The 288358-nt window shown below is 38.6% G+C and overlaps 1 protein-coding gene across 6 annotated transcripts; it reads right to left on the bottom strand.

The window, feature by feature from the left end:
- Nucleotides 1-92567: 92567 nt before the first annotated feature.
- Nucleotides 92568-272319, bottom strand: RPS6KC1 (ribosomal protein S6 kinase C1). Of its 6 annotated transcripts, none has more exons than XM_047076832.1 (15): nt 272116-272319; nt 260342-260377; nt 253296-253416; nt 237415-237530; nt 228943-229036; nt 217419-217781; nt 181728-181843; nt 174328-174420; nt 134423-134470; nt 133137-133269; nt 122203-123798; nt 121842-121931; nt 104572-104654; nt 103403-103498; nt 92568-93543 (listed from the first exon to the last, which is right to left on the bottom strand). In XM_047076832.1, the coding sequence occupies exons 1-15, from the start codon at nt 272218-272220 to the stop codon at nt 93433-93435; spliced, it is 3201 nt and encodes a 1066-aa protein (XP_046932788.1). In that variant the 5' UTR covers nt 272221-272319; the 3' UTR covers nt 92568-93432. The 6 variants fall into 6 exon arrangements, with proteins under 6 accessions (XP_046932788.1, XP_046932790.1, XP_046932789.1 ...); XM_047076834.1 differs by having other exon boundaries at nt 122542-123798; XM_047076833.1 differs by lacking the exons at nt 103403-103498; nt 104572-104654.
- Between the last annotated feature and the right edge of the window lie 16039 nt (nt 272320-288358).

Raw genomic sequence — 288358 nt, 5'->3', positions numbered from 1 at the left:
CTATAAACATTGGGGTGCATGTGTCCCTTCGAAACAGCATCCCTGTATTCCTTGGATAAATACCTAGTAGTGCAATTGCTGGGGCATAGGGTAGTTCTATTTTTAACTTTTGGAGGAATCTCCATACTGTTTTCTGCTGCAAGCTGCAGAAATACCAATTCCAATTGCCTCAAACAGTATGGGAATTTATTATTTCTCACAGAACATCCTGCTGATTTTTGGAAGCTAAACTTTGATGTATTATCCTAACTACCCTTACAATTGAACATACACACATAACTATACTGCCTCCTACTTCTCAAGTTGTTCTGTGTCCCAAATCTCCTCCAAAATAAAGCAAGAACTGTTTATCTCCTGAGAAAAATAACATTAATTTCTCTGATGGCACTTGTAGTTAAATGGAGAAAACCAGTTTCTACAGTAATTAATCTTATCACCAATAGATATTAATTTCATTTTTCACCCCTGTTTTTTGCATCCAACTTTTGCTCTCTGGGATCACTTTTCTTCTTTTGAAGGACATCCTTTATTAATTTATCTGGAAAGGTCTTGGAGAACCAGTTCTCTTGGTTTCTGTATGTGTGAAATGGTCTCTGTATCATCTTGAATCTTAAATATTAGGGTTTTTTTTTTTTCGGTTACAGAATCTGGGTTAATGCATCTTTTCATTCAGCACTTGAAGATATTATTTCTTTCTTTGTATTTATTATTAGTTATGAGACATTTATAATGAGTGTATTTGTCACTCTTGACTTCCACTACTGGTAATAGAGGGCTGGGTAATTTAGATTCAGACCAAATTTCCTATAAGAAGTTGGTAGGTCAGTTCTGCCCCGTGTGCCTCTCCTCCTTCTCTGGTGACCAGCAGGCTAACCTGGACATGTTCTTCTCATGAGAATTACAGACCACATATATGTGTGTAAAATCATACTATATGTATATGTAGACACAAAGGGTTTTCACGTAAAAAGTATCATTCATTCATACTGTATTGTCCATTGTTTTTTCCCCTTGGAAACTGTATAACAGGCATTCTACTCTGTCAGTACATGTAAATTCTACTTCATATGATTAAAAAATATTTAAGCAAATCTGCTTGAATCAAAGAGAAGGAAAATCTTGTACCTTCACAACCTTCTGTTCCATCACTCAGAGATAACCAATTCTTTCTATTTTGTTTTTCTAATCATTTTCATCATAATTCTTACACTTCTGTATCATGATTTATTACCTTGATAGTATCAACTGACTCTATCAAAACTGAGAACATTTAACTCTCTAATACTACCCCCCCCATTATAACTCTTCCCAGAGTTTTATGGATTGTATTTTTTCATTGCTCAGTCGGTTATCTTTTATAATGCTGAATATCCAATATTAAGTCTTCTGTGCCTTATCTACAGATTAATTATTTAAAAAATGAAAAACCTGAGCACCTGAGTGGCTCAGTTGGTTAAGCCTCCAACTCTTGATTTTAGCTTAGGTCATGATTTCATAGTTCATGGGATTGAGCTCCCCATCAGGCTGTGCACTAACAGCATCGAGCCTGCTTGGTAGTCTCTCCCTCTCCTTCTCTCTCTGCCCCCACTAAATAAATAAATAAACATTTAAAAAATTAAAATAAAAAATAAAGAATAGAAAAAAATAAAAACCAACAAATAGGAGTTCTGCATCTGTTTATGGCATATAGGCTTATAACAGATCAGCACCCCCCCACCCACCAGGAATAACTAAAAATTTGGATTTTAAAAATGTACTTGCTAAATGAAATGTAATATTCTAGATTAGATCCAGTAATTTTTTTTAAAGGACATTAATAGAAAAATTGGCAAAATTAGAATAAAGTCTGAAATTTCGTTAACAGTAATGTACCAATGTTTGTTCCCTAGTTTGGGCAAGTATACCGTGTTCATGTAAAATGTTACACTAGAGGCAGCTGGGTAAAAGATACATGGAAACTTTCTATACTATTTTTGCAACTTTATTGTAAACCTAAAATTATTCCACAATAAAACATTTATTAAAAGAAAAAAAAAATTAAAGGCACTGGAAAGCTGCCAAGATAGGAAGACTGCGGAGAGCCGAGATATCAAAGAGAAGTACAGAAGAAAGTCAGCTATCCATGTAGTTTTTAGCCTCAAGGCATTTGTCTGAGAGCTAAGCAGAATTCTAGGAAATCTCACATAACCAGAAGAATGAAAACTGGAGCTTAGGATCCATCACTGTAGAGTGGGCCTGGAAAATATCCCAGTCATTCCCTAAAAGGACAATTCCCTAGAAGTAAAGGCAAATCAAGTCTTTACGAAAACTGAAGCCCAGCTTCAAATAAATTTAATCCTTGTCTGGATTCAGGTGCCATGCCTGCCATCTCCAGAAGAAAACATCACTCAGAGCCTCAGAATACAGTTTTTATTTTACATCTATAATTCAATAAAAATTACTTGGTATAGTAACAGGCAAGACCAAATGACCAAAGCAGGAAAAAAACAATAAAACCAAATCTATCAAAACAATAAGAAGACAAGCAACAAGCTGGGGGAAAACACTTCCAAAAGATATATCTGAAGAAGGACTGTTATCAAAAAATACACAAAGAACTCTTAAAACTCAACAGTAAGAAAACAAACAATCCAATTTAAAAATGGGCCAAAGATCTTAGCAGGCATTTCACTAAGGAAGATATACAGATGGCAAACAAGCATAGGAAAGATCACCTCATGCCATCCAGGAATTGCAATTGTAAATTAAAATAGCAAAAGAGATAGCATTATATACCTATTAGAATGGCTAAAATCCAAAACACTGACAACACCAAATTTTGGAAAAGATATGGAGCAACAGGAATGCCTTCACTGCTGATAGGAAAGCAAATGGTACAGCCACTTTGGAAGACAATTTGACAGTTTCTCACATAATTAAACATACTCGTACCATATGCTCCAGCAATCATATTCCTTGGTGCTTACTCAAAAGAGTTGAAAACTGGGGTGTCTGGTTGGTTCAACTGGTACAGCATACCACTTCTGATCTCAGGGTCGTGAGTTCAAGCCCCATATTGGGTATGGAGCCTACTTAAAAAAAAAAAAAGAGGGGTACCTGGGTGGCTCAGTTGGGTCAGTTGGTTAAGTAGCTGACTCTTGATTTGGGCTCAGGTCATGATCTCACAGTTCATGAGTTTGAGCCCCACCTTAGGCTCTGCACTAACAGTGTGGAAATTGCTTGGGATTCTCTCTTGCATGTCTCTCTGCTTTCTCTCTCTCTCTCCCCCTCTCTCTCTCTCTCTCTCAAAAATAAATAAATAAAAATTTTTTAAAAAAGGAGCTGAAAACTTATGCCAACACAAAAACCTACACATATATGTTTACAACAGCTTTATTCATAACTGCCAAAACTTGGAAGCTGCTAAGATGTCCTTCAGTGGATGAATGGATAAATAAACTGTGGTACATCCATACAATGGACTATTATTCAACCCTAAAAAGAAATAAGCTATTAAGCCATGCGAGGACATGGAGGAAATTTCAAAGTGTATTACTAAGTGAAAAAAGTCAATCTGGAAAGGCTACATAACGTCTGATTTCAGTTATGTGATATTCTGGAAAAGGAAAAACTGTGGAAACAGTAAAAAGATCAGTGGTTTTCAGGGAAGGAGGGATGAATAGCTGGACAGTGAAACTCTTCTGTATATTATAATGGTGGATACATGTCATTAAACATTTGTCAAAACACATAGACTGAACACCAAGAAAAAAACCCTAATGTAAACTATGGCCTTTGGGTGATAATAACATGTCAGTGTTGTTTTTCCTGAAATTCCTAAAAAAATTTTTTATAATGAAAGGAAGTACACATTTTAAAAATGATATCCATAAGATACTGAGAGCCCATGATCATGGTATTTACTGAATGAAATCCATTTTTTCTTAAAAATCTTCTTCTTGGAGTTATCTAACATCCTGTCTAATTTGATCTGATTGGTTTTTGGTCTGCTGTATAGCTGTTACACTGGGATTTCTTTTTAATACTCTGAATATTGGAGCCTGTGTTTTCCTCCTTCTTCAATTATTTTCTTATTTTGTTGGTCTACATGCTCAGATTTTATGTTTTTGTTGTGCTTTGTTTGGTATGGAAAAGCCGTAAGTGAGATTAAAATTTCTGAGTCCTTCCATCTCTTAAAAATGTCCTTAGACCTCACATTTGAATGATAGTTTGTCTGGGTATATAAATCTAGGTTCAAAACCATTTTCCCTTAGAGATTGAAGGGTGTTGTTCCATTCTCTTCTAGCAACCAGTGAGGCCAATGAGAATCAAATAGAAATCTGATTCTCTTTCTTTAATTGATAACCTTCCCTTCAGAAACTTTTAGGATCTTCTCTTTATTCTTATGTTCTGAAATTTGATGAGCAAATACGTAGGTATGGGTATTTTTTTATTCGTTTGTTGACAGCTAACAGGCTCTTTTAAAGTAATAAAAAAGGTCACCTTTCCTGCACTTTGGGATATTTGATTATTTCCCTTTCTTCATTTATCTGTTGTCTCTCTCTGGAACTTTTAGTGTATGGGACTATATCTCTGTTTGATCTTTCTTATCTCTAAACTTTTCATTTGTATCTCTCATGTTCTTGTCTTTTGCACCACAAGCAGAGAGATTTTTCAGTATTATCTTCTAGAACTTTTATTGAAATGCTTATTTCAGTATTCACAATTTTTAATTCCAAAAAAATTATTTCTTGGTTTTTGGTCTCTATTTTTTACAGAAGTAGTTATTTTATAAATGCAACATTATCTTGGATCCTTCTAAGGATAGTAACTAAAAATAATTTAAGGGGGCACTTGGGTGGCTCAGTCAGTTGAGCATCCGACTTCAGCTCATGTCATGATCTCGCAGTCTGTGAGTTCGAGCCCTGCATCAGGCTCTGTGCTAACAGCTCAGAGCCTGCAGCCTGCTTCTGATTCTGTGTCTCCCTGTCTCTCTGCCCCTCCCCCGCTCATGCTCTCTCTCTCTCTCTCTCTGTCAAAAATAAACATTAAAAATTTTTTAAAAATAATTTAAGTCCCCTTCTGTTTCTAGAGTATTTCTGTTTTCTCTGGGGTTAACTCTATCAGTTGGCTTTGCTGGTTTGTGCTTTGCATTTTTTGTCCTGAATGTCTAGAGATAATCTAGTGTCTATTATGAATAAAGGATTCATTTATGCTTGTAAATAAAAGGTTGATTAATATAGGTAGATAATAAAACTTTTCTCGATATTGTGTAAGTTCTTCCCAATATGCCTCTCCCCTGGATGAAAAGACTGACTATAAGCTGTAAATATATGGGAAGGCTTGCAGTTGACTGGATTTATATTAGGGTGCATGGGTGGGAGCATGGAGATAGGCTGATCCCCAACATATGCCACGGTAAGAAAGCCTTCACTCTGAGGTACCAAGAGCTTCACTAAAGAGCCTCACCCATTCCAGACATATGATTCATGTTCCTTTAAAGAACAAGTCTCTATGTACTAAATACTTTGGGAGTGCTTATCACTCCCAAAAAGGAAGATTTGATTTTCTTAAAAAGTTAAAAGCAACTCATATCTAAATCTGGTCAATAAGTGAGATTATAACACTTCTCCAGTAAAAAGTGATGTGTGATTTCCAAGTAATCAGCAGAACCCAACAGGTAGGGATGGTACCAGTCAGATTTTGGGCAGTGGAAGCAACGTCAGATCAAGTGTGTGGCTTCCCTTTTAGACTCTTTGAACAGGCAACATTCTTCCAGTGGGTCAGGTGGAATCAGACTCATCCCTCACATCCACACCCCACACAGCAGAAAAGACCACCTGATGAGAAATTGACTGAGTGGCAAATAACGAAAGATAGTGGGAAATGAGGAGCATTGGAGAGACTATGACTTGCCAAGAAAAGGGCCAAACAGAGAAATAGGGGCACCTGGGTGGCTCAGTGGGTTAAGCGTCCAACTTCAGTTCAGGTCATGATCTCACGGTTTGTGGTTTCAAGCCCCGTGCTGGGCTCTGTGTTGACAGCTCGGAGCCTGGAGCCTGCTTTGGATTCTGTGTCTCCCTCTCTCTCTGTCCCTCCCCCCACTCATGTTCTGTCTCTCTCTCTCAAAAAAAATAAACATTTAAAAAATTAATTAAAAAAAACAGAGAAATACGTATTTGCTGACATTTAGGCTAAGAGGCAAACTTCAATAGGATACAATATTTACAGTGTACTTGCACTGACCTAATCACACTACCTTGGGCTATTTGATGTAACCCTTAACAACAGCTCCATGCAGTAGATACAATTGGCATCATCTTGCATCTGAAGAGAAAATGTATATCATAGAGAAAAGAACTCAGGCTATAGAACCAAGTGTTGAGATTCAAATCCAGGTTCCTCCACTTAATATCTATGTCACCTTGGACAAGTTACTTAACATCTCTGTGCCTCGCTTTTCTCACCTACAAGGTGAGATAAATAATGGGATATACCTAGTGGGATGGCTATGAAAATTAAGTTAATTAATACATGTAAAACATTACCTTAAAAACAATAACTGGCCAATAAATGCTAGTATTTGTATTATTATCAGAGGAGCTAAGTAGTTTTCTAGTGGTAGAGCCAAGATGTTAACCCAGATATCTCAGACTTCTCAGTCTGATCTTACCTACCACTCTATGTGGCCCTTCCCATGTGGTATAGCAAATGCCCACATGGTGAGATATCAGGACTCTCCAGAAATGCTCCTACCCAAACATTTCATTAACTACTGTTGACTGGGAATTCTACAAAACAGTAGGTCAGTGGTTTTCAGGGAGATTTTGCTTCCTGTTAAAAATACAAATACACTCCCAGTCCCTCTCAGCACTTTAAGTCGTCAGTCAGTCACACTTGAGTGTGAATGAGTTCCAGACCTTTTCACAAAAGCAGTTCTTAATTGGGAGGGTAGTATAGGCAGCTTGATGGGTATCTGACAGCCCTGAAGATGAAGGGGATACGCTGGAGAAACAAAAGGCACAGAGATCAATGATCGGGAGCCTTAAAGGCAAACTTCAACCAGTTATACAAGATAGCATTTAACAGTTTTATGTTTGGTCTCCATTATAGCCCTGGGAGGCAGGGATTACTATCATCCCCATTTGGTATAAAATGATGAAATTGAGGCTCAGAGACACAAAGTGACTTCTCTGAGGTGGTGCGACTGATGATGGACAGGGCTGGCCAGGTCTTCCAAGCGCACACCTTGACTCTGTCCATGGTCCTGACTTGCCCCTTTCCAGCCACTGCACCTTTTGACCATGGTTTATTCCTGCCCACAACCACTCAGGTGGAGTCAGCCAGTACTGACCAACCCTCACATCCCACACTTCCGTCCAGTCCCTGAAAGCTCCCACAGCGGGCCCAGATTTGTCAAAATAGAGGAAAGAAAAAGAAAGGTCATTGTTTCCAACCATTTGCAAGAATATCTGAGTTAAAAATGGAAGATTTGTCATTTGCATGGTGAAGGGAGGCGGGGAAGAGGAAGCATTGTTAGGTGTTGGTAATGTAAAAACATAAGTATGCTGTTATTTATGTAATTAGTTATTGCTTTCATTATGGGTGCAGTCTTAATGGTTATAGTATTTATGTATAATTACCTTAATATTCACTGAAATTTCCAAGTAGCTCCCTAATTAACTGTCTCAAATATATAATTACATTGCATCTTTACGCAAGACTTGCCTAATTAATGTAGTTACACCACTTCTTTTGTGAATGTGCATTATTAAATGCTCTTTGCATCATTCTTCTGACTTCTTGTAATTCACGCTTTACAAAAATTAAGACCCCGAATTAGAAACCCTCACAAGCAGCCTAATCCAGCAGCAAAGCAGAGGCTCATAGCAACTCTGGAAAAAACAAGGACTTGCTAAGCCTCATTATGAGTTTCTCATTATACAACCTGCCTACTTGGAGGTCAGAGGAGCCTGGGGTAGCCAGGCTCATTAGAACAGACAGCCTTAGAGTGCGGCCCTCAGGTCTCAGCTTTCTTTGTCTACCTCAGGCTGTTGCCCCCAGGGTTAACCCACCCTCAACAGGGAAGGCCACCATGTGTCCTGGGATTTCTGAATGACAGCAGGCTGAGCACTAGCCCTCCATGCTCTTCCAGATAGCATGTCTGAGGCAACCTCTCTTAGGTCTTGCTTTCCTAATCTGTAAAATAGGTACAGTGACAAATGCCTATCTCCTCAAAAAGGTTCTCTAAGAATTCAATGAAGTGATGAACAAGAAAAAGGCTTGAAGTACATAATGAATGTATTATATGACTGCAAGGCATTGTTTCTAGAACCACTCTGCCTTGCTACCAGAGTGGTCTCAGAATATATTGGTTATTCAGTGCTACAGAGCAAACCACCCCAAACTCCGTGGCTTAAAACAACCACCATGTCATTAAGTTCATAATTGTGTGGATGGACAATTTGGGCCCGGCTCAGCTGGGTGATCTTTCTGGGCTGAACCAGGCTCAGCTGTTCTTGGCTAGGCTTACTCTCATATCTGGGGCCACAGCTGGGATGGCCAAGACCCCTCTTCATGTGGCCTCTTGCCCTCTGCCAGGCTAGCCTTGGCATGTTCAGTGCTGGAAGCATTTCCAGCCCAAGATCAAAAGCTACAAGGCTTCTAGACCCAGAACTTGTACAACTTTATTTCCACCACATTCTATTCGTCAAAATACCTCACCAGACAAGCTCAGATTCAAGGGCTGAGGAAATGGGCATCACATCCTGATGGGAGGAATTTGTGCCATCCTTTGCAACTTATCACACCCGGCTTACCTCCAATCCCTTCTATCCAGGGAGAAAATAATTTTTCAATTAATCGATATCCAAAGGTTATTGAGCACCTGCCATGGACTTCACATGGCAGAAGGTCCAGTCTCCATCAAGAGATCCCCCAGGGGATCCAGAAGAAGTTTAAGACAGCTCACTTCCAAACTACTGAGCTGAAGTTGAAGAGGCAAAGACAAAAAACATGAATGAAACAAAGTATGTGCAAACGAAGAGGCGTAGGCTTTAAGTAGAATACAAATGCCCAGAAAGGAGAGACCCAAGAAATCATGAGAGAAGACTTCATGGAGCAGTCATGGCAAAGAGACCCTCACAGGCCAGGCCAAAGCAGAGTGATGAGAATGACTTGATGCGTAGGAGGCAGTGAGACACTCAGATGAAGGAGAGAGTGAGGTTCATGCTGGAAAGGCCCTTTTGGAGCCATTTGGACTTGGGGGTCCATGGGAAGGGAAAGTGGAGTTTGAACAGACTTGGCCCAAGATCCATGAATAATTATTTATTTAACATCAACCAAACATTTCCCAAGAACATAGGAGCTTAACTCTTCCTTCTGATAACCACATAGTTCACTCTTCTAATTCAGATCTCCTTCTCAGGGAGGTTGTCCCCTTGTCCCACACATACTCACACAGGCGCGCACACACACACACACACACACACACACACACACACATCAAACATATACACACAGTCTCACCCCTCACTAACTAACCTTTTACCCTTCTTCATTGTCTTCAGAGAAACTGTCACTACCTTATATTGTATTACATACTTTTGTGTTTCTTTGCCTCTGGTCTCTTTCCTCTCCCCCACAGGATTATAAGTTGTTTGAGGGCAAGGACTTGATCAATTTTGTGTAGAGCTGTATCATCCCCAGCCCCTTGAATACATATGGCACACAGGAGACCCTCAATAAGTATCTGTTGAATGAATAAGGATTAAAAGAATGGATTCTAGGGGTGCCTGGGCGGCTCAGTTGGTTGAGCATCTGATTTTAGCTCAGGTCATGATCTCGCGGTTCATGGGTTCGAGCCCCGCGTAGGGTTCTGTGCTGACAGCTCAGAGCCTGGAGCCTGTTTCAGATTCTGTGTCTCCCTCTTTCTCTGCCCCTTCCCCACTCACGCTCTGCCTCTCTGTCTCCAAAATAAATAAACATTAAAAAAATTTTTTAAGAAGAATGTATTCTACATGCCAGGAGCCAATCAGCTAGGTCCAGCCTTCACCAAGAACAGCATCAAAATCAATAACCATAGTGATCATGAGATACTGGGAGAAACAGCATGGTATTTCAGGATTATTCCCTGAGTCTATTAACATGGAGGGCAAATCAGCCAACCCCACCAACGTGCATCCCTCCCTACTCACTACTCCCAGCACCTATGCCCTCCAGAAGCTGGCAGGGTGGGGTACATACAGCATGTGAACAGTGCTGTCTAGAGATACAGAGCTGGATACATATAATGATTAACATAACCATAAATGTTTTACCATATTTTACTGAGCAGACAGCTCAGAGAGAAAAGGGACTTACCCAAGGCCACATAGCTAGTTAATGATGAAAGTAGGACTCAAACCCAGCTCTTTTGGCTTCAGATCTGAGCTCAGCCCACAACTGCACTTGTCACTGCAATACACGCACTGGCTAGTGAGGACTCTAAGCCCCACCTGTACCAAGCCAGGGAGAGTGAGGAAGGCAGGACTTAAATGGTGGGGATGGGGGCAAGGTTTACCCCTCCCTGTTGTAAGGATGCCATTCACATCATAGGTCATGTAAACAGACTGGAACATAACTCCATAGACTACAGTGGGAATGGTATCCTCCAAAGAGGTGCAACGCAGGAAAAGGCAAGAAGTGCATGAAAAACTCAACAGGCACGGTGAGAACTAGGAAGAGAGATTTGGATTTGGACTCAGAAAATGTGGCTCTGGAAGTGTAACTCCTAGTTCCATCACTCACCTGCCCGGTGTTCTTGGGCAAAGTCACTCAACAGCCTCAGTTTTCTCATCTATAAAATAGGAATAATATACGCCCTAATTGTTGAAACGCTCTTTGAAAGAATTAAATGAGATGAGGTATCTAAAAGCACCCTGTAAAGAGAGAAAGAACCAAACAGCTGTTAGATATTGTCATTCCCTCCATCTTAAATAATGACCCCGTGACCCTAAGGGTCTCTACACTCCTTGTTTGGACATAACTCATCATTAAGAAAAGGTCTTTCTCTTACAACAAATATGTATCAGGTGGCCTCTCTGTACCCAACAGTCTCCTAGGCAATATAGACAGATTTAATAAGAAGTACTTGGCACCTGGCACCATGTTGGAAATTAGCCCAAACTCCTTGACTCACAAACTTGATTTTAGCCTACTTCTGCCACCACCTAGCTCTGGGATGTTACCAAATCGCTTCGCCACTTTAAGCCTCACAATCCTTGCTGTGCAAGAAGTTTGGGTTTGACTGGTCATTTTCAAGCTCAAGTTTGAAGGTGTTCTGAAAATATTGTATTGAATTTCATCATTAAAAGTGGATTTAAAAACTATTTATATGCCAGCGGAAAATACACCCTCATATGTATCATGTATCAAATATTAACACATCAGATACTTTCAATTCTTTAACTTGAGTTTTGACTGATTCTAAACTAAGAAAACGCTACAACTCAGAAATTAAGACATTTATTTTAACAAGATATTGCTTTTAAAGCACATATCAGGGCCCCATAAAGAATTTCTTTTAAAAAAAGGAAATATACTGACAAAAAGCAGTTTGAAAATCACTGAACTGGATGATCTATATGGACCTCTCTCACTCGGAAATATCTATGATTCTGTGATAAATATAGAACAGAACTCCTGCCTTCAAAGAGAATGAAATCTTCTTGAGACCATCAAAAGCATAATATGATGAAATACAGCACAAGACAATTGTGCGAGCTGTGCCCCGATATCATTTCTACCCTTATCCCACGGCGCTTATCTTCATCCATGCTTGCCCAGAATAAACCTACACTTCCCAGTCTCCTTTGCATCTTGGTGTGGCCATATGACAAAGTCCTGGCCAATGGGATTGTAGATAGGGGTAGAAGTTGCATGCATGTGTATATACACAAAGTTCTCAGTAAGTAAGGGTACTTGTAAAAAAGGCTGTCTTGCTTCTGTCCTTTACTCCTTCTGCCGGCTAGAATGTAGAACTCATGATTGAAACTATAGCAGCCACTTTGGGTCATGACTTAGAAGTCCCCTGTTGAGGATGGCAGAGTAATACCACAAAAGGAACTTAGCCGCTGACGATGGTGGACCAGCTACCTGACCTTCACAGGAGTGAGAAATAAATATCCATGTGATTTCAACCACTGCTATTTAGGGGTTGTCTGCCACTCACAGCCAAAACTAATCCCAACCAATGCAACAACCTATCATTATGTGCTTAACTTCCCCTAAGGAGCAGTAAGCTCTTTGCTATTCCATCCTCTTGAGGCCATGAAACATGATCCTTATTCGTGCTTTTTAAAGAGGCCATCGTTAGTTCCTACAGTAGAAGTGACTGTCAGAGCTGGTTCTTTCCCCTGTGCACTTCTTCTGAGCCTCAGCCCCCACGTGCACAAAGTGGGGCTAGTGATCCCCGTCTAACAGGGCTGTTGTAGGAAAAGGTAGGGTGGGGAAATCATTTAACCCAAGCCTCAGCTCCACAAAGCATTTCAAATGTAGCCCTTTCATATTATCTCCAAGTGAGGTATTCTCCCTGTCACAGTAATACTCGATTGGATTGGCGGCGGAAGACAGGCACGAGACCTGCGCCCGGCTACCATTTGTGTGTGCACGTGTGTGAGGACATAAATCCTGTACCTATCTCGTGATCAGGGGTTAATTTATTGTAAGGCTAATGAGTGCAAGTTTCAGGGCCCCTCCCTCACACCGACCATTTCAAAGACCTCGAGAGAGACCACTGCAATGAGTTGATGCGATCACACGGTTTTATAAAATTTGCAAAAGTAAGCTGTTTTAGGAAGTGAGAGTCAGCTAAGACATCTCCCTCTTTCTACTCTGACTCCATTCGAACCTTCCCCCAGGTGGTAGAGGAGTGGCTGCAGGCATTTTGGGGACTCAACCAAGTGAAAGCCAAGTTGGCGACACATGGAGTCTGGGTTTTGTGGGAATATATTTGTGTGGTTTGCAATCCCTGGTGTGCTCACTGCGAACCGAGTGTCGGAATGGCTCCCACGAATACTCTTAAAGTCATTTCATAACATATTTAAAAATCATATATGAGAAAACCTGAATAGAGGTGTTCCCAAATTTGACAAAATGTGGAACCACCCGTGTGACCTTGGGCGAGTTAACCAGCCTCTCTGTGCCTCAGTTTCCTCATCCATAAAATGAAAATTATAGAGTCTACCTCATGGGGTGGTTGTAAAGATTAAAGGTGTGATTTGCAATTCATCTGAAGAACTTCGAACAGGGTCTTGACCTCAGTAAATGCCACTGCTATTATTAACATCCTGAAATGTGAGGAATTTTCTTTCTGCTTCCCCCTTGGAGCCCAGGAGCTTTCAATCCTGCTCTTAAGGTTCTCCGGCAAGGGTCTTCGAGTCATGATTGGAAAACCAGTCCTCCTTATTGCCAAAATGTCCCTGATATACAATACAAAGCATCACAGGAACATAGGAAAAGAGTTGAAGAACATTCCTACAGCGACACCTTTCATGACACTGCAGCAAATCAAGCAACCAAAACAAATAAATACTCACCCCAAAACCTCACCCTGAGCACCTCACAAGACAATTCAACATATCGGGATAAGTCACTGAGGTTGATTATTCCGCAAATGAATTTAAGGCTCCTGTGTATATGGAGAGGATGTGCAAGGATGTTTTCACTAAACACGAGACAACCACCACGGGGGTGAATTAAGTCTTATGCCCTTAACACAGGTGATGCATCAGGCTATTCCCTTTATTCACAACATTCACTCCACCAATCCAACTTCTTACTTCTAGAAAATACAGGGGCACCTGGGTGGCTCAGTCGGTTGAGCGTCCGACTTCGGCTCAGGTCACGATCTCACTGTCCGTGGGTTTGAGCCCCGCGTCGGGCTCTGTGCTGACTGCTCAGAGCCTGGAGCCTGTTTCGGATTCTGTGTCTCCCTCTCTCTCTCTGACCCTCCCCCGTTCATGCTCTGTCTCTCTCTGTCTCAAAAATAAATAAATGTTAAAAAAAAAATTAAAAAAAAAAAAAAGAAAATACAGATCTCTGTGTAATGACGAAATACCAGGAACTTAGGTCACAAATGCGACAGGAAGTGTGCAGGATCTCTTGACAGGCTCCCCTTCCCAGTCTCTTTGTAGCAACTTGAAGATCCACACCCATCCACAATACAAACGTTGGAACAGCTTTTTCTCTTCAAATGTGTAACTACCAGCTTAGCTAAGAGTCACCTATGATTGTGGAATGGGGGGGGGGGGGGCAGGGGGGAGGACAATGAATTTGAGAAACAGTTTAGGAGGTAGAGTCCCTAAGACTTTTCCATGGATTGAATGTGGGGTAAGGTGGCCACAAACAGGAAGACACATGGTGAGAGCTCCCAAGGCCTGCTTTCTACCTCCTACTCTTTCAGCTCTTCCTCTTGGCCCCTTGGAGCCCTGAGATTCAGCCCAACCAAGCAAGAGGATAATGCCTCCGCTACCTAATCTGTGGAGTGCTGGGAAAATCCACTGAAAGACGTGCGTCCTTTTTGTCAGCAGTCACACATCATGCCAGGTCTGCCCCGTGGCAGGTACGCAAAAGTGAGATGTGAAGAGCAAGTTGTACCGTCACCCCATCTGAAGTCGGTCTTCTGGACAGGAACACGGTCTGTGGTCAGGGCAGAGAGAAAACACCCCTCCTCACGGGGAGGAATCCACGGCCCCGCTGTGCCACCACAACTACCTGCAGCGTCGCTGACTGAATGGTGTCTGAGGAAACAGTTTCCCTACCTGCAGGATCTGGCCCGCACTGAATTAACTAATGAGACTCTTCCTATAGGCCTTTCTCAGGCCAAATTCTCAGGCACTGTTGGCCGTCCTGGTGCCAGAGATCTATTAGAGTCCCCATCGGAGCAACATATGTCTTCTGTGGGATTTCTCTTATTTCGCGTATACAGACAAGCATGGCCTCCACCATCATTGACTGGATTGCTGTACCCGTTCATTTTCTTCTACATGACAGCTCGTGGAGAAATGGTAAAAAGGACTGTGAGCTGTGACACCTAAAAATATCTCTCCAGGGAGGGTCCGGTGCTTAACAAGTTTAATTCAGCCAACGTTCAGCGAGCGCCAACTTCGTGCTTACGGCTGCAATGGGTTCCAAGGAAGTGGCACAATCTGAAAGAACTGTGGGTATTTTGACTGAATTTACTGCATCTCAGTCGGTTGGCTCCGTCATTACAACACTCAGGCTATGCATCTGAAACATCGTGGTGGCCCATCATGAAACCCAGGACTCATGTATGGAAATTTTTTTCCAATATAGGATTTTTCCATTGTCTTTTTTTTTTTTTTTTTTTTGTAGATCTTGTGATGACCAGATAGCTACCAAAATAACCAGTGGCTGCAACATCTGGGAGACCAAACAGACACAGGAAAAATACAGCAGAAGGGGAAGATCCATGAAAACAGGAAACATGGAGAGGAGAGTTTAAAAAGATGTCAAAACAAAGGCGGCCTGGGCGGGCAGTGAGGGAGGAGGCCAGGAGAGAGGCCATGAGTTCATGTGCCGGCACAAGTTCCTTAGGAGCCTTCAGAGAATTGCAGGGTGATGTAGTGCTGTGGCCACACACAAAAGGACTGCAGCCTTTTACACCTCTGTTTTACCACAAAAGTCATGGCCTCCTTCAAAACCAAATAATAGCAACACCACCAACTTCCCTACGTAGGCGGCTAGCCCTGCCTGTCTGAGCCCACCAGCCCCAAGACATTAACAGACGAGGAGCAACCCCAGGACTGTGGGGTCTCCCGTGCAGAGGCCCTGTTCCAGCTTTGTCCGGCCTCATCACAGAGGCCCTCTGCAAGCCCCCACTCAGCTTCTTCGTCCCCACCTCCCCACATGAGCACTGGGGTAGGCCCGTAACATGTAGTTGCTCAAGGAATAATTGCTCACACTGAACTTAAAATGGCTTTGACCCCACCATCCAATACTCTTCCCACATCGCTTTCATTTCCTTGGCCCAAGTTTTCAGATTCCAACTAGAGCAAAGTAGATACTGGCAGCCGGGAGGGGCACCACCTCCTGCATGGAAGGGGCACCCAGTCAATGATGTTGATTACCTTATAGACAAGTGGAACTTGAAGAGTTGAATGTTGGGGGTGGGTGGCGGGTACCTGGGTGGCTCAGTCGGTTAAGCGTTCGACTTTGGCTCAGGCCATGATCTCATGGTTCGTGAGTTTGAGCACCGCATCAGGCTCTATGCTGACAGCTCAGAGCCTGGAGCCTGCTTCAGATTCTCTGTCTCCCTCTCTCTCTGCCCCTCTCCCCCGCTTGCACTCTCTCTCTCTCTCTCTCAAAAATAAATACATAAATAAAAACATTTTAAAACAAAAGAATGGGGGCCTAGAGTTCATCAAGTCCAACATTCTTCTTAGGCATGGACCCTCTGCATGTCATTAAAACAGAGAGACTTTGGGGCACCTGGGTGGCTCAGTTGGGTTAGTGTCCAACTCTTGATTTCAGCTCAGGTCATGATCTCACAGTTCATGAGACCAAGCCCTGCACTGGGCTCTGTGCTGACAGTGTGGAGCCTGCTTGGGATTCTCTCTCCCTCTCTCTGCCCCTCCCCTCCTCCCCCCGCTCAAAATAAATAAATAAATAACAACAAAAAGAAAACCAGAGAGACTTTAGTTCATCAGTCTCCTGTGCCAGGACATTAGCACCCACAGAGGGATACTTCTTCACCTTCTACCATGGGCCAAGCAATATCTAAATGCTCATTTCTCTCTTTATTTTTCCTTCAAATGACAAAAAAGACAACCATTACCACCATCTTTCTCTGTTTCCTTCTTCCATGTGCCAAGATACAATGTCCTTCTGATTCTACTCTTCCTGTAGTTTCCCTGGCTTGTGAACGGCTGCTCAACAGAGATGTGATCTCCTCTCTCTTTGGCAATTAATTCTGAACATAGCTGCTGATGCCATGAAAAGTTCTCCTCCCAGGGGAGAAAGAAAACATTCAAACTCAAGAGTTAGACATTTAAAACATGGAGGCTTCACTATTCACCTTTTTCAAGAAAAGGGGCAATAGTGGATGGTAGCACCTGTTCCCATGACATCATGGAAGTTTCCTCCTCTGCCTTCAGAACTGGTCACCACCCTGCATGAGTGAAATGAGGAGAGGTTCAGGGCAGTTCTCTGTTCTTCTAATAGTCACACCAACTGGGGTTTAATTGCCAATTTCCCTACCCCTGAGTCTGAGAAATGTGGGGCCGTGGGTCACCAGGATCAAGAGCCTTTAATAACCCCAATAGCACATGGAGCAGGTGCAATGCAGGAAGAGCTTCTGCCTGGGAACTTCCAGGCTAAGCCAGAGACATCCAGCTACCCATCACCCTGGACTGAAAGTTAATCTTTTACATGTCTCTCTTGCCTCCTGGACTCCAACAGGATGGTGATTTAATTATCTGATTCCCCGGCGTCTGACAATAAATGTGTATTTGTGCTAAAGAAACATTAACCTGAGACATGAACAGAGAGGCCATTCGGTTATGGCATTTCCAGGTAGAGGGTCAGTGAACTAACTTGGTGGTTAGGGGAAGTGAGGCATTTTGAGACTGAAATCTCCAATCCAGAGCAGGCACGGACAGGAGGGGAGTGGGCTTGGGTTTCTCCTTTATCCCATGGGAATCTTTTACTTCAGGTTCTTTAAAGTTAAAGCAATGGTGAAAGGAGCCAGGGCGGACACAATCTCCACCAAGTTCCCACCTCTCCGGTGCCCCCACAGGAGGCCCTCGGACAAGCTGGTGGGGAGTCTGCGGCGGGAGGTTTTCGGCACAAAGCGACCTCCCTCTTGAACCCTTCTCACTTCAGGTTTCTTTGAGAGGGTGCCAAGGTTTCACTTGCTGGCGCAGAGATCGGCTCCTTCCCTCAGACACGGTGTGAAAGGCAAGGCAGGAGGAGCTTTTGTGGCCTGTTTGACTGGGAGGGGCTGGTGGGGGGGTTCCAACGGTGAGACCCCAGTAGAGGAAGGACCTCAGACAGCTGTCTGCCAAGGCACAGAAGAATGTCTTTCTTACTTTATGAGAAAGAAAACAAACAAACAAACAAAAAGATCTAAGGAAAGGGGAAAGAAAGGTAACCATGGAGCTTTTTCCAAGGAGCCTAAGACAGCTATCTCCGCCAGCCGGAGAGTGGGAAAGCCCAGCTTTGTTCTGATGAAGGGATATGAGGCTTATTTGGACCAGAAAAAAAATCATCCACTGAATAATCAGATGCCTCTGGACTGGCTACAGAAGGCTCTATCTGGTGGTGTCCATTCTGCCTGCTGGCTTCCTGCAGAGATGAGAGCCTCCCCCAAGGAGACTGCCATTCTCCAAAAGTCGAGTTCTTGGCATGGAGCTGGGGTCCTCGCGATAAGGGATTAGATGGTCTGGGGCCTGCTCTGGCCTTCTCTCTGCCAACTCCATGTGGAATTAAAATGCCCGGAGCTGAGCTGCTCACTCAGGACCTGCCCCCCGCTCCTCTCCCCGTAAATCTGTGACCCCATGGGTCCCCTGAAGTTGGAAATGAGATCAAGGCCGTTGGGAAATGCCTCGCTGAGCTTCCTGGGAGAAAGGAATCATTCCAACTGTAAGACAGAGAAAGAAAAACAAGCCCCAAGATGAATTTAATTTCCATTTATATCAGTCATGGCAAGTTCTAGAAAAAGAAGAACTTGTTTCGTTTTATTTTTTTTTAATGGCCCACGTGATACTCTAAATCAGCAGACAAGGACTTCTCCTTCACTTCCCTGCTACAACTCACACCCAGCCCTGAATAGGGCTCAGGGGTGGGAGATGCAACTCTTAGTAACTGGAACCTTGGTCTACATAAGAATTTTTAAAGGGCACGATCCAACCAGAGGAGGAAACTCCTTTCCCCATGACCCTCTCGGCTTATTCAGCTCCTGGAAAAGAAAGCGGTTAGCCCATATAATTAATAGAGATGAACCTGGCACTCCACTCAGCATTTCAGCTATTGTGAGGGTCCTTTGCAGTGTCTCTAATTTCCAGAGTCTAACGTCTGCAATGTCAACCCGAGGAGGAGCCTTCTGACCCTCCTTTGTCTAGAATGTCCTTATTTTCTCATCTCCCCTTCTCTGCTCTCCTCTTCCTCCTCCCCACTTTCCTCACATCACCCAGACCTCCAGCCTTTATGCTCCCACCCAGAGGCTGGCATAGAACCACAAAGATGGCGGACTCCCAGCTGATAGTAAGTGGACACAACATGAACCGTGAACTCAAAAGAAGAAATGTCTTTTCTTTCCAAGAAGCCACTACCTGGCTTACCCATCAATTAAGCGGAAAGGGGAAAAATATCTTTATAACCAAAGGAGACCAGTGGCCCACATTTTGGCCTCTAGCAAAATTTGCCACAGTATCACGACTCCACAAATAACTTGGGGAACCTCTTGGAGTTGACGGTTAATGTGACTTGATCTCCAGGCGACGTTTGTTTCCAGAAATAATTGTTTTAAACAACACATAGGTGTTGCATGTCTGCTGAAGGCCAGACCTGGGTACAGACATTGAGGATAGGAGACTAAAATGCAAACAAAACCTATCCTCTAATAGGACAACGGAGAGTATACATGTAAATAAAATTAAATAAATAAGTAAATAGTGTTTATAACAATAAACTTCAGATAGTACTAAAAGCTATAAAGGACATAAAAACATGGTAACGAGGTAGAGATGGCAGTGGATGGGTGACCACTAATTGACCTTAGGAGGGCAGAGCTGGCCCCTTTGAGGATGTGGGATGGATGCTGAGACCTGAATGATGGGGCGACCCAGGCTCGGAAAGATCTGGAGAAACAGACTGTCGGGCGAGGGAACACTGATTGGCAAGAGCAAAGGGAGGTTGAGAGAAGAAGTGACAGAACACAGCTGGATAAACCAACTGAGCCCATTACTTTTTCAACAATACCAGAACAGTCCCCTCTCTCTCTCTCATGCTTCCCCCCCCCACCCAAATAAAAATCTACCATAATTCTTTCTCTCCCAATCTCTTCCCTGCCAGGGCCTCTTGTCTTCTATCAACCCGTTCCTCCAAACAACCCGCCCCCCCCCAACCACAGGCCCACTCCCACATACACACACATAGACACACGGAGAGGGACAACTACGAGCAATGCAGGGACCTCAGAGAGAAAGTGAAGTGACTTCTTCAAGACCTTAAGACCACCCGCAAGTCGGGCACATGACCAAAAACCTGAGTAGAATGCCTGAGGCAGAGGCACCATGGCTGGAGACACATGCCAGAGTGTCCGAGGAAAGGGAGGAAGCATTTGCAAGGCTCTTCAGCATGGTTTTGTTTCCTCTTCCTTGGTTCTATGTGAACAGCCCTGGTTCATAGTGTGCTTTTTTTTTTTTTTTTCTTTAAACAGATTGTTAGTCCGAGGCCAGAAAGATATCCCGGTGGTTCGAAAACACACTGACTTATTATTATTTTTTTCTTTCTTTGCCCCATTGAAGCAACTCTTCCCTCCTCCTCTGTTCAGGCTGGGCTCACGTCCCTGCACCACAGGCTCGTGCAAACTTCCCACCCATGCCCTGCATTTCATGGGAAGGAGCATTCAGGAGGTGGACAGCAAGGGTTTTATTCTACTTGACCATCTCCTAAGGAAAAAAAGAAAGAAAAAAAGAAAGAAAGAAAAGAAAAGAAAAAAGAAAGAGAAAGATGAAGAACAGAAGTTGAGAGAGGCCAGACTAAATGGATATGATCTGAATGCATATTTGTGTTACAACTAATACAACCAGCATCAGAGAGGGGCCAAGATCAAATAAATGGTAAAACCTGACAAAGAGAAGAATAGATGGTATGTGGAGCCATCTGTTTTGGAGGACACCCAAATCTGTCTGAATCTGTGAGGCCAAACTACCAGCTATTCTAAGACGCCCCATTCCAAGAGTGGCCTAATGCGCATCTACACAATCAGTCTCTCTCTCCGTCACTTTGGCTGCAACTTTTTTGTGCAATTAAGTAATTTATTCCTTTCTTCAGCCTCCTGATTCTAATGAATCCGAGCCACAAACAAGCCTCAGTTGCTCCTATTCAAGGAGTCTGATTGCATCTGGCAGTGATTGCTGAAAATCCTGAAGAGGAAACAGGGAAGGGAAGCATATTGTTTGGGGGGGTAATAGGTGAAGACCTGCCTCTCTTGACCTATAATACATTAGTGTCAGTGAACATTTGGCAGCCTTCAGATGATTAGCAATGAAGATGAATCAAGCAAAAAAGAGGTAGAAATCTGCCTCATCTGAATCACCAGAACTGCATACATTTGCATGCTGATTAGCTGTTCTTTTGTCTGTGTTCCTAATTATTATGACACATTATGTCTTCATCATGCAAGATTCTGATCTGTCTTGTTCAAAATGCATGTAGAAAAAAGTGCAGTTTATTGATTCAACATGTAACTTTTATTTTTATGTTTGCTTTAATTAAATACATATTTGATTGCCTTTGACTGCTGTCCTTTTTTTTTTTTTTTGCTCTTATTTATTTCGTCTTGTTGACAAACACACAGGTAACCTTCCTTTATCATTCTCAGATCATTTGGTGCTCGCAGTCTTCCCCCTCTGCCTTCCTCTCTCTCTCTCTCTCTCTCTCTCTCTCTCAGGTGCTCACTTTCATTTTCTTGAAGAGGCAAAAACAAAAGAGGGAAAGAAAACAAAACGGCATCCCCAGTAACACAGCAGAACTCGGCGGGGGGGGGGGGGGTAGGGGGGTGCGCACAGGCTATGCCCAGAGCAGGGAGGGAAAATGGCTTCAACCTTAAGAAGAGCAAACAAACGTTTGTGACTCTGGAGACAGGCTTTCCAGAGGACCACAGGCAGCAGAAGGGGGTTAATAATAACATGATCCTGCAAGAGACAGAAAGACACCCTGTGGCATTCCCATTGTCTTCCCACATTATTGATCGCCAGGATTTGTGAACAAGACATGAAAACGCCCGCCTCCCAGGTCAAGCCTCCGTTTTTCCCATATGGCCCGAAGATTCCGCTGGAATATCTGCAAAAGAAGGGGAGACTGCTTTCCCGATGGGCTCTGCTCAGGCCCAAGTACCCCCCGCCTCTTTCTCGGAAGTCCAAGTGGTGCAGGATACTTGGCATCTAACTGGGCCAGACCTCAGAGATTCCTCCAGCCCCAAAGCAGCCAGGAAACCAACATTCCCAGGAGCAAGGGGGAGAATCAGGAACTGGACAAGGAATTCTGGGATGAAGGCCTCTAGCTCCCCCACCGACAAAGATGCAAAATGTACCAGCATGTACCTCCAGGCCTGCTGGGGCTACTCCCTCCACACAACTGGGGATTCTTTCAGTAGGGGTGGTGGGGAGAGGTGTGGGCAGAAAGAGAAAGGAAAAGATATTAGCTTCCTGCTGGTTTCAGCCACCCCAAGCCCTGATGTCCTTATCACCCTCCACCCAGGGATATGCTAAACAGCTGTAGTTAGCACCAAGCTATTTGGCGAATCCAATCAAGACACTTAGAAAGCAAAAGAGCATCACAGAGGAAGAGCCGGATGCAGGAGTAATTGAGTGCGCTGAGGGTCCATGGATGCTCAGAAAGAAAGCAGGGCCCAACCAAATGCAAATGGCTCCTCACTGAAGAGGCATAATGCCCATTGCTCTTCGCTGCTAATGGGCATGATTGGCTGAAAATGTAATCAACAGCTCTGCCCCCAACATCTATCCCTACAGTGAGGGATGATGGAAATCCATATTCATGAGAAAGCAAACCGGCAATGTTTACTGGGTGCAGAAAGGGGGCAGGGCTGGCCTGGGTCAGACAGAGTTCCTTGGGAGCCATAATGAGGCTGGGAGCAGGGAAACCAGTGCTGTTAGGACCCCCGCCCCAGCCCTCTCTCACAGGCCCTAATATGTACACATGGCTGCTGAACCTGGGACTAAAGAGAACACTCAACGTGGCAAATCCATAATTTACCTAAGCAGAATCTGCCCAGTGACAATGGCCTCCGGATGTCTATGTGAGTGCTGCCATCTCACAGCATCTGGTGTCAAAGCACCCATTCCCTCCCCTCCCTTGCCAGCCCACCCTGTAAGCACGGCACATCTATCCCATACGTAGGAACAGATATGGAGCAAATGGTAACAAAAAGCACAGACCTCTGGAGATCCACTTTGGAATCCCTCCATCATACACTGGGTTGCCTAAGCTAAAAATAAAGGCTATCAGGCATGGGACTGATGGAATGGTGTCTGTATTAGTCTGCCCAGGCTGCCATAACAAAATATTATAGACTAAGTGCGCTAAAAAACAGAAACTTATTTTCTCACCATTTTGGGGACTGAAAGTCCAAGATCAAGGTGCTGGCAGGTTGGTTTCTCCAGAGGCCTCTCTTCTCAGCTTGAAGATGGCCGCCTCTTTCGTGTGTCCTCACGTGGTCTTTCCTCACGTGTGGGCATCCCTGGTTGTCTCTGCATGTCCTAACCTCCATAAGAACACCAGTCAGATTGGATCAGGGCCCCCTCCAATGTTTCATTTTTCCCTAGTTCGTGCTTTAAGGCCCCATCTCCAAAGACAGTCATATTCTAAGGTACTGGGGCTTGTCTTCAATATATGAATTTTGAAGGAACACCCTTCAGCCCAAAATGGTGTCTCCTCAAAATTCAAATGCACCAGAACCTCAGAATGTAATATCATTTGAAAATACAGCCTTTGCAGATATAATTAGTTAAGATAGGGGGTTGCTTGCTTAGAGGGGCCCTAATGCCAGTGACTGATGTTCTTATAAGAGGAGACAAACATACAGACGGGTAGATACACAGAGAGAATGCTGTGGGAGGACAGAGGCAGAAACTGTGGTGATGGCAGTTGTGAACCAAGGAATACCAAGAATTGTTAGCCGACCCCAGGAGCTAAGAAGGGTGAGGAAGCCTTTCTCCCTAGAGCCTTCAGAGGGAGCATGGCCCTGCTGACACCTTGATTTCAGGCTTCAGCCTCCAGAACTATAAGAGAATAAGCTTCTGTTGTTTAAGCCACCTAGTTTGCGGTCATTTGTTGTAAAAGCCATGGGAAACTAACAAAATCATGACGACTGAACCCCACAGAATATCCCAAAGTCTCAATGTCGAATTAGACTATCACTTGGGCCAACCGCTTGCTCACCAGAAGATGGCCACAGATGCCCCAGTGCAAACTGGTCTTCATTTCTCTTCCCTCCTTGGCCTCCCCAAATTCCCTCTGGTAAAGGAGCCAGTAGCAGGACAAGGTTCAAGAGTATCTACAATGGGCACTTGGGTGGCTCAGTCAGTTAAACGTCTGACTCTTGATCTCAGCTCAGGTCATGATCTTGTGGTTTGTGGGATTGAGCCCCTGTCAGGCTCTGTGCTGACAGTGTGGAGCCTGCTTGGGATTCTCTCTCTCTCTCTCTCTCTCTCTCTCTCTCTCAGCCCCTCCTTCTTTCTCTCTCAAAATAAATAAATATTAAAAAAATAAAGAATATCCACAAGCAAGACACCAGATCCTGGTCATCTGATCACCAGCCATCTGAAGTCAGAGCCCAAAGAAATACAAGGAGAGAGTCACGTTCAATGAAGTCAGAAATCCAAACTATAAACAACCCAAACAATCTTTTGTCTCTAGGCTGAGGTGTGCCAATCCACAATGACTCTCATGAAATGAGAAAAATAAAGCATTGAGGTTTTATAAAGCTAAAAATGTTTTATGCAAGAGATTCCCCCTTTATTCTGAGATCACGTCCTTTTTATATCTTGGATGCTTAAATGTCCTACCTATTATAAAATGATAGCAATAGGGATGGTAAGAATTTTTCTAATGTTCATTCTTAGCAAAATTAAAAGCTGGCAATTCTCTTGACAGGGTCCCCATTGAAAACTAGAAATATATGACCTGTTGTTACTTCTTCCAAGAAGCCTCTCCACATTCTTCACTCCCTTGGTATTGATGCATGAATCTTGCATTTTTCATTTCTCATTCACATTTGGCTCTAAAATTGTTCTCTGATTTCTTTCCAAAGAGATTGCAAATAGGTCCCTATCTCCCAGAGATAAGGATCATGACTCTTACATTTTCTATTTCTACTTTTACATAGCACAGACCAGCACACTCAACAGATGCCTAGGAAATGCTGAATGAATCAATAAAAGAATATATAGTTGGTAAAAACCACTCAAGAAGTTATCAATGGGCCCAGGACAAAGCAAGAATTTATAAAGGTATAATAGGAGATTTGATAGCTTCTGAAGTTCCTTCCCACCACAATTGTCTATGGTTCCTTAGTTTCAGGGGGATGAGAAATAGGCCCAAGTCAGCTGAAATGACAATGAAAAAGGGGATACCTATGCCACAGACCCACAGAATTCTGGAAGCTTCCATGCTGAAACTGGCCCAAGATATGAGGCAGCTTGATATATATAGCCAGGATCCAACTGCTTCTCACTACCGTTGCCCAAACCACCTTCATCCTTCACCTACACAAATGCACTAACCCCTACAGTAGTCAGAATAATGGCCTTCTGAAGATGAACACATCCTAATCCCCCCAAATTGTGAAGACCTTACATGGCAAAAAGGACATTACAAATGTGATCAATTTAAGGATCTTGAGACAGAGAGATAATCCTGGATTATACAGATGAGGCCAACTTAATCACATGGGTCCTTATATGGGAAAGAGGAGGGTTGGAGTCAAAGAAGGAAATGGGGCAATGAAAACAGATGTCAGAGAAAGAGAGATGACAATGCTATCCTGCTGGTTTCAAGACAAGGAAAGAAGCCAAGAGTCCAGAAGTGCAGGCAGTCTTTAGCAGCTGCAAAAGTCAAGGAAATGGACTTTGCTGTACAACCTCCAGAAGGAACACAGTCTTGCTTACACCTTGATTTTAGGACTCTGGCCTCCTGACCAGTAAAATAATAAATCTGTGTTGTTCTAAGCCACTAAATTTGTGGTAATTTGTTACAGCAGCAATAAGAAACTAGTACATCTCCTTATTGGTCTCCCTGCTTCTGCCCTTGTCCTTCTATGGTCTATTTCTGAACATGAGAGCCAGAGAGAGCCTCTTAAAATCCAAATCAGATCTCATCTCCCTCTGCTCAATATCTTTCTACCATACCCTATGTCACAGTAAACTACAAAGTTCCCAGAACCTCCCACAAGGCCCTACCCAACCAGCAGTTATAACTTCTGAGACTTCCTCTTTTCCAGCTCCTCCCACTCACTTCACTCTGGACTTGCTGGCCTCCTTGGGGTTCTTGGCTTCCTCCTGTCTCAGGGCCTTTGTATTTGCTATGCCTTCTGTCTAGAAGGCTCCTTCCCCAGGCATCTAGGAGCTAACTCTGACCTCCTTCGTATCTCTCTCTGCTCAAAGAGCACTTTCTCAGAGAGGCCTTCCTGAGGGCCCTATTTAAAGCTGACACCTCCAAACTGAAACCCCCTTCCACTTTCAGTCTCCTCTCCGTACCTGGTATTCTCTATAGCACTCAAACTATCTTGCACACTATATATTCTACTGATCAGCTTGTTTATTTCCCGTCTCCAGTAGAACATGTCCTGTCTTCACTAGGACAAGGATTTTTGTCTGTTTCATCTGCAGTGCCAAAACCGTGCCTGGCACATAGTAGGTGCTCAATAAATATCTGCTAAACAGATGATCGCTCCCTATAGGAACCTATGAGACAATGTCACCAGTGCTGATAAAATAATCATACTAGTCACAGCCAAGTTACTGAGTACCAGGCACTGCGGCAAGCACTTCACTCAGATCGCAAGAACTCAGATCACAGAGGCTCTTCCCAGTAGGGCCCTCAAGGGACAAATTCCTCAAGGGACAAAATTCAAAATGTAGGGTGGAAATTGCTGATTTCTGATTATAGTGCCCAGTGGCTCAGGGCAAAAACAGGAAACTGCTTACTCAGCAAAACTGACCTCACCACAAAAACTTTGATAAAATGGAATTTGAGCCCATAGCCCTCCAGCTCTGAAAGTTCCTGACCCATAGTAAGTATGTAGGCAGAATCTGCTAATTAGTGTTTTTTTTTTTACAAAAAAAAAAATCTAATGTCACCTGCCAATATGGAGGGAGATGATACAAGTCAGAAATATGGAAAAATTCATAGAAATACGGGACTTCTGCTCAATAACCCAGCTTTATCGAAGGCCTTCAAGTCCTACCCATCTCCTTATGATAGAGTCCCCAATGTCACAGGTTAGTTAGCTCTAGTATTGTGACTTATAATAAGAAATATATATTTGGTCTTTGGCCCCATTTCTAGCACTGAGCTTTTCCTAAGACAGAAGATAAACATGTGTCTTGTTATGTTAGTGAGGTGACATTTAGAAAGTACCTAAGGATGGGGGCTGGTTTTCAGGAGACCCAGCCACATGACCAGAGGGTTGGAAATTTCAGTCCTATCCCCAGCCTCCAGGGAGGAGAAAGGGCTGGAGGTTGAATCAATCACCAAAGGCCAGTGATTTAATCAACCATGCCTATGTAATGAAGCTTCCATAAAATCTCAAAGGGACATGGGCGCCTGCGTGGCTCAGTCGGTTAAGCATCTGCCTCTTGGTTTCAGCTCAGGTCATGATCTCACAGTTCATGGGTTCCAGTCCTGCATCGGGATCTGTACTGACAATGTAGAGCCTCTTGGGATCCTTTCTCTCTCCCTCTCTCTGCCCCTCCCCTGCTTGCTCCCTCTCAAAATAAATAATAAAATTGACTTTTTAAAAAAAGAATCCCTATAAAAAAAAAAAAAAAACTCAAAGGGACAGGGTTTGGAGAGCTCCCAGGTTGGTGAACACGTGATTGGTGATCTGGGGAGAGTGGGATGCCAGGACGGCATGGAAGTTCTACAGTCTTCCCAAATATGTTGCCCCATGCATGTCTTCCAGCCGGATGTTACTTTGTGTCCTTTGTCATATCCCTTTATAATAAACTGATAAATGCAAGCGCATATCTCCCTGAGTTCTGTGAGCCACTCTGGCGAATTAATCAAGTCCAGAGGGGAAGGAGGTCATGGGAGCCTCTGATTTACGGTGGGTCGGTTAGAAGCACAAGTGAGAAGCTGGGCTTGCACCTGGCCTCTAAAGTCTTGCGGGACTGAGCCCTTAGCCGGTGGAATCCAACGCTGTCTCCTTGTAGATTGTGCCAGAATTGCGTTTAATTCTAGGACGCCACGCTGGTGTCCAAGGACTGCTCGGCAGGGTGGGGAAACAGCCCCCATGCACACATTGGAGTTGGTGACCAGAACCCTTTTTAGGAAGTAAGAGTGCAAATGAGAAGCAGAGCAGGGAAAGGGGGCCAGGATGAGACAGGATGGCGGCACCAATAAGGAGGTCTGGAAGATCTCCTCTCCTCCAAGATTCACAGATGGGGAGGAGTCAAGTGAGAGAGTCTTCTCAGGTGGGACAGGGATGCCGAGAGGTGTCGCTGCTTTCTGATTCTCCCCAGGGGTCTCATCTGGGAAAACGTTTTCTGAAGCAACACAAACTGGCCCGTGACTAACTCCACTCACCGACCTGACTATCCCCGAGGGGGAAGAAAAGGGAATCCCCTCTTCGAGGCCACATGACAGGTGGGAATCTTCTTCTATTTGCCATTGTAATCTCAGGAGTCACTCAAGTCAATAAACAAACAAGTGAAAAGATTCAGTGAGGTGTAAAAATAGATTTGCACAGGGCAGACAACTGCGCATTCCATTTATTTACCTCTTCTAACAAACCGATACCTGGGGTGACATTTATTAATAAACGGCATTACCAGGTGCCTGATATGTGGCTCACAGAAATTAATTACCCAGCCCATGGTAAAGCCATAACAAGCCTGCAGTGCTGTAACATTTGTGCTAATTGGAAATGAGATAAGTACTGTGGGTGCAATTTGCATTCAATGCAGTGTATTAATTATCTTCAGTTCTCTTCATGATAAATATACCTGACTGAACCGCTCTCCTAATTTACCGGGTAATAGAGTCGTAAGTGGGCTCCCTTAGGTAACCAAGGGAAGGCACTGAGTTGTGGGCAAGATGGATACCCTCTGCTTCTCTGAGTACTTGAGCAAGATTAGCTCGTACGCCGTGAGCGGCCTTGCATCATTCCTAGGAACATGAAGTCAACTTGTTAGACTCACCCAGACTCCCAGCCTCAGGCCCTAATCCTTCCCTCTTCCACTAGAGAGGCCGACTGTTCAGAAGCTCAGAGAGTGATAGAAAACATGACGTTAGAAGGGATATATTTTAATCCATCTGACAACTCTCCTGCACACGGAATATTATTAACTCTGCAAGGAAGGGCCTTTTGCTATTCACTGCTCCCATACGAATTCAAAATTGTTTGCATTTGGTTCTGAGTGGGTATGCGTTGAAATGTGTGGTCAGGAAAACACAGCCTTAAAGATGTGGGGCAGTGCCACAGATCAGTGCTTGGGGATGATGGCTTGGAGAAAGGGCTCAAATGACAAACAAACCCAAACTGGGATGTACGGCCGTCACTTAGTACCAACCAACAAGGAAGGCCTGCCTTTCAAGAGGGAAGGAGGAGAAAGACACATCCGGTTATCATGAACCAAAGCTCCCCAACTGTCCGTGGCCGGCACATCTGCAAAGCTTCGGCCTCCCTTTGGACTCGCAACGTGTACCTCTGGCCTCCGTGTGTTGAGCATCATGTAATGAGGGACAGGTGACAGTTGATAACAACAATAACACTTTTTGAGAATTGAGAGCTTACCGTGGGTCGGGCACCAAGCTCAGAACTTAGCATATAACATTTAAATTTGTGCTCTTTAGAAGCTCTCCTAATCCGTCCCCTCCTACCTCCTACTCCCCACCACACACACAGTAACTCTCCATGAGAGCCCCTGCTTGCTTCCTGTAGGGCACTGTCCCAAACTTTAATCAGCTTGGTCACGTGTTTACCCGCCTCCTCCCTGATTAGCGTACAGGCTCCTGAGGATAAATCCCCAGCCTGTCTTCTTCACCCCTATTTTGTGACCAGCACAGTGATCACTCAGTAAATACCTGTGAATGAATGCAAACTTGCCATAATATTGCCCTAACCTAAGCAGACCAAAACTCAATTATGACCCAGTCCAAGTAGTGCATAACACATGTTCTCAAATTAATAAATTTATAAGGGTGTCCCAGCCCCATCCACAGCACTCAAAGAGGCCAGGAATCCTGTGTGGGAAGGGCCAGTAGCATCCAGAATGCCTACCGTGAAATCAACTTGCTGCCAGGAAGGCTCCAACCTCATTCTAAGTTTTCTCATAGTCCATGGGAAGAGGAAGACACAGCTGTAAATATCCATGATGTGAAACAAACCAGCAGCCCAAGGGAAGCAACAGCTATTTCTGATACTCACGTTGGAAAGAAATTTCTTTTGAGGACAGAGAAGATGCTGCTCACTGTCCCATCACACTCTGGTAGTCAGGAAACTGCAGCTGAATTAGATAATAGCACCCTTCAGGCCAACATGGTCCATAAGGGTACGGGCATGGCAACAAGAGCCTGGCTGGACTTCAGCCCCCGCTCAGCCCTCCTCAGGCAGGAACCCCTGTACAGGTTACAACCTGCAGAATGCCTGCTGAGGAGATGCCCGTGATGGTCTCCTTCTAAAACTCCTCAGTGCAATCTGGCATGTTAATTACACATAAACAAACAAACAAACAAACAAGGGGAAAACATATAATCTGATAAAACCATCCCTATAGAGGCCTTTGGAATGTGATCCTGGTCTCCCCAGCTGTCAATCCCCTGGTAGATGTTATCATATTTAGGGCAACTCTGCTAGGTTATGCCTTAGTAGGACCAATGACAGTGATTGCAACGTTTCTCCTAAGAGAGGAGTGGTGGATTTTGATATTAGCTAAATGAGCATACTCTCCAGTCTGGTTAAAAAGAACTGAACTCTTGCAATCCCAATCAAAATAACACCAGCATTTTTCACAGAGCTAGAAAAAACAATTCTAAAATTTGCATGGAATGAGAAAAGACCTTGAATAGCCAAGGTAATGCTGAAAAAGAAAACCAAAGCTGGAGGAATCACAATTCTGGATTTCAAGATGTATTACAAAGCTGTGATCATCAAGACAGTATAATAGTGGCACAATGGAACAGAATAGAAAACCCAGAAATGGACCCACAAACGTATGGCCAACTAATCTTTGACAAAGCAGGAAAGAATATGCAATGGAATAAAGACAGTCTCTTCAGCAAGTGGTGCTGAGAAAACTGGACAGGAACATGCAGAAGAATGAACCTGGACCACTTTCTTACAACATAAAAACAAACAAACAAAAAAACTTAAAATGGATAAAAGACATAAATGTGAGACAGGAAACCATCAAAATCCTAGAGGAGAAAACAGGCAACAACCTCTTTGACATTGGCTGCAGCAACTTCTTACTTGACATGTCTCCAGAGGCAAAGGAAACAAAAGCAAAAGGGAACTATTGAAACCTCATCAAGATAAAAAGCATACGCACAGTGAAGGAAACAATCAGCAAAACTAAAAGGCAACAGACAGAATGGGAGAAGATATTTGTAAATGGCATATCAGATAAAGGGTTAGTATCCAAAATCTATAAAGAACTTATCAAACTCAACACCCAAAAACAAATAATCCAGTGAAGAAATAGGCAAGACATGAATAAACACTTTTCCACAGAAGACATCCACATCCAGATGACTAACAGACACATGAAAAGATACTCAACATCACTCATCATCAGGGAAATACAAATCAAAACCACACCTGTCAGAATGGCTAAAATTAACAACTCAGGAAACAACAGATGTTGGTGAAGATGCAGAGAAAGGGGAACCCTTCTGCACTGCTGGTGGGAAGGCAAGCTGGTTCAGCCATTCTGGAAAACAGCATGGAGATTCCTCAAAAAATTAAAAATAGAAATACTCTACTTCCCAGCAATTGCACTGCTAGGTATTTATCCAAAGGATACAAAAATGCTGATTCAAAGGGGGCACATGCATCCCAACGTTCATAGCAGTGCTATTGACAATAGCCAAGTATGGAAAGAGTACTTCCATACTTCCAAGTATGGAAAGAGTCCAAATGTCCATCAACTGACGAATGGATAAAGAAGATGTGGTGTGTGTGTGTGTGTGTATATATATATATATATATATATATATATATATATATATATACACACACATATATATATGTATATATATATATACATATATATGTATATATATATATGTATGTATATATGTGTGTGTGTATATATATATACACAACGGAATATCACTTGGCGATCAGAAAGAATGAAATCTTGCCATTTGTGACAACATGGATGGAACTAGAGTCTATTATGCTAAGTGAAATAAGTCAGTCAGAGAAAGACAAACATCATATGATTTCACTCATATGTGTAATTTAAGAAACAAAACAGATGAACACAGGGGACGGGAAGCAAAAGTAATATAAAAACAGAGAGGGAGGCAAACCATAAGAGACTCTTAAATACAGAGAACAAACTGAAGGATTCTGGTGAGGTGTTGGGTGGGGGGAAGGGCCAGATGGGTGATGAGCATTAAGGAGGGCACTTGTTGGGATGAGCACTGGGTGTCATAGGTAAGAAATGAATCGCTAAATCCTACTCCTGAAATCATTATTGCACTATATGTTAACTAGCTTTGATTAAAAAAAAGAACTAAACTCTTATATGCCACTTCTTTCCTGTTAACCGACTAAATGTTTGTGTCACCCCAAATTCATATTTTGAAGCCCCAACCCCCCCATGTGACTGTATTTGGAGGAAGAGTCATCATGAAGGCAATTAAGGTTAAATGTAGCCATAAGGGCAGGGTCATGATATGATAGGATTTGTGTCCTTATTAGAAGACACAACATCTCTCTCCACCATGTGAGCACACAGTGAAGATGGAGGTCAGTCTACAAACCAATAAAGAGGCCTCAGAATAAAACTTACCTTGCCAACACCTTGAACTTGGACTGCCAGCCTCTAGAAATGTGAGAAATAAATGTCTGTCATTTAAGCCACTCAGTCTGCGGTATTTTGTCATGGTGTCCCAAGCTAAGACATTGCCCTTAACATCAAGGATATTTAGCTGCCCTGGGAATTGGGCAAATACAAAAGAAGAGTGCGCAATAGGATGGGGAAGACTAGGGCTAGAGAGAGAAGACAAGAAATCAGTCACAGAACGCTTTCTTCACAGAGTTATGCCCATTATTTAAATTTATACGTATCGTTACTCATATCGCAATATAATATATTCTCAACAGCATCACCAGATTGGTCCTCTGGAAACAATCAGATCTTATCACTCCTCTTAAAAGGTCAAAACTTGCCAATGGCTCCATCTCCCGCAGGATAAACTCCCCAGTGCACACCGGGTCCTACAAGGCCCCCCTGAGCTGACTTAGGGGTCCCCTCTGATCTCACCCCCCAGTATCCTCCCCTTGGAAGGGGAGTTAGCCATGCTAACTTCCTGCAGCTTCTCAGACATCGCCATGCACAAATCTAGCCCACGGCCTTTGCATTTGCTGCTTCTTATTCCCTAAGGCTCTTTCCTCGCTTCCTTTCTGTCTACTCCAATATGACATGATTGGTGAGGCCTTCCCTAATCATTGTATCAAAAATAACAACCCCCAACCCCAACCCCGATCCCTCCACCAGCACCCCCACACACACACTGCATGCCTTACCTACCTTATCCTGCTTAATTTTCTCAGGAGTGATTCTTAGAATCACTATTATTAATTTGACATACCATTTGCTTATTAATTTGTTAATTGCCACTCTCTGCCTAAAACAAAAGCTAATCCTAGGCAGGCAGGAAATTGTTTATTCTCTCCTATATTCCAAGCAGTTTCAACGGTGCCTGGCATGGAATAGACCCTCAATAACTATTTCTTAAGTGAATGAAAGACATAAATGATTATTATAAGGTAGCAGGTAATAATAACTAAACTTATTGAGTGATTAGCTAAGCTCTTTATAAACATTCTATGTGCATATGCTGGGAACAGAGCTAAACACTTTACATACCAGGAAAAGCTGTTTAAACCATTATCTCATTTAGTCCTTACAATAACCATTTGGGGTAGGTGTTATTATTCCCATTTTACTTCCCCTGAGTAAGTCATCTGCACAACTTACAGGTATGCAAGGAGTGCAGTTAGTCAGGATTTGAACACAGGTCTGCCTGATGCCAAAGCCCGTGCTCTTAATGACTCTCCACATCTACTGATAGGATCCAGAAAGAGTAGAGAAATCAGATATCTGTAAATTAAATCTCAGCTGAAATGCAGCAGGAGTATTTACTATTCAAAGGGAACTTGCAGCGAATTCCAAGTTGTATATTTTTTATTAAAAAAATTTTTAATGTTTATTTATTTTTGAGACAGGGAGAGAAAGGAGGGAGGGGAAGAGAGAGAGACTGAGACAGAATCTGAAGCAGCCTCTGAGCTGTCAGCGCAAAGCCCGATGCAGCATGGGGTTCAAACCCACAAACTGTGAGATCATTACCTGAGCCGAAGTCAGACACTCAACCGACTGAGCCACCCTCACACCCCCCAAGTTGTACATTTTAAAAAACAAATAATTCCTTTTATGAAATATCCCTCTAATGTATCTATTTTTACAAACTATACCAGCTCTATCGTAAACCAGGGCAGACCCCTGATTCAAAAAAACATTTTTATTCAGCTTTGCAGTGTAACATGTGGCATTTTTGCCAAAAAAGTGACCTTCCTACTCAGGTGTTGCCCGTGCTAGTAGTGACAAGACTAGACTGGAATGGACTGGTGGCCCTCAAATCACATGAATGGACAGAGTGGGGAAGGAGTCACCCATCACAAGTTTGCCAAGGAGCCCACTGGGGACTAAACTTTTTGCAAAAAGATGCAGAAAGAACTCACAGGATGTTGAAAGGATCAAAAAGAGGATTTTTTGTTATTGTTAGAAAATTATCACCACTCTTTTCCTGTAAATATAAGCAGAAAATCAAGTTTTCCCCAGGCACCTCACCATTCTACACTTCATTTAAAATCATTGTGATTGAAAGCACAGAAGAGCATAAGGATGTACCGACTTCATTGATTCTCCTGGTTAAACTGCTGGGCTCAAGTAGTAATTATGTACAGTGCATTTTTAAGATATGTATATGCTTGTCCCCATTTTCAAATGAGGAAACATGGCATTCAGGGGTCAGGTGAGTGGACGGAGCATGGGGAGGGCTTCAAGCCATTCCATCCAAATCTGGGCTGAATTCAAGTAGCACTCAGAATTGAGTCTTTTAAAAACTGCTCCTATTCTACAGGGCACATTTCATGCTATCCAAAAATAATTTTTTTTGCTCAACTAAATGCCGTATCATTCTGCTTACCTCATTTGGGACAATTCATATGGCACAAGTATCATTCAATGGGCCTATATTCTCCCAAAGTATATTCCATTGCTGTTAACGGAGGCAACTTGGAGCAGAAAAATTCCCTGTGGTCAAAAAAACTAGTGAAGATAAGTATGATTTAAGCGAGATACTTTATAGCAAGATTTCTCTGAGCCTTTAATATGCTAATCAGCATCTTAAGTCAGGGACATAGATACAGTGTTTCTCTAATGCGTTTGACAATAAGACCCTCATTTCAATAAGAACCTAAGGATTCCTGTTCCCTATTCAAGGTTTTAGGAAACACTGCTTAAGGGGGTACATCAAACACTCTAGGTTTCAAGAAGGTTACAATTTCCTTGAGGGAGTTAAGCTGTGTCCCCTAGAAAGATATGTTGAAGTCCTGGTCCCTGTTATCTGTGGATGTGACCCTATTTGGAAATAGGGCCTTTACAGATGAAATCAAGTTCAGATGCTGCCGTTAGGGTGGGCTCTCATCCAATTTAACTAGTATCTTTATAAAAAGAATGCAGTGTGAAAATACAGAAGCACAAGGAGGAGATGCATGAAGACAGAGGCAGAGATGGGAGTTATGTTGCCATAAAACAAGGGATCCTGGAACCACCAGAAGCTGGAAGAGGCAAGGAAGGATCTTCTCCTAGAAGCTTCAGTGGGAGCATGGCCCTGCCAACTCCTTGACTTCAGACTGTCAACCTCCACTCTGAAAACTATAGAACACTAGGAGGAGCCAAGATGGCGGAACAGCACGGAAGTTTTTCGTGTGTGTCTCGCATCCATGAAATACTGCCACGCCAGCACTAAACCATCCTGCACACCTAGAAAACTGATTGAAGGATTAACACAACAATCTGCACAACCTGAACCACAGAACTCAGCAGGTACGCGGCGCAGAGTGGTGAACTGGGGGAGAGATAAGCTGCGGAGGGCAGGGAGCCGTTTTTGCATGCAGAGAGAGGATGGAGACGGGGCAAGGGGTGGGGGGAGAATATGGGAAAAGCACTCCCCCCCCCCCCCCCCCGCCAAAAGTTGCTGGAGACAAAGTGGAAAGGTGGAAACAGCTGCAGGGACTGAACTAAAAAGGGAGAATGGAGAAAGGAGAGGGCTTAAATTCCATTAAGACTCTATAAACGGGAGTGCAGAGTCTGAAACTCTGCAGCACAATACCTGATGGTGCTCTGCTGGGAAGGGTGAATCCCCAGGAGTAGAGTGAAGTCCAGGGTTCTTCAGACCACAGGGGAGAGGTGGTTCCCCTGCTGGGAGAACATCTGATAGAGGCTGTATAGCTCCCACCAAAGCAACGACCCCAGCAGACCCCAGAGAACAACCACATTCGCTGGTGCTGGAACAAGGTCATTGGGGGTGAAGCCTGGTGCCAGATGCGTGTTGTGATTTGCCATAATCCCTGAAATTCTGCTGCTACACGACTGCGTGAACTTTCTCTGGGGCGGGCTGCCGCAGTCTCTGGACAACGGCAGCAGCAAAGTCCTACGAACGTTCCTGGGTGCAGCCGACATTCGACCGTTGCTCGGTGAGACCCTCCTGCAGAGGGGAAGAACGGGTCAAAGCCGCAGTCCTTCAGAAGTAAAAGTCGGGAAAAACAGCCGCATCTGAGACAAAACTCGGGAGGGAGGTGCTGCCTGGGGCTTGGTCACGGACAGTGTAAAAGTAGGGAGTGGACGGAAACCAAAGACAAAGGATGGGTGCGCGACTGCTGATCAGAGAGAACAGAGTTCTGATACTAGAGACTAGGTAGCTGGGTGACGCCATTGTCACCGTTCCTGTGCATGCACACACATACACACACGAACGAGCGCCCCGACAATCCACCCCAGTAAGCTAATCGGCGCCATCTAGTGGAGAATGGAGTCATTACACTAAGCCCCGCCCAACTGGGCCAACCTCCGTCTTCAGGAACACAAGTCTCTCTGCCTGCTTACTTTATGGACTATAAAGCGCTTCATAGTTTGACTTCTAGGGGAAAATGAAGTAATTGCAATCAGATTTCAGTCTGTTCACTGGTCCATCTATTCAATTTTCTCCTCTTTTTTTTCTTTTTCTTTTTTTTCTATTTTTCATTTCTTTCCTTTTTCTTGAATACAGAAAGAGAAAAGTTATTTTTATTTTCAATTTTTATTAAAAATATTTTTCTTTAATTTTTTTCTACCATGTTTTTTACTTTTGTGTAATTTTTTTCAAATTCTATTTTACTTTAATCATTTCATTTTATTCTATTTCAGTGTATTCATTTTTTCAAATTTTCAAACGATTTCCTTTTTTTTCTTTCCCCTTTTTTCTCTAATCTATGAAGCCCCTCTCAAGGGGCTTGTCTGGCCCCAGACCAAAACAACCTAGGATCTAGCATCATTTATTTGATTTGTGTGCGTGTGTGTGTGTTGTTTTTAATTTTTTAATTTTAATTTTTTAATTTTAATTTTTTAATTCTTTTTACCTCATTAATTCCTTTTCTCCCTTCAAAATGACAAAAAAAAGAATCCACCCCAAAAGAAAGAGCAGGAAGAAACAACAGCCAGGGACTTAATCAACACAGATACAAGCAAGATGTCTGAACCAGAATTTAGAATCACGATAATAAGAATACTGGCTGGAGTCAAAAATAGATTAGAATCCCTTTCTGTGGAGATAAAAGAAGTAAAATCTAGCCATGATGAAATTTAAAAAATGCTATAACTGAGCTGCAATCTCAAATGGATGCCACAGTGGCAAGGATGGGTGAGGCAGAGCAAAGAATTAGCAATATAGAGGACAAACCTACGGAGAAAAAAATGGAGCAGGAGAAAAAAAAAGGAGACTAAGGCAAAAGAGCATGATTTAAGAATTAGAGAAATCAGTGACTCAATAAAAAGGAACAACATCAGAATCACAGGGAGCCCAGAAGATGAAGAGAGAGAAAAGGGGTAGAAGGGCTATGTGAACAAATCATAGCAGAAAACTTTTCCAGGTCCAGGAAGCACAGAGGCCTCCCATTAGATTCAACAAAAACCAACCATCAACAAGCATATCATAGTCAAATTTACAAAGTACTCAGTCAAGAAAAGAATCATGAAATCAGTAAGGGAAAAAAAAAGCCCTTAACCTACAAGGGAAGACAGATCAGGTTTGCAGCAGACCTATGCACAGAAACTTGGCAGGCCAGAAAGGAGTGGCAAGATATATTCAATGTGCTGAATTGGAAAAATATGCAGCCAAGAATTCTTTTTCCAGCAAGGCTGTCATTTGAAATAGAAGGAGAGGTTAAAAGTTTCCCAGACAAACAAAAATTAAAGGAGTTTGTGACCACTAAACCAGCCCTGCAAGAAATTTTAAGGGGGACTCTCTGAGGGGAGAAAAGATGAAAATAAATAAACAAATAAATAAAGACCAAAAGCAACAAAGACTAGAAAGGACCAGAGGACACCACCAGAAACTCCAACTCTACAGGCAACATAATGGCAATAAATTCATATCTTTCGGTACTTACTCTAAACGTCAATGGACTAAATGCTGCAATCAAAAGACGTAGGGTAACAGAATGTACAAGAAAACAAGATGCATCTATATGCTGTTTATGAGAGACCCACTGTAGAACTAAAGACACCTTCAGATTGAAAGTAAGGGGAGAACCATCTATCATGCTAATGGTCAACAAAAGAAAGCCAGAGTAGCCATACTTATATGAGACAATGAAAACCATAGAACAACTTATGAAAGAAATTCAAGAGGACACAAAGAAATGGGGAAAAAAATTCCATACTTATGGATTGGAAGAACAAACATTGTTAAAATATCTATAGTACCCAAAGCAATCTACACATTTAATATGATCCCTATCAAAATACCACCAGCATTTTTCACAGAACTAAAATAAACAATCTTAAAACTTGTATGGAACTGCAAAAGACCTCAAATAGCCAAAGCAATCTTGAAAAAGAAAAGTAAAGGTGGAGGCATGATTCTGGATTTCAAGCTATATTACAAAGCTGTAGTCACCAAGACAGTGTGGTACTGGCACAGAAACAGAACAGAATAGAAAACCCAGAAATGGACCCACAAACATATGGCCAACTCATCTTCGACAAAGCAGGAAAGAATATCCAATGGAAAGAAGACAGTCTCTTCAACAAATGGTGTTGGGAAAACTGGACAGCAACATGCAGAAAAGATGTAACTGGACCACCTTCTTACACCATGCACACACACACAAGAAAAAACTCGAAATGGATGAAAGACCTCAATGTGAAACAGGAAACCATCAAAATCCTAGAGGAGAACACAGGCAGCAACCTCTTTGACCTCAGCTGCAACAACTTCTTACTAGACACGTCACTGAAGGCAAGGGAAACAAATGCAAACATGAACTATTGGGACCTCATCAAGATAAAAAGTTTCTGCACAGCAAAGGAAACAATCAGCAAAACTAAAAGGTAGCTGACAGAATGGGAAAAGATATTGGCAAATGACACATCAGATAAGGGGTTAGTATCTAAAATCTATAAACAATTTATCAAGCTCAGACTGTCAGCCTCAAGAATAAATGTCTATTGTTGTAGTCCACCCAGTTTATGTTACTTTGTTAAGGCAGTCCTAGGAAAGTAACACAGGCACGGGGATACCCGGCTACAAAATGGAGACTAAATACCAACACAACTAGAGGCAAGGATGGAAGCAGACAGTCAGGAGTATACAAAAGGGATTACAGACAACAAAGAAGCAGGGCTTCGGGGGTGCCTGGATGGCACTGTGGGTTGAATGTCTGACTTCGGCTCAGGTCATGATCTCACAGCTTGTGGGTTTGAGCCCTGTGTTGGGCTCTCTGCTATTACCACAGAGCCTGCTTTAGATCCTCTGTCTCCCTCTCTGCATCTCCCTGGCTCTCTCTCTCTCTCTCCTTCTCTCTCTCTCTCAATAATAGAAAATAAACATTAAAAAAAAAAGCAGGGCTTGAGAAGAGGAGAGCTCTCTGGTGGCTGGGGTGGTCAGAGATGGCTTCCAGGAGGAGGGGGGTAGTGGGGTGGAGTAAACACACAGATCTCCTGGATTACAGGGAAATTCACACACACTCGCACGCATGCACACACCACACACATACACACACACACACACACACACACACACACACACACGCCCATCTGCCTTAAAGACATCATGTAAAACCCAATAATCTCTCATAGACATCCCAACTGAGTTTTAGAAAATATATACAATTTCCATTTTCGTGAGCTTTGAATTTCTAGGTCAGCTTGCATGTCATGAAAAGAATAGCTAAATAAGAACACCTAAACAATTAATAATTCTAGATCAAACCAGTCATACAACCATCTCATTTCAACGGGAAGACCCAGAATAGGAAAAATAGCTCTGAAACTTTAAAGTAAAAAATCTCCATCGAATAAAATAGCAGGGAAGGTTTGCATGGGGGAAGGGACAGGAATCATGAGAACCTTAACTTTTAGCATGAAATGCATCTGTTAAATAGACCTACTAATGGTGTTATTGTAGCTAAAAACAGCGACTTGAAAATGTTGTGCACATTATTACTGTCATTATCCACCAACTGTAAGAATGCTATGTTAAAACTAACTCAAAACACCTCGAGAAAGGTAATTGCTACTAATGGATCTGAAGTGTGCAAAATTGGACATCATTACCCTGTCCTCACATTGTGGGGCTGGGGAAGTTAGTAGGCTCACTCATCTTACTATCAGGACCGAGGTTTGCGGAGAGGGCCGGGCTCCCTTTCACTGTGCAGCGTGAGGGAAATTCCACACTGCGGAACTGGATGGGCAAGGGTTCACAGGGCAAAGCCCAGGGCAGTAGACCCTCCAAACTTTCCCAAGTGGTCAGGGGGAGGGGACTGTAGCTACAAGAGAATCTTCCTGCTCTGAAGCTCTTCTGGGTGCCAGTTTGTCAGACCAATCGCCTCCAGAAGGAGCTAAGTATTGCTGACCCTGAGATTTAGGGGAATAACCCAGAATCGAGGGTGGTAAAAGCCAACCGGGTCACCATAAGGCATCGACATCCACTGAGAAGAGGGCCACCCGGTGGCCCCAGGGGATGTAGCTGTTCAGCTGGCCTGGGGGCTACCTCCTGGCCTCCCTGGGTGTGTAGAGTCACACTCGTCCCCGAGTTTGCCCTACTGTCCCCAACTGCAATGACTACTTTTACTCTATGCTGTGTTCCCCATCACCTCACCCCACGTGTCCCCCAAATATCTCTTCTCCAGTGCTGGTAATAATACTTTTTTAAAAAAAAACCCACATTGTCCTTAAATGTTTCCCGAACTTTCAAAACTAATGCTCCCAAACAGCACATGTACCTTTACATGACAGAGCCCCTCTCCTGCCCCGATCCCCCAGCATACCTCCAACCCCACGCCCATCAGGAAAAAAAAAAAAATCCAAGAGAGTGGATTTCGACCAGCAATTTCAACCTCTTTTCTCACTACTGACAACCTCAGGGGAATTTCCCTCCTTCCTTCTGGCCAAAACACGGGAATACAAATGAAGGGCCAAATGCCCAGAAACTGCATAAGTAATCTCTGACCAAGAGAGAGCTGCCTAAATTCTAAATTTGTGTGTGTGTGTGTGGGGGGGGGGAGTCCTTCATCCACATAAGAAACTTCTTCCCACCCCCAATGGCCCTGGCTGAACAAGACTCCCAGTGCCCTTGCAAGCCTGTCATCTGGAAGCTGTGACGTCTTTGCCCCCAGTCGAATCACTGAGACAGAATGAGAAGTGGGGCCTGGACGGCCTTTGGTTCTCCTCGGGACCTTGATGAAGAACACAGGAGTGATGCTTGGGACACATAAATCACCGCAGGACAAAATCCTGTTGGGGAAAAGCAACGTGGCAAAACATTCGGACTTTTAAAACAGTTTCCTTACCGGACGCCCCAATATAGATCATTTAAATTATTCATTTTATCATTCATGCTATTTATTTGTTTGTTCAAGAATTACTTCTTTAGGGGCACCTTGATGGCTCAGTCAGTTAGGCTTCTGACTCGCGGTTTCAGCTCAGGTCATAATCTCCTGTTTCATGGGTTAGAGTTGTTGTTAGGCTCTGTCTGCACTGGCAGTGCGGAGCCTGCTTGGGATTCCCTTTCTCTCCCTCTCTTTCTGCCCCTCCCCTGATTATTCCCTCTCTCTCTCTCTCTCTCTCTCTCACACACACACACACACAAAATAAATAAACTTTTAAAAAAAGAATTATTTAGCATTTGTTAATGGCATTAGTTTTCTAATTGTACTTGCCAACAAACAAAAGTGATACAAATGCCTGATGAATAACTGAAAACCCACAATGAATACAGAACTTCTAATCTGATGTGGGAAGGCAGATAATAAACATATAAATATATAGGCCAGGTCTTGATCATTTTTCTTATTAAGAAAAATTTAGTAGGAAGGGATGATAAGGTGAAGTGCTCTTTTAAATAGGTTCTCGGGATGTGCGAAAGGAACGGAAAGGGAATATCTCTGGGACAGCCTTCCAGGCAGCAGGAGGGAGTAAAACCTGGAGCAGGGAGGGGCGCCTGGGTGGCTCAGTTGGTTAAGCTTTAGCTCTGACGTCAGCTCAGGTCATGATCTTGAGCCCCGCATCAGCACTCGGTGCTGACAGCTCAGAACCTGGAGGCTGCTTGGGATTCTGTGTCTCCCCCCCTCTGCTACTCCCCCACTCATTCTCTCTCTCTCTCTCTCTCTCTCTCTCTCTCTCTCTCTCTCTAAAAAATAAATAAATAATTTTTTTAATTAAAAAAAAAAAAGCCCTGGAGCAGAGGGCTTTCATAGGGATTTGAAGAACTCCCAGGAGTCCTGGGAGCACAGTGCAGGAGGAGAGGTACCAGGAGCAAGACTTGGCTGGGCCTGACAATCTCAGGGAGGCTTTGGGATTTTATCCTGATGGGGAAGAGAAGCCTCTGGAAGGTTTGAGAGAGGAGGGATAAGGCTGGGAAGAGGTGAGAGGGGCAGCCCAGCGAGAGAGCTATTGCAGCAATCCGTGGGAGGGAAAGGGGAGTTGGGGGCAAGGGGATGCCAAGAAGCTGTCGGATTATTCTGGGACCATTTGGAAGAGGGGCCAATTGGATTTGCTCATGGGTGGGACGTGGGGAGTCAAACTCTCGTGGGAGTGACTGGAAGAACTGGTGAAGTAGGCGGGTCCAAGTTTGGCCTGCTCATCACCTGTAGTGGGCCTTTGCCCTCCTTCACCTCTCTGGCTTTTCATCTCTAAGGTGATGGACTAAAGAATTCTGAAGTTCCTACATACTTGATGTTTTTCACTTCATTTTTGGCATGAAGTAAGAGTATAAAGTAGATCATTTTCTAAGTACTCAGGTATTACATCAGTGTTCTTAGGGTTCATGTAATCCTCTTTTCAAAGACCTATATTGTCATCATCCATTTCAATTGTCTCTTCTTCAATTTTTAATTAATTCAGCTATGTCTGATGTCCATTGCCAAAGGTTTTGGGACTTTGAGGACTAGAGGAGTCCTCCGTATCACTACCAACTTCAGGAAAACTTGGATCTTCTGCAAGATTTCCAATTTCATTTTGCAGTCTGTTTATATTTTATTTGATTTTGTGTTGTCAAATGTTTCCCATACCCTGAAATTAGAGAAGGACTGAAAGCCAAAAATGTTAAATATATTGACCCAATGGGCAGGGTTAAACTCCAGGGTTAAACAGGGAAGGGTGTCTGAGTGGAGACTGACTTCATAAGTGGTCCCATTATTACCGAGGTTTTTCTTGTTAGAATGACTTTTCCTTCCATATGCAACCAGACTCAGAAAATGAATCCTCAGAGACCAAAAGGATCCCTACACCAATGAAACAGCTTCAAAACGTTTCTCATAATGGGTCTGAAATGTCTGCTACCAGATAGGCCTCAGTTCCTATCTGTTTGATATATCATTATAATCATTAGTACTAAATATTCAGTGGATCCTAACAGAGAAAATATTTGGGAAAACCTGTTCCTATGTTTATCATATTTTTTATACAGACATAGAGATAGTGAAGAAGAAAAATGTGGAACAACATATCTCCCGTTTTTCTTTAGAAGTAAATTCATTTCTATTCATTCTTTTTTAATTTTGGCGATAGCCCGATGTCATGACACAGCCTGCTACCACTCCGTGCTTGACTTGCTGCCCACAGCAAACCATGAGGAGGTCCCCAGCCCATGCTGGGCTCTCAGGGATGAGAGAGGTTGGAGGAGCCAAGAGAAGCATGCTGATGAGAACAAAGGGTGACAAGAGACCAGTGAAGTGACTGAGCTGGTCCTGCTGAGGCTCTCTTTGTGTCATTTACCATTTCACTTGAGTTTCATGGTACAGATTCTATGGAGAAGCCATCCCAGAGCCCCGGCCAAGAATGAGCCTCAGTTAGGGATCCTGCTGGTCTTTATAACACTTCTTTTTTTTTTTTCTTAATTTTTTTTAATGTTTATTTATGAGAGAGAGACAGAGTGTGAGCAGAGGGGCAGAGAGAGAGGGAGACCCAGAATCCAAAGCAGGCTCCAAGCTCTGAGCTGTTAGCACAGAGCTTGACATGGGGCTCAACTCATGAACCGTGAGACCATGACCTGAGCCGAGTCGGACACTGAACGTACTGAGCCACCGAGGTGCCCCTCTTTATATCACTTCTGATGAAGCAATTAAAAAGGAAAAGTGGCATTCCTCCTGCTCCGTCCTGGGTGGACTTAAAAAGATATAGAGGAACGGGAGGAGGGGAATTAATAGCATTCCCATTTACTAGTTTAAGCTTTTTAAGAAGATAGAGAATTTGGTGTATAGGAGGAAAAATCTGGGACCTAATAAGAATAAGCAAAGTCTTACAGCAGTCAGAGGAATGAGCTAGGGGAAGAGAAACAAAGGAGGAGATGGTACCCCAATAACACCTTTAGTTTCCTTGAAAACACAAGTTCTGGGGATGACTCATATGGTAAGTACTGCAGGACTCATCGAGACTAGAGGGGAAAACAATTCAAAACCTACATCCTTCTTATGAGAGTGCATGTGAGAGATAGCCAGTTAGCAATTATTTCTATTGCTTGAATTAATCTGGCACTAATTAAACAGTCACATTAGGTCACAGACGGAAATAGAAAGAAACTAATGTGCCCCCACTCCCGTGCCCACCACACCTACGCATGCCTACCTGCACAGGCACACAGGCACACAGGCAAGTATCCCCTGATAGACATCACTAAATGATATTGATAATATGAGTTCCACGTGAGCTGCAAGCATCAGCACTTGGTACAGTGCCTACCGCATCGTATGTGCTTTGTCAGTATCTGTTGAATGAATGAATCACTGCACTGTCCCCCACTGAGCCTAGATGCTTCCTTAGAGTCTTGCTCAACACGGCGTTGAGTTCCAGTTTACTACCAACTAAGTGGCTGTGGCACACAAGTGGAAACCTACTTGCCATCCCTTCATGATTAGCTAAATCATAACACCCTCCTCCCTTCAAGTATTGGGAAACACAGGTAGATTCCTGGGGTACCTTGAGCTCCGTCACGACACCCAGATGAATTTGATGGAGTTCTTTTCCCATGAGGCTACAGCTTCACATATTTGCAAAACCACAAATTCTGCTTGAAATATAAAGCCCATAATGGATGCTCTCCTAAGTCACTATTTATTGGTGCTGCTTGCACGTATTTAATAATGATATTTTTCTCTAATTACTGTGTTGGAGTATATTTTAAGGATTTTTTTTTTTTTTTTTTGGTAATTCAGGTAGACATCATAATCCTTACCATTATTTCTGGTTATGTTTCCTTCCTGGGCGTATAGATGATCGCATTTTCCTGACCCCAGGCAATTAGGTAAGGTAATGTGCTTAGTTTTGACCCAAAGGTCGTAACTGTATGTCGCTTCCATGCTTAAGCATTAGTAGACAATGCTCAGTTTTCTGTACATCCATCACCTGCCTTGGCCATCCCGAAATCATGTCTCAGGATCAAGGTGCTACGAAATTCAAGCAGGCTGGATCATGGAGCCCCGCCCCACTGGATGAGTGAGTGATAAACTTGACTATGTAAAAGCACTAAGATTTTGCTGCTGTTTGTTACTACAGCATTGCCTAGCTTATCCTACTACAACAATGAATGTAGTCTGCCGGCTCTGATGGAATACCTGAACCCCAGCTTCAGCCCGGTGCAATTTAGGAATGGCAACCAGATTCTCTGAAGTTACAGGGTCTAAACAGTTCATGGAAGAGCAAAGCAGCTGGTAGAGAAAAGAGGTGGGATGGAGAGGGTACGGGACTCAGGAGAGAGCGGCTGGTAGGGACAAAGACACAGGAATCCACTAACAGGAAATGTGTGGTCATACATCTGTCCTTACCTAAGACATCAGATACTGGCTAAGGGAACCCCTAGCCATCACTTCTAACTCTTCTTCACTCCCTTCCTCTGTTCTGAAATCTTCCTCAAGCTCAGCCATGTGTGCCACTTCCCTTCCGCTAAGTTAAGCTAAGAAGAACACTCAACTGATTGGAGCTGGGGTTTCTGACACTGCATTCTTCAAAAACCTAGTTCCATAGAAAAATGGAACCTTAATCCAGATACTAGTTTGTCAAGTATATAGCAAGAATCTTAAACTTAATCCTGACTTGATCCGGTAATAAGTGAATTTCTGACTGTTTCCTAAGACAAGTTCCAGGAGAAGTTGCATTACCAGTAACAGCAAAAAACTGAAAATAGCCTAAATGATCAGCAAAAGAGGAATCGCTAAAAACAAAGGTACATCCATGTAATACAATATTTTGTGTAAAGCAAAATGGTGCTTTCGAAGAATGTTTAGTGGGATGTGGAAATATGATATAATGTTAGCTGAATGAAAAGATACAGTTTTCTATATAGAATAATCTCAAACTTTACGTAACAATATATAAATGCATAAAGACCAGAGGGAAATATACTAAAAATGTTACCAGTGATCATCTCTTGAGTGATGGGTTTTCGTAATTTTTCTTTCTTCTTTGAAGGTGTCTACATTTTTCAAGTCCTGTTTAATGAAAGTTGTTATTTTAAACAAAATAAATCTGGGGCACCTGGGTGGCTCAGTCAGTTGAGCGGCCGACTTTGGCCCAGGTCATGATCCCTCATCTCGTGAGTTCAAGCCTTCTGTCAGGCTCTGTGCTGACAGCTCAGAGTCCGGAGCCTGCTTCGGATTCTGTGTCTCCCTCTGTCTCTGCCCTTCCCCCACTCTCACTCTGTCTCTCTCAGTCTCTCTCAAAAGTAAACAAACATTAAACAAAGTAAATCTGTATCAGGACCCCAGTGATTTTAATTATTCCAAGGTATGTTCTGGGGTGAGGAAAGCTTAGGCCCAACCATCTGTACCCTCTGAATGCAATCCTAGATAATGGCCACTAATGTTCAATCTGCTGGCTCTGTTGAAGGCATGTTTTAATTTTATAGTTTTCAGTTGATATATTACTAAGTAAGTAAAATACCACTATACCACTATTCAGAGTCTTCTTCAATTATTTATAAAATTTTGTTAATATAAGACTATCTTCAAGTTAGCCAATCTGAAATCCAGGGATTCTTACAATAAATCAGCATGTCTGGCAGCAGGATGCTGGATTCTCCATGCTTTTGAGACACCGCCCCCCTGTTTGGTCAGGGGAAACACAGACAGAGTGGGGGTCATGTCTGGGGAAGAGCCGCGCCCCACACTCCAGTTCTAGGGCAGCCCCTTGTACCACAGGCTCCAGGGCCCAGGCATCCAAGCAGGCACAAAACCCGTTCTCATGTCCAAGTGACCTGAAAGCTGGAGGGGTCTGGGAAGGCGTCAAGTTCCCAAGATTGCTTTAGAAATGGGGGAGATCTCAAAGGTCAGTTTTGGTCTGGAAAATCCTAAAATGAATCTTGAGGGGAACATGAGCTGTTGCTACTGGCGCTTCCAAAGAGGTTAAAGCTCCCAGGCACAAAGCAAGGACTTCTTTCCCATCTCCACTTCCCATCCTGGAATTGTTTTGGAGCTCCTCACAGGGAGACCCTCTATTCGTGCTGCAGGCTGGCTTGCTAAAGACCAGTCAGTCAGCTAGTACTTGTTAAACAGCATGTGCTGAACACTGCATGGCACCACCAAAGTGCTGAAGCATATAACCAAGTGCTTCCCAAACTGACGTGTGCATGCACATCACCTGGGGATCTTGCTAAAATTACAAATTCTCTTCCAGTAGACCTTGGCTGAGTCTCAGACTCTAACAACCTTCCAGGCAATGTTGATACTTCTAGTACTTGGACAATATTTTAAGTATCAAAGGTCCAGTGGGCAAAATACATGCAAAAACATAAGCTACTATTATTAGATACTTACCATGGGCCAAGTGCTATGAAAAGCATATTACATGAGTTTTGTCCCTGGGTTTCTCCCAGCCTTGATCTTAGCAACAGGTGTTTGGAGGGACACTGAAGCTACTGAGAAAGATAGATGGTCAAACCTGTGCCCACATGTGGATGGGCCACAGTTAGTTGGCATGCCAATCTCCCACCACACTCCAACCCTGCCTTTTGCACCAATATGAAGATAAGATCCAGTCACCTCAGGAGCTGATGCTTAACCCACAGGGACACCACAATAAGAATATAAGGGTTACAAATGGGACTTTAAACTGCATCACATCTTTGGTCCCTCCTTAACCCTGAGGTTCTAGGAACCTATGAACACAACAGATGTAGAAACCTATAAATGGCTATTAGCCAACTTCTGGCCAAACAAAAATACCATAAGAGCACACACAGGCATAGCATGTTACTCCTAAGCAAGGTTTATAGTGAAATTAAACACCTTTCACATTAGAGGCTTTCTTCTACTATCTGTTCACATAAAAAGTGAAGTGCTCAGAAGTCAATTGGAAGCTCTGCATGTGGGGATAAGGCTTATCTATTGGCAGAATCTCAGGCTTTCCCCAGATCTACTGAAACAGAATTGCCATTTTTAACAAACTCCCCAGATAACGTGCATACATAGCAGCTTGAGAGGCACTGAACCACGTGCCTTTTCCGTCCTGTTTACCACTGCATCCCCATGACAATGTGTGGTATCTACTAGCTGCTCAGTAGCTAGTATTTATTGCCTGGTCATTATATTGACTGTATTTTATAATTAAATTACATGATAAATTTTAATTTTAAAAATGCCACCACTATTGAGCCCAACAGCTCAAAGTTCTAAGGCACCAACCAGCCCAGACATTGATTCTGGTGGCATTTTCATGTCAGGACATGGGGGCTTTCCTTCCTTAAATCAATCTCTGCATCCTGATAAAACCTTGCTAAAATAATATGCAAAGGAATATACAAAGGACAAAGAAAACAGGAAAGGAGAAGACAGCACACAATGGATATCTCCAAATACCGTGGCGATGGAAAGTGGAGGCATGAATGAAAACTGGCTTAGCAGAAGGGAAAAATATGAAACGTACAGCATGTACAGACAATGCCCCTGACATGGGATTGCTTCACAGTAGAGGACCCAGAGAAGCTCAGTAAACTTTCCTCAGGAGGCGGGGGGGTGGGGAGGATGGAGCTGGAAGACAACAAGTGGTTGCTCCCAACCCTACTTGTGGCAGCCAGACACTACTCCTTCCCAACCCAGCAAGCCCTGGGAAGTTTATTCTTTATATAATTAGATCAGAGTAGCTCTGGTAGAGAAACCGAGAAAAACAGAGAGTAGAGGTGAGATGCTTTACTGAAATGATGGCATTAGGTGAACATTAACACCACTCCTGCTTCCTCCACTGCCTCCAGAATACTGACACCCAGGGTTATATACCTTAAGAAGATTGATTCTTCTCTGAAGAATCTCACCTACCAGAGACAGACAACAGATCCTGACCTATGATGCATCCCAGTAAGATGACCTGGACCCATAGATCACCATTCATTGAAGTCTACCAATAGATAAGCCTTGCCCCCCACACAGAGCTTGCCATCTGCCTCTGAAAGCTTCAGTTTTAGTAAGTAAGTATTATAGGAAAGTCTTCACAAAACACAAAAACCAAAGCAAATAAACTAAGAAAAACTTGGAAGGTATGGCAGACTGTATTTTCCAGAAATAGCCATGATAGTTCTGCTTCCACATTTTCTTTAAAACTTTACCCCTTCTTCTCAGAGCCTGGAGCCTGTTTCCGATTCTGTGTCTCCCTCTCTCTCTGCCCCTCCCCCGTTCATGCTCTGTCTCTCTCTGTCCCAAAAATAGATAAAGGTTGAAAAAAAAAATTTAAAACTTTACCCCTTCTTGGGGCACCTAGGTGGCTCAGTCAGTTGAGTGACCAACTTCAGCTCAGGTCATGATCTCTTGGTTTGTGAGTTCAAGCCCCGCATCGGGCTCTGTGCTGACAGCTCAGAGCCTGGAGCCCGTTTGGGATTCTGTGTCTCCCTCTATCTCTGTCTCTCCCCTGCTCAAGCTATGTCTCTCTTTCTTTCAAAAAATAAACAAACATTTTTTTTAAAAGTTTTGGGTGCTTGGGTGGCTCAGTCAGTTAAGTGTCCGACTTCGGCTCAGGTCATGATCTCATGGTTTGTGGATTCAAGCCCCATGTTGGGCTCTGTGCTGACAGTTCAGAGCCTGGAGCCTGCTTTGGATTCTGTGTCTCCCTCTCTCTCTGCCCCTCCCCCACTTGTGCTCTCTCTCTCTCTCTCTCTCAAAAAAAATGTAAAAAAAAATTTAAACAAAAAAAAAACTTTATCCCTTCTTTCATTGAAAGGTAGGTTTATGTTGAATCTGGGTGTTATGTTGAATCTCTGTTAGTGCAACTAACAGAGTTGCCTTGTCCAGAATGGGAGCCAGTAGCCAATAGGCACATGTAGCTATTGAGCACTTAAAATGTGGCTATTGCGACTGAAGAACTGAAATAATAATTCAATTCTAAATAATTATATTTTAAAAGCATAACCAGTATAAAATATTTTCCACTGATTTGTTTTGATAAGACTGTATTTCACACTTAAAGTATTAAAATGGCAACATCTGGTAAAAAAAAAATTGGCATCTAAATTGTGATGTGCTGTAAGTATAACATATAAACTCAATTTCAAAGACAGTATGAAAACAAAATGTCAAATATCTTATTAATATTTTCATATTGGTTACATATTACAATGATCCTTTAATATGTTATGTTCAATAAAGATCTTAAATTGATTTCACCTGTTTCTTTTTACTTTTGAAATGTGGCTACTAAAGAAAGCCTAAAATCACACATGTGACTCACATGACATTTCAACTGGACAGCACTGCAACAGATAGAGGGGAAATGACACTATGTGACTTTTGAGACTAGGTACTAAAAAGGATGGAGCTTTCAGTCAGCTCTTACTCTCTACGGAGAGCCTTAGGAACCCTGAATCATCACATAGAACTCTGATATTCCTTAAGTTTCCCCGCTGGAAGGTATGCATGTTGCTAGAAAAAGATGCCCCCACTGTTTGAATCTTCCCAACCAAGACACCTGACATGTGACTATTCCAGCCCTAGACTATTCCAGCCCTTTAGACTATTCCAGCCCTAGCTGACATAGGATGGGCCAAAGATGAGCTGTACCTGTTAAGTTCTGCTCAAACTGAAGACTCATGAGCAAAATTAATGTGCTATGATAAACCACTAAGATTTGGGGGGAGGGGGATTTTACTACACAGCACTAACAACGGGAACAGAGGGAATCATGCTAGAACAGGCAAAACAAACACAAAAACCCAGAACTATAATTCCTCTCTCCTTAGAACGGTAAGTATATATAAATATATCATTCATAAAATAATAGGATGCTATAAACTATGTATATCCAAAGAACAAGAAAGAATCTTGAAAATTCAAAAGAAGACGACTGAAAGAAACCTCAATAGAAAAACTAGGAGATTAAGTTGAAGAAATTTCCAAGTAATAATAAAAAGAAAATAGAAGATAAACAATAAAAAAAAAAATCAAAAAAGAGGGGCCAAGATGGCAGAACAGCATGGAAGATTTTTTTTTAAGTCTCTCATACCTGAAACACAGCCAGATAAACACTTAAACCATCCTGCACACCTAGAAAACTGATTTGATGATTAACACAACAATCTGCACAACCTGAACCAGAGAACTCAGCAGGTACAGGGTGCAGAGAGGGGAACTGGGGGAGAGAGAAGCCACAGAGGGCAGGGAGTTGTTTTTGCTTGCAAAGAGAGATGGAGACAAGAGGGAGAGTATGAAAAGCATCCTCCCACCCTCACCCAAAAGCAGCTGCAGAGAAAAGAAAGAGCATGCAAGGGACTGAACAAAAAAGGGAGAACAGAGAAAGGAGAAAGCTTAACTTCCATTAAGACTCTATAAACAGGGGGAGCACAGAATCTGAAACTCCGCAGCTCAATACCTGGTGGTGCTTTGGTGAGAAGGGCAAATCCCCAGGAGCAGAGAGTAAGGTCCTCGGAGTCCTTGGGCCACAAAGGAAGAGGCAGTTCCACTGCTGAGAGGCCATTTGGTAGAGGCTGTGCGGCCACCCCACAGGCAAAGGTCCCAGCAGACCCTGAAGAACAACCACTGGTTGCTGGTGCTGGAATAGGACGATAAGTGAGAAGACTGATGCCAGATGTGTGCTGTGATTTTTCCATAATCCTTGAAACGCTGCTGCTACATGATTGCGTGAACTTTTTCTGGGACAGGTTGGCACCCAGCTGCAGTCTCTGGACATCAGCAGCACCAGGGCCTCCCAAATGTTCCTTGGGGTGGGCCAGCACCTGGCAATTGCTCGGTGAGACCCTCCCCCAGAAGGTGAGAACGGGTCAAAGCCTCAGTCCCTCAGAAGTGAGGGGTTGGGAAACACAGCCACATTTGAGATAAAACCCAGGAGGGAGGTGCCATTGGGCAACCTGATGGCTTGGTCACAGACAGTGTAAAAGCAGGGAGTGGAAGGAAGCTGGAGACAAAGGAGGAGTATGAGATTGCTGGTTGGGGAGAGTACAGAGTTCCGATGCTAGAGACTGGGTAGCTGGGTGATGCCATTTTCACCCCTCCTGCTTATGTGCACCTACAGGCACCACAACAACCCACCCCAGTAAGCTAAGCAGCGCCATCTAGTGGAGAACAGAGCCGTTACACTAAGCCCTGCCCAACTGGGCCAACCTCGCATGTCAGGAACAACAAAATTCTCTCTGCCTTCTTAGTTTATGGACTATAAAGTGCTTCATAGTTCAACTTCCAGGGGACACTGATGTAATTTCAATTTTACTTCAGTCTGTTTGCTGGCCCATCTATTCAATTTTTTTTCTTTTCTTACACTTGAATACATAAAGAGAAAAAACTTATTTTTTTCCACTTCTATTAAAAAATTATTTCTACTAATTTTTTTAACTTTTTTAAACTTTTCACATGCTAATTTTTTTACTTCCATAATTCCATTTTATTCTATTTCATTGTATTCATTTTTTCAAATTTTCAAACATTTTCCTTTTTTTTTCTTTTCTTATCTTTCCCTTTTTTCTCTAAACTATCAAGCTCCTTTCAACAACCAGAACAAAACACATCTATGATCTATCATCCTTTATTTAATTTTTTGTGTGTTGCTTTTAATTTTTGAATTTTAATTTTTTACCTTATTAATTCCTTTTCTTCCTTCAAATTGATGAAACAAAGGAATTCACCCCAAAAGAAAAAACAGGAAGAAATGTCAGCCAGGGACTTAATCAACACAGATACAAGCAAGATGTCTGAACCAGAATTTAGAATCACGATAACAAGAATACTAGCTGGAGTCAAAAATAGACTAGAATCCCTTTCTGAAGATATAAAAACTAGTCAGGATGAAATAAAAAATGCTATAACTGAGCTGCAATCTTAAATGGATGCCACAGCAGCAAGGATGGATGAGGCAGAGCAGCAAATCAGTGAGATAGAGGACAAACTTATGGAGAATAATGAAGAAGAAAAAAAGAGGGAGACTAAAGCAAAAGAGCATGATTTAAGAATTAGAGAAATCAGTGACTCATTAAAAAGGAACAACATCAGAATCACAGGGAGCCCAGAAGATGAAGAGAGAGAAAAAGGGGTAGAAGGGCTATGTGAGCAAATCATAGCAGAAAACTTTCCTAACCTGGGAAAAGACACAGACATCAAAATCCAGGAAGCACAGAGGCCTCCCATTAGATTCAACAAAAACCAACCATCAACAAGCATATCAGAGTCAAATTTACAAAATACTCAGTCAAGAAAAGAATCATGAAATCAGCAAGGGGAAAAAAAGTCCTTAACCTACAAGGGAAGACAGATCAGGTTTGCAGCAGACCTATGCACAGAAACTTGGCAGGCCAGAAAGGAGTGGCAGGATGTATTCAATGTGCTGAATCAGAAAAATATGCAGCCAAGAATTCTTTTTCTGGCAAGTCTGTCATTTGAAATAGAAGGAGAGATTAAAAGTTTCCCAGACAAACAAAAATTAACGGACTTTGTGACCACTAAACCAGCCCTGCAAGAAATTTTAAGGGGGACTCTCTGAGGGGAGAAAAGATGAAAATAAATAAACAAATAAATAAAGACCAAAAGCAACAAAGACTAGAAAGGACCAGAGGACACCACCAGAAACTCCAACTCTACAGGCAACATAATGGCAATAAATTCATATCTTTCAGTACTCACTCTAAACGTCAATGGACTAAATGCTGCAATCAAAAGACGTAGGGTAACAGAATGGACAAGAAAACAAGATCCATTTATATGCTGTTTACAAGAGACCCACTTTAGATCTAAGACACCTTCAGATTTAAAGCAAGGGGATGGAGAACCATCTATCATGCTAATGGTCGCCAAAAGAAAACCAAAGTGGCCATACTTATATAAGACAATCTAGATTTTAAAATAAAGACTGTAACCAGAGATGAAGAAGGGAATTATATAATTAAGGGGCCTATCCACCAAGAAGATCTAACAATTATAAACATTTATGCTTCAAACGTGAGAGCAGCCAAATATATAAATCAGTTAATCACAAATATACAGAAACTCATTGATAATAATACCATAATAGTAGGGGACTTCAACACCCCACTTACAGCAATGGACACATCATCTAAATAGAAAATCAACAAGAAAACGATACTTTGACACACTGGACTGGATGGACTTAACAGATATATTCAGAACATTTCATCCTAAAGCAGCAGAACACACATTCTTCTCCAGTGAACATGGAACGTTCTCCAGAATAGATCACATACTGGGACACAAATCAGCCCTCAACAAGTACAAAAAGACTGAGATCATACGGTGCATATTTTCAGACCACAATGCTATGAAACTCAAAATCAACCACAAGAAAAAATGTGGAAAGGTAACAAATACTTGGAGACTAAAGACCATCCTACTAAAGAATGAATGGGATAACCAAGAAGTTAAAGAGGAAATTAAAAAGTACATAGAAGCCAATAAAAATGATAACATCACAGCCTAAAACCTCTGGGATGCAGCAAAGGCAGTCATAAGAGGAAAGTATATAGCAATCCAGGACTTCCTAAAGAAGGAAGAAACATCCCAGATACACAACCTAACCTTACGCCGTAAAGAGCTGGAAAAAGAACAGCAAATAAAACCAAAACCAGCAAAAGACAGAAAATAATAAAAATTAGAGCAGAAATCAATGCTATGAAACCAAAAAACAAAAACAAAACCACAATAGAACAGATCAATGAAACCAGAAGCTGGTTCTTCGAAAGAATTAACAAAATTGATAAACTCCTAGCCAGTTTGATCAGAAAGAAAAAGGAAAGGACCTAAATAAATAAAATCAAAAATGAAAGAGGAGAGATCACAACCAAAAGAGCATAAATAAAAACAATAGTAAGAGAATATTGCAAGCGATTATACGCCAATAAAATGGGCAATCTGGAAGAAATGGACAAACTCCTAGAAACATATAAACTACCAAAACTGAAACAGGAAGAAATAGAAAATTTGAACAGACCCAGAACTAGTAAAGACATCGAGTTAGTAATCAACAATCTCCCAAAAAAACAAGAGTCCAGAGCCAGATGGCTTTCCAGAGGAATTCTACCAAACATTTAAGGAAGAATTAACACCTATTGTCTTGAACCTGTTCCAAAAAATAGAAATGGAAGGAAAACTTCCAAACTCATTCTATGAAGCCAGCATTACCTTGCTTCCAAAACCAAAGACCCCACTAAAAACGAGAACTATAGACCAATTTCCCTGATGAACATGGACACAAAAATCCTCAACAAGATACTAGCCAACCGAATCCAACAATACATTAAAAAAATTATTCACCACTACCAAGTGGGATTTATACCTGGGATGCAGGGCTGGTTCAATATCTGCAAAACAATCAATGTGATATGTCCCATCAATAAAAGAAAGGACAAGAACCACATGATCCTCTCAATAGATGCAGAGAAAGCATTTAACAAAATATAGCACGCTTTCTTGATAAAAACCCTCAAGAAACTAGGGATAGAAGGATCATACCTCAAAATCATAAAAGCCATATATGAATGACCCAACGCTAATATCATCCTCAATGAGGAAAAACAGAGCTTTCCCCCCAAGGTCAGGAACAAGAGAGGGATGTCCACTCTCACCAGTTATTCAACATTAGTATTGGAAGTCTTAGTCTCAGCAATCAGACAACACAAAGAAATAAAAGGTATCCAAATCAGCCAGGAGAAGGTCAAACTTCCATTTTTCGCAATGACATGATACTCTATATGGAAAACTCAAAAGATTCCACCAAAAAGCTGCTAGAACTGATACATGAAGTCAGCAAAGTCTCAGATAAAAAAATCAATGCACAGAAATTGGTTGCATCCCTATACACCAAAAATGATGCAACAGAAAGAGAAATCAAAGAATCGATCCCATTTACAATTGCACCAAAACCCATAAAATGCCTAGGAATAAATCTAACCAAAGAGGAGAAAAATCTATACACTGAAAACTATAGAAAGCTTATGAAAGAAATTGAAGAAAACAAAAAAATGGAAAAATATTCCATGCTCATAGATAGAAAGAATAAATATTGTTAAAATGTCATTACTACCCAAAGAAACCTATTCAATGCAATACTTATCAAAATAAGATCAGTATTATTCACAGAGCTAGAACAAACAATCCTAAAATTTGTATGGAACCAGAAAAGACCCGGAATAGCCAAAGCAATCTTGAAAAAGAAAACCAAAGCTGGAGGCATCACAATCCTGGACTTCAAGCTGTATTACAAAGCTGTAATCATCAAGACAGTATGGTACTGGCACAAAAACAGACACTCAGATCAATGGAACAGAATAGAGAACCGAGAAATGAACCCAGAAACGTATGGCCAACTAATCTTTGACAAAGCAGGAAAGAATATCCAGTGGAATAAAGACAGTCTCTTCAGCAAATGGTGCTGGGAAAACTGGACAGCATCATGCAGAAAAATGAACCTGGACCACTTTCTTATACCATACACAAAAATAAACTCAAAATGGATGAAAGACCTAAACATAAGACAGGAAGGCATAAAAATCCTAGAGGAGAAAGCAGGCAAAAACCTCTTTGACCTTAGCCAGAGCAACTTCTTACTCAACATGTCTCTGGAGGCAAGGGAAACCAAAGCAAGAATGAACCATTAGGACCTCACCAAAATAAAAAGCTTCTGCATGGTGAAGGAAACAATCAGCAAAACTAAAAGGCAGCTGACAGAATGGGAGAAGATATTTGCAAATGACATCAGATAAAGGGTTAGTATCCAAAATCTATAAAGAACTTATCAAACTCAACACCCAAAAAACAAATAATCCAGTGAAGAAATGGGCAAAAGACATGAATAGACACTTCTCCAAAGAAGACATCCAGATGGCCCATCAACACATGAAAAAATGCTCCTCATCACTCATCATCAGGGAAATACAAATCAAAACCACACTGAGATACCACCTCACACCTGTCAGAATGGCTAATATGAACAATTCAGGCAACTACAGATGTTGGCGAGGATGCGGAGAAAGAGGATCTTTTTTGCACTGCTGCTGGGAATGCAAGCTGGTGCAGCCACTCTGGAAAACAGTATGGAGGTTCCTCAAAAAATTAAAAATAGAACTACCCTACGACCCAGCAATTGCACTACTAGGTATTTATCCAAGGGATACAGGTATGCCATTTCAAAGGGGCACATGCACCCCAATGTTTATAGCTGCACTATCAACAATAGCCAAAGTATGGAAAGAGTCCAAATGTCCATCAATGGATGAATGAATAAAGAAGATGTGGTATGTATGTGTGTGTGTGTGTGTGTGTGTGTGTGTGTGTGTGATGGAATATTACTTGACAATCAAAAAGAATGAAATCTTGCCATTTGCAACCACATGCATGGAACTAGAGGGTATTATGCTAAGTGAAATTAGTCAGTCAGAGAAAGACAAATATCATATGACTTCACTTATATGAGGACTTTAAGAGACAAAACAGATGAACATAAGGGGAGGGAAGCAAAAATAATATAAAAACAGGGAGGGGGACAAAACATAAGAGACTCTTAAATATGGAGAACAAACAGAGGGTTGCTGGAGGGGTTGTGGGAGGGAGGATGGGCTAAATGGGTAAGGGGAATTAAGGAATTTACTCCTGAAATCATTGTTGTACTATATGCTAACTAACTTGGATGTAAATCATACAAAATAAATTTGAAAAAAAAAGGGCAAAAAAAAGCTAGAAACTCCAGACACATTTTTTAAATACAGTGGATAGCACAAGGGACCGTACACAAGCAGGCAGGTTTTGGAGGGGCATTAAAAGTTGGAGTCAGCAACAGACATGGAGTGAGGTCCTAATTTTTGTGGTGTGGGTTTGAGGTCAAGTGCAACTGCTCATCCTGAAAACCTTTTCAGGCAAACCAAAGACTAAACCATTGACCCCTTCAGGCCAGGCTCAAGTATCAAAGATCGTACAATTTGTCAGGCAGACTTATACACAGAAGTCAGAAGTGACCCACAGTTACCTTCACCTCATTAGAATACTAAAATCTCTGCCCAAGGAGGATCATAAGCCTCATTTACATAACACGCAATGGATGTATAGACATGTTTCCTTAAGGCACATGTACCACCTCTGCCCTACCTCCACATGCAATGACAAGGCCCCTGTATTTCAGTGTTCATTCCTAAATCATAGGAACCCATTTGCCCTTGCTTGGAGCATCACAGCTTTGGAAGTTATTCCTTGATCTCCTGATTTGCTATAAATAAAGTTTACTTTGTGCAACAATCCCCCCCCCCCGCCAAAAAAAAGAAAGAAAGAAAAGAAAACATAAAACAAAAAAAAAAGTGTTTTTTCATCACTCCAAAAGGTCCAAACATAGCTAATGGGAAATCTAGCAGTAACAGCAAATAGAAGTAACACAATAAATAGTCTCTAATCTGAAGGACATGAGTTTCCAGATCAAAAGATCCTATGGAAAGCTCATCATTGGGAAAACTGAGAAAAAGGCACATGACTGGGAAATTCAGAACAACTGGAATTGAGAAAAGATCTTAAAAGCTGTCAAAGAGGAAAAAAGTGGTGTCCACAGGGTCAGAAATAGGAATGCAATGCAGGAGAACTGACTACAATTCTGAATGAATGGAGTCAGCTTAAACTCTATACCTAGCCAAACTATCCAATTAGAAGGAATTATATATTTTCAGGCAAAATACTAAAAATAAATGCATCTCCTCTGCACTCTTACTCCTAAAGTTACTAGAACAAGGAAGATGAAGATGTGGGATTCAGGAATTTGGAGATCTAACACAGCAGAAACTTGAGAAGGATTCCCAGGATGATGGTGACGGAGTTTCAGGACAGCTGAGCTGCTGCCAGCAGGCTGAAGATCTTCCTGGCTTGGAACTCAGGCTGAGGCAGCTGGTCTGGGAAGGCTCAGCTTGGGACAAGGACTGGTATGCTCAGAGAAGATCAGTAGAAAATGAAAAACCAGAGAAAGAAGAAGCAAAACCAAAGGAAGGGTGGCAAATTAACATCAAAACCAAACCACATGTAGTTATTTCTAGGTATGCACATTAATGCTTACATCACCTATTCACTAAATGCATGCACTTCATTCCATAATATGCGTTCAGGTCTTCTCAGTTAGTATTTCTCTTCGACATAATACAGTCCTCAGCTAAAGAGACTGTTTAGACATAGTAAGCAGAGGTATCTGGACTGGACAGGCATAAGGGATACCTGTATTCAGATTCTTGTACTCCAAGTGGAGAGGCCACAGGAGCCATAAATGGCCCTTTCGCATGCTTGTTCCTGAGCAAGGCCTACTCCTGTCTGGATGTGTCTCATAGTACATGAGCAAATTCTCACATGACCCCCATGGTAAGGCCAAACAGTGGAGACTCCTTTTCAGTGTTTAAAGTGAAGCTGCATTATCAGTCTGTGTGAGTTCAGTCAGCTGGCTGCAAGAGCTCAGGCTCTCTCTGTTCCTGACCATTACTGTGGAATTCTGGAAACTTGAATTCCTGTCCAATGTCAGTACCTCAGCCACCTCAGACTGCTATAACAAATTATCATAGACTGAGTAACTGAAACACCATACATTTATTTCTCATAGCTCCGGAAGCTGGGAGGCCCACTATCAAGGAACTGGCAGATCTGATGAGCTCCCATTCTAGTGGGCAGATGCCTCCTCTTTGTATCCTCACTCACTCTCTGTGTCTCTTCTAACAACAGGACTAATCCCACCATGAGGGTTCCACCCTCATAACTTAATCACCCAAAGGCCATACCCCAAATACCATCACAGTGGGTGTTAGGATTTCAACAGATGAATTTTGGAGGGATGCAAACATTCAACCCATTCTTCATTGGAACTTTGCATGATACTGCTGTCTACTGCTGCTTAGCTATAACTTCATTTCCCCTGCTGTTTTGGTGGATTGTGGGACAAGTAGTGTTGAGATGGGAGTAAGGCATCGGCGAGAAAGAAGCAACAATTTCCCCTGCTTCTGTAAAGAAAATAACTGCTGAGTAGAAGGCCTCTTGAAAGATTCATCCCCTTTTACCCACTCCTCCCCCATCACACTAGAGTGACTTCTTTTGTCAATATAGCAAGCACTCTTGTATAAAAAGATCCTGAAAAACTAAAACATTTTCACTGCCTCTTCCATCCCTTTTGATAAACTTGAACTGCCCCATCAATGGCTGCTAAACCACAAGACTAACTCCCCCTCTGAGAACCATCTCTGACCAACTATTCCCCAAACTAGCTGTGCTTCAGTAGACTCTTCTATTAAAGCTCTATAGAAATACTACTCTTCTTCTCCAAGAGAAGAGAGATTCCTTCAGAGTCTTCTCGTACTGTATCACTCAAACAAAGGCTTATGCTCATGGTGCTCTGGTTGATTATCTTCCGTGGTTTTTGATGTCAAGACTCTAATCATTGCCTGGACCCAAAGCTGCTAGCCCAAGTCACTCTGAGAAAGACAGACAATGCAGGAGACTCCCCACCAACCTGAGTCTCTCCTCCTGAGATGGCCAAGGTCTAGACAGCTGAGTATATCATGCCCCTGACTAGTATCTAGTACTTGGCTCTCTTTATGTTGAAGCCCAACCTAAGCTTTTGTTCTTCCTTCTTAATTGTCCTTGGTGAAAACTTTATGTTTGATTTACTTCACAATTTAGGGTTCTCAACAAGATGGGTATGTAGTACCAAGATTCTGAGGAAATCCCCAGCCATTCAATGAACTTCTAGATCTTTGTCCAGCTTCTTACATTTACAAATATGGTTACAAGTAACACCAAATATTTGAAGCTCTGAAGCAATCTTACCAAGAACAATTTAGAATTTCAGGGACCACTCTAGTGAATTTGGGTATGAGTAAAATAATCCACTTTAGAATCAAAGGGTTCAAAGAGTACAAATATTTCATGGTCAGTATTTTTTATTGGTATAAAGAGGCCTGTGAAAGAAAGGAAAATTCTAAAATTGCTTCCTTTAAAGATGCTTTAGAAAAGGTCAGTAAATCCCTGGATGATCTAAAATCCAAACTTAAACTCCCTTCTTGCTCTCCTAACACAACTGACTGCATACTGGCCTCCCTGTTGTTCCCTGAACCTTAACTTCTTCTTTACTCTTGCTCTCCTCCTCCTGCACCTTCACCAGACCCCCTTTCCTCTGCTCCACTGCCCCTTCTTAAACACATCCTTTCTCACTGGACAAGATCTCTTCACAATGGTTTTTTTTTTTTTTTAACATGTCGGGGGACAATGGACTTATAACTCTACTCCTTGGTCAAGATTAGATTTGCATAATTTAGTTAAGGACTTCACAACCCCTAGGAAGAAAAGACAAAAGTTCACTGAAGAACTAAGGATTGTCCTAGGAACATATCTTCTGGGACTCCTTAGACTCTATCAATCTATTTGATTATCAATATTGTGTCAAATATATAGATCAAAATTTGACAATGGGCAGATATGAAAAGAGCATAAATACAAGACAAGATCTCTTAGCACCTTTCCCTGAGATCTTTCATACCAAAATTGAGTGGTTAAAAACCTAGTCTGTGAAGCCATTCTCAGATCTCACCTTCCAGGATTACTCTGATGTCCAATAGCACAGTTGCCTTATCTACTTTCTGTGTTGGATTTATTTATTTATTTATTTATTTATTTATTTATTTATTTTTATTTTTGGGACAGAGAGAGACAGAGCATGAACGGGGGAGGGGCAGAGAGAGAGGGAGACACAGAATCGGAAACAGGCTCCAGGCTCTGAGCCATCAGCCCAGAGCCTGACGCGGGGCTCGAACTCACGGACCGCGAGATCGTGACCTGGCTGAAGTCGGACGCTTAACCGACTGCGCCACCCAGGCGCCCCTGTGTTGGTTTTAAAGAAAGTGTACCTCTTAGAAGGAATCGTATCATGTACCATTAAGTGCAAACACTGCAGTGAAATTCCAAGGAATCGCCCCCATTGGATTCACGATTTCCAAGATATATATACCTACATTCTAGACTTCGATATGGACAGGAGATTTAAAACTGAGACGCCCTCAGGATTCTTCTGAAGCCAATGGCATCACAAGGAGACAGCTTTCCTGAGAATCTTGATCAAGCAGCACACAGCTAGACATGGACAGCTTTGGCCTATGATCTCCTATCAAGACCCTAGAACACAGGAAGCCACTGACTGCCATATCTTTATCTCTTTTTCCTCCCTTTCATAACTCTCTTTTCTCTTCTCTGTTTGTTTGAAACTCTGTTGAAATGAGATTCTTAAAACTCCTTCCACTAATAATGTTATTCCAGATGCCACCTTGGTAAATCAAGAGAATTAACAAAGCGTTGGACAAATTTACTGATCTCAAACCTCTCTTCTCCTTTGGTGGAGGATGTAATTGTTCTCCTGACTGATCCTAGGTGAGACAGGATCTGGACTAATAAGCACTATCCAAGGCCTTCTGATGATTCTTGTAATACCTGTTGTCTCTACAGTCATCCACTGTGCCCTCTCCAGAGACTTAAATGCTTTTAGACAGCCACTTGCTCAAGAAATATTAAAACTAGGGGCGCCTGGGTGGCGCAGTCGGTTAAGCGTCCGACTTCAGCCAGGTCACGATCTCGCGGTCCGGGAGTTCGAGCCCCGCGTCAGGCTCTGGGCTGATGGCTCGGAGCCTGGAGCCTGTTTCCGATTCTGTGTCTCCCTCTCTCTCTGCCCCTCCCCCGTTCATGCTCTGTCTCTCTCTGTCCCAAAAATAAATAAACGTTGAAAAAAAAAAAATTAAAAAAAAAAAAAAAAAAAAAAAAAAAGAAATATTAAAACTAAACTATGAAAAGTCACAAGAAACTCTGATAGTCGTCCTCACCAATGAGTCTGAGACTGCAATCAACAGGAGTTCTATAATTCGAAGGTGTGAACAAGTCAGAATCTGATCAGATGATGGGACTTGGTCTCCCTGTTGACCAAGAGCAGGGACTGTAAGAGACTAAGTGACTGAAACTCCCCACTGTGGCCCTTGTATGACTTGGCCCCTAGAGCTATAGCACCCACCCCTCTTGATAAAACCCAAGTCTCCTATCCAATGGCTGTTAAACCACAAGGTCAATTCTTCCTCCTAATTATGCTCCTGCTGATTTCCTTCTACACCTGCTGACTATGGTTTTACTGTTTAACAATTTTGTGCCCACTATGGACAAAGAAATTATGAAAAATTAAAAACTGTTGTGTGAGGGTAGGTGAAACTATACTAATTGTTCTATTTTCCAAATTTTCCCTAAGGTAGTTTTATTATTTTAATATTGACTATATCTAATGGAAAAGGGGAGAGATGAATTACTTGATTTCTACACAACTATAACCACTCCAAGAAAACATTTCCAAGAACGTCTTAAGAATTTTACATTTTCCACAAAGATAGTCCAGTCAAGTCTTGGGTCATCTCGGGTATTGGTTTCTTTAAACTTTTTACTTAAATAAATACTCTTTCTGCCTTACAAATATGAGTATTTGGTTTAGAAATGACCAATGTCTCAAAAGCTTTGATTTCCTGCCACCTACTCTTCTCCAAAATGCCAAATTAATGGCATCTGATCCTAACAAAGTGAGACATCCCTAGCTAAAAATGTCTTTATAATGGGGGTAGGGAGAGAGGGGGAAAAAGCAGGGGTAATTTTTTCCCAATATGTTTGCCATTATTATAGGTTATATATACAGAAGGAAAGTTAATTAAGCTTTAAAAAAAATCCATCACACATCAATGGCTGCATTTTAATGAGTACAAAAAGTTGAGGTGTTTACTACCAATTAAAGTGGTTTTTAAATAAGCATTAATTAACACAGAAATTCAGAAGAAAGTTATACCTTGTCAAAGAAAGGCCAGTGCAGGCTATGCCCACTTCTGCTCCCATTCATATTCAGATAGTAATTAACACCAACCCTATATTTTCCATAATAATGAGGAGATGCTGTCATGTCTATCATGCAACAACACACACACAAAAGTGGTGGAATTAGAAATTCTCAACCTGAAGTAAACTTTTCAAATTTTTTTCCTTCTGGGTTTATCCCTCATCCAGGTCAGAGTTTTTCAAAGAGGAGGTTAGCCTGACTTTAATGGTGGGTTTCTCTCTTTCTTTCTCCCCCTTTTGCCAGGAGCATCATGGGGGAGCGCTCATTGGTCAGAGAAGTGTTGTTCAAGTCCCCACCAGCAAATCAGAGCAAACACCCAATCATGATTTAAGAGGGCCTGCAGTCCTTCCTTTGTTTCTCAATGATCCTGTTAAATTGCATAATCCAGCTTCCTCTACCCCATTCCGCTTTTTAGTAAATTATTGTCTGTCATAGGGTGGTAGGGAGGAGAAAGACACAAAATCTTTAAAACCCACGGCCTAACGAGCACCCAGTCTGATGGATGGCCTCATCCTTGGGTGAAAGCGATGGGGACCGTGCCTGAATTTGGGGAGGCACCCTGGAGAGATGCCATAGGCGGTGGTCACGGGAAAGGCGTTGTCAAGCATCTCAAGGCAACAAGTTCCAGAGACTGATCCTCAGCCTGACAAATCAGATTTTCTTAGTGATGACCTTACTCTGATCAAATTAACATACAAGTGGCCAATAAATGAGTGTATTAACTTACTAATTTATAATGGAGGAATTCAGAAATTCCCTTTCCAGAACTTGGAATTCACATGCTCCCTATCCAGGGGCTTTCCTTTCCAATGTCAGCGTGTTTAGGAAAAGAAGCTGAGTTTTTTATCAGAATCCTCCTTAGTGAACTCAAAGTCAGAACAGGGATGCAGAATTATGTGGGAGGGTTCTGCCCAATGGAATTGCCCCTCTGTGCCACAGGGAGCCTCTCTTGTGGTTGAAGCACTGTGCTTTCTGCACAGTGCCTCTCCCCGACACGATGCTGCAAATGTGCTGACTTCGGTCTCTCGGGACTCCAATTTTCAGAGCAGACTTCTCCCCCATTCACCGACCCATGTTTTGCTTATTTAGTCAAGTTCTCAACATGTGAGAAGCTCTTCACAGTCACAGTCTTTAATGATCCAAGGGTAGAACACCAAACAAGAAAGACTGACTCCAGGAGTCCATATTGGACAGGTTTTAAATCAATTTGGCTAAGTTGCTGTAGAGTCAATTCTTTTTTTTTTTTAATTTGTTTGTTTGTTTGTTTGTTTATTTATTTATTTATTTAGAGAAAGAGAAAGCATGAGTGGGGAGGGGTAGACAGAGAGAGAGAGAATCCCAAGCAGGCTCCCTGCGGTCAGCATGGAGCCTGATGCGGAGCTCGAATTCACAAACTGAGATTGTGACCTGAGCCCAGATCAGACGCTTAACCAACTGAGCCACCCAGACGCCCCGCTGTAGAGTGGATTCTTAAAGCTAAAGGTGAGAGGAGGCCCAAGAGGAGACTGCATCATCTCCCAGACAAGAGTGGATTCTCAACGTGCAAAAAGGTGGCAGGATGCTTCCAGAAATTCACAGCAAGAAGTGGGATGAAATCTACTCTTCTTAACCTCAGTTTAAGCTCCTTATTTTCTGTGTGAATAAAGAGATGAAGAGATGGTTTGGGTATATGACCCTTCAGCGCCAGAGGGCATTTTTGGTGTCTACTCCTCCGGAGCCTGTGGTAGCTTCAGAATTTCTACATAAGGCAGGTTTCAGGAGGAATCCACCTGGAAGGGGCTTAGAGAACTTGTCTGGAAGCCACATCTGCAAAGCAAGCGTGCCATTTTTTTTCTAGGTTGAATGTATCAGGAGGGGTGCTGATGAGATTGAGGGAAGAAGTAAAAACTGCCATTTGTTGTGGGATCACTGTGGAGAGGAGCAGGCCTAGCTTATCTTTAAACCATGTACAGTGCCCAGCAGGGTAAGCAGTACAAGACAAGTGTTCAAAATGTTTATTAAATTAGACGAACGACAAGTGAGCCTTGGGGCGCCCGGGCAGCTCAGTCTGTTAGGCATCAGACTCTTGACTTCGGCTCAGGTCATGATCTCACGATTCGTGGGTTCATGCCCGGGCTCTGTGCTGACAGCACAGGATTCTGTCTCCCTCCCTCTCTGCCCCTCCCCCTACTCTCTCTCTCCCCACCGTCAAAAGTAAATAAACAAACATTTTAAAAAGATGAATGACAAGTGAGCCTTTAGATCCACATCAAAGACAACAAGGTCATGCCTGGGTTTTTTCCCCTTACAAGCCCGTTGGCTTCTATCTAGTTTCATGGCTAGTGGCTGCACGTGTAATTTATACCAACTTGTATACTTGCCCAGAAATAGACAGATAATGGATGAGCAAAGAACTACAAAGAAAAATCTAAAGAACCCAGGCATTTAGTTGGAAAGGGAATAGGCTCAGTTGACGCATCAGAGAAGGTGGGGCTGGAAATCAACGTGGCAAAGGAAGCCCACAGCGGCCCAAACCTCACTGGGGAACCACAAAGCACCAATATCCTGCCACTCAAATTGCAGCCACTCTACATCATCCCTTTTTTTAAAATCTAGCTATTCATTGTTGGCACCCACCCTCAGTCTTATCTGATCCATTTGTACAGGAGTAAACAGGCCTCAAAGAACAGTTAAGTACCAATGTGCTTCTTAGGAGAGAATGGGAAAAGGTTGGCGAGCCCCCAGATTCCAGGAGTAGGAAAATCTCCTGCCTAACGTGGCTGCCACCTTGGCCTTTGCTTCTCATTCTTTTCACTGCTGTTGCCTTTACAGGAAAAAAAAAAAAATGCTCATTTGGGCACTGTTTAAACATGCAGTCGATTGTACTTCTTTTTGGGAAAGTGTGCATTTTCTCCCTTAGAGTGGATATGGGTAACATGCCTCCTTGGTCAAATCTGGCAAAATGAAATGTCCTTTTTCTGAAATTCCTCAGTTATGTCACACCCATTATCTTGCCTTATTAAAATGGAAAGAACTTTCCTCTATGTATGTCCCATTCTTCCATTTATCAGAATTGGGATAGATTGTGCCTTTCCACTCAATTTGGACAATGAAATGAGTTTCATTTTTATTTATGGGCTTCATAAATCCGTCTCACTTGCTGCTTTTCATGCCCCAGTTCCACGCTGTTGTGTTGGGATTTCCCACCCTGCCAGGCAATTAAACTAAAAACTCGTGGCACCAAAAATTTTCTTTACAAAACTCTTTTAAACCCAAAATATACATAATCATCTCCATTTCGGGTCCAATATATTTAAGGGATGGGGTCTTTAAGTCTTATTTTGGAGCATCCAATTTCCCAGATTAATTCTGTCATCGCCAAGCCCTCATTTGAGTTCTAAAGGTGAGTGCAAAGTTCCAGGACGGAAAGAACTCGTTAATTTTAGATACTATGTTTCCAATCCGGGTGCCAGGCATGTGAGAAGACAATACAGTGGCTGTGCTGAAGGACTTGAGGAACAGCAGTGAGCTCACACCCCACGATCACCTGAGCTCCGAGCAGGAGGAGCCCAGAAACCAGGAGCAGCAGCAACAGTTCCCTGTTCCAGGCCAGACCAAAAAAAAGAAACAAACAAAAACCCCAGCCCAACCCAATCACATAGACCTACAGCATTAAAGGAAGGGTGGAGAGACAGGAGTCCTGCTTCTCAGTACTTTGCCACCGTCAGAGGAAGTTACTACTGTTTCTCTAAGTACACAACTGAACGACAGGCTTCTACCTGATAAGGTAGATCCAATAGGATCCAATAGATCCTGATCCAGTCTAATGACATGTATGGATTTGGTTCAGGGGTAGTCCAGTCCTGTAACACAAAAGCCCAAGAAAAGAAACCCAATAAAACTATTTTGACAGAAACCCAGTGATCTGCATTTTGGATACCTTAGACACAGGCCAAGCTGAAGATGCTTTCTCTGATTCAGTCTGATTCAATCACACACATACACACACACACACACACACACACACACACACACACACACACAGATAGATAGATAAAGATACATATATATCTCTCAAATAGTAGAAGTGGGCAAAGAATGTTTAAATCTGGCCTTACCAGGCTGTCTACTTTAGATCAGAAACCACTGTTTGTTCCTCTAGTCCATGGAAGGTGCTCCATGTCTGTTAGACTCATTTACCTGACATTCTTTGTAATGTAAGGTGAGCTGGTTGCTTCAATTGTCATGCCCCTAAACACTAGGGTTGACCCAGTGTTCCCTCCTCCCTCTATGTGGAGCCTGGGAAAATGAGAGCTGGAGAGCAAGAATTTGTAAGTGTGTCTATTGTAGGATGCTGACACGGTTGACACAAGTGTTTTGGTCCAGCTGGCAGGTATCTCCCTGGAGTGGAGATGGGTGGATCAGAATGTGATGAGAATGTCACCAGCCATTAGGATCATCCACCTCCCTTTGCAAATCACACAACCTTCTGGCTTCAGAGGTACTTGCCTCATTGGGAGAACAGAGCTAACGTGAGTATTCTCGTTTATTTAGCAGTTATTATTATTATGGGAAATTAGCAAATAGACATTTTCACTTATACCACAATCTTCTGAACTTTTCCTAATGTGGGTCTATTCCCCTGAACCTGATGATTTATGGTGAATGAAGTTCTGGACCCGGCCAAGATGGGGGCTAGAGCCCAAATGGTGCTAGCCACACCAGAGGTATGACACTCTAGAACTTCCTGGCTCCGAAGCTAGCTAGCCTTCTTAAACATTTCTTTTTTTTTTAATTTTTTAATGTTTATTTATTTTTAAGAGACAGAGAGAGTGTGAGTGGGGAACGGGCAGAGAGACAGAGAGAGAGAGAGAGAGAGAGAGAGAGATACAGAATCCGAGCTGTCGGCACAGAGCCTGATGCGGCGCTCGAACCCGCCAGCCATGAGATCATGACCTGAGCCAAAGTCGGACGCTTAACTGACCGAGCCACCCAGGTGCCCCCTTAAACGTTTCTAATATTACACAATATCTCAGGAAGTACTTAATTCTACCTGAGTGATATTGTATGCTAAAATGGGCAAGCGAAATATTAGTGAGAATAAGCACTTTCTCTATCCCACTGGATTGCTAAAGTACATTCAGGTAAAATTTTTCAAAGAACAAAATGGTGCTTGCAAAAAATAAATTCCTTTCCTTAATAAACACCAAATGGAGATGAGCTTGAACCAACATAGACAAAGGCCATTTCATAAAGTTGTGCAAGCTGTACACTGCTCAAAGGCACCCTTCCTTTCATAGGCATTGTAGACTTTTGTGTTTACTGGCCAATAGGAGTCAATGCCTTGAAGAAAGTCTGCCTTTTTCTAAATTGCACAAAGACAAATAAAGGCTAGCAGTAGCTCTGTAGGAATCCGTATCTAGTAAAAGGACCAGGTAACCAGCACCAACATCTTCTTTTATCTTTTTTCACTACATGTATAATATATAGATATTATATAGACAGCCACCCCAGAAGTTCCTCCGTGTGCCCCAATCATAACCCCTCTTCCCTCAAAGTAACAATTGTCCATGATAGTTGTCACTTCTTAAAAATCATTTTATCACCCAAATCCAAACGTGCATCAGTAGACACTATTGTTTAGTCTTGCCCTTCTTAAAACTTTTAGTATCTTTTAAAAAAATTTTTTTAATGTTTATGTATATTTGAGAGAGACAGAACGCGAACGGGGGAGGGGGAGTGAGAGAGGGACACAGAATCTGAAGCAGGTTCCAGGCTGTGTGCTGACAGCAGGGCTGTCGATGCAGGGCTCGAGATCATGACCTGAGCCAAAGTCAGACGCTCAACCAACTGAGCTACCCAGGTGCCCCCCAATTTTACCATCGTTTAATTCTCTTTTAATCCACAGAATTTCTCCTCCACCCCTTCCATTTCTTTACAAATCATTTGTGGAAGAATTTGGGCAGTTTGACCTATAATCTCCCAGTGTCTTGATGTTGCTGACTGCCTGCTCACAATGAAGTTCAACACGTTCCTGTCTCCTGCATTTCCTGCAAATTGGAAGCTCAGTCCACTTAAGGATCAGACCAGGTTACAACTCTTTAGCAAGACTATAGGTAGTGTCCAGCAATACTACAGAAGGCACATAATGTCTGGTTATCTTTCGGTTTTTAATCTGTGCCACTATTGATGCTGAATGCCTGCATGTGTCCAGCGGGGGCTGCAAAATGGTGATATTCTATCATTTCTTTTTCATTTTGTAATTAGAATAGTTTTATAAGATACTGTGCCCTTAATTTACTATTTGGATACCAAGTGGCATAGTTCATATAAAAACCAGGGTAAATGCTTAATTCTTTCCTTTTATTTCCCAGTTTTCAAGATATGAATTGGTTTACCTTTCCTGAAGGTGATCAGTTCTTTTTTTTTTTTTTAAGTTTATTTATTTTGAGAGAGAGACAGAGACAGCCAGCAGGGGAGAGCAGAGAGAGAGGGAAAGAGAGAACCCCAAGCAGGTTCTGCACTGTCAGCACAGAGCCTGACGCAGAGCTCAAACTCACAAACGTGAGAACATAACCTGAAATGAAACCAAGAGTCAGACACTTAACTGACTGAGCCACCCAGGTGCCCCAATGATCAATTCTCTCTAATATCATTATCAAATCATGAATTTAAACATACATGACAGGTTTCAATTCTTATCATTACTGAAGGTCAAACTGTCCCATCTTTGACCAGTAGGAGGCTGAGTCCTTCTGACATGACCTCAGAAGTCTTTGATAGTTTCCTTGTTATCTAACATGTTCCAACTTCACTTTATAGACTTCCTGCACTAGACTTATTTCTCCAAGAAGCCCTAATTTCTTTTACAGAGAAATGAGTGTTTCAAAACCACAATCTGGGTGTTGGGGATGCTCTTTGCTAAATTAGACATTGTTTCTAGAACTTTTCAGCAGAATGAACTATGAAATATTATGATTCAAAGATAAAAACATCTCATAAATGTATATTGTACTTTCTATGCAGATTCAATACTATGGAGTTTTTACTTAACCACTCTATAACAGTGGAATCTCCTGTCTTGCATTCTGAGAACTTGGGTTCTTAAAAGCAGAGGGAATGACAGAATTAAAACATCCCAACATTACTGTTCTGACATTGCACAGCAACAATCTCAGAATGACAATACTAATATCACCACCAATATGATTCTCAAAAACATTTAAGTGTTTTTGCATATACCTTCCTACTTTCCCCATTAAAATAAAAGTTTATTACATCTACACATTGAGACCGTGTAGCCACTGCACACTATACTCTCCCCCATGGTCCAGGACACTATTTAATGTATAAGTTCTTATGTTGGTGTCTTTCTCATTGTTTCAGTCATTTACAGTACATTCTCTACTAGATTCCTCAGGAAGAGCTCATGGGAACAATATTCCCTGAATGTTTGCATGTTGATAACTATTTGTGCCCTTTATTCTTAGAGTCAGTTTTGCTGGGTATAAAATCCTTTGCTCACGTTTTCTTTCCTTACTTTAAATATGTTGTTTCATTTTTCTCTCCTCAATAAAGCACTGCTGTTGAGAAGTGTAATTATAAGCTAACTTTTCTCTCTTGTAAGTCATGTGCACTTTTTATTCTAGAAGCTCATTTTTTTTTCTGTGTTAATCATATTGTCAACATTCTCAGGTATGCAGTGTGCTCTTTCCATGTAGCTTCAATTTTTTTTTAATTTCAAAAAAGTTGTCTTGAATTCATCTTTACAGTTCAGTTGCCTTGCTTTGGTTTTCTTTGTGATCTCCAACAACCATATGTTTGATCTTCTTTGCCTACTTCAATATACACCACTTTCTCTTTAATCCTTTTTATCTCTTTTGTAATTAAAAAAATTAATGTTAATTTTTTATTGAGAGGCAGAGAGAGACAGAACATGAGCATGGGAGGAGCAGAGAGAGGAGGAGACACCGAAATTGAAGCAGGCTCTAGGCTCTGAGCTGTTAGCACAGAGCCTGACACAGGGCTCAAACTCACACCATGAGATCGTGACCTGAGCTAAAGTCAGATGCTTAACTGACTGAGCCACCCAGGCGCCCCTCTTTCTTAATTTTTTTATTTTTAAAAATGTTCTGACTTCTAGTTTCCAGTTCTGCATGTAAGTATCTTAGAAATTACCACTCCATCCGAATAACAATTCTGAACAGACTGGAAAACCAACAACTCTTTTGGCATTTGTAAGAGAGTGGATGGTACACAAGGCAACCTGATGCCCCCAGACTGAAAAGAAAGACAAGTGAAGTCATAGGTTACCAGAGAGAGGCTTACAAGTGTAAAACACTGTGGGAACAATACCAGAATAGGAAAACCTAAACTGTAATTGACAAACTGATGGAGGCTCAGTGAAAACAGGTCTGAGAGTTAAAAACTCCAGGGGATTCAGTAACAATATTCCACAACATTGTGAAATATACTTTCAGCAACTTGACCGAGTTCCCACAGTAAATACTGGAGAAAAATCCCCTTGCACTTCTGTGCTTCTAGCAAGGGAGGGGGAAATAAATCATTTTGAAATACGCCAAAGCACTCTGTTCTTAACAAGACCTGCCCTTCAGGGGAAACTAGTTAACCAGAGCCTAACCTGCTGGGGTATTATCAGAGCCAACTGACCTGGAGAAGGGAAATACCCAACCCCAATCACCTCTAGCCTTCTATGTGGGAGAAGGGAAATATTCAACTCCAGTCCACTCTAGCCATCCTGTCCTACCTAGAGAGGTTGAAAAAAACTGAGAAACTCTTGTGAAGTTCACAGTCCAGAGGCACAGTCTCACTCAAAGAGTGAGATTTCATTGTAGGACTATAGAATACTTCCTCATACCTCACACCTCACCATTACACTACTAAAGGCCTATTCATAGCCAGTCATTTTATCCAGTACTTCATGTCCAGCTATCATGAAAAAAAAATTACAGGGACTACCCGAAGGCAAAAAACACAACTCGAAGACACAGAGAAAACACCAGAACTAGACATAGCAGGGATGTTGGAGCTATCATATTGGGAATTTAAAGCAACTATGATTAATTCAGTAAGGGCTTTAATGGATAAAGTAGACAGTACATAAGAACAGATGGGCAATATAAGCAGAGAGATGGAAATCCTAAGAAAGAAGCAAAAAGAAATGCTGGAGATAAAAACAAAAAACAAAAATAAAAACCACCGTTAACAGAAATGAAGAATACGTTTGAAGGGCTTAGTAGTAGACTGGACATCACTGAGTAAAAAACCTCTGAGCTAGAGGATATATCAATAAAATCCTTGAAAACTGAAAAGGAAAGAGAATAAATATTGAAAAAACCAGAATATCCAAGGACTGTGGGGCAAATACAAAAGGTGTGATACACATGTAATGAGAACACCAGAAGGAGAAGAAAAAAATCTTTGAAACAATAATTATGGAGAATCTCCCCAAATTAATGTCAGACATCAAACCACAGATCCAGGAAGCTCAAACAACACCAAGCAGAAAAAATGCAAAAAACCACAAACTAAACCAAACCAAACCAAAATACTACACCTACATATACCATTTTAAACCAGAGAAAAGATCAAGGAAAAACTCTGAAAGAAGGCTATGTAAAAGAATACCTTCCTATGGAAGAACAAAGGTAAGAATCATATCCAACTTCTCCTAAGAAACCATTCAAGCAAGGGCACTGGGTGGCTCAGTTGGTTAAGTGTCCGATTCTTGGTTTTTGGCACAGGTCATTATCTCACGGTTTGTGTGTTTGAGCCCCATATCAGGCTCTGTGCTGGCTGTGAGGAGCCTGCTTGGAATTCTCTCTCTCCCTCTCTCTCTGCCTCTCCCCTGCTTGCTCTGTCTCTCTCAAAATAAATAAACTTAAAAAAAATCTTTTAAATTAAAAAAAAAAAAGAAACTATTCAAGCAAGAAGAGAACAGAGTGGAATATTTAAAATATTGAGAGAAAAAAACCCCACCAACATAGAATTCTGAACCCTGAGAAACTAACATTCAAAAGTGAAGAAGAAGAAAAAAAAAGACATTTTCACAAAGAGATATTGAGGAAATTTTCTGCCTATAGACCTGCCTTGCAAGAAATGTTAAAAGTTCTTTAGAGGAGGGGCGCCTGGGTGGCGCAGTCGGTTAAGCGTCCGACTTCAGCCAGGTCACGATCTCGCGGTCCGTGAGTTCGAGCCCCGCGGCAGGCTCTGGGCTGATGGCTCAGAGCCTGGAGCCTGTTTCCGATTCTGTGTCTCCCTCTCTCTCTGCCCCTCCCCCGTTCATGCTCTGTCTCTCTCTGTCCCAAAAATTAAAAAAAAAAAAAAAAAAAAAGTTCTTTAGAGGAAAGGGAAATAACATAGGTCAGAAACTCAGATTCACAAAAAGTAACAGAAAGCAACAAAGAAGGAATAATTGAAAAACCTTCATTTAATTCTTGACTGATTCTAACAGACAATTTATTCAAAATAATACCAACAACATATTCAATTATGTGTGTATATAGATGTGTGTGTGTGTGTGTGTGTGTGTGTGTGTGTGTGCGCACGCTTATATAAGTAAAATGAATGACAGCAATGATACAAGGGACAGAGGAAGTACTCAGACTATCTGAAGTGATATTATATATATATATATATAAGTAGACTTGGATTAGCTGAAAATGTACATTGCAAACTCTAGGGCAATCACTAAAAAAGAGAAAGAGAGGAAGGGAAGGGAAGGCAGGGAAGGGAAGGGAAGGGGAGGAGAGGGGAGGGGAGAGGAGGGGAGGGGAGGGGAGGGGAGGGGAGGGAAGGGAAGACCAATATGCTAAGAAAGGAGAGAGATTAAAATTGCATAAAATGCTGAATTAAAACAACAGGCAGAAAAAGACCAGAAGACCAAAATAGGAACAAAGGACAAGGGCAACAAATAGAAAAGAGTAATGAGTATGATAGACATTAATCCGATTACATCAATAATCTAAATGCCCTAATTAAAAGATTATCAGAGTCAATCACAAAAACAAGAACAAACTATATGCTGTCTACAAGAAACCCACTTTAAACACAAAGACACATATAAATTAAAATTAAGTGGTCAGAGAAAAATAAACCATGTCAACACTAATTAAAAGAAAGAAGGAGGGGCACCACCTGAATAGCTCAGTTGGTTAAGCGGATGACTTAGGCTCAGGTCATGATCTTGCAGTTTGAGTACAAGCCCCACATCGGGCTCTGTCCTGACAGCTCAGAGCCTGGAGCCTGCTTCAGACTCTGTGTCTCCTCCTCTCTCTGCCCCTCCCGTGCTCATGCTCAGTCTCTCTCTGTCTCTCAATAGTAAATAAGTGTTTTAAAAAAATTTTTTTTAATAAATGAAAAGAAAGGAGTAGCCATATTAATTTCAGATAAAGCAGATTTCAAAAAAAGAAAAGTTATCAGAGATAAACAGAGGCATTACATAATGATAAAGAGGTAAATTCTCCAAGAAGATGTTATAATCTTTAATGTGTATGTGCCTAAAAACAGAGCGTCAAACTATGTGAGGCAAAAACTAATAGAATTGCAAAGAGAAACAGATGAATCCACTAACATAGTTGCAGGGTTTGACATCCCTCTATCAGAACCAGCTGGCAGAAAATTAGTAAAGACAAAGTTGAACTCAACACCACCATCAAACAACTGGATATAATTGACATCTATAGACTACTTCATCCAACAACAGCAGAATATATATCCTTCTCAAACTCACATGGAACATTCACCAAGATAGACCACCTTCCTTGCAATAAAACAAATTTAAGAGACAGAAATCATATGTCTGCTTTCAAACCACAATAAAATTAAATGATATAAAATATATAATATAAATATATATATTTTTAATTTTTTAATGTTTATTTATTTTGGAGAGAGAGGGAGAGAAAGACAGAGTGTGAGCAGGGGAGGGGCAGAGAGAGGGAGACACAGAATCTGAAACAGGCTCCAGGCTCTGAGCTGTCAGCACAGAGCCAGACGCGGGGCTCAAACTCACAAACTCTGAGATCATGACCTTGAGCCGAAGGGAGACGCTTAACCGACTAAGCCACCCAGGCACCCCTATAATATAAATATTAATTAAATCAGTAACAAAAGATGATTGGACAATCTCAAAATACATGGACATTTAACAAACAAAAAACATTTCTAAATAACTCATGGGTCAAAGAAGATATCCCAAAAGAAATTTTAAAATATTTTGAACTAGGGGCGCCTGGGTGGCGCAGTCGGTTAAGCGTCCGACTTCAGCCAGGCCACGATCTCGCGGTCCGTGAGTTCGAGCCCCGCGTCGGGCTCTGGGCTGATGGCTCAGAGCCTGGAGCCTGTTTCCGATTCTGTGTCTCCCTCTCTCTCTGCCCCTCCCCCGTTCATGCTCTGTCTCTCTCTGTCCCAAAAATAAATAAATGTTAAAAAAAAAAAAAAAAGCATTTGTTTAAAATATTTTGAACTAAATGAAAATACAACTTAGCCAAAATTTGTGGGATGCAGTGAAAGTACTTAGAAAGAATTTACAACATTGGATGCATATATGATCTAAAATCGATCATCTAACTTTCTAACTTAGGAAACTATAAAAAGAATAGCAAATTAAATCCAAAGTAAGCTGAAGTAAATAATAAAAATTAGAGCAGAAATCAATGACATTGAAAACAGGAAGCTAACAGAAAAAAAAATAAAAATAAAACCTGATTCTTTGAAAAGATCAATAAAATCTGGAAGCATCTCACCAGACAAAAAGAGAGAGGACAAAAATTACTAGTATCAGAAATGAAAAAGGGGATATTACTACAGACCTTATAAACATTTAAAGGATAATAAAGGTATACTATGAACAACCCTATGCCCACAAATTTGCCAACGTAGATGAAAATGGACGAATTCCTTGAAAGACACAACTTGCCAAAATTCATACAAGAAAAACTAGATAATCTGAATAGGCCTATATCTATTAAATAAATTGAATCAATAATAATCAGTAATTAACAGACTTCTGAAACAGAAAGCACTAGGCCCAAATGGGTTCACTGGTGAATTCTATCAAACAATTAGGAAGAAATTGTACCAATTACCTGCAACCTCTTCCAGAATACAGAAGCAGAGGGAATACTTCCCAACTCATTCTATGAGGCCAGCATTATTCTAATAACAAAACCAGACGAAGATATTCCAATAATTACAGACCAATATCTCTCATGAACATAGATGCAAAACTTCTCAACAAAATAATAGAAAATGCATCTCAAAAATGTATAAAAATACTTATACACCATGTCCAAATGAGATTTATTCCAGGTATGCAAGTTAACATTCAAAAATAAACTAATGAATCCATCACATCAACAGGTTAAAAAAGAAAAATCACAATGATATGACAACGATACAATCATATCAGTAAATGTGGACAAAATTCATGATAAAAAGTCTTAGTGAAGTAGGAATTGAGGGGAAGAATCCTCAGCTTGATAGTGAACATTTACAAAAAACCTACAGCTAACATTATACTTAATAGTGAGAAATTCAAAGCTTTCCAGCTAAGATCAGGTACAAGGTAAGGATGTCTCCTCTCATCACTACTCTCAACATCATACTAGAAGGTCTAGCTAATGCAATAATACAAGAAAAAGAAACAAAAGTTCAGTTGAGACAGGAAGAAATAAAACTATTTGTTCACAAATGACATGGGCATCTATTTTAAAAATTTGAAAAAAATCACCAAAAGTCTCTTGGAACTAATAACTACAGTAAGGTTTCAGGATACAATTTCCTATATACCAGCAGGAGTAAGTAGAATTTGAAATTAAAAACACAATAACATTTATATTAGCACCCCCCCCCAAATTATATACTTAAGTATAAACTGAACAAAAAAAGCACAATATCTATGTAAGGAAAACTCTAATGAATGAAATTAAATGAATAAATAAATAAATGGAAAGACATTCCATATTCATGGATAGGAAGGCTCAATACTGTCAAGGTGTCCATTCTCCCCACATTGATCTATAGATTCAATGCAACCCTGATCAAAATCTCAGCAAGTTATTTTTGTGGATATCAACAAAGTGATTCTAAAGTTTACAGGGATGGGCAAAATACATAGAATAGTGAACACAATATTGAAGAACAACAACATTAGACCACTTGAAGCCTTAGTATGAAGTTACAGTAACCAAGACAACACGGTGGTGTCAAACGAACAGACAAATAGATGAATGGAACGGAACACACAGCCCAGAAATAGAACCATGTAAATAAGTCAACCGATCTTTGACAAAGGAACCAAGGCAATAGAATGGAGAAAGGATAGTTTTTTCAACAAATAGTGCTAGAACAACTGGACATCTGCATGAAAGAGAGAAAGAGGAAGAGAGGAGGGAGGAAGGGAGAGAAGAAGGAAAGGAGGAAGGGGAAAAAAAGAAAAATCTAGACGTAGAGTTTATATTCTTTACAAAAACTAACTAAAGATGGATCACAGACCTAAATGTAAAATACAAACTATAAAACTCCTACAGTACAACATAGGAAAAGAAACCTAGATGACCTTGGGTATGGCAATGACTTCAGTATACAACACCAAAAGCACAATCCGTGAAAGAAGTAATTGATAAGCTTAACTTCATTAAAATGCAAAGCTCCTGCTCTGTGAAAGACAATGTCAAGAGAATGAGAAGACAAGCCACAGACTGGGAAAAACTATTTGCAAAAGACACATCTGATAAAAAGACTGCTCACCAAAATACACAAAGAACTCTTAAAACTCAACAATAAGAAAGTGAACAACTCAATTAAAAAATGGGCCAAACGGGGCGCCTGGGTGGCGCAGTCGGTTAAGCGTCCGACTTCAGCCAGGTCACGATCTCGCGGTCCGTGAGTTCGAGCCCCGCGTCGGGCTCTGTGCTGACAGCTCAGAGCCTGGAGCCTGTTTCAGATTCTGTGTCTCCCTCTCTCTCTGCCCCTCCCCTGTTCATGCTCTGTCTCTCTGTGTCTCAAAAATAAATAAACGTTAAAAAAAAAAAAATTTTAAAAAATGGGCCAAAGACTTCAACAGGCATCTCACCAAAAAAAGATATAAAGATGGCAAATAAGTATATGAAAAGATGCCCAACATCATAGGTCATCAGGAAATGCAAATTAAAACGATGACATACCACTACACACCTGTCAGAATGACCCAAGTCTAGGACACCAACACCACCAAATGCTGGTGAGGATGTGGAGCAACAGGAAATCACCTTATTGCTGGTGGGAATGCCCAATGGTATAGTCACTGGGGAAGACCGTTCGACAGCTTCTTACCAAGCTACACATACTCTTCCATACAATCCAATGATAGTGCTCCCTTTTACTTACTCAAGGGAGTTGAAAACTTATGTCCACACAAAAACGTGCACACAGATGTTTATAGCTTTATTCATAATCGGAAAACTTGGTGGTATCCAGGATGACCCTCAGTAGGTGAATGGATCGATAAACTGTAGCACATCCAGACAATGGAATATTACTCAGCACTTAAGAAGAAATGAGCTACCTAGCCCTGAAGATGTGGAGGAAGCAAATTACTAGGAGAAAGGTGTCAATCCGAAAAGGCTACATAATATATAATTCCAACTATGTGAAATTCTGGAAAAAGAAAAACCATGGAGATGGTAAAATTCAGTGGTTACCAGGTGTGGCATGGGTGGGGGGAGAGGTGAGACGTGGGTGGGGAAGAATGAGCAGGCAGAGCACAGAGGATTTTTTGAGTCATGAAAATAGTCTTTATACCATAACGATGGATACATGTCATTACACATTCGTCCAAACTGGTAGGCACCTACCACACCAAGAGTGAACCATAATACAAACTATGGACTTTGGGTGATTATGACAAAGTGGCAAAATAGGTTCACCAATTTTAACAAAGGTACCCCTCTGGTGGGCTATACTGATAATGGGGGAGGCTGTGCACATGCAGGGCAAAGGGCATAAGGGCAATCTCTGTACCTTCCCTTTAGTTTTTCTGTGAACCTGAAAAAAATTTTAAGCCTTCAATTAAAAAGTTGTTTTCCGGGGCGCCTGGGTGGCACAGTCGGTTAAGTGTCCGACTTCAGCCAGGTCACGATCTCGCGGTCCGTGAGTTCGAGCCCCGCGTCGGGCTCTGGGCTGATGGCTCGGAGCCTGGAGCCTGTTTCCGATTCTGTGTCTCCCTCTCTCTCTGCCCCTCCCCCGTTCATGCTCTGTCTCTCTCTGTCCCAAAAATAAATAAACGTTGAAAAAAAAAAATTTTTTTTTTAAAGTTGTTTTCCTATCACATTTCTCTTAAGGCATTATCTGTTGTGTTCATTCACTCTTATGGCCTTTCTAGTTTAGTCTTCATTTCTAAAATAATTTTTTCTTTTATTTCTCATTCCCTCCTGAGTTACCACCTCATTTCTGAATTTTCTAATTACAACTTGGGTTATTCTTTCATGTCTTATTTAACTTTCTTAATGTCCTTCAGTTCATTTTGGAGTAGTAAATTAATTTTGGTCTATTTTGTAAGCACATATTTCTGGAATTACTTTTAAAAGTTCATTTATTTATTTTGAGACAGAGAACAAGCATGTGAGCGGGGGAGGGGCAGAGAGCCAGAGGGAGAGAGAGAACCCATCCCAAGTAGGAATCCCATCCCAAGCAGACTCCACACGGTCAGCTCAGAGCCCGACATGGGGCTTGATCCCATGAATTGTGAGATCATCACCTGAGCCGAAATCCACAGTCGGACTCTCAATCGACTGAGCCACCCAGGCACCCCTGGAATATTTTCACTGTTCATAAGAATATTATTCTAATCCTAATTCTCTTTCTCTTATAATAACTTTGCATGGGACTTGATGTTGATTCTCTTCTGTTGTGCATTTTTAACGTGAAATTAGTTTTCCTAAACTATGAGAATGAATCAAGCTAAATTTTCTAAAAAGCTCTAACTTCACAGAGCTCCCTCTTCTGTTGTTTGTGTGAACTGTTAAAAAAAAAAAAATGACACATTGCTTTGAAATTTCCTGGCTGTTCTTCCCTTCCTTTGAATTGGGCCTTTCTCTTGCCCCTACCCAGTTCAATTTTGATACCATTCCCAGTAACTTCCCAGTGAAGGGCCCGGTACTAGAAGGCAGCTCTGGCCGGTCAATTTTGAGGGTTCAAAGGTCCGGCGCCTTTAATCCCTTATGACAAGCCCTTTGCGCTCAGTGGGTATTAGAACAGGCAACATGTCTTCACCTTCAGCTGCTGTTCTCAAATTGGTCTGAGTTTCCTAGTGAAACTATTTGGGGTTGGCTATTTGGGGTGCTGTTCTCAGACGCAGTGAAGAGCTATACTGTGGCTTCTTTTTGTCTCCCACACAGATGCCCATCTCATGCAAGTCTTATGGTTACTGGTATTTTGTCCCCAAATACCTGCATTTTGAGATTTGTGGCATTCTGTCACCTGGTTTTGTTGTAGAGGCGGTCTATCAATTTTGATTTTACTACATGTCTCTGTATGTTTTTATGTGGGATTATGTAGGTGGTAGGCTACTGCCATTACCACCACCATCTTCCCAGGATCATTATCATCTTTTAATTCAAGCTGATTTTTGCTATGTTCTTCCTTTTGGTTCCTTCCTTTCAGCAAGTCACAGGGAAAACCTGGCTTCAGTTTGTAAAGAGCCCCTGTATTTATACATAAATACATACATCATTTATATATAAATATAAATATATTTATATAAATATAATATTTTATATATATATATATATATATATATATATATATATATATATATATATTTGTGTGTGTGTGTGTGTCTGGGAGAGATGTATAGAAAGGGGGTCATGCGTTGAGTGGAGGCTGCTAATTGGGGGCAGGTTGCAAAAAGTTAAAGACACAGCTTCTGCCTTTCGGAGTTCGTAACCTGAGAATGCAATACACATCCACTCAATGAAGCAGAACTACAACTACTTAGTTTCCAATCACAGCTCTTATTAGCTTGTCATGCCAACTGGGGCAAATCAACTTCTCGGGATTTGAGTTTCTCCATTTGTAAAACACAAGCATATCACCCGCCCTGTCCAACTGTATAGGCTGTAGGGAAGAAAGAATATAATGGAGGTATATGCACTCTGGTCACCAACGACCTGCATCACGGGGGCAGGAATCACATGCTCTTCATCTGTCTCTGCCCCTCAACGCCTCCGACAGTGCTTGACACATTCTGAGCACTCTGTGTTTGCACCTTGGAAAAAAGTACTAACAGCCCTATTATGTGATAATTAACTTTAAAAGTTCCTCAGTCTCATCAGTGATGACAAGAGTTAATAGGCCCTTGTTTGGGGGTTGGAGAGGCTAGCCTGGAAACTGACCCTTCACATTGAAGAAATGGCCTTCACTTCAAAAGTCAACCATCAGAAGACACAGAAGAGCTGAGTTTTTAAAAATGCATTTTTTATTATTCAGCCTTCAGCAGAAATGTCACCTTTCTAAAGCAAGCTGTTATCATGCGCTCCCCGTGCCAAACAGGCGCCTCTGAGGAGCAGGATTTTATCTCAACGTTTTTCGTGATTTGTGTTTCTCTTTCAAGGAGCTCCATGCCTTAAGGCACCTGAAACACTAACAGGAAGAAGTTAAGGTTACAGGAGGAGCAGACTCCAACAACATAAAACAGGGATTTCTGCGGAACGGTCCGGGATCAGCATCAAAGCTACGGTAGGCAGTCACCCTGTCCAATAATTCATGTCCTCTCAGTACAGCTCACTGCTTTCTGGTGGGCTCGTTGGTTGAGACCATATTCTCAAAGAAACTCCATTTTGTGACAGGGCCCCCATTAGCAGGCTCAGCCACATGACAGGCCTAGACACAGCCAGCACAACTGCTGGCGATGCTTGCCAATAAGCCAGATGCTGCCACATATTGGCATCTGGGTCCTGGAATAGCAACCATGTTCTCAGTCTGGCTAGGGATTCTGACCCTAGCTACGGAAGGAGACAAAGGAAGGAAAGAAAGAGACGGAGCAAGGGGAGGGAGGGCAGACGGTGGAAGGGTCTCTTGGTAATTTCCCTACCATGGATTTAGAGCTTCCGCAACAAAAGGCTCGTTGGAAAGCTGCTACCAGCGCTGCAATGGGCGGGAGAGGTAGAGATGGGGAGCGTTCTCAACCCAGCGAGCTATTTTGGCACCTGGGGAGCGGGGGTAGCTGATTCAAAAGGAGACAGCTGCAGCAGGCAGCGACGCTCACCCCTCCTCTCCCGCAAACCATGATAGCCCACAGTGGAGATAAGCTACTGGATATAGCTTCAATCTGCAGCAGAGGGACGGAGAGTGGCAGCATCAGGATGGCTGTTGCTTTCGGCTTTCTGGGTGCCAAGACTCACCAGCGCCAGGAAGGCCAACTAAGCGGTGAGGGTGAGACCCAGACCGGCAGTCTGGGGGAGATGCTTACAATCAAGAAAGGACAACTGCGGTGTTTTGGCCCCAGGAATAGGGTACAGGTGAAAGGAAGCCCTGTGCCCTACAGTGACTTTTGATGCCGAAGTGAACCTAGCCTGAGTGAGTCTTCAGGTACCACTGGCATCATTATTAGGCAGAAGTATGGCCTGGCAGGGGGCAGGGGGTGTTGAACTGAGTTAAGCTTAGGGCCTGAAGAGGTGAGAGTATAAGAAGCAGGCAGCACTTCATCTTTCTCAAAATATCAAGTTCTATGCAGCATCCCCTCTGCCCATATCACATTTGCCAAGAGCTGCTCAGGGCCCTACACCCAAAAGAGTACTGGCCTCTGCAGTCAGAAGATCCGGGGAAAGAGCCCCAAAGGTCATTTCCCAACAGGAGAGCTGATTCTTTCAGGGGCAAGGTGGCCTCTCTCTGTTCACCAGATCCCATCCTCCCTAACCGGAACCACCGCGGTGTGCCCCTCGTCACCATCAGGGGCGGTGCGAGGGGAGGGGTGGGCATTAGCGGGAACCCCTGCCCACCCCTGGAAAAAGCTTGAAGCATGTCCTGTCAATGGCACTTTAAGCAATGTGAGGCTGAGTCCGGGCACAGCGAGAGCACAGAGACAGATGAAACACCCGCCGTCCCTGAAATCCTACCTACAGAAAAGGCAAAATTATCTAAACATTCTGCACGTGCTCACGAGCGATCAAATATCCATTCGGTCAAAATAAACTTTATGAATCATCTTACCTAATAATCAAGGTACCTTATAAACAACAGAGCCTTAAAGTGAAGAGCAAGAGGACAGTGGATGACCCCCCCTCACAGCACCCCCCCACCCCTACCCCCACCCATGCACACACTTAACCTTCAGGGAACATCTAGGACATTTCACTTTCCTCCTGTGAAGCCTGATGCCCATTTTCAAAAGGCAGAGCCGAGTCCACCGAGAAAGCACCCCCAGCTGGGTCCCTCAGTTCTAAAGAGAATACTCTTTATTCTCTTCGCTGAGAGAGCTCTGCCGCACTTCAGAATCCGATGAGAACATTCTGGTGTCTTTCCTAAACTTAGCTTAGCATCTTCACATTCAGATTTTGGACAATGCAGGGAGTAAATACTAAATTTCTGCTGTGGCTCTGCTTTAAGAAGGAGCAAATAACCCAAAGGTATACAACGCGTAATGAAAAGAATTGTCAGTATAATGCGGTGTTTATTCTATTTCAAAAAGGGATTTGAGAGAAGAGCACTATCTATAACAAAGGGTGGGTTATTTGAATCCAGATAACCGAGACAGGATTGGCTGCGTGTCTCTGAGGGAACCGAATCACTCCTCCTGCGCTCCTCCTCTCTCCCCCTCTTTTTCTTTACGCAATTGGCTATTCCCCTTGCCATTTCCCTTCCTCCTGTCCTCACTTCGGGTGAGTCCCGTTGACGCAAGGCCTCCCTGAGCCAGCCTCCTGGGAAACATTCTAAGTGTTGGGAGATGTCTTCAAACCCAAAACACATATCTCAAGGAGGGTTGCATAAGATCATACAAGGCAGAGGCAATGAGTTTCCATTAAACTAAGCCAGTGGTCCTCAAATTTAACCATGCATCAGAATCACCGGGAAGAGCTTAAGACAGACTCCTGTCTGTGTCAGCCCCCAGAGTTCTGAGTCAGTAGATTTGAGACAGGGCCTGAGAATTTGCATTTCTAACAAGTTCCCACATGGTGCTAATGTTGATGGTCTGAGGATCACTTTTTCTTTCATTTTGCTGAAAACTTCTGTATTTGGCAATCATTTCAAACTTGAAGAAAAGTTGCAAGAACAGTAAAAATCACCCTATTCCCTTGACCCAGATTGGGACCACTTTTTGACAACCACTGAGCTAAGCTAAATGTGTGTCAGAGGTCTGGGACAAAGAGCAGTCACCTGGCAGGATGTAATGCCTTCTAAGAGCAAGAATGGAGGACTAGCCATATAAAAGCAAACCAACTATTTAAAAGCAAAGGATGGGAAGGAGTGCCACAAAATGATAAAAAGAAATGGAGTTGGGACCTGGGGGGGTTTAAGCTATGAATAGTCAATATCATTATCAACCAATGGTTTGTCTCTCTGGAGATTCCTTGGGGGTGATTTTAAAAACAACAAATCCATAATCTCCTAGTATAAACTGGCTTCAAGAAACAAGGAAAGCAATTATTTGATAGGGAAACTCTACTCTATACACAAGAGACATAGACAAGAGGACGATGATGTACCCCCTCCTTTGTTTTCTACCACCTTCATTCAGGACTTTATCTCTTGCCTGAATTTCTGCAATAACTCCGAACTGATCTCTCTGCCTCTAACCATGCTCCCTCCAATTTATTCTCCATTCTAACCCTAAAATTATCTTTTCAACAGCAGGCTGCAATAACGTCAGCTAAGAACTTTCACTAGTTCCCTACAACCTAGAGAATGAAACTCAAACGTCTCAGCCAGGCATCTAATGCCTCTGGCCCCAACTTACCTTTCAAATGCATGTATCTACACACCAGCCAAAACAATATGCACAGCTTCACTTTTCCCCATCTCCAGGTTTTTTTGCACACAATTGTTTTTGGGTTTGGGTTGTTTAGTTGTTGTTGTTGTTGCTGTTCCCCTGGAATTTTTCCTTCTCCCCAAACAAAATCTTAAAAAAAAAAAATCCTTATGTTTAAAAATACTATTCAAACTTCAGGCTACTGCTCCAATACAAGAAGCTTTCCTGCGGTTCCTCAGATCTCTCCTTTGTGTGCTCACCATACCTCTATTTGTACCTTATAACACTTACAACATTCTGCCCTACTTATTATTTATGCTTTCCTTCCCCTGGGTTTTACAAGGTCCTTGAAGATAGGCACCATTTCTTTTGTTCAGTGACCAGAGAAGTCCAGAACAGGGAAGAAGGGTAGATGAAGAGGAGACGAAGAGAGGAAAAAGAAAAAATGAGAAAACAGTGGGAGAGCATGGTAAGGGGTGGGGGGGGGGGGGGCTCGGTTTTAAAGTTCTCTCAGTCATTCGGAATCTTTTTGCTGAAGACAGATTCTTCAAATATTTAACGCATTTTCTTTCCAGAACAAGCCCACGAGACCGAATAGTTGCATGAGTTTTCTTTTGTTTTGCCAAGACTACACCTCCTTCTCTTCTTGTTTTCTATCTGTCACTCTTGAGCCAATTTTATGGATCTCTCCCATGTGAAAAAGGCAACATCACACCACACCATTACCGCTGAAATAGATTTGAACCCCTTTACATTTGCCTTTTTTTGGTGAGGCTGGTCGGACTACTGCCTTGTGGATTAGCTCTAGGAGGAATTTGATCAACATGACTAGAAGAGATAGCTTTTTGATATGAAATTTCTTTGGGACTTACAAAGACAGGATACCAACAACTCAAAGCGTGACCGAAAGCGAGTTCATTTGTCACTCTTTCTCGCAACATTCAGTGAGAGGGATTTCTGCCCCAAAGAAATCACAGTAACTCTTTGCAGACACTCATGGCCTCTACCAGCCGTGCCAGCTGTCTTCAGCAAGGAGATGGAGACAGAACAGACTCTGACAAGCTTGTCACTTAAATCTTTTCCAAAAAGGCAGTTCACTATCTCTTTTCCTGGAATAGCAGGAATAGTTTCACTTTCCGCCTACCTCTTCCTGGGAGAAGAACAAAGGATTGCCCTTTAAATCTAGCTCAACAAAGCAGGCTCTCTAGTGCTCCAGACACCAGGGCCAGCACAGCTGACAAGTGCCCTGCTTCATTTCCCTCGACTACCTCATTCAAGTTCCTTTCTCTCTTCCACCTCCACAAATCTTTTCTGCCTCTCTTCCTCCCTGAGGTGAGATCCCTGGATCAAGGAAAGAAGTCATGGGATAAGGCCAAAAAATGCAAAGCCACACCATCTGACTATATATCCCCACTACTGTAAATCTTCCCAAAGAGGAAGCTTGTTCTCCAGTTTCCGATTTACTGTCCTTGAGAAAACAAGTGATTCCGAGTCACAAAAAGTGACCGTAGTACTTTGCTTCCCATTTCCCTGCTGCTCTTATGTTTACAACTTTATTTAGAAAGAGCTGACTTCACAGCTTTTACCATTTAGTAACCCTTCAGCATAAGGACTTCATATGAAATCCTTAAAATGAGCTGAGTAGACATCAAATACTCAAAAGTCCAAATTACCTAGGCTGGTAGAGGTTAATGTTCTGCATTAAACAGGAAGAGAAAGTATCAATTTTGTACTCTGATTATGCCTGCCAAAGAACTGAGTCAAATAAACACATAACAGATGATGGATGAGGGCAACAGGGGTAGAAATACCACCACAGCTTTTGAGAAAGGTCTAAGAAGTGAGCAAATGTAGGTGTGTCCGAACCTCCTTTCACCTCTTGGTACTTCTTTCTGGACCTTCAACTCTCCTTTTCCAGTGTAGAGCTCACTGAGAAATAACCTTTTAATATTGCATTCTATTTATAATTTTTATAGCCACATAACCACTGAGGGCTATGCTGCTGAGAGGGTAGACGGCAGCGACCCAAGTATGTGGTATTTACTAGAAAACAAAATTATAAGGAAACAGTTAAGCACGAATTTAAGATTTGCACTAACCTTGTCTTTCTCCGATGTTAGTTTATCAACTTAGCTCACTCTGAAAAACAGAAAGTCCACATGCTGTGGAGCTTAGAACTTACCTACCCCTTCATTCTGTAAGTGGGGGAATAGGTCTAGAATATTGTTCTTTGATTAAGGTAAAAATGTTAGTAAGTCACAGAGATCAGACCAGGACACAACTGTAAGGCTTTCTATTATTTTCTACAATCCTCAAAGAAAGAGCCTGAAATACCAGGCTTCATTATCCAGAGCTTTAGCTAGCCCAGAGGTTAAATCAATTACTCTTAAGAAGAAAAATGATCCAGCTTACGCCTTGGCTTCTGCTATAAAGCATTCCCTAAGTGAGTCAAATAAAGATGCTACAAGGGGCCCCTTGCAAAGCCAAGAGCCTTTCACTAATACAGTGAGATTTTTTCTGCTTGGATTCATAAATATGGGCAACCGAATTCAATGAGGGCATTCTGTGTATGAAGTCCTAATGTAGTGTTTCTGGCCATAGTGTAAGTATTATTTATAATTTTATATTCTTCAATACATCCATTATATGAAAGCAAAACTCGATCGTGGTTCACAATGACTGAAATAAGAGATGATAGAAAAAACTTGAGGGTCAAAACACAACAGGAATTGTAGCTGTTTTAAAATGTTTAAAAGGGGGTGCCTGGGTGGTTCAGTTGGTTGAGCATCTCACTCTTGATTTTGGTTCAGGTCATGATCCCAGGGTCATGCGTGGGATTGAGCCCCATGTCAGGCTCCATGCTGAGCATTGGAGCCTGCTTAAGATTGTCTCTTTCTCTCTCTCTCTCTCTCTCTCTCTCTCTGCCCCCTCCCCCACTCACGCTCTCTTTCTAAAATAACTAACTAAATAAGTAAATGTTTAAAAGGCAGTTTAAATATGTTATCAAGAGTTCAGTTATAACAAGTTGAAAAGTACTATGTCTCAAAAAGTTTTAACTCATGTCGTAGTTGAATTGCTAAAATGATGGCATTCTCTTTCACTTTTCGGGAGCTTAACTCTACTTCTGTGTAATAGAAATGGTAGACTTTCATATCCTATCTAAAGATAGGTGGCATTATATCACACTTATTATTGACAACCTGCTTATAAAAAGCATCATAAAATAATGACACTGGTAATTTCATATAAAAATATAAAATCAAATGAGAGTAGTGACTTGAACAGATGTTTACACATCAATGTTCATAATGAGATTGTTCATAATAGCCAAAAGGTGGAAATACCCAAATGTCCACTGACAGGTGAATGGCTAAACAAAATGTGGTCTATACATACAGTGGAATATTATTCAGCCTTAAAAAGGAATGAAATTCTGATATATGCTATAGTATGAATGAACCTTGAAAACATTATAAGTGAAATTAAGCCAGACACAAAAGGATGAATGAATATTATAGGATTCCACTTCTATGAGAGACCTCAAAGAGTCAAATTCATAGAGATAGAAAGTAGAACAGTGGTTACTAGGGGCTGGGAGGAAGGGGGACGGGAAAGAGAAGGTACTGTTTAACGGGTGTAGAATTACAATTTGGGATAATTAGAAAGTTCTGAGATATACATACGGTGGTGATGGCTGGATAAAACGGGAATGTACTTAATGCCACTAAATTGTGTACTTAAAAGTAGTTAAAATGGTCAATTTTATATTATGTATGTTTTCCTACAATAAAAAAATCAAATGAAAAATACAAAATGGTAAGTTCTTCCATGTTTTGACCCACAGGACATATGCTCAAAAAAATAAAAATAAAAAATAAAAAACAACAGGGGCACCTGGGTGGCTCAGTCAGTTAAGTGACCAACCTCAGCTCAGGTCATGATCTCAGGGTTCCTGAGTTTGAGCCCTGCGTTGGGCTTTGTGCTGACAGCTCAAAGCCTGAAGCCGGCTTCGGATTCTGTGTCTCCCCTCTCTTTCTCTGCCCCCCTCCCCCACTCATGCTCTGTCTCTCAAAAATAAACATTAAAAAAAATAATTAAAAAAATTAAAAAAAAAAAAGCAGTATCACCCACAGCATTTAAAAATACTAATATTTTAATGCACATCATCAAATAAAAACAGACTTGGGTTCATCACCCCAAAGCCATATCCTATGTGTTTACTACTATAATAATTCATGTCCACCATGATTACGAATGATACATCTACATTAAGCACAAGTTCCAATCAAATCTATAGAGAGAAAAAGGGAGCTGAAGCAATGGAGCTATGTCAACACACTGACACAGCAACCATCTGTTGACATTACTGTCCTGAATCCAAGGAACCAAAATCATGTGGCAGGGCTGGGAGCTTCCCCTTAGTTGTGAGGTCCTACTTTCCTGTCACAGGGCACTTCTGGAAGGAAGCTCTGCAGTGGCCAGCTCTAAGTACTTGCAGATTTCCTACCGGTCCTACACAGGAAGTCATTCTTCAGTCTCACCTGCATGAGTTCCTGTTATGAGCCCAGGGAGTTGGTGAGTCCAAATCCAGTTCCAGGGAGTGATGTCATCTTGATTGCGCTTTGATCCTGGTGACCCGCTCCCCATCCTGGTGTTGTTGCAGTCCTTCGTCTGAGGTTCAGGTTATAAGGGAACCAGAAGGAAAAAGGGGAAGTAGGAAAATAGAAAAAGAAAAAATGCTTGCACATTTCCTTTGTTTCACTAAAGCATTTTCTGCTTCCATTTATTTTGATGGGAGGACCTAGCTGATGGCAAATAGAAACTGTATAGATGCTCCTAGAGTAGGAATCGACTCTCGATCTCAAAAACTCGGAGGATTAAAAATATGGAAGACTTCTATTATTTCTGATGGCCCCTAACTCCGAAAAAAGTAATTTATTCTTTCATCTTTGGATAAAGTTTAAAAAAAGAGACATTAATGCTTTTAAAACATTTGTAAATTGTTATAAACAAGGCACGAATGCAGGAGCTATCTTAGCAACATAAAGAAATAACAAATACAAATATTTGTAGATGTATAAATACTCATATACTTTCTATATAATGTCAAGTAGACTAGGAGGTCAAATCTGGAAATCTCATCACTAAGTAATAAAATAGGATTGCCATTCAATTCCATTTACATGAGATCCTTTGGTTCTTAGTATACCAAACCAAAAACCTAAAATGAAGTCAAGCATAAGCAGCAGCAGAAATTGCTAACATTCCAAAATGAAAGAGAGGCCCTTCTAAAACAAAGCAAAACAAAAAACTTAAGCAATTAAATAAAGGAGAGATTTCAATTTTTACCATGTTTATTTTATAATCATGATTTCTTTGTCCTTATTAAGTGGATACAATTTGGGGAAATAAATACTCCCTTCCCTTTTTTGTTGCATATGTACTAGTGGAGGAAAAGGGAATCGAATATGAGAGAATAGGCAAAGGGTGTAGGGCGCAGAAGGATAAAGTTGAGAGACAGTGAGTGTTTATACGAACCCTTCCATAAGCAGTACCAACCAACCAACTATAAAGTTGACAACATGAGTTTTCTTTTCACGTGGACTTCAGAAAGCATGAGATAGTATGGAACCACATTCAGCACATATTAATTATATAGCATCATGGTGCATGTTTTCTATCAGACATGATGTATATATCCTTTTTTTTTCTCACTTTTTAAGCTCCACAGATGACACTATTCATGAAGAACTTTTAGTGTATTATTCGGCAAATATTAATTACAATCATATAAACCAATCTTGCTTAGCAGAAAGCACTATTAGCTGCCATGTAAAGGTCCTCCTTTCAAGTAACACTTAAATGTACACTTGGAGCTTTCAGAGGAAGTTCTTGAAGGGCATTCTTCTTTCAGCTGGGCATACAACCCGTCTGCAACACTAAATGCAGATAAAATAAAGATCAAACCTTTGTTAAAGGTTTGCACATAAAAGCCCCTTGCAAATGTAGCCAATGTCTTGTCCAGAGAGTCATGGTAAAGGAACTGTTCTCTTTCAGCCTTTTTCTTCCCCCGTTTCCTCTAAAGGTCTTTATCCCAATGTCTTGGTGCTCCATAAGTGACTGTGAGGCAGAGCTGCCTCTGTGCTGGAGATGCTTGTCACAGAGAAGATCAGAATGTGCACAGATAACCCTGCATTCTGTTCATCTCATCAGTTCTGCCCAATCCACAGGGGTAAAAAATGGATGAGATTTGATATCTTCAACACCAGCAACTCCAGCACCAAGACGCTCCACAGGGTTGAACTGCAAGAGCTAAAAAAGAAGGACTTAGTGAGTAATAGGAATCCAACTGGTGAATCAAAGGAAAACAAAAATATATGAACGGAAAGAACTGCTCAATTCAACCCCAGTGACAAGTGGACTTGATGAATAGCCAAATGACGAGATTTCCTTGAAAGGGAGCTATGTCTAACACCACTGTAGCTGTGGGGTGGTAGGGGATATCTGCGTTGACGGCTTTCAACTGATTTTTAACATGACCTTGAGTAACTCACTTTGTTTCTCTCAAGCTCATATAGTATAATAGGACAGTTAATACCCATCAGTTTCCTATTCCAAAGCACATCATGATATTAATTAGATGCTGTGCCAAAATCTGAGAGATCCAGTTACTCCTTTCATGGGCATGCTGAAAGAATGTGCCTTGAAACGTTCATGCATCCTCAAATTTTGTTTTCGCGGCTTTACTGAGAGATGATTTATATAGCATAAAATTCATCTGTCGTAAGTGTGCAATTCAATGATTCTTACTTAGTAAATGTAAAAAGTTGTGCAACCATCACACAATCCAGTTTTAGAACACTTTGATCACCCTAAAAAATTTCCTCGTGATGTTTACATTAATCCTCATTTCCATCCCCAGCCCTGGGCAAACAATGATCTGCCTTCTGTCTCTATAAATATGCCCTTTCTGGATATTTCATGTAATTGGACTCATAAAATATGTTGCCTTTTGCAGTTATCTTCTTTCACTTAGCATAATGTTTTTCAGATTCATCCAAGTTGTAGCAGGTATCAAAGCCTGTTCCCTTTTATTTCTGAGTAGCATTCCATTGTTTGGATAGAACATATTTTGTTAATCTACTCACCAGTGAATGGACATGTAGACTTTCCAGGCTGAGGCTATAATGAATAGTATTGCTATTAACATTCACATGTATGTCTTTGTGTAAACATGTCTTCATTTCTCTCAAGGACATTCCTAGGAGTGGAATTGCTGGGTCATGTGGAATATTTGTTTAGCTCTTTAAGAAAGTGCCCAACCTTTCTAAAATAGCTGTGCCATTTTACATTCCCAACAGCAATATATGAGAATTCCAGTTTCTCTACATGCTCACCAACACTCAATACAGTCTATCTTTTGATTACAGACCTTTTAGTGGGTATTAGAGGCATCTTATTATAATTTTAATTTCTATTCCTTGGTGAGTAATGATGGGGACCATCGTTGGATGGCCTTCTAAGCCTTTCATGTAGCTTCCTTGGTGAATAATTTGCCCATTTTTATATTTACTGAGTTATAAGAGTTCTTTCTTTTTTTTTTTAAAGATTTTATTTTAAGTGATTACTTAAAATAATCAACTTAAAATAATCAATTACTTAAACCCAATGTGGAGCTCAAACTTACAACCCCAAGATCAAGACTCTCATGTTCTACTTACCTAGCCAGCCAGGTACCACTATAAGAGTTCTTTATATAGTCTGAATACAAGTCCTCATCAGTTACATGATTTGAAATATTTTTTCCATTCTGTGGCTTGTCTTCTCATTTTCTTACTGCTATCTTTTGAAGTATAAAAGTTTTTAATTTTAATGAAGCCCACATTATCAATTTTTTTCTTTTATGGATGTTTTTGGTGTCATATCTAATAACTCTTTGCCTAACCCAAGATCATCAAGATTTTCTCCTATGGTTTCTTCTACAATTTTTAGTTTTGCCTTCCATTTTTCGTCTATGAGCTACTTTGAGTTCATTTTTACATATGGTATAAAGTAAGGGTCTTAGTTCATTTTGGTTTTAGCATGTGACTTGATTTTCCCAGCACCATTGGTTTAAAAGACTATTTTTTTTCACCATCAAATTCTTTCTGCACCTTTACTGAAAATTAATAGACCATTAATGTAAGGGTTTATTTCTGGATTCTCAATTCCATTCCATTGATCTATATACTTATCTTTCCTCTAATAACACAGTAATTTTCCAGTTTGCTAAGGTGCAAGGTGAGATTTTCATTTGAGACCTTTCTTCTTTTCGGATATAGGAGTTTATAAACCATAAATTTTCCTTAAGAACTGATTTAGCTGCATCTGATAAATTTGGATATTTTCTGTGTTTTGATTCCATTAAAAACATTTTCTAGCTTCTCTTGAGACTTCTTCTTTGACTCATAGGTTATTTAGAAGTGTGTTTAATTTCCAAATATTTGTGGACTCACCAGATCTCTGAATGAGAATTAAATTGTTATGATCAGAGCATGTTGTATGACTTAAATCCTTTTAAATACTGAAGCTTGTTTTGTGGTATGGCATATGATCTATCTTGGAGAATGTTCCATATACATGTGCTAAGAACGCATTCTGCAATCATTGTTCCATATATGTCAGAGATGTTTGATAATGTTACTGAAGTCTTCTCAGTATCCTTGCTGATTTTCTAATTTACCAAGCATGGAGTATTGAAACCTCCTTTTATTATTACTGGATTGCCTATTTACCCTTCAATTCAGTCAGATTTTACTTCTTATGTATAGAAGCTGTTGGTGCATATGCATCTATTGTACTGATCCTTTTATCCCTATGAAAATTCTGTCTTAGTCTCTAATAAGTCTCTTGTCTTCACAGCTAGTTTGTCTGGTATTTAATATAGCCACTTCAGCTCTCTTATGGTTACCATTTACATGGTTTATCTCTTCCCATCCTTTTTCTTTTAACCTATTTGTGTCTCTCATACACAGAAGATAATTGAATCTTACTTTTTTTTTAATCCAGTTTAATAATCTCTGCCTTTTGTTTGTCATGTTTAAACATTCATATTTCATTGTACTTATTGGTGTGGTGGGTTTACATTTGCCATTTTGCCACTTGTTTTCTACATCTACTGTCTTTTTTTGTTACTCTTTTACAGCTGTCTTTTGTATCAATACTTTTTATTGTGCTATTTCAGTTCCTCTATTAATTTTCTTTTACTATATATTTTTTTAGTGGTTGCTGTAAGGATTATAATATGCATCTTAATTTATCACAATCTACTTCAGATTAATACCAACTTAATGAAGGTGAAATGTAGAAACTTTGCTCCATTATAGCTCCATTCCTTCTGCCCTTTGTCTATTATTGTCATATATGTAATATATTACTTCTGGATGTTATAAACTCAACAGCACAGTGTTATAATTATTGTTTCATATAATCTTACGTCTTTTAAAAGAAGTTGAGAAGAAAAATGAGGAAAAAATAGTCTTCTTCAGTGACTCATGTTTTACCATTCCAGTTCTCTTCATTTCCTCCTAGAAATTCAAGTTACTATGTGGTGTGATTTCCTTTCAGCCTGAAGGATTTCCTGCATTATTTCTTGTAAGGCAAGTCTAGCAATGAATTCCCTTAGTCTTTATTTGGGAATTTCTTTATCTCATCTCCATTTTTGAAGGATGATTTTGCTGGATAGAGAATTCTTGGTTGATGGTTACTTCCTTTCAGCACTTTGCATATGTCACTTAACTGTCTTCTGCCTCTCATTGGTATTATTATTATTTTTTTAATGTTTATTTATTTTTTAGAGAGAGAGCCAAACAGAGCACAATCAGGGGAGGAACAGAGAGAGAGAGGGAGACACAGAATTCGAAGCAGGCTCCAGGCTCGGAGCTGACAGCACAGAGCCCGACGCAGGGCTCGAACTCATGAACCGTGAGATCAAGACCTGAGCCAAAGTCGGACACTTAACTGACTGGGCCACCCAGGCACCCCTTATTATTATTATTATTATTATTATTATTATTATTATTGAGGTATAACTGACATACAATGTTATATTAGTTTCAAGCATATGACACATTGCTTCAGCAATCTGACTTTACTCAATGCTTATCACAGTAGTGTAGTCACCATTTGTCACCATACAATATTATTTACTATATTCCCTATACAGTATTTTTCATTTCCGTGACTTGTTTATTTTATAACTCAAAGTGTAAACTGTCTTCCATCATTTTTTTTTTAATTTTTTTTTTTCAACGTTTATTTATTTTTGGGACAGAGAGAGACAGAGCATGAACGGGGGAGGGGCAGAGAGAGAGGGAGACACAGAATCGGAAACAGGCTCCAGGCTCTGAGCCATCAGCCCAGAGCCCGACGCGGGGCTCGAACTCACGGACCATGAGATCGTGACCTGGCTGAAGTCGGACGCTTAACCGACTGCGCCACCCAGGCGCCCCTCTTCCATCATTTTTAATGAGAAGTCAGACATTAATGTTTCCTTGTATACAATGAGCGCTTTCTCTTTTGCTGCTTTCAAGAGTGTCCTCTTTGTTTTTGTCTTTCAACAATTTGACCAGGTATATCTTCCTAATTAAAGTCCATTGAGCTTCTTGGATGCATATCAATGTTTTTTTACCAAATTTGGGATGTTTTTAGCCATTACATTTCCAAATACTTTTGCTTCCCCTTTCTCTCTTTCCTCTCACTCTGGGACTCCCTGGTATATTTGATATTGTCTTACAGGTTTGTGTAGCCCTGTTCTTTTTCTATAAATTTTGGGGCATCTTTTTTCCAGATTTGATTATTTCTATCATTCTATCTTCAAGTTAATTGATTCTTCCTTCATCTATCTCAAATTTGCTATAGATACACTCTAATGAATTCCATCCCCTCCCCCCAGTGATTCTTCATTTCAATTATTGTACTTTTCAACTTGAGAATTTTGGTTCTTTTTTTATATATACTTTATATCTCCTCATCAAGAATTTCTATTTGTTGATTCATTGTTGTCATACTTTTCTTTAATTCTTTAAACATGGCTTCCTTCAGTTTTTGAACATACTTATAATAACCACTTTGAAATCTGTTAAATCCAACCTGGGGGCATTTAAAGTCAATTTCTATTGACCACTTTTTTCCCTGCACATGAGTCACACTTTTTTGTTTCTGTGTATATCATATAATATTTGTTGAAAATGGGATATTTTGGATGATATATTTTAGCAATTCTAGAGACTGACTTTGTTCCCAAGAAGACTGTTATCATAGCAGTTGGTTGGTTTGTTCTTTGTTAACTTGTTTCAGCTAGATCTGTATAGCTGCTTCTCCCACCACATTGTTACAAGCAGCTGTTGCTATCTCTGCTCATTCTTTTGTTTTTATTTTTGAGCTTCACTTCCTGGGGATCATCCTGTGTCTGCATAGCTTAAGTGTTCAACCTGTGATTGAAAAGAGGTTATATTCAAATACCTGAGCCCCTAAAGCTTGTCATCTGCTGATGTGTTAGGAGAACACAGTAAAAATTTAGGACACTTACAAATATCCCTTGGTTTTTACTTTCAACTGGGACCTTTCCTTGTTCCTGTACACACGCATGCAACCTCACAGTTGGCCCTCATGGCCTGCTTCAATCTGGAAGAAACTTCACACCTGACAAGCAGGGAAAAGAGAGTAGCCCAGGCAAAAATGCCACAGACTCCCACTCTTTCCCAAAGTTTGGTTGTTTTTCAAGCATAAACACTTTTCAGATTGTCCTGTCCTTTTGATCAATTTCCAGAGCACTGAAATGGCTGTTTTTGCCAATTCTGTCTAATGTTATAACTTCCTTTCTCAAGAGAGAATTTGCCAACTTCCTCATATGGCTATAGCCATTCAAATTTGAGAATATTCCTATAGTAAATCTTTTTTTTTCCCACAGAATTTAACCAACTGCAACTGTAAATCTTTAAATGACTTCTTTACATTAATGTTTCTATGCATTTAGGACATCCCACTATTCAAATTCAACCAAAATTTCTGTTTCTTGTCTTTTTATTTTTATTTCTATTTTTTCTTTCATTCATGATTAATTCAGTTATTTGTATGAAAAATACCAATTGATTTCCTATTATGTGCCAGTTCACTATTTTTTTAGGCCTTTTCACCTGTATCACCAGCAGCGGCCTCACTCTTAACATTAGTAGCCCTATAATTCAACACATGCTTCAGCAAATACAAATTACTATATATTATGAAACACTACCCTATCAGTACTAATGATAAACATTTATGTGACACTTATTGTACACCAGGCATTATTTTAAGTGCTTAACATAGGTCAATTAATTTAATTCACAACTCTATGAATAACTACTATTCGATTCTCTCTATAGATGAGAGAACACAGATTCAGAGAAATTAAGTAACTTATTTAAGATCATACAAGTAGTAAGTAGCAAAGACAAGATTTGAATTTAGGCACTGCAGCTCTAGAATGCATGCTCTTAAACATAACATTACACTGCCTCATGAGTATGTAATCTGTAAATGCCAAGAATCTATTCACTTTAATATTACCAAACACACAGGGGCATGAAGCATATACTTCAAAAGACTGTATTCAATCTTTTCATCTGAGATTACTGTATCTAGCATTCAAAATCACTATTCATTAAAGCTAACTGTTCAAAAATTTTAATATTAGATGTTGCTAAATTGTGTTAAGTGAAAAGCTGCTATTATACAACAAACACTGTAAGAATATCCCAAATGTATCAAATCCATTTTCAAAATCTGACAATCCATGTCTAACTGATTGAAATGTGGAAGGCATCACACAATTTAATATAAATTTAAAATATCAAACAGTGGTAAGAATTAAACATAACTATAGCATATTTTTATATATTTCAGTACACATAATAACATGTAAAAGTTCTTTCTTCTTGGGGCATTTGGGTGGCTCAGTTGGTTAAGCGTTCAACTCTTGATTTCGGCTCAGGTCGTGATCTCACGGTTTATGAGTTCGAGCCCCACATCAGACTGCACTGACAGTGTGGAGCCTGCTTGGGATTCTTTCTCTCTCTGACCCTCCCCCACTCATGCACACACATGCACTCTTGCTCTCTTTCTCAAAAATTAATAAACTTTTTTAAAAAAGTTCTTTCTTGTTACAATTGGCTTTTCCACTCCCATTCTTTCCAAAACATGACCTCATTATGAAATTCCAATAAAGGTTCCAATTCTGCCTATTACTAAAGTCAATTTAATTAGTTCATGAACTTTGCTACAAATTTGCAAATACAAATTTATAGGCAAAAATATAATTATTTTACCCATAACTATCTTGTTTATCCTGCCATTTTATTTACTTACTTCTTAAAGTTTATTTACTTATTTTGAGAGAGAGGGAGAGTGACAGAGTGAGAGAGAGAGAGAGGGAGTGAAAGCAGGGGAGGGGCAGAGAGGGAGAGAGAGAGAATCCTAAGCAGGCTCTACACAGTCATGCAGAGCCCAATGCGGGGCTGAAACTCCTGAACTACAAGATCATGACCGGAGCCAAAATCAAGAGTCACCGCTTAACCAACTGAGCCAACTAAGCTACCCAGGTGCCCCTATCCTGCCATTTTAAATACTATACCAGCCTCAAGAGAGACCACATAAAGATTCTATTGCTCAAGCAAATGTGTCAGCCAGTGGCAAAACCAAAAAGAGTCACTGCCAGCCTCCTTCCTCCTAAAGAATGTTCAGGCAGTAAAGTTAAGCAAAGAAGACACAAAAATTTGTTTTGAAGGACTTTTTCTCATGTAACATTTTTCAAGTGACAAAAGAACTGTGTCATAATTAACTAAATATACACTGTAAAGTACAAACATACATGCTCTGAGGGTTTGTAAATGTAAGCATCTCCTTTTTAATTGCATTTAAAATGCAACTATGTCTACCCTAACACCATTCATGAGACTGAGATGACTGAACAACAGGTACAGGGGATTATGAAATCTAGGAAGAAAGCAAGGAGCTAGAAGTCCAAAGAGGGGAAAATCTCCCCAAAGCAGAATAATTATTTCCATATAAATCATTTTGTGATTTTTTAAAAAAGTGACCCCTATGACCTGTGAGGTAGTGGAAGAGGAAAAGTCAAAATGACAAATTGCTAATCATGTCAAGAGACCCCTTTTCCCTTTCCTGATGATGTTTCCTCAACATGAATGGTAGTTTCCTTAGGCCAATGACAGAATGCTGATTTACTATATAATATAGACATATCTGTATTGGGGGATTTAAGATTTAACATACTTTAGGCCAAGATTCCTTTATAACATACCTTCCCATAAAGGCAGGAGCAGCAGGCCTTTATAAATTAATGCAGGGAATTCTATTCTCAGTATTATATAACAACGACTTTAAGGTGAGAAACAAAAAATAGCATTTGCTAGCCTTTCTCAAATTATTTACAAAAAACATATTTGGAATTTATCATGTTGTGCCACAACAAATAAGATGAAATCAAATGAGTAGCTGTCCTTTTTTCCCCATTAGAATGAAATGTGTTCTGTGTCTTTGCATTACCTCTTAATCCTTTTGCAAAGTGCTCAATGGTATTCACATCTCATTATTTCCAACCTGGTTATGTTTCTTTCTGTGTTATACTCCCTGGAAAAATTTAATCTTCCTGAAGCACAACTCTGATCCTTTTATCTTCTGCCCCGAAACTCCAAATATCCATTATTATTATTTTTATTTATTTACTTACTTACTTACTTATTTATTTTTGCTGAATTGAATAGAATCACTCTTCCCTGGTTATCATGATAAAAGAACCTCATAAGAGAACTCCAACTTACCTTTCCACATTCATCTAGTACTATGACTCATTCCTACATTTATCCCTCCACTCCAGATAAGCCAAGCTTTTGATTTCCTAATTTGGGTCTTTTGGACCAATCTTTTCCTTGTTGAAGCTGTTCGATCCACCTAGCTACTTCCCCAACATCCCACCTTGTCATGCCAAAATTTGAGGGCTCCACAAAAATATCATTCACTACATAAAAACTTTCCTAATACTATCACCGTATCACTTATAACCCCTCCTTAACTTGACAAGTATTTTTTAAGCCTCTGACAGCTTTTATCAAACCCATCAGTGATACAGTTACTTGTCAGTCTTACCTCTATAGCTTATAGCACTATGTCTTGCCCATATTTGTGCATGTATTTGTTGAATGGAACCCAAATCACTCATTACTCTTCAAGAAAATACTAGGTCATTCTCTTCTTAATATATTCTCTCCTCCCCTTTTTCTTTTTTTTTTAAGTTTCATTTTCTCTGATTAGAAAAATAATAATTCAGGTTTCATGAAACAAAAATGTTAGTTCTTGAACTTTTTCAAGTAACTTTCCCCCTTACGTTTCTCATAAAACTATAAGGATCCTAGGCCTGACAATTCTTGCTGATTTGCTGTGTGCCTATCTTACCCAATGCTGACAACCCTCAGCAGACTCACCAAAACTCACTATTCAAAACTAGAGGAACATTTTCAATGTGGGGAATCAATTTAAGAAGCTCACTAGAGTTCCAAGCCTACCTCTGAGATACTGAACTTTAATTATCAATAGTCTCTTTCTTTAAAGCCACCGAAAATGCATTAACTGACATCAATGGCCAACTTCCATCGATGAAGCTAGGAGTAATCGAACTCCGGAAGACTTTCTAACACCACTTTTCTGCAAAGCAACCTGAACTGCCTATTCCTAAGTTTCTAAATATGAATTAGAGATTAAAAATAGCCATTTTAAAAAAGAAAGAAAATAACCATTCATATGGTTACAAAATGGAATAGCAAAAAGAGAGCAGCTCCAGACAAGCTAAAAATGATACTTAAATCTCACATCTATATAAATATATGGAATTAATTAAACATTATCCTAGATTTTTGAGAAAAAAACACTGAAATACCAATAAGTTTTAACTGTTCTCTCTGACCTCACTAATACTTAAATAAAAGCAGAGGCCTAACCATGCACAGTATTAGTTCTGAATCTGTAATTAGTAATGAGTCTTTCTTGCCCAAAACTAATTTCTTTAAGGTTTTGGAGCTATGTAGTCAGCTAATTTGCGTGGTTGATATGCTTGGTCAATATAGGTCAATTAAATTACCTGTTGTATGAGTGAGCGAGCCTCTTCAGAGACACATTCTGGCATGTTCAAAGTAGTGTGAGTATTTATTCCTGCTGGATGGCACTCAACCAGAGTCTGAAACAATCAATCAGGTATACTTCTTATCCCAAGTAACATCATTTCTGTTCTATCACAGGATTTATGGACAGCAAAGTACAGAAAGCTTAACAACCATCTTCACTGGGGGTGTAGTGATCAACACAGCGTCGCCTAAGCAGTTTAGGACAAGGGCCACGAGATACAGAATATCTAACAGAAATGAAGGCAGTCATCAAAATCACATCACAAGCTTAGGCTTCTAGCCCTTTTCCCTTAGTTATACAGCGAACAGCTCATAATAGAAAAGCTAACATTACACAAGAAAACTAAAAAGGGAGTTGGTATCTCTGATTTTTTAATGGTCTTAAAAACCTTCTAAGTTTAGAACTGGTTAATGATAACGATTTCTACATTTATGGCACTTTATGATTTAATTGTATGTGTAGGTGATTTGTAATAATCCACAACAATCTTAAGAGTTCAGTATTACCTGCATATTTACGGTAGAGGACTGACTACTTAGAAAAGTACTACTGCTCATTTCCTCTGTTTTCTTCCCAGGAGGCAATGTGCACAACACTCTATTAAAGTCTATTAACCTCAAACATCTTACTTAAAAGTTATTGATCAGAGGGAGTATAAATTCTGTCCTTAAGCCAGAACAGATAGGAAAAATTTAGTGTTGAGAATAAAGCTAATGTTACCTTTTATATCTACATTAATTTTCTAAAATGAGAATTCCCTCCTGATTTCCAGCAAGATGTTTAAAACATCCAGAGAATTCTAATACATCCTTACATGAATGTTACAGACTTAACGCCGTTGAAACTGCATCATAGAAAATGGAGAGAAAGAACGTTTAGTCATCTTTCTGCACATTCACACTATGATTTAATGGAATCTGATCGCTTAGTCAATATAATACAATCCACTTTTTAAAAAAATCTGGAATCTTGATAAACTTTCATTTTTCTGCCTTTTCTTTTTTATATCGAAGGTTTCCCTATTTCATCCCTGATCTAACAACTGAAGGCAAAGGCTAAATGTTCTCAATTTGAAATCCAGGTAGCATCTGGGTAAATTTATTAAATGTCCAGGTCACTGCTCACCTTGCCAGTAAGAAGTTCAAAGAGAACAGCACCCAAACTCCACCAATCACAGGCTTCCGTTTCTTCTGTGATTGCTCCAACCTCTAAACACACCAAAAAAGGTTGATATTAAAATTCCAAAGGTCAATTCAACTTTCAAAATTAACATGTATTAGCAAGGTGACCTTTTTAATGCTGAGAGAGCATATACTAAATACTACTGGGCTTTCAAAATTCCTGAAAGTTACTTATCCCCTTTGGTCACCTACTGTGGTTGCATTTTTTTTTTTTTTTTGATGCAGTCATATATTAAACTGAGACATTTGTTCTTTAGTTGATAGAGGGACACCTTCAAGAAGCTACACTTAAAAGTTATATGAATCTACGAGATCAGCGTTTTGCTTAATTTTTCAAATTCAAGAAAGTAGAGCCAACTCTACCTCAGGGGTCATTTTTTGTTTTAGAAATAAAGGCTCTAGGTTCAGAAGGAACTTCAAAAATTATTTAAACCAGTAATTATCCTTTTAATTATAGATTAGAAACCAGAGAGGTGAAATGCCTTGTCCAATGTCATATAGTAAATCAGTAGCAGAACTAAAACCTGATTTATAGTACCATCCCTTTCCTACGTAATCAATTGTTTTCAACTGAAGAAGGAGCATGTGAAATGCAAATTTACCCATGTTGATATTTAGAAGTACACACAGACAGGTTAAAGCATTAAGCCCTAAAACTACCGGTTAAGGTAAGGGTGTGTTCAGGATACCCACAAATATCAACACAGTTTTCTCTGTGTTGTCCCTGAAGTTCCTGAAATGTAACAGTTTTCAGGTATCACCTTGCAGGTTTCCCCACAACTCGGCAACGCTCCTCACTTCACCAGTTCTTGTAGGGCTTGTAGCCCTCGTAGCCCTTAGGTCATGTTTGATGCCTTCCTGTCCTTTCCTAAAGACATTCAATTAGTCACCAAGCCTGTCAATGTTTGCCCTTTCACTTCCATTTGGCCAACAAAACATGTTTATTATTCATGTGCAGGGTAACCCACAAATCATAAAAATACTGTTCTAAAGTTTTTAAGTAGTTAGGTTGGAACTTGGAAGTAACTGAAGTGATGCTCACGTGCCCAGCCTTTTAACCAACACTTAGTAAATCTACTGGGGGGAAGAAGCACAAACTCACAAAACAGCTTTAGCTTTAAGTCTTGGAGCAAAGGTCAGGTGGACCAGAAAAAGAAAACAGGGGCGCCTGGGTGGCTCAGTTGACTGGGTATCCGACTTTGGCTCAGGTCATGATCTCATGGTTCATAAGTTCGAGCCCGGCGTCGGGCTCTGTGCTGATAGCTCAGAGCCTGGAACCTGCTTCGGATTCTGTGTCTCCGGCTCTCTCTGCCCCTCCCCCACTCACACTTTGTCTTTCTCTCTCTCAAAAATAAACATTAAAAATTGAAAGAAAAAGAAAACAGAGCCATTCCTATGAAAATACTGAAATTCTTCCTATTCAGCATCTTCGTTCATATCCTGGCACCTACCAGAAGTACCACTTCTGGAACTCAAGTGGTCTGTGGAGAACTACATCCCTTCACACTAGCTCCTGCCCAGGCCTTCCTCTCAAGACATGCTCCGTGCCAAATCGCAACCTCCGTCCTCGAACTAGCTGCTCTCAGCCAGGTGGTACAAAGCAAACATAGATATTTAACTACTTGAAATATTGTGTGAATGACCAAAAGTCTCCTAGTCCTCCTGATGCCACGTGCATCTAGGAAATAGCAGCTTGCTTGAAAAACTGAGAACTATTTATCTAACAATAGAGACTTAATTATATATGCATTGTATATATATTTGCATAATGTGTGTATGTGTATGTAAACACATACACACATCAATATGATGGAATACTATTACATGAGCATTTTAAATGATATATTCATGCAAAGTTTAAACCTATAAGTAAATGGGTATATTAAATTTTAAAAAACAAGCTAGAAAACAATAGAATTCTAATTTTAGAAGTATATGTTTGAAAAAAAGACTAGTGAGAAAATATGACAAAATATTTTAGTGATTTGCCTCTGAGGTGGGGAGATGTTTATTTTCATGCTTATACTTATGAACCTACCTGAACAGCTAGCTAAGTTGTGCATTTGAAAGAGATGACATGAAACCATTCGCCTGTGCTGGTGCAAGAAGATGAAGCTATGCAGGCCAGTCCTCCCTAAGAGTCCGCCTACGTCCTTTCCCCACAGCAGAAATGTATTATATACCAGAGAGAGCAATGGACTAGATATCAGGAGTCCTGGGTTAAGGGCCCTGAGGAATTCACTTGATCTCATCCAGAACAGAGGGTTGGAAGAAGGTTAGATCTGAGGGCCTCTCAGCTAAATTTAGCTCTAAACTCTATGATTTTGATACTCAAGGATTTTCTAAAATAGTGATTCTCTTAAAGGACAACTCCTTGGGAGATCTCATTCAAAGTATTTATGCTGCCTTTCCCAGATTCAAATTCACTGCCCCCACTCATTTCCCAACCTCCCTGTAGAGAGCCTCTGTACCTTCAGAAGCATGCTCTAGAAACTTTAGGAAGGGTGTAAGTTATTAGAAACTTAAGAAAACTAAAAAACAAAAACAAAAACAAACAAACAAGCAAAAAACCCATAGTCTAGTCATCAAATATAACTTTTTGCACATTTCCTTCCAGTCTAAAGCAAGCAATGGACTACATCATTTCCCTGTCCAAAATTCTGAAATGGCTTCTCCCTGACCATTAAGTAACGTTTAGATGCCTTGCTTACTCAGGCATGTATATATCCCGGCCTCCGTAATGAGTCTCAACCTATCATATTCATTCAACCAACATACATAAGCAGTACGAACTAGGCACTATGCTGGGTGCTATTCTTCCACATAACTCCATCAGCTGGCTACATTGCTAAATCATGCGAAACGAAAATCAAGGTTAGCATAGTTAATGGTTTCATTATTTTAGTATCTTTTTGCTCAAGAATTTATTATTCTATGTTCTTCAATCGTGTAGTAGGAAGTATATATTTCTTAGTTTCATAAAGGCGCTATCTGTTCACAGCTCAAGACCCAAAATGACTGATCAGACATCAAGTCTCACATTCCATGTATGAATGTTGCCTTGCTCACAGTAGGCACATATTGCAATAATGACAGTTACAACAATAAAACAGCAGCTAACATTTATTCACTGCTTACTATGTGTAAGGACTGTTCAACATTTTATGCAAATGATTTTAAATTTCCAAACTTACAGAGAACTTAAGTAAGTTCTTATGATGACCTTGGAGGAGCAAGAATATTGCATTTGTGTGTCCAGGGAAGAGGAACATCTGACCCAATCAGCTCAAAGAAAATTGTGAAAATTAATGAGATAGTTTTACAGGGTCTAACAACACACCCTAAGTAGCTCTAGACTAGCGCCACACTCCAAGCCTCTGCTCATGAAGGTTTCCTACTAGAATTGAGCAGAGGGCTGCTGAGGTAAGTCTATGTAATATAATCAAGGCTAACATAATTTATAAAGGCACCTTTTTATTCAGTGAAAAGTCCAAAGTGCCATCGCCAGTGTAGCCTACCCCGTTGAAAGCTACCAGGTTATGTCTGTTTCCCGTATCACTGCCGGGAATGTGCACTGGGTGAAATGTACCACTATTGGGGGAAAAGGGGCAATGGGTGGTCCCTGAAGCTACCAGATAAGCATAGTACATCTTCCTGAGCATCAAAGGATTTCATATATGGGGGGGGTGGGGGGTGGAGGAGGGAGGAGGATATTGTTTTACTATTAAGGGAAACACAGATCTATTCAGGGACCACAATGTAAAATTTGCATGGATTTACAAGCTAAAAAGACTTCAGAGAAACTTCAGGATCATATTTCACTCGTCCCCTGGGGTACCCATTCCATACCACCTCTACAGTCAGAAGTACTCGGGTAGAAAAGTTTGAGAGGTACGTCATGAGACAGACAACGTATATCCCTTTACTGGTTTCTATGAACTTGCCTAACTAAGGACTCTAAGAACTAGGTTCATTAGTTTTATGCTGCTTTGAAATCCCTCTCAATTTTCTGCCAGAGAAAGATAAATAAACAGGTAAATAATGACCAACACACTGCTTCAAATGTGGATTATCACAGTGTTTGGTGGGCCCCAATCTAAGTGAGGCAACACAGGCAGTACAGTACCAAGAGACCCACCCCGGTCCTAAAGCCAATTACTTCCCACTCTTCCCTTGGCTTGCTCTTCCGTCCAGGAGGCACCTGCCAACTTTAGTCTACTTCTTGTGTTCCCCATTTCTTTCTCCATCTGTCCTTGATCTTCCCCTCTTCTTTCTTCCACTGACAGCTTTCTTTCCTCTCCCCTTACTTCCTCTTTCTTCCCTCCCCTTGGTTGTCAACTGTTTAAGCTTTCTGACTTCAGGTCTAGAGAGACTGCTGACATCCAATCTAAGAAAAACTGCTTCTGAAAGGATGAAGGTGCCTAGGCTGAATGCCATCTTTATTCTGTTGGGCCAGTAAAGAAGGATAACAACTTTGAAAAGGCATTTTTTTTTCATGGAAATCTGGAAATAAAGACACCAAACAGGTTTTAAATCCACCCCCTTAACAATGCAGCTTGAAGCTCTTCAAAATGACTTTATATTAAGCAGGGATTCATTAATTAATATGAAACTGACATCATGACCAACTGACCTTGGTTTTCACAGATGACTCTAAAATACAACAAAGAGCTCTGTATTTAGGTAAGATACAAAGAAGAACTTCTTAACGGCTAGGGAATTTATATTATTACAATAACTAGAGTAAGTACTTGTGGAATTTCTTCTTTAGGATTTTCAAACAGAATTCTCTTTTTCTTTTAATAATCAGGACGCAGGATTTTGGATGCCTCTTTAATATTCTTTAAGGACCAATCATTCTTATATTAAAAAGTAATGATACACTCTGAAATTATACTGCCAAAAAGAAGCCTGAGATTGTGTGACTGTCAAAACCATTGTTCTAAAACTGCTGTCCTTGCAAAATCTACACAAAAACTTTCAGAATAAACCAAGAGCACTGATTTATATACAAAGCTACATGATGACTACCACAAACACTAGGTGAACAGTCAGGTGTATGTATCTAACAAATAAATTTGTGAGGCTATTTTTAAGTATAAACACAGTGAAGCTTAGAAATCCCTTTAAACTCCTATGTTGAATGTTTTAAATCTCTGGGGGAAAAAAAAAACACAAAAGCATTTTAAAGGATAAATTTACCATTTTTGTGTCAATTTCCAAATATTTTTCCTATTAAAAACCAATGGGTCGGGGCACCTGGGTGGCTTGGTCGGTTGGGCGGCCGACTTCAGCTCAGGTCATGATCTCGCGGTCCGTGAGTTCGAGCCCCGCGTCGGGCTCTGTGCTGACAGCTCAGAGCCTGGAGCCTGTTTCCGATTCTGTGTCTCCCTCTCTCTGACCCTCCCCTGTTCATGCTCTGTCTCTCTCTGTCTCAAAAATAAATAAACGTTAAAAAAAAAAAATTAAAAAAAAAAAAACAAAAAAAACCCAATGGGTCAAGTTTCTGCACATGCCCTTCCCCTGCTAGGATACTCTGTATTTGCAATTTCCAGGGTGGTAAAATAGTATCTTTATTCTCCACAAGTGCAATACTTACCATAGGCATGAAGCAAAGTGATGGAGGGGAGAACTAAACTATTCCCTAAGAAAATAAACAAATTCTCAGATTATTCCCACAGAAACTCAAAAAGAGATGGTGTTATCAAAGAATCCCAGATTTTTGTCTTTGAATCAAAGAAATGTATTGTCATTCCACCATTTGACCCTGGCTGAGTATGTCACACTGAGCTTACTCTGAAAATGAGGACAGCCGGGACCTCTAACATTTTTTCTACCTGTAATTTTATGATCCTGAAAAGTGTTTTCAAAAGCACTCATGAGCCTTTCTCAAAACTTCTCCCTCCATTAACCTAAATGCCCAAAGAATGGGATTATGCTAAAATGACTAGCACTTCTCACACTTCCTTCTTTCCACCGTCACCGCTCTCTTTCCCTAAGAGATCTGGTGACAAACGAATTGAATCAGTGTCACTCAATGTAACCATTCTCATCTTTTAATGTAATGGAGACACAGAATTGTCTCTAGATTAGATTTCAATCCATCTAAAAATTTTTAAGGACATCAAATATGTGAGAACGGTTTTGTAAAATTCTAGAATTCTCATTTTAGCACTATCGATTCTCACATTCTGACACAATATAGAATCTCATTGACTCATACTAATGATTCGAACTGTATTTCACAAGTGAATAAACATGTTTAAATAAAACAATAAAGGTATCACAACATAAAATGCGCTTTGCCTACCTTTGTCTTACTCATGTTTAACACCTCATAGAACACTCTTCAACAAGCCAAGACATTTTTCAGTAGAACAGTGCTGCCTTGGTAACCCTTATTGTCAAAGGGCTTGCTAAAACATACAGTAAGAGAGTTTTACAGCCCTTATGATATTTCCCGAGTCTCCCTCTTATAGTCAAAAATAATAATGTTAATCTGACCCCAAAATAAACCTTGCTCCTGAAAAATACAGGAGCAAAACAACCAGAGAGCTTGGACTTAAGAAATCATAAAATATCTATACCTACGCGAGAAGTGAAGAAAAAGAAGCCAAGTATGCACTCTCAGACTTGAGGAAACCTGAAAGACACTAGAGAGTGCTCGATTCGGCAGCACATGTACCAGAAGACCCTGGAGAGACCATGCAATCCCAGCATTACTGAAATCACAACATATACCTAAGTACAGGTAGAGAGAGGCCTTGCTTTTTAGGATTACACAGTTTAAACCACACACACGCATTTGCCAAAGACGTGACTCAAAAATAAGCAAAGATAATGTTAAGACTCTGCTGGAAATTGTACAGAATTTGAAAAACCTAGAAAGTGCATGTCAAACTCCCGCTTTAAATAAAGACCAACCTTTCTACAAAGCTTCAGAGAGATGAATCACCTTGCATTTTAAGCAATTTGGTACCCTCAACATCTCAAATTCAGAATTTACTTTTCTTTAAGGGTCTGTAACTATTATACTGCTTGGTCAGTAAGGGAGTCTGACAGTCTACATTTAGTTCTCTGATGGGTTTGATAAGGCACGCTTCCAGTCTGAGGCCATCACTTGATTCTGTTCTGTGGTTTCTCACCAAGGGACCCACACAGGTCATGTCACCCTTCCCTGGACCCTTTTACTCACAACACAGTTGCCCAGACCCGCTGCAAAACCCTCCAGACAATTCCATGACCTCCCTCTGGCAGTATGTTCTTCTGTTGCTATCTTCCTTATAGGACACGGTAGGAAATAGAGTAAATTTTCTTAGTAGTTCACATATAGAGAAATTCTATTTTCTTTATTATTTTATTTTCAGAATAAGTATTTAACTATTTCTCCCACTTTCTTAACTATACTTGTTAAATAAACAGAATCTTAGAAGCCTCATTTCTTTTCACTCTCAAAGTTCTAGTAACTGTGGAACTCTTATTAAAAGATCGTATAAAACTCAGTAAAAAAGTTGCAATGAAATTGCAACAATTGTTGCAAATAAAGTATTTATGTAATAGTCAAACCAACATTTAGATGCTGGAAGACTCTGTCACATAAATGATACAGCACTTTATCCAAATATCAGAATGATGGAACAATTTTAAAGGCACAGATCCATGCAATAAATTAAAATAATAATCAGTAATAAGCATATTTTGGGGGCAAAGGGAGATACAGTTTTCTAATGCCACAGGGTTTAAAAAATTATGTTAAATATCTGACTTTAAGGATTCCAATTCTCACTTTTAGAAGAGAAACATAAACAACACAAGTACCTTATTAGCTTTTACGGTAAAAGAGAGATCTTTGGTGAAGAAGACAATATAAAAATTAAGCCACAATGGCCTCCGATAGGAATAGAGAAAAGTGTAAAACAAAAAAAATCTGATCTATCATTAGTGACATACTTGGACCAAGGAAAAGAACATCTTTCTTCGGCAATGAGCATTCATGTCAGCTAGGGCATGGAAACATTAGTACTGTGTTCCTACACAGACAGTCTTTCCCTGCAGCATCTGTTGCTAATTGAAAGGGACTAGAATTACAAAATTCTAGTCAATTTCTCTCACCAGCGCTTGCTGTGTATAAAGATTTTCTATGCAGGGGCTGAGCATTAGTCTTCCACTACAGCTGATGACTAAAGAACAAAGAGAAAGAAATACAGAAGAAAGCATTTTTTTTTTAATCCAACAATATATGGAACTAAATGGTAAGAAGAGAAACAGCTAAGCACATCTTTTGTTAGTTTGGTAAATTACAATTCTGTAAATACAACTATTCACCTGTAAAGGTCTATTAACATTCCAGTTAACCAACTGTATACGTGTTCTGTTTGGGTAGTCTCTTTGTTTACACAGGTCTTCAAAATTAATTATCAATACTATTCCAATTATGTCCCTTATTTCTAGCTCCTAGGCACAGTGCCTGGAACACAGGAGGCACTTAATAAATGTTTGTTGAATACATAGATCCTCCTTGTGTTCTGTGGCACTGCACATTCAAGGCATTCAAAGCTTCTACTAAGGCCTCATCACATTCATTTTCCTTAAGTTCCATTGAGCACAGAGATCTCCATTCAGTCCTTTCGTACTTTTATATATGGTAGGCTAGAAAGTTTCAAACATTATCTAAAGCACACCCTGGCTGCTGAATGAAACACAGATTAAAGCAGGGTGAGAATGGAGGTCAGTCAGCTGATGACTACAGTAGTCCAGGCAAGAGATGACGGTGGCTTAAAGAGGGTGGTAGAACAGACGCCTTCCAGGGCACTTCTCTGCCGAGCGCAATGGCCGCTACAGTCTGTTCTGACATGGATAGCGCATGGCCAGGGGAAAAGCTGAAGAGCCCTGGGAGCAGGAAGAAGACAGGATTGGGAGGTAACTCATGGTTTCCCACGCCCCTGCTCCATGTGAGGAATCCAGGCACACAATCACACGAAATGTGCTACAAATGTGCGAGCTGGCTACAATATCTGGCTACCAGTCTGGTGAGATAATTAGTATCACTATTGTTTTTAATGTTATCAAAACCAGTGCATCGTAGGACATCTATGCTACTTAGTTTTCCCAAGGGTATTTATTATTTTAGATATAGAGACGATTTTTTTAAAGTTTCCTCAAACAAGACAAAATGTTGCAACTGAGAACAAAACTAAAAGCCATATCAACCATGAGAGTGGAATTTCATTTTAGTTCCAGGTTTGAATTGTTTCTCTAATACCTAGAAGCTAAATGATCAAAGTTTAGACATTTAAAGTTTAAAAGTCTGAAGGTGCACAACTGTTCAAAGAGAACACATATTTTAAAGGAAAGAATATGGACAGAAGAAAGGTACTTGCCTAAGGTTTCACATCTCTTAGGCAGATCTTAATTCTCAGAGTAATAGACTAGCGAGAGCCTGGAATTTGCACGTTTGCAGCCTATTATTTCAAATGAGCATTTCGCTCCTTTTTTTCATATTTTATCCTACTTTAGAAAACGTTGGCTGCCCACTTCTCCATTCTACATTCCATAAAGTCCTCCAACATTGTGCTCCATTGATTATTCAAACGCCACATCTGTTGAGGAGCGTATATGAACTACTTAAAAGTTGTCAGTATCACGTGACTCGAATTCATTAGAATATTATCCAGAGAAGCCTGGTGACAGAGGCCAACACTTTCCAGAGAGAAGAGTCTATGGCAGCTGGGGCTCCGCTCTTCACAGCACCACACGGTGACAGGAGAAGCGTGCTGCCCTACCTCACACACACTTGCTTCCCTGGCTCATCCCAGGCTCTAGCCTTGCTTCCCGCCACCACCTCATGATTAATCCATTGATTTTCAGGTATTTTAATTACCTGAAGCCCTGGGCCAGTTGTATTGTGCAGACTCGGGAAGTAAAGACATATCCCACTCAGAGAATTCAGGCTAGGCTTGACAAAATACTTAATTTTGCTTTCCTACCACTACCCAGCTCTGAATTTCTTGTTGTGGGGGTGACCTGGCAACATGTTCTGAGCATCCTGCAATGATCTGCGGAAGTTGGGTCAAAACTCCTTGATTTAACTTGATTCAGCAGTCCAGAGCCAAGAATTACCTGCTGGAGGGAGTTTATAGGTATCATTACACTACCGTCTTCTTGTGAGATAAAATAAGAAGTGGGTAACTACCATATGACTTCTGGTTGACTGATTATAATTATAATTCTGAGCTCTATACAATCTTGCTTACTCTCTCACCCTGCATTTCTAGTAGGGAAAAAAAAAAAAACCAACAGCACGCTCCATTTTCCATTGATCATATCACAACAACTCCATTCTGAATAGCCATCGGGTGTCACAGTGTTACCCAACCAAAGCCATTAAAGTTGATTGACGAGAAAAAGGCTAACTGAAAATTGTGAAAATGACAGATGCAGCTCCCCCCACCACCACTGCTGTTGTGTCAAGTAGGCAGGGCTTCGTGCACTGCTATTAAAGGGGCTCAAGGAACTCCGTCTGCTTTGTCATCCATTTTTTAAAACCTTAGCATTTTTAAACATTTATTTGAGGGAAGCATTTGTGAATAACTGCTCAGAAGGAGTAAGCCCTGGTTACTTCAGGGAGATTCAAAATGACAAGATTTTGCATGGTACAGGACCTGATGACTTGGTCAAAGGAGCTGGCCGATAGCTCTGGTACATGATGTTTAAGACTCAGCATTATCTCTTCTGTGTTAAGTATCAGAGGCAAAAGATAGTTCTCTTTCTTCTTTATAATAATATCCTAGTGAGGCCAAGTAACTGAATAGTTGCCAAAAATCAACTTAGACCTGAAAATCAAAAAGCAATTACAATGCAGCTATTACTCAAAACCACAAGTATCTAGTCTCTTGTTCCTCTTCTAAAAAACAATCTGCCCAAGATAATAAAGAAAAAGGTTTGGAGCAAATAAGAGGTTAAAGTTAACTTCTTTTTAATAATCTAAAGGTTGAGGTAACCCCCCATTCCCCGGTATATCAGGTACTATTACGAAATGTACGGAGATCTTGTATTTCACCTCTTCCGTATGAAAATATTACTAGTTCTTTGACTCTTACAAATTCTCTAGTTCTAATGGATGAAGAATTTCTTTTCACGAGAAGAGCTAATGTGCTATTCACTAAAGTGCCAAATAGCAAGGATGGAACATTTTGCTATTACTCAGCCTCATTCCCACTGGTAGAGATAAATCACAATCTGTCCTGATGAGAGAAGTATGATTTCAGAATGGGTCTATTTCAGTATGGAGTGACCTTAACACAGAGGTGAAGGTAACGAGCCCATCACTGGGGGTTGTGTGGAGGATCCAAGATACATCCTACCCAGGGATGGATCCCGAGGTTCCAGACCTTCAAGCCAGTATAAAGCAACTCTTTAATCTTTCCATCACGAGGGGTCTGCCTGAACAAGGTAAGATTTGCGTTGACTTGAAGCTCTTTTTGCTTATCCTAATATGACTATACTCATGGCAGAAACTTCATCAGTATACAGGGATTAAGTGCATCAGAGAATTTTCCTCAGTGTAAACACTTCACTGTTGTATGGCAAACTTGAAAAGTTACTGGTTCTCCCAAAGAAGATATAGATTTGGTCTTTATGACAATAAGAACTAAAAACAAAGGATTAGAAGTACTTGCTAATTGTTAAAGGAAAATGTTAAAACATCTAATATGTACAAGAGAGTTACTGTTGAAGTTTTGCTGAAGGGTAAATCAAACAAAAGAATCAGTGTTTGAAACATAATGTTTAAATATTAACCACAAATATTTTACTCTTTTCAAAATTATTTCTATAGCTCCCTCTTGCCTTTTTCTTCTTTCTCCTTTGGGAAAAAAAATTTTAAAAGCCTACACCGGGGATACAACCATATTTCCTGGTTAGATCATTATTAGTTCAAAATATGTATCTATATTCATTTGAGTTCTCTCTCAACTTCACATTCCTAAAATAGATCACTTACGCTTGCTGAAGTTACCCAGGACCCAAACATTCTCAGATCCAAATGATTCTTTCTTCTTTAAACAATTTTGTTTGTGGAGAATCTTGGCAATCAAATTTCACCCTACTCAAAAAGTGTCTTGGCTTCTCTCCTCCAAATGAAAATACTTTCCATAAATCCCTCATTTCTGCATAATACATATTATATAAATACCTTACAAATGAGTACAGGTATACACTTAGAAAGTCCTCCAAGTGAAATAATTATTTTAACCCTACTAATATTAGACAAGAAATCAGTATGTAACCTTGGGGGAGAAATTCTTGCCTTAATAAAATAAACTTGAATTCTGACTGCATTTTCTGTAAGAACGGTATTAGATGATTTGACATCTGTGATATTTTTTATACCCTACAAATCTATTTGGCTAGTGATAAATTAAGGTCTAGGAAGTCTTAAGTAACATGCCCAAGGTCATGCAATGAGTTAACGGCTGATGTGGGACAAATATTGAAGTTTGGTCATTCTTAATTCTGCCTTAATATTCTAAATCTTAAACTTAATGATGGCCTCATGATATTTTGAACCATCCATGGTCCGAGTCCTAGATCTAATTATCAAATACATAACTACGACATAGAGCACCATGCTTAAAAAAGCAACAAATGACATGTAAGACCCATTTATGAAAAAGGGCAGAGGAGACTACCTCCAAAAAATATATTCATAGCCTATTTGATAAAGTCAGGCTAGAAGAGCAAAGGGTGATAGTAAATAAATGTCATGCTCTAAAACTGAATTTTACAGATAGTTTCAGCATGATTTTTCTATGTTTCACTTTTCACCGTCAGCTGTGAGCTGTTTCCAAGTGTGAAATCGCCTAAGAGAGGAAGCAAAGCTGTCATTTGACATCTGGGAGCGTGGAGATTGGGCTGCAGTAAAAAGCATTTTGGACTTCTTCAATTTACACACATTTTCACCTATAAATTGTCAAGTCTGAAAAGTATTCAACGAGAAATATCAATGTAAATTTCAAGCATTTATAAAGGCTCATAGTGGAGTGGAAAATAAAGGTGAAGGACACACTCTGATAGGTACCATATCAACTTGTGAAGACTGGAATGAGAAACTTAAGTGATTCAATTAGCATAATAACGAACATATCAACAATTTTACTCACTTGCCTTAGATTGCATATTAAACTTTCCAATACAGTCTTTTGTGCTTTATATGCTTACTATTAGAGGTTCTATTTCCTAGCTGCTTTTTTTTACGATGAGAGTCAAGACTTAAAAAAATACTGGTAAAAAAAAAAAATACTTTCTTGACACTTTATTCTTCCTTTATACTTAAAATGCTGTAACAGAAATTTATTCTACATTATGGTAAATCGTTTCAATGATAAAGCACATAAAATCCTTTGTGTGTGGTATACACAGATACAGAAATAAAATGAGAGTAATGACAAGGAAGTCCTCTAGAGAAGAATCATCAATTTACTCCAGTTTTTATTCTATAACCTCTCACAACGAAAAACAGGAGAACCTGTCCGTAGGGCTCTTAATAAAGTATCTAAAAAGCTCCCAATATGGAAACCAGGCAGTGTTATGTTTATATTCCTATGCTATACCATCTATTCCCACTCCGGGGGTCTGTTTCTTTACTCTCTCTCTTCCTGAACTCTGTCCTGTGTTTCTCTGGTATGAAAGGAACCCATTTACCATGAATGATGTTTATTTAAAATACAACCTTTCTAGAGAACCATCCTAGATAATCTAAGGATACAAAGTGAACCTAAAAGGAATGATTTCTACTTTGAAAACAGGGCTGGGTTTGATCAGTGAATTCGTATTCTCAAGACCCTCTTGATAGGCCTGCAGCTGCAGCCATTTATTTGCTGGCTTTTTCACAGATGTAGACAGAGAAAGCTCATTGGTTTTTGTCTTTTTGTTACTGGACTTGTTTTCCTTAATATAAAAGAAGTGGTAACTTTTTTAAAAAGTTCTTCAGGTCATTGTTGAAACTTGTGAATATCAGATATCCTTGGTAGTATGCAGTGCTGAAACGACCATGACTTTTTAAAATCTAAGATCGCAAAGTTGGCAGAAACTCTACTTAAATAACAGAAGGTGATCATTTGCATTTCAAAATTTATCTATCTTGCTTTTCCCCTCAATTAGACCAAAACATGTTGATTCACAGGTTTCTGTGTGTGTGTGTTTTCTTTTTTAAACTTATTTATAGAGCAGAATAATGGCCCCCCTGCTAGTTTGGCATGTGCTCAAGTTTCTGTCCGTGTAAATCGAATCTGTTACTGGAAATTTTTCTCAAAATATGAAGGCACATCATCCACAAGATGAAAAGATACATTGCTGATATTATAAAGTACAGGGCAGGTGGATAATGTTTTTAGGACAAAAATGTGATAAGGATTCCCAGGAGGGAGGAGTGGTCGGGGTAGAGGCTGCATGCTGTTTAAACAGAAGTGGGTCGTTCTCATCACGATCTTATGACAACTTTACTTTCTAACCAAACATCAGCTGCTGGACATGCCTTAGAGTTACTCGGACAATAATACTAAGGTTAGAATTAGAAAATGGAAGGGCAGAGGGGATGTGGGAGAGAATTACTGCAACCCTTAGTGTTTCTAAGAGTAGAGCAAAAGATGACTAAGTACTCTGTGTCCCCATGTGTTAATGGATTTGCGACTTTTAAGCATTGAAATATTAGCATATTAGCACTGTTCCCACCCTTTGGGGAGGAAACACTATTTATAGTGTTCATCAGTAGCACTGCTGTTCACTTTTGAAACAAACAGTAATTTACAATTTTTGGTTCCAGTTCCCCTTGCATTGTAAGCTAGGTGTGGGAGAACGCAGACACTTAACGGAGTTCTGTAACTCTGGGTTTACAATCATCTACATTACAAGGCTAGCTCTACTTTTCAGTTAAGGCCATTACTGGTTTTATTTTCCCCTGTTGATGAAACAAATTAATAGGTCCCAAAAATAGAAGAGACTTTCTACATCGTTCAATGCATGATATAATGCTAGGGCACTTTTGCAACTCACAAAGCTTGAAAGTACAATTCTTTCACGCAAATAATTAAAACAAAGCCCTTCTTCAGACAGCTTTTCTCAAATGTTAGTGAAGGACAACCTGGAAAATGACAGCAAAAATCCATTAATGGTAGACTGCCACCTGCTGGTAAACTATGAGAACTGTGATTTGTGGGGAAAGGCTTAAAAATAAAAATAGGGAACTGATCTGGATTAAATTTGCTGTTTCGAGTACACAAAATTAAAAGTATCTATTTGTTGATGAATGTAATATAGTTTTGTTAAACACATATTAAAATTTTCAGGTGGTCAACATGCTGTGAATGTTAAAGTAAACATCGTACGTTGAAGAAACAATTCTGCTAGAACGCCAAAGCATAACCTTACAGTTTTCGAGAAGAAAGTGACAATAAAAATCGGAAATAAGGAGTCAGTTATAAACACTAAACAATGCCTCATCACATCTGGTTTGATATGAGGTTTATCCTGCACTTCACTTCTGGATTTAACAGGTTTCATCTAAAAGAACTCCCAGATTTGGAGCGTGTGGGTGGTTTAGTTGGTTGAGTGTCTGACTTTTAATCCATGCTCAGGTCACAATCTCATGATTTGTGAGTTCGAGCCCTGGGTTGGACTGTCAGACTATCAGTGCAGAGCCTGCTTGGAATTCTCTCTCCTTTTCTCTCTGCCCCTATTCCACTAATGCTTGCTCTCTCTCTCCCTCTCTCTCTCTCTCAAAATAAATAAATAAACCTAAAAAGAAGTCCCACATTTAATTTTGATCCTTAAGCCTCCAAATTCATTACAATTAATATATGTATTTATGTACACTGGCACCTAAGATGTTATTTATCAAACTATAGAAGGGGGTGAGTATTTAAAAAAAGAACCAGATAACCATAATAAAGTGATTTCACATTGAAATTATTTTTGTTATCCCATTAACTAAATCATACTAATAAGGCTTCAAAAAACAGCATAATATTATCTACTTGAGAGAAACAAAAAACGGAGGCATGCTCTATTGCCTCTAGAAAGAAATAAAATCAAACACGCCTAATTTGAGGGAAGAAAGAGGAAAAGAAACAGAACACTAAGAAAAAAAAAAAAAACCAAATCACGTTTTCAGGAAACAGTTTTGGGATATTTGCTTTGCAGGCTGAAAAATTTAGCTATTCCCCAATCCAGGAGTAATTCTTAACAATGAAGGTTGTAACTTAAAACAATATAGCTCTTTCAATCCTAATTATAATCACTTCCCATTATGCAGGGAAACAATGTTAGCATCAATAATACACTGGTTAGCTAGGAAGCGTTAAATACTGTATTAATCAACAACTAAGCAGATCATGTCACCATAATCAGCTTGAACCTCCTTTGAAAGCCAGTGGGGTGACAAGTGAAGTAACTTGGACTATCCAAAGAGGCTGAGAGCCGGGCAAAAGGTGAACGAACTTTGGATTCAAATATAGCCCCATCTGCACTGACAGAAAGACACTCACACAAATCCAATTCATATGCTTACGTGACCTGTAATTATCAGCAAAGGATATAACACCCCCCAAAATAAAGCTCTAATTTAAAAAAAAAAAATAAAGACAATACAGTAAGAGCAAGAGAAATCTGTTGTGTTGAGTATTTGGCTAAACTGGCTATTTTAAAGCAAGAAAAACATGCTTCCTAAAATGTCTCAAATACAGAGAGAACTCTAAAATCTGCTCTGCATGCCAGGGCACCTCATCATTGAAGTCACAGTACTGCATTTTTTAAAATCCCATATTTTATCCACTTTTCTCCTTGGGAATTTTACCCCTGTAGTTGGCTACTTCTCACATCTTAATAAAACCATCCACTGAAAGAGGTTCGGGGTATTCAAAGGTCCTTCTAAACACTGAGAAGTTAAGACACTTCTAAGACAGAATTAACTGTCTCTCCTAAGAGAAGTACAAGCCCATTTAACAACACACACACACACACACACACACACACACACACACACACACCCCTCTAGAATATATAATGCTTTCTTCCCCAAATTTTCTTTTTTTGAAGGATTTGAGAGATACCCAAACCCAACACCTATGTGAACTGCTAGAGAAAAATACAACTTTTATAAGGAAAAGAGAGAGGCGGAACTACTTTTTCAAGTGAAACATTTTAAGAGATTGCTCTAACCTGGGGCACAGTACATTCTCTCCATGGCATCACTGTCACAGGAATCTTCAACCTCGCTCCACCTGCTAAAATACGTTAGCTGAATGTGTCCTAAAAACAAAACGACAGGAGAAATCAAAACATTTTTCTCTTCCATTTTCTGCAGAAGTGAACTGTAATTACTCCTTTTGTAGCTAAAAACAGTATCATTAAGAATAATGGCATCATTAAGTACTAGAAGCTATTACTGGGGGTGAATTTGCCGCACTGATAATGAAGCTCTAGACAGGAAATGAAGATACTAATTACAAGATAAAACGCCTACTCAGTTAATTGGAAGCAACAGCGAATAAAAAGAAATGCATTTGCAAAAGTTCCTGACCTCTATCATTCAATAAGATGTTGTTTGGGTTCAAATCGCGGCACACAATTCCCTCTCTATGTAAAGCATCAAGGGCTACCACCATTTCAGCTGCCCATCTTTGAATGCAGCCCTCGGGGATGTAAAACCTGGAGTTTAGTGCTAATTTTTTATCAAGGTCCTCAAAAATCTGATGTATTTCCTTGTCTCCTTCTAGTGCTAATCCACTCTCTCCCTTAGTCTCTGAGTCTCTCTGAAACAAAGTCAGTTCCTCTTTAGCCAAATCCTCAGTTTGATCTGTAAACAGCAATACTTCTTCAGTTTTTAAAGTGTCTGTGTTTACATTATATTCATTAGCACCTGAGAGTGGGTTAGAAATATGGAATATGCTTTCTTCTGTGTTGGTTGCAGTGACTGCAGACTCAACCGCTCCAAGTCCTTGGAACTTAGGATCCGAGCTGTGTAACAAAGACATGTCTCCTGAACTACTGTGATCACCGGCTGTTACAAACAACATCCCCAGATCCCCCTGTGCGCTGTGTTTCTCCGCTATACTATGGGATTTAGGCCTGGAGGGATCACTCAATTCCTCTGTGCCATTTTCCTCACTTGCTTGGTGTTGTTCAGTACTAAGCCTGAGGCATAAAACATCAGGGGCTTCCAACAATTTACTTTCAATTATGCCTATATTAGTCTGTGTAAACGGAGTGGGTCCCATTGCTTCACCGTCTTTGATGGGCTCCAGTTCACCAGGTAGATTTACAAGGAGATCGGGCCTTCCTTCATCAGTGCCGATGACATCATCAAAAGCAGCATCTTTAAAAGAAATAACTGGGACAGAGTCATCTGAGCCCCTGCTAATGGTGTCCTGAGCTATAAACTCTACCTTGCTTTCACTAGTACTGAAACCCCTGGAAGTGCCGTCTCCATCTGGAAGAGTGAAAAATGGTTTCAAAGGCTCTGACTTTAGACTATACAATTTTTCTCCAAAATCAAGGCCTAGGAGTTCACTAGTGCTATCCTTACTGTCTATTCTAAAGAATTCCATGGGGCTGTTTTTAGATCTACTAAGGGAATCTGACGTTCTTGGAGAACTATCTGCTTCTAGGTCATCATCTCCAGCAAAGAACTTCAGCTCGTGAGCTATGTGCTGGGTGCTGGGGCTGCCACTGTCAGCAGCAAGGTGTGCTGGGAAGCTTTCGATAACTCTGGGATCAACAGCATTCCCTCCGATCTTCACGAAAGGCTCCTCATTCAAGGACCCTGGCTCAATCTTTTCTTGCCCATATTCATTGCATAGGGTCAGATAACTAGTGGTACATTCCTCTTCTGAACTTGAGCCAGAATCTGGCCATTTTGGAGAGCTATCTTGGCCTTCTTCATCTTGGTTGCTATCATCTTGAGAGCTTGGAGTAAGACTAGTCTTCAGAGGCAGAACTTTAAGCATCGTTCCACCATCGCTTCCTCTGGATTCAAAGCTGCTGCTGTCCTGAGGACTAGAAGTTGGCTGTTGCAGGTGAACTTTAGTGAGTGCAGATTTTTTCACTTCCCCGATGTCAAAGCTTTCTTCAGGACTTCTGTTTAGAAACTTACTGATATATGACCAGAGTTTGCCACCTGTGAACAAGTATAACCAAAAAAAATTTTAAGATCCCCAAATTAATGGTTACTTATTGAAGCCAAAAGAAAAACCAAAAGCATTCTAATAATCAATCAAAAGCAAGTCAGCAATATCCATTAATATCAAGTATGCTATAAAACAAGCATTTTTTTTTTTTAACACTAATTCAACGTTTATTTATTTTTGGGACAGAGAGAGACAGAGCATGAACGGGGAGGGGCAGAGAGAGAGGGAGACACAGAATCGGAAACAGGCTCCAGGCTCTGAGCCATCAGCCCAGAGCCTGACGCGGGGCTCGAACTCCCGGACCGCGAGATCGTGACCTGGCTGAAGTCGGACGCTTAACCTACTGCGCCACCCAGGCGCCCCAAAACAAGCATTTTAATAAAATGTATTTTTTTGTGATTGCTGACTGGTGAGTATAATTTTAAACCTATCTCCTGATATCAATTATTTTTTAAATGACAACCTATTTCTTCCTTTGAAATTATTTTAACAAATACTAATAGGAAATCCCACAGCTAGAACACTGCTATAAATATGATTTAGCTGTTGGAACATGTGATTATGTTCTGAGCTGTTTATGTAATAATTTTTTCAAGCATGGCCCCTTGGTCAAGTGGAAATACATAAATTTAAGTGCTGCTTAAAACTGTATATACTATAGTGTGTGTGTGTTGGGGGGGGGGAATCAGCAATATTATTCCATTTTAAAATGGCCAGTCCAAGATTAGAGGGGAGATATGGCATCCGGTATATAATTATGCCATTATAAATGACATATTAATGACATTTTCCCCATTTTCTCCCTTCCCCACACACGTCACGTATGGTAGAAGACCAAGTAAACCAGCTGAGGAAAATTAATTGGGTATTAATGGGGCAGGCTACTGCAATTCTGATTCTATATTCTGATACGTATCAGAAACCTATAAAAGTAAAATCATAAAAATCAATTTCACAGAAATCATAGAAATCAAATAAACACAAAGCAATCCAATGTTTTACCAGCAATACTTGTTAGGTAGTTGTTTCACTTTACTTTTCTTTTGTTTTAACCATTAAAAACTCAGCCCGTTTTACTCATTAGAATCTTTGAATAAATAACTATAATAAGTATCAAAACCCCATCAAAGCTTTACTGTATTGCAAGAAGAAAGAACCGTTCAATTTGATCCAGAAATCTGATAAGCAATAATTGCAGAAGCATACTTTGTGAAGATACAACTGTATCTTCCAAAAATGGGAAATAATGTGTTAAACATGAATCCCCTCTATTAACATGGAAAAGGCAATTTTTTCAGCACATTTTTAATGTCTTTATTAAGCATCCTATACCAAGAGTAACATTCGTAAGAGAAATAATTACTGACAGTCAATTATATCTATAAAAAGGTAAGTGGAAGCATCCACAAAACTCTTTTTTTGTACACTGCCTTTTCATTTCATTTAGAGGGACTCAGTAAATACACAAAGCACCCAGTACTGTGCCTGCTATCAAGTAAATGTGCAGTAAAGGTTAGCTGTTACAATATTAATCCTAAGATATTCAGACATCTCCTCTACCAGTGACCTAGTTAACAGCCTTCTCCCATTTTGATAGTAATTAGTAGTATTGGACATTAGGGCATTTAACTTTTCACTCTCATTCTTTTCTTGGCTAACTTTCTGTCCGCACTAGGTTATGCTTAGTGTTTCATATCTCCCCAGAGTCAAATTAAAATTTAAGGGTTCATATATAGCTTTGAAACACATTCACAAAAGACGGCATGCATTGATTCCATCTTTTTTTTTTTTTTTTTTTAGTTTTTTGACAACAATAACCACATTCCTCTTATCACAAACACCTCTATTGTGGCACACTGACAATAAAGCCTGAACCTGAAGCTGGAATTCCTGTATGCAATCCAACTATAACAACGTGTGTTGTTTTCAGTTCTCCTAGATGGGGACTACTGTGAGGACAGGACCGTCTTTTTCATCTTTCTCTGTCTACTGCCTGATCAGTGCACAGGACATGGCAGGCATTCAGTCAGTGGCAGGCATTCTTTAACTCAGATGGTAACTCATCAGAATGTGATGTGCCATCACAAAGCAGACAGTCTCTGTAGTCACAAAGTTCCAGAAATAGCAAGACACAGTCAAGTTCCAAGAAAAGTTTCATTCATTCTTAGGCCAATTTCACCTAGATGAACTGCTGAAATCTAAAATTCAATATGCTTAAATTCTTTCTTCTTGCCCCCAAATCACTTCCTCTTTCTGACCTCTAAGCCACTCTGGCACAAAAGCTTTGGACCAAACTTAAGATTATTTTTGCCTCCCTTGTTCTTTCTACATCTGACAAGTTTCCAAGTCCTATAGGATATACCCATAAGGTTTCACATAACGTTTCACATAGTCTTCCTCTTCCATTGATTCCTTTGGCCATTCTCCTTGGAATAACTTTATAGTTACAACCAGATTCCTGCTTTAACTCCTTCCTGTACCACTCTATCATACTAACTGCTGCCCAGTTAATCTTCCACTTTAGCACAGATCTTACATTATTTCTCCATTCAAGAACCCAAATCCCCTCGACCCCCTGAGTGATATACCAGCCCCACAGAGGCACTGAACTCCTCAGTAATACAGTGTGTCAAGCTATGATTTGGTTCTCCCCCTCAATTCATCAAATACTTCATCTGAATTGGATTTCTCCAAATATAACCCATGCTGGGCTTTTGCTCAAACTATACCTACCACTTAAAGAATTTACTTTCTTATTAGTTTGTCCAACATCTGCTTGTCAAAATCCCAACTATTCTTGACAGTCTCTCAGAATTTGTTTTCTTTTACCAATTTTTTTGATATCCCCTCAGCAGATATGACTCCTATCTTCTCTGAATTTTTTATATCACTTAGTCCCTCTTACAACATTTAAAATATTCTATTTCACATTAATATTACTTTTATACCTTTATCATCTCCTTTACCAGACCACAAGGAGAGGATTCTGCCTAGCATATAAAATAATATGTATTAAATAAGTATTTATTAAATTGGGTTATAGAAAGATGGTATCCTTCCAAGTATTTTGAAAACCTTTCAAGAATAAGGCTCTATAAATATTAATAATGTCATTATTTTTTATCATACTTTCTTCCTATTTTAAAACAAATATATGGCTTCATTATAAACAATTTAAATAAAGAAAAAGAAAAAGAAAAATATACAAATCACCTAGAAACACCATTAACTATTTGTACATTTATTTTTGGGCTTTTTATTTGTGACTAACATCACATCATGAACATTTTCTAATTTCATGAGACTATGAACTTGAATGGGCTATACAGCATATCCATGGGATAGATGTTCATCTATTGTTGGACATTTACATTGTTTCCAATCTTTTACTATTAGAATTAAAATAGTATGTACCTTCACATGGAAGTATTTGACATCTCTGACAATTTCATCAATATAGAATACCAGAAACGCAAGTACTAGATCAAAAAGCATGAATATTTTTAATGCTTCTGTTATGTGTTATGAAGCTATTTACAGAAAGGCTGTACCCAAATCCACTCCCATAAGCACTGTGTATTAATGCCATCTTCATAGCAACTTGCCTATATTGGATATTACCAAGTTGACCGATTTGATTAATCAAATATGGCATCTCACTTAATTTCCATTCTTTTCATTATTACATAGAATTTTTAAATGTGATGGTTGACACTTTCTTTATAAAATTTATTCCTAGCCTAAACAAGCATCCTAAAGTAGACTGTAAAAACTGCATTTTTCAAGAGAAAACAAAACTGTTTTAGCCCTTCCCCATTGTTTGCTAGGTACCCAGGTAAACTTAATGCTTGATATGGAGCTATGGAAACAAAATTTGAGTCCTATCCCATATTTTTTATCAATTACAAAAATCATGAAAATCACAAAACTTACAAGAACACATTATTTCTATTGAAATTTGTCACCCACAAAAGCTGAATAGGTTTTCCTTTCTATCAAGATTAGGCCTAGTAGGCAAACTTACACACATGTCGACATTATTATTATAACATTAAAAACATTATCCTTTTTAAAAAAAACCCTGTTATTGATAAATCTCAAAATATAAACAGAAAATACCTAACACATTTATAATTTTTAACACTTTAGAAATATAAATGACACCTATCTAAGCACCATTGAAGCACATAAAATTGGAGATATTAGCTATTTTAAGCTATGAAATTAGAAATTCATAAGGTTTAATAAAAACTCTGTGTCTCTCATTAAATTTTACTGATTTTTTGAAAGACTGCAAAGAATATTTGTTAAATTTGCTTGGCCAGAATTAGGACCTGACATTAACAGGTCTGATAAAATACCGCTGAACAATGCTCAAAATCATTTTCTGAACCAGGAATTCCAATTCAAGAAATTCATGCTACAAATAGTTCTCAAAAAAAGAAAACAGAAGTATACAAAGACATATAAGCAAAAGTACTAGAAACAATTTAAACACCAATTAATAAGAGAATAGTTAAAAAAATTATAAGTCTATAAACCAAATATTCTTTATTCAAAGAAATAATAGCAATATTTGCAAATACAGTAAAACCTTGGATTGCAAGTAACTTGCTCTGCGAGTGTTCCGCAAGATGAACAAACATTTCTAATAAATTTTAACTTGATAAACGAGCGATGTCTTGCAATAAGAGTACTACACGACGCCAAATGTCACATGATCACAACTGAACCAATGATTCTTGAAATTCACTTTGATATACAAGTGCTTTGGATTATAAGCACGTTTCCGGCACGACTCATGCTCGCAAATTAAGGTTTTACTGTACTTACATAGCGTTTACCATGTGCTAGGTACTATTCTAAGTGTTTCGCATATATGAACTGCTTAATCTTCACATCAACTATATGAGGTAGGTAACTGTCATCCCTATTTTACAGATAAGGAAATGGAGGCACAAAAACGTTAAATACCTTGCCCAAGGTCACACAAGCTAACAGTAGTCTGACTCCAGATTCCTTGTTTTTAATCACTACACTGGTCTCTCTTAACACAGACCTATATATACTGCTAGGGAAAGTCACCCAAGGTACACTGTTAAGATAGGGGAAGAAAACAAGCTATAGAACAATATGTAGGATCCATTTTTTTTTTAACTAGACGGGTAGGGAGAATATATTTATACACAGAGGAAAATCTCTCCTATTTCTAGAAAGTGGAACAGGGCATAAAAGTGACTAGGAGGGGAGATTTTTTATTTTTATTTTATGTACTTCTATATATAGTTCAAATGCATTGCTTTACATATTAGTTTCATAATAAAAAAAAACTTGTTAATAAAAAAAGAATAATTTCACCCCTGGGGTCCCCAGGTAATTTGGGGTTACTCTTTCCCGTCCCTCATCTCTACGATGTATCCACATGTGCAGGCTTTTCCAATCATTTTCTTCTAACCTAGGCATTCACCTTTTCTCTGACTCAGCAGCCAGCGATTATGCACTGAGTACCTTCTGTGCACCAAGTATTCTGCTAAATGCAGGGATACAGACGATGAAAATGACACAGTCCCTAATCTTAGAAACTTAAAGTTTTAACGACACACACGGCCTTGACTGAATACAATTACTTTCTCACCTTTTCCTTCCCAAACAGAATTAACATAAGGGATTCATTAATAGGAACAATAAACATTTTAAATCTCTCTCCTAAAAGCCTGTCTGCTATATCCAACTGCCCACTCAACACCACCTGGATATTTAATAAGCATCTCAAACTCACAAGCCCCAAACTGAAGCCCTGATTTTTTCCCTCGAAATCGACCTCTCCCACAGCTTTCCCCATCTTAACAAATGGGAACTCACTCCATTCTTTTAGTTAGTTAAGCCAAAAACCTTGCAGACGTGTAAAGCACAATCAGGTCAGTTCTATCTTCAAAACAGATTCAGAATCTAACAATCATGTCTTACCACTTCCATCTCTAATGCTTTGAGCGAGCTACAATTATTTTCACCTGGATTGCCACAAAAACTTCCAAACTGGTCTCCCTGCTTTTGCCTTTGCCCTCCTAGACTACATTTTCCACAAAGCAGCCAGAGTGAGCCCTATCTTGCCACTCACTCCTCTGCTCAATGTCCCTCAGTGACTTCCTTTTTATTCAGCATAAAAACCGAACTATAAGCCCACAGAAGGAAGATCTGCCCACCGGCCTCCCCACTTCCCCAAGCTCTTCCCATTCTGCTCCAGCCACAGTAACCTTGCTGTTTCTTATACCCCAAATACACTCTTGGCTCCTGGCCTATTTGTTCTCTCTTTCTAAGATGCTCTTCCCTTACATATCCACAACATTCTGCCTCTTACTTCCTTCAGTTCTCTGGCCAAACGTCCCTTTCTTAATAAAGTGACCACTCTAGATAGAATAGTAACCCCCCCACACACCCTTTTGGCATTCCCTTTTCCTTCTTTTCTTTCTCCATAGAATTTATCTCCGTCTGACATATATTTACTGATGTATTTGCCTATTATCTTTTCTGCTTCTCAGTGTAAGCTCCATGTGGGCAAAGTCTTCATTGGTTTTGCTCACTGCCATGTTACAGCTAAGCCTGTATCCCAGTAAGCGCCAATTTGTTTCTAACTAAACAAATTAAAAATGGAAGGAAAATGAGTCCAAGAGACTTACGTGAATCCTGAATAGTCCTCTAAGCGGGAGGAAGCTAAAGCCACAAATCATAAATATTCAAGCATTTGTATTACAGAGAAAACAATTGTTCAACACTTATTTTTCAGGAATAGCTATTTATACATATGAAAGTAATGTGTTTGTGACTTATGCACAACCTTCTAATTCACAGAGGTTAACAAAGAAAATACCACTAACATGTAAAAGATAGCACACCGCCCATCAAACAGTTCACTTGATTGCTCAAGTGAGCAATCCAAACAATTCGCCTAGATTCTTCATTCTCTAACTAGAATCCATCACAGGTCCCACTGAGTCTACCCTCAAAGCATAAGGGCTAGAACCATTATCTCTTGTCTAGACTATACATTGCTCGCAGCCGGTTTGTAATCCATTCCCTATACAACAGCCAGGGTGATCTTTTTAAAATGTAAATCAGATCTTGTCGCTGCTTTAGATAGATATCCAGGGGTTTTCCAATGCACTTGAATAAAAGCCAAAGTCCTTACCCTTCAGTACAAGACTCCTGCCTATTTCTCCCATAGCCTGATATACGACAACTGCCCTCACCTACCATACACTGCAACCAAATTGTCTCCTTTCTTGTTTACCGAACGTTGTTTTTGCTTTTGATTTCTTAACATTGATCTCTCCCACTTACATCCAAATGGTTGTCATTCAGCACTCCTCTTAAATGGCACCTTCTTAGAGCAGGCTTCCTTGACTACCTAATCTAAAGTAGTCCCCCAGTCATCCTATTTTAGAGTTCTCTGTTAGAGATCAGTGGAGTCCCTATTATTAGCCAATATTATCATGCTTTTGGTTTTCTGTTGGACTCTCCACAAGAATGAATGTAAGTGTCAAAAGGGCAAGCTCTTTTCCTGTGTTCTTCACCTAAGAGAGAGTCTAGCGCACAATACACACTCAATAAATTTGCTGAATGTTAAATGAATCTACGGTCCCTATTTGCACTTTAATTTAATATCTTTGTGTTATAAAATCTTCGTAAAATTAAACAATAACAGTCAACAAGAAATGAACAGTCAACAAGAGATCCTCCCTCACCAAGTTTAAATAATCCAGGGCAAATTCTATGATCACGTAGCCATTCAGAGTCAGGTATGGCCAACAATAAAGGAAAAGAAGCTTGGTAAAGATCATCTGAAACAGAATTTAATTGATAAAGATTTTCTCAGAACTAAAGTAAAATCAGTTGCAACAGCAGCTTTAAGAAGTGTAAGACAGAGTGAGAAGATGGCAGAAGAAAACCGGAAGTGTGTTCTGGAGAAGGAAGAGAAAGAACAGGAAGAGGCTGCAAACAGCAGAGGCAAACTAGAATCGAAAATTTGCCACAGATAATCTCCAACATGAATAATCCACCCTGGGTAATAGAATATTGACTATAATTACATTCATCCTACTGACCTTGTTCTAAATTATTATGGATTATTACTACGCAAGTTATTTTGTTCCACACCAGAGGTGGCTGTATTTCGCTATCAGATGACATGACCTCTAATTCAATAATGTCTGTAATGCACTGGTATCCTCAGATAAAAGCTGTCTATAATGTCTGAACAAAGGTGAATTAGTTATCCAATTCACACACGCAATTAACTCTCTTAATACCTGAGAGACCATGGAGCCCCTTCTGAATTTCCTATTAAATACTACATATGGAGGTCTTCCCTCCATCTGTAGTTATCTTGTGCTGTACTTCATAATAAACAATATTAATAGTTTATTGCCCCCGTCAAAAATCTTGCATTAGTTATCATAAAAGACCTCATTCCACAAAGCAATGACTCATTTTCCTGGGAAAATGCATTAAATTCAAATGCCATGCCTATTAGTAAAACACAACACTTGTTTATTCTCAGTAATGTAAAAATAATAACAACACCTTCGTGAAATATGGAAAATAATTTAATTTTTTTTTACTATTTAAAAAAACACCTCTTAAAAGCCAAAAGGCGACTGTTTATTTTGTGGGTTTGTATTTAGTCATTCTAAATAAAAGACTATTTAAATTCAGGCATTAAAGGGCAAAAACAATCAAAACATAGTATTTTTTTGCCACCTGTTCCCTCTACCAAGAGCTGAAATTTCATAAATAGTTTGAAGGCAGGGCACCATGCCTCTGCTTTGTACGCATATGTGATGCCAATGGCTGTGTTCGTAAAAACCCAGATCAGAATAACTAGGTAATGTCAAACGTTAAGCAAATACCCGTGCATTCTAAAAAAGGAGGTAATTAATTAATTCTTCAGGGGATGCTTTTTAAGTCATCTAACATTAATGTATCCTTTTCGCAGAGAACAAAATAAAACCCCTAAAATACAACCTCGCTCTTTTAGCACACCTTCACCTTAAAGTTCTCATCAGAGTAGACCAATTCTAGGAGAAAGTAAGTAGTTATGTATATCGAACAAGGTTACTGTAGTTCAAATGAAATCCGCTGCTCACCTGGGTTTTCGTTTTCCCTCACAACTCAAAGAGAGCAGAGGAATAAGGAAACAGTTTCTTACATGTGTTTTATATGTTTCATCTGCTCATGCGATGACAGAAGTAAGAAGGACATTATGGAAACGGAAGAGCTAAGGAGATGATGACATTCTTTGCTCCATAAACAATTTAAACTACAAACTAACCTTCTGCGTGCTGCAGCACAAGAAATACCGACTCCTCAGAAATGATGTACTTGTGCAGACACACCATGTTGGGCACACAGCGGGGGATGATGGTCTTTCTGTTCCTGCTGTATTCACTGCTTTTCCTTAGACCCTGACAGAGAACAAAAAGGTCAGTTGTACCCTCAGTTGCCTTTGGAGCCTGCTGTGCTCTGTGTTTATCAACCAAACTAATCTATCCGAGTTACTCTGGGCTTCAGAGAAACCACTCATCTGCTGCTCTATGCCCCTCGGTCCCTGGAGGCTCTGCTGATGGCATCTGGCGTGAATCCAGAGAACGGAAGATGCCACAAAGCTGCCATTAAAATCAATTACGTGGGTCAGTGTTTTTATTAGAGATGCTCTCAAACTAAGTCATCAGGATGATACACGGTTATTTCTCTATGACCTTTTCTTAAGTTTTATTTTACATATATAGACAGATCTTTAAAACAGTAGACATTGTGAAATCATTCAAATTTCTGAGACACAAAAGGTATTCCTGATGAAACAGGTGATTTAAAATTTCAGGCCAAAAACAGTATAAAGACTATTTTAAGACTTCTCCAAAGGAACAAGGTGGGTATAGTTTCTGGTGTCTTACCCTGGTTTAAAAATCTGGGGAGATGCCAGTGATAAAGTATACTCAGAAAGAAATTTGTTTCCGCATATGTTAATGTAACTTACTGCCATGCTGTAAGAATCTGAAAAAAATACATAAAACTAACCTGAAATTGATTAACTCTAGATGCTGTAGAAATGATTAAATTAGGATATTTTAGAATATGTACTGCCATAAGCCATTTCAATTTTGAAATTACAAAATTGAGGGATGTTTCTTTCCTTGTTCCTAGAATTTAGATTAAAAAAAAAAAAAGAGTGACAGGAATGTAGATAACACTTTCCCAAATACCTGAAACAGAGACTTTAAGGCAAAATTTCAGTTCTTAGGGACTGTAATCATAATCAAAGGGCAACTGTGTGCAGTCCTCACAAATTACACAAAATGTTTTAGAGGTATATTTAAAGTACACACTATATATTTAAACGAGGGAATGAGTCTTCAACTTATCCAAATGACCACCTCTAAAGGCATGCTATAAAGTATTTATCAACTGTGACAAAAAACAGGAAGTAAAATAAATACAGACCACCACAAACACAAAAGAACATTCAAATACCCAAGAAAAAACATTAAATATTTTTCTTTCAGAAGCATAATTTGAAAATAAATTCCTAAATTCATTCAACATACAAATTCTACTTACTTTTAAAATGAATGTCTGCTCTGTCCTTGTGTCCATTACAAGTAAAACCTACATAAAAGACATGAGTAATGAATCATTCACAGTACAATGAAACATGGACTTGTAACTTTTTGAAACTATACTTTAAAGGTTTGGGGGATGGGGAGTGTTGGAATTGACTCCACCAAAGTTGCTAATTTCTGAATAGATTTTTTTTTTTCTTTAAGTAACCAAATCACAGGCTTAAAACAGTCTTATCTAGAGTAGGTTTTACTGGGGTTCATAGGTGGCTCAATGGGTTAAGCATCCGACTCTTGATTTCGGCTTAGGTCATGATCTCACAAGTTTGTGAGTTCGAACCCTGAGTCAGGCTCTGTGCTGACAGTGTGGGATTCTCCGTCTCCTTCTCTTTCTGCCCCTCCCCAACTCACTTGCATGTGCATGCTGTCAAAAAAAACCATTTTTTCAAGTGGGTTTTATTATAGTTTCCTTTTCTAAAAATTCCATATTTTAGAAACATTTCTATATATTTACTTATTTCTATATATAGAGAATATATATATATAATTATTTATTTTTTTTAAGAAATATATTTAAAACAAATCTAGGAATTTGTTTTAAAATATATTTCTTAGGGGCGCCTGGGTGGCTCAGCCGGTTAAGGGGCCGACTTCGGCTCAGGTCATGATCTCGCAGTCAGTGAGTTCAAGCCCCACGTCGTGCTGTGCTGACAGCTCAGAGCCTGGAGCCTGTTTCAGATTCTGTGTCTCCCTCTCTCTGACCCTCCCCCGTTCATGCTCTGTCTCTCTCTGTCTCAAAAATAAATAAACATTAAAAAAATTAAAATATATTTCTTTTTTTTTTTTTTTAGACTTTTTCTCAACGTTTATTTTATTTTTGGGACAGAGAGAGACAGAGCATGAACGGGGGAGGGGCAGAGAGAGGGAGACACAGAATCGGAAACAGGCTCCAGGCTCTGAGCCATCAGCCCAGAGCCTGACGTGGGGCTCGAACTCACGGACCGCGAGATCGTGACCTGGCTGAAGTTGGACGCTTAACCGACTGCGCCACCCAGGCGCCCCAAAATATATTTCTTAAAAAAATAAATTAAATTAAATATATTTCTTAGAAGGAAAAATTTTCCCTTATGTAATATATATGGTTAAGAGGAAGTAAAAAAAAAAAAAAATACAGGCATTGCTGAAGTCTCATTTCTCTTCCTAAAACCCCTTATGTAGCAACTTGGTATAATGATCTCAATGACTCAGGCTCCAACTTAAGACTCCCTTTTGGTGCTACTTCTCTATCTAAGACTCATCCTAGCTCCTCTTTTTCCATTAGCAAATCCTGTCAGCTCTATCCTCAAAATGTACCCAAAATGTGAACTGACTTGCCAGCTATTACCCTGATCCAAACAAAGATCTACCTGGATTATAACAATGATCTCCCAACAGATTTCTCTGCTTCCTCATTTGCTGCCCTATGGTCTGTTCTCTAAATAGCAGTCAGTGTTTTCTTTTAAAACAATAAATCCAAAAAATCACCTCAAGACCCTGCATGATCTCACCCACTGCCCCCTCAAGCAACCCCCTCCCCCACCCACCTTGGCAGATAGGAAGAGTGCCTATAGACAGGGGATTGATTTCTCTTTACCTACCAGGTACTAAGTGTTTACTATGTGCTATGCTTTAGCCATCAATGTTAATTCTTTCAACTACCTATAAGATACTTTTACCCTTCCTATTCTACATGTGAAAACATTAAAACTTCATCTATAGAAACCATAATGGTAGATAATAACAGTATGTACCATTTGCGAGAATTTCAGTGAAATAATCTTGTAAAACTGCTTGGTATCGCCATTTAACTATTATTGCTTCTTCTCCCTGACATATGCCCCCCACAGCCCCTTAAAACAAGCACTCATCTTCCCATATTCAGCTCAAATGTCTGTCTCTCAATAACACTGATTCTCTCCTTTCTTCATTCACCCACTGTATACAGTACCAACCCCTTGAATTTGATTTTATTTGTTCATGTGTCTATCTCCCAACCAGATTTCAAGCTTTTCATGGGTATATCATAGGCAGAATAATGGTCGCCAAGGACGTTCATACCTTAATCTCCAGAACCTGTGAATATGTTATGTTCCTGGCAAAAAGAACTTTGCAGATGTAATTAAGGTCTACAGACCTTAAAATAGATTATCTTGGATTACCGAGGAGGCTCAATCAAGTCCCATGAACCCTGAAAAGCAGAGAACTGTCTCTGGCCAGAAGCGGAAACACAGAAGTGATAATGGCAGGAGAAATCAGAGAGATGTTAAGTATGAGAGGGTTACACAGTTGCTGGTGCTAAGATACAGACACCCGCATGTCAGCACTGGAGAAAGGCCACCGGCAGCTCCCAACAAGCATGAGAAGGAGCAGACAGCTTCTAGAAGCAAAGACCAGTGTTCAGCTGATAGCCAGTAAGGAAGAGTTCAGTCCTACAACGGCAAAGAAAAGAGTTCAACCTACAATCTGAGTAAGCTTGAAAGTGGGTTTTTCCCCAGAGTCTTCAGTAAGGAACACAGCAGTGCCGGCACTTTGATTATAGCCCAACATGACCCACGTCAGGCCTCTGGTCCAAAGAACCTTGACATAATAAATTTAATTGTTGGAAGATGCTAAGTTTGTGGTGATTTGTTATGACAAAAATAGAAAACTAATACAGGGCAGAAATTGTATTTCCTCCAACACATAACACATCACGATCCCATAGTAAATAAATGTTCAATAAACACAGCGAACAAATTCAGGCTTAGAAGACAGATGGCAATATGTGAAGGGAGCTTAGAAAATAAGTTGGGACTAAAGTTTCATATTTGAGCATTCTCCATCAAAATAACAGCTAAAAACATGACACTGTACCCCCAACGAAATGTTTACACTGTGCTGGATTTCAAAGAATTAAACGATATAATGCACTGAACAATCCAATGAGATAGGTATATCTATTTTTCCTTTGTGACTGGCTTTTTTTAAGTTAAAATATAGCTGACCTACAATATTGTTAGTTTCAAGTAGTGATTCAACAATCATATCATATACACTATGAAATGCTTACCACAGTAAGTGTAGTTACCATCTGTCTACCATACAAAGTTATTACAATATTATTGACTATATTCCCTATGCTGTCCTTTTTATTCTCATCATTTATTTTATAACTGTAAGTTTGTACATCTTAATTCTGTTCACCTGTTTCGCCTATACCCCCAACAACCCTCCTCTCTGGCAACCACAAGCTTTGTATCTCCATAGTTATGAGTCTGTTATTATTTTTCGTTTGTTCATTTGTTGTTTTCTAGATTCCACACATAAGTGAAATCAAATGGCATTTGTCTTTGTCTGATTTATGCCATTTAGCATAATATTCTCTAGTTCCATCCATGTTGTCATGAATGGCAAGATGTCATCCTTTTTTGTGGCTAATTTTCCACTGTGTGCATGCATCACATGTTCTTTATCCATTCATCTATAGATGGACACTTAGGTTGCTTCCATATCTTGGCTATAGTAAATAACATTTCAGTAAACATAGGGGCGCATATAATCTCTTCGAATTAGTGTTTTTATTTTCTTCAGGTAAATACCCAACAGTGGAATTACTGGATTATATAGTATTTCTATTTTTAATTTTTTGAGGAACCTCCATGCTGTTTTCCATAGCAGATGTACCAATGTATATTCCCACCAACAGTGCATGAGTATTTCCTCTTCTCCACATCCTCCCCAACACTTGTTATGTCTTATCTTTTGAATACTAGCCATTCTGATTATTATGAGGTGATACTTTGCTGTGGTTTTGATTTGCATTCTCATGATGATTAGATATGTTTTCTCATGTCTGTAGGCCACCTGTATGTATCCTTGGGAAAAATGTCTATTCGGGTTCTCTCCCATTTTTTAATCAGATTTATTTTTGGTGTTGAGTTGTATGAGTTATTTATATTTTTGGATATTAATCCCTTATCAGATATATCATTTGCAAATATCTTCTTCCATTCAGTAGGCTGCTTTTTCATTTTACTGATGGTCTCCTTCCTGTACAAAAGCTTTTTAGTTTAATGTTATCCCATTTGTCTATTTTTCCTTTTGTTCCCCTTGCCTAAAGAGAAAGATCCAGAAAACTATTGAGACTGAGAATCGATTACTGCCTCAGGCAGTTAGGAAACTGTTGGTAACTTTCAATACTGTATTATGCTGTGAACTGCTGGAGCAGAAGTCAGACTGCTCTGGGTTAATAATGGGTGATAAGAAGATGGAAGCGATATATATGAATCTTTCAATAAAGAAATATGCCAAAAGAGGAAAAAAAACACTAAAATGAAAGAGTTAGTGGGGACATCAGGTCCAAACTATTTTCTGATAAAATACACCTATTCTCCCCATAATTTCCCCTTGAGCTATATGCAATCTTGAATCTCCAAAGCATGGAACCACATTCAAAGAGCTTGAACTTTGAGACTTAATTTAACATGTCGTATGTGTAAAAGGAGACACTTCGGTCCTCTCTCTGCCTTTGCAGAGAGCTTAATAAACCTCTATCGAGTTTGTAAAGTAGTGTTCCTTAGATCCTGTGTTTTTGTACCAAGTTGTGACTGTCTTAAGCCACTCACCAGAATGTCAATCTTCTTTAAATAAGATACATCTCTATGAAACAGAAAACATTTCACGAGATAAAAGGTATGGAAGATGTACAAAAGAATTTTTTGTCTACCAGAAACCTCTTAACTGGCTGAACAGAATATATCCACATGAATCAGGAGTGATTCTTTGCTGATCTTACTTAGCCATGAAGCATGAAGTGGATCAGATAAAAAGACCAAATTAAGATCGACAAACATGGCTGGGAAGTGATGCTCTGTTTGCATTTACTTTCTTCTCCTACCAAGTTTGTTTGCAACTAGACAACGTTCACATTGAGGCAATAAACACAAGAACATATGTGATTTTTTTTTAAATGTGCCCTTTGACTGTCAATTTCTCCCAAACAGGTGTTGGCTAAATGATTATAAATTGGCCTCTGGATACACCTCTTCAACTGAGCCGTACAGGGCTGGTGATAATATAATTAGACCTAAAAACATCAGGCTGGTGAATGCTTTCCATCTGTTTGGCAATAATGTTTAGTTAACAATAGTCTTTAAAAGAAGCACCTTCAACTTCAGTTCTTAAAGTTATTTATAGAGCCATTCTTAACACACCAGCACTCCTGCTAACAAGAGCTTTAGCCACTTGGAAATTATTAGCCATACGGCTGTATACAAAGAGAAACGACTGCATTTAACATCTGTATCTTTCCAAATTTACACGCTTCAACCTCATTTAAAGTCATTTCTTAATGAACAGTGCTATGGCACTGCATTAATATTATAGTTGCATGCACAAAGATCATAAGGAGCCAAACATTTTTTTAATGCCAACAGTAGGCTAATCTGTAATGAAGCTGTCAGCATAAAGGACAAAATAATAGCTTCTTTAACCCTCAAACAGAATTTGTTCATTTGTGGACTAGAACACATCAATTTAAAAACTGCTCATGGGTTTGCTCACCTTTATAAAGACAAAAATCTAATTTGGTACTAATTTGATACAATTGTCTTTTCCAATAAAAGGCTCCTAAAACCATCTTTTATTTCATGATAAAACAAGTACTCTAACTAAAACTGTCATGAAATAATTACCTCGGATAGCATACCTTATTGAGAGAATACAATTAATGTATTTCTCCCTTTCGTTTTTCACTCTCACTTATCAGCACTATATTAGCATATGGTCTAACAGAAGAGATTACTCCATCTTTGCCCGACGTAATATATAGAATGACTGCCTCTAACTGGGGGGGGGGGGGGGGGGGGGAGAAAAAGCAGACAACTTATCCCTTAAGGATTGGCCTCATCTGTTCTTCAGTTCCGCCAGCACAATGAGACTTGCCCACTCTCCTTTCATAACGGTGGCAGGAAAGGCTTCAACTGATGATAGTCTAGGTTTTTCTATCCATTACAATAAGAAAGGCCTGATATTTAACTAGGTACCACTTCTGGGAAGACAGGAGGGGTGGGGCCATATATCAAAAGCATCAGATGATTTTTTCTTAAAGCATAGGAAGAATAAATTTGGAGAAAAGAGAGAGATGCTCCTATAAGACACTATCATTGTGGTGAGGAAGTGTGAAGGCTTTTCTCTGGTGAGGATTAAGTGTCACCTACTCTTGAAGCTGTTTACAAATTTAAATGTTGACATTCAATGTATGTAAGTCTCTGAAAATAACTTTAGCTCCAATTCCTTTCAAAAGAAAGATTACTTGAGTAATTTGAGGGAATATCTATCTATCTCTACTTTGGTGCCAGTTACTTCACAGGATTCTAGAACAATAAAAGTTAAAAAAAAAAAGTCTATAGAGGTAGTCATATCGGACAAGCACAGGCTTTCCCTTAATGACATCACACTACTATTTGTGTTTGCTAGATGTAATCTGAATGGACTTCAGAAGTTGTGTTAAGTTATACTACTGGGAATTCACATATAAATAAACATCTCGAAAAGAATGGGATCAATAAGAAAGAAGCCAGAGAAAAAATGGAAGCCCAACTCTGCAAGTTGAAGACACTTTCTCTCAACAGAGTTTTAGCCAGATAAGAATATACTTACTGTCCTCTGTTAAAAACTAACTTAACCATGATTAGATAAATTATCAACTGAACCCATCTTGGCAGTATTACAGAAGTTGGTAATCTTACTTTTATGTAGAATTTTTTTTAATAGACTTCACGCCCAGCATGGAGCCCAATGTGGGAACTGAACTCACAAGCCTGAGATCAAGACCTGAGCTGAGATCAAGAGTTGGAAACGTAACCAACTGAGTCACCGAGGTGCCTCCGCAGAAACAGCTTTAAGCAACAAAACGAGGGCACTAAATCTTTGCTTCCTCCCTGATACCATGTGATGATAATCAAGTTATTTCTATTTACTGCAAAAACCCATCTCATTTTGTATGCTTAGTATTCAAACTGTATTTCCACTCTTATTTAATCCATACCTTATTCTCATGACATCTCTTATAAAATTCCAACTACCAGAAAACAAGGAATAGTACTAGGTAACCTTTAATACCAACAACTCTCCCTACTGGGCCCTAACTTTCTCTTGCCTTAACATCAGAAGGCTAGCAACAGTCCCTGTGCCACCGCCAGCAACTCCAAAAGTAAAAGATGTTGAGCCCACAGGGGGCCTCGGTGGCTCAGTCAGGTAACCATCTGACTCTTGATTTCAGCTCAGGTCATGATCTCATGGTTTGTCGCATGGAGCCCTGCGTCTGGCTCTGCACTGAAAGTGCGGAGGCTGCTCAGTATTCTCTATCCTCTCCCTCTCTCTGCCCCTCCCAGGCTCACACGCACTGACTGACTGTCTCTCTCTCTCTCTCTCTCTCAAAAATAAATGATAAACTTTTTAAAAAATTTTTTTAAAAAAGATGTTGAGTCTACAGTTTTTGTCCATCAGAAGCTGCAGTGACAAGAGCATCAGCATGACCAGACTGTGGAGAGGCACTTCTCTCATGTTATGCCATTAAACCAATCTGTTCTCCATGGTCATATGCTCACAAAAGTATTTCACTGCGAAGAATTCAAATATGAAGAGTGAAATTTGACATAGATACTTTGTAACTGTAACCTCAAGGATATTTTCATTTTACTAGTCTCAAGGATCTATGTTTAACAAAGCATAAAAGGTACCCCCAGATTTTTTTTTTTTTTTGAGAGAGAGAGAGAGAGAGAGAGAGAGAGAGAGAGAATCCTAAGCAGGCTCCATGCCCATTGTGGAGCCCAATGCTGGGCTTCATCTCATGACCCCATGACCTGAGCTGAAAAGTCATCAAAAGTTGGATGCTTGATCGATTGAGCCACCCAGGCACCCCTAAAAGGTACCCCGGGGATAAAGGATTTAAGGGAAACAAACAAACCAACAAAATCCTCAAGAGTCTTACCAGTGTTTTATTTGTGCTAGGACTTTCAAACCATGGCACAGTATCATGAAGTAGGTGAACAAACAATCCAAAAAGGATACTGCGCTGTGGACTGGTGGCTAAGTAAAAAAAAATCACCAACAATTTAGAACAGGGTGAAATATCTCTTTGAGGTAAGGTGAGTTCTTCAAGCTTCTATATAACCACGCAATCTCTTCAAAGGTCGGAAACAAAAGAACAAATCTACCCGGATTGTATGGAGGTAATAGTAAAGATCCACAATTCTGATTCAAAATACGAGAACTCAATAAAACCTCTAAGGGTTTACAGAAGTACGTTTAACTCCTAAAAACATTTCCTATGTCAGTTTATCTAGTATTTGTCTTAACTACAGGCAAAGTGGCGCAGGAAAAGGGAGGAAAAGAACCACATTAGGAAATGCAAGCAACACCAAACTAAGCTGGTAAATAACTAATTTCCCTATAAGAAAACAACTAATTTTAGATTTCTTTAAATGCCCAGACATTTGCAAAGGTTTTAGTATGCTAATGTTTTAATTAAAAGATACTTCAGCAGTGAAAGCTCTTTCATATGCACTACTGATTCTTCATCAAACGTTAACTTCCCAACTTAACACCAGTACAGCCGGTGGCAGCCTGAAGGTTTACCATCTGCTGCTACCCAAAGTCACTGTGGCCACCTTCAGAACATATGCATCAAAGCCCGAAGATAAGAGGCTGCCTAATACTGCCTAAGTCAGCATAAGGGGGATGACGGACCCAGAGGCAGGCAACAGGCAAGCTCCCAGAAAATACAGAACATCATGAACCATCAGTCACCTCTTAGAATACATACCCAAGGTCACAGGGGATTCTCGTGGTTGAACAGGAAGACAAGAGACATACTCCCTCTAATGGGATTTACTTAAGTAAATTAAGTAAATGTGATGATTTTTTTGCCTTTAAAAAAAAAGTGCAGGGGCCGATTAGCCACATTTAGAGTGGCCCATAATTTTATTCAAAATAAGGATACAACGAATAAAATGAAATATAAAAGCTAAGGTATTTTAATCAGTCTATGAATAATAATCAAGGTTTCTTTTATGCAGTCATAGAAGGTACTTTGTTCTGAAAGGTTTCTAAGTACCATCATACCCACAATCCAAATGTTACCCAAGGAAAATGTACTTTCTGAGATTAGGTTTTATAAAAATATCTACAAAATAACAATTAAAAACCCTGATTTCTAAGGCAATGATTCTATTTGCCACAATATTTCATACAGAAACAAAATATTATCACATCTCTTAAAATATTAAAAACAGAGAATCTTAAGAACCTGGCTATATTCTATCATAATACTGAATAACTGGCATATATTCATCTTAAAAGAAATCAACTAGTAGGAAGCTTTCTTGTATGTCATTTTTGCTTTCTGGGTTTTATGGGTTTTTTTCCATATTTTAAATGCAGTTAGGAGAAAATCAATATAGAAAATATTTTTTAGAAAATAATAACAAAAACATCTTTTAATTCTTGGCTTTAAAATGGCAACAGATGCATTTGGTTTGCATTAATTCTATATTAATCCATATTTTTAAAAATTCTTCAAGGCTTCCATAGGGAATTAGTTATAAATTAATTTAAAACCAGGGCATTATTAAGCATTTATGTACCATAAGAACTGTCATAATGAAGCCCATTTGTCCTGCCCTCTATTTAAACTGAATATAGCCCTAACCTGTTGAGTGCAACTATCTATGATCTCCACAACCTAGGTGAACTCAATTTACGCCTTTGTGTACTTAGTAACTTCAATAACGATCACGGTGATTTTTTTAAGGACCATACTTTGTCACTGTGATAGCTAAAAATAAGTGCTACCAGAATAAATTCATCTTCGAAGATATGCTATCGATGAGGGAGCATAAGGCAAGCTGAGGGCAAAGTACAAGCTAGCACACCCCCCCAACCCACCTGCCAGGTAGGATATGTGTGATATTCCTGGGAAACTCCTGACTGCCCAAGAACAAAGGAAAGGAAAGAAAACAAATGATTGACTGATAGAGACCACAGTCATGCAGGAAAGGAGTCTCCTTCGGTTCACGGACAACTTAGTAAACTGCAAGAAAAAGGCAATCTTATCCATAACCTAATCGCCAGAAATCTATAGACTCCGTTTCCTAGAGCCCTAATACTACCCTCATCAAGATGCAAGGGGGTTTAAAAAGCACTTGCCATGGTGATGTGGGAAACAAAGGCAAATGAAAAATTAAATTCCCTTACTGCCTACTCCCTTGACAAGTCCTTGAAACAGGCAGAGTGACCTTCCTCTAGGAACTCAGCTGCCTCAATGACACTTTGCTGGGGACAAAAGGGAATCTTGGCTCAACATTACCCTGACGCCCCAGGATCCCGTGAGTCTCCTCAAACACATAAAAATTCCTTTGCAAACCTCCTTTATCTTTAACCCCCAAGTATATGTTGGCAATCATACTCCAAGCTAATGGCCCCCTGATATAAATCTGAAGGGTCTCATGACTGAGGTTTTACTAAAAGGTAATAAATGGCATTTTCCTAAGAACAGCGAGCCCCTCAAGATCCTGGAAATCTTGCTTCCAAAATTCCTTAGAGACTCAGGCTATCCCTAAGCCCCTCCCAACCTGAAGGTATATAATCAGTCATCCTTCACAACCCCAGTGCAGCTCTTTCTGCCCACAGGTCCTGTCCCCAGGCTTTAATGAAATCACTTTTGCACCACAGACGTCTTTAAGAATTTCTTCTTGGCTGTCAGCTCTGAACCCCTACAATCACCCCAGAATCCCATCACTATGAATATATTATGAATCATATTAGAAAAAGCAAATAAGCATATTTTGGTGGTGCTAAAACAGATCTGCAAATACAAGTAATTTACTCAAAATGCAAAGGCCACTCCTTCCTACACTGTTTTATTCCTTCAAGAGGCACTGAAATTGGGTTGGCAAAGCTTCTTTCAACAGACTAATATCAGGATCAGAAAAGATAAAAAGGATCCAAAAAAACGTTTCTCCATTTCCCATCTAGAAGTCACTTAGTCAAACCCCTGGATTATTCATCTTTAGGCAAATAGCTAACTCCAGTCCAGCCCTGAAGCAATGCAAAAAAGATGTGATTCTCCAGAAAATAATCCAGGGAGTAAATATTTCAACTGCAAACATGAATTTAAAATCTCTTATATTCCTATTAGCCAAATGTCAGTGAATGTAAGCCATTCCTCAAAGATGTCTCCTACCATGAATGTGAGGCTAATGATCTAGTGAACAATAAAGTTATCACAAAAATGTCTTTTACATACATATATGAAAGAAGAGTTTTACTTTGTATAATTTTTCGAATCCTAGGCCTATACATCTTATTACTTCATGAAACCTGTTTCCAAAGGACATGGTGTGTCTTTGTAAGAAAACTGGATATAAATGTAGCAGAAGGCAGAATATAAAAGACAGAAAAATTGGGTTTAAAACAGAAATGTTGAAGAGCTACAAAAAACATCCACTTAGGAGGCTCTTCTCAGATCCAAATGCTTTAAAAGCTAGATCTCTACACCTTTGTCATTCTCATTTTGATTGTCTGTTTTTGGTTTTTGTGAAGCAACTTGCCCAAGGCCACAAAGAGATTATGCGAAACAGAGGTTAAAACTCTGAAGTTCTGGGTTTGCAGGCCTAAGTTCAGCTCATGCCATTCAATTCCATAATGAAACCATTTATTTTATTTCTCTGGTTTGAATTCTGAAGTTCACTTGGGATAATGACTTGACACTGTTAAATTCAGATGAAAATTAATTCAATTAAAAGTATATGGGTGGGCGCTCGGGTGGCTCAGTCGGTCAAGCATCTGACTTCAGCTCAGGTCCTGATCTCAAGGTTCATGAGTTGGAGCCCTGCGTCGGGCTCTGTCCTGACAGCTCAGAGCCTGGAGCCTGCTTCAGATTCTGTGTCTCCCTCTCTCTCTGCCCCTCCCCCGCTCATGCTGTCTCTTTCTCTCTCTCTCAAAAAATAAACATTAAAAAAATTTTTAAGTATAGTCTGTTTTATTTAGCTTTAGAGCCTTCTTATTACATTTGCTAGAAAAACCTGATACTCTAGTACTGATATAAACTATATTCGTTCATGCTCGGATTTAGTATTTCCATTCTGCTGCCAGATGTGCTCCAATCAATATGCTCCAATCAATTTACAGGCCCTGAAAAGTGTAATTTAAAAACCAAAAATGTCCACCAAGTTTTTACACAGTGTTCAGAATCAGTATAGTATGTATTCAGTTAATAAATGCCATCTTATAATAATGACGGACACAGAGGCTACATCTTCAAGTCAATCAATACATATCCAACTAAACTGACAATGTCAAAGGCAGTCTGATTCCAATTCAGAAGAAAATGCCTCAAGAGCAAGGAAGCTTTAAATGCTATTATTTTTAAATGTTTTAAATGAGCTTTGTACTTCTGTAGCAGATGGAGTTGAACTTCTAGTACTGATTAAAATGTAAGTGTTTTCATACGACCTAGATAATTTAACATAAGAATACAATGCGTCCATGTTTTGAAAAATTCCAAAATATTTTACAGCACGTATGAAACACAAAGACACAGCACTCATTCCCAAACTGAAAATTTCAATGACTGCAACAAAGTACCCCAATAATCTATAATACAGGTGTACTCCGAGAAAAAGGAAAAGGGGAGGTGGCGCATGGAGAGGAATGTTTTGACAATTTTCAGTTCAAACTACCCTCCTACCGTCTTAGTGTGATCCAGCAGGTAAGGTACATCTTGAGGTGCAGATTCACAGAGTATTTGAAATCTTAAAACACATAAACTGTCTCTTTTCGATCCCTTTACCATTATTCAACAAGCGTTTACTAAATCCCTACTGAGTGGACAGCACTATATGTAGTCAGGCATTATCAGAAAAAATAAAGAGGAGTAAGATACAGTTCCTGCCCTCCACGACAGGTTAACAATATATTTAAGGCAACTAAAGTCATACAAGTGAAAATAATACACAACTGAATGGTGAGCTTAATTCAAAGACAGAAAAAATGAGCACAGAGTCATGGAGGAGGTAAGCTTCAGCTAAGTTGTGAAAAACGGACTAAATATAGATGGGCAAGGAAGAAGAATCGAAAGGGCTGAAGTAGTTAGGGAGAAAGCATGCTTGGAAAGACTCCCACAACCACGTATATACTATTCTTTCAGCTTGGAACATTTCATACTCATCCCTCCTGTCCTTGCTTTGCTTACTTTAAGAAGCCCATGGAGAGCCCCAAGCAAGGTGGCCTCCTGTGTGTTCTCACAGTATCTTAGTGGACTTCCTTCACACAAAGCACTTTTCACCCTGGGCCGTAGCTCCATTTATTAATATTTCCCACTGAATTATAAACTCTGAGGGGGTAGATTAGGTGTATTTTGTTCACCATTGTATTTTCCAGTGGCTAATACCACACTTGACACACGGCAGCAGCTCAGTAAATAAGTGCTGAATGAATAAATGAAGAAACAGAAATGGGGGGAAAAAAAACAACATACAGAGAAATGGTGAGGAGACAGTCCAATCAGAATAAATGGCCTCCCCTTTTTTTTGAGATAATGTCAGGAGGGAGGTATTGTTCATTCACTCATTTTTTTCAACAGTCTTATATATTGAGTATCTGTTATCTGCAAGCTACTACACTAAATGCCCCAAATACAAAATTAAATAAGATACAGTTACTAAGCTGGTGTTTGACATGTTTTAGAGATTTATTCTCCAAAGACACATATGTTGAGCACAGGATTTAGACTACATTTTCTGTCTAATAGAGGTCTGTAAATACTGTGCCAAAATAAAAACGTTTATTTAAAAAAAAGAAGAAGGGGCGCCTGGGTGGCGCAGTCGGTTAAGCGTCCGACTTCAGCCAGGTCACGATCTCGCGGTCCGTGAGTTCGAGCCCCACGTCAGGCTCTGGGCTGATGGCTCAGAGCCTGGAGCCTGTTTCCGATTCTGTGTCTCCCTCTCTCTCTGCCCCTCCCTCGTTCATGTTCTGTCTCTCTCTGTCCCAAAAATAAATAAACGTTGAAAAAAAAAAAAAAAAAAATTCAAAAAAAAAAAAGAAGAAAAATGCTTGATCATATAAGGTATTTGAAGGCTTGTGGGAGGCACAGAAGTAATACCAAAGCTACCATACAGGGGCACCTGGGTGGCTCAACTGGTTGAGTGTCTGACTCCAGCTCAGGTCATGATCTCACAGCTTGTGAGTTCGAGCCCCGCATCAGGCTCACTGCTGTCAGCGCAGAGCCCACTTTGGATCCTCTGTCCCCCTCTCTCTCTCTCAAAAATGAATAAACATTTAAAAAAAATAAAAAGACAAAACTACCATAAAATAGGAATGAATGCTGTGACAAATAAGTTAAAGACATTAAAAGGACACAGCAAAAGATATTTAAATCAGACAGTACAGGTAAGCAAGGAGCCTTCCAAAAGGACAATAATTATGAATGAGATGAAATTAAGTAAGGAAGAAAATCAAAAGTCACTCTAGGCAGGCAGGTAGGTACATCATGTGTGAAACATGATGCTTTCTACACCTTTCAAGTTCAATAGTGCTATAACCAGGAGAGCACACTGTGGTGGTCTGGGGGTGAGGGAGGGGAGTGTTGGACAATCTGAGAATCAATCCAGAAAATAGGGGCGAGATCACAAAGGTCTTGGTAGACTTAGCTAAGAAGTTAGAACTGAAAACTATGTTAAAGTATTAAAGGATTTTAAGCAAGAGAGTTTTTAGTTTTGGAAAGGTCTTTTTTTTTTTAATGTTTGTTTATTTTTGAGAGATAGAGAGACAGAGCATGTGTGAGTTGGGGAGGGGCAGAGAGACAGGGAGACAGAACCCCAAGCAGGCTTCAGGCTCTGAACTCTCAGCACGGAGCCTGATTCCGGGCTCGAACTCAAGCACTATGAGAGCATGACCTGAGCCAAAGTCGGACACTTAACCAACTGAGCCACCCAGGCGCCCCAGAAAGATCATTTTTCTACAGCATCGGCTTTATGAATTATTCTGGCAGCAGTGCTAACAATGAACTGGAGGAAAAGCAGACTAGAGGCACATGACGGTACATCTTAAAAGGGGAATAAAGAAAATAATGCAGACTTTGAAACTTACACATAATTTGGGATGCCGAAATTTTTAATCTGAAATACAGCTGAAGGAGAGATAAGTTAGCTGTAAACGCCAGTACCTAGAGGGCACTGGGTCAACCTGAAATAATTACACTAGCTGTACGTCACCTATAGGACTCTTCCCTATTTTGCTGAAAACATTTGTTAACAACTTGAAAAAGGTCAACAAAGACATGCTGGTCAGGATTACAGATGCTATGAGGTGTGAAATGGGCTATACAATGTATTAAATGTAACACTCTCTTAAATATAGGTCACTACCCCCCATAAAAATGTCACTAAATAACAGTAAAGAAATTTTAAAAGATACACAATGATAACTACAAAGAAAACATGAGAGATGAGAACAGACGGCAACATTTTAGAAGATAAAAAACATGCCAAATGTCTCTAGGTAGGAAAACCAACAAAAAGCAAGCCGATTCTTACTGCAGAACTCCAAAAATAAGAGGTACCAGGTATTTCCTGAAAACAAGACTGGGAAAACAGCCAGCCAGGCAGCTGCCCTCCTCCTCCCTGCAAAAGACGAGAGGTTTATTCTCTGAAATACTACAGGCATTGAGAGTGGAATCAAGGAGTGTACTGAAAACAAGGGCATTATGAAAAACCTGCATGTTGAGTTGGTGAGGCCATCAGTCCCCCTTCCACCACTGGTTCCCAGAATGCTGCTGGTCTTAGACTAGCTCCCTAGGTAGGAGATGGTAAGGTTCTTTTCTAAGGAAACCAATTGATCTAAAAGATACACAGATTCTGACATTCATTAGGTCTCCCAGCAAAACATCTGGAGTGTTACCCAAATTGAAGGCTACCAAATGCCCAGCTCAACAAAAGGAAAAAAAAAAAAATCCTAGAGCAAAACATACCATTGTGAAATTTCGGAAATTCGGAGTTCTCAGAACAAAGAGAAGATTCTAGAGACCTCCGGCAAAAGAGAGAGAGGGGAAAAAAACAGGCCACATACAAAGGATCTGGAATTGAAACACAATATACAAGAATGATGAAGGGAAGTGTCAGAATAACAGAAAATGGAGGAATGAGAGGTAAGCAATGTAGCAGGCCAAGGGACAAACCAGTCTAGGATGGAGCAAACGAGGAGGGTATCCAATAGACAATGCTCTGAGAAAACCACAGATCTGATGGATTTCCCAAGGTGTCTAATTGTATTGAGATGTTTTAAAGTTGTATCGGAGGGTTTAGGAATAACTGATTGGTACACAGAAAAAAATAAGCAAATTAAAAACGATGGGTAATTTATTAACCCTGAGAAAAATAAAAATTTGTATGAGGAAGACCCAAGGATACTTCAACAGACTGGAGTTAGGCCAATGCAAGCAAAATAAAACTAGAAGGCATAAACATAAAAATAATACCAATTGGAAAGACAACGTAATTATCCCGAAATAACTACAAACTGATTATTGGAGAAGGAGAGTATTAAGACTTACCGCAGCAGTATTTGGCTCAAGAGAAAAAAAAGACCCTCTGAGTTTCAAATGTGTACAATGGACTTTGAGGCATAAGTAGCTCTATTTTTATTCATGCTTCTTTACAGCCCCTTCTATGCCGCTTTAGAATTGACAGACTGACTTATCTCTCCTGCTAGACCAAAGAGAAACCGTCTTTGTAGCATCACATTCCCAGCACCTAACACAGTGCCTGCCACAGGACAGCATTCAAAAGAAGTTTGTTAAATGGATAAATAAAAGGCCCTGAAACTGAAAGTGGGGCACCAGAGACGGGCCAAAAGATCCGTAATGCAATGGGTCAGATGACCTTAAAGTCCTTTTGAGGACTGAGATGATACACCCAAAGCATAGCTAGTAAAATGAAACGACTCCCTTTACTTTGAAATTACTTAGGTTGTCTTATAATAAAACTGCCATAAAAACCGATCCCTAAAAGTATTTCAGAGAATCATCCTTTAAATACTAAAAGAATTTGAGTTCTCCGGAACAAAAATACGCCATTTACCTAATAATTAACATTGAAAGTGCACATAAAGGGTTTTGCAAGCATAGAATTCATTTTATATACTCTTTCAAAAAAATTTTTAAGTTTACTTGAGAGTGAGAGAGAGCAGGGGAGAGTCAGAGAGAGAAGAGAGGGAGAATCCCAGACTCCACACTGTCAGCGCAGAGCCCGGTGTAGGGCTCAATTCCATGAACCATGAGATCATTACCTGAGTCAGGTAATCAAGAGTCAGATGCTTAATCAAATGAGCCACCCAGGCACCCCTTAATTTATATACTCTTAATTATAATTAAGATGTGTACTTAAACAACAGGGAGACAGATTAAGATACCAGAGCACTGAACATTATGAGACACAAGTCATATCAAACATATGGTCGTTCCTTATTTTAAAAAATAGGTATATTGGATATAGTTTTCTTAAGATGATATTAATATAATCAAAGCCCATTTTGATGCTGTATATAAAACCTATGGGTAAACTGCATTCCCTTCAACAATATGCATGAATTAGTTTGTAATTATTAACGCTACCCATACAATTTGGTCCTATTAGTATCTATCCTTTAGCCTCTTGGTCACTCTTAAAGCTTTAAAAGGACCCCCTCCCCACCCACACCACAAACATTTCAAACTGTTTCATGCACCCGCCCTATCATTTTCCCCCACATTCGTAACAACCAGTGCTCCACGGCATTCTTGAAAGCATGACTTCTGTCTATCCAACTCACTGCTGTCCTCAGTATATAATGGTCTTCAACACAACATCTCAAGTGACTCATAATGGCTGTGTACAAATGAATCAGAAAGCACATTCTGACACTAACTTCTTTGCATCATCCTCAAACAGAGATGCACAGAGTTAATGGATTAAGTTAGGTGTACAACATAAGTCTACTTAGGGTGTGGATCCAAAAAGAGGTATTTTATACTATAACTCATACCCGGGATTGGTATAATGCTCACAATGCCCGAAACAGTCTGGCCACTATTAAAATGAGGTGTGTATATGAGCCAAATGCCACAGTGCTTACCAAATCAATGGACTCCTTCAAGTGTATTATAAAAACGAACAACTACATTAAAAATTGTTTAGTAGCAAATTGTGAAAAACTGCTTTCTTTATAACATTAGTGGCTGCTAGAAGAGACCATCCAAAGGTATTTATGTAATCTATCCCAGTATACTCTAACAATGCTAAAACAGGATTACTCAGAATCACTAGCACTGAGAACTAAAAGAAACTTTGACCTGTTGTGCTGTGAAAATACAAAAGATACAAAAAGTTCTCTAATTATTAAAAAGAAACAAATCAATAACGCTAATAGCAATCATGAATAAAAAGAAGAAGATAACAGGAAAAACTGAACATCACACATGAAATTAAAAAGCAAATTGATAGGTAGGGGTCTTCTACAACCCCCTTCACGTATTAAAATCCAACAAGTCAACATATATTTACTGAGAGCCTGTTATGTGCAAGCACTGTAACGGCCATGAATAAAAGCATGATGAACACACCAAATATGGTCCCCGCCCTACACGCGCTTAAAGGTGAGCATGGGGCAGGGATAATTACAAACACTTTAATAAGTGCTATGCTAGAGGATGACAGGTCCAAATGGAATGAAGAACAATGTCTGATTTAGACATGGGACCATCAGAGAAATCCTGGAGAACTGCATGGCTGGCAGAAGAACAGGAGCTTCTTGTAGACAGATGCAGACTCTTTCTTAAATTCATGTAAGGCCACAAGGAATCTCTGGAATACTTGTAGGGTGGGGAAGAAAAAGAGGGAGGTCCCACTTTGATGCAGGTAAGAGTCAGAGTCAGTATAATTTAGATGCTAACATCTTTATGACTTCATTTGAAACCATAGGCTAATGGGGCCCACATGTATGTATAAACACACACAAATAAAGAGGAGTATATATTAACACGTAAAAAGGATGCTCAACAGGTGGCAGAGTTATGGGGGAACTGCATCTTTTTTTTTAGCTTATTTATTCTTTTCTTTTTCTACAATGAACAATGTACACAACGAGAATTTTCTGTGTTGAAGAAACATGAGAAAACACCTGGATATTCAAGACAAAGGTTTACAAATCCTTAAATAAAGAGAGAAGTCTTAAAAATCATTAAGGGTACATGATCCTCTAATTAAAAAAATATGGAAAAAGGAAATGAAACAGTCATTTCATAAAAGGAGAAATATAAACAACCAATTAATGTTTTTAAAAATTAGTCCTCATTAGCAATTAAAATTGCATATTAAAATGATAATGAAATCCAAATTTTCATCTAGTAAATTCCATTTGTTAATAAGGATGTGAGGAATTTAGTCTTCTTATATACTACTAGTAGGAGTATATATTAGTATAATCTTTCTGGAGGTTAACACACACATGTATACTCTTTGACTCATGATCTCCAACTCTGAAAAAGTATACTAAAGAAATCATAATAGGAGATAATTTATCTCTAAGAATATTCATCACAGGCAGAGAAAATTAGGAAAACAACCTGAACAGCCAAACAATAGGGAACTGATTAAATAAATTACAGTATGTGGTAGTATAGTATGAAACCATTAAAGAGAATAATTTAGAGTAACATTTCCCAACTGGATCACATAGAATTTCTGAGGTTCACATTTTAAAGATGGTAATGGTGTATATTTCAATTTCTAACAGTTTAATCAATAAATATAATAATTATTTCAATATTTTTACCATTAAGCTAATATAGTTTGAAAGCATCAAAATGTTTATGAAATAAGCAATGCATGGTGGTTTGTAAGGATCAAATGAGACCCTGACTCAGGCATTCAAATTAGTTACAACAGAACCCTATTAGTCACTGTGCAGGTTTTTGACTGCTATAGTTTTAAAAAAATGTTACTATTCATATACTAATTTAAGATATAAGATATAAGGTATAAGGGTAAACTGATTTTTTTTAAAGCAAAGCTGAAGAAATAATGCGCTGAAATATAAGAAGTTGATAAGGGACATAAATGTTATAATCATCGCATAAAATACAGTTGTGAATAATTATAAAGATCTCTGGTGTTGGAAAGAGACAGTCCTGGGGTCAAACCCCAGCTTTGCTACTTAGTAGTGTCCCTAGACAACATACTTCACCTCTCTAAGTTCAGGTTCTTTATGTGCAAGAAGAGGTAGTGTGTAATCCAAAGAGTTCAGCCTTAGGAAAACTCAAAGTCATCCAAAAAGTTACAGTGATCTGAAGCACATCTGTAATAGATAACTGGCTGTCAGGACCAGTTTGATCACAGTCACAATCTTCTCCTTTTACAATTTTAATATCAACTATTATATGAATTTTAGGTGAAGGCACTATTGAAGGTCCCCACAAGCTTTCACCAAACCTGTAATTACTATGTTGATTTTTTTCCTTTTATTTATTTTTTTTGAGAGAGGGGCAAAGAGAGAGAGCGAGAGAGAGAGCAGGGGGGCTCACCCAGGGGCTCGTGTTCATCCGCAGCAGGGCTCAAGCTCACCCTATGTAGGACTCAAACTCATGAACTGTGAGATCATAACCTGAGCCAAGGTCAGATGCTTAAGGACTGAGCCACCCATATGCCCAATTATTTTCCCTTTAAATAGACTTCATGGGTGCCTGGGTGGCTTAGTCAGTTAAGCATCCGACTTTGGCTCAGGTCATGATCTCATGCACGGTTCATGGGTTCGAGCCCCACGTCGGGCTCTATACTGACAGCTCAGAGCCTGGAGCCTACTTTGGATTCTGTGTCTCCTTCTCTTTCTGCCCGTCCCCCACCCCCCCACTTGTTCTCTCTCTGTCTCTCTCTCTCTCTGTCTCTCTCTGTCTCTCTCTGTCTCTCTCAAAAAATGAATAAACATTAAAAAAAATTTTTTTTAAATAGACTTCATATTTTAGAGCACTTTTAGGTTCACAACAAAATTGAGCAGAAAGTAGGGTTCCCACATACCTTCCACCCCCCAACCAACCACAGCATCCACTACTATGAACATCCTGCATGAGACCTGGTACATTTGTGGGAAGTGATGAACCTACAGCGATACATTATCATCATTCAAATCCCACAGTTTACATTAGGGTTCACTCACAGTGCTGCTGTACATTCTATGGTTTTTGACAAAGGTATGACATGCATCTACCATTATGATATCATACAAAACCCTGTCTCCACTATTCATCTCTCTCTCCTCCCAATTGCTTGTAACCACTGATTTCTTTACAGTCTCCATAATTTTGCCATTCATACAGTATGTAGCCTTTACTGACTGGCATTTTTCACTTAATAATATGCATTTAAGGTTCCTCCATGTATTTTCAAGACTTCATAGCTCATTTCTTATGACAACGAATAATATTCCATCATCTAGATATAATCCAGTATATTTATCCATTTACTATTAAAGAACATTTTGGTTACTTCCAGGTTCTGGCAATTATGAATAAAGCTACTGTAAACATGCATGTGCAGGTTTTGGTGTGGACATAAGTTTTTAACTCATTTAAGGCCAGTACAAAGAAGGGATGTGCTAGATCATATGTTAGGACTATGTTTAGTTTTGGGGTGCCTGGGTGGCTCAGCATCTGACTCTTAACTCACGGTTTGTGGGATCAAGCCCTGCATCGGGCTCTGTGCTGAGAGCGCGGAACCTGCTTAGGGTTCTCTCTCTCATCCTCTGACCCTTCTCCACTCTTTCCCGTGTGCGTGCACCTCTCTCAAAGTAAATACAAACTTAAAAAAAAAAAAAAAAGATTCTTTCTCTCCCTCTGTCCCTCCCCTGCTTGCACTCTCTCTCTAAACAAAAAAACAAACAAAAAAATGTTTAGTTTTGTAAGAAAAACTGTCTGCCAAAATGGCTATACTATTTTGCATTCCCACCAGTGATGAAGAATTCCTGTTGCTCCACATCCTTGTCAGCATTTGGTGTTGTCAACGTCCCAAATTATGGCCATTCCCTAGTAGTATCTCACTTTTTTTTTTTTTTTTTTTAGTTTGAATATACCTGATGATGTATGATGTGGAGTATCTTTTCAAATGTCTATTTGCCATTTGTATATCTTCTTTGGTAACACATCTGTTCAGAACTTTTGCCCTTTTTAAAAAAATCAAGTTGTTCATTTAGATTTTAAGAGTTCTTTATATATTTTGGTTAACATTCCTTATATGTCTTTTACAAATATTCTTCCCCAATCTGTACCTTGTCTTATTCTCTTGACAGTGTCTTTTGCAGAGCAGAAGTTTTTAATTTTAATGAAGTATAGCTTATCAATTAATTCTTTCATGCATCATGCCTTTGGTGCTATATCTGAAGTCATCGCTACAAACAAGGTCATCTACATTTTCTATTTTATCTTCTAAGAGTTTTATGGTTTTTATAGTTTTGTGTTTTCATTTAGGTCTATGATCTGCTTTGAGCTCATTTCGTTGAATGACGTAAGGTCTAAGTCCATTTTTTTACTTGTAGATGTCTGCTGGATGTGGAGTCCCAACACCATTTGTTGAAGAGATTATCTTTTCCCCATGCTATTGCTTTTACTCCTTTGTCAACAAAGATCCCTAGACTATACTCATGTAGATCTATTTCTGGGCACTCTCTTCTGTTCCATGAATCTGTCTGTTCTTTCATAAAGGTCTTAATTAGTGTAGCTTTATAGTAAGTCTTGAAGTTGGGGAGAGATAGTCCTCTGAGTTTGTTCTTTTCCTTCAATACTGTGTTGGATTTTCTTCGATAGTGGGTTGGACTTTTGTCACTCAATAAAAACTTTAGAATAATTTTCTCAATAGCCAAAAAATTACTTGCAGTGATTTTGATCAGGATTATACTCAATGTATTGATCAAATTGGGAAGAACTGAAATATTGACATTAATAGTCCTCCTATCTATGAACATGTAACATCTCTCCATCTATTTAGTTCTTTTTTTATTTGTTCCCTTAAAGTTTTGTAGTTTTCCTCATATAGATAGTATACACATTTTGTCAGACTTATACCAAAGTATTTCTTTTTTTTTTTTTTTAATGTAGGCTCCACACCCCTCGTGACTCTGAGATCAAGAGTCGCATGCTCTACCCACTGAGCCAGCCAGGCACCCCCCAAGTATTTCACTTTTTTGAGGGTGCTACTATAAGTGATACTGTGTTGTCTGTGTATGTGTTTATGTATGTTTATTTATTTTGAGACAGAGATAGAGAGAATGAGCAGGAGAAGGGCAGAGAGTCATGATCTCGTGGTTTGTGAGAATCAAGCCCTACATCAGGCTCTGGGCTGACAGTGCAGAGCCTGCTTGGGAATCTCTTTTCCTCTCTCTCTGCTCCTGCCCCACTCGTGTTCTCTCTCTCAAAATAAATAAAGTTAAAAAAAATCATAGTGTATAGCTCTTTCTGTACTGGATTCAATTTACTAATATGTTGACTAGGATTTTTGCACCTATATTCAGGAGATATATTGGCCTGCAGTTTTCATTACTTATAATAGCTTTCTTTTTTTTTTCAGTATTAGGATAATACTAGCCTTATAAAATGACTTAGGAAGTATTCTCTCTGCTACTACATTCTGAAAGAGACTGTTGGGAATTGGTATAATCTCTTCCTTAAAAGTTTGGTAGAGTTCACCAGTGAACCCATCTTGGCTGATGCTTTCTGTTTCTGAGAAAGTTTTGGAAGGTTCTTAATTACTAATTCAATTTCTTTAATAGATATAGGCCTATTCAGATTGTATATTTCTTATTGTGTTAGTTTTGGCAGATTGTGTCTTTTAAGAAATTAGTCCATTTCATCTAAGTTACCAAATCTGTAGGCACAGAATGGTTCACAATATTCCTTGATTACTCTCTTAATGTCCATGTCTGTACTAATGTCTTCTCTCTCATTTCTGATGTTAGAAATTTATGCAAGCTGTCTTTTTTTCTTTCTTAGCCTGGCTAAAAATTTATTGGTTTTATTTATCTTTTCAAAGAACCAGTTTTTGGTTTTGTTCATTTTCTCCACTGATTTCCTATTTTCAATGCCATTGATTTGTTTAAATTTTCATTATTTCTTTTCTTCAACCACTTTAAATTTGATCCTTTTTCTAGTTTCCTAACGTCAAAACTTCAATGACTGATTTTAGATTTCGTCAGTTTTAATACAGGTATTCACTACTATAAATTTCCCTCTAGCACTGCGTTAGCTGCATCTCAAAAACTTTAAGTTACGTTTTCATTTTCATTGAATTCAAACTATTTCAAATTTTCTCTTCGGATTTCTTCTTTGACCTATGTGTTACTTAGAAGTGTTACTGGGCACCTGGGTGGCTCAGCTGGTAAGCATCCAACTCTTGATTTCGGGTCAGGTCATGATCTCACATTTGTGAGATTGAGCCCCACATCAGGCTCTGTGAAGACAATGTGAAGCCTGCTTGGGATTCTCTCATGTGCTCTTTTTCTGCCCCTCCCCTGCTTATGTGCATCCTCTCTCAAAATAAATAAACATTTTTAAAAAAGAATGTGTTTGAAGTGTGTTATTTAATCTCCACATATTTGGGGATTTCCCAGTTATCCTTCTGTTACTAATTTCTAGTTTAATTCCACTGTGGTCTGATAGTGAATATTCTGTTTCCACCATTTTATTTATTTTATTTTATTTTTTTAATGTTTATTTAGAGAGATAGTGTGTGTGTGTGAGTGAGGGGCAGAAAGAGGGGGAGACACAGAATCTGAAGGAAGCCCCAGACTGAGCTGTCAGCGCAGAGCCTGATGTGGGGCTCAAACTCACGAACTGTGAGATAATGACCTGAGCTGAAGTCAGACACTTAACCGACTGAGCCACTGAGGTGCCCCTCTACGTTTCTACCATTTTAAATTTGTCAAGTAGTATTTTATGACCCAGAATATGGTCTAACTTGGTGAATGTTCCATGTGAGCTTAAAAAGAAAATATTTTCTGCTTCTGTTGGATGAAGAAATCTACAAATGTTCAGCTATGTCCAATTATGTTGATTCATGGTGCTGTCGGGTTCAACTATGTTCCAGTGATTTTCTGTCAGCTGAATCTGTCCATTTCTGATAGAGAAATGATGAAGTCTCCAACTATAATAGTACATTCAACTATTTCTCCTGGCCTCATGTACTGTGATGCTCATTGTTAGGCACATTCCCCCTATGAATTGTTATATCTTCTTGGAGAATTGATCCCTTTATTATTAAGAAACATATCTCTTTATTCCTGATAATTTGCCGTGCTCTGAAGTCTGCTCTGTCTGAAATTACTACAGCTAGTCCCACTTTGTTTTGATTAGTATGAACATGCTTAGTCTTTCTCTAACCCTCTACTTTTAATCTATATGTGTCTTTTATATTTAAAGTGTGTTTCTTATAGACAACAAATAGTTGCTTCCTGTTTTTTTTATTAACTCTGACGACCTCTATCTCTTAATTGGTGCATCTGGAGCACTCATGTTTATGATTATTGATATAGTTGGATATCTACCACAATTTTTACTGCTTTCTATTCACTGTCTTTGTTATCCTATTTTTCTGCCATTTGTGGCTTTAACTGAGCAATTTATATGATTTCATTTTCTTACCTTTTTTAGCATATCAATTATACTTCTTTTTTTCATTTTTCTTAGTGGTTGCCCTAGAGTTTGCAATCTAGATTTACAACTAATCCAAGTCCACTTTCAAATAACACTACACTGCTTCTCAACTAGTGCAAGTACTTTATAATAGCAAAATATTCCTAATTCATCTCTCCAATCCCTTATATCATTGCTCTTACTCATCTCACTTGCACATAAGTACATATAAGTATACACATACACACATAGGCACACATCACATACAAAGCACATATAATTGAATGTTTTGTTACTATTATTTTAAACAGACTGTTCCTTTCCCTTTCATCTTCTTCTGGTATTCTCATTGCACGTATGTTATCCCTTTGAAGCCGTCCTACAGTTCTTGGATGTTCCATTTTTTTAATCTTCACTCTCTTTGCTTTTTAGTTTTGGAAGTTTCTACTGACATATCCTCAAGCTGAAAGATTCTTTCCTCAGCCCTGTCCAGTCTGTTTACGCGCCAATCGAGGCATTCTTCATTTCTGTTATAGTATTTTTTATATCTAGCATTTTTTTTATTCTTTTGTAGAAATTCCATCTCTATGCTTACATTACCCACCTGTTATTTTTACTTAATTAATTTTTTTAAAGTTTATTTATTTGAGAGAGAGTGGGGGAAGGGCAGAGAGAGAGGGAGAGAGAGAATCCCAAGTAGGTTCCTTACTGCCAGTGCAGAGCCTGACGCAGGGCTTGAACTCCCGAAACTGCTAGGTCATGATCTGAGCCGAAACCAAGAGTCAGATGCTTAATCGACTGAGCCACCCAGGTGCCCCTACCTATCTGTTCTTGCACATTGTCTGCTTCTTCTGTCACAACATACAGCATATTAATCATAATGGTTTTAAATTAATGGTCTGATAATTCCAACAGCCCTCCAATCTGAGTCTGGTTCTAATTCTTGCTATCTCTTCAAACTGTTGTTGTGTTTATGTTGTCTTTTTGTTGTTTTGTTTGTTTGTTTGTTTGCCATTTAGCATACCTTATAAATTTTTGTTGAAAGTTATAGGTGATGTGCTAGGTAAAAGGAACTCCAATAAATAGGCCTTTAGTAATGTGGTAAGATGCCAGAGGAAGGGAAGAATTCTACAGTCCAAGATTATGTCTCAGTCTTTTAGTAAGCCTGTAACCCTGGGCTCTGAACTTCATAAATTCCTATCAGATTTTTCCCAGCTTTAGGTGAATCAAACGGCTGCAGGGGACTGGAGTTAGGTATTTCTCTTCCCTACCACCAGAAGGTCAGAGGGGGATTAGAGTTGGGTATTCCCTTTCCCCTACACCCAAAGCTATAGCTGGCTGGAATTGGGATTTCCCTGCCCCAAAGCCGCTTAGGCTCTAATAAAACCTGAGTAGATTAGGTTGTGGTAAAATCATTTCTCTTGAAGGCAAACCTTGTTAAGAATAGAATTCTGGTATATTTCCGCATCCCCTAATGGAAGTCTAAGGGAATTTTTCTCCAATACTCACTGTGAGAACCTGGTAGAACTGCAAAAGGTAAAACTCAAAAGAGTCTGGGCATTCCCCTGGAGTTTTTAACTCTCAGACTTGTCCTATGGAGCCCATTTGTCATTTAGAGTCTGGTTTTCTACCCAGGCAGTAGTTCCCATGTAGGTTTCTGCTCTAGTAAGCAGTGATTCTCTGTATCTGTATGTCTGTCTCTCCAATTTTGGAGGCAGCCATTTGCCCTATAACTTCACTTTCTGAGGATCTAAGAAGAGTTGTCGATTTTTCAATTTGTTCAGCTTTTTATTTCTCTTAGAAAGGAATGGAGACTTCCAAGCTGTTTACATGCCAGACCAGTAACCAGAAGGTACTACATTTTTAAATGTATTTTTAAGTATTCATAAACATAGGTTTTCAGTACCAAAATCATTAGTAGCATGTTATGCACAAAACCACAATAATAGACTACTTTATTTTAAAGAGATCTACATTGAGGGCACCTGAGTAGTTCAGTCAGTTAAAGCTCTGGCTTCGGCTCAGGTTATGATCTCTCAGTTTGTGAGTTCAAGCCCCACAATTAGCTCTCTGCTGTCAGCACAGAACCCACTTCAGATCCTCTGTCTCCCTCTCTCTTTGCCCCTCCCCTGCTCACACTCTCTCTCAAAAATAAACAAACACTTAAAAAGTAATAAAATAAAAATAAATATAGCTTCACCTATAGTACTGCTGAATATACTATAATATATTGAAACTATGGCTTTATTTGTATGTTCTAATTTGAGAATTGTTATTATAAACTACTTTTACAATATGCCTATATATCTAAACTATATACTAACAATAAAGTAGTAGGATGTATTATTTTCTTATAGATATATGACAATCTAATATACATTTATTATGAAGTAACATTCGTGGGAATGATTTCTTAAAGACTGCAACAGAATAAAATTTTTCAAAAAGTATGCAACCATGTTAAATCAGCTCACTTTTGCTGTAGTATGTAATCAATAATTGTAGCAATAATTATTAATGCATGTCTACCGTATTAGTAGTTTCTTTTATATGTCTTTGTCCTACACTACCTCAATTATCAAACAGAATGAACTATGGGAAATGAAGGAAGAGAAATATTAGTTTGGTCATTTTGAAAGTGGGATATAAATGGGAAGCATACAGTATATAATTATTTGAGGGTGGCTTTTTTTCACTCAGCATGATGTCCTTGATGCATTCATCCCGGCAGATGCGTGTTTCAACAGTTCATTCTTTTTTACTGATGAGTAATATCCCTCATCCCTGGTATTAATGTACTACAGCTTAACTGTTCACCTAATGTACGGTATTTTGGTTGTTTCCACAAATAAAGTTTTCTAATAGGTATACAGAAATATCTCTGTGATCTTATTTTGCATTTCTTTAATGATTCGTGATGTTGAACATCTTTTCATGTGCTAATTTACCATAATTTCATTTGGTGAAATGGCTGGCTTTTCATGTCTTTTGGTAATTTTCTAGTTGGACTATCAGGGTTTTTTTCATGTTGAGTTTCAAGAATTCTACATATCTTTTAGGTGAGTTTTTTGTCATCTACACAACATGCAAATAATTTCTCCCTGTCTTTAGCTTGTCTTTTCAGCCTCTTAATGGGTCTCTTGCAGACCAAAAGTTTTTAATCTTGATAATCTAATTCATCACTTTCTCCTTCTATGGATCATGCTTTCCAGCATGTTTAAAGCCTCTATAAGCCAAGGCTTATGTCCTAAAGATTTTCTCCTGTTTACTTCTAAAAGTTTTATGTTTTACATTTAAATGTGTGATCCATTTTGAGTTAAGTTTTATATAAAGTGTGGGGGAGGGGCCAAGATTTTTTTGTTTGTTTTTTTAGACAATGGCTATCCAATTCCTCTAGTACTCTTTGTTAAAAAAAAAAGCTATCCTTCCTACTTTGAACTGTTTTTGCACCTTTGTCAAAAGTCAGCTGGCCACACTTGTGAGCTATTGCTACACTCTCTATTCTGTACCATTGATTTATGTCTCTCCATACACCAATACCACACAGTCTTGACTGCTGTAGCTATGCAACTCTTGAAATCAACTAAAGTGATTGTACCCACTTTATTCTTTTTATGAAACTGTTCTAGCTATTATACTTCCTATACCTTCCCATATAAATTTAATAATCTCGCCTACATCCACACACACACACACAAACCTTCCTGAGAATCTGATAAGAATTGTGTTAAAACTGTATTATCAAGTTTGACTGTAAAAGGTACTGTATTTTTTTAATGTCTTTTAATTTTATTTTTAAGAGAGAGACAGATAGGGTGTGAGTAAGGGAGGGGCAGAGAGAGAGGGAGCCACAGAATCTGAAGCAGGCTCCAGGCTCCAAGCTGTCAGCACAGAACCTGATGCAGGGCTCTAACTCACAAGCCACGAGATCATGACGTGAGCCAAAGTCAGACGCTTAACCAACTGAGCCACCCAGCGCCCCATGAGTACTGTATTTTTTTTTTAATCTTTCACGGCTTATCTATTTATTTATGCTTTTTTTAATTTTATTTTTTATTTTTTAAAATTTACATCCAAATTAGTTAGCATATAGTGCAACAATGATTTCAGGAGTAGATTCCTTAGTGCCCCTGACCCATTTAGCTCATCCCCCCTCCCACAATCCCTCCAGAAACCCTCAGTTTGTTCTCCATATGTATGAGTCTCTTCTGTTTTGTCCCCCTCCCTGTTTTTATATTATTTTTGTTTCCCTTCCCTTATGTTCATCTGTTTTGTCTCTTAAAGTCCTCATATGAGTGAAGTCATATGATTTTTGTCTTTCTCTGACTAATTTCACTCAGCATAATACCCTCCAGTTCCATCCACGTGGTTGCAAATGGCAAGATTTCATTCTTTTTGATTGCTGAGTAATACTCCATTGTGTGTGTGTGTGTGTGTGTGTGTGTGTGTGTGTGTGTATATATATATATATATATATATATATACACCACATTTTCTTTATCCATTCATCCATCGATGGAAATCTGGGCTCTTTCCATGCTTTGGCTATCGTTGATAGTGCTGCTATAAACATGGGGGTGCATGTGTCCCTCTGAAACACCACACTTGTATCCCTTGGATAAATGCCTAGTAGTGCAATTGCTGGCTCGTAGGGTAGTTCTATTTTTAGTTTTTTGAGGAACCTCCATACTGTTTTCCAGAGTGGCTGCACCAATTTGCATTCCCAAGGGTACTGTATTTTTAATTCCAGTTTCTGTATGTTCACTATTAGTATGAAGAAATATAACATATTTTTGTATGCTCATTTTATATCTTGCAACCTTGCTGACTTCACTCACCAGTTCTGAATTTTTGCTAAATCCCATGGTTTTATATATGTAGACCATCATATCATCTTCAAAACAGACAATAGTATTTACTTTACAATCCATATGCCTTTTATTTCCTTATCTTGCTGAACAGCACTGTCTAGAACTTCTGGTACTACGTCTAACAGAAGTGCTAAGAGTCTGCCTTGTTCTCAATTTTAAGGAATAAAGCATCCATTCACCATGAAGTATGCCATTAGCTGTTAAGTTTTCTGTAGCTATTCTTTACCAAATGAGGAAGTTCCCCTCTATTCCCAGTTTTTAGAGAGGGTTTCCCCCCCCCCCATGAACTGGTATTGGATTTTTCAAACGCTTTCTGCATCAGTTGATATGACTGTGTGATTTTTCTTCTTTATCCTGCTACTGTGGTTAGATTCCATGGATTGATTTTCAAATGCTGTATTAACTTTGCATCCCAGGAATCAACCCTACTTGGTCAAAATACATAATTCCTTTTAGATACTGCTGAATTCTATTTGCTAATATTTTGTGAGGATTTTTATATCTATATTAATGAGGATTACTGGCCTGTACTTTTCTTTTTTGCACTTTGGTTTTGTTATTAGGGCAATACTGGCCTCATAAAATGAACTGGGAACTATTTCATCTTCTATTTTCTGGAAGAGAGTATGCAGAATTGGTGTTTAATTCTTTAAAAATTTGGTAGAGGGGCACCTGGGTGGCTCAGTTGGTTAAGCACCTGACTTTGGCTCAGGTCATGATCTCAAGGTTTGTGGCTTCAAGCCCCATGTCAGGCTCTGTGCTAACAGCTCAGAGCCTGGAGCCTGCTTCAGATTCTGTGTCTCCTTCTCTCTCTGCCCCTCCCCTGCTCATGCTCATGCGCGCTCTCTCTCTCTCTCAAATATAAAATAAAAACATTAAAAAAAAATTTTTTTTTAATTTGGTAGAATTCTCCAGTAAAACCATTTGGGCCTCAAGATTTCATTTTAGGAGTATTTCTGTTGTAAATTCAATTCCCTTAATAGTAAAAGGGCTATTCAAATTATCTATTTCATATTGGATAACAGCCTACACTTTTCTATAAATTGGTCCATTTCATCTAAATCATCAAATTTACATGTATAGGGGTTTTTGTACTATTCCTTTGTTATCCTTGTGATGCCCATGGGACCTGTAATAATATCCTAGTTTATTCCTGACAAAGTAATTTGTGTCTTCTCTTTTTCTGTCAGTCTTGCTAAAGGTTTATCAATTTTACTTATCTTTGCAAAGAACCACCTTTGTGGTTCACTGATTTTGTCTATGGTTTTTATTTGCAATTTCAATGATCACTATTTTTACCTTTATTTCCTTCCACTTGCTTAAGGTTTATGTTGCTCTTTTTCTAGTTTCTTGGAGTGGGAGCTTAGAGTGTTTATTGATTTGGGACTTTTCTGCTTTTCTAATATAAGTATTCAGTGCTATAAAAATTTCTGTCAGCATGCTTAGGCTGTGTCCCATCCATTTTTTCCCCATCGATTTTGATATGTTCTTTTGTATTCATTCAACAATATATTCAACAAATTGATGTTTGGTTTATACAAATCTAGACCTGCTGTGTGTTATTGGTGGATTGACTTATCATTATATAATGTTCCTTTCTTACTCTGATCGTTTTCTTTGCCTCAAAGTTTACTTTATGTTTTCTGTTTTTTCTCTCTGTTTTTTGTTTGTTTTCTTTTGCCTGCCTTACTGTGTGTTACTTTAACATTTTGTAGAATTACATTTTGGTTTATCAACAGTGTTTTTTTAAAAGTGTATCTCTTTAATTAGCTTTTTCAGAGTTTGCTCTAGTTATTATATACACATAACATCACTGTCTCCTGGTGTCATCATTTTACCATTTCAAATGAAGTGTAGAAAACTTACCTCTCCTTATGTCCCTTTACATCCTCTCATTTATTACATAATTGTCTTAAGTATTTCCTCTACATACATTTAGAAATAGGTAAGACAGTGTTACAATTTTTGTTCAACCATAAAACATAATTTAGAACACTGACTAGGAAAGGCGCCTGGGTGGCTCAGTCGGTTAAGCACCTGACTTTGGCTCAGGTCATGATCTCACAGTTTGTGGGTTTGAGCCCCACGTCGGGCTCTGTGCTGACAGCTCAGAGCCTGGAGCTTGCTTCAGATTCTGTGTCTCCCTCTCTCTCTCTGCCCCTCCCCTGCTCATGCTGTCTCTCTCTCAGAAATAATTAAACATTAAAAATTTTTTGGAAAAAAAAAAAACACTCAACAGGAAAAAAAAAGTATCTACTCATATTTTACCCTTTTCATTGTCCTTCCTTCCTTCCTAATGTTCTAAGATTCCTACCTTTAATATTTCCTTTGTGTTTAGAGAACTTAACTTTATTCTTTTAGGGTAGATTAGTGACAGATTCTCTTAATGTTTACTCATCTGAGAATGGCTTGATTTCCTCTTCATTTTTGAAGCATATTTTCACAGGATATGGATTTCTGGGTTGACACAATTCTTTTCTTTCAGGACTTAAAAAATGATGTGCCATTTTTTATGGACTCAATGGTTTTTTCTGATGAGAAATCCATTATCACTCAAACTGTTTTTACTCTATAGGTAATGTTTCCCTTGCACTGTCTTCAATTTTTTTTTTTTTTTGTCTAGTTTTTAGAAGTCTATGAGGTGCCCTACCATGGATTTCTTTGGATTTATCCTTTTTTTTAGGATCTAGATTCTTCAATCTGTAGGGTTATGTCTGGCTATCATTTCTTCAAATACTTTTTGGCTTTACCCTCTTTCTCCTCTTCATTTGTGACCCTAATGCCACATGTTAGAACTGTTGATTTAGTCTCATAGATTCCTGTCAGCGCCCACTTTTTCCCTCATTTTATTTTCTATTCAGCCTGGGTAATTTCTATTGACCCATCTTCAAATTCACTATTTCCTCTGTCTTATCATTCTGCTGTTGAGCCCACTGAGGTCTGTTTTCACCTTTCTTAACTGTATTTTTCAGTTCTAAAGCTTCCATCTGGTTTTTCTTTATATCTTCTATTTCTTTGTTGAGACTTCCTACTTTTTTGTTTGTTTCATATGTGCTTGTAATTGCTCACGGAAGTATTTTTATGATGGCTGTTTTAAAATCTTTGTCAGAGGGGCGCCTGGGTGGCGCAGTCGGTTAAGTGTCCGACTTCATCCAGGTCACGATCTCGCGGTCCGGGAGTTCGAGCCCCGCGTCGGGCTCTGGGCTGATGGCTCAGAGCCTGGAGCCTGTTTCCGATTCTGTGTCTCCCTCTCTCTCTGCCCCTCCCCCGTTCATGCTCTGTCTCTCTCTGTCCCAAAAATAAATAAACGTTAAAAAAAATAATAAAAAATAAAAAAAAATAAAATCTTTGTCAGATAAGTCTAGCATCTGTGTCATCTCAGTGTTGGTATCAGCTGATTATTTTTTCTCCACGATTTTCTATTGAAACCTGGATATTTCAGACATATTATAAGACTCTGCATCTCATAAAATTTTGTATTTTAGAAGTCCTTTCCTGACATGATTCTGATGGCGGAAAGAGATAATCGGTCTGTTACTACCAGGTAGCAATGGAAGTTCGGGTTCCCTTTTTGGCTTTCACGGATATCTGAGGGAGGAAAGTGGGACTCCTGGTTATTGCTAGGTAGGGGTAGGAGATCAGGTCTCTGCTGATACCACCCTGGCTGGGAAGAACAGAGGCACCTCATTACTGTTCCTCATGTAGCCTTCATTTTACACCAGGTGGGAGGTGGCTTCATTATCACTGGGTAGTGGTCAAACCTGGAATCTCTACCAGCCCTCCTCTAACATTACCACAGCGGGGAAAGGAAGGGGAGCCTCTTTACCACCAGGCAGGGCTAAAAGTCCAGGCTTCCCAAGTGATCACAATTGATATGTGTCATTTCAGCCCAGTGGGGATACAAGTTTCAGATCCCCACTTGGCCATTTCTTTTTTTTATTTTTTTATTTTTTAAAAATTTTTTTTTCAACGTTTATTTATTTTTGGGACAGAGAGAGACAGAGCATGAACGGGGGAGGGGCAGAGAGAGAGGGAGACACAGAATCGGAAACAGGCTCCAGGCTCTGAGCCGTCAGCACAGAGCCCGACGCGGGGCTCGAACTCACGGACCGTGAGATCGTGACCTGGCTGAAGTCGGACGCTTAACCGACTGCGCCACCCAGGCGCCCCGCCACTTGGCCATTTCTGACACCACGCCAACAGGGGGGATGCAGCACCTCAATGCAGCCTTGCAAGAATGAAAGTCTAGGCACCTCACATGGTCTCTGCTAGTGGTGGTGGGATAGTGCCAAAGTTTTGCTGTGGGGTTAGCAGGAGTAGAGTGGTTATTGTCTAAAAGTTTTCTGTCTTACTAAGCTGCCCATTTCATAGTCCTTTGCTCAGAAAGACCACACTTTCGCTAAGTTTGTTTTTTGTCTGTGCCTACTAACTTTGCTGAGTTGCCCATTTCACTAACATCCAGTCTGGAATATGTGAGGAAAAGAAAGTACAGGGAATTCACCCACATAGTCATTGGATCCCACAGCCCTTAGCCAGTCTTCCTTCTACTCTCCAGTGTCCAGTCTTCTGGTTTGTTTTCTGCATAACATCCAGAGTTTAGTTAGACTTAGCAGAAAAAATAGGGAAAAGGATCTCAATTCCATCTTTCTACAAGCAAAAGTGCAACACTTGTAATCTATCATTTAGGCAATATTTTTGCCACACTGTTTATTTAAATAAAGGATAAGGTCCTATGAATACAGCTCAACCCAATGTTCCCTCAATGAGCAAATACCCAAATATTGATGCTTCTGTGTTCTCAATAAGGACAGTTTACCCATATAGCATCATAGAAAATATTATTTAGGAAACTTAAAAAATAAGTATTTGTTTTGTACTTGTTTTTTAAGGTTCTCTCAACATCTACTCAATTTGAACAATCTCCACAAATGTTCTCAAAAATATTTTCGCTAAAATTATATTTTTCCAATGGCAAGTCAACCTAAGAATTCTGACTGGCAAGCTTAGGATAAGTTCAGGAGCTACCTTGATTACAAAATACCTAACACTTGATGTAATAAATAGTCATTAGTTTACAAAGTCTGTGGCGTCTCATAACAATGACTTCTAAAGCATCCCGTTGAACTTGTTTTTCAAGGAGTGACAATGAATTTGAGCAATCCAGCCATACCATCTTCACGGGTTGACCTTGAAAACACCACACCCACACCCACATGCAGGATGAGTCTGGCTACACACAACCCAGTAGAGTTAACTAGACATGAAGGGATCACATCTTGGTATTATTACTCAGATGGTTAAGTCAGCATCTTCCTTGCAGCACCCCCCCCTTTTATTTAACTCTTTTTTAAACCCACAGGAAGTTACAAAAATAGTAGAGTCCCATGTACCCTTCACTCAGCTTCTCCCAATGATGATACCTTATATAGCTATAGCACAATATCAAAACCAGGAAACTGCCCCTAGTACTTTACTGTTTACTAGACTACAGACTCCTTTATCCTTTTTTTTTTTTTAACGTTTATTTATTTGGGGGAGAGAGATAGAGTGTGAGTGGGGGAGGGGCAAAGAGAGAGGGAGACAGAGAATCCAAAGCCAGCTCTGTGCTGACAGCGAAGAGCCCAATATGCGGCTCAAACTCACAAACCGCAAGATCATGACCTGAGCCGAGGTCAGAAGCTTAACTGACTGAGCCACCGAGGTGCCCCTCCTTTATCCTTTTAATTGTTAAGTTACACAATAGTGAACTTTCTCAGAAACTTTCCCTACACTTGGGCATTCTAGTACTAAATGACCAATCCAGACTTCTAACTCAACTGCAAATTAGCTATACATAAGCAATTCTTATACCTACATACCTCATGCATAGAAACACAAAAGTTTGCACCCACACGTGCACAAATTTATGTGAAAACACCAGCAATCCATCCTTTTCATCCAAGTATTAGTTTTCTACTAATTTCTACTTTCCCTTGCTATTACTACATGAAGACTATGTGTAAGTGAATCTGAGGGCTAAAAGAAATCTTTATCTAATGTAAAACTCCCTCCAGTGCTTGAATTCCTTCTAGAACATCCCCACCAATGACTCTTCAGCCTTTGCTTGAATCTCTCTAATGACATGAAACAAATAAGTATGATGAAATCCAGTCAGCCTTTGGTCAATCCTAATTCTTAAAAGGCATCTTTAAGCATTAGCTAAACTTTGAAAACTTGTACTCATTTAGTTCTGGTTGTATCCCATGGGGATATTAACAAGTCTTATCCTTGACTACCTTCTTTCCAGGAAAACCAGACATCCTGGTTTGCCTAAGGTGATCTTAGTTTGCACCTCTTGATCTGGCATAATTAATACTTCCTTTCACCCTTAAGATTTGAACAAACAGTATTTAATCATGCTATCCTGGATAGCCCTCCAAAGAAAGGAAGAACACATGTGTTTTTATCAGGTTAACCATACCTCATTTTTTTAGCTATTCTTTGTATGATTTTGAGGGTCTTCACTAGCCTGATTATTCTTGCTCTTAAATGTTCACAAGCTTATTTATATTGCAAGATCCCTAATGCTTAAATTCCTTGTTGTACATATATATTAATGATGGATTTTGTAAGCCCAATTAAAGAACAGAAAATCATTTCTTTCCCTTTGAATACCAGACCAAGATACACCTATGGGGCAATGGAACTAGGGAGCAGTCTCATATTATACCAGTAGGTGTCACTCTATATATGATGTATTTAAAATTATTTAAGGTTCAATTTATTCCTTCAACAAATATTTAGTAAACACCCATTAGGTGCCAAGCATGATTCTAGGCACTGAGAACATAAAGAGCAAGACAGACAAGATCTTGTTCTAATGGAGCTTATGGTCTAGATACGGATGAACAAATTTGCTTTATTTACTTCCTATATGAAAGTCTGTAAAATCCTATTCTCAAGGGAAATTTTACTTTCCTAAGTTAACAGACAACAACACTCAAAATAACTCATAAAGAACAAATACTGTAATGAGATAGAATCAGACAAACTGTAGTCTGTACAGGCTAGATTAATGTATCCTGTGTATTTTCTAGCCATTTCAATTTATTCAACACTGTTCTTCCAATCTTCCAGTTTCTAAAAGCCAAATAGAAAAGAACTTATCTTTAAAAAAATTCAAACTTTCTGGGGTGTCTGGGTGGCTCAGTTGGTTAAGCATCCAACTCTTGGTTTTGGCTCAGGTCATGAACTCACGGTTCGTGAGTTCAAGTCCTGCATAGGGCTCTGCACTCCGGGGGCAAAGCATGCTTCAGCTCATCTATCTCCCTCTCTCTCTGCCCCTCTCTCACTTGCTCTCTCTCTCTCTCTCTCAAAAATAAACATTTTTTAAAAATTCAAATTTTTAAAAATCTATTCATGTTTTTATGAAGACTTATAAATTTTAAAAGATTATTTGCAAAGCCCATTAATTCCCAAGTACATATTTAGTTATCTCTACTTTGAAAAGTTAAATGTCACCTTCTCAACACCAAACATACTCTCCGGGCTAACAGAATAAAGACAGTAGCAAATTATGCATCAGCACAGAATTCGGGAATTCCTCCTCTGCTGAAGGTGCTTGTTTAGATAAACCTATGAGACTCATAGCTATTAGCAGGATTTCGAGGTGACTCACTCATGATTAGAGCATAGCAATGAAAGGTCATATTTTATCAAAACAAGCAGATCAAAGGGAGGGACAGACATTGCACATCAAAAAAGTATATTTGCTTGCACAGAAATCCAAGAACCTACGAACTATTCAGTTCTTATTTTGCTTCTCTGTACTCTCAAACAGATCATTCTCCAAACTGGAAAAGCTAGAAATATTTCAAAGAAATATTTCAAGCTAAAAAGACCTACTGCTTAGAACTCTTTAAGTCATAATTCAGTTATATGAATTTATTTGAGAAAAACAATGCTTATAATAATAAGACTGAGAGGTTCAGGTAATACTGAACCCAATGTTCCCTTTGGAATAGCTCAAACCATTAGCTCCATCTAAATTACCTGAGATACACTGCATATTGTTCAGTTTTAGCAACGAATCACATGCATACTTTAGCACACAAGAAGTACTCAACGAACATTAAGTTACCAATGACCACTGATGTGCTTCATAAAAGATGGTTAATAGAAAAAAAGGCCTAAATTAATTTATATCTTAATATTAAATAAAATATTTTCTTTTACTCTGAAAGGTAAGGTGATGGTTGACCAAATATACTTAAAACACGGTTTATTTGTGTGATTTTTACTTTTTATTTATTTTTTTTTATTGTTCTATTTTTTTTTTTTTTTGAGAGAGAGAGAGAGAGAGAGAGAGAGAGACAGAGTGTGAGCAGGCAAGAGGCAGAGAGAGAGGGAGACACAGAATCTGAAGCACACTCCAGGCTCTGAGCTATCAGCAGAGCCCAATGCAGGGCCCGAACCCAATGAATCGCCAGATCATGACCTGAGCCAAAGTCAGATGTTCAGCCAACTGAGCCACCCAGGCGCCCAGTGTGTGGTTTTTAAATTACACTTGTAAAGTCTCTGCCAGTACTGTGAATTTTTGGCATATCTGAGATGTCACCAAATGTGGAAAAAGTCAATAGCAGATATCTTTGTTATCTCTTTATTTTTATTCTAAATACAAAAGTAAAGGAGATGGGGGGGGCAGGGGGGGGGAGGCATGTGCTGGAAAAAAAACACTGTTTTTGGAGTCACAAATCTCTAGGTTTGAATTCCAGTACTACCCTAAGTTAGCCATCTGATTTCTGGGCAAGTTACTTACCCTGTTCTACACATCACTTTCCCAACATGATGCAAAAAGCAGGGTTGTGAGAAGGATTAAGCAAGTTGTTTTATATGAAACGCCTGTGTACGGCCGACACATTGTAAGTACTCAGTAAACGGTAGGTCTTAGGAGGGTGCCATTTTTTCTTTTTGATCATTAGATTGACTATACCAGTTAAGGCTGAAAACTACTGACTAACAAGTTTTTGTAACTAACAAAAAGTGTATCTTTACTCTGCTCTAGCAGGTTTATAAAACCAAAACCCCTTACTCAACCGAATGCCAACAAATATGCACCTTCTCCGTTAGCTCAAATATATTTTGCATGACCTTACATGAATTGCTTAGATAAAAGCTTTTTCTTTTCTGCTTTTGTTATTTTAAAGTGCAGATGCATTTGAGTCATTTTCTCCTTTTGTTTCATATCCTTAAGATCCAAAGCTTCAAAGACATAATGTCAGCATGCAGTCGATTTATGACTGAACTCTTGAAGAGACACTGAAGAATTACCTTGTCAATCACCCCAAGGACTCTGAAGGCCTTCAGCTCCTCGGCAGGGCTCCTTAGGTTCCAAGGGGGCCTTGAACTTAGTGATCCTGGAGGCTAATGGAAGATATCAAAGATTACACATCAATCAGGGAGGTACTTGAAGGAAGACTGCCTGCTGAAGCAAATGCCAGGCCAAAGGAAACTAAATTTATCATAAATCAGAGAATGGAAAGATGAAAGGAGGAAGTTTCTGTTTGTCTGTAATGTAAAATAAAAAAAATAATAAAATCAAAAAGAAAGAAAATCAAAAAGAAAAAGCAAGAAAAAAGTTGCAAGTAAATAAATCATGATAACATCGAAAACAAAATTTTAAAAAGAAAAAATAATGAGCTGATATAGTTTCTAGAGCAGTAATTCAATTCAAAACTGTACAGCTGTAAGGAAACTTTGTAACAAATGGGTAACTAAGACAACCACCAATCACAGCCTTATATTTACCCCAGATGGCTCAAGAGTAATTTAGAAGGAGGGTACTAAAAAACAATGTTATAATCGATAAACCTGGGGAGAGAGGGAACACAACAAGTCATTCTTTCTCATCATGAAACTACAGTCCTTTAATGTTACTTTATAAATATATACTTATGTATTTTAAGGCGATTGGCAGATTCAAGTTTAACCAGAACTGTCAACAATGGTGAAAAATTAAGAAACTCCATCATACAATCAATAATCGTTACAACTAAGGTCATTCAAGCCTAGAAAAGAAATGACTTACAGGAGAAAAAAATTTGTTTTAATATCTGAACATGTGTGATGTGGAAAACTAGGTCTGTTGGCTACAAAAAAGATCAGTGAAAACAGGAAGGGATTATTTCAGTACCACACATAGTAAAAGAATAAACCTTACTCCCTATCCATTGGTCTTAGTTTTTCCATGTCAATCAGTAAAGTAAGACATTTTTTGTTGTCTGAAGTCTATCAGAATATGCAGGAACATTGTTCTCCTCGTGAATGGAAGACAACTCTCCTGGTTAATCAAATGTCATGATTAATAGTTATTGAAATACCATTTTTGATACTTCAAGTCCTTGTACAGACCAATATCACTAGACAGGAAGCTCCCTGAGAACAGGAAATATACCTTATTCATCTTTATACTCTCAGTGCCTTGTGTGTTAGTCAGGAGACAGGAAAAGCAGAAAAGAGAGGAAGGAGGAAGAGAGGAGGAAAACAAGGGAAGGAGGTTACACAGATAAATCAGGTGTCATTTACAACTGGAAAAACTATCATTTGTGAAATTTTCTAAAAGCAGCAATTTTTTTTTCTAAAGCAACAATTCTAATTGCTTTCAAATATTTGTTTGTTTTTAGGTTTAGCAAGCAAATACTAACTTCGGTGTGCCTGAAGAGGTGATGTTCCCCAACTTCCTACTGTACTGCTTATAGTCTTTCTACTCCACAACACATTCTGATAATTAAAATTAATCTCTCCCTATTCTACTATTAAGGAAGAGTAAGAACTGCTTGTGATTTCTGGTAAGAGAACTGTTAAGGAAAAGTTATAGGGGGAAATAATACTTTAGATAATAATTTATCCATTACATTCATCTTTGAAAATATAGCTAAATGCACCTAACATCCATGCCTCCTATTTATTTATACCTTATACCTTCTTACTCACTGATGTCATTGGATCTTTCAGTTTTTCCAAAGAAAGATTTTGGTTCACTGTGGTAATCAAGAGCAAAGATAGAAAACTACAAAATCTTTATAAACTGCACCTTTCAGTGAATAATTACCATGTGTCCACTATGTGCATGATAACTGAAAGAATATAAACCATCGAAAGGCATGATCTCCTAGCTATAAGAAGTTTATTACTTATTTGAAGAGATAAGCCAAACATATGAAAAAATTAAATAATAATAAAACATTTTTTAAAAATACAAGACTATACAGATAAGTCACTAGTATATGATAAACTGTGGTCTCAGAAAGAAGTGGAACTAAAAATTATTTTAAATGCTATGTTGAAATTAGGTTAGGAAAGGATATTATATACAGGATTGGAAGGAAACTGGTCTGGTGGGGGGAAAATGTTCAGATTGTAGAACAAAGGAAAATAAAATTATGCACTTAGGGTCTGTCAGTTTTCACAGGCCTTGAATGCCAGGTCTGGACCATATTCTCCAGAGTCTAGAAAACAAGTTTTTGTATGAGAAACAACCTAATGAAAACAGTGATTTAGTAAGGTTACTTCTGCAAAGATGGGAATGGTGAAATTGTAATGGGGAAAGACCAAAGGCAAAGTGATCATTAAAGGTCTCTTTCCACTTTAACCATCTATAAAAGTTTAAGATCAGAGAAATGAACAAAGAAAGATCATGAAATAAAATCATCAATAAGAAATCCTGTATTCCTTATACGCAGCGCTTAAATTGGGTAGAATCCCTATAGATCTATTCCTTTTTTCAGATGGCAAAAGGAAACATAAATCCACAGAATTTTAAGAACAGAAAGAGACAGAGATCAAGTCCAATGTTCTCTCTCTCTTTTTTTTTTTTTCAGATGAGAAAACTGAGAAGCGGCAAGGTTAAGCAATTTGTCTAAGATGACAAAACTAGATGATAGATAAGAAGGGATTACATCTTACTTATTAAATATTATAATATTGTTTGGGGAAACTCCAGCCAATGCTAAGGGAATGAGGGATGGGAGAATATAGTGTATTTCTAGGAAACATGGCTGATTTCCTTAATGAGAAAGGTCAAATTTTCACTTACGTATATTAACTACTGTAGCAGAACATGCCTAGAGAAGCAAGGAGCGGGGGCGGGAGAGAGTACATGATGGATCTTATGATAGAAGAATGTACGATGACCCAACAGTCTTCAAAACCAAAGATGGCAAATACATATCACTCAACCGTTCAAGCCCACGGCAGATATCTCTGTTAATCTCACACTCTGTCTCACAAGACAGTGTTCTTGGCAGCCATGACCAGGGGATTGGAGTTAACACACTAGTAAAATCTATTTACTATTTCTGTTCTACATTCTCTAAATGGCTAAGTGACGCTTACCCTTACTTTGGTTGGTTTCTTTAAAGTTGTCGTTTACCCTGCCCACAGTCTTCTTCACTTGGTATTATTCCCTTTTCTTGATGACATCTACCTCTGTTCTTACCGAGCTGTTAGTGCAGTACTTAAACTTCAACGTGTCTATGCATCACCTGAGGACCTTGTTAAAATGGAGATTCTGATTCGGTCAGCCTGAGAGAGGCTACGATTCTGCATTTCCAACAAGCTAACAGGTGATGCTGATGCTACTGGTCCACCAACCACTTCCAGAATACGGTTAGCTACCTGTCCTTAACCTAAGAAGAATAAGCCACCATTTTGGAGTGGGGGAAGATAAGGGTAAAAGGAAAGCACTTTACAAAAAACATATCGAGAACGCACACTCTAAAACCTGATTGCCAGCTACACTAGTTTCTTAACTTGGTTTCACCCGTAAATTTTTGGCTTTGCCAAGAATTTCACTGGCAACTTATTAACCCTCAAACCCCATGTCCTAGCCTCTCTTCCATCACATTTCAAGGATGTGTCTTCACTGCAGTACTGTTACTGATGTGGAATGGCCCTGACTGCCATCTCTGCTTTGTCTACGTCTCACTAAGGGTGACACGATACTCATTTTAAAATATTTCCCAAGGAAGAAGTGAGAAATACCAATAATACCAGTCAACAAAATGCACAACAGAAAAAATATTTTCAGTATCACAGTAATTGTACTCAAAACTCTACAAATATTCAGGAAAGGCATACATTCTACATATTAATTTTCATTAACACCTTGTTTAACTGTATGGCAAAATATGTATTCATACTTTACAAACTACACAGTATTTTATGTCCTAAATTTAGACCATTTACTACCTTTTTCTAAATTTCCATGATCTTGAGTTATTATTCCTAGAGCTAAAAAGAGCAAAAATGATTTTGCAAGTCTTTTCCAGGAAAATTCCCTCTGAATATTAATTCTTGGGGCACCTGGATGGCTCAGTCAGTTGAGCATCTGACTTCAGCTCAGGTCACGATCTCACAGTTCGTGAGTTCAAGCACCACAACAGGCCCACTGCTGTCAGCGCAGAGCCTGCTTCGGATCCTATGTCCCCCTCTCTCTGGCCCTCCCCAGCTTGCACTCTCTCTCAAAAAAAAAATAAAAATTTTAAAAATATATTAATTCTTAAATCATTCAAAGTCCTCTCCAATTAAAAAAAAAGGAAAAGATAAAGGACTCTGTCTCTGTCAGTCAAGACTTTTACTTTAAACAAAATTCATTTCCTTTTTTTCTGAAACCTGCCCCTTAAGTTTTCCTATAAGGAAGTAATGAAGAAAACCAAGAGTCAAAGAGGGCTCCTTTCTGCCCTTTTTCAAAAAGGATATTACCATGTATGACTGGAAAATTAAGAACTTTTATTTTTACCACAAAAGAGTCTCATAAATAAATTCAATAAAGCAAAAGCTGAAATCACCACAGAAAACTCGGGTGGAGTGAGTCATGACCTGGACTTCACCAAAGGGGAACACAAGAATCAACAAAAAATATTTTAAACCAGAAAGGATCCCTTTATTTTCCTAATCAATCAGACTAGAAAGAAGTGTTGGCACATGCATTCAAGATGGAAATTATATCTGCTTTTGCACAGAATTTAAGAGCTAATGGGCCTCAAAAATAATTTATACCAATCCTCTGAATGCGTTGGTTGAAACTGAGGCCCAGAGATGGTTAAAGAAGAAAATAATGAATTCACCACACTAATCAAGAAACTCTAGAAGACATTTAAGTTAAATAATAGATAAGAAAATAATCGAGCTTGTCCCTGACGTAAATAAGGGCCAGGTTTGAGAGCATAAAATACAGAAGTGAAATAAAAAGCATATACTAACCATAAAAGAGAAACATCTTGTTCTAGCTAGAAAAACTGTCCTGTAGCCTCCTTGCCTAAGAATTGAAAAAAGTCCTGGCATACCAAATTTGATTCACTAGTTAGTCCTTTTTACCCTTTCTGATACAAGTTCCCATTATTCTACATGGCTCTTATCATTCTAGCATTTCCTCAATGAGGTACGTATTTTGGGTACACAGGGTTTGCAAAAGCAGAAACTGTCATCTTTTATATAACTCCAAACTATATCTAGTTTGATACTGTATACACACAGAGTCTTAATAGATGCTTAGTGAATTAATATATAATCTAATACAACCAGTTCTTTTTTATTAGATTTCCTTCGTTTTATTTTCATTAGAAGCTATGCTCGAAAGGAATTTCTGACTGATATACTTCATGGTTCCTTTCTCCAAGTCAAAAGCTACACTTATTTATTTGCCTAATAAATTATTGTTCACAGGGGCACCTGGATGGCTCAGTCAGTTAAGCACCTGACTCTTGATTTTGGCTCAGGTTATGATCTCGCAGCTTGTGAGTGAGAGTCCCATGTTGGGCTCTGTGCTGACAGCACGGAGTCTTCTTGGGATTCTCTCTCTGTCACTCCCCTGCTAGCTCTTTCTCTCTCTCTCTCTCTCTCTCTCTCTCTCTCTCTCTCTCTCTCTCTCAAAAATAAATAAACATTAAAAAAAATATTGTTCACAGAAGTGATTATGGGAAACTGTAATAAGGGCTGCATAAGTAGGGAGTTCAAAGGAGTAAGTATAGGTAGAATATTCAAGTTTAACATTAATGGAAAGAATAGAATACTAGTAATTTTCTAAAACTTTTAGAATATTTACATACAAGATGAATTAGTAAAACAAGTAAGTTCATAGAGGCCCATCCTATTTAATACTTTTATATGGAAGTGAGAATGTACACATCAGGATTGCACATAGGGAGGGTTGCCAACCCCACAGAAAATAAGAATTGAATTCAAAGTAGTCTTTAGATAAATACTGCATTTTAAAAAGATAAAATAATAAGGAGTTAAAAATAATAATACAGTTAAAACAATAATGATAGAAAATAGGGAAAGATTGGCAAACACAGAATAATTAACAATCTGAAAATGAAACAGCAGATATCTTATTTAAAACATATTCATTATATAAAAACAAGTAACAAAAGTATATTACTTCCAAGCTGGAATATAATTTTTTTGTTCTAAAAGTAATGATCAAACACTTCACACTGAAAATTCGCATTAATAAGTATAGTTTTGATAACTGCATTTTTTAAAAGACCATATGCAGAATGAAAAGGACTCAGAAAATCAGCAACAAAAAGTTTAATGGTCCAATGAATCAAGATGAAGTACTGGGCTATTTTTAAACTAGAAAACTGACACATGTTAGAACTGTCAAAAAGTACATAAGCATTAAAAATTCCAAAAAAAAACATACAAAGCAGTATATTAAGGAAGATGAAAAATAGGGCTAAAACTTATTAAGCTACTCTAATAAACTTGGTTTATAGGCTGGTCTTTTTATGAGGTAATCACTTGAACTGCAGGATTTGTGTGTGTGTGTGTGTGTGTGTGTGTGTGTGTATGTGTGTGTGCGCGGGCACGCATGTGTGTGCACATATGTGCTTGTATATATGAGTGATTTTTTTTTTTAACTCATTTAAACCTGACAATAACCCAGAAAGGAGTAACTATTATCCTCATTATTCAGATGTAGAAACTGAAGGTAAGAGCTGGAGAGTTCAGTGTCTTGCCCAATCCTCCATTGGTTTCAAGGGACAGAGTTGGGATATGAACAAGCCCACCTGCATCTTAGGTCAATTTAGAAAATAAGCACTTTCTTCCATCTCTAGAAGATATGATTTTTAAATTGTATCCAAAAAAAACCTTAGTTAATATAAAGAAAAAAACCAGAAAAGTTATATATTTGCCAAGTCCAAATGACATAAAAACAATAATAATAAACTACAACGTTTCCAATGTTTTAAGCATTCACCTGCTTTCTAGACAAGACTAAGGATAGTCCCAAATAACATAAATATCCCTGTTAGAATTATGCCTTTATAATTCTAGGTCACCTATAGCAGCTACCTGTAAGACTTATGCTTTCATAATAAGTTTTAGCGTGAATCAATAAAACTGTACAGGAATCACACAAAAACCATTATTTAACCCTACAAATTTCAAATAAAATTCAGTACAAATTACTGTCATTTTACACATGGAGTTTTAGGGGTAGAGGAAGGAACAAAGGGCTGAGAAAGAGGAGAAAGCAAGTCCCATGTTATTCCACTTTTGGTGATCCGCTTTAATGCTTTTCCTCCCACCAATAACTTGTTAAAATATTATTGATAAAATTCCAAAGACCAAAATTCTCAAGCATTCTAATTATAAATAAAGCCAAGAGACAAGTCAGCAAAAAGAGCTAAAGAAAATACAAAATGAAACATAAGACCTACCTGAGAGACATCATCAAGTTGAGGTTTTCCATAAAGGCTAGAGAGACTCTCTGCTCGCATTAGATATTCTGCTGTTCTTCTCTTCACAGCTTCTCGACGGGTAGGGCTTGACTCTCCTAAAAGGAGAAAACAAGGACAGGGCACGCGAAAAATAAACTTTCATTTATCCAACCTGAAAATTAACTTTCTTTGACCCAGTTCACCACTTGTTCACCTTTTTTTTTTATTGGTTATTTATTTTTGATAGAGAAAGAGTGTGAGTGGGGGAGGGGCAGAGAGAGGGGGAGACACAATCCGAAGCAGGCTCCAGGCTCTGAGCTGTCAGCACAGAGCTGGACGTGGGGCTCGAACCCACAAACCGTGAGATCATGACCTGAGCTGAATTTGGACGCTTAACCAACTGAGCCACCCAAGGTCCCCAGCTACTTGTTCTCATTTCTAACTAAAAAGAAGAGAGATTCAAAGTTGGAACAGACATCAAAGTTATTAGTATCAGCAAGGTCTCAATATTACCACTATAAATTTGATTTATCCAAATTCTGAAATTTTCCTATTAAAATATATAGAGAGAACCTGATACCTTCTATAGGAGGAGTTGATATGTAAGAAATGTAGTATAAAAAGCTCTGCATACAGAAGACTAGCCTAGTCCAGGTACTATGCAATTGCCCAACTCAACAAACTGGAACTAAATGCAACAGATGTTTAATAAGAGTCATGACATGGATATGATATGCTGCCCAAGTAGCAAGAAACTGGAGAATAAAATCATTTAGGGTAACTCTGAATTCACTCTGATTTTTGTAAGCTTCATGTTTTTTCATTAACAACAAACTGTCACCCACGTTACAACTGAAAGTAAGAATGTAACTGAAATGTGTATGTTAACTAGCTGGAATTAAAATAAAGACTTTAAAAAAAGAAAAAAAGGAAGAATGTAATTGAAATCCCTGTAATATACAATTATATGAAAATGAACAAGTCATTTACCCTGTCTGGCTCTCAGTTTCTCTAAACAAAGCGTATTCAAAATGGCCTCCAGAATACTCAAGACTTCAAAACACAGGTGGCCCAGCCCATGAAGTTCTGGGCTCTCTCTTCTCCAGAGCAGGACAATCCTATGCTCTTACCCATCTTATATACCTGTAATACATTTCATTTGAAGAAATGATTCCATGACTGAAAGTTAAAACATTTGAAAAACCACTGTAGTATACAATCTCTAAGGCTCCTTTCATAAATAATATTCTATATTTTCACGACTCATTTTTATCTAAGCACTTCATACACAGTACTTTTTTTTATAATTCACCCTATGCATCTTCTGGATGAAGTTAACCAAAAAGCAAGTATCATACAGTGGAAAGCACCCTTGATTACATTCTAGAAACCCTAGTTATCTAAATTCTGGCTCTGCCTCCCTAGTCATGTGACCAATGATACATCATACTTCAACTCTCTGACCCTCTTCCTCATTCTCTAAAATGGAAACATATACTTCAAATGACTGCAGAGATTAAAGGAGACGATATACATAAAAGATACTACAACAAAGACAGCTGTATATAGGAAGCACTAAATTGTAAAGGTTTTTGATCTTGGTTTTTCTCTAAACCAAGTCCTACAAAATAATGTTTCTGTTTGGCTGAAGTGAACTGAACTGAATTACAGTAAAGCAGGCATTCTTCCCCAAAAGATGACGACTAGAAAAACCTTATTTCTGCCTGGAATAGCATCTTCTATTTCTTCTGAGAAATGCTCCCTTCTCGCCTTTGTAGCCCTTCACCTTCAGCCACCACTACCATCACTTAACAGGGTGGTCTGAATGAAAACTGCTAGTGTGCTTCAGATCTCAGTCCTTCTGTCCCTTATTACTACATAGTCAAGGGTGAGCCCTCTGTCACAAGCTGAGCCAGTCACAAAATCCCACCCTCTTGGCCACAGGTGGAGAAGGGAGGAATTGGCCCAACACAAACTGGGCCAATCAGTCCCTCTTTGCTATTGACGCTGGAAATAAGAGGACTGGGAACTGCCAACAGCCACAGTCTCTGCCAATGCGCTAAGAGCCAATCAGAAAGAAGGAATTTAACAGAGGGAAGCAGTTATGAGAGACAAAAAAAGGAATCCTGGTGCGACTGGGGTCCCAGATTTCAGCCAAACCTACATTCCTGCCATTCTTTGCCTACTAGAGTTCAAATGTGGATTTTCTCGCATGCAAACTGAAGAATCCAGACTGAATAGAGCCCTCAAAGGAAACCGGCAACAGAGCTGGGGGTGCAGTTTTGCTTAAAAACCTTCCTTTCACAGCTTTTACATGACTGTTCCATCTCTTCTCTCCTTTATGAATACTTCAAAACTGTAACTAGTCTTGGGGGCTGGGGGGTGGGGGGGAATCTCTATTGCTTTTTAACCATGGAACAGTCTACATTTATTAACTCTCCAACACCTCAAACTTCAATTAAGATTAAAATTTTTAAATTTCAATATGATCCCTCTCTGTCCTTAAAATGTATTTAATTTCTAAACTCAAGCTTTTATTTTTATATAATCTATCTGTGAAAGCTACCTAAGCAATTGAAATATGTTGTGAAGGTAAAATGTGCCACAGAAATGAGAAACATTTACTATTTCTACACATTACTCATCCTTTAGTTTTGAGTTTACCTTTCATGGACTTAGTCTAACGGCTGCTCCCATTATCATTAGAGTTTCTCATATCAGGTTATACCTTTTCATGCCCTAATTTAGATCCCTCATTTAAAATTTCTTATTCATCGTAGGCTAAGGTGTAACGGAAACTATGGCAATTTATTTAATGCAGTGTGCTTACAAGCGTTAATACAACCTCAAAATTTGTTTTCGTTCCAAAAAATCAATTCGTTTCCCAAAATAATTTGAAATTCAAAAATGCCAAGGCTGTGGAGCACCTAATGCAAGCTGGAGTTAAAACCATATTTTGTAATCAAATCATTGTTTTTTAAACTTTTGGTGCCTCTGCTGCTTTCTAGGCAGTCTCCATAGTAACAGAGAAACAAAACCGGAAGCCAGCAGTTGAAATGGACTCCTGCTGCTGATAGTGGTTCCGCTTCCATGGAAACAACAATGGAGTGATGGAATACTGGAAGGCTTTTTAAATGTAACCTTAAATATACATACTATGCCTCCTTCCTTACCAGCCCCTTAAAACTAGGTCACAAGCACTGCTGCTCAACAGCGGCAGCCAAGGATGAAAATCACCTCTTGCGCATTTTTACTGCTGGACACTTACTGAGGTTTGTGAGTACGAGGAAGAAAAGATTAATCTATAGATTTCTGGAATAATTTTAACTGATCAAAGTATTGATAAGTATGACTTGAAACAGATTTTAACTGATTAAAAATTTTAAGTAGACCCTAACCCTAATTTCTTAATCTTCCTGTTAAGACACAAACACAGCCCATAATGATTATGTTTCCAGGAAAACCAAGTTATCTGAAATTCAACTTTTAATCCCATTATAGGTCATGCAGCTATTACCTCTTCAGTATTATATCCAGGTAGACACTTACTAAATGCATTTCTTTTTTTTTTTTTTTTTTTTTTTTTTTAGAGAAACAGTGCATGCGTGCACGTAGAGGAGGAGCAGAGAGTGAGGGAGGGAGAGAATCTTAAGCAGGCTCCACACTCAGCACAGAGCCCAATGATGCAGGACTCCATCTCACGACTCTGAGATCATGACCTGAGCCGAGATCATGACCTGAGCCGAAATCAAGAGGGAGACAGATGCTTAACTGATTGAGCCACCCAGCAAATGCTTTTAAAAATGGATACATATTTTACATTCTGCTTAAGGATAAACCAGTACCTTCAATAAGTTTCTCTACATTTCTATTAATTTCAGATACAGTAAGAATTTCCACTGGGCTCTGGCATCGAAAAGCGAAAACCTACTCCCCTTATTTACTACCTTTATGTCAAAAAGTCCCACTGTGCCAAAAACATGTGTTACGTATACTGTGTCAACCTGGACTTCTTCACCTTACCAATTTCTGATCAGGAGAGAGGATGGGGATAGGGTGATTATAGAGTCTGATCTGTGAAAGAATCGGGTGTAACTGAATAGAAATGAGGAGAAAGTCCAAAGTTGTTCTTGAAATTTTTAGAAACGCTGGACTGCCTGGCCTGCATTTCTCAGAGCACCAACTCTGACTTGCTACTAAGTTTTATAGAAGGCACAGTCTATACATAACGGAATCACAAAATTCTAATTTATTCAAGAAGCCATCACTACTTGGCATTCCTTTCATTACATCGAATTCTATTTACAAGAGATATGTTACCTTCCTGACACAGCTAAGAAATTAAGGCTCAGGGATGTGGAATGTCTTTCTGAGTTAAAAAGTTAATATGAGAGACTAAAACTGAAACCAGGTCTTATGATACCACACTTCAGGTGACTGAATTTGAAGTGGATTGTGCTACTTTACTGAGTAGAACAAGAAAAATACAGAGCACGGGACAAGTACCAGTGAGTATGGGAACAAAGAGGACGAGAAAATAAGCATGAGGAGTTGAGACAGGAGCCTATCAGACAACACAGCAGAGGAGAATCAGACAGAAAGAGACTGGAAATGACAGACAAGGACACACGAAAATTAGAGCTACAAAGAGGTATACATTTCACACAGTGTGCAAGAGAATGGGCCTTTCTGAGAAAAAGCGGTCTCTCAAAACATCCTTGTTACCCAAGGATTTCTTTGGAAAACACAGGTCTTTTCTCCTTTACCCATTAAAAAAAATAATAATAATAATAAAATAAAATAAAAAGACATTATTATTCACAGCACTAGTGAAAATCAGCTTCACAAACCAGAATAAAAAGTAGTTCTTCCAAGTCTGTTATTCTACCCTTAGTCACCAAAAAGAATATAGCTAATGCCTCACTGGTTCAACAAAAGAAAATCAATGCTGAAGGAAAAACTGGCCATGTTAGACTATTTGGAAGACAGTATGCCTACATCTGTATTTCACGGAAAATCTTAAGGGATTTTTAAGACTATTTGAACTATACTTGATTTTTGCCACACACACAGACTTTAATCCTCACATAAGACCCTACTTTAGGCACATCTTATATTCTTATCTCTGTTTCTCTACTCCAACAAACACTCTCCAGTAACTCCTACGCCACTATATTCTTGGTCAAACATGCCTGATTTTTACTCAGATTTATTACATTAGAAAGAACATTCAAATCATCCTGGCTTTAAGGGAATGAGTTTTTGTTTATTGGTGCTTCCCTTTTTTTTTCTTTTACTTTTTTCTTTTTTTTAATGTAACAACTTTAGTAGCAAAAAGAATACGATGGCCTTGGTGGTTATAGTTGCTTTTTTTTTTTTTTAGTGCTGATTTATTATAGTTAATGGGTTTTTTTGTTCTTCTCAGGTATAGCCTACCATTTCTGACTTATGCTAAGTGTTCTGACAACAAAAGGCAACCTTGAGAAACACAGTAATTTATGGTTCTACGTGTCTACCACAACTGGGGCCATCAGCCTTTCCACATATAACAAAACCGGGTCAGTCACGGAATCTGCTTCCCATTTGCATTCAACCAACTCCATATTAATGTCTTTTCAAAACCAAGTGTTATGTGACCCCAAAAGTCCAAAGAGTCACCAAAGAATAGTAAAAGCAAAAGTCATAATAATATTCATGTCCAGGCTTTGCCTCAATTAGGACTCCTTTCAGTGTTGCTTAGTAGTTTTTCTATCAGTTAATACTGAATGAAAACTAACACATCATTAGATCATAGAGTGTTAAATGCCTACAGAGACAGTGTTCTACATTCAACTATTTCCTTCCTGTTCCCTAATCCATTTTTTGTTTTGCATTTTAAAGGGGAGTGCCCAAAAAACTAGTCAATCCCCTCAAAACAACATCACCTGGCCAGTCTCTTTATGACAATAAACTCTTGTCTAGATAGACAGATAGACAGACAGATAGTCAATCCCTAAGTGTCCCTTATGCTGTTATCCATGGCTTCTAAAAGATTAAGATAAAAAATTTAAAAAGAGCTTGAGATACCCTGAAGGAAAAGGAATGAAGAATTAAAACTTAGGAGCTAAAGTTTTGCCTTCTGAGATGGAATAAAAATAAGGGGAAATATGGAAATGAAACTCCACATAGACTAAGAATTGTTTATCTACTATACTAGTAAATACGAAAGTCCCCCAAGCCCCACAAAGGCTTTTGCTCATTTCTTTCACCGGCTCTAAGTGAGACATCTTAAGAAGTGATAAATCCATGGAGGACTCCAAAAAACTGTTTTCTTGATATCATGACGTTGGATCACATATTTTCCTTTAAGATGATGTAAAGCAACCAGCAGAATTGCTGATTATAAGCAGTTAATTCTTCTGAATCCTAGAAGTTTCACAGACTCCTTAAATGCATCCCCACCTTAAAAAATTAAACTACTAGTGTATATCAGAATTAGACAGACTCCATTCCATTTCCAGATTTATTTAACATGAAGATATTTATCTCCACATTTAAACAATTCAGACTGTGCCAAGCGACACTCCCACAGCGTATCACATTTGAAGCCCATTTCAGGATAACAAAGAAACTCCTCCCCAACAAGTAAGAACATACATATTCCTGTCCCTCCTATCCTCTTCAGAAGGCAAAATGCCTACCAGTTACTGAGCATCTATGATGTTCCAGACACAGTTATCTCAACGTTTACAGTCATTTCAATGTTATCACAGAACATCACATATAGAAGACCCTCAATAATATTTTGTCAAATAAATGAATGGGAAAGCAAATGAATGAAGCAAATGAATGAAATTAAGAATTTGCACCAATACTACCTGGTCTGATAACAATGCCTTCATGCCTAGAGATATTCTAATTACCTCTTTCTATAACTGAATGCCTTTCTCTAACTTAACTAGTTACAGTATATGTATTTCAGAAAATGTCATCTATAATTATTGTCTTCATCATCTATGCAGGTGAAATCATACAAAAGGAATATGGAGGAACATGGCGTAGAAGTGGCATGATTGGACTAAAAGGACAATCTACTTTAATTTTATGAAAAATTGTCATGACAGCATCATTGAGAGAAACACAAGCACAGATACTCTACATAATTTTAAACCACTATGTAAAACAGAATGAAGTCTATGAACTTTTTATTGTTTGACAATTACAATTTGGGAAAATCTGTTTCTTAACAGTTTATAAAAGTACAAATGCCTGCATAACGACCTGGTTATTTTTCAAATGAAACACACTTTGAGACCACTAATGACAAAACAGTAAGCTCACGAGAAAAAGCAGATTTACATTTTCAAAACTTCCTATAAGAGAATAGATAAACTGAACTTCTGTGTAATTTACATAAGACTCAATATTTAACTATTACGATTAACTAAGCTGTAAGTTCAATAAAACTATGTAACTCAAGTAATCATGAAATAATGATCGACTGTTTCTCAAAGTGCCTAACTGCTAATACTGAAATAAATGAAATAAATGAATAAATGCCAGTAGTTTTTCCACTTAGGATTTTTTAGTTTTGTTCAGATTCATAGATATCTGGGGTGCCTGGGTGGCTCAGTCAGTTAAGCCTCTGACTCTTGATTTCGGTTCAGGTTACGATCTCACAGTTCATGGGTTAGAGCCCTCCACCGGGCCCTGTGCTGACAGTAGGGAGCCTACTTAAGATTCTCTCTCTCCCTCTCTCTCTGACCCTCCCTTGCTTGCGCACGCTCTCTTTCTCTCTCTCTCAAAATAAATAAACTTTAAAAACATTGTTTTTAATTATAAAACATAAAATACTCATAGATATCTATATTTCTTCTGACCAGAATTAGGCCTTTTCCAGTAATCACAGGAATTAAAATCAACCCTCTCATTTTAATGTTTTAAAACTGTGTTGCTAAAGATATAAAAATGTGAGAATACTGATGACCGAGACCATCTAATAAAAAACCCTTCGAGAATCCTCATCTCTCTCTCTGCTTTTGCAATAGAGCAGCTGTGCCTCACACAGATTCACATGAATGAAAATATTTAGACGAGAAACCACCCACTTAGTTTATTTTCCATACGACTTTCCTGTAATTATTTTGTAAACTGTTCACACAACAATACATAAAAACATCTGCAAAAACAGGTAATTAATGTGTCAAGCCAAACTAATGCATTTTTTATGGTGTCCATGCTTCGTCAACTGTAATTATAACTCTTTTTTAAGCAAATGATGATGTGTTTGTTGCAATGTGCAAGTGGTTATTTTAGATGCTCTGTTTACCGTTCATACAATCTGAATATAAAACTCCACAGCTACTTTACCCTATATCGATGTTTTACCTAGCTTTTTGCAGAAGCAGGAGAGTGGTTCTCTTTTCCAAGCTATAATTTCCAGTAAACAGTTTTGTCATTAAAACATAAAACTCTCAACAGGAAAGTTGATACCAAAATACCCAACAATTCAAGAAACATATGACAGAAAATGATTCACCCAGACTTTCTTCCTGCAGTTGTAAACCTATGGGAATGATAGGACTTTATGCCCATCAGCTTGCAGGATACTAAGCCTCCTGTATATGAGAGGTTTGGAAGGTTTGCTATTGCTTTTAATGTATAATATCCATTCCATCTAGACCCACCAGACACATGTATCTGACATGAGACCGACAAATGAAGAACCAAATCCTGCCCAAAGTATATTGTTTTGTATCCATACGCTTTGGTTCTACTAAAGGGAAGGTCATGTTCATTATTATTATTACTACTACTACTACTACTACTACTACTATGTACTAACATCGCATTCCAATCATCATCCTCAGACAACCATTCCTTAAGGCCCAAGGTTTCTATTCTATAAAGTTCTGTTTCCAGAACCAATAAAATCTAAAATGAAGGAAGAAGCACAACCCTTTAATATTTTGGTAAGGTCCTTTTTCTTTTTAAAAAAGGCAATTTTTAGGGGTACCTGGTGGCTCAGTTGGTTGAGCGTCCGACTTCAGCTCAGGTCATGATCTCACGGTCCACGAGTTTGAGCCCCACATCAGGCTCTGTGCTGACAGCTCAGAGCCTGGAGCCTGCTTCAGATTCTGTGTCTCCCTCTCTTTCTGCCCCTCCCTCCACTCACACTCTCTCCCTCTTAAAAACAAATAAACATTTTCAAAAAATTTTAAAAAAGCAATTTTGAAAACATCTATGATGATTACCTACAGTACAGAAAAACCCTCATAATAAAGAACTCTTAGAAAACAAAGGCTTATTTATTTTCACAACCAAATTTTTTAGAAGCAGTGCAGATTTCACCCTTCCAGGTCCAAGCTTATGTAACTATTTTGATATAAATATTTCTAAACTGAACTACTCCATTCTTCCCTTGAATATTAGCTACTGTGATATGCTAAAAGTGCCTATCTATCCTCACCTTGTTCCCAATAAGAACATGAGGAAAGTATTACAGAAAATCAAATAATAGTTTCCCAGCTGCCAAGCTTTAGTTTCAGGCCAAACCTTTATTGTGGAGAATTGGGGTTGGGTCTGATCAAAACAGAACACAGCTCCAGTTCCAAGGATGGTGGAAGAGGAAAGACATGACTAAGACAAGGTAAGGGAATAGGACAGAAACTTATTTATTAAAGCCAGAAATCAAACTCAGGGTCAGATGAGCAATAAGTCTCAATACTGAGTTCCACTATTTATAATGATTGCTACAAATATAAAATGTAATAATAAACATAATTAATGCCATTTCATAAGGCTGAATTCTAAACATTGTCAAACCTTTGGGACAAATAGACGGATATTGGTGCAGAATATTGATATACCAGACAAGAGGCATTTAAACCTATTTGGTATTTTCAAAAGCTACCTTAATGCATACTGGCTGTTTACTACACATACTTTAGGATTCAACTTATTTATCACCTCCTGCAGAAGCCTTCCCTATAAGCCTTCTCCTTCTCCCTGGTCAAGTGCCCATTTATACTGATCTATAGAATCATTCTCATTCAAAAATATTTATAGACAATTTCCTAGGTAACTGGCACTATGCTAGGAAATACACTGAATGATAAAATGCCTTGCCTTCAAGGATATTACAAGTAAATAAAGAGATATTCATTCAGTAAATAACCACACAAATAATTATTTCATTATAAATATGATAAGTACTTGAAGCAAAACAGTGTGCAATGACAACAAAGTTCAGGAAATCTCTTCTGGTATGAACAGAGGTGAAAAAACGTTCACTTGAGGAAATATCATTGAAACTGAGACCTGATGAAGAAGGAGGAAATATCAGTTGAAAAAGCAGAGTAAAGCACTCAAACAGAGCACAACTTTTGTGAAAATTTGAACATGGGAAGGGCCACAGTGCCTTCTAGGAAGTAAAAGAAGGTCACTGTGGCTAAAAAAAAAAATAAGTGACTAGGACTGATTCAATATGAGCCTGGAGAGAAAGGCAGAAACCGAATCATTCATAGCCTCATAAACCATAATATCTTTGGGTCTTATCCTCAAAGCAATGAGTTTAATGCAAGAAAGTGACATGATGAAGGTTCATTTTCAAAAGATCAGTTAGACTATTGGTACAAACAGAATGGTTTAGAATCAAGCAAGGATGACAACAAATCATCAAGTATATTTTAACAATAAAAACATAGAAACTGTAACAAAATCAAATAGAAATTCTGAAACATAGAAACTGTAACAAAATCAAATAGAAATTCTGGGATTAAAAAGTACTCAACAGCACACTGAGATGACAGAAAAAAAGAATCAACAAATTTAAAGATAGATGAGTAAACATTATCAGCTATGAATACATTAAATAATAAAAAAGGGAGGGGGGACCAGGCTAAGAAATCTGTAGATACCATCAAGAATACTAAAATATATATAATGTAGTCCAAGAAACAGAAAAAGGAGAGAAAAGGCAGAAAATTTAAGAAATAATATGTGAAAACTTTCCAAATTGATGAACATTGACGTACATATCCAAGAAGACCATCAAATACCAAGAATAAAACAAACGCCAAGAAGGATAAACCCAAAGAGATCCACATCTAAACATATAATAGCCAAACTATCAAAAGCCAAAACAGAAAATCTTAAAAGAAGCAAAAGATAAGCTCATTTCTTCTCCAAACTGGTTTAAAGAATAAGTCCATTTAGACAATATAAGACTACACTATAGGACTTATATAAAAGTGCAACATATATGACAATACTAGCAAAAAGATGTAGGAAGAGATCTATATTGAAGTAAAATTCCTATATATTACTAGAATTAAGGCAATGAAGTAGAATATTTTAAGTTAAAGTACTTATTACTATAATCTTCAGAAAAAACACTATGAAAAATAAAAATTCAAAATGTTATAATCTACCAAAAAAAAAAGAGCGAATAAATGGTACACTAGAAAAAATAATCTACTCACGACACAAGGCGGTAAAAAACAAAAAGGATAGGAGACATAAAAAAACAAACAAACAGAGAGGCGCCCAGGTAGCTCAGTCAGTTAAGCACACGACTTCAGCTCAGGTCACGATCTCACAGCTCATGAGTTCAAGTTCCATGTCAGGCTCTGTGCTGACAGCTCAGAGCCTGGAGCCTGCTTTGGAGTCTGTGTCTCTGTCTCTCTCTCTCTCTCTCTCTCTCTCTGCCCTTCCCCTTCCTGCTCACATTCTGTCGCACTCTCTCAAAAATAAACATTTAAAAATTTTTTAAAAAACAAAGAATTAAAAAATTAATAATAAAATTTAAAAAACCAAATAGCAAAATGGCAAGCATAAGTCTAACCACATTATTAAGTATGTTAAATGTATATGGATTAAAAATGCCAATGAAAAAGCAGAGATTATACGGCTAAATTTTTTTTAAAAAAAGATCCAATTGTATCCTGTTTACAGGAGACGTATTTTGATTCAAAAAAACAAACATATTAAAAGTAAATAACTTGGGGCACATGGGTGGCTCAGTCGGTTAAGCATCAGACTCGATTTCAGCTCAGGTCATGGTCTCACAGATTCGTGAGTTAGAGCCCTGTGTTGGGCTCTGTGCTGGCAGTGTGGAGCCTGCTTGGGATTCTCAATCTCTCCCTCTCTCTCTCTCTCTCTGCCCCTCCCCTGATTGCACTGCCTCCGTCTCTCTCAAAATAAATAAAATTTTTTAAAAAAGAAAAAAGTAAATAGTTTTAGTAATATCCAACAAAACAGATGTTAAGAAAAATGAATGTTACTAGAGACAAAAACACTTTATAATGTTAAAAGTTAGTCAGAAAGATACAACCGTTATAAACATGCATTCATCTAATAAAAGTCCTAAAACAGATGAAGCAAAAACAGAAATAGAAGGAAAATTTCAAGTTGAATAAAAATACAAGCAACATAATCAAAATTTATGAGATGCAGCAAAAGCAGTGCTTAGAAGGACTTTATAGCTTTAAAGACCTATGTTGAAAAGATTGCAAATCAATAACCTAAGCTTTCACCTCTTAAGAGAAATAATTCTAAACAATAAAGAAATACACAAAAAGAAAGCAGGAGAAGCAGAAACTAATGAAATAGAAGATTAAAAAATAGAAGACAAACAAAATTAAAAGTTGGTTCTTTGAAAAGTTCTGATTGACATTTATCTAGACCAAAAAAAAAAAAAACCCAAAACAAAACAAAAACAAAAAGACACCACAATCAAAATAATGAACACATCCATCACTCTCAATTAACATTTTTTTTTAAGTAGGTTCCACGCCCAAGGTGGAACTTGAACTCAGGACCCCAAGATCAAGAGTCACATGTTCTACTGACTCAGCCAGCCAGGCACTCCTCATTTGACAATTTTTTGTTTTGCCTTCATTTTTTAAATACACTTTCATTGGGTACAGAATTCACTTGATAGGCTTTTTTTCTCTATGCATGTTAAAGGTGTTAATCAATAGTTTGCATTGTTTCTAACAAGAAACCTGACATCATTCTCATCTTTGTTCTTCTACATGTCTTTTGTTCTGCCTGCTTTTAATTTTAAGATTTTCTCCTTAATGCTGGTTTAGAGCGATTTGATTAAAATGTGCCCTAATGTAGGTTTTCATGTTTCTTATGCCTGGGGTATGTTGGGTCTCATGGACCTATGGAATATTTTCATCAAATTTGGAAAGCTTCCAGGCATTATTCATTCCAATAATATCCAGTCTCCCTCTTTCCCTCCCTTTTTAGGGGTTCCAATTACATGGAGAAAAGTTGTGCTATAGCTTACTGATGTTATAATAATTTTTGATTGATTTTTTTCATATCCATTTTTGATAGTATCTATTGCTATGTCTTCCAATTCATTAATCCTTTCTTCTGCAATATCTAATCTGACACTAATCTCATTTCTTGTATTTTTTATTTCCCATACTGTAGCATTCACCTCTAGAAGTTCAATTTGGGTCTTTTGCAAATCTTCCATTGCTCTACTTAACTCCATATAATGAACACATTTCCATTAAGTTTTAAAGTCCTCATCCTTCCTTCCCTTCTAATGTGTGTGAATTCTGAGTGGGTTCTGAATGGTTATTTTCCTCACTACAAGTCAAATTTTTCCTGTTTCTTTGAATGAACGGTAAGTTCTTAAAAGATGCCAGACATTGTGTATTTACCTTATTAGGTGGTAGATACTTTCTTATTTCTACAAATATTATTGATTTTTTTCCTCACTACAGGTCAAATTTTTCCTATTTCTTTGAATAAACGGTAAGTTTTTAAAGATGCCAGATATTGTGGATTTACATTATTGTGTGGTAGATACTTTCTTATTCCTACAAATACTGTTAAGCTTTGTTCTGGAATACAGTTATGATTCTTGGAAGCAGTCTGATCCTTTTAGGTCTTGTTTCTAAGATTTGTTAGGGTGGGTCTGGAGCAAACTATTTCACACTAACGGGGTAAGACTCTTGAATATTCTACCCAATGCCCCATGAAACAGATTTTCAAGATGACTTGTTAGGAAAAGACACTATTCCCGGCCCTGTGTGAGCACCCACAATGTTTCCCCTAATTCTTTCAATGGATCTTTCTCTGGCCCTGGGTAGTTTCTCCTGGCCAAGCACTGATCACTACTCTGTTAAGTATTCCAAGGGATACTCTGCAAATCTCTGTAGAGCCATCTCCTCTCTAGATAAAACACTAGACATCAGACAATGACCCAATAAGGCCTTCCTGCTAACTCTGCCTTGGCCTTGCTGGATTCAGCCCCATCTCCTCAACTTAGAGGTTTTGACCCAATTCATCTGCCTTCCTTCTTCCTTAGCTACAACCTAGAAACTCAAGACAGTAAGCTAGGCAATCATCAAAGCTCACCTTATCTGTTTTCTATCTCTCAGAAACCACTGTCCTTCGCTGTCTAATATCCAGTGACTTGAAAACCACCGTTACATATACTTTGTTTGGTTTTTTAGTTGCTTCAATAAGAAGGGTGAATACTGCTTCTGTTACCTACCTTGGCCAGCAGTGGAAGTCCTAATTTGTTTGCTTGTTTTTTTGTTTTGTTTTTATCCCCTTCACCTATTTCACTCATTCCCCCACCCACCTTCCCTCTGGTAACCATCTGTTTGTCCTCTATATTAAAAGTCTGGGTTTTTAGTTTGTCTCCTTTTTTTTTTTTCTTTTTCATTTGTTTCATTTCTTAAATCCCACATATGAGTCAGTGGAAGTCTTAGTTTTAATGTGGCTACTGGAAATTTTTTTAAATTACATATATGTGTCACATTACATTTCTAGTATACAACTTTACATAGTCACTGAAATTACATAATGTTGAAATCACCTAAGAAAGTAGGGTAAGAAGGCTAAGCAAGTTGACAATGAAGTCTCAATAAACTTCTACTTATTTTTTTTTAAGTTTATTTATTTTGAGAGAGCAAGGGGGAATGGGGTAGAAAGAGAGGGAGACATAGGATCCAAAGCAGGCTCTGTGCCGACAGAATACAGCCTGATGTGGGGCTTGAATTCACAAACCATGAGATCATGACCTGAGCCAAAGTCAGACCCTTAACCGACTGAGCTACCAGGCGCCCCTAAACTTCAACATTTAAAGGTCAAGTGGGGAAGAAGGAGCTGGCAAAGTGGACTTAGAAAGTCCTAAGAATTAGAGAACTAACTAAGAAAAGTGTGGTATCATTGGAATAACAGAAGTTTTAGGAAAGCAGAGGTTGGATGAAATAGTCACTGAAGAGTTAACAAAAGAACATTAAGGGTAAGTAACATTATTGAGAGTCCAGTTAAGATTAATAACAATGAATTCATTTTGGTTATCTATCTGTCCAGAGTGTGTGGCTTCTTCTAATAGCACTCAACTAGTTGCTCAGTTGTCTGCCTCTGTAAGCCAGAAACAAGGGAAACATGGATACTTGAAAGCAAATGGATAAATTAATCCAGGGCTGGGGTTTTGCCAGGTATGTATGATAAAAGATCAGAAGTAAGGAAGATTAAGGTATCTACTGTAAGACTTTCTGATAAAAATGGATCATGAAAACTAATAAGATAAATAGAGAAATGGAAGACAGCTGAGAGATACTAAAAAGAAAAATGGAGGAAAGTATAAAGTAATGGCACTTTTTAAATTGTTTATTTACCACTCTCTCCCCTTCGACAACTTATAAGCTGCTTGTCGATTTTAGTGAACATTAACAGTCATCCATTAAAGTTTTGTTGAATGGAACAGAATTGACCTGACTTTCTAGATCACACAAGACAAAGTCTACAGTCTATTTCCTATATTACTGGGTCACTTCATTTAAAGGGATTATTACCATGTCACATCTATGCCTCTCCTTACCATTCCTTCTCATTTTGCTTCTTGTTGCCTGGGCAAAACTGAGTCTTTCATTACTAGTTCAAGTCAGGGGATTGCCCCCTTCCCTGCAAACACCAAACCAATTAATAAAAAATTCAATTTGGAGTTCTTTGTTTCCAATTTCTGCTTTTATTTGTCCCAGGTACTCAAAGTCTTTGTTCTTTATTGTCCTACAGTGTACTTTTCTTTTGTAGGGTAATGGGCTATCACTGATCTGGACTCAATCAAGATTACTATTTTATAACATGACTGTACTTGTGTACCTTTTCACAAAAATAGGTATGTTTTCATTAGTCACAGAATAATTTAAAAACATCTAATACAGATGAAAAATCAATTTAATCACAAGTAGCTATGACTATTCTGTAATACAGAATGACTATTCTATAAGGATTGGTTAACTACCAAAAAGAAGACAGAGACTACTATACGATAATGTCCTACAAACAAAAGACAACAGCCATGAAACCCTCAAATAATTTTTGAATGTAGCAAGCATTTCCATTTCAAGGTACTATTTAAAATGATTAAATACGCAGGGTGACTTGGCCATAAAAAAAAGCTTCAACAAATCTCAAAAAAACTGAAGTTATTCAGACAAAGTTCTTTGAACACCATGGAATTAAGCTATAAATCAGTAACAAATAGATAACTAGGAAAGTCTCAATGCTGGGAAATTAAAGTGTATACTTATGATACACTTAGAAGTATATTACTGAGAAGTAATTCACAGGTGCAGCAGACAGACTAATGGGCCCCTAAAAATGGCCACGACCTAACCCAAGAACCTGTAAATATATTACTGAACTAGGCTAAAAGTGACTTTACAAATGTCATTAAGGTTAAGAATCTTGATGGGGCAATTATCCCGGATTATCAGGATAGGCCTAACCAAATCACGTGGGTCCTTAAAATCAGATAACCTTCCCTTGCTGAGGATCAGACTGAGATGTTCCTAGGAAAGAATGGTCAAAGGGATAGAACACTGCTGATTTAGAAGATGGAGGAAGGCATGCAGGCAGCCTCTAGAGGCTGGAAAAGGCAGAGTTAACATATTCTCCCCTAAAGTCTCTGGAAAGGAATACAGTGCTGCCCATACCTTGATTTTAACTCTGTAAGATTCATTTCGGATTTCTAACCTACAAAACCATAAAATAATGTATTATAAATCTGCGGTAATTTGTTACAGCAGCAATAGAAAACCATGGGACCACGAAAAAATCAAAACAAAATAAAAAATATTTTGAACTGATAATAATGAAGATATGACATATCTAAACTATGGAATGTGGCTAAAGCAGTACTTAGTGGGAAACTGATCATCTTAAACATATATAGAAAAAAAGGCCAAAACTCAGAGATGTAGGCTCCTAACTTAAAAAATAAAAGTCAGACCTAAAGTTAAGTAGGAGAGAAATAAATAGAAATCCATAAAATAGAAAACTAACATCCAATAGTATAAATAAATAAATATTCTAACATTAATAAAACTGATAAATCCTTAATGTGACTAAGAAAATATAATAAATCACCAAAATCAGGAAAGATCCAACAGACATTAAAAAGATAAAAAGATACTATAAATAATTCTACAATCAATAAATTTGAAGGTAATGCCAAAAGCAAAGGCAACAAAAAGTAAAAATAAACAAGTGAGACATCAAACTAGGAAGCTTCTGCACAGTAAAGGAAACCATCAACAAAATGAAAAGGCAGCCTACCAAATGGGAGAAAAAATTTGCAAACCATGTATCTGATAAAGGATTAATATCCAAAATACTTAAGGTACTCATCCAACTCAATAACAAAAAAAGAAAGAAAGAAAGAAAGAAAGAAAGAAAGAAAGAAAGAAAGAAAGAAAGAAAGAAAAGAAGATTTAAAAAGATCAGAGAATATAGACAGACATTTTTTCCAAAGACATACAGATGGCCAACAGATAACATGAAAAGGTGCTCCAAATCATTAATCATCAGAAGTATGCAAATCAAAACCACAATGAGAAATCACCTCACACCTGTTAGAATGGCTGTTCTCAAAAAGAGGAGAGATAAGAGGAGTTTGCAAAGATGCAGAGAACAGGAAACCCTTGTGCCCTGTTGGTGGGAATGTAAATTGGTACAGCTACTATGGAAAACAGTACGGAAGTTCCTCAAAAAATTAAAAATAGAACTACCGTATGTTCCAGCAATTCCACTTTCAGGTATTTATCCAAAGAAAACAGAAACACTAAAAAAGGTATCTGCAACCCCCATGTTCACTGAAGCATTGTTTATAGTGGCAAAAAAACACAAAGTGTCCATCAGTGGATAAATGGATAAAAAACATGTGGTACACACACACACATGCACACACTCACTCACTCACTCACTCACTCACAGGAATATTATTCAGCCATAAAAAAAAGGGAATATTGCCGATTTCGACAACATGGACGAACCCTGAAGGCACTATACTGCATGAAATAAGTTATACAGAGAAAGATAAATACTGTATGATCTCATTTATATGTGCAATTTATATGTGCAAAAAAAACAAAAGCTCATAGCTACAAAGAACAGACTTTTTGTGTGTTAACTAATTTAATATTTTATTATAAGAATTTTTATTATTTCCATTTTGCATGTGAGGAAACAGGCACAGCGATAGTGAATAACTTGCCTATGTTTTCACAGAACTCAGAATCATAATCTTCCTATTTTGATTAGGATTGCATTTAAGACAGTTTGTATTAGATGGGGTGCCTAGGTGACTCAGTCAGTTAAGCGTCTGACTTTGGCTCAGGTCATGATCTCACTGTTTGTGGGTTCAAGCCCCACGTCGGGCTCTGTGCTGATAGCTCAGAGCCTGGAGCCTGCCTCAGATTCTCTCTCTTTCTCTCAAAAATAAGTAAAAACATTAACAATTTTTTTTTTAAAGTTTGTATTAGAAAGGATCAACTTTTTTTTTTTAACCATATCTTCCCACTATGACCAGAGATAATAAAACCTGCCTTATCAGGTTAATGGGAGGATTACCCAAGACAACTCCTGACACAGCCTCATAAGTGCCTTGACTATGATTATAAAGAATTGGCTCTTATTATTGACACTATTATTTCTTCAAATCTTTTTTTTAATTAATTATTCATGGTTTAATATATATCCAAGTTAGTTAGCATATAGTGCAACAATAATTTCAGATGTAGATTCCTTAATGCCCCTTACCCATTTCGCCCATCCCCCCTCTCACAATCCCTCAGGCAACCCTGTTTGTTCTCTATATTTAAGAGTCTCTTATGTTTTGTCCCCCTCCCTGATTTTATATTATTTTTGCTTCCCTTCCCTTATGGTCATCTGTTGTGTCTTAAAGTCCTCATATGAGTGAAGTCATGTGATATTTGTCTTTCTCTGAATGACTAATTTCAATTAGCATAATACCCTCTAGTTCCATCCACGTGGTTGCAAATGGCAAGATTTCATTCTTTTTGATTGCCAAGTAATACATACATATATATATATATATATATATATATATATATATATATATATATACACCACATCTTCTTTATCCATTCATCCATCCATCAATGGACATTTGGGCTCTTTCCATACTTTGGCTATTGTTGATAGCGCTGCTATAAACATTGGGGTGCATGTGCCCCTTCAAAACAGCACACCTGTATCCCTTGGGTAAATACCTAGCAGTGCAACAGCTGGGTTGTAGGGTAGTTCTATTTTTAATTTTTTTGAGGAGCCTCAATACTGTTTTCCAGTGTGGCTGCACCAGCTTGCATTGACACCAACAATGCAAAAGAGATCTTCTTTCTCCACATCCTCGCCAACATCTGTTGTTGCCTGAGTTGTTAACGTTAGTCATTCTGACACGTGTGCGGTGGTAACTCATTGTGGTTTTGATTTGTATTTCCCTGATGATGAGTGATGTTGAGCATTTTTTCATGTGTCGGTTGGCCATGTGGATGTCTTCTCTGGAGAAGTGTCTATTCATGTCTTTTGCCCATTTCTTCACTGGACTATTCTTTTTTTTTTTGGGTGTTGAGTTTGATAAAGTTCTTTAAAGATTTAGGATACTAACCCTTTATCTAATCTATCATTTGCAAATATATTCTCCCATTCCGTTGGTTGCCTTCCAGTTTTGCTGATAGTTTCCTTTGGTGTGCAGAAGTTTTTTATTTTGATGAGGTCCCAGTAGTTCATTTTTGCTTTTGTTTCCCTTGCCTCCAGAGACATGTAGAGAAAGAAGTTGCTGCGGCCGAGATCAAAGAGGTTTTTGCCTGCTTTCTCCTCTAGGATTTTGATGGCTTCCTGTCTTATATTTAGGTCTTTCACCCATTTTTAGCTTATTTTTGTGTACAGTATAAGAAAGTGGTCCAGGTTCATTTTTCTGCATGTTGCTGTCCAGTTTTCCCAGCACGATTTGCTGGAGAGACTGTCTTTATTCCATTGGATATTCTTTCCTGCTTTGTCAAAGATTAGTTGGCCATATGTTTGTGGGTCCATTTCTGGGTTCTCTATTCTGTTCCACTGATTTGAGTGTCTGTTTTTGTGCCAAGAGAACAGATTTCTGGTTGCCAGAGGCAGGGGGATGGCAGGTAGGCAAAATGGATGAAGAGGGGTCAAAAAGTACAAACTACTTATAAACTACATAAGTCCCGTGAGGTAATGTACAGCATGGTGACTATAGTTAATAATACTGTATCATGTATTTAAAAGTTGCAAAGAGAATGCATCTTTTTTTTTTAATGTTTATTTATTTTTGTGAGACAGACAGAGCACAAGTAGGGGAGGGACAGAGAGACAAAGACACAGAATCCGAAGCAGGCTCCAGGCTCCCAGCTGTCAGCACAAAGCCTGATGTGGGGCTGGAACCCCCGAACCATGAGATCATAACCTGAGCCAAAGTTGAACACCCAACTGAGCTACCCAGGTACCCCAAGAGAATATAGCTTAAAAGCTCTCATCACAAAGAAAAAAATTTGTAACTATGTGGTGATGGATATTAGCAAGACTTACTATGATCATTTGCAATATATAAATGTATCAAATCATTATGTTATATACCTAAAACTAATACGATGTTATATGCTAATTAGATCTCAATAAGAAAAATAAAGCAAAGGAGTAGAGAAAAAAAATCAATTAATTTGACCATTTGTATAAAACAAATTCTTTGAAAAATACAATTCACCAGTAAGTTGATAAAAGAAGAAATATATACAATTTTAACAGTTGGATATCTATTAAAGAAATTAAATCTGCTTAAAATCCTTTCCCTAGAATTGTTCTTCAATTTGTAAAGTATGGGGGCGCCTGGCTGGCTCAGTCAGAACACCATAAGACTCTTAATTTCAGGAGTCATGAGTTCAATCCCCACACTGGGTGCAGAAATTACTTAAATAAATAAAAACCTAAAAAAATTTTTTTTAAGTATGAGACTTCATTGCGGATATGTAAAAGAATATCTTTATTTTCTGAAAACATCTATTATATAAGGGTCAAAACTATGATGCCTATAATTTACTTTTAATTCAATAAATATATCTGTAACATATATAAATATATATATATTTGCGTGTATACGTATGTATAGATACAGAAAATAACTGAAAAATGAACACACCACTTACACACACACCCCACATAAGTCTTTTTTTTTAATTATTATTTTTTAATGTTTATTTATTTTTGAGGGAGACACAGACAGAGACAGAATGCGAGTGGGTTAGGGGCAGACAGAGAGGGAGACACAGAATCTGAAGCAGGCTCCAGACTCTGAGCTGTCAGCATCGGAGCTTGACGCGGGGCTGGAACTCATGAGCTGTGAGATCATGACCTGAGCCGAAGTCGGACACTCAACCGACTGAGCCACCCAGGCGCCCCAAGTCTTGAATAAATAATAGCAACCAAGCCCAGTGATATTTAAAAAAAAAAAAAAAAGGATACATTGCAACTAAGTAGGTTTATTTTAGGAATGCAACGGTTACATTCAAAATAACAATTAGGGTAGAAACCTCAAGTCTGGAGGATAATGACAGCCACCCAATTTCAAATCTCCTCCACATAATCTCTCAAAACCAAAAAAACAAACAAATGAAAAAATTGAAGAAGCAAATAAAACCACACAAGATCCACACCTTAAGCATTACTAAGAAAAAAGAATACCCCAAAAAAAAAAAAACAAACCTGAGAGTACCATGACCTTCAGATTATCTGTAAATAGGAAAAGAAACCAAATTACAACAGAGCTCCGAGGACCCCACTATTGCAGGCCCGTGAATGTGGAAACTGGAGGAGAAAGAGCTTAAGAGATCCCTTAAAAAAGTATACGGGGGTACACAGGACTTAAACCAAAGAACAGGAGAAAAACAAAACAAAACATAAATATCCCCAGAAAGAGAAAATCCACTTAAATGTCAAAATACGAAACAGAGATTGGGACTTGGTATTTGAAAACATAGGCTATAAAGAAAGACTTGAATGAAAGTCAGTGGAACCAAAAGTGAGAAACTCGGTAAAGCTTTTCTTCCGGGGAAGAATCAGACATATAGAAAAGGGTGTGGGTGGGGTAGCAGTAAAGGGAGGCAGGGAATAACGGAAAGAAGAGGAGAGAGATAAGGAGCCTACAAAAACAAAAGAGAAACATAGCTACTCCCCCATCCGCATCCATGAAAGAAATTGCACAGAAGAGGACATCAACTGGAACCATGACCCTCACAAGATATAACAATGGAAAAGGTAGACTTGATGCAATCAATGCTGTTAAGAGATCAAGACAGCTATCACCTCTGGAGAAGTAGTAACTGGAAAGGAACATGAGGAGGCTTCAAGAGTGCTGGTCAAGTTCTACTTGTTGATCCAGGAACCAGTTACACAGGTGTATTCCATGTGTGAAAATATATCAAGCTACGTACTTACAAAATATACTTTTCTATATATTCAATTAGAAGTAAAACAACAACAACAACAAAAAGATATTGTTTGTTCCCTACAGAACCTAAGTGTGAGAAACATATATGAGAAAACATATAAACAACATATATTTTTTTAATAGACTGGGGAAGAAAGCATATTTGTGTCAGTGTGGGGTCAGGAAGGGAAGTAGAGGATGACATTTTAATTCGTTTTGTTTCTGCCTCAAAACTCCTCATTTTGGTTTACTCTGCTCACATTCTATGGCTATGCTGTTTAGTTTGTATGGTTCATCAGGGATAGCTCTGCCCATCTTTTCGGGATAAGTAAACCAGCCTATACCTAATTGGGTTATTTCCCAGATAGAAAAATGAGGTGAAGGCATGTGACCTATGTTTTTGATTTGAGCTATAGGGAAAACACCCTCTTCCTCTAGGACTCATTTTACAGAGGAAAAAGCCTCTGTAAACCCAGAGCAGCTTAGGGGTTATCTTTCACACCACCTGGAGATAAAAGCAAATAAGAGAAAGGGTTTGAGAGTACAGGGCCATGTACAAAGATAAGCAAACAGACATAGAGACCAGGTGATACTCCTTGAACACCTGAATCTAGAGATACGGAAGCACTCATTCATGTGGGCTAAAACACTTTTGTGAGTTTCTATGTGAGCGTCTTTGCATTGGTTTTGTTTCCTGTAACTGAAAGAGTCCAGAATAACACAAAACTTGAAAGAAGGACTGATCTAAATACAGGATAATTTAAAAAAACAACTCTTTTCATTTGTGACCATCCAACCAGAGAATCAGAAGTCTTCTCTTAGTTCATTCTGGCTGCAAGAAGAGAACACCAGGGACTAGGAGCTTATAAACAGAAATTCATTTCTCACAGCTCCAGAGGCTCAAAGTCCAACAGCAAGACTCCAACAGATCTGGTACCTGGTGAGAAGTGGGTTCCTCACTCACTGATGGCTGTCTTCTATATCCTCACATGGTAAAACAAGCAAAGGGGCTCTCCAAGGTCTCTAATGGGCACTAATCCCATCATGAGGGCACAGTTATCATGGCCTAATCATCTCTCAAAGGCCCCACCTCCAAATACCTTCACACTGAGGATTAGGGTTACAAACACTTCCTAGACAACTAAAGAAAGGAAAAATGAAAACAGTAGGGGCACCTGGGTGGCTCAGTTGCTTAAGCATCCAACTTCGGCTCAGGTCATGATCTCACGGCTCGTAGGTTCAAGCAACGCATCGGGCTCTGTGCTGACAGCTTGGAGCCTGGAGCCTGCTTTGGATGGACTCTGTGTCTCCCTCACTCTCTGCTACTCCCCCACTCACGCTGTCTCTCTCTCTCTCTCTCTCTCTCTCTCTCTCTCAAATAAATAAACATTAAAAAAAATTTAAAAAAGAAAGAAAACAGTAATGATGGGTGATTACGACAGGAAAACAGAATAGGTGGTATATATAAATAGTTTCAAATCTCTATTTTTAAAATCATAGTTTTCCTGTTTTAAAATGTTTTCTTCTAGCCTGTTTTGAAACAGTTAAGATGTAAAAATGTCTTGAGATGCCTGGGTGGCTCAGTTGGGCATCCAACTTCGGCTCAGGTCATGATCTCAGGGTCCGTGACTTCGAGCCCTGCATTGGGCTCTGTGCTGACAGCTCAGAGCCTGGAGCCTGCTTCAGATTCTCTCTTTCTCTCTCTCTCTCTCTCTCTCTCTCTCTCTCTCTCTCTCTCTCTCTCTCGCTGTCTCTCTCTGCCCCTTCCCCACTCATACCCTGTCTCTCAAAAATGAATAAATGTTAAAAAAAAATCATTAAAAGAAAAAAATATAGGGGCGCCTGGGTGGCGCAGTCGGTTAAGCGTCCGACTTCAGCCAGGTCACGATCTCGCGGTCCGTGAGTTTGAGCCCCGCGTCGGGCTCTGGGCTGATGGCTCAGAGCCTGGAGCCTGTTTCCGATTCTGTGTCTCCCTCTCTCTCTGCCCCTCCCCCGTTCATGCTCTGTCTCTCTCTGTCGCAAAAATAAATAAACGTTGAAAAAAAAAATTTTTTTAAATAAAAAAATAAAAAAAAAGAAAAAAATATAAAAATATCTCAGCTAAGGTAATTTATTGAATTGTAGTGTTTTTTTTTTTTTTTAAGTTTTTAAATTTATTTTGAGAGAGAGACAGAGTAGATGAGCAGGGGAGGAGCAGAGAGAGAGGAAAAGAGAATCCCAAATAGGCTGTGCACTGCAGAGCCCAATGCAGGGCTCAAATTCATGAACCACAAGATCATAACCTGAGCTGAAACCAAGAGTCGGATGCTTAACTGACTGAGCCACCCAAGTGCCCCTGTAATATTTTATTTTGAAACAGAAAAGGCAGTAGAAAACTTTCCCAAAATATTCTGAATTTGCTTACCACTGCTCTTTGAAAAGTAAGATTGCGATTTACAGATTAAGATAGACAATTAGGTCCATACTTCAATGAGCAGCCCTTCTTTTCCAACTATTATATTACAATGATGAACATCAAGAGATACTGAAAGGCATAATTAGGTTTAAATGTAAGATAAAAATCTTTGTGGCAAGTGGAATTTATTCCAGGAATGCAAAGGTGGTTCAATGTAAAGAAAATCAATGTAGGGTGAGCCTGGGTGGCTCAGTCGGTCGGGCAACCTACTTCAGCTCAGGTCATGATCTCGTGGTTCAAGAGTTCGAGCCCTGCACTGGGCTCACTGCTGTCAGCGTAGAGCCTGCTTCAGATCCTCTGTCCCCCTCTCTCTCTGCTGCTATCTCATTTGCTCTCTCCCTCTCTCAAAAATATGTAACAAACAATTAAAAAAATCAATGTAATATACCACATTAACAGAATGAAGGAGAGAAAAAAACATGATCGTTTCAATTGAAGCAGAAAAAGCATCTGACAGAATTTACCATCCTTTCATAATAAAACCATTCAGAAAACCAGGAACAGAAAGGAACTTCTTCAACATGACACAGGGCATCTATGAAAAACTAATAACTAACATCATATCATACTCAGTGATAAAAGACAAAAAGCTTTCTCCCTAAGATCCAGAACAAGACAAGGATGTCCACTTTCCCAATGTTACTGAACATTTCACTGGAAGCCCTATCTAGAGCATTAGGCAAGAAGAGATAAAAAGGCATCCAAACTGAAAAAGGACAAGTAAAACTACATCTGTGCACAGATAACATAATCCTACAGAACTCCGAAGAATCCACCAAAAACACTACTAGAGCTAATAAACGAATTCAGCAAGTTGCCACCACATACAAGATAAAAACACAAAAATCAGTTGCATTTATACACCAAGAATGAACAATCCAAAAAGAAAATTAATGAAACAACTCCAATTACGATAGTATTCAAACAAATAAATAACTAGGAACAGATTTAACCAAGGAGGTAAAAGGCATAGACAGAAAATTACAAAACATTGCTGGAGGCAAATAAAGAATATCTGAAAAGGAGCACCTAGGTGGCTCAGTTAGTTAAGCGTCTGACTTCAGCTCAGGTCATGATCTCAGAGTCTATGAGCTCAGGCCCTACATCGGGCTCTGTGCTGACAGCTCAGAGCCTGGAGCCTGCTTCGGATTCTGTGTCTCCCTGTCTTCTTCTGACCCTCCACCACTCATGCTCTGTCTCTCAAAAATAAACATTGAAAAAATTATTTAAAAAATAGTATCTGAAAAAATGGAAATACATCCTGTGTTCATGGGTTAGAAAACTTATTTTTGAGATGGCAATTCTACTCAAATTTATTTACAGATTTAATGTAATCCCTATCAAAATTCCTAAGGGGCGCCTGGGTGGCTCAGTCGGTTAAGCGTCCGACTTCAGCTCAGGTCACAATCTCGCGGTCCGTGAGTTCGAGCCCCGCGTCGGGCTCCGGGCTGATGACTCAGAGCCTGGAGCCTGCTTCCGATTCTGTGTCTCCCTCTCTCTCTGCCCCTCCCCCGTTCATGCTCTGTCTCCCTCTGTCTCAAAAATAAATAAACGTTAAAAAAAAAAATTCCTAAGCCTTTTTTGCAAAAACAGAAAAGCTGATTTTCTTAAAAATAAAAGAGAGAGGGGTGCCTGGGTGGCGCAGTCGGTTAAGCGTCCGACTTCAGCCAGGCCACGATCTCGTGGTCCGTGAGTTCGAGCCCCGCGTCAGGCTCTGGGCTAATGGCTCAGGGCCTGGAGCCTGTTTCCGATTCTGTGTCTCCCTCTCTCTCTGCCCCTCCCCCTTTCATGCTCTGTCTCTCTCTGTCCCAAAAAAAATAAATAAAAACGTTGAAAAAAAAATTTTTTTTTTAAAAATAAAAGAGAGAGAGAGAAATATTAAAAAGTAAATAAAATTTCAATTACAGCTCATTTTTTTAAAAGGTCATTTTCAAATTTATATAGACTTGTCAGGGGACCCAAACAATCAAAATAATATTGAAAAAGAACAAAATTCTCAAAGAAGATCATAAATCAAAACAGCTATGAGCACATACATTAGAAAACAATATGATTACAACACCATTCCCTATTAAAAATTTAGCTTTCGATGTTGTTAGCCTTACACTATACCATATCTTACACTATACTATATTTTGTAGTGAACTAGGCAATCCCTAAAGGTAATCGTCTAAAGGGTTAGACAATATCTTCACAGTATCTTCAGAGTTAACAAACATAATAAACAAGTCTAATCATTTTTTTGAGAGAGAGAGAAAGAGGAGAGTGTGCATGCAAGCAGTAAAGGGAAAGAGAGAGCATCTTAAGCAGGCTCCACGCCCAGTGTGGAGCCCTACACAAGCTCAATCTCAGGACCCTGAGGATCACGACCTGAGCTGAAATCAAGAGTCAGACGTTTAACCAACTGAGCCACCCAGGTGCCCCTATTTTTAAAATTATACATTTTCATTTCTGAAATTCAGCAATAAGCAATCAAGTGACTTGCTTCCCTTTATCAGACATTAACTTACTACTACCTTTCTTATATATTCACCCATTCCAAAATTTTTCAATGTTTGTTTATTTTTGAGAGACAAGAGAGAGAGCATAAATGAGGGAAGGGCAGAAAGAGAAGGAGACACAGAATCTGAAGCAAGCTGTAGGCTCTGAGTTGCCAGCATAGAGCCCAACACGGGGCTTGCACTCCTGAAATATGAGATCATGACCTGAGCCGAAGTTGGATGCTTAACTGACTGAGCCACCCAGGCACCCCTGTCCATTCATTCTAAATCAAACAAGTTTATACTTTGGGTTTCTTAATATTTGAATAACTGTTATTCAAAGGAATAAATCAATGGCCCAAATTGCCTTTTACAGTACTCCAGTATATATCATTATGGATGCACGGAGACTAATCACCTTCATAGGGCCTAGACACGTTCTAGAACCAACCCTACAATTCTAAACTAATGACTCAAAGGAAACCTAGAAATATACATGGGTTTGCGGTCTCCCAAGGAATTCTATTCCTCATTAGGGAAAGGGGAAAAAAGAATAGTCAAGACCCCAGAAGAGACCCAGAAAGATGTAGTACTCCAGCACACTGGTCACAGTTTTTTAAGTAAGTCTGGATATCTCTGAGAGTCTAGCACACATGTACCCAGGGCCAGGGTAAACTAAGAAAAGTGGCTTTGTATCACTTAGTGTACCGTTTACTAGGATGAGAATTGCAGAAGACTGTTTGCACCTCTTAGCTGAGTGGTAACATCAGTAATCGTCTCATTAGTCTCATTAATAGTCTCAAATCATCCAGGAATGTTTTTCAATGTGAGATTTATAATGCATGTAGAAGATTTAAATAGAAACAAAGAGAAGAGAACTTATATTGAAGACCCTTCATTCAGTTCTATATTTTTATTAAAAGACTATTTTATATTCACTATCACAAAACCTAGTACATAGTACTAATAAAAGCTTGTTGAATGCTCAATGGAAAGATAGATGGCTGAATGAGCAAACAAATGGGTAGAAGGAAAAAACAATGAGTATCAAAATAAAGTTTAAAGAGATTTGATACTCTTGGGGTGCTTGGGTGGCTCAGTCAATCGAGCACCCGACTCGTGGTTTCAGCTCAGGTCATGATCTCATGGTTCGTGAGTTCAAGCCCAGCATCAGGTTCTGGGTTGACAGCACAAAGCCAGCTTGGGATTCTCTCTCCCTCCTGCTCCCACTCTCTCTCTCTCAAAATAAACAAACTTAAAAAAAAAAAGAGTTGTTGCTTCTCCATTTTAAAAAGCTACTCTAATTAGGGGAGAAATGTATGAGAAGTAACATGGCACAGTGGAAAAGAAGACAAGATTTAAACTCAGAAAGACCTAAATATTTACATATTAGCTGAAACTCAGTGACTTGCATTGTTGAGCAAATTGCCTACTTTATGTAAGCATAGTTTTCCCCACCTATAAAATGGGGATTACAGTATCTACCTTACAAACACAATAAACCAGCAATTTTGGCACCTAGAACAAACTAAACAAAACCAGTTCTCAAATCAACTCTGTAATTCATAATGTAGCCCACAGATGGGTGTTACTAACAATGCTCGCCATCTGGAAGCTTCCTGTTTTAAATAATTATTCTTGCTAACTAGGTGCCAAGCTTTTAGAATCATTACATTAAATGTTTGCACCCTCTAAATTTTAGTGTCCTTAGACAAAGCCCAGTAAGACCAGCCACAGTTCAGCTTATAGGCTTGTTCTGAGCATTAAAAACAATGTTCAGAAAAATCCCTTGTACAGTGACAGGCATGTAACAGATGATAAATTATTGTTATTATTTAAATATTTTATTAATACCTTTATGTCATCCATTTGTCACTCTACATTCCCACAATTATTCTAATAAACCCTCAGAGTATATAGATTAATCGTATCAGGCCACTGCAGAAATATATAAACAAGACAGAAGTGAAAGGATATTTACTAGAAACATCCTCTTCAAAGATTCAAGTTGATTCCTTCGATCTTGATTTTTGGATTTTCTGTTTTACATACATAAAGACCTAATGAGTTAGAAAAATAGAGGGTACCTTAATTTCAGGAGCCATTCTAGAATGAGGAAGTAAGGGAAACATCAGGTTCAAAAGGAGAATTCAAAGTTACCACTATCAGGGTACGTTTCTTTGTTGGATGGGCAAATAGAACTGCTGCTATTGTGTTCTGCCTCTAGTCTCAGCTGTGCAAACACCAGTTAAGTAAGAAAAACATCAAGCCATCTTTATCAGATCTACAAACAACCCAGATAAACTCCTTTAGGATGAATAGTTAGGATGAATAGTTAGTATTTAGAATAACAAAATTTGCCAAATCATAAGAACACCTATATAAAGAAGCACTCCTACTTAGCTCTGAAAGATCATTTTCTCTGAATTATCAGATATCCAGAAATAATGATTTTATTATAGAGTATATCAAACCAAACCAAGGTCACGGATAACAATTCTATTTTCTTTTTTTTTTTACTCACAGGTAACCACTCTTATAGAAAGAGTTAAATTTAAATGATTCATAGGTATTACTGGTTATAGTGATGTTTCAATAACAGTTTTCCCACACTAAAACAAATTTTCCTTAAGAAAACATCTCTTCTACTCACAAGTGTCAAATCAGCTCACAAGCCAGAGCCCCCAATTTCCCAACAAATTATAGAATAAATCCATCATACTCAACATTACACTCAGTGGTGATTAGCTGAATGCCCTTCCTCTAAGAGCAAGAACAAGACAAGGGTGCCCATTCTCACCACTAGATTCAACATAGTACCAGGTGCGCCTGGGTGGCTTAGTCGGTTGAGTATCTGATTCAGGCTCAGGCCATGATCTCGCAGCTCCTGAGTTTGAGTCCCATGTCAGGTTCTGTGCTGAAGCTCAGAGCCTGGAGCCTGCTTTGGATTCTGTGTCTCCCTCTCTCTCTGCCCCTCCCCTGCTTGCACTCTGTCTCTGTCTCTCTCTCTCTCAAAAATAAACATAAAAAAAATATATATGTATACACACACACACACACACACATATATATATATACATATACAAAGATTCAACATAGTACTAGAAGTCCTAGCCAGAGCAATCAGACAAGAAAAAGAAATAAAAGGCATCCAAATCAGAAAGGAAGAAATAAAACTGTCTCTATTTGCAGTGGCAAGATATTATACATAGAAAACCCTGAAGACTCCATCAAAAAACTGTTAGAACTAATAACAGATGAAATCTGTTACAAATCATTGCTGAAAGAAATTGAAGACAAAAATAAATGGAAAGACATTCTACACTCATGTATTGAAAGAATCAGTATCGTTAAAATGTCCATACTACCCAGTGAGATCTATAGACTCAATGCAATCCCTATCAAAATTCCAATGACATTTTTCACATAAGTAGAAAAAAAAAAATCTTAAAATTTGTATGGAACCACAAAAGACCCCAAATAGCCAAAGCAATCCTATGAATAAAGAACAAAGCATCTCCTGATGTCAAACTATATTACAAAGCTACAGTAATCAAAACAGTATGGTATTAGACACATAGATCAGTGGGACAAGATAGAGCCCAGAAATAAAACCACACATACATAGTCAGTTAATTTATGACAAAGGAGCCAAAAATATACACTAGGGACAAGACAGTCTCTTTACTAAAAGGTACTGATAAAAAGGAACAACCACATGCAAAAAAAGTAACACCATACCCCTATTTTACACCATATACAAAAATTAAAACAGATTAAAGACTTGAACATAAAATCCAAAAACATAAAATCCTAGATAAAAATGGGGGGGGTAGCTTTCTTGGCATGATTTTTTTTGGATTTGACAGCAAAAGCAAAAATAAACATGTTGGACTACATCAAACTACAAAGATTCTACACAGCAAAAGAAACCATCAACAAAATGAAAATGCAGTCAACCAAATGGGAAAAAATACTTGCAAATCATACATCTGATAAGGAGTTAATATCCAAAATACATAAAGAAAACATAATATCAAAAAACCTAAACAATACGATCAAAACATGAGCAGAGGAATTAAAAAGATACTTTCTCAAAGAAGTCATAAAAATGCCAAACAAGTACATGAAAAGTTACTTAACATCACTCATCATCAGGGAACTACAAATCAAAACCATAATTTGATATTACCTCACACCTGTTAGAATGTCTATCATCAAAAAGACAACAGGGGTGCCTAGGTGGCTCAGTCAGTTAAGCATCTGACTTCAGCTCAGGTCATGATCTCACGGTTCGTGGGTTCAAGCCCCACATCAGGCTCTGTGCGGACAGCTTGGAGCCTGGAGCCTGCTCAGATTCTGTGTCTCTCTCTCTCTCTCTCTCTCTCTCTCTCTCTCTCTCTTTGCCCCTCTCCCACTTGCACTCTCTCTCTCTCTCTCTCAAAAATAAACATTAAAAAAAATTTTTAAAGACAACAGATAACAAGTGTTGCGGAGAAAAGAGAACTCTTGGACACTGCTGGTGGGAATGTAAAATTGGTGCAGTCATCACAGAAAACAGTATGAAGGTTCCTCAAAAAACTAACAATAGGACAACCATATGTTCCAGAAATTCCATTTCTAGCTATTCGTCAGAAGGAAACAAAATCACTATCTCAGAGGTATCTGTACTCCCATGTTCACTGCAGCATTATTTACAATAGTCAAGACATACACACACACACACACACACACACACACACACACACACACGGGAATATTATTCAGCAATAAAAAAAAAGGAAACCCATTAGTGACATGAATGGACCTTGAGGTCATTATGCTAAGTGAAATATGTCAGAAAAGACACAAATAGTATATGGTCTCACTTATGTGTAGAATCTAAAAACAACCAAACTCATAGAAACAGAAAAGAGATTAGTGGTTACCAAAGGCAGGGGTGAGGGATAAGGGGTGGTGGGTAAAGTGGGTGAAGGTGGCCAAAAGATAGGAACTTCCATTTATATGATTAATAAATGCTGCAGACATAATGTACAACATGGTGCCTATAGTTAAAAATACTGTATCATGTATTTGAAAGTTGCTAAAAGAGTAGATCTTAAAAACTCTCATCACAAGAAAAAAAAACTGTTAACTATGTGACAAAAAGGATATAACTAAACTTATGGTAATCATTTCACAAAACATACATATATCAAATCATTACTTTGAGTACCTTTAGTATAATGTTACATGTCATATGTCAATTATATCTCAATAAAACTGGGGGGAAATTTTTTTAAAACCAATAACGTCCATGTGTCTGTTAGGAGGTAGCTTTTACACTTTTAAATACGAACCAGAAGCACTGCTCTGACGCTACATTTAACACATAGTTAAAAGTATAACCACAAGGACTGAAATAAAGGTTATTTTACATATTGATTAAAAATTAGAATTCTGTGATTGTGATTCTCACAGTTTGTATGAATAAAAAATTGAATAAACAAAAAAAAGACTAAAAAGCAATTAGTCAAGTATAATTTTTTAGTTCTTATGGAACATTAACAACAAAAACCAATCCAGGGCAGGAATGGATATTGTGGTTTCAGAAAGACAGGCATATGTTAAATCGGAAAAACATGTTTAAATGGTAACATTCCTTAAGACAGAAGTCTACTATATTTAGTATCAAGTTCTGGTGAGAAATAATTCACCATCATAATCACAAAATAACTACCTAAATGATATTTTTTTGTTATTTGCTGATATGGATCCATAATTCTCATTTTGAAGTAAAGATTTTTATTTTTCTGGTGCCATCAAGTGGTAACATTATGAAGTACTCTAAGTTTAAATGCAAATAACTTTAGACAGAAAAAGATCACATTGATGTATCTGTGTCAGTTAAACACTAGTGACTTTTTAGCACAAAATTATCTTTAAAAAAAAAAAAGAAGTGAAAATATCAGAGCTAATTGCAACTTATCCCAATTTTAAACTCCCAACCCAAAATGAGAGTTAAGACAAAGAAGAAAAATGTGTAGATCTTTAAAGACCAGAATGTTCTACTAGCAAACAAAAAACCCCAACTGACTATATGACACTACCTGAAAAACAAAAATTTGTGGGACCCCTGGGTGACTCAGTCAAGCATCTGACTCTTGATTTCGGTTCAGGCCGTGATCTCACGGTTTTATGAGTTCGAGCCCCATGTTGGGCTTTGCACTGACTCTGTGGAGCCTGCCTGGGATTCTCTCTCTCTCTTCCCTCTCTCTGCCCCTCCCTGGCTCGTGCTCTTTCTGTCTCTCTCAAAATAAATAAATAAACCTAAATAATATATATAAAAAAAAGAAAAACAAAAATTTGTATCAAAATGATGTATCAATCAAACCAGGAGAAATACTCCCTCCTGAAACCCCATTAACATGGCAGTAAAAGAATTATTTTTAAGGCAAAAGCCCCCAAGGACAAAGAGACTCCAAGAGAAGACTGCAACAACAACATTTTACAAAATGAAAATAGATGGATGAGTGGTTATTGACTTAGGAAGCTCAAGAAAGCTGCCTGATTTACATGACACTGTAAATTAGTTTGGGAACGTGTAGCACTGGGTAGCTTGGAAATGAGAGTAAGGGCCAAAAACAAGCGAATTAGTGAAAATTCTGGTTAAGAAGCACTGATGCCACCAGATACATGCCCTCTTCCGGTCCATGCAGCCAAGTGTTCATCATCTACCACGTTAGAAGGCTGAAAGTTTAAACTCTCATAAAGCAGAGCACTTCTGGAGGACAGGACACCAAGCATGGTGAGGGCGGAAGTACTACAGCAAAAAAGCGTTCGTGCTACAGGAGACTATGGTCATCGGAATGGTTCTAACAAGTCAAAGATGACAGGAAAACAGTAAAAATGGTGACATTCTGGAAAGAAAACCATCAAGAAGGTCTTATCAGCCTTCGGCTTTTGTGTCCACAATGTCACGTAACTAACTGTGGTATGCTTTACTCTGTTTTGTTTTTTTTTTTTAATGTTTTTATTTATTTTTGAGACAGAGAGAGAGCATGAGCAGGGGAGGGGCAGAGAGAGAGGGAGACACAGAATCCGAAGCAGGCTCCAGGCTCTGGGCTGTCAGCACAGAGCCCAACATGGGGCCCGAACTCACAGACCATGAGATCATGACCTGAGCTGAAGTCGGACACTTAACCGACTGAGCCACCCAGGCGCCCCTTACTGTTTCTTGTAAGGAAAAGACAAATGACTTAAAAAATCTGAGGCAAAAAAAAAGGTTAAGTTCTACTTACAGACATTAGAAACATTCATTCTAAATGTCCCAAATCACCCCAGTAACTAGCTGAGAATTTATGGCAACTAAAACAGAAAAGAACAGTAGGTAAATCCAAGAACCTTTACATTTCATCTCTTCTCTTCAGGCCAGCAGGAGTAAATGCACTAAATCTCTGTGAATACTCCTGTGAGAGGTGAAGGCTGGGGAACACTGGCCACGTCAGAAAAAACAGAATATTATTCATACAAGAGACATGGAGATTTGAGTTTTTTAAATCCTGTTTTTGTTGGTTAATTGATCAAAGCAGAGTGTTAAGTAGCTCTGATCCTGCCTTCCCTCCATGTAACTAAAAGTTTTTACCCAAATTTAGGTCATTTTTTTATGTTTATTTATTTATATGGGGGAGAGGTGGAGGAGTGGGGAAGGGGCAGAGAGAAAGGAGAGGGAGAGAATCCCAAGCTCAGTCTGACTCCACAGACTCAGCACAGAGCCCAATACGGGGCTCAGTCTCACGAACTGTGAGATAATGAACTGAAAGGAAATCAAGAGACAGTTAACTGACTGAGCCACCCAGTCATCCCCAAAGGTAGGTCATTTAATCTTCAGTAATTTCTCATTTTGAGTCTCGTTTGGACATAGGACTATACACAAGATACAGTTATATGTATACACTTTCTTTCCAGATACCAACATAAGAACATTCCAAAACATATTAATGCAGATAAAACTGTACCTTGAACACCTTCTAGGAGTAAATCAACTCCTTTCCTATAAAAATTGGAAGCAGCTTCATAGTCATCTTCTTCTTCCTTTTTTAAAGCCAGCTTTATTAATTCTCCAGCTTTCTCCAAATAATCTCTCTTGCCAAGCTTGGACTTTAAACTGCCAGGAAAGAGGCTACGACTTTCCCGTTCTTCTTCTGTTTTGTTCTGTTCGCTGTCAGAAGCAATGGCCCCTAATGCTGATGGATCCGAAGAAAGATTGAGACCAAAAGTTCTAACGGGAGAGTTTTGATTGGAAGCCATTCCATCATCTAACTCAGCAAGAGAATCCACGTCCACAGTAAGAGATATCAAATCACTGTCACTGGAGAAACCTAGAAATATGATCACAATATAAATAGATATTAAATTAAGAATCAGCCAAAAAGAATACAAATCATGCTGACTATTCATTTGTTCATACTATTCGAGTCGATTAGGAAGGCTGTCATTGCCTGATGGAGATCGGTGCCTGGCCATTTGCTTTAGCTTACTGAATTCAGCTCTGGAAAATAATCTCCTTTGCCTTAATTATCAGACTAAAACTGAAGACAAGTCTTTATCTAGTCTTGTAAAATGAAGAGCCTTTACCACAAAACCTTGTAACAACAGCATTATAATAAAGAAAAAAGAATAAGAGCCTCAAGGCAAGACAAAAACAAGGGCCTGAATCCCAGCTCTTAAAACTTACTATGTGACCAAGCCCAAGACACTTAATTTACTTACTATGCAGAACTTTAAATGAGGAATACAGTTTATGCATATAAAGCATAATAGGCTATCATTCAATTGCAACTATTATGGCAATTATGTAATGATTGTTTATTTCTACAACGTACCCTCAGAGGTATGCTTTTAGATAATCCATATCTGGAAAACGTACACCATTTGGTGTTGTGTGTGTGTGTGTGTGTGTGTGTGTGTGTGTGTTTTAAAGAACTAAATTTTTAGAAATTTTTGTTTCATTCTCTTCCACAAACTTTTGGAGAGAGGTTTGGTCTGTATTTGCCTCTTAGTTTTCTGACAGAAAATGAATACTAGGTGGTACTGAAATATTTAGCAATGAAAATTCTTTCTCCCATTTCACAAAACTGACTTCATGGTAAATGAGCATGAAGTACAACAGTTATGAAACTTCCTGGCGTTAGGACCTCCCTTTACATTCTTAAAATAATTGAGAACCTCAAAAAAGCTTCTTTTTGTGGATTATACCTGTAAATATCTAAAAAATATACCTGTGGATTATACCTGTAAATATCTATTTAAAATAGACTAATTTTTTTAAGTAAACATTAAAGCCCATTACATGTTAATGTAATTTTTGTTCAAAATAACTATATTCTCCAAAGCAAAAAAGTATTTAGTAAGAATAGTGACAATGTTTTACATTTGTACAAATCTTTTTAATTGAAGATGACTAGATTCTCGTATTATGATTTTGCACTCAATCTGTTGTCGGATGTTGCCCTGGTTGAAAGATTTGAGAAAGATCTTGCATAGATATGTAACCGAAAATGGGGTGAATATTTTAGCAGCCTTTTCAAATACTTGTGGATATTGTTTTTTGATACTATACCAAAACTTGACAAGTGGTAGTTTCTTAAAGCTTAGTTGCCATATAGAATATAAATTCTTGTCAGTGAAATTTGTTTCTATTACATTCAACTCCACTGATCTGTCTTGCACACTGAATGTGTGCATCACACATTGGACATTTTGAAAGTACTGGTTCCCTGAGTTATAGTGACAAATCACATTTGTTACTATCACCACCAATCTCAGCAGAATATTCTTGAGGTCTTGGGGAACTGTCAAGTTCAAAGTAGCAGATACAAGTTCTCCAAAATTCAGGCATCTGGCTGGCATCAGGTGGTACAGCGTATGACTCTTGATCGCAGGGTCTGGAGTTCAAAACCCTCATTAGATGTAAAGATTACTTTAAAAAAGAAAAAAAAAAAAAAAAGGTTCTCCAGGATTCTAATTTGGCACTGAAAACTCAAAGTTTATCATTGGCAACAAACACTGTCAGCTGTTTTCCTTAAAGTGTCAGCTCACTTTGTTTGCGTTTGAAAACCATTTGCCAAATACCCAAATCTGAATAATGACAGTTTGTCTGTCAATTGTGCTTTCAAGCAAAAATGATGTCCCAAGAGAAAAGCTGCTAGTTCATAGCTCAAACAAGTGCTCTTCCTCAAGACAACCATGGCAATTCAGTTAGGCAGATGTGTTTTATGTATACTTCCATTTTTTCACACAGGATATAAGAAAGACATGTAGCAAAGGGTGGAGATTTGATAAAAATTAATAGCTTTTACTGCTTTATCATGGGCATTCTTAGGTAAAATGAGCACTGGCATTACTGCAAGTATGCGGCATGATTCCTGTTATGGTCTGGTATCACTGTCTTGATTCACGCTCAGGCAAGGCAGTTTTACCTATCATTGCTTTTGCATCATTAGTGCAAATGTCAACACAGTGAAAAAGGCAAATAATTTCCTAGACTATTGCAAAAATAATTTCTGCCTTGGTGACCCCCTGAGAAGATCTCTAGAATACCCAAGGATCTAAAGACCATACTTGGAGAGCCACTGATCTATGTATCATTCAATAAGATTGACAATAGAGTTACATACAAATTAAATTTGGGAACAGCTATGCAATCTGCATCACCATTGAATGTTGACTTCCAAGTTCCTCAGAAAAGACAATATATTAAAAAGAAAATTATTTCCTCAAGATCATATCCTAAGCCAAACTTAAAGGTAGATTAGACTATACAATTCTAGAATAGGGATCGGCAAACTTCTTTTCTGAGGACCAGAGAGTGAATATTTTAGGTTTTGTGGGCCACATGATCTATGTCACAACAAATCAACTCTGTTGTTGTAGTACAAAAGCAGCCACATATAATATGTAAATGAATACGCATGGCTGTGTTCCAGTAACACTTTATTTATGGATGTTGAAATGTGAATTCCATGTAATTTTCACATGCCATAAAATAATATCCTTTTGAATACTGTCAATCATTTTAAAATGTAAAAACCATTCTTAGCTATTAGGTCACATAAAAACAAGTGGCAGGTCAGATTTGGCCCACAGGCCATAGTTTGTCAACTTATTATAGACTTAAATTGCTTACTTCATTTCAAATAAAGTAAGTTAGGGTAAAAACATGTTACTGGCAGCTAAACTCAAATTTCAAATCAACTTTAGACACTACTTTGGCACCCTGTCAACATATCCTGTTTTCAGGGGCTTTTCTCAAATCCGTGGAATGCCCATAAAGAACTAATTTTGTTCTCTAAAAGCAAAACACTTCATTAAATCCACAAGCTGAGAAGAGATTCATTGGATCTGGTGGAAATCTTTTCAATCTCTGACATTTCAACTGTACAGACAGCTCTTCAAAATCAGAATCTTTTACAGCAATCTACAAAATTATTTAATCACTGTTCTGAGAAATACATAAATTTCATAAAAGATTTTTTTAATGATTTCAAAACATTTTATATATTCCAATGCACACTTATTTCCTTAAATGGGGGTATTATATAACCTGGTCCATTGATATTAATAAACAAATAGACAAAGTTTAAAAAATAAGTTCTGGTTTATACAGCTAATCATAAAAGAAAGGAAACACTGTTATAGATCTTTTGTCTGCTCTCCAGTGTCTTGTCACTATAACCTTCACATCATCTATCACACTGTACTGTTTCATGTTTTGCCTGATTTTCCTTTCTAACAGGAACAATAATACCAAAGGGCAAAGGGGTAAAATTATGTGTACTCAGTTTCTTGGCTTTTGACCACAAAAATCTAGTGGCATAGTCTTATTTCCTCTCTTACCTTTCCAATCTTATTTTGTTAGCAAAGGAAATCATGATTACATAAAATTGATCAGAAGAGCAAGACCAGCAAAATACCTGGGAAGAATATCAGATAATGAAACAAAGTAATAATTAATAATAATATTCAAATAATTTCCTTTTCAAATTCTACCTAATTCTAAATGAAGAATCTTTCAAAGTGAGCAAAGAAAAACTAGCATGTTAGAAAGAGGAATTTTTCTAGCCCAACTATGAGAGGAACAAAGGGAAGCAAAAAGACTTCTGATTTAACCCTTTTGGAAAACAATTTGACAATGCATATTCAGATGCAGAAAATCTTTATACCTTTGACCCAGAAATTCAACAATTATACCAAAAATAACCAGAGATACGATCAAAGATCTATATTTGAGAATAATCATCACAAAAATTAGTGAAAATTTGGAAATAACAAATTCCTAACAATAAGAGATTATGGTACATCCCTTTGATAAAATATTATACAGCTATTAAAAATTATGTTACAAACGAATATTTAATGCTAAAGTATTCATGATCTATTATGCAAAAATAATAAACTGCAAAGCAGTATATACATATACTATAATTCTAATTTTAAAACAAAAACAGAAAAAAAGGCTAGAGAGGTAGCCTAACAGTAATTTTCTCTGTATGGTGGGATTACAGGTGACTCTTACCACATCGCTTACATGTGTATGACAAGCTCTTAAGGCTCTGTATTTGAAGGCTATCAAAGGAGATACAACAAGGGCTAAAACTGGGAATTTGTTTGTGAACGAATATATGCTATACAAACATAATTTATGCAATATAGGCCCATACGTATCACCCAGCAGCCAGTGCCAAGGAATTCCTAACTTAAGAGAGAAGACAGAAATGATTACAGACAGATTTGTCTGAAGCAGACTAACCCTTGACATTTCTTCCTCGCCTACCTTCTTCCTTTAATTCTCCTCTTAAGATGCACCCTACCGTATCTCAACCATATCATAAGTTGAACCCTATCATATCTCAACCATACACTGCAACCAATCATCTTCTAGGAAATCTCTTCTGCATTTAAGCAATTTCTAAATTCCCTTCTTCTCAATGAAGTATTCCCCAATCACCTCAAGAACGCTCCCCTTTCACTACCACAGTAATGAATTATTTACACACACATACACACACACACACACACACACACACACACATACACACACACACACACACTCAGTACCTAGTTTTTTTCACCTTATATCCTTAATACAGCTACTTATCACAGTGCTTGCTCACCTCCTTGAATTCACAGTCCTGTCATTCAACCTGTTTTATACAAAGCTACATAGAAATATCACGGAAAGTGGAGACTAGCTTCCTAAAACCCAGAAAGAAAGCTAATAAGATAGAGCAGCAAACAAGAGGTTCTCAGTTAAGGTGAGTAGGAAGAACACTGTGGATAAGGCAGGGCAACAACTGACAATTCAGACACTATTTGTCAAAAGTTAAACCAACCTGAAGTCAATCCATGTTTAAAGGGGCCCTCTGGAGCCATCATGAGAGTAAAAGGTACATCCTTCACCAACACCATCAAGACAAAAACCTAAGCCTTTTTGGGAAGGGATGGGAGGGGGAAGAGTCAAAGGTTCTATGAAAGCGTTCTGCCTCCAGGTTCATATCACAGAGATTCAAGTCTCAGGGCTATTAGAGGGCCCCAGGTGACCGGTTAAAAAGCAGCTACAGACATGAGGGGTTTATATAGCATCCCAGTTCACCTACCTACCTTCACCTTCTGTGCTTTGAACTGCTCAGAGTAGGGCAGTCTAGTGAAATCTGTCTAGGACACCACCTCTGAAAGACAGGCACCAGGGGAAAAGGTTGAGTTGCTATAGAATAAATCTTTATACTATAAACTATCAGAAATCTGTATTTGAAGACCATCTGCAAAAAGAGATCGGTTTCCTTTAGAACAACAGGTGGTCTCTCATGGTCAACTATATATAAAATACATGGCCTCATTATTATTAGCTGATAGCTTTCACTGAGCACTGAGGTTCAGTCAACGAAAGGGAATTTCTACTTTTCCTAGTAGCAATGACTCATGCTTCACACACAAAGCAAAATATCTAGCCAACAGAACAAAGGTCACCCTGAGGGAGAAGACATACATATCAATCTCCATTAAGAAACAAGCCCTTATAAATATGATTTTAGGCGAATACCCAAATCTCATAATTAAGATTCTGTACCTGATTATCAACTTATCATTTAGAAATAGCCACTGTTACTAAGAAGTACCATTCCTTTGATATTTCACATTTTTATAATGTCCTGGGGACAAGTCTTTGCTTCACCCTTGAAAATTTATGAAAAAAGATGAGAATATCTACTGCATATTTGGTGAAAAACGGAGTAAGTTCAGAAAGTAACATATCAATCAAAATTACAGCCCTAATACTGTTATCTTCTCATGAACAACAAGGATCTATGAGTTGGCTTTCCTTCCTATCTAATGAACTTCTTACGCTGCTACTCTCCATAATCTCTGCAAATCAATCCTGCTACCAGAGCACAAGCCGCTCACACTGGGAGTTCTATACCAAATATGTATTCTCACTGCCTCCCTCTCCATAAAACTAAATCTCTTCTTTCAAAATATATTTTTTATGATTGCTACTGAATACCCCGAGTGCCCAGACTGTCTTAGGCACATGACTTAACTTCTCTGAAATTCCAATTTTTAATTGTGGAATAAGGGATTTATCTGTGTCATTCTTGATGTTCTTTCTACTCTCAAACACTTCCCATGACATATTATCAATTTTTTTTATTTGCCCCACCCAACCCCTAAAATCCAATATTATCCTCAATAGCCCTAGGGTTTATAAGAGTCAATATTTATAATTTGCATCATTTGTTTTACATGCACACATACAATGACACCTTCTCATTTATGTTTCTTAAGAATAATAATCTGTTCTTTTTTACCTATTTTAAACTCCTTCACCAAAGAAAATTCAACTAACAAGGGAAAATAGATAAACGTTAGGCAGATAAGCACTTAAGAGAAAAAGGAACTTCTAACTGAATAAGCATACTCTATCATAATACAAGAGGGCCTAGAATAATCGCAGTAACAAGATTTAGGGTTCTCATGGTGCCACCTAGTGGATACTTGCGCTAAATCCTGCTTTAAATTTAAAATTACTTTCAATTAGGCTTTCTGTTTTTGTCATCTTACACTACTCCATGGTGCACACACTTCAAGTTCATCTCAAAAATAGATTTAGGCTATTAAGTGGTGAACCAACTTAAGAATATTCCTTTTTAAAATGAACCTGCCTGAAAGCATCAACTTTGAATCAACCAAATGAAATACAAATAATAAAAAGAAAAATATAACAATAAAATGACACTTTGATACAGAAGATTTTTTCTCAAACTTAAATAACTAGACACCTTTCCAATTAGTCTCCCTTAATGCTTTAAAACTAATCAAAATTATCCAAATTAATACAGTTTACCTCTAATCTTCAAGATTTAATGGAAAGAATTCTTATCCCACCATCGAATAAAAATACAAATCTTGAACTGAGAGTGATTTTAGAGATCCCTTACACAGACCAGAAATAGATGCTATTCTCAAAATGTACATCTCATTTACTCTAAAATGGTTCATTCAAGACAGCTTAATAGATTCTTTCTTGTGTCTACAATTGCTACAATTGAACACCCAGGGACCTCTTAATCCACAATTTACAGGCCACACACACACACACACACACACACACACAAAGGTAGATCTGGCTACTCCCAGGAGACATTGAAGAATATTCCACACATGAGATCTTACATATAAGAAACTGACCTCTCAGTTTCTATTTGTGATTACGATCATCTAATTATTTTCTCTGGTTTGCTGCGTACACCTGGAAAATGTCCCTCCCACAACTGCAAAGGAAGTCAAGTCACGTATTAGGAAGAGGAAATGACACAGGTTACCAGATGAGAGTCTACCAACATCAAAGGCTCCAATATCAAGGCCATCATGGCAGTAAAGCAACCTACATCCTTCAAACGGGCCAACAGATGAGAGAAACATGTCAAGAAGCTCAGTTCCCATGCACCATTTTGGCCAGGTTTCTACAAATTTCATGGTAACTTCATAGCTAAGTTTAATCAAATGAAAAGATGCAAGTTTAAAAAGGAAATAAGATGTTAACAATCAAGTAAATCTTCTTTCATCTTTAAATATATATATATAGTTTAATTTCTCTGGACAAAGGATATGAAAAGTAACCAGCATTTCATTTTAAAAACATAAAACAATATAAACTTTTTATCTAAAAACCTACTGAATAATTTTATAATTCTCAATTTCATATTAGATAAAATACACTTACCAGTTAATCACCAAATTATTGGTTTTATGGAACCTTAAAGGGGTTTCCACTATCCCATTACAATCAAATGATAATTTTTTTCAAAGTCATTAATCCAGCTCTTTATGTTTTCCTCAGAAAACTTTCCTTCAAGGTAAATTAAGACCTGTTGATTGCATTTTTATGGTACTAATAAAAATAATGATCACTTAGCCTCTACATCTGTTCTCTGAGAGGTGATATACTTGCCATGTCATTCTAACTCTACTGAAGGACCTTGAAACAGCAGACTATATATTAAGATTTGCCCCTCTGGCTCATTTCACTGGCAAACTAAATCACAAGTGTGAAAAATGAATACACCTTTGAAACACCGTTTAAAATACTACACTCAGAGGAGATGTTATGGAGTGAATCACCTCCTCACATTTTGGCTCTAAATCCAAACCCCGAGCACTTGCCACCACAATCCCTCTACAACCCTCTGTTTCACTGCATACCTGTGGGGCTTGGCTGGCTGCCAGCTTTCCCTGCTCTTTTGCTAGCACAGGCCCTCTCCCTTGGTTGTCTCTGGGGTTTGCAGACCTTTTGGTAGGAAAGTATATCTTCCACTTACCCAGTATGCCAGACAATCTCATGATATTTAAAAGTCATTTCCCCTCTCAAATAACAATGAATTTGCAAGCTGTCTGACACTCCGATCTGTATTTGTCAACAAGGTCTTTCAGCAGGATTAATTAGTCAGGCGTAAAGGCTTTTACAGGGAGGGGGGATTAAAAAAAATCTAAGCTTTAACTGCCTTTCCAGTTCCATGTTTTGCATTCTTCATGGATCACAGTGTGTTTCAGAGATGGTAATACAGCTGGAAAACTAAGCTATGCACTGAAAGGATAAAATGTCAGTATTACTTTTAGGTAGCGTAAGTCTTTTCTGATGTTTTTAACAAAAAGGTAGCCCCTAATTTCTCTCATAAAAGCATATTCCTAAAAGATAAATCCTTTCGTGGGGCACCTGGGTGGCTCAGTAGGTGGAGCGTCGGACTCTTGATTTCAGCTCAGGTCATGATCTCATGGTTTGTAAGGTCAAGCCCTGCATGGGGGTGGGAAGGGATTCTCTCTCCTTCTCTCTCTGTCCCTCTCCCCCACCCCCACTCGCCCATGCTTTCTCTCAAATAAATAAAACTAGGAGAAAAAAAAAAAGATAAATCCTTTCAAGGAAAACCCATCTTTTTGAAACTTCAAAAGGTAAATTCCGAAACAACTGTTTTAGGAAGAATGGCCCATATGGCCCCAGTGTACCAGAGGCAGTCCTAGTTTAAGCTTGTTGTCTTGTACTTATTAAAGTGCCCTCTCTACTTCTCAGAAGTGTCCCACTCTGGACAACAAATTACAAGCTCATCCTATTTTTTTTTACCACATTTTTACCACAGTCACATTTGAACTCTGAACATTCTTCCATATTCTAGAACACCATCCCAAGAAAACTCATTCCTAATAATAATGCTCCTCTCTTCTCTTCCAGACTATAAAAAAGGACAAAAGACCTATGTATCATTCCCATCCATGACGACCTTACACTAGAATAGGTTCCTGAGATATACATCTCCCATCATGGCTGACTCTCACCTAGTAAAAAAGGATTATTATGAATATTAAAAGAATATAACAATTCCCAAATCACGTAACCTTAGATTCCTATAACAAAACACAAGAGGAGAGAAACTAAGAAACATTCTAAAATTTCTAAAAACTGTACTCCTCATTGAACACTCTCCGATGAATCTTTGTAACTCTATTTGTCCACTATTGGATGTCACCAAATCACCACATTTACAGGGAGAAAATACCTTCTCCCTCTTCTCAGGAACAGAGTATCTCTGAGGCAACAGCCAGATCTGGTTATCCCGAATAAGTTACCTTCCAAGAAACTAGCTCTAGAAACAATCACATTGGGATCCCCAGCAGGGAGTAGGTTTTCCAAAGCCTAGCAAGGATCACAGATCAAAACAGGTCACAGGAAAAAGGTATTTGTTTTTTCCGAAAACCATAATGGATTATAAATATGTACAATGTAAATAAATACATGTGAACAAATTACTGTAAGCAATGTTTATCTACAACCTTGGCTGATTTATGATTTAGTATGGAGTCAAAAGTATTGAGGATCTAATGGAAACCGCTGGGCCTAAGGTGCCCATACAAAACACAGAACACTAGGTGTAAATGAACAGACTTTGCTTTTAAGTCAATGGGAGCCACCGTGAAAAACAAGAAGAGCTCACCACTTCTCAATGTGGTAGCACCAAAAGATTCAGCCTACACAACGAATGGGAATTTGCTGTTCCTACCAAATTAAGATGCCAATGTACAGCAAGAAATCTGTATCAGTGTGTCTGTTGATGTATGACATCAGTACATATCCCCACAAAAACATCACTACAATGAGATTACGGCTACCTCCCATATTAGAGTCGTAAAGCATCCTCCTCAGCCATAAACTTATTCATGAAAGCGATCAAGAAATAGCTAGTCTATGATTTTACTTTTATATAAACCAAACCTAAGCCACTTCAAACAAATCTAATTACCTATTTTTAAAGACTCTCCCTCCCTATCCCCAAATCTTTTTTTTTTTTTTTTCATTCCAAAATCTTCCCTGGATGAAAACTAGCTAAGGAAATCTAAAGACCAAAATGTATGTATTTTAAATCTTCATAAAAATTCAAGGATGGCTTAACAAAGGAATAAAACAAGAGATTATGCATTCTTGAATTAAAGTGATTAGAATTTAAAAAACTGCTTTGGTTTAGACTTATGTTATTATAAAACATACTAAAAACACTAGAACTGCCTTAGGTTTACTCTTTCTAGGAACATGACTAAACTTTTAAAGCCAGTTTTGAAATTAATTGTCTAAAAGTCAGATGCTGCTAAATAAACTTTAGCAAGGTATTCTTACACCAGACAATATAAATTCTGAACACTTATTATGCCATATTTCATCAAATCTAATATGCCATTAGATGTAGGATAAATCATTATTTTATATATCACTAAGAAAGAAAAAAGCTGTCAATTAAATGTAAGAAGGTATCATCAACCCAATATCACGCACCAAGTGATACTAGGTGATACTACTAAAACGTGAAGAACAAAAAGCATCTTAGAATTGATAAAATACTCTCCAATTCCTACAGCCATCTATTCTTTTGCAATTCAAATACGATTTATAGTCTTCTGCAGTCAAAACCACTGCAATGAAAAAAAATTAAAATATCCTACCTTCAGTACTACACTCCGGAAAGCTATCAACAAGGGAATCCGAATAAGCTTCCGCAGGTCCAATCAATTCAGAACCATCATTAACTATTCCACCCTAAAAAGAGAAGAATAATTGTGTACCATTGTCAGTAAGGGTTTTATTTTTAAATGAGTAATAAATTAACAATAGTTATCTCAACTGAGTACGTATAAGGATTACAGAAACCATTCATCTGTTAAACCAGATTACATTTGCTTTTAAAAAATCAATAGAAATATCAATATTGATTCATCAACTGTAAAAAATGTACCACACCAATGCAAGATGTTAATAATAGGGGAATCTCTGTGAAAGGGAAAGGGGTATACAGAAAAGCACTATATTTTCCTCACAATTTTTCTGTAAATTAAACAGAAACAATCTATTATTAAAATCTAGCATTAACCAATGCGAATTCAAAAGGAATATTATCATGTTTATATCATGTGCCTTTTTATAAAAGCATATGTATAAAAACCTATCTAAAGTACTCATTTAAGGGGCGCCTGGGTGGCGCAGTCTTGGTTAAGCGTCCGACTTCAGCCAGGTCACAATCTCGCGGTCCGGGAGTTCGAGCCCCGCGTCAGGCTCTGGGCTGATGGCTCAGAGCCTGGAGCCTGTTTCCGATTCTGTGTCTCCCTCTCTCTCTGCCCCTCCCCCATTCATGCTCTGTCTCTCTCTGTCCCAAAAATAAATAAACGTTGAAAAAAAAAATTAAAAAAATAAAAAAATAAAAAAATAAAGTACTCATTTAAAAAATGCAGAAAACACACACAGACACACACACACCAGCTACAGACTATTACTCAACATCCTTAGTGTCTGGTCATTCTATTTAGTGATAAATGATGGGACTCTATTAGAAGTCATTTAATTTTATCAAATTAAAAACTAACATATATCACATAGCACCTCAGTGATTCCAGAAGCACCCTAAATTTGAAACCTATTTAGACATAATATAAAACTAAACAAACCTAAGATATTTGTATTAAAGCAACACATTTTTTAAACATTTATTTATTATTTTTGAGAGACAGAGAGAGAGCATGAATGGGGGAGGCGCAGAGAAAGAGAGAGACACAGAATCTGAAGCAAGCTCTAGGCTCTGAGCTGTCAGCACAGAGCCTGACACGGGGCTCGAACCCACGAACCATGAGATCATGACTTGAGCCAAAGTCGGACACTTAATTGACTAAGCCACCCAGGTGCCCCAAAGCAACACATTTTTAATAACTATAAAATAACTATATTTTAATAAAATATAAAAACTATTTTGATTCCTTATGTGACCATTATTTTAATTCTGTATCTAGGTTTGCAAATTCAACCTTCAAAAAACTGTTTTCTCTCACTCCGTGTGCAACTAGAAAATGCTATTTATCAAGAAAGTGGTGCTGGTATGTTTTGTGCTGTGGTTTTACGACTGTTTCAATCATGAGTATAAGGACTTAAAATCCTTAAATAATTATAACTAAAATAATAGCTCTTTTGCTCCGTAACATCTTTCATTCTACCTTCCACCCACAGTTCTATGTCCCCAAACACTACTACCAGGATAGTAAAACCCACGAAAAATACAAGACCTCTTTTTCCTCTCTCCTTCAGCACTATACTATCTATACTAACTAACTATCTTTAGTTATAATCAAAAGTCTCCCTACCAGCTTATCTTTAAGAAAGAGAAATTTGAAATGGTTCCTCTAAAATTACCAAATTTTACTTCCCAGAGTGTTAAATGAACTGAAACTTTAAAAACAATTATTCCCTTTAGAAGCAAGAATTTATACACTTTATTCTATTTGTGAATTAACATATTCAAATCACAGTTTGTATCTGAATTTTTCTCCAAAAAAGAAGAGTCTCTATTTTAGACTAAGCCATAAACCAAATCTTAAGCAAATCTGCAAATATTCTGAGAATTTTACCAGACAAAGCTGATTTTATTTATAATCTCAGTTTACAGAAAGTGCCTTTCAACCATTAACTACCTCTTCTACTATCAGAGATGTGGACTTTGTTACCTATCTATAAAATGGAATTATTATTTATAACTTAATATGTTGTCAGGACTAAAAGACTTTATACATGTAAAGTGTTTAGAACAACATAAGCACTCATTTTTTATTTGTTAATATTAGCTGATATAGATCTGTTCACAAGATAAAATAAAAACACAATACTAAAGAATACAAAAAGCTATTTTAGCTCACCATCTTAGAGAAATTTTATTTACTTCATTTAATAAACAACAAATACAGAATAAATCTTTAATTAAACAAAATAATAAAAAACTTTCCATAGCAACTCAAGGTAAGTAGTGGAGAAATACGCCACAATTGTATTTTAATCTCTACATTAAATCTCTAGATTAATTGCTATTTTAATCTCTCGATCAAAAACATTAACCACTAGGCGTTCTTTACTATGCAGTAGAAAGAAATTTATTACACAGCATCTCAAAGTTTTTTGTTAATGAAATGTCAACCTAGGGGTGAAGGAGTCCAGGTATAATAGAATAAGTAGATCAGCAAATGCTCTCCCCAAAAGACAATGATATAACTGGAGAAAAATGTCAAAACGACCATTTGAGTGCTCTGGAAATTGACCAAAAACATATAACGAATGAAGAAGTGGTTACCCATAAAAAACCACAAAATCACAGGTAAGAACTGTGGGAGCCTGTGGTATTCTTGCTCCCACCTTCTGTCCCAGCTGGGTTCCCATGATAATTATACAAGGGCAAGACAAGCCTTGAAATTCAACAGATTCACTTGCAGAGGAGGCAAGCATGATTTGGACTGAAGCACAGAAGTCGTCCACCCCAAGCAGTATTATCAGTAATAGTAGCGATCCCAGCACCAATGCACAGTGGCTCAGCAAGCATGAGGTTCCAGCAAGCAAAGGACCAGCGTATTAGCCAGACATTTCACAGGAAGCTACAGAAAGTACACAACCATACGGGTTCTTAACAAGCTCTCTACTCACCCATACAGGAGAGACTAGAGAAGAATCAAGCTATCTACAAATCCCCAACAAACCACAATGGTGCGCACACACACAGAGGAAATGCAAGAGATCTCAAAGATAAACAAAATCCAGGGCAAACTTAAAAACTGCCTGAACTCTGAAAATATATCAAGAAACATCAGCATATGGAAGAAGCATATACTGGAACAAAGTGTTTAAATACAAAGACCAATCACTGGCTGACCACTAAGCTATGCTGTTATAGGACTAACCCCTAGTTAGCAAGGTTTAAAAATACAATAAAAATTTAAAATTGAGAAGAGATATCAGCAGTTACACACTGCCAATTAAATTTTTTTTAATGTTTATTTCCTTTTGAGAGAGAAAGAGACAGAGGCATGAGTGGGAAAGAGGCAGAGAGAGAGAGGGAGACACAGAATCGGAAGCAGGCTCCAGGATCTGAGCTGTCAGCACAGAGACTGACACAGGGCTCGAACTCACCGGGAAATCATGACCTGAGCCGAAGTCGGACGTTTAACCGACTCTCTCTCTCTCTCTCTCTCTCTCTCAAAAATAAATAAACATTAAAAAAAGAAAAAGGAAAAAGAAAGAAACTTCAACAATTAACTGGAGGTTTCAATATCTTACTCTTAATAATTGACAGAACTAGACAGAAAACTAGCAAAGATACAGAAGACTTAAAGATCACTAACAACTAACTTGAACTAACTAAAATGTACATAAAATTCCACCTGACAACAGAATATACACTCCTTCCAAGCACACATGCAACATTCTCCAGGATAGTTCATATGCTAAGAAATAAATCAGGTCTCAATATATTTAAAAGAACTGAAATCATACATGCATTCTGACCACGACCACAAGAAAACAAAATTAGAATTCAACAATAAGAGAAACTTTAAAAATTAACAAATACTTGGAAATTAAAGAACACTTTTCTAAATAACCAAAGAGTCTACAGAAAAAAATCACGAAAGCAGAAAATGCATTAAACTGAATAAAAATAAAAACAAAGTGTAAAAGGCTATGGGATGAGGCGCAAGTAGTGCTAAAAGAAAAATTTATAGTTGTAAACACCCATGTTAGATAAGAATAACCATCTCAAATCAGTAATCTAAACTTCCACTTTAAGGAACTAAAGAATTAGATAAAGAACAAAGTAAATCCAAAGCAAGCAAAAGGAAAGAAATAAAGTTTAGAGCAGAAATCAAAATAAAATAGAGAAAATAGAGAGAAAGTAATGAAACCAAGTTGGTCTTTTGAAAAAAATCAACAAAAATATCAAACTTTTAGGTAGACTGACCAAGAAAAAAATACACCAGATACAAATTGCCAAAATCATGAATGAAAGAGGGACATCACTAACATACCCATAGAAATCAAAGGCATTCTGGGGGAATACTATGAACAATTTATGCCAACAAATTACACAATTTAGATGAAAAATTCCTGGGAAGGGACAAGTTACCAAAGTTGATTCAAGTAGAAGGAGAATACCATGATAGACCTATAACAAGTAAATAAACTGAATTAAAATTTGAAATCCTCCCAGATCAATTCCAATACTATGTATATACCTAAGAGAAATGAAAAGGTATGTCCACACAAAAAACTTATATGCCAAAAGTCATTAACAACATCATTCATAATAACCAAAAGGGAGAGACAACCCAAATGTGCATCAATAGATGAATGGAAAAACAAAATGTAGTATATCCACTAGCCATACAAAGGAATACTATATAGGCACCAAAAAGGAATGGAGTATTGATACATGCTACAACATGGATTAAACCTGTAAACCACTCACGACAGCATAAAATGCTTAGAGTAATTTTAACCAAAGAAGGGCCAGACTTATACACTGAAAACTGTAAAACACTGCTGAGACTAATTAAAGAACGCCTAAATAAATGGAGTCATTTCATGTTCATGGGTTCGAAGACAATGTTGTTAAAATAATAATTTTCCCCAAACTATAGACTTAATACAATTCCAACCAAAATTCCATCAGAATTTCTTGTTGTTATGGACAAGCTGATGCTAAAATTTTTATGGAAATTCAAAGGATTCGAAATCACTGTAACAATTCTGAAAAAGTATGAATAAAGTGAGACAACTTACACTATCCAATTTCAAAACTTGTTATAAAACTACAATAATCAAGACAATACAGTACTGTAATAAAAAAAGGCACACAGATCAATAGAAGACGTCAAAAGTCAAGAAATAAACTTGAATAAACTTGAAGAAATAAACTTGAGCTTGAAAACAAGCTCATCATCATTAGCCATTAGGAAATGGAAATAACACTACAGTGAAATACCACGATATACATACTAGAAAAACTATAAATTTAAAAATCATACAATACTAAGTGTTGGTGAAATTGAGTAAGAACCAGAGCCTTCATACATTGCTGGGGAATCTAAAACAGTATGGTCACTCTGGAGAACAGTCTGGCAGTTTCTTAAAAACATAAAATTACCATAAGACCCAGCAATTCCACTCTTCAGAATCTACCCAAGAGACATGAAAACATATATCTACACACAGATTTGTTGGCAGCAATACTAGACAAAGGCCCAAAAAACTGAAAACAAACCAAATGTCTGTCAATTTGCCAATGGATAAACAAAACGTAGTATGATCTATATAACAGAATACTTTCCAGCGACATAAAGGAACAGAAGACTGATAGGTGATAGAATGTGGATAAAACTCAAAACATTATGTGAAAACATTAAGTGAAAGAAACCAGAATAAAAGACCACATACTGTGTGATTCTGTGTGATTGAAATGTCCTGAAAAGGTAAATCTATAGTCAGAAAACAGGTAAGTAGTTACCTAGGGACGGGGCTGGAAAAGGAGACTGCCAGTAAAGGGGCACAGAGAAACTTGCTTAGGTGGCAGAAATGTGACAGTTGCACAACTCTATAAATTTACTGAAAATCACTGAATGGTACACTTACAATTGGTAAATTTTAAAGTATGTCAATAAAACTGTAAATGCATATATACATACAAACATACATACATATACATAAACAGCAAAGAATACACATGGAAAGGTATAGATGAAAAACATTTGGCAATAAACTGGTAATTTTTTAAGATGAGTAATGAGTAACAGAGGCTCATTCTAGCACTTTGTAGCACTCCTTCTACTCCTGTGTATGTTAAAAAAAAAAAATCAAATCATTTGACTATGTGGTCATTTGCAATGTGGTAAATACCATCAATGTTTCCACAAACAAACACACAAACAAACAAAAAACCTACACGTTATTGTAGCACACCCTGTGACCTGACTACCCAAAAACTCCCGTTCATACCTTCATCCACAATCAGAACTAGAAAGCCAAAAGAGTCACACACCCAGACTTTTCTGAAGCTACGGACAGTCCTGTAACCCAGTTCTGGCCTACTGGATGTAAGAAGGACTACCTCTAGGCAGAATGTCTAGGAAAGCTTTTAAAAATTGGCATGCATTCATTTATTGGCCCTTTTCCTTTCACGCCCCAAACAAGGAAGCTAAAGCTAAGGCTCTGGAGGACATTATTGAGCTCTGTGCCAGCGACATCCTATCTTCCTCACTCAACTTCCCGTTGTAAGAGACAAAGACACCCCTTTCTTGTTTCAGTTAATACGGTTAAGCTTTTTTCGTTGTTTATTTAGAGACTGACTACTACTGCTGTGATAATACCCAATCAGTATCCCTCTCTTGCCCAGCAGACTACCTAAAGTATTTCTAACACATTTTCTAAAACTAGCTTGATTTCCCTTGAAGTGCCCAATGTATTCTTTTCTCTTCTTCTGTCTCTCACTGCACAAAGCCTAAAAAGTAAGTATCATCCAGCAGCAGTTATAATCAGGAATTGCCAGTCCCAAAGGAAACAGAATGAACAGGTAACTTTTATTTAAATTCTTCAAGGTCTAAGATCTGACTCCTATTTTCCTAGACTGATTTTTTTTAGCCCTTGGCATGTGATAATTTGCATGACTGCTTTTCACAACTTCTATGAAGTCATATCCTTCTTGCTTAATAAAGCTGCCTTTTTCTATAAGCATAGACTCCTTGCCACATAGATATGGTTGTAACCAAGAACAACAAAGGGCAAATACTGTACCAATTTGATTTGGCCTTCTAGCCTAAAGATCTGCAGTATACCATAAACAAAGCCACATTCCTCATCTTGGCCTAGTTCACACAGTAATGAAAAATTAAGCAACGAAGTCAATCACTAGAAATCTTGTTACTATAAACTTTCCTATTACTATTTTTATTACTGTAAAGTCATAAGTCTGTAATATTTTGCAAAACATCAACTCTCTTCAGTAAATTAAAATATTTTCATATTTTATTTTCATAAAATATTTTTCATAAAAAATATTTTCCTTTGGTAGATCCACTGCCATCAGGAAATTTAAAACTCCCACTACTCATATACCTCACTGGCTGTATGTTCTAACAAACTGCATTTATGCAAATAAATTACATTTACACACAGAAGGAAAAAAACAAGTATGGCACAATCACCTAGCTTTTTTCTAGAAGTCTAAAGGCAATAGGAAAACTGTGGTCATTAAAGACATTGATACCAACTGACGACTTGCACAGGTTCAATGCAGAATAAATCAGAAAACTGTAAAATTATATAAAATTATAAAGAACTCATGGGGCACCTGGGTGGCTCAGTCAGTTGAGGGTCAGACTTTGGCTCAGGTCATGACCTCACAGTTTGTGGGTTCAAGCCCTGCATCAGGCTCTGTGCTGTTAGCCTGGAACCTGAAGCCTGCTTCTGACTCTGTCTCCCTCTCTCTGTGCACCTCCCCCGCTTTCTCTCTCTCTCTCTCTCTCTCTCTCTCAAAAATAAATAAACATTAAAAAATTTTTTAATTAAAATGATAAAGAACTCAGAATGAAAACCTTACATGTCAAGAAACTGAAAATACTCATATCCAATGATTCTGGTACTATAATTTATACTAACCTACTTCTCTAAAATTGTATAGTGACCATTTTTGGTCTATCTCTAATACAAAGTAGTACAATTATAACAAATTGCGTATCAACTTACAGTGGTTTCTATCCCAAAGAGTCTACCACTGAAAGACACCTCGAAAAGTGAAGGCAGCAACTGAAATTTCATGATACTTAAATTTTTTTAATGTATTTCAATTATGATAGAGTGAATGAGATAATCTCTAAGCCCTCTGCACCAATTTTTTAAAACCTATGAATCAAAAATCTTATCCATTTCTACACTAAAATCAGAAGATATGCCAAAGACATTGTTGTTTAGCTACTAACTTCTACTTATTTCAGTGAGTAATGAAATCCAATAGTAAGTGACGTTTTGTAAAAAAAAAAAACAAACTTGAATCCTGCCTTACGACAAATTAGAAAACAGAAATATTTAATAAAGTACAAAATATTTCAGGAAGACTGTCAAACCTTGAAAAAATCTTCAAGCTGTTTACTGTTATAAAGAGCGGGGATATTGGCAGAGAACTGTAGCAAATCTTCTGCACACTGTCTTCTCTCTTCGATGACAGTTTCATCAAATCGTCCTAGAATGAAATAAGAATCAAGACTTAAGGAAGGAAGGATCAAACGTCAGTTAGTGAAAGTTTACGTTCACAGATCAGAAAGAAGTGACAGGCCTATCACTGCCTTACTACACAGTCTTCTAAAGTCAAGTCTGCACAATTGGAGTCAGAGGTACTCTCAATAAGAAAGAAAATAATGTTTCTCATAAAACAAAAGGCAGAAGTGTCAACTGATAAATCAGTGGTGCAGCCATAGTCAAAGGCCTGTCAATGTAAGAAACTTAACGTTTAAGAAGCTGGTGATTTGAAACTCAAGTTGAAAAGAGAGTTATAAAGAAATGAAATGGTTTTCCACAGTAATTTCATACTGTAATTACTCATATAATTTTCCCTTTTCCCACTCTTTTTGATTTATAAAGGAGCCGAAGAGAGGAAATTATGAGAACATCTGTATATCAGTGGGGTCAAAACCCTCAGCTTGAAGCAAAAAGCTTTTAAGCCAAACTCCATGTGCGCGTGACAGCAGGCTTATGGAAAGAAAGACAGTACTCACAGCACCAGTGAGCTCTGATTTACAAGGTGATCGAGAGGTGGTTTTCATAGAATTTTTTTCAATGCTATATGCAATTTGAATGCTGATAAGACATTTTAAAATATGATTATTCTGTACTACTCTTAGATCAGATTACCAGTTGACATTTGTCATAGCTCACGTATCATACTGATTGCAATTCAGGCTTAAAAAATACAAAATAAAAAGAGGAGCACCATCACATTTTAAGTGGCTCTGCAAAACGTTAACAGAAAACTGAGGCACAAAGAGATTCCTCATTATGTAAACCAAGACAAGAATTTGACACTGAACCGCTAAATACCCTCAGCTCAATGCGTCTCATGCTTATGGGGAAGTGTCTACTTCATGAAAACTAACAGAAATGGTTTTAGAGTTAGACCTGGGTGTAAATTCCAGCTCTCTCACTCACTAGCTATAAAATCTTAGATAATTTCTTCATTTGTAAAATGGAGAAAACAAACAATGTACTTAAGACTTCCAGTCCCACGACAGGCACATAACTAGCACTTAAGAAATTAATCACGATGCCTCTGAATGTTGAAGTATCATCACAATATCTAGCATACAGAGCCTGCTAATTAACTCATACTTGACTATGTCAGTGAGAAAGAACGGTCTTTTAACAGTAGAACATTCTTTCCTAGAAGACAGTCATTTTTCATTAATAAAAAAATCTTAACAGTGATCCATAAATAAACTGCTTGCCTTAATGGATGAGTTCCAAAGACAGCAATCCTACAAAATTCCACGCATGTGTCCACAGCTACATCTTCCTAGGGAATGAGTCCCTAACTTTTATCAGCATCATCAAAGAGCCCAGAGCCCAGTAAAGGTTAACCGGCAAGCGGCAGTCAATTAGAGGATCTCTAACATTCAAAACGCTGCTTTATTTATACTATACAACAGGCTGCCAGTTGCCAGCCCAGTATCTGTTCATACCTTCTTCCTTAGTAAAATAATCCCCAATTTCTAACAGCGGACATGGCAACTCCCACCCCCTCAAGAAACCACTAAACTGGGGCGCCTGGGTGGCGCAGTCGGTTAAGTGTCCGACTTCAGCCAGGTCACGATCTCGCGGTCCGTGAGTTCGAGCCCCGCGTCAGGCTCTGGGCTGATGGCTCGGAGCCTGGAGCCTGTTTCCGATTCTGTGTCTCCCTCTCTCTCTGCCCCTCCCCCGTTCATGCTCTGTCTCTCTCTGTCCCAAAAATAAATAAAAACATTGAAAAAAAAAATTTAAAAAAAAAAAAAAAAAAAAAAAAAAGAAACCACTAAACTGCCAGCTTGCCTTGCAGCAGATATATGTGGACATGGACTGAGTTCTGGCCAATAACAGACAAAAAAGTTATATTGTGGCGTCCTGAAAATCTCTTTAAGAGATAGCCTGGTCTTCTTTTTCCTTGTCCCTTTCTAGGAAGGACTATGACATGGGAGGTTAAAAATGACAGAGCAACAAGGCAGGAACTTGGATTCCTGATTACTGTAGAGCTGCCCTGCCTAAAGCTACCTTTGGATCTCATACCATAAGAAATTGACCTCTATCTGGTTTTAAGTTTTGTCATAAGAAACCAAACCTAATATATGTTATGCTAAATCTATGTTTCTATTAGTTCGCGTGTCATATGCAACAATTCAATTAAACTCAATTCTCCCAATAAAAATCTAAAATGATGTGCTAGTTTGTCTAACAATAATATTATCTGGAAACAAACTTCCAAGAGCCCCTACCCGTAAAGCAAATTTTCTGGCCTGAAAAAAATCTAGGTTATTCAGTCTTGGGAAAAATCTACTGGCCAAACAGGTTAAAATAACAGTTAAATATCCATTATTCCTTCTTGTCTAAATAAGAAACTAAGAATACAATGGTACTTATGATTAAAGTCCAATATGTTTAAGCTTTAAACAAAAAAGTTAATTCCAGTGCCTATGAGTATTAATAATTTTGTGAACATCTATAGAAAAATCCAGGAAATGTACAAAAAAATCGTACTATACTTTAACCCACAAGACTACCTGATATTATCTTTAAATGCACTATGTACTTGTTGAGAAATTGTAATAGAAAACTCGCTACTTTGTAATGACATCCTAAAAAAATTATCTAGTAGCTAAAACAAATACATATGAATTTGGGAGCTTCAATCCTAAGTGTAATCAATGATTCATCCAACCTCCCTATTAAGCTAGACTAAAATACAAGCAATGAGTGTATCAACTTCCAAAAAGATTAAAGCACATCTTTGTTGTACTTCTATTGATCTATGCATTTCCATTCCACTAAACTTGGACAAGCAGAAATGAATTAAAATATTTTTCAGAATGGAACACAACCAAAAATAAAGGCTTATGTATTAAAAGGTTCAATTACACTGAATCCTACCATCAGAACAAATACGATGAAAGAACATGCTCACTTCTTTGTTCTTAAGATATTTCAGAATAACAGTAACAAAAAATACTATTTGTAACATAAACAAAAAAGAAGCAGATGAATTTTAATCGAATAACTACTGGCCTTAATGTATTTAACAAAGGCACCTAATTTTAAAATTTTTGGGGTGCCTGGGTGGCTCAGTCGGTTACGCGTCCGACTTTGGCTCAGGTCATGATCTCGCGGTTCGGGAGTTCAAGCCCTGCGTCAGGCTCTGTGCTGATGGCTCAGAGCCTGGAGCCTGTTTCGGATTCTGTGTCTCCCTCTCTCTGACCCTCCCCGTTCATGCTCTGTCTCTCTCTGTCTCAAAAATAAATAAACGTAAAAAAAAAAAAAAAAAAAAAAATTTTTTTTTTTAATTTTTTTTAAAAAGTAGCAAGATCCAACAGGCATCCTAATGGTAGCCAACACCCTACTGGCTATTCTCTAGTTGTTGGTCCTTTAGTATCATCTAAACTGCACTTGAAAGCAGCAACAATGAGAAATCATAAACAGGTACTTCTTTATCACCACTTTTTATTTCCATTCACAGGGTCAATGTTTATTTTCCTGTGAACAGAGTAGAAAAATTATAAGTAATTTGCAATACAAAATGCAAAACATACTTTTCATAAGAAGGTTTCCTACGCAATATATTTTTTTTAATTTTTTTTAACGTTTATTTTTGAGACAGGGAGAGACAGCATGAACGGGGGAGGATCAGAGAGAGAGGGAGACACAGAATCTGAAACAGGCTCCAGGCTCTGAGCTGTCAGCACAGAGCCTGACGCGGGGCTCGAACTCACGGACCGCAAGATCATGACCTGAGCCAAAGTTGGATGCTTAACCGACTGAGCCACCCAGGCGCCCCTGTGCAATATTAAATAGTATATTATTCGTGTGTGAGTACGTATACATTATATATAAGCCAGTCCCCCACTCCCAATTACCCAACAATGCTTTCTTTATTAAAAGCTGTGGGAGGAAAAATTAGATTCAAACATTCTATTTAAGCTGGTAAATCACTGGAAATAAGGGTGTCTCTCTTTGATTTATAAGCTATCTTTGGAATATTCTTTTTTTTTTTTCTATGTAGAACAACATCCGGATATCAGAGCTTACAACTTTTTAAAAATGCAAATGTCAACAATCAAAAACTGGTTATATGGAACGAAAAGCTGTCCTTGACCAGTAAGAAACTAGCTAGAAAAGCTTGATGCTGGGGCGCCTGGGTGGCGCAGTCGGTTAAGCGTCCGACTTCAGCCAGGTCACGATCTCGCGGTCCGGGAGTTCGAGCCCCGCGTCGGGCTCTGGGCTGATGGCTCAGAGCCTGGAGCCTGTTTCCAATTCTGTGTCTCCCTCTCTCTCTGCCCCTCCCCCGTTCATGCTCTGTCTCTCTCTGTCCCAAAAATAAATAAACGTTGAAAAAAAAAAAAATTAAAAAAAAAAAAAAAAAAAAAAAGAAAAGCTTGATGCTGATTCTTAACTGAATCAAAAATTCATTCAGGGTAAAAACAAAGAGAGGTCAAGATTCTTTTTTTTTTTTTTAATATTATTTTTAATTATTTTTTTGAAAGAAAGAGCACATATGCTAGTTGGGGAGAGGGGAGAGGAAGGGAAGTGGGGAGGGGAGAGGGGACGGGAAGAGGGGACGGGGAGAGGGGGAGAGAGAGAGAGAGGGAGGGAGAGAGAGAGTATCTCAAGCAGGCTCTATGCTCAGTGCAGAGCCCAACACAGGGCTCCATCCCATGACCCTGGAATTATGACCAGAGCCAAAATCAGAGTCCAACACTCAACCGACTGAGCTACCCAGGCACCCCGAGAGGCCAAGGTTCTTGGGTGTGAATTCTCTCTAGTCAACAGCACCAAGAATATACCTGTAAATGAATGAGCTGGATTAATTACTCCTTGTAACGAGGGAAAATGAATGCCATTGGGAACCCTGGAGGATTTCATGAAGAGGGTGTTAGAATGGATTTACAGGATACGGGCTTGTGTTAGGTACTTTCGGGAAAGGTTTAAAGAAGTAGGGGCTTTGGTGTTGATTCTGTTGGAAAGTAGAGATAACTCTATGGTTCTATGAATTCTATCTAATTCTATAATCCTAATTTTAATAAATCTTACTATGAGGCAAGAAGAATGAAGAGAAGCTAAGGCTATAATTTATAAAGAAGCAATAGTCACTTACGGTAGCAAGGATGAAGATATGCTTGATCATTTTTGTGACTTTACCAATGTTGATGTTTTTGTCTGTGTTCAGACATGATCTTGTCTATGGTCTTGCTTTTGTCTTGATCCAAGGACACAGAGTGACCCTGTCTAATGTTTCTGTGAAACTGCTTATGTTCAACAGGAGAACACCACAGCCTAGATGTGAATGCCAGACCAACTCTAGGAAACACCAAGGTCAAATGAATAGGTAGCACCAGGCCAATTCTCTCTTAGCTGTCAGGAACTGCTTTTCTCTTTCTCATAGGAAATCAAAGTGTGATAACAGATCTAACAAAACAAACAAAACAATGATCTAGTCCTGAGAAAGCAATCAGACAGGTGGAGACTTTGAAACCTACAAAACAAATGTCTTACACACTTTAAAAATGTCATTGTCATGAAAGACAAAAAATGTACAGGAATACTCTAGATTATCCTAGAGGCATGATCCTAGATCCAAAAACAAACCTAAAAAGGACATTTTTAGAACAACTGAGGAAATATGAATATGAACTGCATATGTGATAATATCATTGTATCAGTGTTAAATTTCTTGAGTGTGATATGGGATTATGGTTATAGGGGATAGATACATGAAACGCAGGGGTGAAATGTTACAATATCTGCAACTTGAATGGTTCAGAAAGAAAACAAGAGATACATAGAGAGTTATAAAAAATGTGGCAAATTGTTAACAATCGATGGACTAGGGCCGAAGGTATAAAAGTATTTACCACACTATTCTTCTGCAGGTTTTTCTGTAATCTTAAAAATTCTGCAAATTAAAAACAATTGAAAAAAATAAGTCCAGTGATATACCTACCGGTGAGATGTACAACTGGAAGGGGAAAACAACTAAGCCTAAAGGAAATGGAAAACTTCCTAAGTAAGGAGACATCTTATGGTCTGAGAGGCTAACAAGAAAGTTCACAGCAGAGCAGTACAACACTAAAGTCAGAAACACAAGAGAGCATTAGAGGTAAACTGAGCACCAGAGGTACATTAGAGGTAAACTGAGCAACAGAGGATAGCTAACAATAGCAGGTATGTGTCGAGCACTGAGCTAGACACATGGCAGATAATCCACAGAACACAAAGGTATCATCCCGATCTTAACAATAAGAAAATAGACTCAGATGTTAATTTGTATACAACCACACTGCTAGTAAATAATGGTTAGAAGATCTGGGCCTAAAGCCATCTGATTCCAAAAGGCATGTTCTTTTTTTCACTATACCACGAGAATAGTCACTACATTTTTGATGGTTGTGTAAATTGCGACAGGATTCTCTTTTGCTACTGAAGTTTACATACTAAAAATGTGAGAGGAGTTAAAAATATAGACGATTAACCAACAATCCACCCCCACCCCAACCACAGCTGCTGCCTGCAGGGTTCACTGCAGTTATCAAGTATTACAAATGGACTGTACCATTTACTAAGAGAGATAAATTGCTTACTTATTAAGATTAATAAGAAACGTTCATTCTACAATATGTAAGGATGTGGAGAAAAGTTGAAGATAATCCATTAGCGACAGCAACAGCAGCCACAAATCTCGACCGGTTTAGAAACCACTCCCTTTCACTCAGTGACAAGCGTTTGTTTAAGAAGCTGGGCTGTGTACCTCCCAATATTAAAGATATACGGATGCAGTTAAATTCCACAGTACAGAAGGTATAAAATAAAATTTCCTTCCTCCCACACCCTGAGGGAGTCCATACATTACACAAATGTGTGCAGATTATGTCTTCACACAATTATGTATGTCTATTCAAACACAGATGGGATCTCACCAAATGTACTGCTGTGCAACATTTGTTGTCTGTGTCTAAAAAATATAGCTTGGACATCTTTCCACACCAGTATATTTCAAATAGCTAAATAAGTCCATTAATTGGCTAAACATTATGGCATATCTGTACAATCACATAATGAGAAAATTCAGCTTATGTGCAGTTTTCTTCTATGAAAACGCTGCAAAGAACACACATATGCATGTACCCATGTGTGCACACAATTGTGTGTGTGTACATTCTCAAAATGTGATCTGCAGGGGCGCCTGGGTGGCGCAGTCGGTTAAGCGTCCGACTTCAGCCAGGTCACGATCTCGCGGTCTGGGAGTTCGAGCCCCGCGTCAGGCTCTGGGCTGATGGCTCGGAGCCTGGAGCCTGTTTCCGATTCTGTGTCTCCCTCTCTCTCTGCCCCTCCCCCGTTCATGCTCTGTCTCTCTCTGTCCCAAAAATAAATAAACGTTGAAAAAAAAAAAAATTAAAAAAAAAAAAATGTGATCTGCAGACTGCTGGGGTTCCCTAAAGGCCTTGCAAGGGATCGACAAGGTCAGAACCATTTTCATAATACTATTAAGACAACAGTTGCATTTTTCACCACATCGACATCTGCACAGATCAACTAAAAGCAGTGGCAGTAAAACTGCAAACCTCGGAGCATGAATCAAGACAATGGCACCAAACTGTACTTACTAGTAATCACCATACTCCTGACTGCTACTCACTCAGACTAAAAAAATTTTTAAATGCCAGTTTCACTTAAGAATGACCTTGATGAAGCAATAAAAATTATTAACTTTACTAAATTTCAACTCTTGAGATCATTTCTAGAAAAAAAAAAAAAACTACAACCATTGAGATTTGGATATCTGGCAGAAACTTCCTCAAAACAAAACAAAACAAGACAAAACCCACATAAACAGGGTGCCTGGGTGGCTCAGTCAGATGAGCGTCCGGCTTCGGCTCAGGTCACGATCTCGCGGTCCGTGAGTTCGAGCCCCACGTCGGGCTCTGTGCGGACAGCTCAGTCCCTGGAGCCTGCTTCGGATTCTGCGTCTCCCTCTCTCTCTACCCCTAACCCACTCGCATTCTGTCTCTCTCAAAAATAAATAAACATTAAGAAAAAATAAAAATTAGAAAAAAACCCACATAAATAAAGTGGACCCAATCCTCAAGGAAAACTACCAATAGCATTGTTGTCAGTGATGGAATTCAAGGCATTAAGTCGCTGCAAGCTTGACAGCTTTCTAATACTTAAAATATTTCCTTTAAAGATCTGTGGTAAGGGATACAGGAGTACTGATGCATAGGGGCACTTGTACCCCAATGTTTATAGCAGCACTCTCAACAATAGCCAAATTGTGGAAAGAGCCTAAATGTCCATCAACTGATGAATGGATAAAGAAATTGTGGTTTATATACACAATGGAATACTACGTGGCAATGAGAAAGAATGAAATATGGCCTTTTGTAGCAACGTGGATGGAACTGGAGAGTGTGATGCTAAGTGAAATAAGCCATACTGGGGCGCCTGGGTGGCGCAGTCGGTTAAGCGTCCGACTTCAGCCAGGTCACGATCTCGCGGTCCGGGAGTTCGAGCCCCGCGTCAGGCTCTGGGCTGACGGCTCAGAGCCTGGAGCATGTTTCCGATTCTGTGTCTCCCTCTCTCTCTGCCCCTCTCCCGTTCATGCTCTGTCTCTCTCTGTCCCAAAAATAAATAAACGTTGATTTCTTTAAAAAAAAAAAAAAAAAAAAAAAAGAAATAAGCCATACAGAGAAAGACAGATACCATATGGTTTCACTCTTATGTGGATCTTGAGAAACTTAACAGAAACCCATGGGGGAGGGGAAGGAGAAAAAAAAAAAAAAAGGAGGTTAGAGTGGGAGAGAGCCAAAGCATAAGAGACTCTTAAAAACTGAGAACAAACTGAGGGTTGATGGGGGGTGGGAGGGAGGGGAGGGTGGGTGATGGGTATTGAGGAGGGCACCTTTTGGGATGAGCACTGGGTGTTGTATGGAAACCAATTTGACAAAAAATTTCATATATTGAAATAAATAAATAAAGATCTGTGGTACTATTAACCATTCGGGGATATTATACAATTAAATGGGTCAACATATGCAACATCTGCATAACTAAGGGAACCGATATTTTTCGCGTGACCAACGCATGATATTACAAGCTCATGCACAGGTAAAAGATGCATTCAAATTTAAGACAGATTAATGAATTTTAATACAACAAAGTCCGAAATAATGAATTCTAATATAACAAAGTACCAAAGGTTTGTTGATAGGATTTCAGATTCCATAACGCAACTAAACTTTTAAGAAATTACCACTTACTAAGTTTGGGGGTATCTTCAATTATCTGAAAAGCTATTAAAATACTCCTCCCTTTTTCAACTACATCGTCTGCATGACCCTGAATTTTCTCCATATACTTCAATTAAAGCAATGTGTCACCACCAAGTGGATCCAGAAGCAAATATGAAAATCTAGCTGTCTTTTCTTGATCCAAGCACTAACTCACAAATGTAAGTTAATGCCATTCTTACAATTTTTTTCCTTTGGAAAAGCTATTTTTCATAAAAATATTAATATACAGAGGAGGCCTGGCTGGCTCACTTGGTAGAGCAGCAACTCCTGATTTCAGGGTCATGAGTTTGAGCCCCACGTTGGGTATAGAGGTTAAAAAATTTTTTTTAATTTAAATAAAAAAAATATTAACATGTAATATACTCTATTTTTCATTTTATACAATAATATTTTTAAATTTCTAATAAATATTAACAGGTCCAACTACATAAACAGTATTTTTAAGATTGCTAAGGAGACTTCTGAGACTAAAACATCTAACAATCATTGATAAATATCTTTTTTCATTAATAAATATCTCTTATGCAGAGGTGAGAACAGATATGTAGTAAAATTTACTAAAAACAGCGTTGTTAGAAAATGATATATTTTTTTTTTGTAAATTTTTTTTTTTTAACGTTTATTTACTTTTGAGACAGAGAGAGACAGAGCATGAACAGGGGAGGGTCAGAGAGAGAGAGAGGGAGACACAGAATCTGAAACAGGCTCCAGGCTCTGAGCTGTCAGCACAGAGCCTGACGCAGGGCTCGAACTCACGAACCGTGAGATCATGACCTGAGCCGAAGTCGGACGCTTAACCGACTGAGCCACCCAGGCGCCCCAAAAAAGATGTATTTTAAACTGACTTCCAAAAACTGCAAATTTATACTCTTCCTGTTGTGCATTTATATCCCCATACTAAGTATAACCTAACTTTTTAATTTTTGCCTTGAGATTGACTTTCAATGATCTCACTGCATATAACTACTTCGTCTCTTAAATCCTAACTCATTCTTTTTGTTCAACTTATTTTTTAGGCAATTATGTGTCAGGCTTGGTCCTGACATAAGTGAGAATAAAGCAGCCTCTAATCACACAGTTGTGTCTAGGAAACAGAGAGAAAGAGGGAGGAAAAGACAGCTAAGTATGAGGGAGGTTTCTTATTTTTTAGAATATACCAAGAACACCTTTTGGTGTGAGTTCAGAAGCATGATTCTTAAAACTCCTCAGATTGGGGAATTTTTTTAATTATTTGCATCATCATAATTAAAGTAGGGTGTCACTGGGGTTAATATCCCAAATAGATAAAGAATTCATACAATTCAACACCAAAAAAAATAAATGATACAGTTAAAAAAATGGGTAGAGGATCTAAGTGGACATATTTCCAAGGAAGACACACAGATAGCCAACAGACACATGAAAAGATGCTTATCACTCATCATCAGGGAAATGCACATCAAAACCACAATGAGATATCTACTTCACACTTGTCAGGGCTATGATCAAAAAGACAAGAAACAACAGGTATTGGCAAAGATGTGGAGGAAAGGGAATCCTCTTACAACTTTTGGTGGAAATGTAAAATGGTGCGGCCACTGTGGAAAACAGTGTGGAGGTTCTTTAAAACATTAAAAATAGAACCACCATAAGATCCAGCAATTCCAATTCTAGGTATTTATCTGAAGAAAATGAAACCACTAATTCAAAATGAAATATGCACCCCATGTTTATTTCAATATTACTTATAACAGCCAAGATCTGGAAGCAATCTAAGTGTCTATCAACAAAGAAATTATAAAGAAGATGCGGTATTAGGGCGCCTGGGAGGCTCCATCAGTTAAGTGTCCAACTCTTGATTTCAGTTCAGGTCATGGATCTTGTGGTTCGTAAGCTCAAGCCTCACTTCTGGCTCTGCACTGGCAGTATGGATTCTCTCTCTCTCTCTCTCTTTCTCTCTCTCTGCCCCTCCTGTGCTCTGTTTCTCAAAATAAATAAACTATAAAAAAAAAAGATGTGGTGTACATAAACACACACACACACAATGGTATATTACTCAGCCATAAAAAAGAATGAAATCTTGCCAGTTATGACAATACAGATGAACCTAGAGGGTAGTATGCTAAGTGAAATAAGTCAGAGAAAGACATTTACAGTACAACTTCACTTACATATGGAATCTAAAAAACAAATGAGCAAACAAAACAGAAACAGATTCATAAATACAGAGAACAAAACTGTGGTTGCCAGAGGGGAAGGAGTTTAGAGAGAGGCAAAATATATTTGGTGAAGGGGATTAAGAGGTATAAACTTCCAGTTATAAAATAAGTCACAGGGATGTAAAGTATAACATAGGGAATACAGTCAATAATATCTTAATAATTTTGCATGATGACAGATGGTACTATCATTGCATGGAGTTCATAATGTATGTAAATGTTTAATCACTACGTTGTACACCTGAAATTCATGTCATATTATATGTCAATTGTACTTCAATTTTAAAAAATCTTTAAAAGAAGTAGACTACCACAAAACTTAAAAACTTGATGGTAAGGATGCCACATACTAAAGAACCTCTCTTTCAGAACTTCTAGATCATAATGCTCACTTAGCTGCAGAAGACTAAGTTTGAAGACAGAAGCTGAGTCATCATACCCACAGTGCCTATTTTTAAAATGTTTCTTGAATTAAGTGTGCTTTTTAAATTTCCACATAATTATGGTTGGGTTGATATTAATCAAAGAAGACTCTTAATAGCAGCAAAACCATGGTCCAAAGAGGTAGCAGCTCAATGGCAAAACACAACTATACTTTTAATCCGAAAACTGTCAGGAAAACAAGAAAGAAACCATAGATACTGGGTAATAACGATGAACAGAAGGCACCAAAAATGTGAACACCATGGAATGTTGGGGCTCCAAGACCCAAAAGCAAGCAAAGATTAACAAGAGTTTATGGATCCCCTAATGCTTCCTAGGGGAACAAAACGATGGTGTCATCAAAACTAATGGTCCTATTGCTACTGACCACATCCCTCAATTGTTTTTCACCTAAGAAAATACAAATGCTTTCCTCTGTAATTATGAACCTCAGATACCTCTTTACATTAGTTATATTTCAAGATATCATTATAGATCATGAAATTTTTTTAATGTTTATTAATTTTTGACAGAGAGCGAGCAAGAGAGAGAGAGTCTGAGTGGGGAGGAGCAGAGAGAGAGGGAGACAGAATCCGAAGCAGGCTCCAGGCTCTGAGCTGTCAGCACAGAGCCCAACACGGGGCTCAAACTCACAAACCGTGAGATCATGACCTGACCCGAAGTCAGACGCTTAACCGACTGAGCCACCCAGGCGCCCCTATCATGAATTGTTGATATTAAGTATCTGTTAACATTAAAGAATTGTAGCAAAAAAGCTGTTGATGGCCACTCCATTCTGGAATAATGGCATAAATGCCACTGATGTTACTATACCATTATGTGTCTCTGTATCTTGTCCCCAGATCTCAAGGAGTTGTGAAACATGCAAAATATCCTGCAGAAGCAAGTGTAAATAAAGCTCAGTGAATACTGTGGTCCTGCAATCAACCTGAAAAAATCACTATTCCATGTAAACTACAAGCCGATGGAAACTGGATAATTTCAAATCATTCAGACTTCTTCCTAAATCAAAGAGAGCATCAGTAGGGTCAGTGTAGAGACCAAATCCACATAGTAATTTGAACAAGGGAAGCTTAATATAAAGACTATTAGACAACAGTTTAACTTATTAAAACTCTGAAGAATACCCCAGGGAAAAGGAAAGTATCCAAGGAAGGAACAACCTGGAAGGGGAACCCCTCCCCAAAGTTGGGATTGGGATCCTCCTGGAGAAGATGTGGTTGTAGTCACTGAATGGGAGAGAAGTTAAAGTTAGCTGGATTTCTTGGGCCAGAGGTGGGCCACAGTGCCAGGAAAGCAAGAAAGACCCCTCCAGAGTTCACATGGGACAAGACTAGGAGACGAGCAACACAAGAGTCACAATGCCGGGAGCCCACTTACAAGCAAAGTAACACAAGGCCTGGAGTACACAATGTCTGTGTTGGAAGTTTCTGGGGTAAAGGCAGGCCAAGGCCGGCAAATAGGCATGCAGGAGAGGGGGGAATCAGGAGCCTGCTCACCTGCAAAGCAACAAGGTCTGGGGTTCACAGTGCCTGAGGGAAACAACCTTCAGGAAGTCAGAGAGTCAGAAGCCCACCCTCCAATAGACCTGGTGGCCACCAAACTGGCTGGGGATGCAAGCTTATCGGCAGACTGTGCTTTAGGTGTACAGCTGAGGCAAAATGCCTCTGGCAACAGTGCAGGGGGAGCAAAAAGAAAAACAAAATTCATAGCACACTGGAAGATGGAAGAGAAGCCCCTTTACCCTCCTTCAGTGCCCCTTCCAGCATCCTCGACTGTGAACAGCATACTCTATAAAGGAAAAATTCTGAGAGAGTCCAATCCATTCATGTATAACAGAAAATGAAAGAAGGAACTTGAAGCTAAGAGGAAATAAACAGATAACTGGCATGGCTTCTTAGAATTACCAATATAAAAACCCTAGGAATTCCAGGCCTATCTTGAAAGGCAGCAATTTCCCCAAGGTCAATGAGAAATACAGCTGGTATCAGAATATACTCTACAAAGCCACTGCACAAAAATCAACATGGTGCAGAAATAGGTATTACTATAAACATAAACAAATGCCACAAAAGAAAAAACTTTTAATTAGTGGCAATGCATGCGAAAAGTTAATGTGTAATGAAGACGGCATCCATTTCATTGGGAAAAATACATATTATTTAATAAATACCTTAGATGTCTATCCATCTGAAAGAAACATAAAAATGAAGTATTATCTGACATCCCATTCAAATATAAATTCCACATGGATATTAAAGAATTTTTTTAGGGGCGGCTGGGTGGCTCAATTGGTTAAGCATCCAACCTCAGCTCACGTCACGATCTTGCGGTTCGTGGGTTTGAGCCCTGTATCGGGCTCTGTGCCGACAGCTCAGAGCCTGGAGACTGCTTCAGATTCTGTGTCTCCCTCTCTCAAAAATAAATAAACATTAAAAAAAATTTTTTTTAATTTTTTTAAGCTCTAAAAATCATCTCACGAGCAAATGGAGGAATTGGGAGACATTTCTAACCAAGACCAGAAATCCAAAATCTTAGGGGATGAAGGGGGCAGGAATAGAAGTGAACATACAAAAATTTGTTGGGAAAAGCTATTACAGACAATTGTAAAATATGTACATGTAGTGTATATAAATGTATACATCGCTCATACACATATGTATGCAGATGTGCATGAGTCAAGTATGTACAATGTATGCAATGTGCATAAATGCACGTTTCCTGACTCCATCTGCTGAAAGAACACAAAAGCGATTTGCAATGAGTATATCTACTACCCAAATAATGGTCTCTGCAGCAGCCAGGGTCCACCCCGAAAATGGAGTCCACACAGCAATTTGAACAGAGAAAGTCTTACAAAGAATTATTAACTATTTGCACAGGATTAACTACTAAAAGGGAAGAACAGAGAACTCTAAGGAATACTCTAGAGTTCAGGGAGAGAACCAGAGGCAAGAGTTGGAAGGAGCATCTCCTTCTCAAGTTGGAGTTCACATCTCACTAGAGATAGTGTGGCTGCGGCACACTGAATGAGAAAATTAGCTGGGTTACCCCAGCTAGAGCTGTCCTATGGCAGGAAGGCCAAAGTTGATGGACAAGAACCTGCAGGCTGGGACTGATAAGCAGGAAACTCTCTGCTGTGGTGTCAGCATGTCAAGAGCAGAAGGCAGGGAGCCGCAGGCAGGAACTGGCAACAGAATCTGCTAGAGCATGAGCGCCATTGAAGTATCTATCACACACACACCATCGGCAGCAGGGCAAGCAGGAACAGAGGACTGAGACTCTCTGTGCCTCAGTTTTGTGTTAACATCTTGCAAAGCCACGAACCTAACAGGTGTTACTCCATCAGTATACCCAGAGCCCATCCCAAAATGTCCGCATCTGGCCTGGCTGGGTGCCTCAAAGTGCAACCATTCACATTATAAGGAAGGTATCAGAAAAAATATACAAAGTGAAAACTTTTCAAAATCCCCAAATTTCAGAACTATAATACAATATCATCTCTTGTTGTGTTCCCACATGTTTTTATTTTTTATTTGCTTGACGGGCCGGAGTTGGAGTTGTTGGTATGGTGTTGTTTCACAAAAGGGAAGAATAAATGCATTCTGAGTAATCAACCTATACCACGAACATGAAAAAATAACTTCAAGTGCATGCTGCATGATGTGAATGATCTTTATAAAGGGCTTTTGATTTCACAGTACAGTATTTCAGGGTTCAGCACATACACATGATTAGCCAATCATCACTTTTTAAAGTCACAATTTCAAAATCGTCACTTACCAAACACTATCCCTTTAGCAAATGGAGGAAACAATTCTGAATGTCGGAATAAGTTTTTGTGAATTTGCCATAGTTCTTTGTGTAGTTTCTTAAAGTCACTGTATCTCTTCCATACGATTATCTAAAGAGAAAGGAAAATTAAATGTGTACCTCACAGTGAAACTACATAGGTTCAGATATCTGAACAAATAATCTTTTTCCATTAAAGAGCTCAAACTGTCATGCAAAGGCAAACAAATATATGTTTGAACCAATATGGTTAACTGTCTGAAATTAAATAATAATAGTTAATTAAAAATATAAAGTAGCTGGGGCACTTGGGTGGCTTAGTCGGGTGTGTCCGATTCTTGATTTCAGCTCAGGTCATGATCCCAGGGTGGTGGGATTGAGCCCTGTGTCGGGCTCTGCACTAAGCATGGAGCCTACTTAAGATTCTCTCTCTCCCTCTGCCCCTCTCCCCCACTCGCGCACACACTCTCTATCTCTAAAATAAAATTATACACACACACACACACACACACACACACCATGCAAAACAGCAATTCTTTCTCTAACTTTTCTGCTTTGGTTTTTAAATTTCATTTTAAACAAGTACTGTTTTCTTCATACTGCAAAAATATTCAACCTCGTACAAAGAAGGTCTATACTATCTAAAATCTCACTTAACCTCTTCAAAAATCAATTACTATTGGCCTGAAACAAGCCAGATGTCAAAATACATATTCTGTCTCAAAAACAGCATGTTTATAAACACAAAATAGTTAATTTAGACAATTTTTAAACATCAAGTACCCACACACCATTTGCCTAAAAGGATAAACTAATTAATATGGAAAAAGAAATGGTTGTGTAGCAAGTAACTAACCTGAACGTTTACATTTCATAAATCTTATTTCACAAATCCCAGTTAAAAGTAATAGTAAAGATTTCTTAAGGCAAGATGAATCCTGAAAACAATACCATGAAACCTAGTATATTTCAACACAGAAAATAAGTCATCCAGATTATAAAACACGTAAAGTTTACTTCCATTAACTTGAATTACTATTTAACCTTATTCAGATTAAATTAGTAAAAAGAAAACAGATTTGACACAACTTTGATATCACTGATTCGGCCCCTCAGTCTCCACAAAATAGGGTAAAACTGAGTTTTAAATTTCATTACTGGTATACTAGGGTCTTTGCTTCTTAAAAACCTAAGAACTTCTAACGAACTCAATAGAGTGTAACGCTAATAAGCAAATCTTGGGCCATGCAGGTAATCAAGTGTGATTTAAGAGACTCTTGTCAAAAAATTACTCTCTGCATGTAAGAAATTCTTCACTAAACTTTATCATACTGCCTAAAATTCTACCATGATGAGTTTCTTGTTTTTAATATAGTTATTAATCCTAGGAGACTAGTCAGCCTATAATATGAATTAATCTAAACTGTCTCCTCTGGATGCTTCCTTTCATTTATTTACTCAACAACAAAAATAGTCACCAAAACAATTATTTTCAAGAGCCTATTCTGTGCTAGGCTCTCTGTAAGCACAAAGGATGAAGAAATGAGAACGCAGCACCTGCCTTCAAAGACTTCCCAGCCTAGTTGGGCAGGATAAGCCAACGCAGTGATGATGTCACAAGACAGTGTGATAGATGCAGACAAGGAAGCCCAAGGGAGTTATGGAAGGAGCACCTACAGAAGGTCTTATCTTAGGTAAGCATACTGAAGGAAAGTAGCAATTAGACCAACAAAAATAGAGAGAGAAGGGACTGGGGATGAAGTTTGTAAAGGAGAGTGAGAGGTCAAATATAATTAGTAGAATTTGGGCTTTTGCAACTGAATAAATCATGGTCCTACTCTCTAAGGTGAAGAAAAAGGGAGAAGAAACTTTTAAGATAAGAACAAAGTTCAATTTTAGACATATTTGACACAGATTTGGAGTTCAAGAGTGAGAACTAAGCAAGATGTATTAATTTGGGAATCACCAGCAGAGAGGTGGCAATCACTCAGGAAAGGTTTCTCAGCATTGGTAACGTGAGGAATCTAACAACAAAACAATGGCAAACCCTAACACTGAGAGGCCAGCCAGAAGTAAGGAAGAGGAAACCAAGTGCAAAGTGTTTAAGAAGCTTAGCTGTGGGGCACCTGGGTGGTTCAGTCAGTTAAGCATCCGACTTTGGCTCAGGTCATGATCTCACAGCTTGTAAGTTCGAGCCCTGCGTCGGGCTCTGTGCTGACAGCTCGGAGCCTGGAGCCTGCTTCAGATTCTGTGTCTCTCTCTCTGTCCCAAACCCACTTGCATTCTGTCTCTGTCTCTCTCAAAAATAAATATTTTTTGGGGCGCCTGGGTGGCGCAGTCGGTTAAGCGTCCGACTTCAGCCAGGTCACGATCTCGCGGTCCGTGAGTTCGAGCCCCGCGTCGGGCTCTGGGCTGATGGCTCAGAGCCTGGAGCCTGTTTCCGATTCTGTGTCTCCTTCTCTCTCTGCCCCTCCCCCGTTCATGCTCTGTCTCTCTCTGTCCCAAAAATAAATAAACGTTGAAAAAAAAATTTAAAAATAAAAAAAAAATAAATATTTTTTTAAAAAGTTAAAAAAAAAAAAAAAAGCTTAGTTGTGCCATGACACAGTCCACTGGGATGGAAGAAGAGATTTTATTTTAAAACAAAAGTGAATGGGACAAAAGCTGACAGCAAAGAACCAAGAGTCCCAGTAAAAGACAGAGCAAGAGGAGCTAACAACAAGACAGCCAAAACAACACTCGAAAAGGAAACGGTCTCTGGACAGTGAGCTTACAAGTGACTTCAATTTTCATATTTTTTGCTTCTCTGTCGTTTCCAGTTTTGATACGGGAAAATAATTCTATCATAGGAAAAACAACAATGTTATTTTTATATTTTTAAAACATATCAAATTACAATGGCACCATGTTGCCAACGGCTTAAAGGAAGAAATGGGTGATGGGCTTTGCATATGGTAAATGCCATCCCCAAAGCCTTTATAAACGAGATATAAGAGCTATTTGAAAGACTGTAGCTCTTAGAAACAATTAAATTAAATTAAATCTGCAGATAAAATTTCTATTCTAGTTAGGGCCATTTTTAAATAAAGGCAGAGTAACTTAAGGGGCAAAAGTTAACAACTTAATCACAATAATGATAATAACATGGTCTATAAACTGGCAGATAGTCTATCAGAGTAAGAATTAGAGCCCCAAAGGTGAGACTCTTCATCATGCCTAATTTATTCACTCACATACTCCTTATTCTCAACACTGAAGCTACAGAACCAAAATACCTAAGAGCAAATATAAACCCTCAAGAAATGAAGGAAACCAAAGCATCACAAAGTGTCACCATCTACTGCCTTTTTTTCTTCATACTCCTTGTAACCTTGGACATTTCTAGAAATCTTCCAAATGGAGAAGTGAACAAAAGCATACTTCCATTACATTAGCAAGTACTGATGTTTGTAACTGGACTACACAAAGTCCCAAAAGATGCATGCAAAAAATTACTTTCCCTAATAATTCTTTCCTATTACAAAAAAAGTTGCATAACAGCTATTGCTCTATTGAACCAACCCTGCAGAAATTTCTTACTCGTGAAAGTTACTTTGCATAAAATTCCTCAATTAAATATTACTTCAGTGGCAATCCTATATAGACTACCACTTTAGTAAAAGCTTAACTTTCATTAAAACATTCCCTTAAAATAATTTTTACAGAAAATAAATGTTATCTTTTCAGATAATTTCACTTAATGAGAGCAAAAACCTGTAGATCTCATAAACAAAGCCACTCATTCAATTAAGTCTGTCCTCTGATAGAGTATTTAAAATTGCTGAATCATCTTTTCTTGCAACCAACGTCACTACTATATTTCCTTATGGATTTTCTTTCTCCCCTTTTCAAGACTCTTCTTTCCCTTGACACATTTCTAAATGTTCTCAAATAGTTTTTTAAAAATTATTTTATTTATGAAATGACTTAACAGATTTCTGATGTGATAACACAGAAAGTTCTATTTCAGTTCTCCTTTCCCAAATTTCACCAGTGAAATCTACTATCTATAGAGAAACAGAGTTATAGGTTACTTTTTTTTTTAAAGGTAGGGGAGGGAGAGCACAATATATCTCTATTCTTTCTTTTCTGCAGGTGTTCATGCTTTTGAGAATCTACTGAACGAGAGGCCCCATTAACTGCTGCTGTCCCCTCAGATTTTCCCATGCTGCTGTTAAAAAATAAAAACTTAGAGGGCACCTGGGTGGCTCCGTTGTTAAGTGTCCAACTCTTGATTTCAGCTCAGGTCATGATCTCACAGTTGTGAGACTGAGCCGAGAGTGGGGCTCCATGCTTAGCATGGAGCCTGCTTGGGATTCTCTCTCCCTCTCTCTCTGTCCCTCCCCCACTTGTCTTTCTCTCAAAATAAATAAACATTTTCAAAATATATAAAATAAAAATTAGAGGGAATTTTTTTTAAGTTTATTTATTTATTTTGGGTGACAGAGCGTGAGTAGGGAAGGGGCAGAAAAATCAGGCTCCAAGCAGGCGCCACACTATCGGCACGGAGCCCGACTCCAGCTCGAACTCCCAAACCATGAGATCATGACCTGAGCCGAAATCAAGAGTCAGTGGTTCAATCGACTGAGCCACCCAGGTGCTCCTTTAGAGGGAATTTTTAAGGGATAAAAAACAATTTTTTTTAATCTATCCTGGATAATTTTAAGTTTATTCCATGTGGGTATTTCAGCATTCTTAGTTATAAGACACTGCTACCCGGTAGCATGTGCCAAGCATGTGCGAATACATCTATCAAAGAAAACCAGAAAAGGAAACCAGCAAAACGTCGCTGGTTTTAGAAGGATAGCATATTACTGGCCCTATATTTGGTTGGACTAACAGTACATCTTCTAATCCTCGATAGCTCTTGGGAAGCCTGATTAAATTCTAAAACAGTTAACTAAATGAATCTGTTAACAGGAGAGAGAAAGTGAAAGGCAAGAAAATGGAAACAAATTCTGGGTAGTGAATTTCTCTCCTAAATGAGAATTCCAATGTTTAAATGAAATACATGAGAAGCTAAAGTGTTGTTATAATTTCTAAGTCATTTTATATTTTAAGAAGCCAACCAGACAGAAGACATTTTAAAAAATTTTTATATCATTTCTAACAAAGGACCATGCAATCATCTAACTAAAGGACACTTACAAGAGTATTCTGATGAATGGTTCACCAACAGTTGTTATTATAAAAGAGTTTTCCCCAAAAAAGGATTAAGGAAATGGCAGAGAGTATGTTCATGGATGGGTTGGTTCAGGATTCTCCCTGGAAAATGGGAACATCAAGCTACAAACTACAGCATAGCAATCAGACAATGTATTCAAAGGAAATACAACCCATTTTTAATTTTAACAGAGTTGTAAAATTTCAAAAGCAGAACAGCCTATACTATTAATTCAACATAATTAGAAGAATTTTAAAGAAAGTTCACACTAACCAATTGACACTTAAGTAGAGAGAGTACTTTAAAGAATGGTGCAAATTACTTTCACTTCCTTTTTGGGAGGATATAGACATAGAAATTGATATATCCTTTTCTTCCAAGATAACAATATTACAATATTCCCTTCCTGGCTACTGAGGGGGAAAAGTGAGATAGATATCTTAAAATCCCTAAGGAAAATAGTACGAAATCTTTTAAACTCTTTTTAACCATAGGACAAAAACAAATACTGGATCAAATATAGCAAGAAATGATCATGTATAAAAGTTCAAATATGGTCTAAGCCTGATGGTCACACACTCAAATCAACCAGTACCAAACAATCAACTTAAATGTATGAATCAAGCCAGGCTTAAGTAAGGAGCAGTGGGACTTGTTAGCAAATACATACTCCACCTAAACACATTAAAATTTAAATGGAAAAAAAAAAAAAAAACTGCTGTAGAATCAAGAATGCCAATTTATAATGTCTTTTTTAAACACTTCAGTAAGAAAAAAAAAATTTCCCGAACATACGTGCTTCTAATCATAGTGTAAATCAGCAGGTAAATAAAATAATGAAAGTAAATCAAAAAAAATGTTAAAAGAAACAAGCTCCTCAGCTAGGATTCCTAAGGGTATATAACAAGCGCAAAGTAATTACAAATAGAGAATTATATAGCGTTAAGCAAAAACACAACAAGCTGGCGTCATTTTAGAGAAGAGTCGGCAAAAGAACAACAAATTTAAAAAAGAAACAGTTACACCCAAAGCAGTTTTCCAAGCTGTCAACATGCCAACTCAATATAAAAGTGAAAGTAAGGGTGCCTGGGTGGCTCAGTCGGTTGAGTGTCCAAATTCGGCTCAGGTCATAATCTCACTGTTCCGTGAGTTCCAACCCTGCATCGGGTTTGCAGCTGTCAGCACAGAGCCCCTTTGGATCCTCTGTCCCCCCTTCTCTCTGCCCCTCCCCAGGTCATGCTGTCTCTCAAAAATAAATGAACATTTAAAAAAAGTCAAAGTAGACAGGAACCCATAATTTATTATGATGATCTTTAAAATTAATATTAGTTACTCAAATACTTTTCATTTTTTATTAGTTATCATGACTTTGAAATAAATAAGAGCTCTTAACTTATACTGAAACCTTATGTTAGTTATCAAAAATATTATCACAGGGGTGCTTGGGTGGCTCAGTCGGTTGAGCACCCAACTTTGGCTCAGGTCATGATCTCAGGTTCGAGCCCCGTGTCGGGCTCTGTGCTGACAGCTCAGAGCCTGGAGCCTGCTTCAGATTCTGTGTCTCCCTCTCTCTCTGCCCCTCCCCCACTCATGCTCTGCCTCTCTCTGTCTCAGAAATAAATAAATATTAAAAACAAAAATTAAAAAAAATATATTATCACATTAAACAGCACTATAATTCCTTAAATTCTTCCTCGTGTAACTTAACATGTACTTAACAGATCCAGACAAACATAAATATAGACATACCAATATTCAGTTTCCTCAACAAAGCATTTAATTAAATTTGTATCAAATATATAAAATAAAATTTTCATATGTATAAACATGTTACCTCCTGGACATCTTCTGGATTTCTTCGAGAAACAACCTAAAACAAAACATACACAGAAATATCTCATCATTACCAAAATTTAAGATTTCAAATTTGTATAACTACTTTCAACAGTATTTGTATAAATAATTCAATTTGTTTAAAAGAAAAGAAATACCATATTTTATCACTTAGCTATATATATCTTATATATATCACTTATATCACTCAGCTATATAATAACTTCACCATCTGAAACACGCTACAAAATTAAGAAAAAGGCAGCTAACAAAAAATCCACACGCTAAAGTTCATGCATTACATTTGTAAGAGAATGCCCTGGCTTCACTCTTACTTGACATAATTCTAACAAGCTAGTCTATCCCCCTTCTGAGCCTACATATAAGGTAAAAGCAAAAAAACCAGCGGGTACCCACACAAAGCATACAAGAGACGGCTCTGTATTACTTGTTATAACTGTATGTGAATCTACAATTAGCTCAATAAATAATTTCAACTTAAAAAAAAGCAGCCACAATGGCCAGACACACCAATATCTGTGAGAAGTAATCACTGACCATATAATGATGAAGAAAAAAACAAAAGTAACTTATAAAACATTATAATCCTATCAGGGTTTTCAGGGACAAATAATCCTATCAATATTCCCTGAGCAAAGAGAAAGAGGGAAGATTCTTTCATATTTTTCTAATTATAAAAGCCAAAAAGTCTAACACCATTTAGAAAGATTTCCGCACTGGGGCACCTGAGTGGCTCAGTCAGTCAGGTGTCTGATTTCGGCTCAGGTCATGATCTCACAGCTCGTTGAGTTCGAGCCCCGTGTAGGGCTCTGGGCTGACAGCTCAGAGCCTGGAGCCTGCTTCAGATTCTGTGTCTCCCTCTCTCTCTGCCCCACCAGAGCTTGTGCTCTGTCTCTCTGTGTCTCTCAAAAATGAATTAACATTAATAGATAGATAGATAGATAGATAGATAAATTTAAAAAAAAGATTTCCTCACAAAACTTAAAAAAAGAAGGCTGGGTGTTTAAATCATCAAATAGCATTTTAGTGGGAAAAACTGACATTTGATACATAATACCATCTAGGCAAATGTAAAATTCATGTACTTGATGCTACAATATGCATCTTGCAAAGACAAGAAGAAAACATCAGACACATTAAAACAGTTGCCTATGGATGAGAGAAAGAAAAAAGTCTTTGATGACTGGTCACGATACCACGAACTGAAGATGATGATCAACTCAACACTACTCCTGAGGTCCAAAACAAAAAATATATATATACTATTTAAAGTCAGCCAGGGTGGCTCAGTTACCACCTGGGTGGCTCAGTCAGTTAAGTATCTGACTCTTGATTTCGGCTCAGGTCATGATCTCACACTTTGTGAGATCTAGCCCCACAACCAGCTCTGCACTGACAGATTCTCTCTTTCCCTCTCTCTCTGGCCCTCCCTGGCTCATAGTCTCCAAATAAATAAACCAACTTTAAAAAAAAAAAAAAGGAAAACAAGGGGTGCCTGGGTGGCTCAGCTGGTTGAGCGGCCGACTTTGGCTCAGGTCATGCTCTCACGGTCTGTGAGTTTGAGCCCCGCATCAGGCTATGTGTTGGCAGCTCAGAGCCTGGAGCCTGCTTTGGATTCTGTGTCTCCCTCTCTCTCTGCTCCTCCCCTGCTTGTGCTCTATCTCTCTCTGTCTCTCAAAAATAAATAAATGTTAAAAAAAAAATTTTTTTTTAAAAGGAAAATGAACAAACTGAGCCTTCAGACCCATACTTTTATAACTTTTAATGCTGTATTAGCAATTATCTCAACAAGTTGTATCAACTCTAAAAAATACTGTAAATTCTCTCTGATATAGGTTGCTAACTAGCATTTAGTAACTTTTTTCTGGGTGAATTTCAGTATTTTGTCATAAAATTCAGCCAATAAATTCCACAGATGATGGAATTTAAAGTGGTGATTCCTTCTGTTTAAAGTTCATAAATTTCCACTGCAAGCGTTACCTATCATGGGTAAGATGCTAGACATATATCTTGAAAAGCCTCTTGCTACAGAGAATTCTATCCCCAAGTCATCTTCAAAATTATGACCCTAAAGCAGCGCTTCACAAACCATGCTGTACGGAATATCAATATTCTTTAAAATCAATGCTCTTAAAGGAAGAGCTTAATGACAATTTCAGTTTACCTTTATTTAAAAAAGAAATGTTTTTTACAGCAGAATTTCTAAAGGCCTTTAATATATTATTATGCTTAGTAAATCTCCAAAAGGAAAATAAAACAGTATTTCCCCAGGTCATCTATCCGCTCCACTTTTTATTTTTATCATGTTATTTGTTGTTATTTTATTTACTTAGTGCAACATCCACTAAATTTGGAATACATTTGGGAAATGTCGCTGTAATATCTGTAGTCTATCTGCCCCTGTTAATGCCAACAGCAAATTCTGAATTTAGGAAAACAAATAAGGGCTTACAGTGAAGGTAACTGTCTCCTACTGTGCTAAGAAATTAAATCCTTTACTTCATTTAATCATCCCAACAACCCTGCCTGGCAGGACAAGATAACCAAGCCCAAGAGCATCACTAATACTAAACATATTAATCAGTTACAGGCAGGACTGGATCTCAGAGCCATGATTCCAAACAAAGTAGTCCTTCCAGGACATAACCAAATCAGCCCTCCTAAAGATTAAAATTCCAAGTTTGCAAGTAATATTCCTGATGCCTATTAGGTAAATCCATTTTGTCTTTTACAGAGAAATGTAAGTCAACCAAAAAACAGCAGCCGAAAAAGTGCTTTGGCAGAAGAGAAGGCGCTAAGTAAGGGGTTTGAATACAGGCTCTAGTGCTAGCCACTAACTGCTTTTTCACCAGTTGGGTAATAAACCAAAGAAAAAGCAACCTTAAAACGAGCCCTCTTGCCTATCTTTAAAACAAAGACCTGAGGTTAGGGCTTGGCCTAGCTCAGGACCATAATAATCAACAGATCATACAGTAATTAGGTCCTCTGTATCCATTTCACAGTGTTAATTTATTTTATATAAATAATAAATTATTTCATACAAATATAAAATATAAATATATAAATTTTATAAAAATATAAATATGTATTTATATAAATATAAAATACAAAAATAATTTATTTTATATAAATTATTTTATATAAAATTTATTTTATCTTACTTTTGAATAAGTATTACCAAGTTTCCTTAAAAGTCAAGTCTAAAATACTCATTTATCTAATTACCAACAAAATTATGATTTGAAATCACTCTCTTAACTCAGACCTACACAAAAGAATTGTCTTCTTCATGAGATTGATAGTTCCTAGAAAACAAAGCTACAAAAATTATTCGAACATATTATATCGCCTACAAAAAAATGATCACAAAATAAGTCCCTTTAGAACCAAGTAGGAATGAGTCAAATATAAATTTTAAGAAGCTACTTTTATGAGCAACTTATTACAGTCAAATCTGATGGCTGTTCAGCTACTAGTTTGGTAATAGCAGAGCTAAGAAGACAAAGGTTTACAAAAGTAACATTCTTTTTAAAACTTAGTGTCAAGATACAAATAATCAAACATGGAAAAAAAAGAGAGAGAGAGAGAGAGAGAGAGAGAGGGACATGCCCACTCTCCATTTCTCAAAGATATGACTCTCCAAATGTAGGATGCAAATAATTGGATACACAAAAATGTAAGGTTACACTATAGTGAACATTTCCCATCGTGCCCATTAGGTAAACCAAATGGCACATTCATCAATGTAATGCACGCAATCCTGACTTTCAGACATTTGAGTTTCACAAAATCCATACTTTCATATAAATATACTGACACCTTTAAACTGCATTTCATACACACACACCTTTAAACTGCATTTCATACACACACACACACACACACACACACACCCTGGCAAGAAGAGGAGATACCTCAAAGTGCCCAACTCACGCAGTCCTCTTACCAAACTCAACCTTCCCTCCCACCCCGTCACCTGCATCTCAGTTCCTCTCTCCCTTTTTTCCCTGCAGAGCTGCAGGTGTCACTGGTTGGCAAGAATATTTGGGTTGGTTAATCACCTGCCAACCAGGTAGTCTGGACCCAAGAGACAGCACCTGCACAAACCATAATTAGACACTTTACGACACTGTTTAGTTCTCTGGAATGAAAGAACTCCCATATAAGATAGAGATGTCAATGGGAAAAAAATTTAGGCATTCCACTTTCTAACAAGTTTTTACAAAAGTAATATGTTGAAAGGAATTATTGCTTTCTACATCATTAAAATCCCAAAATCTAAAGAGAGAATAAAGAAACTACAACAGCAAGTTACTTTTGGATACTCAATAAATGTTAAAGTTGTTTTTCTCACTTCAAATTTTACCAACCATTATAGCACCACTCTAAGGTAACTATTTTCCAAAGTTCAAGGAAAATCAAAACGCTTACTGTTAAAGTTTGCAGTTTAACATAAAATCTTAATGTGAACTCAAATGCCCAAGCATATAAGTTGTCAATAAACAAAATGAAAACAGAATTTTAAAACCTGCTTACTAAAGTTTTTGGTATGTGAGATGGTTTCCTATTAAACAATATTAAGAGTCAAAAACAAAGGTAGAATGAAACATTACTCTAGGAAAAAACTGAACAACTTAAGAGCCATGAGTTTTCAAAATGTCTAATCATAAATACATTTTTCAATAAATTAATCTTCCCCCACCCCCATGACTACTCCATTTACTGAAAATATTTCCAGAGTAAGCCCACACCAATTATTTCTTCAAGAAACTTTCAGGGAGCTACTGATCTAACAACTGGTAATGAGTGGTAATTCTCACCACTTTAACACTAGACATTTGTAATAATGTAAACAGTTAATTAAGGGTTTAAAATTTAGTAGGCTTGTATTTCCTTATAGTGGCTTCAGTTATTACTTGCAATGTTTATGAATATGCATTACTTTCAAAATAAAAAGCTAACAAAACCAAAAATTAAATCTGCTGCCTCCCATATACAAAAACTCCACAGTGACTATCATAATTAAAAGACTGAATGCTTTCCAAGTTCAGGAACAAGGGAAGGATGTCCACTCTCATCACTCCTATTCGACCTAGTACTACAAGTCCTCGCAAGAATAAGACAAGAAAAAGAAATAAAGGACATACAGACTAGAAGGAAAAAATAGAACTGCCCCTTTTGCCAAACATGTATTGTCTATGTAGGAAAAGATGAAAACTCTACCAAAAACTCCTAAACTAATAAGTAACTTTGAAAAGGTCATAGATATTAAGGTCAACACAAAAATGAACTCAAATGTCTTTATACCAGCAATGAAAAAATGAAAACCAAATTTTTATTTTTTTCTCCAACCACATTTTATTTTTTTTATATTAAATATAATTTATTGTCAAATTGGTTTCCATACAACACCCAGTGCTCATCCCAACAGGTACCCTCCTCAATGCCAATCACCCACTTTCTCCTCTCCTCCACTCCCCATCAACCCTCAGTTTGTTCTCAGTACTTAAGAGTCTCTTATGAAAACCAAATTTTTAATACCACTTACAATAGCTACAAAAAGATGAAATACTGGGGAATATATTTAACAATAATGTCCAGAATCTGTATACGGTCAACACAAAATGTTGAAAGAAATCAAAGAACATCTAAATTAATGGCATGACATACTGTGTTCATTTGCAAATTTACAGATTCAACAGAGTAAAGATTCAATTCTCCCAAAAACTGACCCATAGATTTAATGGAATTCTAATAAAAATCCCATTAGGATTTCCTATAGATATAGACAACCTGATCTAAAATTGATATAGAAAAGCAAAGGAACTAGAATAGTCAAAACTATTTTGAAAAAGAATAAAGTTGGAGGAATTCTACTCCCTAATTTTAAGACTAACTATAAAGATAAACCTACCATAATCAAGACAGTGTGGTATAGAACGAAATAGAGAATCCAGAAACAGATCCACATATATAATGCTGACATTTTTGACAGAGATGCAATTTAAAAAAAGAAAAAAAAGAAAAAAGGCTAGTCTCTTAAACACTGTTTTGTTGCAACTGAACATACGTGTGCAAAAATGAACCTCTGCCTAAACCTCACACCTTATACAAAAATAAACTCAAAATGAATCATAGAGCTAAATGCAAAATGCAAAACAATTTTCTAGAATGAAACACTGGGGAAAAAATTGTGACCTGGGGGTATTAAAGAATTTTTAGATCAAACACTAAAAGCACACTTCATACGAGAAAAAAAAAATTATAAACGAGAATTTACCAAAATTAAAACTTTTGGCTTTGTGAAAGACACTGTTAAGAGTGAAAAGATACACTACACACTGGGAGAAAATATTTGTAATCACATAGCTGACAACAAACTTACATCCAGAACAACTAAAGAATCACAAAATTCAACAGTTAGAAAACAAACAACCCAATGAAAAAATGGGAAAAGACAGCCTCAAAAGGTTAAATACTGGTCGATTCTATTTATACAACACCCTCAGAAAGACAGAAGTAGAGAGGTAGAGAGCACATCGGTGGTCACCAAAGGGCTAAGAGGTGGGGAGACAAGTGTGAAAAAGAGATAGCATGAGGGAGTGTTTGGGGATGTGGAACTGTTCTGTTTCCTGATGATGGTGGTGGATATTTGAATCTATATGTGTAAAGATTCACAGAAGTATATAACAAGTCAATTTTACTGTATATCAGTTTAAAAAGGAACACTTAGAAAAACAATGCCTCTTTCCAGGACTCTCTCAAGTTCCTGCAGTATCTCCCAGCTAGGCAGCAAGAACACAAAGTTAAAAAGGCAGCCCACCCTCAGGGGAGGAAGCAAACAAGTACAATATGACAAAGGCTTTCATGGAGGAACATATAACACACATGGGGTTCTACACCTAAGAAAGGCTTCCTGGAGAGCACAGGGCAAGACACTTCAGATGAGCAGGGATGCCAACACAAAAGAGAACTTTCCAGACAGAGGAAACAGCATCTAACAGAGAGGTGGGGGGGGGGGGGGGGGGGTGGAAATGTACTACCATACTTGGGAAACTACAAATAATTCCTTTCCCTAGCACAAGCAGGCCATATACAAGAATATGGTCAGGAATTGAAAGCAGGTTCCTTCCAAGCAATACAACTAGTGTTTCAATTTGAAGCCTTAGAAATGGCAATTTTCAGACTCAAATCAAGCTAAGTACTTCTTCCCTTCATTCCCTACTCCCTTTTTTGTTCACATTATCAGTTACTGTATTTTCCATGTACCCATCAGTTTTGCCAAACTACAGTAAGGCCCTGTGGGGACACATAGGTCTCCCCATACATACACCCATAGAATCTAATAAAATGTGTTTTATAACATAGGTAGTCAACAGCACAGCACTGGGATAAAAGCACTGTGACTCAGGCCAGTCTACTAGGCTCAAATCTAGACTCCACCCCTGGCTAGCCATGTGACCCTGGGCAAGTTACTTAACCTCTCTGGGCCCCAATTTCCTCATTGATAACGTAAGAATAATAATAGCATCTACTCATTGGGCTGCTGTGGAAAATGTCCTAATTTATATAAAACGCTTAGAACAGTGCTCGACTCATAGTAAGCATCATGTGTTTGCACTTAATACTCAACAAATGTTAGCAACATAAAATGAGGACTTACATATTCTCAGTCTGAAAACAAACCTAAATTGCTTTAAGTATGCACAAGACTTGCACACTGAAAATTAGAAAATGTCGCTTAAAGAGCTACATAAGTGGAAGATACATGGATCAGAAGATTCAATATTGCTAAGATATCAATATCGCTAAGATATCTTCTTCTGTAGAAGCTGATCTACATTCTCAAAGTATGCCAATCAAAATCTGGGTAGGCATGTTTATAGAATTTGCCAAACTGATTCTAAACTTTATACAGAAATGCAAACAATCTAGAACAGCCAAGACAATTTTGAGAAAGAGAACCTACTTTCAAGACTCAGTTTAAAGCCACAGTAAACAAGGTTGTATGCCATCAAGAAAAAAGAAAGCATACGTCTAAACAAAGACTTATATACAAATGGTCGTGATAACTATACTCATAATAGCCAAAAACTGGAAACAACCCAACTCAACAGGAGAATGGATTCACTGTAGTATAACCATACAATGGAGTATCGGTCAGCAATAAAAAAGAGTAAAAACAACAACAGAGATGAATCTCAAGTACTCATGCTAAGTTACGAAGTCAAACCAAAAAACAAAGTGCATACTGTATGATTCCATTTATATCAAATTCTAGAAAATACAACCTGATCTACAGTGACAGAAAAATGACCAGTGGTTCCCTAGGGACAGGGGGTGGGGAGGGGGGGAACCAAATGCAAAGAGGCCTAGGGGAACTTGTGCAGAGATGACCATGGCAGTGGTGACACAACTATATACATTTGTCCAAACTCATCAAATTGTACAATTAAAACTGGTGAATCTGATTGCACATAAATTGTGCTTCAATTCAAAATATAGACATAAGGCAACAACGCGTTTTAAAAATAAAAGTATAGTAGGATGCCTAGGTGGCTCAGTTAAGCGTCCGGCTCTTGATTTTGGCTCAAGTCAGGATCTCATGGTTGCGAGATCAAGTCCTGGGCCAGTTCCATGCTGAACATGGAGCCCGCTTGGGATTCTCTTTTTCCCCTCCCTTTCTGCTCTTCCCCATGCAGGCATGCACTCTCTCTCTCTCAAAATAAATAAACAAAAACAGTAATTTTTAAAAATTAAAATGAAAGCATACCTTTTGCTTTCCATACTTGCAGAAAGAATACAGGCAAGAATTTGCCATTCATTTAATGCGGTTGAGAAATCTGCATTACATTATGAGTTTTGTTAACATAGCACGGTGAAACAACCAAAAACACTGGTAATGGTTCTTGTAGATCTGTGTCTTCTTTAAGTAAAGAACCAAGGAAATCTCTAAAACAACTTTCCAATTCTTAATAGAAATATTTATTCTAGATAAAAATTGATAAACAACACAGCACTTATCTAGGAAATCTGTTAGCCAGCGTGTGACTGGCCATAAGGTTAGTCAAGCCTGCTAGGTTCCAGAGAAATGCAAAACTAAGCACAAAGGAGTCTTAAAAAGATGAGAGAGCTCTTACGCTACCTAAAACTTAACAATGGTACTTACTTCCCATGATTCTAATTCTACTTCTGCATAAAGAATGCTATAAGGATCAAGAATATAGGGACTGCTTCCTAAAGCTAGAAGAAAATCAATAGTAGGAAACACAGAAGACATCCCTAATCTTTAGCTCATGAAGTTGTCTCAGGGGAACACTACTTACTTGGTTAATTCTCCTGAGGAAAGATGTTTTTCTCCTTAAGTCTCACAAAATAATAAATATTTTACTTGTTTTATATTACACATACTTTTTCTAAAAAGTATATCTCCATGATGACCCTCAAGCCTTAAAATGAAAAAAGCAAAACAGAAGCCAAAAATGAGGAAATAGCCATTTACAAGGAGAAAAAAACACAGTGTAAGCAATTTCCAGTTCAAATAACCATGGCAATATGTAGCATGCATATCATAGAGATTTGGTTAGTTCTAAGGAAATGTGCTACTTCATGTTCTAATTTATGTTGTCATACATTAGCTGTTGGTCATAAAAATTAGTTCACAGCTTAAGAAAAGATACTTAAGATGTAAATGAGGTTAACCTTTCCTTCTGCGAAGTAAGACTACAAGTAATAATCATACCCAGTGTTTCCTATTCGAGTTCCACACACATACACAGCTTCAGGGCTTTATGGGCTCTATCCCTCCCATTCACCCCTCTGCCTACCATGCCCTCTGCTTTTCTCTCACCTGTCTGGATTCTTCCCATCCTTCACCACCTATCTTAATTCTTCTCCTTCTCCCTTGAGCCAGAGCAACCTCACTATCTTCTGAAATCCCACAGCTCTTTTCTGCAGTCTTTTAAAGCATTTAACATTCTCTCTTGTACTACTTTAAGTCCAGTTTACTCTCTTCTATGAATATTCTTGAAAGGAAGGGACATGCTTTATTCAGTCTTGTATTCCTCATAGCACTTAGTGCCTCAAACCAAACATGTATTGATTGGATGTGCTGCCTAGAATGCCGAGGAAAACATTCCACCGATTTCTTTTCAACACTGTGTGCCATACACTGCCTCAGGTGATGTAAAAGGAAACAAATACCAGTGACGGAGACCTACTGTCGATCTACTAAGAGACATTGACATGTAAACAGGTTAATACAATATGATTGAGGTACATGTTATCATAAGGGATGAACAGGGTGCTGTGAAGGGAACACTATGTATGTTAAAGATTGTTCTAATTCCATAAACTATGTTAGGAAAGTAGATTTTGAAGGGCCCAATTACCAGAAACGTTTCAGAAGTGGTAATTCTAAGGGTCCCTTAATTTTAGTCTTAAAAAATTTCTTAACCTGAAACTAACACTCCGCCAATATAACAACCTTACTTGCATAACTGGAAGTAACAAATTTCCTTCTATCTTCAGTATAACCCTCTGAGATAACCAGGCCTGGTCTTATCTTTAAACAAATTTGCTCTTCCCATCTTCTCACATTTGTCTGAATTGTGCACCATTTCCATAAACCACGTACCACTCTCATGAGCCAAACTCTGTTTATCTAAATATACCTAACCTTTACAGTTCTCAAATCCTACTTCCTGTGCTAACACAGAGGACTATGCCATCCTCCAAATGTATATTTAGCATTACTACTATCTGTACCTCTCTTTTCTAACAATTAATGATAATAATAAAGTTAATTCTTAACTTTTTATATAACTTGGACTTAAGCAAAACTAGACTGAAATCCCAAATGTGCACCTATCTTATGATGTAAAATTGGTCAAGTTGTGAAACTTCCTTGAACCTCAGTTTCCTCATCATTAAAATTAGAATTCCATTGGGTAATATGTTCAAAATGCCTAATATACACACATATTCATACCTACATACATACATTACATACATTCGGACTTATTTTTGTTACTCTCCTTTTCCAAGCAGGGAGATGCAAACTCTCTTTAAAACCCACCGCAAAAGCAATGATGAACAAAGTGGGTACTAAAAATTGCTTAGCTGATGTAAAGAAGCCTCACAACTTTTAAATATGCCCTCAAAACAACTCACACAAGACACACACACACACACACACACACACCGGTAAAATTTCCCGTATGTCACCTACTGAACACCATGAAAAATTCAGATGCAAAATGACACAACCAGATACAGAGGTCCTAGGCTGGTAACCCTAACACCGACATCCTTCTCAAGAATCTGTCTGCCTCAGTACAAACCTGACACTGTATAAAAGGTCAAGAGAAGAAATATATTTTATTATGTAAGTTAATTTTTCAATCTACACTATCCCTGGGAAGCAAGCAAAACCACTTCTGCAGATTTCAGCCTCAGAAGAGAAAGTCCTAATGGGACAGGGTCTGAGTCATCCATTTAAAACCATCAACGCCTGCCCCACCCTGGAACGAGGGCACTACCGCGACCTTCTACAGCACAGTCTCGAGCATCCAACACTCAGCACCCACCCCAGCCTTCCTGAAGTCCCCACCTCCGACGCGGGTCCAGGCACTAGAAGCACCCAGTCCCACCCCAGGCTCTGACCCAGGGTCAGGTACCCCCACACCAGGGCACATACCCTGGTCCCTCACGCCCCAACTCAGGATTCTACCCGCGCCTGACACCGGCACTCACCCGGGCGGTGACCTTATACACCGTGTAGCCCCTTGGATGTCGCTGGGGCTCGGTGACAGTGTAGAAACGGGCCAGGTCGGCACCCCGCTCCCGGGGAGAGGTCATCCTCCCGCCGCCTCTGCCGCCGCCGCCGGCCGGGGACCATCAGGACAACCCGGCGCCGCCGCGGTCCGGGATCCCCAAACAGCCGCGAAGCGGCGAGGGGGCGGCGGCTCCACGGCTGCCCTCCGCCGCTCGGCTTGTGCTTCCGGCTCGGCAGAGAAGCTTCCGGGTCAGGCCTTTTCCAGCGTCCTGGGGGAGGGGAAACTCCGCGCTGGACGCTGGCCCCTGTCCCGGCCGGGGCCTGGCATCAGGGATCAGGTGGTCGCACTACTTCTCTTGTCACGGTGGATACCTGAAACTTCTCCAACGAAGTCTCTGTGCGCTAGCTCTTGACACCTTCTAGATTTTTCTGAGCGCTGTTAGAGCCACGACACACAGGTGAGATCCCGGTCCTCCACACCCTCGGCCAACCTGTGTACAAACTTATATGGAGTCGTAAAGGGACGGAGGGATAGTCCAGCCTAGCGTCTTCTTTCCTTCCCTACTCACGGCCGATCATTTTGCATACCCACAACAACATCTGAACTGTCACAGACATAACTGCTCCTTTTTTCTAAGACAAATCCCGTCCACCCGTGCACCTGTCTTTCAACGTCCACAGCGGCCCGCAACCCTGTCTATCTTAAAATTCATCCCCTCGGATGCTAAAACCTGGAACCTGCCTCTAACTGGGAAAAAAAAAAAAAATCACACGACCTCTAAAAGCTGCTATGAAGATAGTTTCCCATTCAATTGGTTGCTATCCAGTGCTTGGCAATTCTTTACCTTGCCTTGATCAGGATTTTCTTATTCCCCATAACATTTATTCCAGGTCTTTGCCATTCACCTCAACCCTCTGTTCCTCCTAGTCTTGCCCATCTACCGTTTGTCCCTGCCTTTCTTTCAGAAGAAGGGGGAGGAGTCCTCAGTACCAACCCCTTCATCTTCTCACATTTCTGTTCTGGTATGAGACATGGACACATCCCTTCCACATTATTTACTTATTTATTTTTATGTTTATTTATTTTTGAGAAAGAGAGACAGACAGAGTGCAAGCAGGGGAGGAGCAGAGAGAGAGGGAGACGCAGAATCTGAAGCAGGCTCCCGGCTCTGAGCAGTCAGCACAGAGCCCGCGGGGCTCAAACTCATGGGCTGTGAGATCATGACCTGAGCTGAGGTTGGAGGCTTAACTGACTGAGCCACCCAGGCACCCCTCCCTTCCTTTACTTTTAAAGACTAATCACTCTACCTGTGTGCTGAAACCCATCCCCTTCGGCAGACCTAAAGACATTGTTCGTTCCATCAGTGACATCTCAGCTCTGCTTTCTATACCTTTAATCTTTTTCTCACCACTGGCTCCTCTGTGTCCCAACCTACATATGCCCAAATCTATCTATCATTCATTTATTAAACCTGAATTCCCCTACTTTGTGCCAGACATCATGCTGATAGGCACTGGAGTTACAAAGAGAGTCCCTGCTGTCAAGTACCATCTAGTGGGAAAAAACAGAGAATAATTAAAACATATTGTTGTAAGTACCATGACAGATGTATATGTGGAGTGCTGTAGAGCACATCAAACTCAGAGTAAAGGGTTTTCCGTTACAGGGGAAACTATGACTGAATCTTGAAAGAGAGGAATTAGCCAGGCTGAGATGAGAAAAAAGGACATCATCACAGTTGCCTCTTCTCCTCCTTTCTCCTTCCCTGTATTGTAAAAATTGCCTAAGTTGTTTTTTAAGTAATCTGCATCAGTATTCACACATCCCACATTTATACATTCAGGGATATCACACGTTCATTACCATATTCACTTCAATCGGCCTTCACTACTCTACTCCTACTAAGAAACGGCTTTGAAAAAAAATCTGATGACCACATTTGCCCAATATTTTCAGAGTTTGAACATTTCTGACCATTTCCACCTTTTCAAAACTCCTCTGTGTCCTTAGTATATGAGTCAGCATTCTCTTTGCTTTTTCTTTTACACTCTGAGTCATTCACTCCTTTTCAGCCTCTTTTGCTGATTTCTCCTTTTAAGAAGGTTCAGTGTTGGAGTACCTGGGTGGCTCAGTCAGTTGAGCATCCAACTCTTGATTTCAGCTCAGGTTATGATCCCAGGGCCGTGGGATCGAGCCCTGCCTCCAGCTCCAAGCTGAGTGTGGAGCCTGCTTGGGATTTACAAATAGCAACTTAACATGAATCATTGCCATAAATATAAAACCTAAAACTATAAAAGTTCTAGAAGGAAACACAGGAAAGAATCTTTGTAACTTTGGATTAGGCAAATGATTCTTAGGAAACAAAAAGTGAATTACAAGAGAAAAAAACTAATAAATTGGACTTCATCAAAATTAAAAATTTCTTCATTGTGAAAGATATCATTAAAGAACAAGCCACAGATTGGGAAAAATATTTACAAAACATGTATCTGATAAAGGATTTGTATCCAAAATATATAAAGAGCTTCTATAATTCAATAGTAAAAAGAACCAATTCAACTGTTTTAATACACAAAAGATCTAAATATCCATTTCACCAAAAATGATATAATGAGGGCAAATAAGCACATGTACTACCTTATTCATCTTTAAGGAAATTGCTTTTATTTTTTTAATATGAAATTTATTGTCAAATTGGTTTCCATACAACACCCAGTGCTCATCCAAACAGATGCCTTCCTCAATGCCCATCACCCACTTACCCCTCCTTCCCACTCCCTATCAATCCTCAGTTTATTCTCAGTTTTTAAGAGTCTCTTATGGTTTGCCTCCTTCCCTCTCTAACTTTTTTTTTCCCCTTCCCCTCCCCCACGGTCTTCTGTTAAGTTTCTCAGGATCCACATAAGAGTGAAAACGTAAGGTATCTGTCTTTCTCTGTATGACTTATTTCACTTAGCATAACACTCTCCAGTTCCATCCATGTGCTACAAAAGGCCAGATTTCATTCTTTCTCATTGCCAAGTAGTATTCCATTGTATATACAAACGACAATTTATTTATCCATCAGTTGATGAACATTTAGGCTCTTTCCATAATTTGGCTATTGTTGAAAGTGCTGCTATAAACATTGGAGTACAAGTGCCCCTATGCATCAGCACTCCTGTATCCTTTGGGTAAATTCCTAGCAGTGCTATTGCTGGGTCATAGGGTAGGTCTATTTTTTAATTTTTTGAGGAACCTCCACACCGTTTTCCAGAGTGGCTGCACCAGTTTGCACTCCCACCAACAGTGAAAGAAGGTTCCTGTTTCTCCACATCCTCTCCGGCATCTATAGTCTCCTGATTTGTTCATTTTAGCCATTCTGACTGGCGTGAGGTGATATCTCAGTGTGGTTTTGATTTGTAAGGAAATTGCTTTTAAAAGCACAATGAGGGAAAATGGTGGAGTAAGGAACTCCAAAAGTCCACTATTCCATATAAGCAATGAAAAAAGCTGGCAAAAATTGTCCATATCAACTCTTTCAGAGCTCTGAAAACCAAACAAAAGATTACAGCAACCCAGGGAGCATTTATTCAAGAAAAACAGCTAAATCTCTAGGAACAGAAAGCTTTCTAACATTTTTTAAAGTTTACTTATTTATTTAAGGAATCTCTACACCCAACATGGGACTTGAACTCACGACCCTAAGATCAATAGTCTCATGCTCTTCTGACCAAGCCAGCCAGGTGCCCCACACTTTCTAACATTTTAACTTACCCTAGTTCCATCCCCTACTTTTCAACTCAGGGTATCCCGTTAAATAATGGTCTACTTTCCTGGTACCAGTACAAAGGGAGCAAAAGACATCTGATTCTCACAGAATAGTAATTATTTCTTTTGACCTATCTAGTGGTTCCCTGGAGAATGGCCTCAAAAGGCTTGTCTTTATCTCAGCTAACTTGTCCCAGTGCTAAAGCCGCTATCTAGGGGACATTTGTTTTGTTGTTGTTGTTGTTGTTGTTGTTGTTTTTCAGGGGACATTTGTGAAAACAAACAATAATAGACTGCCCAAGAAGCTTGAGAGGAAAGACAGGAGAATAAGGTTTGGGGAATAGGGCCTTGAAAAGCTCCAGAGAGTCTAGAAAATCACGCACATAACCAGGACTGTACATATGCTCAGGAAAGACCTAAGAAAGCCCTAAGTTTTCATATCTGCCTGACTTTGCAAAAGCAAAAAAAGAAGGTTAAGACAGTTGTAAATTACCTGAGTATTGAGGGTATACCCCAACCTACAAACATACAACATACTGCAAAGACTGGGAGATTTTTAAATTTTAAATATTTTAATTTTTTTATTTCCAGGCATTTAAGAAAATCTCTGTTTAATCATTAGCTGACCAGTAAGCTAATAGAACAGAGACTTCAGTGGCCACACACAACAAATAATAGATTTTATAAAATTAGTTCAGAAAACTAGTCCCATGTCAGGCTTTGTGCTAACGGAGACTGGAGCCTGCTTCGGATTCTGTGTCTCCCTCCCTCTCTACCCCTCCCCCGTTCATGCTCTGTCTCTCTCTCTCTCTCTCTCTCTCTCTCTCTCACAAATAAATAAACATTAAAAATTTTTTTTTAATTAGTTCAGAAAAGTTACTAAACAAATAACAATAACAAACAATAACAATGAACTCAGGAGAGGGAAGAGAATCTGATTTCCAGAGGTGAAACATTATAATATTCAAAATGCCCAATTTTCAACAAAAAAATTATAAGGCAGCCTAAAAAACAAGAAAGCATGGCCCACACACAGGAGAAAAAAAGCAATCAATAAAAATAAAAACCATGTCTATGAGGAAGCCCAAATAAATGTCCTTTACTAGACAAAGACTTAAATCAGTTATTTTAAATGTGTTCAAATTACTAGAGAAAACTATGTCAAACTGACTAAAGCCAAAACCAAAACTGGCTCAAGAAGAAACAGAAAATCTGAAAAGACCCATAATAAGTAATGATATTGAATCAGTAATCAAAAAACTTCAATGAAGAAAAAACCCAGGATCAAATGGCTTCACTGGTAAATCCTACCAATTGTTTAAAAAAGAATTAACACAAATTTTTCTTAAACGCTTTCAAAAAAATAGAAGATGGGTGAACACTTACTAACTCATTTTATGAGGTCAGTATTATCTGGATACCAAAGCCAAAGACATCACAAAAAAAGGAAAATTGCAGACCAATATTCCTTATGAATATATACAAACATCTTCAACTAAATGTTAGCAAATCAAATGCCACAGCATATTAAAAATATTAAATACTAATGACCAAATGGCATAAATCCCAAAAATACAAGGTAAGTTTAACATATGAAAATAAATCAATGTGATAGACCATAATAATGGAAATAAAGCAGAAAAATACATGATTATTTCATTAGATGCAGAAAAAGAATTTGACAAAATCCTTTTCATGATAAAAGCACAAAACAAACTAGAAGTAGAAGGTAAACTCCTCAACCCAACAAAGGACATTGATGGAAAATTCATAGCTAACATCATAATGGTAAAAGACTGAAAGCTTTTCTCCCTAAGATCAGAAACAAAACAAAGATGTATACTCTTTACACATCTATTCAACACTGTACTGGAATTTCTAGCCAGGGCAATTAGACAAGACAAACTAAAAGAATCCAGATTGTAAAGACAGAAGTAAAACTTATTTGCAAGTGATATGATCTCATATTTGGAAAATTCTAAAGGATACACACAAAACAAAAAAACTTATTAGAGATAATAAAGTTAAGCAAAATTGCAGGATATAAGATCATTACACAAAAATCAATTTTATTTCTGTACACTAGCAATAAACAATCTGAAAATGAGATTAAGAAAATAATTCTATCATCAAAAATAAAACATTTGGGAATAAAGTTAACCAAGGAAATGCAAGGCTTGTATACTGAAAGCTCTAAAACATTGCTGATAGAAATTTAAAAGACCTAAATAAATACAAAGTCATCTCATGTTCAGGGACTGGAATATTGTTAAGATGGAAATATTCCCCAAATTGATCTATAGATTCAATGTAATCCCTACTGCAATTTCAACTGCTCTTTTTCCAGAAATGGACAAGCTGATCCTAAAATTCATGTGAAATGCAAAAGCCTTTGAATAGGCAAAACAATCTTAAAAAAAAAAAAAAAAGTTGAAGGACTCACATGTCCTGATTTCAAAACTTACTACAAAGCTATAGTTATCAAGGCAATGTGATAGTGGCATAAAGATAAACATATAAATAAATGGCATAGAGTTGAGAACTCAGAAATACACTCATACATTACAGTCCAATAATTGTCAACAAGGATGGAGGTGGATGGTGTGGGGACCGATAGTCTTTTCAACAAATGGTGTTGGAAAAACTGGACATCCACATCAAAAAGAATCTGGACTCCTACCTAACACCATATACTAAAATTGTACCAAAGACTTAAATGTAAGAACTAAAACTATGAAACTCTTAGAAGGAAACAGGTGTATACCTCTAACCTTGAATTAGGAAATGGTTTCTTAGCTATGACACAAAAAGCACTAGCAACCAAACTAAAAATAAAGTTATTTCATCAAGATTAAATGTTTCATACATCAAAGGACTCTACGAAGAAAGTGAAAGGGAACCTACAGAATGGGAGAAAATATATGTATCTGCAGGGTCTAGTATCCAGATTAATCTAACTCAACAATGAAGAACAAATAACCCTATTTAAAAATAAGCAAAGGATCTGAATATACATTTCTCCAAATTAGATATACAAATGACCAATAAGCACATGAAATGATGCATCATTGGTCATCAGGGAATGCATATCAAAACCACAATCTGATAAGACTTCATACCCGCTAGGATGGTGACACGGGCTGAATTGTGTCCCCCAAAAATCCATATGTTGAAGTTCTAACCTCTGTTACTTCAGAATGCAATTGTATTTGGAGGAAGGTCCTTTAAAGTGGCACTTAAGGTAAAATGAGATGGTTTGGGTGGGTCCTAATCTAATATGACTCATGTTTTCATAAGAGAAGTTAAGACACATACACAGGAAAGACCATGTGAAGACGCAGAGAGAAGATGGCCATTTACAAAACAAGGAGAGAGACCTTCAGAAGAAACTAGCCCTGCCAACACTTTGATATACTTCCAGCCTCCAGAATTGTAATAAAATACATTGTCCAAGCCTGTGGACAGTCTGTGGTAGTTTGTTACATTAGCCCTAGCAAACTAATACAGAGGGCTATTTTTAAAAATAGACAATAACAAGTTGGTACTGAAGATGTGGAGTAATTTGACCCTCATACATTGCTCATGGGAATTTTAAATGATGCAGCTCATGTGGAAAAAATTTTTACAATTTCTTAAAAACTAAACACAGAGTTACCATATGATCCAGCAATTCCACTCCTAACTATGCCCAAGAGAACTGAAAAATATATCCACAAAAAACCTGCATGTGAATATTATTAGCAGTATTATATACAACAGGCAAAAAGTAGGAATAACCCCAAAAAAGATATTCAGATGGCCGACACATGAAAAAATGCTCCACATCACTCATTATCAGGGAAATACAAATCAAAACCACAATGAGATACCACTTTACACCTGTCAGAATGGCCAACATTAACAACTCAGGCAACAACAGATGTTGGCGGGGATGTGGAGAGAGAGGATCTCTTTTGCATTATTGGTGGGAATGCAAGCTGGTGCAGCCACTCTGGAAAACAGTATGGAGGTTCCTCAAAAAACTAAAATAGAACTACCCTACAACCCAGCAATTGCACTACTAGGTATTTATCCAAGGGACACAGGTATGCCATTTCAAAGGGGCACATGCACCCCAATGTTTATAGCTGCACTATCAACAACAGCCAAAGTATGGAAAGAGCCCAAATGTCCATTGATGGATGGATGAATGGATAAAGAAGATGTGGTATGTATATATACATATATATGTATTACTTGGCAATCAAAAAGAATGAAATCTTGCCATTTGTAACTACGTGCATGGAACTAGAGGGTATTATGCTAAGTGAAATTAGTCACAGAAAGACAAATATCATATGACTTCACTCATATGAGGACTTTAAAACACAGAACAGATGAACATAAGGGAAGGGAAGCAAAAATAATAAAAACGGAGGGGGACAAAACATAAGAGACTCTGAAATATGGAGAACAAATAGAGGGTTACTGGAGGGGTTGTGGGAGGGGGAACGGGCTAAATGGGTAAGGGGCATTAAGGAATCTACGCCTGAAATCATTGTTGCACTATATGCTAACTAATTTGGATGTAAATTAAAAAAATAAAATTAAAAAAATTTTTAAAAAGTAGGAATAACCCAAGTATCCATAAACTGATGAAAAGACAAACAAAATATGGTTTATCCAATACAATGAAGTACTATTCAGCCATAAAAAGGAGTAAAGTACTAATACATACTACAACATCGATGAATGTTGAAAAAATTACGCTATGTGAAAGAAGCCAGACAGAAAAGTCTAACTAGCACATAATTTAATTTATATAAAGTATCCAGATTGAAAAATCTGTGAAGACAGAAAGGAGATTAGTGGTTGACAAGGGATGGAGGGAGAAAGGGGATGAGGAAATTGGGTGGTATGGGGTTTCTTTTAAGGATAATGGAAAGTTCTGGAATTAGTGGTGATGATTACACAAGCTTGCAAATATTCTAAAAACCACTGAGTTATATACTTTATGTGGTTAAAATGGTGACTTTTATGTTATGTGAATTTTATCTTAATTTTTAAAAAAACTACATTGAGATATCACCTTACGACCAAAACAATGGCTAACATTTAAAAAAAAAATTTAAATCTTTATTCACTTTTAAGAGACAGAGAGAGAGCATGAGGGGCGGGGGGCAGAGAGAGGGGGGACACAGAATCCAAAGCAGGCTCCAGGCTGTCAGCACAGAGCCCGACGCAGAGCTCGAACCCACGAACCGTGAGATCATTACCTGAGCCAAAGTTGGAAGCTCAACTGACTGAGCCACCCAGGCGCCCCATCAATGGCTAACATTTTAAAGACTGGTGCTACCCAATGTTGACAGGGACAGGAGCAACTGTAACTTTCATAGGTTGCCAGTGGGAATTCAAAATGACTCAGCCACATTGGAAAACAATTTGGCAGTTTCTTATAAAGTTAAACATACACTTACTATATATCCCAGCAATCTCACTCATAGTCATAGGTATTTCACCCAAGAGAAATAATATATATATATATATATATATATATATATATATATATATATATCCGTATGAAGACCTACATGTGAATATTGATAGCAGCTCTGTTCATAATAGCCCCCAAATGGAAACAACTCAAATGTCCACCTAACAGATTGTGGTCCCAGAATGACTAAAGGTAAAAATACTGATAATAATAGCAATTTCATTCCTGGAGATATACACAAGAAAAGTGAGTATATCCGTTTAAAAAGACACACACAGGAAAGTTTACAGCATTATTATTCAGAAGGTCTGAAAATTTGCCACAACCCAAGTGTCAATTATCAGTAAAACGGATAAGTTAAATGTGGTATAAATCATACAATGGAATTTACACAGCAATTAAAAAGGAAGAACTACTGGTACATGTATCAACAAGGATGAATGTACACACATAATGTTGAGCAAAAGAAGCCAGACCTAAGAGTATATACGCTATGATCCCATTCACAGAAAATTCAAGAAACTAAAACAATTTTATGGTGATAGAAGTCAGAATAGTGGTTATCCACAGAGGATGGAGAGGGGGCAGGCGGTGAAAGGTACAATGGGTATCGCCTGAGAAGCACCTGAGAGACGTCTGGGACACTGGAAATTTCATGCTCCGGTTAGCAGTTACATAAGTGCACACACATGAAAATTTATCAAGCTGAACATTTAAGATTTATGTACTTATGTGCCCAATTAGTAAGTTTTTTAAATTTTCAAAGAAAATAAAAACTACCCCGGTCTACCTACCTGCCTCCAATTCATCCATAGTCCCATTAAAATTATCCTATGAGATTTTTCAAAATATTATAATAGCTCAAAGATTCCCTTAAATCTTTTTTTTTGACATCCATGACCCCAGATTTCCCAAGCTTAAGGTAACTGTTTATGAGCTAAAAATTCATTAAAGAAAGTTAATACCTACCTTACACTTTGATGTTAGCCTTCACCAAAGGATCCTCCCAGCTAAATGTCCAGTGGCACAGGCAGAGTCAAAATACTTGGTAAAGTCACCACCAAACAGCCACTGACTTACTCATTATTTAGACAAACAAAAGACGAAGTCCCTCTCTTCAAGTAGATATTAAACAACCACAGAGTGTTTTTGCTCTTTCTTACGTGCAGCTTTCTCATGCTCTCCTCTGACGCTCCATTGCTCAGTCTCTTCGTTCTCCCCGGTGTCCAAGGAACCCCTGCTGAGGGCTGCTCTTACTCCTTAATATCTTCCCAGAAAGATAACCCTAGGAGCCCTAAAACAGACCAAACCAGGCAGCAAGATAATTTGTCAGAGGTGAGCTCTATTCCATAACATCCACAAGTCTCTGCACTATAGGGACTCACAAATCTGCAAAGCCCCATTCAGGATTGAGAGATGGGAAGAACAAAGCATTTGGGATAGAGAGGAGAAAAAGGCTAATCTAAATTTCATATTCTGACTACCAAACTCCTAGAATTGTACCTCTGGTTTAAAAGCCTGGACATTGAGAGTTCTTAATTTAATCAGCCCACACAGGTTAGGAAAGAAATAGATTCTAGCAAGGGGTGAGTGCTGTAATGTTTTCATCAAAGACGACTGCAGAACATACACTCATACATACATTCCATCAGCTTTCCAGATTAATTTACTATTATAAGACCACTATTTAAATCTTCCTTGTTTCAAATTAAATCTTTAGTTTGCCACCACCGTAGCAGGCTAAGATGTAATCTTAGGTTGGAAAAATGAGAAACCATGTGAAAAAAAAAAAAAAAAAGAAAGGAAACATTCCACAACCATAAAGAATTAGGAAATCACTGTACCAGACTACAGGATTCTGCAGGGGAAAGAACTATGTCACCATGACAACCTGGGATATTTTTATTGAGAGAGTTGATAGGTTCTACAGAAACATTTTTCATAATTTGGAGGCTGAAAGTAATATATAAGAACATGTGTGGGAGTTGAGAGACATTTCAAATTTGGATTTTCATCTTTTTTTTCAGCTTTTCCTTGCAATCTACATGTTGCCAAATCTTGTTTTTTAAGGGCAAAGGGATAAAAGTAATTTTTATATCCCATATTCATATATAAGCATTAGGTACATGTGTGTATTTATGTAACTTCACTCATTAACAAAGAATACAAAGTTTCTTGACAAGCAGGGGAAATTTGTAACAATTAATGGCTCAAAATAGTTTATATATTTGCATACCCATCCTTGGCTTAAAAATCTGAAAGTATCAGATAGATATTTCTGTCATGTATTGTATCCATACTATATTACTTCTCATTTGACTTCATAACATTTTTATCTTCTATTTTTAATTTCCTTTGTACCATTTCCCAAAGAGTCTGTATACGGTTCTGCTACATGTGTATTATCTACCTGGTATATGCTAGTTTACTTAACAAAGTGTATGTTTTCAATGTTATTTTGCCTACAAAGCGGATGTAAAATAAAACAAAACATTCGTCTCTCTGTGTCTTATAACAGATACTTGACAGCTATCATTTATTCAAGCTTCACAATATTTTACAGGTATTATTATCCCCCTTTTAGAGATGAAGTAACAGTTATCAAGGAGATGATATATTTGCTACTTCCACAGGGAAGTGTCAGGTCTGTGTTAAAACCCAGGTCTATTTGACACCTGAGAGTCTTCCCATTTCCTATGTTACATTGAATCTCAACGTCCTCATAATTCTTGAAGCACAGACTTTGCACTTACAAATAAATAAATAAATTGTTTCTGGACAATAAGGCAATATATAATGCAATATAATCCAACATATCTATACTTCCAGCTAAGATACCTGTAATTTCTTTCATTGAAGACATCCTCTGCTCCAAACACATATCAACGACACATAAAATATAAAAAGAGAAATTATGAAACAAATAAAGAGGGGTGCCTGGGTGGTTCAGTCAGTTGAGCATCCAACTCCTGATTTTGGCTCAGGTCATGGTCTCACAGGTTGTGGGATCAAGCCCCACACTGGGCTCCATGCTGGGCTTGGAGACTGCTTGGGATTCATTCATTCTCTCTCTCTCTCTCAAACTAAATTAAAAACGATACAAACCATTATCATGCTCAGAAACCATATAAACCTCTCTGAGGCCCAGAACACCAAAGCTGAGGCCTGCTGGGCTCCCCATCTAGGAATTTTGTACTGCTGTGTAAAGGGGCCAAAAATCCTCCCAAGAAAGGGAAGGGATGGATTCAGGTTCACTGCTGAAACCAGGGGCTTCTTCACCCATGAAAAAAAGTTAAAAAGGGCTGCAGTGACTCCTTCTAGAGCCATGGCGTAGGGAGCCAGGAGAAAGGTGACACAGCACCACACCCAGGACCTGGGCCAAGCTGCCCACTAGTTCAGAGACTGGATCTGTAATTTCTCTTAATAGCATAGCCAGACAAGCCTAAGCCAGGAATATAAGTCCTAATTCTAGTCTGGGAGTTCCTTGGGGAAAAATGGAGGCAACTAAGAGTTAACAAAGAGTGAGAAAAACAAACAAACAAACAAACAAACAAATTTCCTAATCAGGATGTCTGCATATCAAAATTCCAAAACATATAAGGAAATTCATACTTAGAACAGTGACCAACAAAATTAGAGGAGATAAGTTCATCCCAGATGAAATGAACATAAGAAAATGATTTGAAAATGAGTTTTAAATAAGCATGTAAGCATATTTAAGTATTCTCTAAGAAAGTTAAAAGAAAAAATACAAGGAATTATAAAAGCAAGGAGAAAAACAAAAGGTTGACATGGAAAAGCATCTACTAGATATCCTGGAAATAACAAAATATAGTCGTTGAAATAAACACTCAATAGACAAAATACACTCTGGTCTCAGTTGAAGAAAAAGTTTAGTAAATTAATAGAACTGAGGATTCACCCAGATCTCCACATAGCAAGATAAGATGAAAAGGAGAGGAAAGAGAAGGAGGAGGACAGGAGGAGTGGTTAAGAGTACTCAGAAGACAAAAGAATGAAGAGGGTTTAATAGTGATCTAATAGGAATTCCAGAAAAAGATAATAGAGGAAATGGTGGGAAAAACAATATTCACAGAGATAATGGGGTCAACATTTCTGAATTGAACAAAGAAGTTTTCAGAATGAAAGTTCACATTGAATGCTAATTAGTAAAAAGCAATTGTGGGGCGCCTGGTGGCTCAGTCTCTTAAGATTCTGACCTTGGCTCAGGTCATGATCTCATGGTCTATGAGTTCAAGCCCCACATCAGGCTCTCTCTGCTCTCGGCACAGAGCCTGCTTTGGATCCTCTGTCTCCCTCTCTCTACCTCCCTCCACCACCTGTGCTCTCTCTCTAGCTCTCTCAAAATAAATAAATAAACTTTAAGAAAAAAAAGAAAAAAGCAATTCCACATATACAAAGTAGATCTTAAAAACCAACAGGAGAAAGGACAGGTTAGCTGCAATGGAATGACATTTAGACTTACAGCAGACTTGGGGCGCCTGGGTGGCTCAGTCGGTTGGGCGTCCGACTTCAGCTCAGGTCACAATCTCGCGGTCCGTGAGTTCGAGCCCCGCGTCGGGCTCTGGGCTGACGGCTCAGAGTCTGGAGCCTGTTTCCGATTCTGTGTCTCCCTCTCTCTCTGCCCCGCCCCCGTTCATGCTCTGTCTCTCTCTGTCCCCAAAATAAATAAACGTTAAAAAAAATAAAAATAAAAAAAAAGTAGACTTACAGCAGACTTAATCAGCAACAATAGATGTTAGAACACAGTGAGTAATTAAGAATACTATGGAAAAATAACTGTGGGTCTCAAAGTATATCAAACCCTAAATATCATTCAAGAAAGAAACCAAAGTAAAGATATTATCAGTGACACAAAACTAAGAGACCTTATCACAAACATTTGCTAAGAAACAAGAAAGAGCAAAGAAAATTTTTTGAATATGTTGGTGAATTTGCTTACTATTAAAAGGCTAATTTTGAGGGAACAAAATAAACTAAGAAATACGGGTAGCAATGTTTAGTGAAAAGTTAACGTCTAGTAAAGTCTTATTTGGGAAGAAGACAGAAATAAGATTTTTATTAGATATTTTGTTAGGAATAGAAATGAAATTAGTATTTGGCATAAGGGAATTTTTATACACACCTAGTAGAAGTACAACCAATTTGGAGAGCAATTTCTAGTAGATGAGGATGTATTATTCCCTCTCAGCCAGCAATTCCAATTCTAGGAACATGTAAAGAAAACATCCCAGGGGCGCCTGGGTGGCTCAGTCAGTCAGTTGAACATCCAACTTCAGCTCAGGTCATGATCTCTCAATTCTGTTTGTGAGTTCATGTCCCACATTGGGCTCATCGGACTCACAGCTCAGAGCTCGGAGCCTGCTTCAGATTCTGTGTCTCCCTTTCTCTGCCCCTCCTGCACTGGCAGTCTGCCTCATTCTCTCTCTCAAAAATAAACAAACATTAATAAAGAAACAAAATGTTTAAAAAAATCACAAATGCAAGCAAGGAGACATACAAGAATATCCATAACAGCATTAGTAATAATAGTAAAAAACTATAAACAACGTAAATGTGTATCAGCAGAATAAAGGATTAGTAAATTGTGATTTGTATTTGGAATACTGTATGCAGTAGGAAAAAGTGAATGAACCAGAATTAGAAGTGAAACATGAGTAAAATCTTATAATGTTGAGAATAAAAAACAAGTCGCAGAAAGATGCAGAGTATAACATTCTAGTTTTAAAATGTTTAAAATTTAGTTTTAAAATATTATATGTTGTATATAATACTTAAAATCAATGGAAAACTTAACAGTACATGGGAGTGAAAGAGCCAAAATCAGGAGAGTAGTTACCTTTGGGAAGATGAAGGGGAATGGCATCGCGTATGGGGTACCAAGAGGCTTCAACTATACTTGTAATATTTTCTTTTTTTTTAAGTTTATTTTATTTCTTTTCAGAGAGAACACAAGCAGGGGAGGGGCAGAGAAAGAGGGAGACACAGAATCCGAAGCAGGCTCCAGGCTCTGAGCTGTCAGCACAGAGCCTGACATGGGGCTCGAATTCATGAGTTGTGAGATCATAACCTGAGCTGAAGTGGGACGCTTAACCAACTGATCCACCCAGGCGGCTCTTGTAACACTTGACTTCTTAAGCTGGGTGTAGGGATAAATGAATAAATGAATGAGTGAATGAATTTTAACCACAAATGTCAACGGAGTATACCTGATAAAGAGGTATAACTAAAATAGTACCTGGAAAGATTATTTAAATTGGAACTTAACAAACTACAAATGTTATGCATTTGTTATGGTATCAACTTATTTTCTTTCCCCTAGCTTTATTGAGGTATGATTGGCAACTAAAAACTATATATTAAGGTATGCAACATGATGTTTTAATATATGTATACATTTTTAAATGATTATCACAATCAAGCTTAACATACCCATCACCTCACCTACTCACCTAGTTACTATTTGTGTGTGTGTGTGTGTGTGTGTGTGTGTGTGTGTGTGTGTGTGTGTGTTGAGGACATTTAAGATCTACTCCCTTAGCAAATTTCAAATATACAATACATTATCATTAACTATACTCACCATGCTATATAGTAGGTCTCAGAACTTCATCTTATAACTGCAAGTTTGTAACCTTTGACCAATACGGTATTACCTTCTGATTCTTTCTGTCCTCTAGAAACAAGCGAAGGCCTTCTCCAGTTGTGTCAAAGTAAAACGTTTCTGTTTCAGTTTGTTTTGGACTTTTCTTCTTTCCCCTGGCTCTGCCTTGTTTGCCGATCCAATCTGGACATCCCAGTCCAGAGGCTGAAATGGTCACTTCCCTGCTTAAGGATTGGAAAAACAATTTTCAAATAATTCTAAGTCTCTCTGCTATTGTTCAAAATTTGTATTCTGAGTATTATTTTCTCTTCGGCCACATTTCCATAGCTCTAGCCATGTCTATTTCTGGTTGTACAGTACTTAATTCCTTCA

Source organism: Lynx rufus, unplaced genomic scaffold (assembly GCF_022079265.1).
Source record: "Lynx rufus isolate CCGP_SWC_20201006 ecotype Redwood Valley unplaced genomic scaffold, mLynRuf1.p SCAF_15, whole genome shotgun sequence".
NCBI classification, from domain to species: Eukaryota; Metazoa; Chordata; class Mammalia; order Carnivora; family Felidae; genus Lynx; species Lynx rufus.
The sequence above is the reverse complement of the archived record's forward strand: the minus strand, read 5'-3'. Positions and strand labels throughout refer to the sequence as shown.

Excerpts from the sequence above, each read along its gene's own strand:
- RPS6KC1 (XM_047076832.1), bottom strand. The coding sequence starts at position 272,220 with ATGACCTCTCCCCGGGAGCGGGGTGCCGACCTGGCCCGTTTCTACACT. Across the intron at positions 260,378-272,115 it reads TGTATAAGGTCACCGCCCGG|GTTGTTTCTCGAAGAAATCC; the intron begins GTGAGTGCCGGT and ends GTTTTGTTTTAG. Across the intron at positions 104,655-121,841 it reads GAGAATGTACTGTGCCCCAG|AGGTTGGAGCAATCACAGAA; the intron begins GTTAGAGCAATC and ends TGGTGTGTTTAG.